Here is a 288,358-nt window from a genome sequence, read left to right on the forward strand (position 1 = left end):
TACTACTACTACTACTACTACTACTACTACTACTACTACAACTACTACTACTACTACTACTACTACTACTACTACTACTACTACTACTACTACTACTACTACTACTACTGTTATTACTACTACGACCATAGAGTTTCCTACAATACTTACTAGAGGGAACTCTGGCGATAGTGTCTATGGGAGCTGCAAAGCATGGCGCTTCAGCCAGCATGGGAATGATGGGTAGTACACGGATTTGTCTAAACTTCGTTCTTTCGGCTCCGTTTGGCTCCGCGTCACCAGCAGCCGCTTTGTTGCAAAACAATGTTCAGCAAAAGGCAGCAGTTCCACTTCACCACTTTAACTTTTTTAGGCTTACCAATTCAAATCTGGTCACGAAGTTCACAACGATCCATTCCTTTATCCGAAAGAAAACAAAACACAACAATAAACAAAGCCACAAGTACGTTCTAAGCCAGCAAGCACGAAGACTAGGCAAATCCGCGTACTACCCATCATTCGCATGGTGGCTGACTGATCGCAGCGCCACAGTCCCCTCCAGTAAATTTTAGGAAACTTTATGACTACGACGACGGCGGCAGCGGTGGCGGCACAGGGTAGACTGGAACGGCTTCGCTGTAAAATAAAGGTAAAGTGCGCATGCCTGTATAAACTGTGCAGCAAACCCTACTAGATCCGCATTTACTAGACGGCCAATTCAATCCCCAGAAATTCAGTTTTCATGTCATTAAATCTCGTCAATTCTCTTGCAGTTTCTTGACACAACGCTGCATATATGGGCCGTTGTAACTACAGCTAATGACAGTATGGAATGCAAAGTAGACAAGAAAGAATATATAAACACTACGGATGTTTATTTCAGCAGAAAATACCGGACACGTACTGCGTAAGATAACTCATATGTTATCAATATAAGCTGTACGATCATCAATATAAAACCACTTGATTTACTTTGCATGAAATCTTTATTAAAATGCAGAACGTTCTTTACGACACTACATGGAAAATTTGAACTACCTAGTGCAATGAATGTCGGGCCCAAAGGTGAGTTGTAACACGTTCTTTTTTGTGCGTTTTTGAACTGTTCATCAGGGAAGTTTCTGCTTACAGTAAAGTAGAAAAATTCATGTGAAGTGACCAGTGTTGACATATTGCCATAAAGCGGATTGTATGCTTTGTTGAATGAGGACGTCTGTCATTATTACCCCGCTTTCGATAAGATTATAACTGGTTTAAAATGTAATAAATTGATAATAACGAAATGAAACGCTTCAATCGTTCAACCTCATCACAAGTGGGAACGCATGCGTCACCTCGCCGGTTTTCTCCTGAGGGACTAATCAAATAAACTATTTTTAGGGGCGAAGCTCCTTAAGCCGTGCGTCGTGCGTCCCCGATGTATGTAGTAGCCACCTCTCGTTTAGTTTTTAGTGTCCGCTAGATGGCGGTACTTGTGTATGATGAAAACACGGCTCAAGGCCGGCTAGATAACTGAGGACGACGAAGTGGGAAGCTAGAGCAGCTACCACGATTTCACTGAGGAAGACGACGCTCGGGTCTTCGGTTCTTCGGACGTGTTCAAGGCCGGCTAGATAACTGAGGACGACGAAGTGGGAAGCTCGAGCAGCAACCACGATTTCTCTGAGGATACGACGCTCAGGTCTTTGCTTCTTCGGACTTCAACGCCTGATGCTCACCACCCCTTCACGAAGCGGTTCTGCCAGTCCGATCCCGCAACCCGTTCCTGCAGTGGATACTCCTGTCCACCGCTACAGTCGCCGACTGCAAGGCCTTACTCCCGAGGCCATCCCTCTGGAACTTCTCCAGCCAAGCCCTACATCAGGAGAAATGGCCAACGCCGGCGCTTCACAGGTGACTGTTGAGCAGCCGATGCGAGCAGCCGATGCGGAATACTATGCAAGTTGCGCTTTTTTCTTCCTGAAAGTGTTAAACTTCTACTGTACAAATCCCTGTTCCTGTCGTACGTACAATATTGTCATCTCGTCTGGGGCACTACGACACTTACTAACATCATTAGCCTGCATAGAATGCAGAAAAAAGTCGTGCGTTGCATTTTAGATGTGCCTTACTTAACGCCAACTAGTCCTCTGTTCGAAAAACTAAATTTGGTACCACTGCCTAACATTTACGAAAACCTATTAATAAGAAGTTATAAGAATGCTATTAAAAAGAACAATGACACTCTAAAACGTATTTCTAATTTAACGCGTAAGCATAAAATGGCCAATACAAGGAGCTCTGAAATATGGGAACTACCGAGGTCTAACGAACTATACCTATCAGATGCTACGTTATAGACTACCCTATCACTTAAATACAAAAAATGTAATATATCTCTTCATAATGTCAAAAAAAAAAACATGTATGCAACTGCAATGCCTATGTTTATGTACTATGTTTATTTACTGCAATGCCAATGTTTATGTATTAGTGCTTATAATGCTGGGTACTTCTTGTGTTATTCTTGCATTCCTGTTATATGTTTCGGTGTATTCATAGTGTAATTCTTGTGTATTTTTTGTGCATTTCTTGTGTTTCATGTAATTCTTGTATTCTTGTAATATCATGCGATATATTTATAGTTTAATTCCGGTGTATTTCTTGTTTCTCCCGTTTTGTGACTGCCTGAAAAATTGGCAATGGACCCTGTCAAGCCTTGCTGGCTTTTAGTTCATTGTCCACGACATCGCTTGTATGTTGAAATAAATTTGATTTGATTTGATTTGAGATGCGAGATGTTATAAAACTATACTTGTAGTATGATGAAATATGATGAAAAGATGTGATGTTATGAAAACATTTCACCGATCACAAAGCGATGATAATGAAGTGACCACGGAATCCGACACGGAATCCGACAATAAAAGTTTGATGTTTAACATTTCTTACGTGTTTACTTGAGTGGGGCGAATTACTCGTATTTACGGTTTACCGACGATGCCCTCCGGAGCCTCGCCCCACTCCTCATCATTCACTCCGTGGATATGCTGTAATTTTTTTAACCTTGATATTTTGGCATCTCTCACGGCGTCACGCCGTAGCATGAGGATCTCTTGTAAACAGTGTACTGTACGTGGTATAAAGGCGGCGTTCTGGCCTGTGGTCTTTTTTTTTTGGCTCCGCGTTCACAGTGTTTATCATACAGGTGTATTGCAAGTTATAGTTATAGTAGAACTACAAGCTTATCTGCGGTACAAAAGAGGGTAGCTTACTTGGTTGAAGTGCAAGATGCTCAGTACAATGATAACAAGACATTCGCGAGCTTGCAGAGGGCATATCAACCTATAACCAATTGAAGCAGACAGTATCTATCCGTAATTGCCTGGTCAAGTTTCTATTCAACGAACCCCAAGGTACAAGAAAGCACCAGTGCACCCGAATCTCCATTTATTATCATGCACAAACATCTCATTAGTGAGAATTGGCCAAGATGGACCAATACGACTACAGACGACTGCCGTTGCCTGAATTAGTTTTTATGGCTCTAAATACGCACCATGTTAAAGATTTTTACCATTCAAGTGTATGTGATGTCGTAAGGCTTAGCGCAAAGTAGTAATTAAAGTTAACTAGGATATGTCTCCATCTAAAATTATCGTGTTCTTAAGACGCGACGTATCAAAGCCCGTTAGAGCGCTTCTTAAAGGGTGACTGGGTGTCAGTTGGCTCCAAAAACATAAGAAAAAAAATCATATTTTCGACTGAAGAAGTGTTGAGAGTGGCGCAAAAGGGCTATGACTTTAGCAAGGCACTCCTTTAATATTGTTGGTGGATTTCGAGCATCGGTTAAGAAGAAAGAGAAAAAAAATCACAGCATATCCACGGAGTGAATGATGATGAGTGGGCGAAGCTGCGGAGGTTCATCGGTAAACCGTGAATCTTCCGTGAATTCTGCCCAGTACATCATCACCGACGTGAGATCGGGCGCGTTTATACTAAAGGTTCGATGAGTTATGACGACTTGCAGCTCACTTTAATTTTACATGTACGCTGTGAATTTTCATTGTTTAGAAAACCATTGCTTTAGAAAACATCTGGCGTCTTTCGTTAAGCAGCTGGCGTCTTTTCGTTTTGCTTTAGAAACATCTGGCGTTCTTTCGTTTTGCTTTTAGAAAACATCTGGCGTCTTTCGTTGGTTTATTTCATCAATCAACGGCGTTTTGAACAAAATTTTTATTGTTTAATCACGCACAGGAGAAATCTCACCAGGCACTACCTTGGAGGTAAACAATGGCTGCTAATGGGAATGAGAGACAGAAGAAGTCGGCTTTTAGCTAACACTTACACTTCTACTTCTACTAACGTTTCCTACTGGAACATGCCAATGGCTGCTAATGGGGAATGAGAGACAGAAGAAGACGGCTTGTAGTTAACGCGCACGCTGCGAGTTTTTTATTATTCAACAACGCACAGGAAAAATCTCCCACCGGCACCACCTTGGAGGTCAAGATCTGGTACTAGCGTTACGACTGGTTACGCACTACGACTACGACAACTACGAAGGACGAACGGGTGCCGCCTTAAGGAGCTTCGCCCCTAAAAACATGATTGATCCCTCCATCATAGGAATCGGAATAACACGAAAGTAAAGCGTGCCCTTACAGAAGTAACTGAATGTTTACTATACATTGATATAAGAGAGTTTGCAGAATGCATACAGATGTCTGGCAACCATAGCACCGTTTAACGTGTATGCACCCACTTTGATGATTGGTGGTAAATCTCCATCAAGACGACTAACATCCGTGTTAAATGATTAAGCAAACGCTTGGGGTAGCTGTAGTAGTTAACGGTGAAAGCGTAATCAGAGAACGAGGTGTGATAGCCAGAAGAGCGTCGCATATTGGACGCAGAACTTGGTCGCCATCCCGCGGCATGTTAATATGTGATTGACCACCACGGCCGGACAAGAGGGAAACGCAGAGCGCGTCGTGCCGCTCCGGTAGCCCGGCCGCTATTTTTCTCGAAGTGAGCGCGTGAGCGGGGAACGCGGTGTTACAGTCAGGTGAGGCGCGCGTCGCAGAGCTATTTTTGGTTCGGATTAGCGTGATGCTATGAGCGAGGCCAAACCTTTTACGACGCTTGGCTAATGTCGCCACCTCGCGGTGTGTTAAGGAATTGACGAAACTTAACTTCTATTGGAAACGCGCCGAATGGGACGGACGTGTAACGCGTTGCAGGTGCTAATCGCTGAGGCCATATTAATGATGAATTACTTTACCTTACCGCTCCCAGAGGGCAACACCAAGCCGCCGACCGGGAGAGTGGTAGATATAAAAGGCGCGTTTGTAAAGCCTCTGGAGTCTGTGACCGTGGCGCAGCGGATAGCGTGCCCGGCATCTGTTGTTGCGGATCGAGCGGTCGTGGGTTCGATGCCCGTTGACGGAAGCTTTTTTCTTTGCCTTCTGATCATGTAAATTTTTTCGACGTCAGTTCCGTGACGGAAACACGTCACTGAAGTCTTGGTGGACCCCGGCATAAAACACTTTCGTGTTAAAAAACGGACTAGTAGCGCGAAGATTGAGGAAACGGTGGAGCTGGTGGTGTTGCCCTCCTCTTTTACCTCCTCCTCACTCTCTCTTCTCTTTCCCACCCCTTGCTATGCTATACTGTACAAGACAGCTCCACTAGCGTGAAACCTGCGGAAGTGCGAAGCACCGGCGTTTCCCATAGGGACACGTCAGCAGCAATGAGCGGAGAGCGCCATCTCACTGCTACAGGCAGCTTCGCAGACAGCGTCCAGCGCCCATCGCGGACAGCGTCCATCGCAAAAAATCACAGCATATCCACGTGGTGAATGATGATGTGTGGGGCGAAGCGAACTCGCGCTGCAGCACGGCGATGGCATTGGCGCGAGCGTGGTCCTTTTTGATTGAAGATAATGTGAGTAGATTGTTTGAGAACCACAATCTGTTGCACACACCACAACTATGGCCGAAACTGTTATCAAGGAAGTCCCGCTGGTAGCGCGCGTCGGCGCCTTCGGGCAGAGCCCGCCTGATGCGTTTTGCAGCCACTTCACGTGCTCGCACAGCCTCAGGCTCTGCCTGCCGGTACGCGCGCTTTCTCGCCGCTTCACGGTCCTTCACATTTTGAAGATCCGATTCGCGCCGCAGCCGTGCAGCTTCGGCCTCGCGGGCTCGAACGGCGGGGTCTTCGCGCCGCAGCCGTGCAGCTTGTCGAGCAGCTTCGGCCTCGCGGGCTCGAACGGCGGGGTTTTCGCGCCGCAGCGCTATGTGTGTGTGTCCTTCCTAAATGTCCTGTCTTTTTTTGCGCTGGTAAATCTATCTTAACCATGAACCAACTCGCCCAAGCAGCCGTTTCAGCTTGTCGAGCAGCTTCGGCCTCGCGGGCTCGAACGGCGGGGTCTTCTCGCCGCAGCCGTGCAGCTTGTCGAGCAGCTTCGGCTTCGCGGGCTCGAACGGCGGAATCTGCTTCGCAGCGTCGACGTGCAGCTTAGGCCTCGCGGGCTCTCACCTCAGGATTCTGTCTGCGAGTGCGCACTGCCCCCGCCTTCCATGCCCTCCGTTCCGCAGCCTTGTCTACCATCTGGCGACTCCGAGCTAAAGAGAAAGCGTGCCAAGAGGGAGCCTCATGGCGCTTTACTTCTGAAATGTTGTCTTCGGGTGTCGTTGAAAATACGAGACGTAGTAAAGAAGAAAGAACGCCACACAGGCGAACACTCACGAAAGTGTCACTCGTGAACGTCGTCTTCTTCTACTACTGCATACCAGAACGCGCGCAGTAAAGAAGAAAGAATGCCACACAGGCGAACACGCACGAGAGTCTCACTCGTCAGCGTCGTCTTCTTCTTCTAGTGCATACCAGAACGCGCGCTTCTCACGAGCTAGAGGTGGCTACTACAACGCTACAAACAAACGGAGGATGGACAGACCCACGGCATAAGGAGCTTCGCCCCTAAAACAGAGCTTTTCCTGAGCCAACGCGCCGTCTTATTTGTCACTCGAAGAAGTGCACGTGACATTGTCTCTCGCGGGCGAGCGCGCGTTTTCGCGAGCTTTTCCTGAGCGAACGCGCCGTCTTAATTTCAACTTGCTTTACCGCGACGGGCGACGACAGGAGTCACCGTGACGGTCTACGACGACAGGAGATGCCGACAGTCCAAGAGCGTCAGGTGCTTCACACCTAATATGTAAGGCCAGTTCCCGGCAGTAAAAACTGTCGAAACAGCGAATCTCCCGCTGCCCCTTGTAAGAAGTGGCTTTTTGCTCGGGTCTCTTCCCCATCTTCGGAAAGTGCGCGGCGCACACAAACCTTCGAAGACGAGGCCGCCGGTTATGGGTTTAAACCCACAGACCGTCGCCTCGTCTCTACGGCGCTTCTCTTCCTCGCGCCCAGCGCGACCTCGCATTGGTTACCCCCTCTCCGACGCGCCTCTCCTCCAAGCACCTAGTGGGACCCCTCATAGATGACCTCCTCTCCCGCATCTTCTCGCCTCCTCCACGTCGGTGCATTCATTTCGCCTAGCTACGTAACGACAACGGGAAAGGGTGGACTAGGAACAGCTTCGCTGCTAAAAATAAATAAAGATGGGGGTGGAGAGGGACAGGTCTAGTGCCGCACCGTCATGTGAGCCACGTGGACAAAGTCTGGGTGATGACTTCTAGCTAGAGGGAGGTAAGGCCGTCCGGTGCGGCAAACTCGTGCAGAGCCAACAGGGCCGGGCTGGGACTGGCGACTTCTATGGGAAGAACGTGTCCTCCAAGGTGGCATTTGGGAGGTCGAGCTGACAGTGGACAATGAACATGTTTTTTTCCGCGGGAGGACAGAATGGTTGGGCAGAAGCAGATGTTTGCTCCAGGCCGCCAACGTGCAGCGTCCATTGCTGAACTTGCGGGCTGCAAGCCATACGCTGCCGTTCCGTAGACGCAGTAGCAGGATGAGCCTCTATCTCTCGAAGAAGGTCTCCGGGAGTGGCAGTGGAAGGTGGCCGTCCGCCACTCGCTTGTCCGGGCGGATCGCAGTCAGTAGTTGTCGTAGTCGCTGCCGCGTGAAGTCTTAAACAGCCACGTCATGGGTTATTGGTGCGTCACCACGGCACGTGTACCGCATCTGCCTCCTCGTTTCCGGCTGTACCAATGTGAGAGGAGAGCTAGTGGAGGGCCATAACAACACCGTAGCCTGCGTCGCTAAACCGCGCTGAGTTTATCGACCGGCAGGCCCATAGTGATGCCTGCCCAGTCAGGCTGAAATGGCGCCAGTAAGAGTGGTTGCGAATCCGTGAATACACCGCACACAGCTAGGTGTCTGTGGTGATCCTGGTGGTGTTGTAAAAACATAAGTCGTAAAGACATAAATGCAAAGAGCGGAGACCCACAAAAGGAAAAAAAACAGAAAAGAGAAACAAAGTATCGAAAGCACTCACCTAGAACGGTTGCCCAAAAACTTATTAGGCAAGCAATTCATCTCCAAAAACACAGAGACCTATGCCGAGAAATCCAGCAACAGGCCTCTCAATCAACTTCACCGAACAAACTCTTCCTTATATCCAAGGTGCCAATGAAGCCATCGGTCGTATCCTCAGAAAAGAAGGCATCCGAGTAGCGCACTGGACTACAAAAACATTGGAGCATTCACTGCATGTTCCTGAAGAACGGTCACTGAAACAGAGGGCCCGAGGCAAAGCATCCCTTGTGCTGGCTGTGACGCAAGCCTAATTGGCAAAACCAAGAACCTCAACGAACGAGTACGACAGCACAAAAAGCCGTCCAAAGCTTCGCAAGTGACCGCAGCCCTACAGCCGAACGTTCCGAATACGCATACTACCGAATAATCTTACCAGAAACCGCTGTCCTCGCAACTGAAACCCATTGCCGAAAACGACTCGTACTTTAACTCTGGCGTATTCAACCCACCCCAAACAACGCGAACTGTGCCAATTTGAACTGCAACTGCACCAACCTACTCCTTAGGTACGAGCAAGGCATCCGCTCCTCGTTGCGCAGCGCACTAAGCAAATTCAGACATATGCATCTAGCCTCGCACAGCCCGACACCTCAAATACCCCGCCGCTGCCCTGCCCTACTCTCCCAAATTCTCGTCGCTGCTAGCCACCTGACCCCTAGTCGCCAATGAAAAAAAGCCTACGGGGCTCCGAAACATCGGCTCTTAAGAATTGAAGAATTCGTTTCAGATATGCCCCAGTTAGTTGAACCTAGTGAAACCAATAGACAGTGTCGCCAGGGAGAGTGTAGGGGCATTATTTGTTGTGTCCACCTGTCACAAACGAGCGCTTAATAGGGCGCGCGTCACCGATTTAAAACGAGAAGACCCGTAACAGCGCGCACAACGAAATAGAAAACAAACAAGTATCAAAAGACGCCGCGAGCGCCTCCTCACCCACTCAAAACGGCCGCCGGCAACCAGCAATCTCGCATCAAACGCCTGGCAAAGTCTGGAAACATCACGAAAGAAAACATGATGCGACGCCGAGCGACGCCACGGCGAACGGAACCGGCGAGAAGAATCTAGCCCTTTCCCTAGCTTTGACTGTGCTGCACGCCGAAGAAGACACCCGAGGCCTCTGGAACCTGGGAGCGAGGAGATATAAGCGTGCAGCGATGGGGAGTCAGTAGTCAGTAGTCGGTCCGGAGACAGTAAAGAAGTTATTGTTGAAGTGAGAGTGGCTCGGTCGGCCAAAGAAGACGTGTTTTAAGATATTGAGCGGCTAGTTGATCGTCAATCTGGAAGAATCGGGTGATGACGCCGTGCGAGCAGTGAAAATACGTGAGTGTTTCCTGGAAGAGAAACATTTGGGGCCGACGACGGAAGGGAACAACGAGGATCAGCGCTGGAGTCTGCGTGATTGTTTCCTGGAAGAGAAGCATTCAAGTTACGTTCCACAAACTGTGGACTGGGTACGTCTGGTGAATATTGAAGACTTTGAGTTTTCTTGAATTGTTTGTAATGCATGAGATTGCATTTGTAGCGCGATTTGTTTGTTTGTTCCCGTTGTTTGAAACAACATCTAAGTTATGTTGTGTATTGTAATTGATACCATACTTAGATTTAGGTGCACGCTAAAGAACCCCAGGTGGTCGAAATTTCTGGAGCCCTCCACTACGGCGTCCCTCATAATCATATCGTGATTTTGGGACGTTAACTTCAGATATTGTTAAATTCGAAGCATTTCATAGCGAACCTTTGGCACTTTGAGCGTTTCTAACTACGTAGCTATCTATCTATCTAGCCGCCTACGTCTGGGTGCTCTCATAACCGCCCCCTTAACTTGGTGTAGACCAAAATTAGAATGGGACGGTAAGAGGGTTTGATGAATATGACTCTGTCCGGTCATGCAATGGATACCGTGAAAATCCTGCCACGTGCGTCGTCAAACCCTTTCCTCCAGACACATGTGGCACATACCCGTATATGGCAAGGGGGTATGCACCACGGGAGATTGACAGTTTATATCTTCCCAGGAATGGCTAGAACATGCATTGCTAATTTACATGCGAGATCGTACAGAAAAACTGACATTAGCAGCGTTTACCCAACGAATGGAAAGAATAAAGATCAGGATCCCAACAGGAATCGAACCCAAACATTCTGCGTGGCAGTGACGCATTCTACCATAGAGCCACACCCAGTCTTGAGACTGCTTTAGAAGAAGGCCTTATGCAGGCGTAATGTCGGTGCAGCGTCAACTGTGGTTGCAGTGCCGGTTATCTAATTTTATCACAAAGCAATAAACATCACATATGTATTCCTATGATACAGGCGTCATGCCGGGTTAACGTCAATTGTGGTTCCAGTGTTGACTCGGCTTTCATAAAAAGCCTAATAAACATTATATTTTATTCCTATGATTCAGCAAGCTATATACAAGCGTCGCTCGACCGCGAAGAATAAGCTAACGAAAGTTAGGTATGATATTCATATCTCACCATAATGTGCACTTCGTTTCGATAATACTCACGTCTGTGCCCTAAAGTGAGTGCTGACGTTACGTCAGATCATAAGTTACCCAGAAAACGCCAGTGTAGTCGACGTGCCTGATAAGGCCACGATGTGGACCCAGCTACTACGCTTAAAAAAGCACGTCGATCCACATCCTAACGCCAAAGCCAACACATGGAGCATAAACAACTACTCGCTGACTGCATCCCATAACACCGATTCCCACAATGCGTGGGATTGGCCGAATTTTTTTGTAATTGATACCAGCCGAGTGCACATGTTAGTGTGATGCTTGTACTGCCTTAACTGAGAATATATTTTGTTCGTGTTATCAACTCTCGGCTTTGACTCGGTCTTTGGACCACAACCGGCGTTCGCTGGCGCACTAAAAGGACCTACTCTAAATTGTCCGCGCTTTCGTGGTGCGTTTCGGGAGGCCGATACGTCAGCCCTTGGAATCCGCCCGGCCATTGCCTCCCTATTAACAGGGCGGGTGACACCACCAAATAAGCTCAATTTGTGGCGCATATGTGACGCGTTATTCGAAGGTTGTAGGTTCGGTCCGTACCAGCGGCAAGTTTTCCTTTTGTACACTTTATTTATTTACATTTATATCATGATCACAACATTACAGTCAAAGCCTACAAATAATGCCCCTGTAATTTCTTTGGAGTCATGGTCTGTTAATTTCATTAGGTTGTACATAACAACGAAAACGAGCCCTTGATCGATTTCCGTTTCGTCGACCAGCTCAATTCAGTTATATAACCCAACATAAAATGAAACTCTGTCAAAATATTTGCCTCCCAAAATAGTAATCAGTTGTTCTGTATAACTCAGACACTTTATTTTTTGACTGCACACAGGTGGAGCAGCTAATAGCCGAGAAGAATTAATATATCAAGGACAAAGAAGCAGCTGTGGAGTTTTCGGGCTTGGCGACATAAAAAATGGTATGTGAAGCTTTTCCAAGCACACTGCTCACGAAAAACTACTGTCACGTAGTCGTGACGTTGACGAAGGCAGTCGTCGGCGTGTTCCAGGCGAAAATTTTTATTTGGGCAAACTCGTACAAGGAAAATGGAACGTCAAGGTGCAAGCAACTCACGCTGTACACTTATAGCGACGAACAGAGTGTGGGCCGTCGGTAATCTGATCGTTGGTTTAGGCGCGTCGGCATTTACAGATGCGGCATCGAACGTTCGGGTCTTATCGCTCGTGACCGCGCTAGTTCCAGAATAAATGCAACTGTTCGTGTTTATGCGCTCAAGCCTGTCAGAAGACTATACAATAATCTGGAAGGTTCCCAGACATTCGCGCGCGTTTCGCGAAAGGCAGTGGTTGTACTACGTGTAACACATCGGCTAGATAGATATACAAGAAGGAGCGTGCGTGCATTGCCCCCCTCTGCAAAAGCATCGTCCAAATGCTTAAAACAGAACATGAAAGGGAGAAAATATTCATACACAAAGAAAGAACAATAACAAAGAAAGCAAAAAAGAACAGTTTCACCGCAAGGGCGGAGCAATGAATGCGATAGCAACAAATTGTAATGATATACGAAGTAAGGCTGGAAGCTAACTTTTTTTAATCCGATCTCGCGTAACTCTACAAAACTCTGGTGTAAGAGAATGCGGCCGTTCCAGGGAGAAATGCTCTTTCCGCGCAGTCTCTTCGCGTTGAGAACGCAGGACGTAAAATCGTATACGAGAGAATCGAAGTTGAAAAATGCTGCTCGAGCGACACCGCCGCCCGCCCCTATATGCTCGTTCAAGACGGGCGGGGCGTTTCCTCTCAGCTTCAATAGCATGCCTCCCGAGCGGGGGGATGTTATCGCATGCGCCCTCCGAGCGACGGAGATGGGCCGGCTCGTTTGATCTCGGCTTCAGCCGCGCTCGTCTCCACCGCTCTCACGCTTTTACCCGAGGTACAACATACGTTTCGCTGGGGGATGTTATCACTTTGGACTTTATACGGGACATGACGGTGACGGCAACAACCCGTCGAGAATGGCCACACAATTGGTCGCTAACGCGTATAAAACGGCTTAAGACACGTGGCATGGACGACTTCGGGTCGTGTGCAGCGCCGCTGAGAGTTCGTAATGCCGTCCAGGATGGCCTCGTAGTCCAGAGCACCAAGACGTTGAAGCGTCTTGTATTAGAGGAAGTATCGCCGAAGAAGTTTTCGGCTGAGGCCACGTCAGTGTAGCGGTGTTCAGACCCACACACGGTCGCCGGGCTGATATTCCACGAAGCGTCGCCAAAGATTGTAACGGCGGCTGTCGGTCGTCTGCTGGTTCTTGATGTGTAGGCAGGCTAGCTGACGGGCTTTCTTCGGCGCGCTGTAGGTAGAGCGCAACGTCAAGATTTTCCTCGTCACTGACGGCCTGCAGCAAGGCGTCAAGCGTCGTCGAGACGCTCCTTCCGTAAACTAGCTTGAACGGCATGCTGCCGACCGTCAGTGACGAGGACAACCTGGACGGGGCAATGCCACGCGCGCTCCTTTTAGTCAGCAGCTCGCTGGACTGTCCCTGATGATGTCGGTGTCTTCTTCACGAATGGGGCTGGGTGCAAGGCTTGACGGGGGCGCCTGGAACATGAACGAACAGCACCTCCACCAGATGTCGCCTGGTCGTGACGATGACGAAGGCAGTAGTCGGCGGGTTCAACATGAAAATCTTGATTCGGGCGAACCTGTGCTCGGAAAATGAAACGTCACGGTACAAGCAATTCACGCTGTACACTTATAGCGGCGAACAGCGTCGGCCATCGGTAATCTGATCTGTGGTTTAGGCGCGTCGACATTTAAACATGTGTCATGGGACGTTCGAGTCTTACCACTGGTGGCCGCGCTAGTTCCAGAATAAACTCAACTGTTCGTGTTAACGCGCTTAAGCCTAACAGAATACTATTAGAAGATTCTAAAATAACCTGCGAGGTTCCCAGACATTCGTGCGCGGTTCGCGAAAGGCAGTGGTTGTACAGTGGTCAACGCACATGTCTACGACGACGGGGCCTCGCGCTCGGAACAGCACAAGCGACATCTGCAGTTCAAGACTGGCCACACCTGAGCATGCGCGGTGCCAATGATGCGCCTGCCTGGCAGTTTGCGTCCTTGTTTACCGCCACGGCCGCGATAACTGCTTTGGCCGACAGAAGCGCTGTCAAATCTATAGCGCCGAAAAAGAAAATGCAATCGCCCGGATCGGTGCCTTTTACACTGTGAACTTATTCTCGGATCGTTCTGTCATATCATACCAGGAACGGTTCGCTTCGTTTTACATGCGAACCATTTCTTAGGAAACTTCTGCGACTTTGAGCGTGTCTATCTATCTATCTATCTATCTATCTATCTATCTATCTATCTATCTATCTATCTATCTATCTATCTATCTATCTATCTATCTATCTATCTATCTATCTATCTATCTTATCCGCCTAGTCGGCGCTCTTGTAGACGTCTTCTTAGCTTGGTACATAAAATTAGCGTAAGAGGAGACATGAATGTCTGACGAACACGATTCGCAGGTCACGACATGAATAACGTGACTTCCCTGTCGCGTACGCCATGAAATCCTTTCCACCAGCCACCTGCCGCACATATCCGCAGGCCGTGGCCACTGGTGGGCGCGCATGCGCCACAGGTGATTCTCAGTCTATATCAATGCAGACTTGCGAAATCTTAACCCGACAGTGAGCCGTGTCCCAGAAAATGTGGTGCCGGGGTGGCAGTGTGTCGATGGGTTAAATATTCCGATGAAAGTGAAGAATAAAAAAATAAGGCACCTTCGCAATAGGAGTGCCCAGCCTGATTGAACTGCGAAGCTGAGCAGCCTTCTTTGTTCCTCTTTACTTTTCTCTTTCTTTTTCCTCTCTTTATTTCCTTTTCTCTCATCTCTCCATTTTTCGTTGTCTTTTTTTGTATCTGTTCCCTTCTATTTCTTTATTTAATTTTCTATGTATTTCTTTGTCTTTCTCGCTCCTTCTATGAGAGCACGTGCCGATTCATGATGATGATAGTTTATGTTCGCACTGCCCGGCGTAGCGAAAAGCCGGAATTGCAACCAGGCATTTTGCATAGCAGTCAAGTATTTCAACATAAAGCAATGCCAGCGCTTCAAACTGCTTCGGAAAAAGGCCTATGGAAGCGTCATGTCAGGAAAACGCTAATTGTGATTGCAATGTTGGCTACCCGACTACATCTATGCAACAAACATTACATATCTGTAAATCCTCCAGCTGTAGTCAAGCGTAGCGCGAATAAGCCTACGACCGCTACGTATGATACGCACGTCATCGCCCCGCAGCGTCCACTTCGTTGCGATGGAACTTTCATCTATGCTGTAGCTTGAGTGCCGACGTTACTTCGGACCATGAGCTACCCTTTGCGCACCAGTATACTCAGCGTCAGGCCCGTAGCCAGGCATTTTTAGGGGCGAAGCTCCTCTTAGTTTAACCTTGTCACGTCTCCGTTGCCCGGCGTAACCACCTTTGCAAACTGCCCACTCCTTCGTCTTTGCAAACATCCCACTACGACCCATCACCGATCCTTTGCAAACTGCCCACTACTTCGTGTTTGCAAACATCCCACTACGATCCATCACCGATCCATTACTTCACCGACCATAAAGCCGTTATAATGAAGGGGGAACGGAAGCCACCTTTGCAAACTGCCCACTACTTCGTCTTTGCAAACATCCCACTACGACCCATCACCGATCCATCACTTCACCGGCCATAAAGCCGTTATAATGAAGAGGGAACGGAAGCCACATCTAGCTACCACTTACGATTAATAAAATTTCTTGTATAAATATATACAGTGTTTGTCACGCCTTCGATGATGTACTGGGTTATCGCTTTGATTACTGCTGGGCGAAACCACTGAAGATTTCACGGTGTAACCGTGATTGCTTCAGGAGCTTCGCCCAAGTTCTTCATCATTCACCCGTGGATATGCTGTGAATTTTTTTTTCGGGGGAGGGGGGGAGGGGGCACTTGCTGAAGACCTTGACTATTTTAGAAAAACAGCTATTTTCATAAGTTATTTTCGGTATAACACCGCCCTCCATCAGAATTTCGGGGTGGGGGGGGGGGGGCAGGGAACCTAGGGCACCGCCCTGGCTACGGGCCTGCTCAGCGTGCTTGATAAGCATACAATATGCGCACAGCTACTCAATTCACAAGTAGACGTCGAACCATCGCGTAACGCTTCGCTCAATGCGAAATATCCACCATAGTCTGCGACTGGCTGACTGCTTCGCATGAAATTGATTCCCACAATGCGTGGGATCTGCTGGATTCTTTCCTGTAAACGGGGAAATGGTTTTAGGCCACTTTCTATTCTTTAGTCGCCAAGGCCAATTCTACATACAACTATGTAAAGCCAAGGAAAGTATAGGCTAAGTTCTATGTGATCCTAATGAAGGTGTAGTAATTATATACGATGGAGAGAACGTGCCACCGATGGGAGCAGAACGTAAAACACTTCGCATTACGGCTTCAGCACCCATGAAGGCGTGTTGTTGTCTAGCCCACTTTTATAGCGCTAGTACCTAGTGACATTATGTTTTTCAAGAAGCACACCGGAATTCGTTTGCAGCCAAAGGGACGTTGAGCGCTCGTTCGAATGCCTAGAAAACCAATTAAAAAAATAAAACCCCTTGTAAAATGGAGGTAATGGTTCAAGTTAACAGTTCATAAGGATACATATGATATCGTAGCAGAAGGTTTAGTTCAGGTAAGGGTCAATTAACTGCCCGGATACATCATAGAAATTAGTCCAATGAGTTCATCGAAAGAGCAGACGGTTTTCTTGTGAGCAGCTCGGATCGTGGCGACCCCTGGCGGAGCAGGTCTCAACCACGCGCTTCTTTCTACGTGGCCTCTGCGAGCCCGACGGCGTGCTGAGGCAGTTGATTGCAGAGGCCACGAAGAGGGAAGCGCCTGTATAACACCGTGACTTTTTGCAGTACCAGAGATGTCGTGCATAACTCGACCAAACAGACTTCCGATGTCGCTTGATCACGTAGTCGCATTTCTTAATCTGTTTAAGGCGTTGATCGTATTTTAACTTTTCAGGCACGCAATACCATGCGTACGACATAAGAGTCCCAGGCTATGGCGGAGTAGTATCGGCTGAACCATGCCTGACGTGGTTCAACGTGACGTACCCAGAAGAAAAATTTAGAAGGCTTTTGTACAAAAGCAGTTGCAAATCTTTAGCAAGAATCCGTTGGTATGGATAACCAGTGAACCAAAGTAGTGACTTCACAAATTAGAGATTCGGGATAAAAAACAAAAATAAAATACACTGCAGCCACGAGTTGGCATACAACGTGTGAACTGCATTGACTGTGCATTCTGCTTATCATACTGCCTTCATTTCTTATTCATTCATTACTCTTCTGGAACGTTCTCCTGCCGAAGTACAGTAGTGGTGGAGTGAACAGAAAATGACGGCAGAGCAAGACAGCACGATGGCTTAGATGAATTTTGCAGATTTGCATCATCGTGAAATAAATGTCTTGTGACAGGTACCGCAAAATTGCACTTATATTTCTTCTCTTTATCATATTTTCTTGTCATGCAGGGCGCACTCATTTGACCTGAGCTAACTGCGAGATATTATGTACGTGCACATTATAACTTAAATAAAATATTCCATTTGTAAGTGAAGGCTCATTCAGCCTGTTTTCTACCGCGCCTGCCCGTTCGCGGTTTACGTAAAATGAATGTTCACTCACTGGCCCAGTTCGCCATCTTTGCGGCTTTCTTTAAGCCGTAAGGGTCGGGGTGCCCATGCTGTCTCGGGTAAAATTAAGCATGAGCAGCTTGATCGGCATGCTGAGAAACATTCGGTGTTCCTCAATAAGCCAGTGCGTAAAACGTGAGGTATCGTGCTCGTTGCGAAATATCACTTGAAGAAGGCGCTGGGGTGCGTGACACTAGGCTCATGTACTGTAAGGCGCAGAGTGCGGCAACAGATCTCTCATACAGATGGCGTCCAGAGCTCCCAGCACAAGTAGAAGAATCTTATTTTCACATTCATAGCTTAACCCACTCTAGTGTATTTAAATGCAAGCCGACACAATTCAACTTATTTCTTACTATATTCTTGTTTTGCTGGCTTCTCAACATTTGCTTCTGAGCTGTTGTTCGGCACAATGACTCTAGCTCTCCTAAGTTATATATCACGCTCCGTCATTTTCTGATACATGACTGCAGCAGTATAGTCATAGTTCATTATCTCATGGAGTGTTGAAGTGTACGAAGTTTCTTGACCGAAACAGTATTCCGATCAATGCAAAATAGCCAAATGAAGCTTCGTGTACCATGCGAACACGACGGATAAAAGAAAGAGTGTGTGCGGCACACGTTCACTTAACAGATACACTGAAGGGACAACTGTTTGTACAAGACACTATTACAAAGCTCCAAACATTATTTTTGATGGATGTACATAACAGTTCACAGCGATGTCACTGAATGTGTCATCAATAGTCGACACTAAGATGAAGAACTAAAATCTGGCTAACATTGGTAGGTTTGCAGTGATGTTGGGCCAGAACGGCCGGTGCTATCCATTGCGAAGGGTTGGGGGATGGGTGAAACATGAAAAGTCACAGTTTCGCCGCAAGGGCGAAGCAATGAGTGTGATAGCAAGAAATTGGAATGTCACACGAAGAACGACAAGCAACTCGAAACTGGCAGCACGCCGCTGAACTACAAAGAAGCGCGCTCGAAACGAACACACAGGTATACACAGGGCAAGCGCGAACTATCAACTGTCACAATTGTTACGTCTTTGTGTTTGACCAGCGCGCTGCAAGTGTCGACTGTACTGCGGCACGTGGAGTGACCCCTCTGCGTCTCTCGCCACGCGGTGGCGTGTGACGCGGGGTGTGGTCGGCGTTCTTTTTTTATTGCGATAGCAATTATACGGACAGCCTCGACGGGTTTTTGCCGTCGCCGTCATGTCCTTCCGTTATGAAGTCCAAATTGATAAGATCCCCCCGCGCATTCTATGTTCTACCGCGCGTAAATGCGCGCGAACGGGGGCGACGAACGCGGCCGAAGCAGAGAACAAACGAACCGGCCCATTTCTGTCGCTCGGAGGGTGCATGCGATAACATTACCCCGCTCGGGAGGCCTACCGTAGAAGCAGACCGGAAGCGCCCCGCCCGTATTTAACGATCACGAAAAGACACGAGGTGGGGGGTGGGGGGAGGGTTGTCACGCGAGCAGCCACTTTAACCTTTGAGTCTTAGGACGCGGTCGCGATCGCTGGCGCGCGCGCTATCTCGAAAGCCATCACAGCGGGCGGCTAGCTCGTATACCCTTCTACGCGCTGCGCTCTCAACGCGAAGTGATATGCGGAGAGCATCTTTCTCCGGAGCGGCCGTATTCTCTTACACCAGCGTTTTGTAGTTACGCGAGATCGGATACAAAACAGTTCACTACAAAAACAGTTCAGGATACAAACAGCCTCACTTCGTGTAACACTACAATTTGTTGCTATCGCATTCATTGCTTGGCCCTTGCGATGAAACTGTGACTTTTTTTTCGTTCCACAACGCGAGCGGTCGCGAGTGGGTACAAAAAAGGGCCTTTTTTTCGTGCGCGTCTCAAGGGCATTTTTAAATTGAAAGAAAATGTCGGAGCGTCGCGTTATATAGAACACGCTCAAGCTCCTCCGAGATCTGCGTACCGTTAGCGGTAAATGGTGTATATAAATAGCTCGCCGTTATAAAGCTATCGGATGCATGGCGCGTAGTATAGTTTTCTGGCGGTATAGTTGTATAGCGCGGCGCGCTGCGGAGCTAGAGGCCGCTGCTTCGATTGAGGGGTGGCTGGTCGGATGCTTCGGAATTTTTTTCTTCTAATTTCTTTGTGCCTTTCTATATATATACACACATATACATATACGGGACATGACTGCGACGGCGACGGCAAACATCCGCCGAGGGTGGCCATATAATTGATATCGCAATAAAAGGCAAGTCGTAGCATGTGACTCAGGTCAGGCCAAAACAGCAGATTTGACCCGCGCTTGCTGAAATGTTGCAAAAGTTACCTCAGCTTCCGTCAGCCAGATGAAGGGAGTGCTAAGACGCTTGCCTCCTTCATCTGCGATTATGACAGCTTCCTACATATGCCTTCCCGCTACTGTTTTTATTTCCTTGCAGGCAACATCTGCGCGGTCTGACAGGGATCAACGTTTGTGGGGCGCGAAGCCGCTAGGCTCTGTATGTAAAGAACCATACTCTCAAAAAATTCAGAAAATTTTGGAAAAAATGTTGTAACTACGAGCAAATAGTTAGTAACAGCAGCTGTTGCTACTTTTTTGGACTATTGCAAACTTATTGCTGCATTTTTACTATCTGCGTTAGCAGACACTTCGGCGTTGTAACGGTTATTACCTCATGCGTACCGTTACTAACTATTTGTCATGCACGTGTTGAACAAAACTGTCGTCACTACCTAGGCATTGTTGAGGCAGTACTACGCAAAATAGAGATAATATATTGTTCGTTTTAAAATGTTGATTAACAGTCCTACGCTACGTTACCTCGCAGGCCAAATAAAATTGCTCCATATGTAAAAAATTCGGCAGATCCCACGCGTCGTAACGCTTGGCTCAAAGCCATTAAACACAACACAGAAGTACTCCATGACTGCTTTGCATGAGACCGATTCCCACAAGGCACGGGATCTGCCGAATTTTTTTCATGTCATGACCCGACCGTCTTATACGTCAAATCCTCTTACCATCCTATGCCAAAATCAGTGTACACCAAGATAAGGGGGTGATCATGAGAGCACCCAGACGCAGGCGGCTAGATAGATAGAGAGATAGCTACGTAGAGAGAAACGCTCAAATTACCAAAGGTTCGCTTAGAAATGCTTCGCATTTAATATACGCGCATAACTTTAACTATTGATCCGAAAGTCTAGCTGCTCACAGACACCAGCTGCGTTCCCCAGAGGTAGGGCTATAAAGATTCCTGGAACCGCTTATGAATTATACGTGTCGCGTAGCCTTGGCGTTGTGTATTTATGCTGTTCTCATTCCTGACACTTTATGTATGATTACGCGATGTCATATTGCACTGTTGATGCTCGCGAATTTAACCGTTATAGAAACAGGCGATTCGTGAAAGAAATGATCGCTGTTACTAGGTTTTGTTTTAGGTAGTAACCATTACTACCTATATTTTACTACTTATCAACGAGAAGGTTAGTAACTGCTACGTATGGGCGTGTAACGGCGAGGGTAGTAACGGTTACTAATCTTTCCGTTACTAACTGCAGTTACTAACAGGGCAGTAACATATCTGACAAGCAGTTAGTAAACTGAAGTTAGTAAGTACTAAAACCCCTTTTTTTTGTATTCATGTGGGAGGTAGTGGCCAAGTACTACACCAGGGTGGCCAATCCTGCTCTGGTGACGGAGTGCATTGCTGGCTGTGGTCGCCAGTGAGGCTGCGCCCCAGGCCTTTTAACACAATTCCATCATCACGCGAGAGCAGTCCTGAGAGCACGGAGAGCAGAGTGGGTCAGGGAACAAACGGGGGTTAATGACATCATAGTCGAAATCAAGAAGAAGAAATGGATATGGGCCGGGCACGTAGCACGTCGGCAGGATAACCGGTGGTCATTAAGGGTAACTGACTGGATTCCAAGAGATGGTAAACGCGTGAGGGGGAGACAGAAAATTAGGTGGGTAGATGAGATTAAGAAGTTTGTAGGTATAACGTGGCAGCAGAAAGCGCAGGTCCGGGTTGATTGGCGGAACATGGGAGAGGCCTTTGCCCTGCAGTGGGCGTAGACAGGCTGATGATGATGAAAACCATTTTTTAAGAGTGTAGGCGTGAGCAGGGTTCCCATCGGGGAAGGCTCCCTTTTCCATTGGTCGAGCGCGAAAGAAAACAAGCTTTGTAATGGACGCAAAACTGAAAATGAAGCGACGGCATGCCTCTCACGACTGCCTGTCTTTGGTCCCCGGTTTTCCTGTAGTAAAGGAGCAAAGTAAACAGTTCTCGGAATGCAATATATCATCCGCCCTAGGCCAACGTTATCGTGAAAAACCTTGATGGCCACAACCTTGCATTTTAGACAACGATGGAACAGCTCCTACTGAGTAGAGGCACGAGGCATACTTGACGTCGCGTTTTTTCCATGTGTCAGTTAATCGCGTTTCGCGCGGCAGACCCACAAAACACCGTGTTTTTCCTATTAAGATATCGATTAGAAAAGATATCGAGACGCCGCATTTTTTTTTCTTGTTCTTGCCTCAAAGCACAGGCTTGTACTTACGGCTAGCGTGATGGCAGGATCTGTTATACAGGGCCTCGTGTCAAAATGGAAAGAAATGCATTCTCTTCTTACCTATTCAAAATAAAAATAAGTCGCCTACTTCCGCTTAAGGAACACATGAAAGTTTATTAAAACTTCTGAAATGAAACATAAGGCACATGATGAAGCCCAACGATCGACTACGTTTACTAATCTTTCTTTCATCTTGCGGAAGACATCTTCACATGCACGATATGGCCTTGGCCTGCGTCAACATGTGAATAACAAGTAATATAGCCAGGCTATGGAGTTTCAGTATACGCAATTAGGATCTGTAAAGGAAGCATAGAAGTGCAGCGCTCAGATTAGAAGAAAATCATGATGATGATGATGATGATGAGACCCTGGCGGAGACTTATTTCCCCCGGAAATGTTACAGTAGTCTCGTATGCTCTTCGACTTCACTAAATGAAATGTAAACAAGAAAAAGAACGAAAATGAAATTGAGCATAAATGAACTGTAAAATGCGAATATGATTCGCATTTTATTAAAATGTAAATATATAACCGCCAAGATGACAAAGAAACGAGTACCGCCGACGTGATGACTTCAAAAAACTAACCGTCGAAACGTGTGTGGAGAACGAGCGAAGATTAAGAGTATGCTTATAAAACGCAAAGCATTTCTAAACGAACCAAAGGCACTTTGACCGTTTCTATCTATCTATATATCTAGCCGGCTATGTCTTGGCGCTTTCGTGGTCGTGTCCTTTACTTTGTTATATACAAAAATTGACAGAGGAGTACGCGAGTGTAGAACGAACACATTTTGCAGGTCATGACATGAATAGCGTGACTTCCTTTCGCGTACGTCATGAAATCCTTTCCATGAGTCGCGTGTGGCACATACCCCCATACAGTTTCCCGTGGTATGCGAATATGCACCACAGGTGATTCACCGTCTATATCAAGCCAAACTTTCGAAATCTTAACCCAAAAGCCTCAAGGAGCCCCTGTCGCAGAAAACGCGGTGCCGGCGTCGGCGGCGTTGTCGATGGTTGAAATATCCCGATGGAAGCAAAGAATAAAAATTACAGCTCGAGCTGGAATCGAACCCAGGCACGGTGCATGACAGCCAAGCACTGTATCACAGAGCCACGCCAGTGCTTTAAATTGCTTCGGAATAATACCCAATACAAGCGTCATGACAATAGTGGTTGCAGTGTTGGCTATCTGTTTTTATTTAAATGTAATAAAGATTACATATGTAGACCTATGAGTCCGCAAGCTATAGTCGAGCGTCGCTCGAATGCGCCTGCGATCGCTACTTATGAAATGCACATTATCGCACCGTCGCGTGCACTTCGTGGCGATAAAACTGAATCTGTTCTAACCTGAGTGCCGACGTTACGTCGGGCCATGATCTACCCTTTACACGCCAGTGTAATCGGCGTGCGTGATAAGCACACAAGTGCGCACAACTACTCATATTATACAAATACGTCGATCTACCTCGTAACGTTGGGCTCAAAGCAAAACATTCGGCATAGCCAAGCTGCTCGCTGACTGTTTCGCATGAAATTGATTCCCACAATGCGTGAAATCTGCCTCATGTTTTTTTTTTTTAATGAGACCGTAACTTCGGACAACTTCTGTAATTCCTTTCATTATTTTGCAGAATTTTCGAGAGTACACACTGCACAAGAGCGCGCATTACATGTTTTGAGCAAAATGCTGTTGCGAAGTTTTCTGAGATTCCGTATACACTCCAATGAAGCAAAAACAGCAGGAATTGGTGCCACCAGAGAGTAAAAATTACCAGAAGTTGTTTGGTAGCATAAAAACCGGCTCTGCTTCGAGTGTTAGCGATCTTCATATTATCAATAGAAGTGTGCCAATAGTTAATCGAATACAAATTGGCGAGCGATGCACCGAATCGAATACTAGTACGAATCGAACACTGCTGGAATAGTTTTCGAATAGTAAGGCAGTTTTTTTTTTCTTATTCAAAAGTTTGCTGAAGGGCATACAGAATTAAACAGACATTTTGAAAACAACCCTAGAATTCCAGAACATTTTGTGTGAAGCAGATATTCGCAAACTGTAAATAAGAAACATCAAGATTACTTTTAACCGATAAAAAAGCCGCATTTATGTAAAAAGAAGTCAGCTTGTATACAACAGTGACTAGAGCCTTCATGAAATTTTATAACTGTAGGTTAAAATACAGCCGTTAATCCGGTATTCAAGGTGATATCTTCACCCCGACATTGAAATAAAATTAAGACATAAAAATTAAACATTGTTTCATGAAACCACATCACCATGAATTTTATGTTTACGATAGTGGATTGGGGCCACTTTCACCTTGGCGACACTGGTGTTATAAGAAAAAACGCCTTTATCTGGAGATCAATATAACGTTGATAGCCCTGTAAAAACTTGGGCTGCATGCATTCCGGTAATTCAATAATTAAAGCAAGAAAAATTATCCCTCGCTGTTCCTACATCTTGTTGCTTTGGGCTTTTTTCCGTCGCTGCTGATTATTCGAAAGCTATTCTATATTTCGTATATGAACTATTTGATTTGAGTATCATATCTAATATAACGCTATTCAATTCGTCATTCACATTTTCGAATATTCGCACAACCCTAGTTATAAAGCTGGCTGCAGCCCTTCCATGTGATGACCATCTCCGAAGCGTATCAGTACAACACACCTACCTAATAAAAAAATCTTTTTGTATCACTAACAAACATTCTGCATGCATCTACGAAGTGCAAGCCATGTTTTTGAAACAAACAATAGACGCTGAATTCATTACATGCCATGTAGTTTGCGCATTATCATGTTCTCAGCGGCCTTTCCTTTGAAGCAGGTGGTGACCAGTAAAGAACTAGCCTCTGCTATTTTTAATAGCTTGTTTCAAATATTGCCGTTCATCATATTAACTTTTTTATTTACTTCGTTCTGTTTTTATACGTCTCTATTTGTATGACGCGCCGCTAGCTACGCTTGTAACTACTGTTCAATAAATCTTTTCACTGCTTTTTTTCACCAATACTTTGTCGTTTGTTAATATCAACCGCTCAGCAGTTAGCGCTTCCACTGCACTTTGAATCGCAAGGCATCTGAAACATTCAACGTCCACGACGAAAAAGCACACGATCATCAGAAACACGAGAAGAGGACACACAACACAAGCACTCCGTGTTGTGCGTCCTCTTTTCGTGTTTCTGTTGATCCTGCGCTATTTTCGTCGACGATGTTGTACCAACGAGCCCAAATGAAAACTCTGCTAAACGTTCAAGCTTTACAGGGGTCATGTTGGTTGAATGTCGTGGCATTTCATTACGATGTGTTCAACAGCTTCCAGACTTATGTTGCGGTACACACTTCCTCCTGTTGTGAATATTTCCTCCGGCGTGCTTTTGACCCTGAGGCAGCCAGCTTTGGCTACAAATACCAACGCGCTATCCCTTGTGCGTACAGATTTTCCCTTCCGACTTTCCTTCTGCCGCCTTTGCGAATTTCTATAGTAATTTTTTCTCAATCGCGAGCATCCAATTTCCAGTCCCTGTTTCTCTATCTTTTGGACACTTCATACAAGTGATTGCCAACTTCTTCAATGTTTTCCTGCACTCCGTGCTCTCGCTTTTTAGGTACAGGTATTTTTGCGCTCTAGAGACGCCAATTTCATTTGATCCATATTCCTAAGTCTTTCTTGAAGAGTAATTTTACTCTGCGTTTCTCCCACCTCAAACGAACCCGAAGCTATATCAGCTTGCACGAAGTTTGTGAGCGCCCTGAAAGGTCGCAAGTCGATAAAAGCTTATTCAACCATGCGACGAAAATGAGAGATAAATGCACTGGGCGAAATGAAAATATACTTTCACTACGGAACCACCTCAAAAGGTTGAATTACTTGCAGCACGATACTTGAAAAATCTTTGGCAGGGCACACACGAAATCTTTGGCACGACACATGAATGCGCAGCGCGCCTAGCGTAAGGTTAATGTACCCGCGGCATGGGCTGCAAGTTAAAGAATAAAGTGAGCATTTCACTCAAGAATTGTAAGGCTTCTTGAAGTAAAGGAGTTTTAAATTAAAGTAGTTAAACACTTACCACAATGACAAATGCATCTATCGAATGTGCTACAGCAGCGGAGGGTGTAATAAACGCGGTTGCAGATGTATTGCCACGCTACGCTGCAAGACTGGTTTCGAGGCACTGAAAAGTCAGGAAAGAAGATGTCATGAAAAATTGTTATTTATAAACACTGAGACATATAAATGATAACTTATTTGTACATCAATTTGCAGTGAAGTCGGTTAACATTCTTAAATCGCTTGTGTGCGTGACACAATACTTGTTAATTTCTTTGCTCATATAGCGTGATTCTGCCTTGCCTGACTTATGAAACATTAAATAAAGCAATTCTGTGACCAAGATCGACTGGCATGTTAAATTTCTTTTTTTACTTTGAATGGCGTTAATCGGCGACACAAAGCGTGTATTACTTCCCTAAATGGCTCAGTGATGCATGCTGAGAGAAAAATCATGCATATTCTAAGGCTTCTTTTCTTCCTCAATGATTCTACAATTGCAAGAAGGAGAAACAATGGCTGAAGTTTAACTCCTGTAAACCTAGTTATCATGAGCGAAACGTTTGCGCGCTCCCTGCTCTTCCCTTCGCACGGCGAGGAGGAGAACTCAGAGAGGTGAAAAGGCGAGCCGACGAACAGAGCGTAGCGGAGGTAAGAGCGAAACGACCAAGGGCCGCATTTCGATTATCTAACGCCCGCAACTCCTCTAACGTTCGCTGTAGCCTCGTGCACAACTGCAACGCAACAACTAAATTTAGATCTCAGAGTGGCTCAGGGGTTTCTTTAAACCTTTGCCCGGTCACGTGGTACCGCAACGGCCAGGCCCTGATCTAGTGCTGTTGTGACGCCTCTCCCCAGCGGATGTCTCTCCTGCCTCTTGCGCAGGGGCGGCTCAAGGTCATTCCGACGCGATGAACAACCTTGGGAAACAAGAAGTACTAGAGCTTTCACTCTAGAAAAAGGCTATCAGAATATTTTATTCGAGCTAAGTTGCGCTCGTAAAATTCTTACCACATTGCTTGTAGCTGTTAGCGGACATTATGAGGCAATTGTATTTTGTCCCACGGAGGCAGTGCATCGGGGTACATAAGGCGGGACCTGTAGTGAAAAAGTGAAGTAAATTGCTGGAGGAATGTTATTAAGCTACCCTGATAAGTTTATACACAATTTAAAAAACTGTTTTTGCTTTTTGTCCGGCTTATCTGTCATCGCACACAAATATCGTGCACTTCCTTCGTGAAGAAAACGGCCCGCCGATACTTGTCACGAAGACTACGCCACACTGACGCACGCGTGACAAGAGCAACCTGAACGTTCTTCAATCACAGTACTACCGAAATGAAATGCGTATATAATAGATATATTTTAATATAAGGACAACGTAAGCAGTGTAAGTGTCAAACGACGCAAGTACCTGTATTTCGTAGAATGTAGTTGAATGAGTATACGTCAGTTCGGGAAGCTGAAGAACTTTTAAAAAAAAATTACTTTGATGAGAGTAATGACAGTTTGATCCATGCTCAATGCAAAAACCGAAGGGAGAGTTCTCTAAAGCGAACACAAGCAGCATTTTTTTTTTTTAGCAAAACACCGCGGCTACGGCCACCGGGCTTTGTGAGATGCTGAGCGAACGTGATGCCGTCATCATAGGCATGCCGCGTCATCCGCAACAGCAGCACGGTTTAAGCGTGGCTTCCGCTTCCGCAATTATCTCCGGCAACGGCGGCCAGCCGGAGCTAGTCCCGAAGGCCACGGTTGAAGATACGAGAGACGCTTGTTCATGTAGCCCTCGGCTGTTTGTCGTTATGACAGATATTGTCATCGAGATGCAGAAATTCTGCATACTTACTTGAGCCCCAGGTACATAAACGGCATTCTCGCAGTACGAATCAGTAGGTGGCGAGAACCTTCCGTCGGAGTGCAGCGTTGCTCCGCCGAAGAAACTAAGGTGGCGTAGTTCACTTCTGCGCCCACACTATCGGCGCGCTTGCGTGGGCGGAGCAAGACGAAGTTTTCTTTCGCATATACTAAAGCTACTGTTAACAACCACGGAAAAAATCGCGGCATCTTCGACAATAATGTCGGTCCTTGTTAACCCCGAAGTTTTACCGAATTCTGAAACCACCTCACCATCCCTTTAAGCGAATATGACATGTGGTATGTGATCGCTGGCTGCGGCATGGCAACAAGAAGTGACACATGCAGGTTTTTAGAGCGTAAGCTGTTATCAGCTCGCAACAACAACCGATTTTCGTGGCGATGTTGTCAGCCGCCACCGCCGGCGTCCGTCGCAGCTATCGCGCAAACGCCAAAGAGTGCCAACGTACTCACTGGCGTTTTTCTTGGGGACGTGCGAATACTCGAAAACTTCGAAGATCGAGTCGAAGAGTGCTCCATTCGATCCGGTCTTCGAATTAACTAGCTGCTGTTCGTAAATACAAATATGTTTCGTTTAGTTCAAGTATATTTAGAAACGGCAATTGCATCGAACTAATCACGAAATTGCAATAAAAGTACAGTAATTTGTCTTCCCGCGGACACAGTATAGGCGTAAAAACACGAGAGCATACACAGCACCCAGAATGGCTGTTTCGATCGGAGAGCCAGGCTTTATCAGTTGTGCACTAATCATTCTCACTCTATGAAGGGTTCTGCGCATGCGTAAAACCTGCTGATTAGTTCGTGATCCTCTATTACTGTTTGTAATGCTAAAATTAACAATGCAAGTAAGTGAACATCACTTATTTATTACTTTTGAAGAGGATCTTAAAGAAAAACTTGCTGTATATTGAAAACGTGAAAGTGAACATTGCTTGAATATACTTGCAAGCAAACTAGTGTGGGCCCAACAAAGTGCGCAACAACATGACGGCGCTTGCCATCTGCCTGCGGCTTCGTGCACTAGTGTAAGTATGGGGTTCAACGTGCTAAGAGTCTAAGACCACCATATTAATATGAGGTGCGCCGTACAGGGGGATGCCGCATTAATTTTGAACCACCGGGGGTCCTTTGACGTGCACTTTTCCAACGTTCTTTATTCAGCGAATGTAGTGCGACAACCCCAGTACTCTGGGGACGCCCAGGAGCATAGGTTGGCAAAAAAGTTGGAACTCACTCAGACTCACTCAACAAATATATTCTTCTCTGAGGGCTCACTCGGACTCAGACTCAATAACATTTTCTCAACCGGACTCACTCGAACTCACACTCACCAACATATTACTCAGCCGGACTCACTCAGACTCAGGGCTTGACAGTCTGAGTGAGCCTGAGTGAGTCGACCATAGGTCGACAATACCATAGGTCGGCCATAGTCGACCATAGGTCGACAATAAAAGGTGGAGCTCACTCAGACTCTCTCAAGAAATATATCTTGCGCTTAGGGCTCACTCGGACTCAGACTCACCAATATTTTCCTCAACCGGACTAACTCGGACACAGACTCACTAAATATTTCCTCAACCGGACTCACTCAGACTCAAACTCACCAAAATATCACTCACCCGGACTCACTAAGACTCAGACTCACGGGCCGATCTGAGTCTGAGTGAATCAGTGAGTCGAATCATGAGTGGGTTTGCCTACCTATGGCCAGGAGTGATACACCACCAAGGAGAGGAAGATGAAGTGCGCGTGTGTGATGTGTGACGTGGCCGACCGGAGTGGAAACTGCCGGACACAGCTGGGCGTGGCAGGCGTGGATGCCCTGGGCTGACTTCCGAGATCGAGACTGTGGAGACACGGCTGTGTACCACAGTACTAAACAAAAAGCATCATATGGCAGTTCTCGGAAATCCTTAGATAGCGAGGATGCCACAGGCCTGAGAAAAATCTAAATTAACGTTTCCCTCTGTCCTCGTCTTTTTTGTGCGGTCAAAATGTCAAACAGTAAGCACCAACTAGGCCAAACGCAAGTTCTCCTCCATTGAGATTGTACGAAATATATCCTACGCAGTGCAAGTACGTCTTTCCGTTGTGGAGCGGCTGGCCAACGCTCATACACATCTCATGGAGGTGTGAACTAAAATCAGTAGGTTTAGATAAATTGCTAAACCATAGCATAGTCTTTAAGAAGGCGGAGCACATCTCGTCAACTCCGGCCCGGAGATTCAATTCTCTCTCCTGCATCACGTCCTCCAGTAGGCGAAAGCCAGTGCAGCCCTGTACCTGGGGCAACACCCCGTTAGCTCTAGAGTTCCCCTTTGCCCCCTTCCTTAAAATAAGATTTCTTCTTCTTTCCAGCCATATTTCAGAACCGACGCCGAATATTCCTTGTCTTGTCTGTGTCCCTTACCTTGTGCACTTGGGCGCGCCCCAGTATTGTCTCTGTGTGTCCTTCCTACAGTGACGAAAGAAAGGAGAACGCAACCATTGTGAGCCAAACGCTAAGGACCCTTCAATGCACGAGCAGTGTTTCTCTTTTTAACAGCTTCGCTGTTAAAGCTGGCAGTAACACGTCCGTTAACAAAAAAAAAACCTGCTGCGCCGTTGCCATAGCAACCGTCACAGCTGTGCGCCACCTGTGCTAAAAATAGCCAAGCCACCACCACTGCCGAGCCATCGCTTAGCACCCGCCACACTTTCTTACAACGTGGCTCAGGAACAGCGATTTCAACACGTTCAGAGTGGAAAGCTTTGCGCGTATTCCGGATCCGCCCGTCGCCGTCTCTTGGCTGCCGCTTCTTCGGCCAAGCACGCTGGATCCAATTGCCGCCGGCATTGTGATTCCCGCGCTGCAGCACGACGAGCTGAAGATCAGCTGAAGAAACGCCCCCTAGCGCGTTTGCCTGCTCTTGGAATCCAGTATGTCACCCTTAATGACCAGCGGTTATCTTGCCTACGCGCTACATGCCCTGGCCATGTCCATTTCTTCTTGATTTCGACAAAGATGTCCTTAGCATCCGTTTGTTCCCTGACCCACTCTGCTCTCTTCTTGTCCTTAAGGTTACACCTATCATTTTCTTTTCCATTGCTCGCTGCATCGTCCTCAGTTTAAGTTGAACCCTCTTTGTAAGCCTCCAGGTTTCTTCTCCGTAGGTAAGTAGCTATAAGATGCAGCTGTTGTATACCTTCCTCTTGAGTGATAGTGCTAAACTACTGTTCATGACTTGAGAGTGCTTGTCCAATGTTCTCCATTCCATCCTTATTCTTCTAGTTACTTCAGTCTCATGGTTCGGCTTCTCGGTTACTACCTGTCCTCGGTAGACGTATTCCTTTACAAATTCCAGTGTATCGCTACCTATCACAAAGCGCTGTTCTCTTCCGACACTGTTCCACATTACTTTAGTTTTCTGCACATTAATTTTCAGACCTACCGTTCTGCTTTCCTTGTCCAATTCAGTAATCGTCAGTTGCGATCCGTCCCCCGAGTTACTCATCAATGCAATGTCCTCTGCGTACCGCAGGTTACTAAGGTACTATCCATTAACTCGTATCCCTAACTCTTCCCAATCTAGGGCCCTGAAAACCTCCTGTTAGCGCGTGGTGAATAGCCTTGGGGAGATCGTGTCTCCCTGCATTATACCCTTCTTTATTGGGATTTTGTCGCTGTTTTATGGAGGACTATGACGGCTGTGGAGCCGCTGTAGATTTCTTCCAGTATGTTTGTTTACGGTTCGTTGACACCCTGATTCCGCAGTGCTTGCATACTGCTGATATCTCGATCGAATCAAATGCTTTCTCGTAATCTATGAAGGCTATATACAGGGGTCGCTTATATTCCGCGCGTTTCTGTGTCACCTGAATGATGGTGTGAATGTCGTCTATTTCAAGTAGCCTGTACGAAATCCTGCTTGGTCCTTTGGATATTGAATTCTGATGTTGTCTCAATTCTATTAGCCACTACCTTTGTTAACAGCTAGCAGACAACGGACCGTAAGCTGATCGGCCTTTAATTTCTCAAATCCTTACAGGCCGATCAGCGTGTGGGATGCCGTGTCGATGGAAGGACGCATCCCAACATAAAACATAACGACTGTTTATTAGCGTAGTAGCAGCAGCGGTGCGAGCATAGCGACGCTGCGCTCAGTCGGGTAGCGAAGGAATGAAGGAACACTTCCGAGCTTGGCAGCTTGGTTTTATAGCCACCGTCGGTGACGTAACTCTCCGGTGACGCTGCGGTGGCGCTGTCCCTTATCGGAGGCGTGGTGTAGCATGCAGCCGTGTCACGCCGGGCTAGATAGTGACGAGGCGGAGGCTGCGCCAGTTTGTGCGCAGTGTGTTGCCACAAGCTTTTACTGTCATTGTGTTAGAAAAACGAAGTGCCATAGGATACAGAGCACAAAAGGACACTCGAGGTGCGGGCAGACCAAAGGCCTGCCCGCACCTCGCTTCTGATCAATGACCCCCCCCCCCCGGGAAACTGTGCGCTTACTGACGAAAAGCAGGCGCCGCTAGTGTGGATTCTTTGAACCTACTAATAAAGCTAGACATGTGCGATGAGTTAGTTAAATGAGACATCACACATATTTGCCTTTAATTGTTGCGGCATACAAGCCGAGCAGCAGAATTACGAATATAGCTTTACGGGACATTGGATGCTAAAATGCACCACACAGATGACCACACGGATGTCAGAACAGTCTACTGTCACATCAGCATTACTGACTATATTAAAACACATATAAATTACCTCAACAACGCAATGCGAGTGAAAATCGAGATTCGCTCAACGAAATTGTCTGTGTCCGTTTTACCCTCTCTCTTATTTAACGATGATAAGCTAAGTAATTCAGCCATTGAAGCTCTGACCAAAGTACATGTAATACAATACAGCTGGGGCAGCGTCTAAATATTCTTCTTTTTTGGAAATCGCATTATAGTAGCACAGTTTCTATCAAATAATACCTATTGTTCGCAAGAAGTTAGGAAAGCCTTGCTGGCATGCACAGCAGTAATGCTGTTGTCTCACTGACTAGGCATTCAAACTCTTGCATGTGTTAGTTGCAATTAGGTGTCGAAGTTTATGTTCATTCATGTTAACAATATTGTAAACTGTCAGACGTGTGTAGGTATAGTGTCGAAGTCAGTGCGTAAACCTTTCTTCTATTGGTAAAGCGTGCTTGCTGCCTGCCGTTGATGCTAAAATAATATATTTAACGTGGTTGCATACTTGGTAGTTATAATAGCAGCGCCGATCGAGCAACTGAAAGGACCACATCGCTCACGTGCGTCGACAGCGCCGAGTACACTAACGCTATTGTGCAGCTGCGCATGATAACTATAGAATCGCCTGAGCATAATATCGCACCTGGCACTTAGGCATTTTTCACGACACCTAAGAGCATGAAAAAAAAAATACAGATAACACTATGAGCGGTGCTATGCTGTACAAAAGAGAGAATACATCCTTGAATATGACAGCTGCGATACATCGTCCCTCTATATACTCTGTACAACGGACTTGTGTATTAGCGCGTGTAAAAATGACAATAAATGGAGTCTTGGGGTTTGCGTGCCAAAGTTAGGGAACGCAAACCGCCAGACGCACAAAAGAATGCAAATCGGCAAAAGAAAGAACGCACGCGGAATAGGGCAGTTCGCGAAGTCCCCATTGGGTACCCCAACGCCGTTTTGCTACGCAATATCTAAAGCTCTCCAGTGTCTTATTGTAGTTGGTCTAGCGAAGATCACACTACTTTTATTATTGAGTGTCGGAATTCATGGTACTGAATGTAAACGCTTTTTTCATGCGACTCTTCGGAACTTGCTTCAATATTCGATGTGACTGATTAAAAGCTGACGACTTCATAAAAAACAAAGGCAGTTCTGAACATTTTAAATATGTGCGGGTGGTCTAAAGGGGCCTATTCAATGAGGCAACACAGAAAAATCAACAACAAAGGTATGGCGATCTAGCATAGTTTTCAGTTTCAGTTTTCATAACAACCGATTCAGGCGTCGAGATGCCTCTATAAGAATGCCCACACAAAACAGTGATGGGAAGAAAGAAATATCTAGCCCTAACTTTTCGTTTCTTTTTAAAGCAGAGCTGTAATGGTCGAGGTTTGCCATGTACCGTAGATCGAAAATTATCGTCATCATAACCGGAACGAGCTCTCTTCGTCCTCTTCTTCATCGCCTTTCTCTTCTTCCTCTTCTGCTTCGCTCCGAGACCACGTGCGTCGATTTGTCCATGCGAGGGATTCAGTAAGGCTGATGGACGAGAAAATAAGCACAAAAAGAGAGAAAAAAAAGAAAGATAGAGACAGAGAGAAATTGTAGGCGAGAAAAAGTTCTTGTTGAGGCGGGACTCGAACCCCGCGTCCCCACGATCCGAAGCCAGCCTCGTAACCACTCGGCTATCCAGACACGCTAGCAGTTCATAGGCTTCCATTATATAGTATAGCAAGGGGGGTGGGAAAGGGAAGTTAGGTTGAGGGGGACAGGTGTGAGGGTGAGGAGGAGGTAAATAATGATGGTGAACGAGTACAAAGAGAGAGAGAGAGAGAGAGATGTAAAAAGAAAGGGAAGAAAGAGCGAAAATAATATAGAAGGCGAGAGAACTACAGAGAGAGAGAGAAAGAAAAACATAGAATGACAGAAAAAAAAAGAGAGAAAGAAAGAGAAGAAAGGAAGACAAATAAAGATATAGACATAGAGAGAAAGAGCAAGAAACGCACAAAGACAAAAAGATACAAAAATAGACCAAGCATAGCCATGTATAGTATAGTATAGTATAGTATAGTATAGTATGGTATAGTATAGTATAGTATAGTATAGTATAGTATAGTATAGTATAGTATAGTATAGTAAGGTGTGGGAAAGAGAGGTGAGAGGGTAAAAGCCTCAAGAAGCCAGGACTAGCTAGGCGCCCACCAGCTCTGCTGTGGCCCAGCTTTGCACGGCTTAGTGTAAGCTGCGATAATTTTTTTTTCTTTGCTTGCTAAACGCTGCAACACATAAGTGCTGCCAAAACGAGCCATGACTGCACTGAAGCATAGTCTGTTCGAGTTCAGCAACACCGTCGCTATATTCAGGTCCCTACCGAATACTGCGATGCCGTGCGTATAGGATTTACGAGATTACTCACGAACAGCTGGGCGCGTCATCAGTGCAGTCAAGAACCGATGTTGTTCATATCTACCGCTTCAAGCTCTACGCGCTTGCTTTTAACAGCACAGCTGTTTAAGCTTTTCGTTGCGCCGGGTAGTTGGTTGGTTGGTAACAACTTTATTGATGGTCCGGCAGTTTCGCCGACTGGGATTTAGGTCTCCCACGTGGGGACGTCGAGGCCTTGCCTCACCGCCGCCTCGCGGGCCTGCTGGACTTAAAGTCCCTAGCTGGACTGCCTAAAGTTGGTCGCGGAGGCTGGGGCTGCGCAAGGCAGCGGCCCACCGCGGCGGAAGGGTTCCGGAGTGAGCACCTAGCGGGTTTTGTAACAGTCCCAGAGCATGTGATTTTAATGTGGCGACCTCAATGTGGCAGACCTTCCATATATTTGTCGGGTATGTATACGGGTAGAGCCTGTTACACTGTGCGGGGTTGGGATACATGTGCGTCTGCAGTTGTGTGAGGGCCGCCGCCTGCGTCCTGTTCAGCTTGTCGCTGTGCGCGGGAAAGGTACGGCGGGCCAGGCGGAAGGCCTTAGTAATTTCAATATAGCTGGTCAAGCGGTCTTTGGTGTTGCCCCATAGACGACGGTCGCCGGTGCGGTTTGTGAGCTCGTGCGCCTTGGCTCTTTAGCCTGGTCATGATCGGGCTCGCGGAAAAATCACAGCATATCCACGGAGTGAATGATGATGAGTGGGCGAAGCTGCGGAGGTTCATCGGTAAACCGTGAATCTTCCGTGAATTCTGCCCAGTACATCATCACCGACGTGAGATCGGGCGCGTTTATACTAAAGGTTCGATGAGTTATGACGACTTGCAGCTCACTTTAATTTTACATGTACGCTGTGAATTTTCATTGTTTAGAAAACCATTGCTTTAGAAAACATCTGGCGTCTTTCGTTAAGCAGCTGGCGTCTTTTCGTTTTGCTTTAGAAACATCTGGCGTTCTTTCGTTTTGCTTTTAGAAAACATCTGGCGTCTTTCGTTGGTTTATTTCATCAATCAACGGCGTTTTGAACAAAATTTTTATTGTTTAATCACGCACAGGAGAAATCTCACCAGGCACTATCTTGGAGGTAAACAATGGCTGCTAATGGGAATGAGAGACAGAAGAAGTCGGCTTTTAGCTAACACTTACACTTCTACTTCTACTAACGTTTCCTACTGGAATATGCCAATGGCTGCTAATGGGGAATGAGAGACAGAAGAATTCGGCTTTTTGTTAACGCGCACGCTGCGAATTTTTTATTGTTCAACAACGCACAGGAAAAATCTCCCACCGGCACCACCTTGGAGGTCAAGATCTGGTACTAGCGTTACGACTGGTTACGCACTACGACTGCGACAACTACGAGGGACGAACGGGTGCCGCCTTAAGGAGCTTCGCCCCTAAAACTGCGAGAACTGGAAGACGTCCGGCACACAATATACGCTGACGATATTACCATCTGGGTGCACCAAGACATCGCAACGGCGCCGAGTAGTGCGTACAAAATCACAGCATATCCACGGAGTGAATGATGATGAGTGGGCGAAGCTGCGGAGGTTCATCGGTAAACCGTGAATCTACCGTGAATTCTGCCCAGTACATCATCACCGACGTGAGATCGGGCGCGTTTATACTAAAGGTTCGATGAGTTATGACGACTTGCAGCTCACTTTAATTTTACATGTACGCTGTGAATTTTCATTGTTTAGAAAACCATTGCTTTAGAAAACATCTGGCGTCTTTCGTTAAGCAGCTGGCGTATTTTCGTTTTGCTTTGGAAACATCTGGCGTTCTTTCGTTTTGCTTTTACAAAACATCTGGCGTCTTTCGTTGGTTTATTTCATCAATCAACGGCGTTTGAACAAAATTTTTATTGTTTAATCACGCACAGGAGAAATCTCACCAGGCACTACCTTGGAGGTAAACAATGGCTGCTAATGGGAATGAGAGACAAAATAAGTCGGCTTTTAGCTAACACTTACACTTCTACTTTTACTAACGTTTCCTACTGGAACATGCCAATGGCTGCTAATGGGGAATGAGAGACAGAAGAATTCGGCTTTTAGTTAACGCGCGCGCTGCGAACTTTTTATTGTTCAACAACGCACAGGAAAAATCTCCCACCGGCACCACCTTGGAGGTCAAAGCGTAAGACTGGTTACGCACGACGACTACTACGACTACGACTACGAGGGACGAACGGGTGCCGCCTTAAGGAGCTTCGCCCCTAAAATTATCCTTCAGCACGCACTGGTTTCGTCCTCTTCTGCTTCACTCCCGAAACACATGCGCTGATTTGTCAGTCGTGTTGTGCAATAACTATGACGGGCGAGTCTGTTACGTTACTAGAGATCACGTAACAACTATTCACCTGACTAGTAGCATCACGTAACAACTAGTCGCATAACTAAAACCAAGTAACATCACGTAACAACTAACCACGTGACATTTTCCAGGCAGAACCACTTAACAGCTAGTCACGTGACATGTTCCCGCCGAGACGTCGTAACACGTGCATAGTTTAAGGAACCGACCGAAACCGGAGAATAATAGCCGAGCCTAGTCATACTTAGTACTATACTACCAAAAACTTAGCATCTCTAGCAAAAGCTTGGCATTACTAGCAATAACTTAAAAGAAGCTAGGTCGAACACAAGCTCCGCTGTTGGTTCTAGGCTTGCACCACTAGTTCAAGCTGCGCACATCTTTCCGGGCCATAATAGCTTGCGCCAGGACAGCGTTCCAGTGCCGGAAACATTGTGATGAGGAAGATTTGAACTATAGCAGACAAGACACGATGAGGAAGCGATGTTGCGCTTCCTCATATCTCCATGTTGCGAGTTGGTAGCTTGCGCCTTCTGAGTCCGCCTTATATAGCCACAATTGTGCCAGTATCCGCCGCACAACAATACCGACATTCCAACTGTCTTTGATCAGGCCAATTAAAGTCGCAGCGCAATCACTGTCGTGCTCACAATGGGCTACGCGTACGTTCAAGACCTCTGAAAGCAGAGAGGAATATATGGCGTTATCAACATCGACATACAAGTATACACAAAACGATATGCATGTGCGTGTAGTTCAAGAACCACCATCATCAAGGAAAGTCTGTAAAGGTCGCGAGTATTGATGCATATATTATGATAATGGTATGTCGATTCCACAGCGGCGCTGGCATATTTTAGAGCGCAGCCCTTAGGCGCCCGACCCTGCGTTGAACGGCGTCGCCGTCTCCGTAGATGGCGTAACCGCGCGAACGAGTAAGTGCCACAGGAATTGGGCAAGCCCCACTACCGTTTCCAACGAAAACAAAGTATGTGTGACAGGAATTGGGCAAGCAAAGAAGACGTGCGTTGGTCGAAGGCGCTCTTTCACCGTTGCTGTGCAGAAGAAACACATCGAGAGACCCCGAAACAAGTACCAAGCCATGCACCAGGCCCTGGAAGCGACCATGATTCAATGGCGCAGTTCTCGAGACATATCACGGCGTCATGGACAAGGCAGAGTAAATTTCGGTTCTCCGAGCGGGTACTCCTCGTCCCACCCGCATGCTACCTCGCACCGTGCAGCAAAGGTGCGTGAATTACTTTAACCCATGGGCGGCGTCCATCCTAGATTGAAATATGGACCTTCAGATAGTGCTTGACACGTACGCATGTGCCGCTTACGTGGTGGAATATGTAAGTGAGGCCAACCGAACCGAGGTATGTCCAATATGAACCGGGCAGTGCAAGAAACTGTCAAAGAGAAGGGCGACATCAGGGGCGTAGCCAAGGGGGGGGGGGGGTTGGGGGGGTTCAACCCCCCCCCCGAAATTTTTCAATTTTGCTTGCATATATATACATGCACACATACAAACGCACGCACGAACATACATAATGTATGGTTGAACCCCCCCGCCCCCGAAAAAAATTTCTGGCTACGCCCCTGGGCGACATGGATTACACGCAGGCACTCAGACATCTGGGTGTGGAGATGCTCAATGCGATTAAATAGTTGCAATAAATGCAACTAGTTGCAATAAATGCAAATAAATGCAACTGTACAGGCTGTTTCACACTTAGGGGAAATCTCGGAGCGTCTGGCATCGCGATGCGGCCAGCGCTGCAACCACGCGCCGTCAGCAGGTGCGCAGACGCTTCAAGGGTGTAGAGTTGTACATCTGCGCACGCGCGAGCTGCTGACGGCGCGTGGTTGCAGCGCTGGCCGCATCGCGATGCCAGGCGCTCCGAGATTTCCCCTAAGTGTGAAACAGCCTGTACATCCATACATGTTTCTCTCGAATTGTTTGTCACAACTTATGGCAAAATCAAAACACCTAAACAGCTGCGCTCAGAATTCGCATATTAGGCAGTATCGTAATCGTCGGGGAAATTTTGTAAGATCCTAATGACCTACTTCAAAATTTCAGATCCGCAAGACGGCAGTACTACTTGTCGTAGTTGTACCAACGACATAAGAATCAGAGGTAACGGTACAAATGAATCTTTTAATGAGTGTCGGAGGTAACTCAATCAGAACTCCCATCCAGTAAAACTTCGACATTTGTGCGATAAATATTGCCGCAATTCAAATGCGCTCACGTGGAAAAAGAACTGACGATAGCGGCTTCACAGCTAGATGTTTCGTGATAATAAATAATAAAAAGTAAAAAAGCAGTCTGTGAAACCGTTCTTAAAAGCGGCCAGCCTATAATGCCAGCAACAACGACAGTTCCTCGGTCTGAATTCGCTAGAGCAGTAGATCTAGGAAAAATCACCCTCTTTAGCCAAGCCTCCAAATACGCTCACGCGTTCGTGCGGCATCGCGCTCGTTGTCTAGTTGGAGTTTGTTTTTCTACGTCCCTGGCTGTATAGTACTGGAGCAGAGTAGCGAACTAACGATACAGCGAATAATGCAATTTTTAGAGTGTTCTGCACCATCGACGTTTCACCAACGCCAATTGTGGCTAAAAATAAAGCCACTTTTTATGGCACACCGTCGAATCAGTAGGCCTATGATAGCCTATGTCAGAGACACCGAAAAGCAGGGGCTGAATGCAGGGTTGCCAATGATGGCTACTTTTCGCCAAATTGGCGAATTTGAGAGGCTCGGGGCGACCTAAAATTATGAATGGCGACATGGCGAATTTTTGGCGATTTTCGGCTTAGGTCTCCACTTAGGTATGCATCCTAAGCTCAGGGTCTTCTCAGCGAATGAGCGGCAACATTCCCTGTATTTTTCTTGGTTTTAGAGCCACGAGTATACAACGTGCACATTACGCGCCATTCGCTATGTCCGTCCTGTAACTCGTGTGTATCTCCTCAATTCATCTAAATGCAGCAGGTACTCGAATGTCCCCCAGCGACATTTTAGCAAAATGTAAGTCAGCGGACTGCCTCGCAAACCGCGAGGGGTCAGTGTTTGACTATAAGTATATAGCTTTAGGTGCTTTAAGTTTATCTAAAGTTTCGCTTCTGAAGGGGCTAGACGACGGGTTGGCCGCGTGTTCCGACCATTTGTTCCGCCAAAGCTCCAACTGTTCTGAATAGCTCGGCGACTTATTTATTCACTGTTGCAGTACCCCCAATTTAGCTTATTTATCGAGGCATTTTCCACTGATCTCCGTGAGCGCGTGCAATGAAAACAATTGCTATAAACATTCTACATTGTCTACCTGTTCATTATTAACGCATCGGATTGACACGTGTAGATATAAGTGACTATAAGAAAGGGTCGGTGGCGTCCTTTATCATATCAGTTCACACTTAAAAAGTGTAAGTGTCACTAATGATCGGTTCCTGCAAGAATTCTGTCGTGTTACCGTCAATGAACCTTTTAATCCTTTTAATTCATATAAGGGTACGTAAAGCTGTCTACAAACAGCGCTTTCACGGTTTTCGCCCAAGGTTTACCACACTTTTACCTTTGAAACGAGCCGACAGGCATGGAAGGATATCATGAGCGCTTCATTCAGTCACCCTTGCGCCACCACGCACATCTTGCGGCTAGTCGGAGAAGCAGCACCATGCACTCCCATGGTGAAGCGGGCGATACGACTGGCATCGAGAAACGTCAATATAATTCAAGGGTCTTGGATGGTACTGTATTCTACGGGGCTATACGTGAGTGGAAAGTTTTATTACTATGTATGCCGCACATATCTAGGACGGCGACTTTTTTGGCGAAATTTGTAAAAAAATGGCGACTCTTGGCGACTTTTTGCTCGTCGTTTGGCGACATTTTCTCGAAAGTCAGTGGCAACCCTGGCTGAATGTACAAAACTTCTCTTTCGTAAGTGTGTATTCCTCTTGGTCAGACTGCTCCACTAATGATATCCCGCATCGTGATTGGCTAGCTGAACTATTGTACAAAAAAAATCACCATTTCCCACTAAAGGGATCCATGTGGGGATGCGAAGGAACGCATGGGTCGACTTAAACTTCCGTTCATCACGGGCACCTTGCCTGATGTTAACGCGTCCTTGCATGTGGAGCACACCATGAATTCAGTGTAGTTGCTGTTACTCGTCCCGAACACGTACGCCACGCCACGCGGGTTCATAGCGCGTCTGCAGAATCTCGTTCCCCGACGCCATCACGTGATTGCTGAGAGAGTGTAAGGGGAAGAAGCCACAGCGTCTTACCCAGCCCCTTACACAGGCCCGAACGCGCTAGCGCGTGCCAGCGCGTTCTCTCGTTCGCCGACGCCATCACATGATTGCTGAGAGAGTGTAAGGGGGAGAGACCACAGCGTCTTACCCAGCAGGGGCGTAGCCAAGGGGGGGTTGGGGGGGTTCAAACCACCCCCCCCCCCGAAATTTTCTTGCGTACATATACACGCACACATACAAACGCACGCACGAACATACATAAAGTATGGTTGAACCCCCCCCCCCCCACGAAAAAAATTTCTGGCTACGCCCCTGTTACCCAGCCCCTTAGCGCGTACCAGCACACGTGGCTTTGTCTGCGTTACGCCAAGCTACGACAGCATACGGCAGCCCGCGCCCCTAAAGTGATCTGCACGTATCATCATCAAGGCGGTCGAAGAACAAGACGAAGAAGACTTCTACTTGGCAGATGGCTATGGTAGGTTTAAGAAAGCGGATGGTCGCCAATGGAACTACGGACAAAGCCCAGCGCAAAAGCTGCTTCGCACCAAAAATTATTAGCGTAAGAATTTTTTTCTGAATGTGGGCCTAGGTTCGCATCGCAAGAGGCGACGCCTTTGAGCACCAACATCACGTAAGAAAAAAAGCATAAAAATGAATTTTATTCCTCTTTTTAACAGCGGAGCTGCTTAAAGGCTTGGCCGGTACACGCTCTCTTCATCCTCTTCTTCATCTTAAGATTGACTATAAATAAAGTCAGTTTGCTCTCGGCAACGTACATTCTGGAGAAATGAGGATAGCTTATACATTTTTCAGTATCGCCTAGCAATTTAGCGGCAAATAAGACGTGTGGCCAGCGCACCCATTGAGGTTGACACGATGGATGTGCAGTGTAGGCGCTTTCTCAATACGTACGTGTGCCTCATTATTTGTGAAGAAAAAACAATGCGTACGTGTGCCTAATTAATGGTGAAGAAAAAACATTTCGTGTTTTGTTTCCATGTAACTCAAGTTTGTTTTGTCATTCTCGTAAACGTATGTCTAGCAAGCAAATGTTACGTTGAATTGTTATTCATGTTAATTCGTCTGTGATAATAAATTTTTCTAAACACCAGAACAGATAAACGGAAGAGAAACGAGAGAAAGACAGGAACAGAGGACCTTGCTCATTAATACCATGCTAATTAAGATTACGACCGTGCTAATTAAGACCAATTGCTAATAATCTAGGTCGGCCACAAGCTCCGCTGTTGCACCGCTAGCGCAGGCTGCGAACGTTTTTTAGGTAGCGTTCATAGCACGAAATCGAAATGTGTAATCGTGCGATTGCAGCTTCGCTAGACGTCATAAGAAATAGTTTATAATACAGTGTGTGTGTGTGTGTGTTACTATTGGGCCAGCATTGAATACCATGGCGTGGACGCGCTAACGTTAACCGCTTGTGCCTGATCTCCCCTGTCCCGATGACTAACTAACGGTCTACAACCATCAGCAACACCTTGTGGTAGATGAAGTAATGACGTCACAGTCATAACCGGCCACAACAGATGATAAATACCACAGCCACGGGGGCCCGCAAACCGTACAAAACCGCTTCGCGAACTAGTAGACCAGGGGCGTAGCCGGGGGGGTTCAACCCCCCCCCCCCGAAATTTTAACACGAAAGTGTTTTATGCCGGGGTCCACAAGTACATCCGTCACGGATATGACGTTGATAAAATGGATGCCAACGGGTGAGAAAGAAAAAAACCAAGATACCCCGCTGGGAATCGAACCCACGACGTTGCGGCCGCCACGGCAAGCGCCTGACGCCCTACCGAGTAAGCTGACTCGGGAGATGCTAGACATGGCGCTAACGCGCCTTAGATCTTTCACACATTCTCTTTCGCGGCGGGCAGAGCGGGGCGGTGCCGCCGTCTGTGAGGCGTGAAAAGAAGTAATGCTTCACGATCGACACTTACTAACGCTTCCTCCGAGATTGCACGCGATATCGGAGGTAATGGTTAAAGCGTCTCGATACCAGAGAGGTAGACTGGCCGCGTTGGCGTCGCCGAGGCAGCCTTGACGCAGTTACGTTCTTTGCCTTTGGCTTCGTGTTAGCGTGCGTCGGCTCATCGGAGTAGTGCGGCTTCCACGTGCACCAACGGGATTTCTCCGCGGCCGACTGCTTCAATTGCGAGAGCACCGACTAACAAAACTGCTGCAATATGCGTTGCAGAAAGGACGCGATTTCGACGGGCGAATGTCGTGCCTTGGTGGAGCGAGAGCAGCGCCTGCGAGACAGAGGCCAGCGGGACGCACGCGTTTGCGGCCCAGGCTACGAACCTCGACCTCCCGTGTTTCTGAAGCGCAGTGTGTGTTATGTATGCATGAGCAAGGCGTCGGTTACCCATTACTAGAAAGCGCGCACCGTGCGTTTCTCTCCTTAACTGACAACGCTTTGAAGAAGTGCATACCGGTACCAATGTTGATTATGAGCTTGTTGATATCCTTACGCGGGATTCACGATTCGCTGTGTCCAAATATATGTTCACCCCGTCAGCTACCACAACGGTTTAATCATGATCATGGGCGTTAGTAGTTGCGATAGAGACATGCTGTCAACATGGGTGCATCCACGTCAAACGGTGCTGTAGCTGCCAAACACGAATAGACATTGTTCAAGCTCTCATATATCACTACACAATAAGCACTACTTCTGTGAAGACAAGTTTCACTTTCGTGTTATACCGATTCCTATGACGGAGGGATCAGCCATGTTTTTCAGTTTTGCTTACGTATATATACGCGCGCACATACAAACGCACGCACGAACATACATAAAGTATGGTTGCTGAGTGCCAGCAATAAAGTATTGCTGGCACTCAGCAAGAAGCCACAACCCATATGTGCCCTTTGTCAGGGTGAGCCATGCTCCCTCATTTATAGACAAAGGGGAGCAGTCACTCCCCCACTCCCCTGTTCTGACACCCATGATGTCGAGCACTTCTTCAAAATGCTTGATGCAGTTGATGCAGATGGTCCAAAAAAATCAGTTTCGCTGCAAGTGCAAAACAATAAATGCAATAGCAACAGATTGGAAGGTTAGCAGGTAACTCTTTTGGACCCAATCTCGCGTAACTCTACAAAACGCTGGTGTAAGGGAATACGGCCGCTCCAGGAAGCGAAGTGGTTTTCGTGCTGTCTGTCATTTGAACACGAAGTTAGTAGTGAGAGCACAGCATATACAAGGGTATACGAGCTGTCTACTGATGTCTGTCGAGATAGCGTGCGTGCCACAACTCGCGAATGCACCCTTATGATCAAAGTTCGCATTTGCTGCACGAACGACACGGCTCCCTCCAAACAGCGCCCCTCCATGCTACTTCGCCTTATGAAAGACGGGCGGGGTGTTTCCTCTCTGTTTGAGGAGCCATCGACAGCAGCCCTCGTGCACAGGGCGATGTCATAGCATGTGCCCTTCGTGTAACAGACATGGCCGGCTCGTTTCCTCTCTACTTGAGCCGCATTCGTCGCTAGCACTCGTGCGCTTTTACTCGCGTGTAGAATATACGATGCATGGGGCACTGTTATAGATTTGGACTTTATGCAGAACATAACAGCAATGGCAAGAACCCGTCAAGAGTGTCCATATACACAATTCCTATCACAATAACATCACAGACAAAGTATGGAAGCTTTTCCCAAGCTTGGCCAAGAATAGAATTAGCTTGTTTTCACAGGTTACATTCATGCTTCGGTAGCTCTGCTGTTGCAGAATGTTGAGAAGATGATGGGAGTCCAGTATGTCAACTGCACATATCCTGAAAAGCCATCTCATTCTGCTCGGTGTCCCAGACCTGAAGAATCCACATCTTCCTTTTCAGCTGCCATCATTCCCAGCGACCTAAAGAAACAAAGGAAAACATTTGAAATACCTTTCTAGTAACCAAAACGCTATCAACCTCCAAAGAGACTATTTCAAAAACTAAGTAGCCTATCCAGCATCTACAGCAATTTTTACACAGCTAAGCGTCTTCTATAGTTACTAGTCAAGCTCTACATCACCTCATTTTTAAATAAAAGGTAATAATCAGTCATGCTATTGTACCTAACAAAGTAATCTCTCTAGATTAAGTCATCAGTACATGTGCACATGAATTTTGTGTTTAAAGCATTTCTAGCAAAATTTATAAAGTGCAGAGCGTTCACCTCTACTTTATTTACACATACCGTCGTCCTTACAAGACATATCAAGGAGCTGTACAGTGATAGTCATGTACAAGGTTGTGTACATAAAAAAATTAAGGTGTAGCGATACAGCAATGCTTAGTAATTGAGAAAAATATGGCAGTAAATATGCCCAAAAGTTTAATTGTAGAAGTAAGGTGTGAACGCTAGAGAAACAAACAGTACGGTACTCACAGATTGAAATCGCACATTTTTTCTTAGTATAATGGCCGCTGTGAGCAATTGTTCATGATAACCGCACGATGTCACTGCAAATCTGACCTCTAAAGGTTATGTTCACTCTTACGTAAGCGTACGAGTCAAAATTACGATGATATGACACGAACTGCAGACACTGGGAACAAAAGTATATGCATTATTTATCCCCAAATTTTCACGTTTCAGTCCATGAGTACTGTATGAACGTCAAGTGTTCTCTTGTGACTGCAGATTTTACCTTATTGTACAATGAATCCCTGCCGATTCCCTCAACGTTATGTCATTCTAGACCTTGAAGGAGTTCTTAAGGACTTTAGGAGAAGTTTTATCAGCTGAACTACTTTAGCTCTCTCCATCCACCTGCTGCTAATCTCTATCATTTGCAACCAATTACAAAAAGTCCATCTTTGTTGTATGAATTGTAGGAATGAGAAATGACGAAAGATGCCCCCAAAGAAAAGCAGCTAAGGTAACAAGTCATTAGGTGACGCATGTTTTGCTGCTGCTTTGGTAGGGTTCTTAGAGGGACACTAAAGAGCAAAACGATTTTTCTCATATTAGTAAAGTACTCTTTCACGATACCAAAAACACCACACTTGCTGCGAGAAGACGCTTACTAAGTGAGAAAATGCGCAAAAAACAAAATGTGGGTGGCGACGCCACCTTGAAGTTTCCGCACCATTCGCCGTGACGTCAGATGTTTTGACGGCGCCTACTAGGGACTACATAGTTCCTAATCGGTAAAAATGAAGTACACTGTCCTCTGAGGGGACTATAAACTTAACATACCAAGTTTGGGGTAATATTGTTGAGCCAATGGCGCCAAAATATAAGTACACTTTGAAATCCATGACGTCACGCAGGGAGATTTCGGCACGAAATTTAAAAATGAAACTTTAAACTTAATTTTCTCCTCTATTAATAAGCCTATGATGGAGAAATTAACGACATTAGAGTTCTCAGAGCGCAATTTATCGATCTAGGCCAATTCATTGTTTCTCTGTAGTGTCCCTTTAAATAGTACCTGCACATATGGGGGTAGAACTACTAACGTGGCAGCCACAATGCCAGTGAAGATTAATATGAATGTAATGGATTAAAAATTGCGTTATGTTAGGTTAAAACAATAATCAACGCAAGATGCAACTTTACTCTCGGCAGCACATAGCTGATTCTCGTGCCCCTATAACTCTCCACGCGATGTCAATGCCGGCAAGTTGAGGACAACGCTGTCGACACGTCTGGGACATTGAGCAAGTATGTGCCGAGAGAATGACACGTCCAAATTGTTTCCGGATTTCTCCATAACATTAAGACTGCTGCTCTCGCTTCTTCCAGCACCTAAAGTATTTTGTTTGTGCTGTTAAAAGAGCACTGACACAATATTTCAAAAGCAAGATGACTGGCCAACAATATTGCACGCATTGTCTCACAAATATCAACTGTAAATACAACCTACAACATATTAAAATAAATTTTTTAAATGTATACCGCACCGCTTAGCTTTAAATGGAGAACCTTGCGACAGCGACATCAGCACGGTTTTAACCCTTTAAAGGGGCCCTGCAACGCTTTTTTTTAGCGTGGTCAGAAAACACTGTCGAGGCTCCTGAGAACGTGTGGGCCAAACATTATAGTGCAGCACGCGGCCCGCAATTTACAATAGATTCTCAGTCATCTAGAAACCGCTTACTCTTCTCTCGACAAATGATGCGATAAACCCAAATGATCGCGCCATAAACACAAAGTCCACGGCCATTGACTGATATGAGCATCGCCAGCTCATATAGTTACTGCAGCTGCGGGATGCCATGACATGCCTGCGCACAATCGCACTGAATGTAAGCTGCGCGTTCGAAGAAAAAGAAGGAAGTGCTCAAGGTCCTGATGCTCGCTGATAAGCGAACACAGCTTCTTGCCCCCTTGCCATCCCCCTTCGTGCGTAGCTTTCAGCGTGCTCGATGGTACGAAAAGAGAGAAAATGCTTAAAGTGTGTCACATATCCCTGTAGCTCCGCTCATAAATGAAGGATTCTAAAAATTATTGCGGCAGTCGATTCGTGAGGCAACGAACTCCTTTAATGAAGCCATTTGTTGATCATTTGAAGAAGTGTTGCAGGGCCCCTTTAAGGTCCCCTGCTGCGATGCACCCGCCATCAAGGAGCGGCTTCCCCAGTCTGCTGTTGGGAGGCATCTGTCAAGGTGTTTATACTGCGTGCGTCTTTGTTTACGAAATATATGTAGCGCCACCTTTTGTATAGTGGCGTAACAGCTTACAACCGTTATCTCATTGCAATCTCAAGAGGTGGCAGAACCACACGAAGCAAGAAAAACAAAAGACACAGTGGAAAAGCTATTGTCGGCCAATGTTGTTCATGCGTGCATCTTGATGCCACGCGCTTTCTGTGAAACTGGTTCCCCTGGCTGTGTAGAAAGTGATGAAGAGGCAGATTATGTTCTTCCCTCCGATGAAGAAGAAAGCCCACTAGATGAGTGCTGCGATGACAGCATTCACGAACACAACACGGTGAACAGCAGCTTGCAATGTGCGCATCTACACGCCCTAACGAACCTCGGGCTTTAACCTGAGCAATGCTTTGAGCGGTACCACCTAGTTTCAAAGTAACGCCGAAGGACTGCAACAGAACAGGGAAACAATAAATATCTTGCTGTCCATTTGCATATGTGAGTGCGTTCTAACATGGCACCTAAAATTAATGTGGTACCTAAAATGTTTTGGACTGGACCAGCGGTAACGTGGCTGCAACTTAGGGACCGTGACGGGTTAATGTAGAAAACCAATAACTACGGAAGTCACAAGTGTCTGTTGGCAGCCGTGCTCCTTGCATGTGCTCTCTGCCACAGTTGTCAACGCAGCACTGAAGCGCTTGCGCTTCCATGCGTGGCACGCATCCCAGTTTTTATGTGGCCATGTGGCCAGCTGTGCGTACAAAAGAAATCAGCCTGGTCCTGCCTCTCTCAACACTCCCTGAAACGAAAAGTGCAACTGGGTGTCATAAAGACCTCTCCAAACCACCATGTTCAATCAACCACCATGTTCTTGAGCAAATGAGGTTTCCAGCTGGAATAAGTGGGTCATCATGTATTGCAACAGAAAAAAACGATGCAAAATTTTTGTGTCAGTACTTCTTTAAAGAAAAGCAAAATGGCAGGGGTGTCACCCACGTAGCCAAAAATTTTTGGGGGAAAGGGGCGGTATCCAAATTTAAATATATCAGGGGGTGTTCGAACCCCTGCCTGGCTGTGCCAATGCAAAACAGTGTTTCACACATATATGAAGGGCTATTAGCGCAACTTCTACTCACTTGACTTATATAAGTCAGCCACTTTCTCCGAGAGTTTGACCTTGTGCTGATGTGGTAAATATGGCTGACGAGGTAGCATTTTCCCAAGTGACTACGATGGAAGGCAAATCGGTATGGTGGCCACCGCAGTCTCCTGTGATCCTTGTAAAATACCACCATTATCACTTGACATGCTCTTACTGTCCCATGAGATCAAGCACACTTTGTGCCACCATTTCTGCTGCTATATCTTGCACTGGCTGATGCCATCATCACCTGCCAACTCGGGTGTTGAGTCAGCTAGCTGCTCCCTCTCGTTCTGTCAAAGTTTCTGCAAAAGCAAATGAAAAGAACAAGGGAACAACGCAGCATGAGCAAGCTTTTCAGAAATTTAGTCCATGTTGCAGCAAAAAGCCAAGTTCTATGGAAGTACAGCTTACCACGTACATTCACACAGCACATAACAGATGTGTTCTTTCCAAGCAGTTGTTGGAAATTCAGAATTCTCCATAGCTAATGATAGATATTCTGGCAGTGTTCTTATATGGTTCACGCAGTTCTTTTAACTTTGCTTCTAAATGCTTCGATAGCAAGGTATTCATAACCACTTTGTACTGTTTCCGAGAACTTCTGAGCACTGTTTCCGAGGCCTCAAAGATGCTGCAGTGGCATGCACGGCTGCCAACAGGCGCCGTTGTAATCTCAGAGGCCATAGATTACAAATGTATGCTTGTTCTCTGTATCCTATACAGACGGTGCCACACGGTAAATAAGAAACAGATGCAAAAATTACACCATCACCCACTAAAGGGCACCATGAGGGGATGCGAAGCAGCATTGGGGGTGCACACCAAGTTTCCGTTTACATTCACTCAGCCTTTCTGTTAGTGTGTGCGGTTTGTATTTAGTGTTTGCGTTATCATTACGTAGCGAGCCCTGCGCTGCTGCTGCTCCGCGACGATCTCGGCAGAGGTTAGAGTGCTGCTGCAACTGGCACCAACATTGACGTTACAACTCATCTGAACGGGAACAAAGCGAAAATGATGCTGACGTTGACGTTACTACTCAATAATAGGACTTTATGGGGGCCTAGTTGGTACACAAAGGACAAGCGCTACTTGCAACTGTTTATTCCACAACGTCGTCACGAAACATATATATATACCTTTAGCGCATGCGCAGACTAGTTCAATGAAAAATCAAGAAATTAAGATAACAGATTTTCTATCGCATATACGTGTCGATGAAGCTAAATTCGTTCGAGTGCGATAGAAAATCTGTTATCTTCATTTCTTGTTTTTTCATTGAGCGGGCCTGCGCATGCGCTAAGATATATATATATATGTTTCATGACGACTTTGTGGAATAAACAGTTGCAAGTAGCGCTTGTCCCTTGTGTGCCTTCCTTGAGTGCCGTGTTTGTATTGCGCTAAGTAATTTTTGTCAGTTACAACTCATCTGAACGGGAGCGAAGCAAGAATGACAGAAGCTGACCGAGCGCACGCGCTTATATGAAATGGGGGAGGGAGAGGAGAGAGTGGGTTACAGGCTGTATTTGGCTGCGGCGCGGCTGCATCACGTGGGAGGAGAAGCTGCGCCGCGGCTGCAGCGTGGGGGAGGAGAGGAGAGAAGGCGACCGAACACCTGCGTAAAGGAGGGGAGTGGGAGAGAGAGCAGGCGCATGCGCAGTGGAGTGCGGACGCCACCGGATCAAGCTCGCTCATAACATGCTCCGCATCTAAAAGAAATTATGGTTACCGCAAATCAGCTGGCGATGATAGTTTCTTTTCTCTCGTGTGAGTGATGTGAACTGCCTATTGCCACAACTTCAACAAGACTTCATGTAGGAAAAAACAGCACACGTTTTCAGACTTACACACTATTCCATGCTAAATCTGCAGAGCTTGACCACGAGACCACCAGAATCAGGATGTGGCAAATGGCTTGGCATTTGTCATCCGTGTGATCAGACCACGTGAATCTGATACGCATCGTCACGTGATGTCCATTCGTCATGTAAAAAGAAGATTCATTCTATCATATGGATTTCTCATAAGCTGCACTGTCAATTTGAGGTAGTATTCCAAATACAGTAGAACCCCGCTGTTACGTTCCTCACTGCTGCGTTTTCTCGGCTGTTACGTCGTTTTCCGCCGGTCCCGGCATAGCTCCCATAGGATACAATGTATTGGGAACCCCGCTGTTACGTCGTAACTGTCGGACCGTTCCCGTATGATACGTCGCTAAGTGCGCTCGGAGCCGACCGAGTGACTACCAAAGAGAGCCGCCATGGTGCATTTTCACGCAGCTTGGCCTCGTTTGACCGTAATATTAGCCGCGTGAGAGGCGCAAGCAACAGAATCTTTCAATTGATGCAAACAAAAGCATGGCCTTCGAGATTCCAATTGCAAAGATGGCGTCTATGACGTAACTGCTCGCGAAAGCAAGGCCTTCGAGATTGGCATTTACTATTGACAAAAGCATAGCCTTTGAGATTTGTATTGCACAAACATGGCGTGTATGACGTAATTGCTTGCGAAAGCAAGGCCTTCGAGATTGGCATTCACTTCTGCCATCGTGTTGGCGTAGACTCATCATCATCGTTATTTGTCGGAGAGCGGGAGGAGTTCGAGCTGGTTGGAGCTCGCATGGTCGTGCGTGCGGTTCCTGGTCGGATTTGCCGCGCCGGTCGTGATTGCGTGTGCTTAGTTCTTTCATGCCTACAGCTGTTGGTGTTAAAAAAATCACATACGTTGATTACATTTCTGTGGATGAGGCCGTCCTAAGCTCCGCGTTTCTATCCATCGACTAGATCGCGGCTGAGCGCGCCAATTTTCGTGCTGCTCGTAAGAATTGAAATAAGATTCTGTACCACTAAATATTTTGCAGTTTTTTCTGTTTTTCGGCTCTTACGTTTCCCGTCTCTTACGTTTATTTCCTACGGTCCCTTCAAAAACGTATCAGCGGGGTTCTACTGTACTTCCACAGCTTAGGATTAAAACCATCCAGTTGTTTATAAGCTGCACATTGTTCCTTCCCAAGTTTAGGAAGTTACATATGCAGGGCTGCGTCACAGGTCAGATTGAAAAGTACAAGCACAAGCATTGATGAATGAACAATCTGACGTCATGTGATAAAACATTCATACATCTATGTTATCGTTCATAAATATCGCAGGTACTGCGAGGTTGACAACTTTGTTGTGGCAGTGATAAACGGTGCCTATTACATTTAACATGAATCCCTGTGAGTTAATGCAACATACATGGTGATGTGACTATACCAAGGAGCAGTCAGTACTCTATACTCTGTGGCAACCCAAGAAAAAATGAAAGCTCTGCCTGCAGAACCATGACACACCTGCCCGTCACTGTGAAAGGCAGTCATGCTAGCTGGTTTCTGCTAGAATCGTATTTTTTTCTCAGCTAATGTAAATACTATGCATATTAAGAGTTAAAGCATCGTCGTTACAACCTAAAACATTACGTTTGGCTGAGCAACAATGTCACAGCCTCTGATGAAACTTACCAGGACATTCAATTTTCTATTCTAAAGCCATCGACACAAACGTGGGTCTGTATTGGGAAAGTCAACTACTATCTGTAATACTCCAGGAGTGCCTGATGTCAGGAAAATGAGTAAGTGGTATTGGACAAAGTACTTATGCAAATTCTCTGTGGGAGGGAGAGTGATGGTTGTGGGCGGAGCTGGCATTTTTTTCTTCGGTTGTAACGGAGTAACGTATGTGCTGTGAGTGAGCTATGCAGTATATTCTACAATCCAATCTCATCAGGTACCAAAATGGCAGCCTTTATCCACCATAGTGATATAGTACACATTTTTGCAATTCACAGCTTATACTTCAATGTGCTTATGCAAAGCCTGCACAGCCCCATATCTAGCCACTCCTTTTAGCAGGGCAGTAACTTGAAGTGAGACTGTCGGGAGCTGGGCTCCCTTTCTTGCTTTGTGGAGTTACTAACAGCTTGCAGCCACAAAATGCTTTCTTACTGGACTCTTCGACGGTTTGGTATGTGCTGATGTTTGTGAATCATTAGCGCCTAGGGCCAATACACTCAATCCAACACCTTGTAACAGAATTTTTAGCGCTGCTTCTTCGCATGCTCTGGGATGGCATATTAAGCAGTATTGAGCTTACAGGCAGCACAGGTACAGAGAAATAGGGCACCTCTTGAACAGGCAAGCTGACAAAGGACATAGACAGCACAGACTGTTGTGGAATCTGTCGCTCTGAAACCATTTTTTCTTTGGGGGGGGGAGGCAACCACCCCAACAGACTGCACTCCCGAGCATTCCTGCCAACCCCCCCCCTCCCCTCCCTTCCCCACATATCCACTATACTTGCCTATAGATACCGCACTGCAACCACTATGACAAAACACAATACTACCATATCAGGTACGAGGTAAGGTGAGCAAATGTGTACTGCTGAGAACGCACCTTATTGCAATGTTCAGTGTGAGAAACTTGAGTTGATGCTTCGGCTCCAGTGGTCGCCGACATGAAGACAATCAGACTTCCCCGTAATTCCATTCCCGCCTGACATGCCTGTAAGGTTTGGAAAAATGAAAGAAGCTGTTGAGTTTCTTAATGCAATGCTCAAAGTGGGCATCCCCCTAATCGAAATGACAAGTAAGCACGGAAGAACTCAGTTCAGTATCTCAAGCATGTCTACTTACAGCATCGGTCTGTGTAAGTGAATGAGCTTGTCTTGATGTCTTGAATGGGGCAGATGAAACATGGCGACCACCAACGCGCATGGCTATGGGTGGCATCTTTGCTAGTAACTTCGGGTCTCTTTGAAGTGTGCAACTAGGGCACATGCAAGTAGCTCGATCTTTCGCTGCTGGGGCAACTTGGGGAGAATTTTGTAGAGCAACCTGCTCCAAGGGTCCTAATCCAGCTGCCTTCGTGCAGTGCCATTGCCGCATTAACAGAACAAAAAAACAAAAGGAAAGTGATGGATAACAACCGAGGACATGCTGTACCAAAAGACCCATAATATGCCAGGGGCATAGCAGAACTGTATGGAGCTATTGGGAAGGACCAGCATCAACATACAGGTAATTCCGTATGTTTCTGGCCTGACCAACTTTTAATGGTGATAGAAATGCAACAACTGTGCTACCTTTTCAACATAATCTCCCTTCAATTAAACAGAATTTTTCACGCCTCTGTACTAACACTGTATGCCCTTCAAAAAAATAGCTTGAACTTTTTGTCTTAGATGTTCTCCACAGACTGCATTCTTCACTTCATCATCAGGTACGTTCTTTTTGCTCTATCTACAGCCTTAAGAACAGGCAGTAGTCACTGACATTGAAGACACAGACATTCGCTGCAGCCTTCCCAATGCTCGCCATATGAACTGCAGCGTGGTGGTGAAGCACTCAGACATGCTAAAAAATCCCTCGCCTCTTCACGTTTATTGCATTATGCAGTTCACGCAAACCAAACCACCGAGTTAAAACTCATACGCAGGCCTCCTAACAGATGGCGCTATGTGGTTGAGGCAGCCATTCTGAGATCGCTCTGAGCTTTACATATCAGGGAGGAAAGTTACGAAATCACCCGCATGTCGGCCCTTGCAATGCAATGCAAGCCTACACGATGCGCAAGTGTTCGAACTGCCTAGGGGTAAGGTATTGTGCTCTATGCACAATAATTTTCCTTTCCAATATGCAGCCACAAGTTAACATAATACCAACAACATAATAACAAACATAACACTACTAGCAAGTTTTATAGACCCAGGAAACAGAAAAATTAAGGCTGCTCATTGGAAGTACAATGTGATTTTTTTTTTTTTGCTAATTAAGTGCATATTCCTTCTATTTTTAGTATTTGTAACAAACTTCATCCACTCATCCTATCTTGTCTAAAACCCCCGACACCTGACTGCACCACTGTACGTGGCCCAGCCTCTAGTCTTTTATTTTTATTTTTTGCCTTGCCAAAATACACATTGTGGTACTGCATTGTGAACTGTCTCGATCAATATGATTAGAGAGAAGGCACAGGTAGAGATCCAGAAACTATGCGTGCATACATTACTGAGGCACTATTAATTTCTGATAAATAAAACTTGTTGCTGGGCATATACCTCTGTGCTGCTTGAGGATCAGTAGGTGCCCGTTTCTTGTAGTACACCGGGGGAAAATCGTGGGCACATACGACGGATCCATGCTGCTATCACTTTTGCAGTTTCCCACGAAATGTCTGCTACAAATCCGTGAATTTTCTGATGGCACCCACGCACCTCCATATGCGCTGTGCAAGAGAGAAAAGCAAATGTGCACATAACATTCGATACTGAAGTACTTGCTGCTGGGCTAGTTGGTTAATACTGCGTACTGACCATAGAACTATGGTCACTTGGCACAAAACAACGAATAAACGGAGGGAAAAGGAACAAGGTGAGCACTTTTCCAATTGTTGCATGGCAACAAGGTACTCATAGGCTATATAACAACTTTTCACCTGCACAAAGTACTGAACATAGCACTCACCTTGCTGCTTTCCCCTCATTTTTTTTTTTCGTTGTTTTCGCACTAAGTGGCCACAGCTTTATGGCCAATACACACTTCATACGGAGCAGCAGCAGCGTGGCTAGCTTTAAAGGGACACTAAAGAGCAAAACGATTTTTCTCATATTAGTAGAGTACTCTTTCACGATACCAAAAACGCCACGCTTGCTGTGAGAAGACGCTTAGTAAGCCAAAAACGAGCAAAAACAAAATGTGGGTGGCGACGCCACCTTGAAGTTTCCGCACCATTCGCCGTGACGTCACATGTTTTGACGGCGTCAACTGGGGGCCATAGAGTTTCCTAAAATGACCTAGAGGGAACTCTGGCGCTGCAATCGTTCAGCCACCATGGGAATGATGGGTAGTACACGGATTTGCCTAGTCTTCGTGCTTGTGGGCTTCGAACGCACTTGTGGCTTTGTTTATTGCAATGTTTTGGTTTTCTTTCGGATAAAAGAATGGATCGTTGTGAACTTCGTGACCAGATTTGAATCGGTGAGCCTAAAGAAGTTAAAGTGGTGAAGTGAAACTGCTGATTTTTGCTGAACTTCGTTTTGCGACAAAGCGGATGCAGGCGACGCGGAGTCAAACGGAGCCAAAAGAACGAAGTTTAGACAAATCCGTGTAGTACCCATGATTCCCATGCTGGCTGAAGCGCGATGCATTGCAGCTCCCATAGACACTAGCGCCAGAGTTCCCTCTAGTAAGTATTGTAGGAAACTCTATGCTGGGGGCTACGTAGTTCCTAATCGGTAAAAATGAAGTACATTGCCCTCTTAGGGAGCCAATGACTTAATATACCAAGTTTGGGGTAATCTTGTAGAGCCAATGGCGCCAAAATACGATAAATACACTTTGAAATCCGTGACGTCACGCAGGAAGATTTTGGCGCGAAGTTTAAAGAGGAAACTTTGAACTTGATTTTCTCCTGTATTAATAAACGTATGATGGCCAAATTAACGACATTAGAGTTCTCAGAGCACAATTTATCGATCTAAACCAATTCATTGTTTCTCTTTAGTGTCCCTTTAACATGCACCATTTCATAAGGTGGTGAGGACTGATAAAGAGATGGAGACTGTAAATATTAGCAACCGCTTAAGCTTCGCACTTTCATTACAATAAACAAAAACGATGCTTTGCTGTAACATGCACACCATCGGCCCGCACGACGTTGTGAAAAGGAAGTCGGTGCATTTCTCTGTTACACTGTACCCTGTAGGAACGAACAACCCATGAATGCACCTATTCGATCTCTCAGCACGCTCGAACACCGCGCTAGCCGAGCGTTACACACAGTCAAAGCCCCATCCATGCGTTTCCCGCTGCCTCAGCGCCGAAATCACGTTGATTACTTACTTTGCGCGGCGCACTGCGGCGATCCACGCTTCTCGCCTCTTTATCTCGTGCCATTTCTTGGGGAAGCAATAATATCGCACTCCTGGTACCAGCCCCTTAGTGTTGATTCGGCTTTTGTGACAATCAACGACACAGCAGTACCTCGAGCTACGCGCCCGCTTCCCTTCAGGCGCCATCGCCAACGAAACTTCACCTCGCGTGCTGCTGCCGCAGAAGCACAGAACACCTATGGCGGAAGCAGAGAACATCTGGCGGAAGTGTAGGACTGGTAGGACATCCCGCGTGACGCAGACTTCTGCCGCCAGGAGAAATGCGAGCGCTGCGTGAGTGTCTATAGAGAGTAATAGAGTTATATATTCCTCCTAAAATATTTGCACCCAGCTTGTTTAATGCATCCACAAAAAAGAAAACATGATTTTATGGATGATACCCCAGCACATGCGGATGTGTCCGGGACAGTGACTTTTCTTCTTTATTTTTTAAACACCCAATTACTTGGATTAAGCTAAGTCGCGCGGCTTTCCAGCTGCCCGCGCAACAGGCTGAACGCTTTGTACCTTGTACTTATTGTTGAACGCGGGAAAAGCCTACTGACCTCTCATAGCGAGACCTCTTGTGCTCTGCTATCGCCGAAGTTTTGCGGTACGTCGGCGGAAAAACAGCAGGAGCGTACGAGGGAGAAGCTGGATCCGTCGATGACTTTCCGCCAACAAAATGTACACTGCAGACCCGAGACCACTTTGCCGGCTGCCACTCGGTTCCGTTTGCACTGTAAAAATACCGGTTCACTTGCGTGGAGCGTAAATTCACAGCGAACTAGTTACAAGATGTACTTCATAACCATGCACAGCTGATCACTTACTTCACGCGGCGTACGCTGCGAATCCACCGTTCCCGCTGATCTAGGAGGCTTTGTCGCCCCGGAAAACGGAAGAACTTTGTTCCAGGAGGGCATTTCTTATAACTATTAGTGCAGTTGACGACGCAGCAATTCATGCGCGACATTGCAAAGCTCCTCCAAAGGCGTGACACGGCTCGGCTCGTGGAGCGGCTGCTACACGTAGCACGCCAATTCATTTCGTTCGCTCCCGCACAGCGGCGCCACCAGCTCAGTGCACGTTCCCTATATATTAAAATATTATTTACAACGCACCTTTACGGGACGGCTCACCGTCTCCCTCAGTAGAGGAAGTAGCACACCAAATCGCGTTGCTTGGCTATAGGTCGGCGAAAAGGCGTACGGCCGCAGAGGAGTCCCGACTTGCTGTGCCAATCCACCTTTTTCGCAATGCCACGGCGCATGCGCCCTTCCCCTGGCGGAAAAGTCGCGAAATGTCTCTTAATCCCGGAGGCTTTCTTTCTGGCGATACCGGTCGTCCAAGTCGCTACTAAAACGGCAGAGGGCAGCACAGGAAAATGTAAAAGGCAGATTGGCAAGGTGGTCCAGTTGTTAGTCCCCTTCCAATGCGGGAGATACTGGGTCCAATTCCCAGAGATGCCGGGCAACCACCGGTTTTTCTACTGGGGAGAGAGGTACCCCGGCCTGCCGATTGGTGCACTCATATATCTTGAGATGGGTGGCCTTTCCTTTCCTCTATCTCCTTTCACTCCCCTATTTCCTCCTCCAACCGTGCTCCTAAATACAGCTTGCAGAAAAAAGTGTATTTCTAATCCTCAAGCCGCCGCTACCATCAGTTGGCCATCAACATTTGTGAAGGCAGTGTCGCAACAGCATGCATAGCTGCAGTGAGTCTTTCTGTCAACCTTGAAGGCCTAGAGTCGACATCGACAGACAGCTTGTCGACGAAGCACTCCCTTGAGGGCTCGGGACGAGCCTGAATTGGAACGTACGCTCTACGCTGAAGTCACCAAATATCAGAAAGAAGAACTGAGAGAGAACATTGATGCCATGCAGACTTCGCTTCTACCAAATCATATAAGCAAACACAATTCGGCCTCTCGCATTGCCTTATTACTCATAACACAACTCGGCAACACGACTTCGTAGTGCTCTCTGCAATTACAACCTAGCCAAATGAGATGCTTTCATGTTCTTAATAAAGAATGTACTTTGGGTTGCTTGTTAATCGTCAAACACGTTCAATTTGTAATATTTTCACTGGGTTCAGCATATACTTTTCTAAACACTTGCAAACTCAGTCATTTGACGAGTTTGGTAAGTGCACTGCAGTGTGTATATGTCAGGTACAAGACGGCTTCCTGCTTTTTTGTAGTAGTTTACATAGCACTCTGAACCGTCAACCATTTCTTTAAAATCATTCAAGACCATGGCAGGATATTCCAGTGGCTGACGTCGGATGATGGAAGGTTGATGAGTACGCAAACTCAAGGACGAGGTGGTAGCAGGTGCCAAATCCCCTTCCAACCTAATAGTAGCACAAGACTGTGTAATGAACAGTTTGCACATGCTTTCTCTTACTCTGGGAGTACATATGTGCTCAACATTGTTCGCTTTTCATTGCGAAGCATTTTCTAGCAGACCAAATGAATGTTGACTGCACCTATATACCTATCAACAATCCATCCAGTCACCTATGTCTGGGTACTTTCCAAGCGCTTTTCTCACTTGGTTTGCCTAAATTGGCATAGCATGGCACGAGTGTGTGACAAACAAGAATGATGGGTCATTATCATAGGCGTATCTACTGGGGGGGGGGGGGCAAAGGGGGTGCTAGCCCCCCCCACTTTCGACAGTGGTGACTGTACACTGGGAAACAAACCACTGTGGCAAAGTTTTGTTTCAACACAGCAATCACGTCAATATATAAAGAAATTTGTCCTATGCTTCTACTGTGAAAATTGTCTTCCGCGTCTCACGACCACGCATTGTGGTTGTGGCACTTGTCTAATCTCAACTGTTCACTATCTCTAACTAGAACAATGCAATCAACATTGATATCCACATCAGCCTTGGCAAGCTATGGTGTAGCTTGACCCCGCAGGGATATGCTGACGAACGGTGCTCGTGATATGCACATCAGTGCACCGAAGCATGCACTTCTTTTCGATGAAACAAATGTCTGTGCTCAATGGCTCCAACGTGTGGCATGTTACACGGTACACCAGACCATAAGCTACCCTTCAGGCATCACAACGTAGCTGATGTGCCTGGAGAGCCCACAATATGCACACAACTACTGAACTAACTACTGAAAAACGTAATGCTCAGCTCAAAGTTAAACAATGTGGCAAAGGCAGCCCCTCGCTGAGCGCTTTGCATGGCATATATTCCTGCAATGCGTGGAATATGCCGGAAATTTTTTTTTCTAAATGCATGTAAAAGATGTAGCAAAGAAAAGTAATCAAAAGCTATTGTCCAACAGTGAGTGCATAGTACTAATTATCAACCATTTCCTTAAACACACATTACAGCCATACAAAGTTATTTTGGCACACTACTTGGAAATTTCCAGTGGGAGAGCGCCAGACCTTCACAAAGTGCTCACAAAAGTATGGAAAGAGATCTGATTCCACCTCACTCATGAGTGGCATCATCTGGTTGGCAATTTTCTTGAAGCCTCGCATCACCCAGCAGCATTTGCACTCATTTTTTTACAATACAGGCCACGAAAATAATTGCACATGTCAGGAATGTGATTCTCCTGAAATGATCCACGATTGCCCTGGTTATGGCACAAACGAGTCAGACGCTTAACAACGAAGAGGCTTAACAACTTTAATGATACATCAAAAATGTTAGCTCTCTTTGTTAATCATTGTCGCTTCCCAGCCAAACTAGCAAGCATCAGAACCTCTACTGCAGACATTAGCCTGACTTGGAAAGCAGGCATAGTCGTACAAGGGAAGGTAAAGTTCGTTGTCGGGCCCCTCCCGACAATGCAATGTGGCTGCAGTGGTCCGTTGTTAGGCACTGCTGGTCAAGCTCTTTAGCGGTCGATTCGTTTGCATGCATTTTCTCACTGCATTATGCCCCATCCTTTAAAAGAGTAAGTGAACTTCTTTTACTTAAGCTTTGCTTTTACTGGTTTCGGACCGAAATGCTGCAAAGGTAGGTTATTAACCGCAAAGGGTTAATAAAGAAATTGTACTCTCAATGATTCAGGTTAGCCAGTAATTTGCACTTCCTACTACACATTCCAGCAGTTCTGCATTAAATTTGGATGTCAGTCACAAGTTTGCACAGCTGCAGGTGACTGACTCTACCAGCTAGCTGTTGGTGCAGTTGGCATCAAATGCCAACCAAAGATCAGCCAAACAATGCGGATTGTTGGATTGCAACGATGCACTGCTCCTAGAGTGACAAATCCATGGCCGAGACATCAGTGAGAACACGCAACCGCACGCCAGTGATGAATCATCGCCAAGAATAAACCAGCAACACAGCCCTACAAGTCCGTTGGAATGCACAGCCAACTTCCGACTCGCAACCTGGCATGGCTAGATGTCTGGCTGCTCTCAATGATTGTTCAACACTAACGCCAAATGCGTGTTCTCAGTGATGCCCTAGTCATGCAAACAGCCAGTATGGGGCACCAATGCAGGTGTCCTTACTGGCTTCTCTTTGGTTGTCATTCGATACCAACCACACCAACAGTTTAAAACCAAACAAGGTCTTCCTTCCGACAAGGTAGAAGTATACTGAAAAGTAAATACACTCAAACCTCATAATAACAAAGTCACATCTGCCACGAAAATAACTTCGTTATATCCGAAAATTCGTTATAAACGTTTATTTGTAACACTGTAGCTATGACAACACTATTCTTCACTTACTTCGTTATAAGCGATAATTCGTTATATCGAGGTTTGAGTGTACTGTTTTTCACCCATTTCGTAGCATGATGATATTACAGAAAACGCACATGGTTTTTACACAAATAAAGCTTTGTAGTATAAGGCAAATTTTTCATGGTCTGGGGTTCTAACCAGAGACTGGTTCCTTTTCCGGGGCGGCTGCTCTACCACCTCGGCTAACCAGGAGGCTAGCCTATCGAATGCAACAGGCGAGTTAGTGGACAACTTCAAGCAGGGACATTGACTATAGTGTATCAGATTCTACGAAAGCCACTGATATGTCATGTTCAGGAATTACTTACAACAAGCGCGCTGCAGAAGAAATAAGGTGTGCAGGCATAGACACAGGAGAAGAGAAATGGAAAACACACAAGCCCGTGTTCCGTGTCAACATCTGCACACCTTACTTTCTACCATGATGAATCCCTACCAACTAGCATGTTTGGGTACAGCGCGAAAATGACAAAGACCATGCCACCTTACCAACTAGCTCAACTCGGTCATTTTATGAGTAGTATTAACAGAAAACAGGCCACTCTGTGGGAGCTGATATACCAGACACAACAAAAACTTTATTTCACTTTCTGTACAACAGGGCTTAATTCACAATAAAATAGCAAGAGAAAATAAAAACAAAATTTTACATCCCATATATACTTCGACACAAACTTTTCCAGACAGTTGAGCCACGACATGGAGGCTTTTTCTTAGAGATAAACAAGGAATGTAAATCAAGAAAAATAACCATCAACGTAAGATTTCTCTATTCAATTTCCATGCACCTGAATGAGAACCAAAATTTGCACTTTCAAGAGTGTAATGTGCAGAAAATAATGCCTATGTATTTCCTCTGCAGGGGGTGTAACTATGATGGGTGACTGTGATGAGATATGAAGAACAGTGGGCCGCAGATTCAGCTCAGGCCTGTAAAGAGACGAGAGAGCACAATAACAATCAAGGCACGAAGTGGACACATTTGATAAGATGGTTTCTTAAGCAAAACAATAACAAAAGCATCGCCAGAAAAATGACAAATCAGTGAACCTCTCAAATGCATTCATTGTGCCCTTAAATTTGGTGAATTACCAGGGTCTGCTGCTGAACCTCCCGCTCAAGCATCCCACTGACATGAGCTTGTTCATGGTGCTTGAGATGGTGGCCGCTGCATGGATTGTGGCATGTGCTACTTGATTGGAGATTGTTTCAAGCATGCCGTGTTCACTGCCACTCAGCAGGCATCATGCACTGATCCAGCGGAAACGGAGGAACATTTGCCCAAAGGCACAACTCGAGGCACAGCGCTGATGGTGCAGCGCTGCCATCGCTGAACTATGCATAGAGCGATATTTGCGTTGAGGAAATAGAAGTTCCGGATGGCCTTAGTGTCAATGAGTTCATTCCTGCGGATGAGTACGCCGTGCACAAGATGGTGACCAATGAGGCCATCATAGTTAACATGTGCAGAGCTGACGACCACCACAAACCAAAACGTCAAGATGACTAACACACCGGTTGTTTCAAATGCCACCACGCAAATGCATCCTTTTTTTTTTTCTGCCAGCACAAGAACGACCTGACAATGGCCCATTTTTGCAGTGCAAAGGCACCGCTGTCAAATTGCTACAAGGCAAGGCTTGATATAATAAGCTTACCGGCTTTTGGCAATAATTTCTGAAATTTTTTGCAAGCCACTCTGGTCATTGTTCTCTCAGCCTCACGCAACGAAATTCCCACAAAAGCAAATTTTCTTGCTTTCCCCGGCAATTTCGTTATTGCGGGTTTCAACTGTACTGCTTGAAGCAATTAAAAGGATATCTGAGGCAGCAAGAACTGCACAAGCTGCCGAGCAGTGATAACAAAATAATTATAGGAAGAAATAGCGAGCACTCACCGAGGTAGTCATCCATCAGTGTGCCGATGGCAAACTGTAAAGAATAGAAAACAAAAGAGGAACACTAAGCAGTGGAAATGTCAATTTCAAAACGTAACACATGCAACGTTACAATATACTTATGTGTGACAAAAGCAATAACAAACACTGTGATTGTCAATGTGACTGTGATTGTCAATGTGACTCGCGCATGCGCGTGAAGCTACCTGGAAGCAATGTTCTTTCCAATAAAACAGTTGTTAGTTTGGCACCAGTCCTGTCATTTCTTGTCCTTGTTCCTTTGTGCCTCCAAATTTCTGTCAGGCAATAACAAACATGCTGCCCTTCAAATACAAATAAAAGCCAAGAAATGCTAAAGTTTGGCAAATTACAGTTAATACTGTGTTGTTACTCAAGCTACTGATTGCTTATTAAAACATTCACACCGTCCGTTGGAGACACTGTAAAAAGATATAGTACCCTGCTCTATGATCCCAGTGGGGATGATCTGCACCATAAGTAAACAGAGATGCCCAAGAAGTTTATTCAACGAAACACGGACATTACTGTGGATTAGTTTTGTATGTCTTCCTATTGTTACATGTAGGAGGAACACAGGTGTAAGTGAAGTATGTGATTGAAGGAACAGGACTAGGAAAGACGAAATGTTTCGAGGAGCTATATCTGGGAAGATGGCAAAAGTCTGAGTATATTTTAGTAACACGGAAGCCAGTGTGTCGTCTTTGCAGCATTACGCATAAGGAAGTTTTAGCCATAACGAGCCAAAGTGTCTTTACATGTCGAAAGCCCCCACGCTCCACTTGCATTATTTCGTGTACCTTATGGTGCCATTTTTGAATGTCGAACAGTTTGGATCACTGACCTTTGGGTGTACAAAACCTAAAACTATAAATTATATAACGCGCTGTGTGACCTGTGCAACTCAATATAGTTCAGCAGCGGCAAGTGGTAAATGACTATTCTAAAAAAAATTGGACGCATGCGAAAATTTGCAAAATCACTGCCATCAATACGACGGTCGGTGAACAACCTCTGAAAAATTGGGCACCTAGGAATAACATACAGTTACAGTTGGCAAGTAAGCAACCACACACAAAAAAAAGCTATTGCTCGTGTCTCCATCCATCCAACACTTTCCTCCTGGATAAAAAAGTACGGCATGATTTCGTTTTTTTCGGACTACCACATTTTTCAGACGATTTCACTGTCCCTAGCGAGTTTGAAAAATTAGACGCCGACTGTAGTTGATACTTCCAAGATCTGCCCTTTTCCTAATTTGTCAGTACCTTTTTTTCCCTTTAATCAGCAAACACAGAACACGAAAGCCATTCAACAGCACCCAATTCCAGTAATCTTCATTTCTGCAATACAGCTGAACGCTTTTATATAGAAGATATGCACCAGGGGGCAGCTCCTGTTCCTTTCATGTGAGAGGCACCATGTTCTTATTTTCTGATGAGCCTTTATTTCCATGTAGGCACACTTCTGTCTCTTAAGCCTAAGGCTCCGTGTTTTCAAATAAATCCGAAAAAATCCGATAAACACTCGCCAGTAAAATTATCGACCATTCGGACTTATCCGTTAATCTTCGATTTTAACGGCCAATATCACCCTGTTCCATTCTTTATCAAAAGGGCATGTTCAAAGCAATCATTGAAATATCAGCCAGTTTGGCTGATATAAACATTACCTCACGTCAACAGCATCTCATGGACTACACCCATCACACATTTAAAGGGGCCATGACACGGCCACCCCACAATTTGCAGTTTTCAGCGAAAAACGTAAGTAGAGGGTTTACTATGCCTATACGTATATGAAAAATGGACTATAAAAGAATATTCCAGAGTGAAATAGGCCGTAGAAGTCTCTGGCTACAAACCCCACCCACAGCCGGCGACCGCCATTTTTGCCATGGCGTGTGTGACGTAATGTGCTGCATGGAGTGGAGCCGTTGCCTTCTACCAAAGTTTCAGCCACTGCAAATTGTTCAATTTCACTGCCAAGCTGAAGAAAGCTGAAATAGCTAGAATGCATGCGCAGCTGACCATGGAACAAAATCATTCGCCGGAATGCAGAAGCTCGTAGAGCAAGCAGCTTGTTATGTTGTGGCTTGTGAGCGCGCCAGTGTTGCCCGACTCCCAGCCCACTAGAGTGTTTATGAAAATATTCAGATATAAATTAAGTGCTTGATCGAATACAATAAAATATGGCCAGCTTGTTTGTGAACGCACAAGTATTAACCCCCATACACAGATCGTGATCGAAAATTCGATGTCATGGTTCCTTTAATGAAGGGCTTGTCGCGCACAGAGCGAGGAGAGACATCAATGTATGTAGGGCCTACAGGAGTGCGAGACAACATCTTAATACAGTCCATCCTGGATATATCGAACTCGAAGGGGACCGCGAAATAGTTCGATATATCGATAATTTGAAATACGAAATATGCGTATCTAAGGCTTTAATTAAAGCATTGCAGGCCACGACACAGTTTTCTGAAATCGTAAACAGCGCGAACATGACGATTCGCTCACGTATGCTAAAGAACAAGGTGAAAACTTCTTTTATTTCGCATGAAAAAAGTCCGTCAACTTGTCTTGCTTCTTGCGCGCCGTGAATTCATCAAGTCATCGTCAATATTATTGAAGCTTTCCAAATAAGCAAATTCAGCACCTTCCGCCACAACAGCGGTGAATGTGATCGACGCTGAACGCTGATGCGAGCTCTGTAGCGCGGTAAAGGGTTTCGCGGTGGCAACGGCGGCTGGCATCTTCAAACTGCACGGGTCCATTTCCGCAGCACCGGCAACGTCAGCTATGATCTCGGCATCGATGCAGTCAGAAACAACTACGTCGTTATCTGCACCGATGAAATCACTCGCTGTGCTCCCGTCCAATACGGCGCCCGGAAACGCTAAGTCGCAAAATTTACTGACGCACCGTACGCCGTAGTCGGCGGTCATGACGCGCCCGATGTCGTCACCTGGCACCAAGGCCCATAGGGAAACAGTGCGCGACGGTGCTTTACTTGACGTCGTTCCAAGCACCGGTCATCATTTTTATCGCTACGAACGGGACAATGCTTAGTTCGACTCCCGAATGACGATTTATCAAGAACAAAGCGCGAAGTACACATTTCCGCAAGAGACAACGCTGCACGAAGAAACATTTCTCCACCGTCGACATGTTGGCGATACCGATGGCACTTGTGGCTTTGCAGACGGCAGCCGCTACTTTGGCGAGAAATGCGAAAAAAGCGTAGCCTCTGAGATCCGTATTTTAAAACCGAAAACACTAAAAATACGTCACGAGGTTGCGGATCTCGAAGGCCATGCTTCGCGGGCCCGCGTATCATGATTTCCTAGCGCGGCAGCGCACGCGAGAGAGAAAAAAGAGAGAGCGAGGAGGACGCCAGCGGCTCCTCCGCGACCGCTTGCGCGCTATTGGTTCTCCTCTTAGGGTCACGTGGCTGGGCACGCGAGAGCGTTTACGAACGCACGCACGCACGGAGTAGTGTTTACGGCTGTTCCATCGGACGGAAGCACCCTCCTCCTAGCCACGCCAGCCACGCGGCAGATTCGCGCCACGCACATGGCGGACGCTCAAGTACGCGCGCCTGTTCTGAGTTCCGCTTGCCCATCTCACGTTGAGCGGGTTTCAATAAACGTGCTTCCGAGTGACATGTTGGACACGAGTACGCCTACGTGCGAAATAAACGCCAGATCTCATAGCCCATGTAACATCAAACAGGTTTCGATGAGCACGCGTGAGTTAGACCCAAGACCCGTGAAGTTAGACCCGTGAAGTGCCTCCGCGTCGACCTGTGCACGGACGGCGACGCACACGAGTGGATTGCCAGCTACAGTAGGAAAACCAACACGACATGGATCGTCGACAGGGAAACCCGAAATCCAAAGAGGTAAGTTCACGTGTTCGTTTCTTCTACAAGTGGTGAATAGGCCAGTCTAATAATAACATTTGATGATATCGACACCAATTGCGAAAATGCTAAATGCTCGCTCATCGTATGGAAAGGCGCGACGCTAAGGGTGATCGCGTGGTCTCAGTGACATGTAGAAATGTTAAATGGGGGCGTAAACACGCGAAAATGGACTATCGAAAATGCAAACATTACAAGGCCGCAGGCCCGTAGCCAGGGGAGGGGGCGGGCGGGGGGCCCGCCCCCTTCCCCCCCCCCCCAACTTTTTATGATATATGGTGTTTTACCGAAAATAAATAATGGAAATAGGCGTTTTGCTCAAATAGTCAACGTTTTCAGCAAGTGGGCGCACCCCGAAAAAAATTCCTGGCTACGGGCCTGCATGGCCGTATGCTAGGGAGGTTAATGCTTCAGCAGTGTGTTGCTTGCGGCGCGATCCGATCTGCCACTCAAACTTTTGAACGAGCCAAACGGGCGACAGGGCCGCAAATAGGAAAAGTTAGTGATAAAATCTTCTGCAGTTAAGCATGGTTCAATGGACGCGCCTATTTCAGGCATGGCTTTCCAAAAATAGAAAATAATCACACAATATCACCAAAATTCACAGTGAAAACAGAGGCCTCTTGGTTTCAGTTCATAACAACCTTTCAAGTACACTAACCGTACCAGTCGTTGACAGTTTTGCGGACTTCAGCAGCGGCATTTCCATGCTGCAGCTGCGGCTTTAGTGCACAATATCACTGCAGCATTCAGTCCAAAACACAGCGTCGCGCCTTTCGATACGATGAGCGAGCATTCAGCGCTTTCGCATTTAGCATTTCCGCGATTGGCGTCGATATCATCAAATGTTATTATTAGACTGGGCCTATTCGCCACTTGTAAAAGAAACGAACACGTGAACTTGCCTCTTTGGATTTCGGGTTTCCCTGTCGATGATCCATGTCGTGTTGGTTTTCCTACTGTAGCTGGCGATCCACTCGTGTGCGTCGCCGTCCGTGCACAGGACGACGCGGAGGCACTTTACGTGGCAGGGTTCTGTTTAGTGTCGCAGAAGTCCGTGGTATGCCCGTGTCACTGTGGCGCACGTAACCCACGAGCCGCTTCGCCCTTCTCAGTATTTTGCCAGCGTCCGTGGTGTGCCCGTGTCACTGGGGCGCGACCCACGAGTCGCTTCGCGCTTCTCAGTCTGGCAACAGACTTCTGCGACACCAAACAGAACCCTGCCCTTTACGTTGACACTCGGAACCACGTTGCTCATCGAAACTATCGAAACCCGCTTGCAGGCGCCCTCGGCGCGCGTATCTGCGGCGTCTCGGCGTGGCGAGGGGTGCTTCCGAACGATGGAACAGCCGTAAACACTCCTCCGTGCGTGCGGAAACGTGCTCGCCAGCCCAGCCACGTGACCCCAAGAGAGGAACCAATAGGGCGCAAGCGCTCGTCGAGGGGCCGCTGGCGTCCTCCTCGCTCTCTCTTTTTTCTCTCTCGCGTGCGCTGCCGCGCCAGGAAATCATAATACGCCGCGGGCCCGCATGCCATCGTGCGCGAAAAGACAAGGAAGGGAAAGCAAGCGTTACAAGGCTGCCAAATCACTTCGAATTCTCATTTTGGTGCCCTCGGCAATCAGCCTCTTTGAAAAACACTAGCCCATGCGTTAAAAGCTGCGAACCGCGCGTAAAATATACCGGTGAACTGACAAGCGCTGCGCAACGAACTAGAGCAACGCAATTTCGTCACCTGCGCGCGACGAGGAATTGGAACTTACAAGAACGTGGCCGAAAAATGATCAATAGTTGTTAGGAAAAATGCACTTTCTGGGCTTCGGCGCGGGGCAGCGTTCGATATAGCGGATGTTTCGCTGTGCGGGAGTTCGATATACGTGCTCACCAACCCCATACTTTTGCATGGAAAATTCAAGGGGATTTCTCAACTGTTCGATATAGCCAATAATTCGATATATCCGAGTTCGATATATCCGGGATCGACTGTATATACATGTTCCCCTGGTGACACTCGGGCACGCAAGATGACATCGAATATACGGACCTCGTAAAGCATGCTTGCGTCTATTATACAACACGCTTTAAGGCTGTAATATGCACAAATGTAGGTGTTCTGTATTCGAGTATCTGTGCTTGTGTTTATGTGTGTTTGTGCATTAAAGCTTTCCAGACAACTAAAATACACTTCATGTGTTCTGATGTATTTGTGCTCAGATATCATTTCATCTAAAACTTGGGAATACTGAGAATAATGCAAAGTTAAACACCGAATTTCAGAGAATTGGGGATTTACGAAAAATAAACTCCGAAAGCACGGACCCTACCTGTACCCAACTGTCAGTTAAATCAGTGCCTCGTATAAAGAGGTTCAACTGTACACACATTAATTGCCCTTAATTAAGGAAAACAAAGTTTGGTCCCCACAGTGACTACAGTGCAGAATGACGAGAAAGAAAAGCAACAGAGATTCTCAATGCACATTTTCCTTCTCAAGAGGCCCCCCCCACACACGACTTTCGCAGTGTGATGCTACTTACGATGTCCGACGCATCCACTCTCGTGCCTACGATCTTCAGCCTGATCTCGTCGTCTTGCTGGATGATGATGTCCTGGAAAGAAAACATCAAATCAGGTCATTATACTAGCACGCCAGTCGGTGAGCAAAATTAAAGGGGACATGAACCACCTATTTGCAAAGTGCCACAAACATTTTGGAATGAGTAAAGCACCCTGCAGAAATACACTGCCGAAAGAATGTTCTAAAGAGACATAGCACAAACGGAGGTACCGAATTTACTCAATTGTAATGCCAGGGGTGACTTTTGATTGCATCCAGAAAGAAAAAAATAAAACCACGAAAGTAACACGTAGGGCGACTTTTCGTTGCGTCCAACAGAAAAAGATGACCGTCAATGTAACGTGTGAGGCCAGCAGAGGCATGAAAAAGCGCATTTATTTTTCAAAGACTGCATCAAAATGTGGTATTTCGCACTACCCACGTGAACGCGTTGAACTTCGTTCATGGAATACCCATTCAACACCGACTGCCATAAGGCAACTGCGCTGTTCTATGACGAAATCAGCAACACGCTGCTCCAATTCAAGGTGGCAGCCATGCTCGTGCCTGAAAAGAAGCTCCTGCTGGAGCCATTACTTGTAGATGGGCGCCTCACTCACGTTGGGGCTTCAGGCAGCAGCTGATCTCTTCAGCCGTCAAAATAGCACACCTCTTGAAACGGGCGTCGTACTGAGCACAACACGTTCCCATCGCAAGGGCAGCCAAAGGAAGGTCGAAACAGCCAAGGGCAACCAAAGACAGCGAGACTGCCACACACGATGACACAAGAATGTGAAGTGCACGCCGTCACAGAACGAAAACAGAGAACGGTTATTGGCTTGTAGCGGATCTAAATCGCATTCGGCTGGCACATGTTGTCAACATAAATCGTGAAATGGCTAAAACCGTAGTCGTATATAATTGGGTACATCACTGCACATTTTAGACGACTTGAATTTCGGTATTTGATTGTAATGTGAAGGTCAACTTCAGGTAGCAAAAATCTGGAAAAAAACTCGTGTTGCATTTGAGTAAATACAGTATAATTTGCACTTAGGGCTCACTCGGACTCGGGCTCACGAATATTTTCCTCAACCGGACTCACTCGGGCTCAAGCTCACTAAAATACTACTATTACTCACCCCGACTCACTCTCCCTCAGAATCACGGCCCGATCTTAGTCTGAGTGAGTCAACTCATGAGTGACTTTGCTGACCTATGGGTATGATTAGGAAGACATCATGCCGACTAAGTAGAAACTACCGCTTGCCATCACTTGCTTTCTCCCATGACTCCTCCTCATCGTGCCAATCATGCGCGGTCGCCATTCGCTTTGTGAAAAAACCAAAGATGATCGGAGATTATTTTCTGTGCCAAAGAGATGGCTGCAGTGCATGTATTTAGAAAGTATAAAGCAACCTTTTATGAGATGTACTGTTTACATTTATGCTGTATTTTCTCGCGTCTGACTCCTCCCTGCATATTATACCCGCACACCCAACTACAACACCACCTTGGCAAAGCACACGGTGTTGTGGGTACTCATTTCTTGAAAAAGGTGACCTCTCTTTCCCCTAGCCATCTTTCACAACCATTTCCTCTCCCCCAAACGACACTCAGCCGTGCTCCTTTATGGGTTGCAAAAATAAGCGCCTTTCTCCTACTCAAACCATTACTACTGTATTTTATATGTGCAAGACTAAATGCAAAAGAAGCAAACATAAACAGAATAGAAGCCTAGTAAATCTAGATCACCGGTTAGCTTGCTGCAAACGTTGGGATGGCGGAAAGCGGTGCATCTTTTTCCCAGCAATGCTTGGGGATCACAGTATCTGCGTCACTGGCTTGCATTTCTTTTATTGAAGCATCCAATATGCAATACTGATGATGCACCATAAAAAATGGTCCAATGGGTGTGTTGAAAGCTTACCTGAGTATTTGGCTATGTGTTCAAAATGCTTAATTAATTAGAATAGCACTTAAATGTGCAGAAAGTGGCATAAGAAAACATATTTGTGTGTTCAGCAAATAACACTTTCCTCTGCCTCTCACAAGACATCTGCCCTTAAAATTATGGGTGTGCCAATATTCGAACTTCATAATATTTTTCGACTAGTGTTCGCTATTCGATTCAATTCGCACGGGAATGTGACGATTCGAAGTATTCGAACTTCCAGAAGATACAGTCAACGTCAGATTTTTCCGACTACCTGGGGACCGCAGAATCGTCCGGAAAAAAGAACTCCATGTTTCTCTATCCCGCTCAAGCGCTCAAATAGCCACAGCCACATCTGACATGGCATCAATGCCACCCAGTACATGTATCAAGTATTTTGGTGCACGCCCAGGCTCATGTGAACACATCCGATACCTGCCACAAACTCCACTTAACTACGTGCCAACCACCATTTTTATTGCGTCTTGTGATGGTCACGGCTGCTACCAACAAAGCGGAATAAATTACAGCTCTTTCGCATGGAGCATTTGGAAACGATGACGCGGAATACAAAGGTGCTGTGGCGAAAAAACAGACGACTTGTCCGGCTTTTTCTGATGCGTGTGCGCATGTTAACGAAGTGCTACTGCATGAAAATCTCCACTGACGAGCAGCATTTGCTGCCGTGTGAAGCCGACCGTTCCTAGTTATGTGCAGCACGTCGCCAACTAAGCTGACGCCGTCACTGCCAGGGCGCTTGCTGTACCGTACGCAGGCATTTGCTGTGAAAGTGTTTGTGATGCCCACTCCGTTCCTGACTGCACACGGGTGCAGCGATGGTAAGATGCTTATGTTCGTGAAGGCAACGAGTCTGTGCAGTGCACTAAGCAGTCTCGCACAAAGAGGCAGCATGAACCGTGGTGCGTTTGGGTTATACACATACAGTCGAGCCCGACTATATCAAACCTGTTTATATCAAATTATCCCGTGTATCAAACAATTTCTAAACACGGTAAATTTACATTGAGAATATATAGCGAAAGTTACTGTTACATCGAACGAAAATAGCAACGACAACCAATATATCAAACTCCATGTGCCTCAAAAGTGCCCCAGCAAGTTGGCTTTCCCTTGCGGTGGCGGGGAAAACTGCCGGCGCCACCCTAGAAAAAGTGGTTTAGACCCGGCTGTGCACGGGCGAACACCCCCCCTGCACAAAATGATCCTGGCCTGCTCGCAGCGCTTACAGCCAATCAGAGGCCGTCGTGCTTTCTCCGAGGCACGGAGGCAGTACAAGTGAGTGCCATTTTTTCTTTCTTTATGCTTGCGTGCCTGCAGCTGCCTCTTTTCCTCGAGTCCTCATTCAGCGTGGTCCATGCTGGTGGTGTTGCCTGTTAGCACTCAGTAAACTTTCTGGGCGCGCTGTTGTCATGGCTTGTGCAAAGAGGCAGAATTTGCCGTTCGCCGCGAAACTTGAAATCATAAATCGAGTCGAGCACAGTGAGAAGAAGTCCGACGTCGCCGCCGCGTACAAGATCCGCGTCGCTGCCGCGTACGGATCGACAATCGATGAGTTCGTCAGTGCGAATGATGATGTCGCCATCATGGGCCAGCTACAAGATGAGGACTACGTTGCAGACGTCGTGCCAGCCACGAGCCAAAGCGACAGAAATAAGGAAATTGACGATGGCCCGTTGCCTACATCCTCCGAAGTGATTAGTGCACTTGCGTTGGTACGGCGCTATTGCATAAATACAGAAGGCTGCTCCGACTCGTTGGACAAAGTGGAGGCGTGCGTGCTGTCGCAGGCAGCAAAGTCGTTGAAACAGAAGAAAATCCAGGACTATTTTGTTCCAAAGTAGGGCACGCAAGTAAGCCACCATATTAATAAAGTACTTTTCTTATTGGTATGTGCCTTTGTGTCATCAAATCCTATAGCGGGCCTATATCGAATTATGCCATATATCGAACTAATAAACGTTTTTGGCGAGTTCGATGTATGTACCCGGGTTCGACTGTATCACTATGCTAGGCCACATGCACTACTGAGCAGTTCGCTGAAGATGCTTATTGTAGTGAATGGACGAAATTTATTAGGGGAATCAGTGTGTTTGTGACCTTTAAGGGGAATTTTGAGGACTTTTGCGCAGATGTGACTATGAAGACAACAAAGACAAGAGGGCAAGCCAGGGGCAGGTGGCACGCGCGGCAGCGGCACGAGAAGAAAAATAAAAAAGAAGACAAGGAAGAGAAGCGTGTATAGAACACGCAGAGAATTAAGCTGGTCGAAGGACACGCGAGACCAGGGCGCTGTTCGTGGAGCTCCTCTTGCCGTTCTTGGCAAGGGCCTGGAGCTGAGGTGCATGCCTGGTGGTGCAGAAGTTGGCGGCGGCTCCTGCTAGGGCACGCAGAACCAGTGCGCTGTCTGTGGAGCTCCTCCTGCCTGTTTCTGGTGAGGGCCTGGAGCCAAGGTGTCTGCCTGGTGCTGCAGATACTGGCCGTGGCTCCTGCTGTGTCGGCATGCAGGACAGGGACAGCCGGTTCCTGAGTGGCGCTGCCACCTGGGACGGCGTAAGGCTGTGTTCTTGTTCGAGGCCTAACGAAGGCCTTGTCTTCGTGCCGAGGCCGTACGCGAGACCTGTGCCACCTGCGTGCCTTGGCTCGCCTACGACAAGGGTCGTCGCAGCATGCGAAGACTGGCGCCTCCAGAAGACGTCATCGCCGACGAACCTGTGAGATGTCATTTTCTCCCATACGTCGAACATTCCGCCCTTACGACCTTGAGTGTAATTTAAGTGTGTTTTGCTCCGTGCATGTTTGTATTTCGTGATCATTCCTATAGTAGTGTCTTTTGTCATGATAAATGTTGTTTCGCGTTCACTGGTGTCTTCTTTTGTCATTCATTCCGTTAGCCAAGCACACGCACACATGATAAACCCCACTGTCGTTACACTTATCATAAGGGTTATCAGCGATTAAGCCACAGTGGCGTGTGTGCTGCCTGCCGCCATCACGCCTCTGTGCATTTCCAGTGCTTATCCATAAAGACATCACTACACTGCACAGTGATAGTGGCCCCTTCAAATTTTCGGTCTGCTTCACCCCTTAACACTTAAGCATTGCGGCAAAGCTGACTTTCGGACATTGCTTCAACCACTAACAAATCGGCTCACGAAAGTGCTGGTTCGAACCTACGCGATGATAGATGAGGCAGTGGTGGGGGCTTCAATTAATGCTGTTTCGGACCTGAAATTTGGGCAGGAAGTCCGAAAAACCAGATGCCGAAGAGTTTCAGCGTCCAGAATTGCAGATGTTCTTCTACACTGGCGTCTGTGGGGCAGATTAGGAACTCCGGACTCAAAGGAAGCACGCATATGTCCATCCCATCAGTTGGGCCTCCACAGAAGTTGAAAGAGGAGGAGAGGTTAAGGAAATAGTGTCTTTTCTTTTCAGGTGTAAAGTGTTGTTGACACCACAATGGTTGCACCAAATCATGTAAATATATACAATTCGGTCTCTGCATTGCCTCGTTCTCGATAAGACAACTAGGAAACATTACCCCTGCAGTGCTTCACCAACCTAGCCAAAACGAAATGCTTTCGTGTTGCTATCTCATAAAAATATGCTTAGGGATCCTCTGCAACTTTTTTTCTGTAATTTCGCTTCGAAGTACTAGAAAAATATTCCAAAATATTTTATTCGATTCACACTCAAACTTTAATACAGTCGAACCCACTTATAACGATTCCCACGTATAACGATGTATTGGTTATAACGACCATATTTAGGTGCACTTACGATTTCCAATGCTAAACATTGAAGCTGCGTCCACATATAGCGAACATTTTTCAAAGCCTCCTACTTTTACAACGAAGACTTCAGACACGGTCGCGGTAAAAATATGGCGCATACGAAGCAAAAAAAAAGTTTAAACAGGCCTTCTAAAGCATGAGAGGGGCGCGCGCTCGCGCGTGTGCCCCGCTCCAGTTTACTCGCGACTAAGATGTCCCTGATTGGCTAGCACCGCACGCAGATTTCGGACGCTGCGAGTGAGGTCGCTGACTTTCGAGCCTTTTCTTTAGTGGCAGAATGGCAGTGAGGAAAAAAAAAAGAGGAGGCAGCATGAAGCCTTGCGGTCAGCTTTCGCACGGTAACCTTTCCTGACGCCGTTCTCTGCAGCTACGACCACCTACGATGAACCAAACAATGCCTTGGAACGCAAGAAGGCATAAATGCAAGAAGTGATAACCTGCGATAACTTTCATCGCATAAAGGTTCACTGTGTTCCTCAACTAGTCGACGACACAATGTGCCGCAAAAGGTCGTCCGTATTTTCGGTAACGGCAGAAACCGGTCGATCAGTGATAACGATTTCCGCGCGATTGCAGCGATGCCTTCGCAGATAAGCACCAGAAAAGAGTGAAGGTGAGGTGGCGGCCACTGATGAACGGGCAGTTATGACTTATAGCCGACAACCTTTATCGCAGTCATCTGTAGATATCGCCTCGGATGCGCGTGTGGCGTACGCCGTACACTGTGCGGATTGACGACGGTACGAGCGCGCCATGCTGCCGTTCGCAAGTTCGCCGCCACCACGTCGTGCGAGACCGCTTTAAAGTGCGCCTCGCTTTGTAGAAACGAAAGTAGCTCACTGTTGTTGAGCGGTGCGGGCACCCAGAAACGTCGAACGCACAGACAGCGAATCGTATACTGCGTGTTTGACTAGGTGACAACTCAAGTGCAGCCGCGAATTGTCGAGCAGGCCGCGAGAGAATCGTAGAGACGCAGAGTGCGCGTTGCATGCAAATGCTTGTTTTCGCTGCGTTGAACGAACAGGCTACTCGCCGCACCCGTGCATGGTCCGGAGTGAAGCAGGCACGAAGAACGTACAAACGCGTGCATACGGCATACAGCAAGCGGCCTACAGTGACTCCGCGAGCCGAGTAGGGGACGCGCTGCACGCAACTAGCCAGGAATGATCGGCTCCACGTGGCAGTACCGCGCTTCGGTGAAACGGTGTCAGTTCACAGCAAAGGCGGGTAATTCACTCGTGTAGCACGTAGCGGGCGTCGCTTCACGACGCGAAAAGGCTTAGCTTGTCACCGGAGGGGTTGGGTGCACTTCAATAAAAGTGCACAGAAAAAAAAAACGGCTTGGCCGCTAATCGCACATTTTTAAAGGCGAGTTCATATGCAACGAACTACTGATATAGCGACCACTTTTCGAGACACTTTCGAGTTCGTTATTAAGCGGGTTCGACTGCATTCCAATTCTCTTAGCACCCAACATTTTGCTATTCGAATAGATCTACTGAAAAAATATTTCTCAGGAGAATCCTGGTTCCAAACAAGCTGATAATATGCCACACTCACCTCATCTTGTGTCCTGTAGCATGGTGGGTTGGAGTTCGGGTCAAACTGCATATCCGATGGGATGGACTGGAATGCGCAGGATTCGGAAAAAGAAGAACACATACCTCGAGGTGCGCAACTAATGAGCAACACGGCAAATGCGGCAAACATTTGAGCAGGCACTGGTGAAGGGATGAAGCAGTTGAAGAAACAACATCGTAACACAGGAGTGTCAAACATGCGGCCTGCGAGCCACATGTGGCCTGCAGAACTATCGCTAGCAGCCCGCGGCTGTCTGGGGGTGCTAGACTTCAAGGAGTTTCTTGATCATGCATGCTTCCCGGCGCTACGTCGACAAGCTGCTAGGATCATCACCATGTTCGGAAATACCTGCTCGTATGAACAGTCGTTCTCCTTGCTGAAAGTGAACAAGTCTGGTCGAGGATGAACACCTCCGATCGACCATGAGGATCAGTCTCCGCACAAGAACTTAATACGGACATATCTTGTCTCGTCATGGGTAACGTGTTACAGGAATGATACCAGCATGTTTAGAACTTTAACGGTTGTTTTGTGCTTTAGAAGGAATGAAGTTTTGCGACTTCGATAAATGGCACTCGAATTATTTCTACGCCTTTGGCGATTAATAACGCTTTGTTCGGGTAAGCAATGTAGACGTTACTGGTATCAAGCTTCTTTTTTTTTTTTCGTGAGGCACCCCACTTGGTCACCATGTGTTGCAACATAAATGTGGAACAAAAGGCTATATTTAAGAATTGGCATCCAGATTTGAGACATTCTGGAGATTGGTATCAACTTGTTTCTCGAATCCTGACTTGAAATGCCCGCCAGAAGTGGCCCATAGTATCCGATATGGGAAATGCCTTCTTTGAAACGGCAACATTAGTTGACATTTGGCTGAAACTGCCTTCCCCCCTTTCTCCGTTATATCTTTCTTCGCTGTCTCGGCCCTTGCAGGACCAAGTTTCGTGACCAGCAGCCCGCTAGTTTAGGTGAGTTTGAGACCCCTGCCGTATGCCATGGCAACATTAATTAGCATGACGAAAATGCAAAAATAAACTATGTGGTCTTTATGTCGTATTTCCCACTGAGCTTATGACGCTCTATTGTCTGCCCCAACTCACGCAACTATGCACTCGTTAGAATTTGAAACAACACTCTTTTTGTAATGAACTAGCTTGCTTCTCCACAGTGCGAATTTGCGGTGCAGCAAAGCAACGATAATAAGCAAAGGCCAGCTGAAATCACCCACAAGGACGAAGGAAAGACAACAACAATTTGTCATCTTTCTTCTGTTCTCGTTTGTGCTTTCTCCTTGAAATCCTCCTCACTGTGCGCAACCAACGAGCTCAGGCAAATGCTATTTTCACGCACCGATAACGCATGTCAGTCATATCAGGTGCATGGATAGGCCAATGACACAGACAAATTCGAAAATACTTCGGGGCAGCCAACTATCAAAGGAGCATTCACGGAAAAAACCTTGAATCTTGTTTTTTTTTCTGTTGCAGTAAGTAGCTAATGACACACTTATCATGGCTGGAAACCTCGTTTGCTCAAGCGCAAGATGGTCAATTATTTGGAGACATCTTTAAGTGCCCAGTCACAGTTTCGGTTTCAGAGAGCGCCATGAGAGGCGGGACTCAGGGTGACCTTTCTGTAAACACGTATGGCCACGTGAACGCACAAAAAAAAATTGGCCGCGTATCTGCGTGCTTCGCTGCAAATGTCGTCGAAAGACGATAGTCTTCTGCCAGCTGTACTACATGAGTCCTGGTCTCATCCACGGCCACCCGTGATGCTGTTCCCAGGGCCACTGCCAGGTTGCAGCACCATATCATCAGAAGAGGGCTTTTTCGTGCATAGCATCGCATTTTCAGCACAACCTAAGAAACACTAGGGTCTTCAGAATTACGTATCTATGTATTTTCTAGGTAAAGGAATACGCCACCTAGTACTTATGTATTGATGCTGTGCCTCAGATATGCGTAATATTTGCTTTTAGATCGACAATGTTCACAGGTATGAACGCAGCTACCAGTTCAAGATGGCTGGGCGTCCAGCAAGTGCTTAAACTTTGGCCGGGTGGCTGAATCATGTGACAGACAGAAAGACAGACAGACCAAAATTTCTAGCGTTCATGTATCCCAAGAAACACTATCGTCTTTAAAAGTGACGCACACTGCTTGCAGCAATGCGTGCAAGTGAGCACCTCAATGACAACTGCAGGAGAGAGCACATGCAAGGAGCACGGCAGCCAACACAAACTCGCGACTCGTGTGACGTTGGTTATTTACACTAAAACCAAATTGACGTAGGTGTTGCGAGGTGCTCCGTTTCGCACTCACTTGCACGGCATACAATTTAAAATTGATCTTGAATATGTTCTAGGCTGTATTAATTGAGAAAACACAATGCCGATCCAGTTGGTGACACATTGTTACTTAAAACATTCCAGCGCCCCTTTTGACAAGGACGGGACAAAGAAGTGCACCCCGTCCTGTCAGCGTCCATCCTGTCACGCACTTCTTTCTCCTGTCCTCATCAAAAGTAGCACTGGAATATTTTAAAGTGAGGCTGTTGATATTTTGTACACAAGGTGTGTGCATTGACACAAATTTATCTCGTAACTTATCTTGAATTCAAAATTTTGTGTCCATACTCCTTCAAAAAGCATTCAAGAAGTTGGGCACAGTTATTCCCAGGCCCAATGGTACTTGCTGAAGCATTGACGGGACTGCTGAGAAGTCAAATCATCGATTCGCAAGCTGCGGTTCCAGAACTTAAAAGCTGGAGGGACAATATGATTTGTTCTTGCTTTTTTTTCTTTTTTAGTGAAACTTTGGCAATGTCTCATGAGATGTTGCAGCAACGAGAAGGGGCACACTTTTATGCGTGATTTCAACTTGGCGCATTTCACACTTTTCCTTGCTTACAATATAGATTAGTTGCATGTTCGCACCGTGTTTTGTAGTACTCTTTTGTCCTTGACGTATGCAAGGTTTACGTAGTCCTTTCGATATGCACATTGGCACTGTCTGAGTTAATCAAAAACTGTTTTCTAAGGTGTCTGATACTTCAGCTGCTTCTAAGCAAAGCCCGTGGGGCTAGTGCAAATGGCGGTACTGCTGCCCAGTTGCTTCAGTCACAATGTCTGAATTATCAAATAGCAAATGTAGTACATATTATTGAACCCATTAGTACCAGTGAAGCACTCGACCATTCCAGGCCGTAGTCCCAACACTGCAAGGATGGCATATCGTGCCCTTGTTCCAGGCACATGTACAAAACTCACATGCCTCGAGATGAAACAGGAGAGCGGACCGATCTCCTCTGGCACTGTCTGAGTTAATCAAAAAATATTCTCTAAGGTGTCTGATACTTCAGCTGCTTCTAAGCAAAGCCCGTGGGGCTAGTGCAAATGGCGGTACTGCTGCCCAGTTGCTTCAGTCACAATGTCTGAATTATCAAATAGCAAATGTAGTACATATTATTGAACCCATTACAGTATAGACCGCTTATAGCGTAAGTCGCCGGAGTCGCGAATATCCGCACTATAAGCGGTACCGCACTATAACCAAAACAAACTTCTTCAAAGGCTGCACTTGCGCAAAACGTGTTGGGCATGTAGCCTCGCGTGTCCGATAATCGACATATGCGATTTGGGGCGCTTACAACCACTTAAATCTCCGAATGTTCAAAAATTAACCGCCAAGACCCGCATTGCCAACGAAATGAACACGGGGGAAAAAAGCAAACAAAACAAAGTGCCATCGCGGAAATTCTCCGACTACGTTTCAGGCCACCTCGAGGTATGCGCATTACACAGAAACCAGAATCGCGACCGAAATTTCACGTGCTGAGCGGTACCGATCGTTCGATTTCACGGGCGCGCACGCGATGTCCAAGACATTGCAATCGAATCCGGAACCACCATTCGAGAGTTGCATGTGCCAACCATGCCCTCGTTTGCATTAACGATATGATTCCCTTCCCTTCAAGTGCAGCCATCACAAAAAGTATCGTTGATTCCGCACCAAACCGCAACTTTTATCGCCCGTGACCGCTACCGAAAAGCAACCAACGCTGATTAGGCCTAGCCTGCGGTTCAGCATGTTGTCGCGGGAAGTTTGTCTAAGACAACATGAAGATCGGACGTCGAAAAGATCGCACTCAAACACTAACCCAAGAACAGCGCGCGTGATACGAAGTTTGTGTTCGCGGCCGGGAGATCAACGGCGACAAAAGCCCGCCAAGCTCGTTTAAGTCCGCGCACTGGCAGAAAAGGCGAAAGCTCGCGTCATGAAGCCGCAAAACTTTTCAATTTGCGGACGAGGTAGCAAACGCGATATCTTTAGCAAGTGTGATAACGACGACGCTTTTCCCGACAGGAAACTTACTTTAAAGCGCACTTGATGAGGACGCGATCGTACGTTCCACGCGGAACGCGCTGCCGGCAAGCGGCCGCGGAGCCTTGCCGCCTCGCCACCGCCGGTGCAAAGGCTACTCCGTCGCCTAGGCAACCACCACCCTTCCCCACTTGGCGAGCCCGCACAGCGCTGCCGCGGTCTTTTTCCTTCCTCCGCCCCTCGTTCGTTCACTGTGCGTGCCGTCGCCCTTCGCAACGACCTCGTCGCTCCCTCCCCAGCGGCGTACCTCCTTTGAGAACCGCACTCGTTACCGCGTTTCTCAGAAATATTTTCCCGCCACCGCATTATAAACGGTATTTCATCTTGGGGGACTGCACAATAAGCGGTATGCGTATACATGCGGTTCTATGGGAGGGTAAACGGGAGTCGAAAAAGACCGCACTATAACCGGTCCTGCACTATATGCGGTTACGTTATAAGTGGTCTGCACTGTAGTACCAGTGAAGCACTCGACCATTCCAGGCCGTAGTCCCAACACTGCAAGGATGGCATATCGTGCCCTTGTTCCAGGCACATGTACAAAAGAGGTCAACTCACATGCCTCGAGATGAAACAGGAGAGCGGACCGATCTCGGTGAACAGGCCAACCTAAAAAGAACATCGAACACTGTGTTCAGAACACAGCACATTAATGTGGTAACAACACTAACCACACATAAGCCCCACTAGTTACAGACTTTTAGTTCCATTGAAGAAAATGAGCTCTTGGAATCATTACACGCACCAATACATCACCCCAGCCAACTTCAATTTCAGACTTCCCACATTTTTTTGCAATATCACTTTGCATTAGTGCTGCATCCAGCTACATTCACTAATTTCCATGACATCAAGCAATTTTTTTCTGTTGAATTTACCATACAAATGTACGTTTGTGCTGCTGGTTTTGGTTAGAAAACTTGAACGTTATGGCAACTTTTATCGGAGATTCAGACAACAATCCTGAGTCACAAAAATTCTTGTGTCGACGTCATTTGGGTGTGAGCGAAAAATCGAAATAGATGCAAATAAATAAATAATAAAAATCTTGGAGCTAAAGTGGAAATCGAACCCAGGCCTTCTGCGTAACCATCAGGTGTTTTACCACATAGCTATGCTAGTGCTTGAAACTGCTTCGGGAAGGAGCACTATACAGGCGTCGTGTAGTGCGAAGAGTCCCGTTAACACACACAGTTTTGTGTGGCAGAAGGGTAGAATTTCATAAGGCAACAAGAGAAGACCTCTTGTCGATAAAACATTATTACAGTAGTGCCAACATGTGAATAGCGAAATCCGACAGGGCTGCGTCTTGCATAATGAGCTCAAATGCCAAACTTTTATATCATATTTCAAAGGAAGCTTTGTTTGAAATGTCCATCAGATTTTGATGCTGTGAATGGTTTAAAGCATAGGTTACCTTTCTTGTGTCAATGTGTTTACTGAAGAATTTAAATTTAAGGTTGCTTTTCCTTGTAGTGTCCAACTGGTTTAGACAAGGCAGTCGTATTGTGGAAAGAGTGATGCAGTCGGTAAGTAGGAAGGTGCAAAGAGAGAGAGTAATGGCTTCTGCAATAGTTGCACGAGCAGTGACATCATAGGCTGAGGAGATTGTGCAGTGCTGATTGGTTACCACAAACAGATTGTATAATCAGGCCACATCAGCAGGGTAGATTCGAGTTTCAATTACAGTGGCCTTTACTGAATGTCGAGTCTACATAACTGCTGTTCTTTCTTTAGCAACAAATAAAATACTCGCACACAGAAAGTAGACTTGGTACCTTTGAACTTCTAGTTCTTACAAAAAAAAAACGGAGAGAAGTTAGGGAGATTAACGAAAAAATATCTGCGTTTTTCAGAGAGGTTGTTGGATCACAGCTTAAAGCAAGGTTTTGCTGCGACTCATCAACTAGGTCGAAATTGATATGCACATTAACACAAATGTCGTGATCCTGAACTGATATCGTATTGACACATGGAGTTGGTGCATATAAAATAAACTGTGTAACAGCAGTGTGCCTAATTTCTTGATCGTTTCTTCGTGTGTCTGGCTCTCAGCCACGATAGCACTGCAAAGCACAAGATACAAACAATGCCACAGGAACAAATCATTCTGTTAGTATATTGCAATAACAGAATGCACGATGCACGCAGAGAACACCAAACTCCTGAAATCCTCTATCACATGTCACTAAGGCAGTGGCATACCTTGTTGACTTGCGTGACTACGGCGTCCAGCACTTCTCCCTTGAAGGGCCTGAAGACGATGGCCCTGTACCGGACGGGATACACGACAAATCCCCTGCCAGGCTGAATCAGGCCTCCACCAATGTTGTCGATGGTGGTCACGGCCACGACGAAGCCATACCTGCCGCCACATCATAATGCGGAGTTAGCGAAGATTTCTCGCGCTTCAAATTTCAAAATAAGGATTGAATCATTCTTGCATTGAACTTGAAAATCTCTTACAAAGACACATTTCTGTTCAAATGTGAGGTATAACGGTGCTTATTGAAGTCTGCACAGAAAAAAAACCTAGGCAAGTAGTAAAAACAATTGTTTCAAAGAGCTACACTGTTGGTGAGCAAACACTTCAAGTGACAAATCTTTTTGGGACGTTAAACCCCAGATATTATTATTAAGTGACAAATCTTGATCAATTCATATCTCCCACATGAAAAGATGGTGTAAGGAGGAGCAAGGTTTCTTTAAAAGGGCACTTTTCGAAGTCAAGATTGGTTCAACATCTGCACTCTGCATCGGTTAGGTCATCTTGGGAGATAGAGATTAATTCTATATCTACAATGCAGCATTCATGATGTAAGGCATCTGTGGATGCATAGGGTAAAAGAGTCAGTTAACAAGGCATCTGGTTGGTTAACAAGGAATATCGTCTCATAGCGCAAGATCACATCAGTTCAAACAGTAATCACACCGTCTCATCCTATGCTCACCAAAGACAGTGGCCCCGTACTGACCACGGTCTAAACACCAGGCAAACCCAACATAATGCTAATCTTTTAAGACGAGTGCAATGTACTCACAGAGTAGCTGACATGGAGGTGGTGTGTTTTGTACACCACACGCACCTATATACATATATGAAAGTTATTTTTAAGCAGAGCTAACTTATGGTGAAAGAAACTAAAGCGTGCAAACCGGGACACAAGAGGAGAGAATCAAACACAGTGCTTACGTTATCTCCTCATATGTTGTGCCCGCGTTTGTAGCTTCGCGTCCTTTCAGGAAAGGTCCCTGTCATTAAGCAAAATTTTTTGTCATTCTCGCTTTGATAGGGCTCACACACACACACACACACACACACACACACACACACACACACACACACACACACACACACACACACACACACACACACACACACACACACACACACACACGCACGCACGCACGCACGCACGCACGCACACACACACAAGCGCGCGTTTTAGGTACAAAACATGCTTGCTTCCAACTGCAGCTAACTGATGTGTTTACTTGCGATGACCTGCGTGCTCAACACTCTAAGATCAAATAAAGATAGGCTTTGGTATGCTGATGTCGCTGAACATGTTCCACGAGCTGGGCACAATTCGCGCACTTGTGAAGCTTGTTCGCAGAATGGTCGCGTTCGCCTCTACACTACTCACTTCCCCGTGCAAGTTCCTTCCACTTCGGCGTACAGCTTCTGCTTCACCGTTTCGACGAGCTGGGGACCGAAGTACTTCGGATGCAGCAGGATTTCGTGGTCCAGGGATATCTGCAAAGACACCACAAGGAACGCAACAAAAAACAAACGATCAGCAGCACTTCGCGAGTCACAAACGCGACCACCGCGGCCTTCTTACGAGCCTGAAACCCGCCATTTACAAGTAACAAATATGAACTGGAGGCACCGCGGCTGTCATCATTCATCAGGCACCACACGAATACGATTTCCGACGCAAAACTCACGTGATAAAACATCTTGTCGCTGAAAACAACACGGTTGTCACGCGCTGGAAATTTTCTGCACGATGCAAAGCGGCAGCAGCAGCAGTCCCTGATGACTACTGCGATTGGATAAATCAAACAACTAGAGCCCTCGGAGCTTCACGTTCCTTGCACACTTTGCACGATGCCGGTTCTTTATAGCACTAGCTGTTATTTCTGCTAAACTAATATTACATATGCACAGTAGCCTGCGACATTGGAACGACTGATAGTGTTGAAAAAAAAGACGATGTTGTTACTACAATTTCGGAGCCCAGCTGACGCTTGCAGTGCAAAAAACCATAGCCTTCAAGACATGTAACTATTACTAAGAAAAAAAAATATTGCATTTTGAGTTTTGACGGTTCAGACACCTTGAAACTAACGTTCCAGTTGTCCTTTAGTATCCTACAAAAATGTTTAAGTGTACTAAAAATGCTACATTCAATTTAGCGAGTAAAAATTGCATCACGGCCGCCACAATTTGACCACCACCCAGGCAGCGCGCTTTCATTAATTAAGTAAACGTCTATTTAAAGTTCCTACCGACTCTGTTGACTCTCTTTATTGGAGCCTTCAAATCATTATCTCTAAATTATCGGAGATATATAGTAACGAAACCGAAACTGCCGAAACACGGGTGCGCTTTCGGCGTCGCGGAAAATGAGCGAACGTCGACAACGCATAGCAGACGCCCCCGTCACGTTTCCGCTTGTTTGTTTTACCTTGAGTACAACCAAGCGGCACGCCCACGACACGAAGAGCCTACGCCCTTACGAAGCGGCGTAATATCGGACACCTAAAGCGTCGTTCGCGACACTAGCACGCCGATAGATCGGTACTACTCGGGAGACGTTACCGCGGCGCACACCTTTCGTCCGAGATCGCCGTCGAGAGTGCCAGGAAGCCATCTTCCGTGCAACCGCGTGGTTTCTGCCAACTTCTTTGCGCCCGTCTAAATCATGGAGGACAACGTGAAGCACATCCTCGAGCAAGCCGACGTTACCGGCGGTCTCCACTACAAGAATCCGGTGAGCTGTCCCAACGTTCAACTCATCTTCCCATTTCCGGAACTAATTCGTCCGTCCTTGCATTCACCTGCGCGCTTCCTCATCACGCATAGAAACGTAAGGAGTGCTCAAAAGTTCCCAGGCTGGTATCCCATGTAATCATATGGCAGCGCGGCCTAGGAATTTTTGACCACCTCTGTATACGCACGCGCTTGCTTTAATTAAAAGAACAATTGCAAAAAAAAAACTGCTCGTATTATTCCTGTTTGACGCATAGGTTAAAGCAGTCTTTTCCGGCAATTTTTCGCCAACGTGTGTACGTAGAAAAATTTATGAAAATCGCTCCAAATAAATACGTGTGTCCTGTTTGATCAAGGTAGTATGCCGATGAATAAGCGAATTAAATTTGTTGTGCGTTAACCAGCGCGTAAATAATCTGGAACGCGAAATTCTAGTTTGGCATCTACGAGCACGCTGTACCAATCGTACCCTTAGCACCAGGGCACAGCGATATCTCGATCACAAATCCGTGAATTATTTTGTGCGAAAAGCCCAGCCATTTGTTTAGTTTCGCAAGAACTTAAAAACCGCTATTTATGCCGGGAATGTTTGCAAGCTCTGTTCAGATAACGAGAGCCGAAGCTACCTTTTTATACGCTTATTATTTTTCGGTAAACCGTCAGTTGTCAAAGGCTGCTATAGTCGCTGTAGTTAACTGTGCCAGATCACCACGCCCCCTTCTTATTTACATTTTTTTTAATGCTTCACGAACCAGGACGATCTATTTCGTTCGGACTTAAATAAATAAATAGAATGACTGGGCATTCGCTGTCATTCCGTTTTTTTTTCTTCATTTTTTTTTTTAAATTCAGCGAAGTATTTCCACATGACCGCCGCTCGCATGTGACTAAACGCAGCTGCAAAGCTATGCGACTACACTGGTCGGGCGCGCTCTCGCTAAAGCCCGTCCATCCGCGTTTGCTGGACAGAGGCTATATTTAGGCCATTTGACTGGCTAGACGGTGCCTAGCGTCTGCGCGCTTTATTTCAGGACTTCCGTTCGTGCTCGGAATTACTGAGAATGGAGCGGCGGAAAGGCGGGAGACGCTTTAAAAAAAAAACGCACTTCTTTTTTGCGTAGCACGACTGGGGGTGCATTCCTTTCAGTCTAACAGGAATGCGTCGTGTGTTGCTGACACTCTCACACCACGGCTGTGCGTCACTCCCGGATTTTTCGTCGTGGGGGAGCTTATACTCGGACGGTTGCAAAGCAATGCCAGGCAAAACTTCCCTTGAAAAACTAGTTGGTTCCCACTTTAACTTTTGACGTGCTGCGCAAGCAGTTAGAAAGATCAGGAACAAAGAAATAGAGCGCAGACTACAAAATGTTTATTTCGCAAATCGAGAAGCCAGTATATGTATAGACGTGCATAACGCCATCCGTATATGCGCTCAAAAACCATCTTTTATCGGTGCTATCGCAACGTGTAGAACAGGGGCGTAGCCAGAAATTTTTTTCGGGAGGGGGGGGTTCAACCATACTTTATGTATGTTCGTGCGTGCGTTTGTATGTGTGCGTGTATATATACGCAAGCAAAACTGAAAAATTTCGGGGGGGGGGGGGGGGGGGTTCAACCCCCCCCCCCCCCTTGGCTACGCCCCTAGTGTAGAAACACCGTGAAACGTGCGCCACCGCTGTGTGAAAGCCCACAATTATTTTCCTGCACTATCGCAAGGTGCACAAACTGGGCTAGTTGGTTGTGCATACTTAAGGTTAACAGCGCTAAAAAACACACGGCGGACAGGAAAAAGGACGGGACCAGCGCTGACTTCCAATTGAAATTTTATTGACAAGAAGGCTCTTATATATATACCCGAGTGAACAGAAAAAAAAAAAAAAACGGTGAAAAAAAGCAGGCTCAGTGATAGTTGGTGTTCAGTGGTTTTGTATCTTTGCTTCTGTTATTCTTTTTTTCACCGTTTTTTTTTTCTGTTGACTCGGGTATATATACCCGAGTGTTAAGGAGTGTTATAAAACCCGAGTGTTATATACCCGAGATGTGTTAAGGACACTCGTCGCACTACATAACATTCATATAGTGTTTTTTTTTTTCCTCGAAGCAATTTCGAGCCCAGGCGTGGCTCTGTGATAGCCTTTAACGCTGTCGCGTTAAAAGGTTAAAGACCATAAATTGACATGCCCCATCTGTGCATGTACCGATGCGGATGCAGCTGTTTGAGGCATTTTACGTGTCGGTTTCCACACAAAGAAAGAAAGAAAGAAAGAAAGAAAGAAAGAAAGAAAGAAAGAAAGAAAGAAAGAAAGAAAGAAAGAAAGAAAGAAAGAAAGAAAGAAAGAAAGAAAGAAAGAAAGAAAGAAAGAAAGAAAGAAAGAAAGAAAGAAAGAAAGAAAGAAAGAAAGAAAGAAATCTTTGTTTCTTTCCAAAATAATGCAACGTTTTTTTAAGCAGAATGGTAGATGAGGTCCTTGGCTTCAATCACAGGGATTATAAAAAAAATTAAAAATGGCCTTTTTGAGAAAACGATTTTCAAACTTCAGCGTCTTTGGTAAACCACTTACGTTTCAGCACAATTATAAAGCAGTACGGAGCGCTATTAAACCACGAAAATTATCTTAAAAGACAGCGAACATGTCAAACTTAAATCTTTACCGAGTTTTATTATCCTCAGTTTAACTTGTTTGCAGCAATAAATTCCTAAAATACAGGTATTTTGTGCGGTTTGCCATGTTTGTGATTTTTTTTCCTCAAAAGTGCTTCGACAGGTAAAGAAAATAATAAATTTGTCAGATTGTATTTCACTTGTTCTTCGACGGGAATAAATATTGTGGCCAAGAAGTGCACCGTTTTTTCCCTAGATGCGCTCAAAATTCGGAAATCGCGAAATTAGCAAAAAAGCGTTTTTTGCAGCCAAAATTTTCCATATTTTTTTCAGGAGCACAATTTTTTTTCGCAAAACTGACTTCGAGACCCTTGTTCTGGGTCTAATGCCTAGGCCTGCAGTAAATTTCATCGAAATCGGGAATGGTGACCGGGACCTCGTGGAGAAAGGATAAAAGCATGTCGCGGAGCGGGCAAACACAGACAAACGCTTTGCACATGACAACCTGCGCAAGGAAGGGCTCAGCTTCCAGGGGATATAGACGACAATGTACTGTTCTCCCTCATTGTGTTCAGCGTGTTGAGGTCGCGACTTTGACAAGGCCATTGCGCCCGGAACCTTGAGCCATATCGGTCATCACTTCCTTTCGACAAATGTCAATGCATGCACACGTCGCTTGAACGCATATGCAAACGGTCACGAAGGCTGCCGGAGGTGTATAGCATGAAAATTACTGTAACATGGCGCCCGACGGCATGGATAGTTTACCATATGGTTCTTGTAGTCTAACTGCCAATCTGTGAGAACAATGCAAATTTTAACGTAAGGTCTCTTTTCAGAGCAATATCTCGAACTTAATGGTAGTGGATGAAGAGCCAAAATAATATTACACAGTGTAAAAGGTGACATCAATTTACAAACGAAAATGGTGGCCTTCTGGATACATATTGCTGCGCTGTGGTTTCGATGCAAAAACAAGAGTGGCACGGCTTACTCTTTTACCGCAGAAACAGTTTTCCCCACCAGATTAATAATTATTTTATAAACGATGGTTTACAATTTTAAATTACCAATTAATAGCGCGAATATCAAAATTTTCAACTTCGAATAGAATTTGAATTATGAAAACCAAGTGCGAATCGAATCGAGTATTTTCGAATACGAATAACATAACTACTGACTTCGACAAAAAAAAAAGAAATCGCCAACCAGACATGAGAAGGTAAATTCGTTGTACAGCAAATAATATACAGGAAATTTACGCATTGTATAACACTATTGCTCGACAGTACAACATATGCAGTTCTTTAATGTTGTCATGAAGGATAGGTATAGATGCTTATGACCGAGAAGCAGCGACGCCGTTGTGCATGTCATGATACCTTCAGACAACGAAAACAGTCGCGCGCTAGACACATTAGTGCTGATGTGTTGATCTTGCCTTCTAGTTTAATCCTCAAAGCACGCTTTCTCAACTGAAAGGAGCAATGACAATTGATCGGCTTGATGTTCATTGCAGTTGCTTCGTCTTAGGATAACCCAGGATAATGTTGGGTTTCCTGATTGCTTTGAGATATATTCTTTGAATATTCGTGTTATTCATGGGTCCGTGAGAGCTCCGTGAACAGCGAGAGTGTTTTTTTTCTAGACATCTCGCCTTAACTTTGCAATGGCTCCCCGCATGGTTCGGTGGTTTTGTTCGGTATAATTTCAGCACTGCAATAACGTTCTCGGCATCATACACAATGCCATGCTCTGGTCACTACACTTGAATACTGGCCCAACATTTGCAAAAGCAAAAATGGGAGGGGGGATGTGGAACTGGAAAAATTTGTCTATTTGTGCGCCGAATTTTGCGAAATTTAGCACAAATATGTAATTTTTTATGCTGATTCCAATACTTGTAATCGAGTTTTGTGGCGTTCGAATATTTCGAAGAGTGCATTGCGAATCGAATGCTGCTCTAGTCGAATCGAATATTCGAAGTTTCGAATATACGCACACCCCTACTGATTAGCTTTACAATTTTTAATTTTCGCACCGCAAACGGGACGAAAGTTTCTTGAAAAATAAACAATACAGATGCGACGGTCGTCCATAAACGTGGCCAGAATGCTACCAGTCTTGAGGTATTCATCCCCAGAATGCGCGATGAAATAAATACACGGGCGTTCCTTTTACCATTGGGCTCCAATGCACAAAACTACGCTTTCTTACGAAGGTTACAACCGCAGCGACCGTGCATTTTCGGAACATGTTTGATGGTGCGTACCTAAATATCTGCGCCATGCCTCAGATTTGGTTCCAAGTGGATGTGCTTTGTAAATTCACCGGCTAAAATTCGTTAATTGCGTGTAAAGTAATAATTTGCTTTCGACGAGAACACGTGCATTCGCCTGACAAGATGTTTCTTAAAATGCATTGTAGTAGGTAGGACAAAATGTCATAAGATAACGCTATCTGGCTAACTATTATCTACCCTTACTCTTCCTTGTCCCCTGGCGGGATTGAGTTGCGGCAGATGACATCGAGTATACGGACCTCGTAAAGTATGCTTGCGTCTATTATAACAAGCTTTAATGTTGTAATACGCACAACCGTAACTGTAGGTGTTTTGTATTAAAGTATTTGGGCTTCTGTACATATGTGTGTGTGCGTCCAGACCTTCCAGACAATTGAAATACGCTTCGTGTGTCCTGATGTTTGCGTGTTCAGATATCATTTCATCTAAGTAATTTTAGCACACAATAACGCAATATTAAACTCCGATTTTCGGAGAATTGGGGATTTACGAAAAGCAAACTCCGATAAACGCCGAATTTCCGTCAAGAAAAAAAAATATATATATGATACACTCCGAGAAACATCCTCCGAATTTCAAGAAAAGTAAACTCCGAAAACGCGGAGCCTTAACTATAACCAAGTTCCTCAACTTTTCTTAAAGGGACACTAAAGAGGAAAGTTATTTTTCTCGTATTAGTAAATTGCCCTTTCACAACTCCAAAAACGCCAAGCTTTCAGCGAGAAGACGCTTGGTAAGCGAGAGAGAGCGCAAGTAAGAAAGTGCGGGTGGCGACGCCACCTTGAATTTCTCGCACCAAACGCCGTGACGTCTCACAGATCTTGACGGCGTCTACTAGATTGCACATAGTTTCTAATCAGTAAAAATGAAGTGCATTGTCCTCTGAGAGGGCTGTAGACTTAACATACCAAGTTTCAGGAAATTTGTTGAGCATGCAATGACGCGAAAATACGAAAAATACCCTTTGAAATCTGTGACGTCACGCGCGGAGGTTTAGGCGAGAAATCTAAACGTGAAACTTTCACCTTGATTTTCTTATGACGGTGAAATTAAAGACATTAGAGTTCACCGAGTACAATTTATCAATCTAAACCGATTCATTGTTTCACTTTAGTGTTCCTTTAATCTTCTACCTTATGACTAGGGGCTCCGTGATTTCGGAGCTTATTTTTCCTGAAATTGGGAGAATGTTTTTGGCAGTTTATTTTTTGGGAGGAAATTCGGCGTTTGTCGGAGTTTATTTCACGTATAGATATCCAATTCTCCGAAATTCGGTGTTTAATCTCGCATTATAAGTTGTTGCAGTGTGTTCTTATTATTTTATTTCCAATGAAAATGCGTTGCATTGTTGCTGATAATCCTGTTTCTACATCCTTTCATGTTTTCTCACTTCCTGCTCATTTACCCTGGTAATAAGGCTGTTGATGTGCACTACTGTAAACTCGCCACAGTGTACTTTAGGGAAGAGCAGGAGCCAGTCGAGCTGCTTCTCAGCTTTTTCTTCCAGCCTCCCTCATCTTCTTGATGAAAAAGAAAGGACCTATTATTATTATTATTATTATTATTATTATTATTATTATTATTATTATTATTATTATTATTATTATTATTATTATTATTATTATGCTCAATACTCCGATATCTTTAGATGAAATTATATCTGAAGACGAAAACATGCGAACACACTAAGTGTATTTTAGATGTCTGGAAGGTTTGAACGCACAAACACATATACATACAAGCACAAACACCTGAATACAAAACACCTACCTTTGTTCGTATTACAACCTTAAAGCTTGTTGTAATAGATGCAAGCATATTTTATGACATTGCTGCCGCTGATGGAGGCGCGCTCTTTTTCGATTGATGATGCTCAGCTTTGAAAATGCCCTTTGAACGTTGAAAATGCCCTTTTAAAATCGGAGTTTATCGAATAAATTCGAATTGTTAAAAATCTTACCGGCGAGTGTTTATCGGATTTATCCGAAAACACAAAGCCCCACTTATGGCAAAAAAAAAAAGACTTTGTGAAAAGCGTGCTACAACTTTATTTCATTCTGTTCCTTTGTGTAACTAATCGCGTGTATCTCGCTCACCCTGCTTGGACTTCTCGTCCACAATATTTTATAAATAAATAAATAAATAAATAAATAAATAAATAAATAAATAAATAAATAAATGTTATTGCCTGAAAAGTTTCCGAATTTCATCAGACCACCAATGCTTACCCAGCATATGCACTGCTGCGTGGTTTTTCGTGCACGCTAGCCAACTCGGAACCTCGCGAGCCGCACGCGAGACGGCCTTTCTCAAGGTCGGGCATGTTTATCGAACCAGGCGCGGCGCATGGGCCATTCTACCTGCGTATACGCATTGCCTCCCGCCGGGATAGCGCCGGGCATCTCTTTCCCCCTCTCGCTTTCCACACTCTCTTTCTGCATCGCCAGAAAGCGGCGTGCCGTATGACGGGGAAACCATCTATTCTGGGCCTCGAGTTGCGTGCACGAGTGGGCCAATGAAAAGAAGAAAAATATATAAAAAAAAACCTCTTAACTCCGAACTTCGCGGTGGATTCGATAGAGGGAGCGCCTTGAATGCGCAGTAAAAAAACTTGGTTGATCCCTCCGTCATAGGAATCGGAATAACACGAAAGTAAAGCGTGCCCTTACAGAAGTAACTGAATGCTTACTGTACAAGTGATGTAAGAGAGTTTGCACAATATATATTGATGTCTCGCAGCTAATGGCACCGTTTAATGTGGATGCACCCACTTTGATGATTGGTGGTACACCTCCATCCCGACGACTAACGTCCATGTTAAATGATTAAACAAACCCTTGTGGTAGCTGAGTTAACGGTGAAAGCGTAATCGGAGAACGAGGTGGGATAGCCAGAAGAGCGTCGCATATTGGACGCAGAACTTGGTCGCCATCCCGCGGCATGTTAAAGTGTGATTGAACGCCACGGCCGGACTAGAAGGAAACGCAAAGCGCGTCGTGCCGCCTCGGTAGCCCGGCCGCGATTTTTCTCGGGGCGAGCGCGTGAGCGTGGAACGCGGTGTTACAGCCAGGTGAGGCAGGCGCGCGTCGCAGAGCTATTTTTGGTTTGTATTAGCGTGATGTATAGTGTACTAGAACATTGTTCAAGTACACTATAGCGTGATGCTATGAGCGAGGTCGACGCTTTTACTACGCTTGGGCAAATGTCGCCACCTCGCGGTGTGTTAAGACATTTACAAAATTCAACATCTATTCAAAACGCGCCGAACGGGACGGGCGCGTAAAGGCTGTTTCACATGCCGCGATTGCAGCGAAGGAAATCGCTCGGTTCGCTCTGTTCGCAACCGCCACTAATGGCGGTTTCGTTTCACATGGACCGCGAATGGACTGCGATTTTCGCTCTGCGACTGGCGCGGCGCGCAAAGTTGCTTGCTGCCGTTGTTCGTGGCAGACACTGCATAATTTTCGAATGTAATGTAACAATCTGTGTGTTACGATATTCTTAAATTTTCATCACCGGTAGCGAAGAGAACGCCTGTCTTGTCATTTAAAAACACTTTACAATCTAAATTCACTTGAAAATACGCAACAACGGCCATAACCAAAACAAACTCGTTGGCGCAATTTCGACGGCTCGGCCGGGTCGGCACAATTTCGACGGGTCTCGACTGGAAAATCGCTCCGCCGCTGCGAACAGAGCGAAAAATTTCCAACATGTTGGTCGCTCGCCGCTGACCGCTGCGGCGAGAGCGATCGGCCTTTTTTTTCGCTGCGAGCGAATTCGCAGCCTGAAAATCGCTCTGTTTTGTGTCATGTGAAACGGCCTTAACGCGTTGCAGGTGCTAGTCGCGGAGGCCGCAGCATTGACGAATTACTTTACCTTACCACTCCCAGAGGTCAACACCACCCAGCCGACCGGGAGACTGGTAGATATAAAAGACGCGTTTGTAAAGCCTCCAGAGTCTGTGACCGTGGCGCAGTGGAAAGCGCGCCCGGCATCTGTTGTTGCGGTTCGAGCGGCCGTGGGTTCGATGCCCATTGACGGTGCCTTATTTTCTTTGCCATCTGATCGTGTATATTTTTTGACGCCATTTCCGTGACGGAAATACGTCACTGAAGTCTTGGTGGACCCCGGCATAAAACACTTTCGTATTAAAAACGCGGGGAAGGGATTCATAGGACGGGTTGATAGATCAATGCGAACCATGTGGACACATGCTACGCACATAATAATAATAATTATTGTCGGGGTTTTACGTCCCTATACCACGATATCATTATGAGGGACGCCGTAGTGGAGAGCGCCGGAAAGTTCGACCATCTGGCGTTCTTTAAGCCCGAACCACACGTACGCTGGCCGAGCGCGCGCTGTACGTTGGCTGTACGCGCTCCGGAGGCCGCGCATGCGCAGACGAAGCAAGCGCGGCAAAACGCGCGCGGTACGCGAGTGTTTGCGGCGACTGATATCGACCTTGAGACGGCGCGCGCTTGGAAGCGCTTGGAGCCCAACTGTGGCATGGCTGTTACCAGCACCGGCTTGACCGACGGATGATGACACACATCATATGAAAAATTTTAGTTCTTATTTACTTTTGCATGCATCTAACAATAAAAAAAGGTAACAGAAGGAGGTTTTGTAAGTATTCTGATGAACTATCAGTAATTTTGTACGAAACGATGTCTTGCACGTATGAGGAAGCGCGCGCTTCGCGTGCGCCTTCGCGCGTAGTGTGTGGGTGGAAACCGCCATCACTCGCCGGAGACGCCCGGGCTGCGCGCGCTGACGCGCGCCCCGTGCGCGTTTGGGAGCGTACGTGCGGTTCGGGCTTTAAGGTGACCTAAACTAAATACACGGACCTCTAGCGTTTCGCCTCCATCTATAATGCGGCCACTGCGGCCGGGATTCGATCCCGTGGCCTTTGAGTCAGCAGTCGAGCGCCATAACCACTACACTGCCGTGGCGGGTATGCTACGCACATAGTTAAATACTGAAGAACTTTGAGTAAAATCAAGCCGATCTCGAGGGTCGCTTAAAAGGGTCATGAGTAGGTAGAAAAACAACCACGCCAAACACAAATATAGAAAAAAGCCGTGAAAAGAGGAGAAAGAGGGGAAGGGTTTAAGCAGCATTTTGTGGTTAACTCTTTCTTCACCATCGAATAACGGTTAACGTCGCTACGTATAGCATAGAAGGAAAAGCAACGCTTCCGATGCTTTCGTTCATGCTTAAATCGAGAGTGTCGAACTCATAAATGGAAAATATTCGCGAACTCCTCTGTCATCAATGTTAAAGCCAGGCTGCAGTATCATGCAGTATCACAAAAGAGTGACCTGGCATTCACACATACTTTGGCTGCAGTGGAATATGATGAAGGCAAGCATATGGGCCCTTCGGTTGTTGAAGCCTAACCTGAAAGACGTTTCGGTTTTACCGCTGGCATTGCTTACTATACATTGGCTAATTCGTCCGGCCTTTCCCTCCCTTTCTCGACTGATCACACTGGTCCAACCATGGGATGAACATCGAGTAACGGAACCCCGACCACTTGCCATGAAAAATGCGAGGGAACACAAATAATAATAAAAAAAGACGTAATAGGATCGAAGGATGGGCCGGTTGGTAAGGTGTATGTTTAATAAAGCGCGAAACGAGGGGCATAGAGGGAAGCAGAAGAGAAACGGACGAGCGCTGACTCGCAACCGAAAGTTTTATTCGAAGAAATACACAACGGCATGGGTAAAACATATCAAAACTGCGCAGAACTATTAAAAAGTTTACACGTAACATAGCATATCGCTTAATGGCACACAAGCTGAACCAACAGGCAAACTCCTCGCCTGTTAGAGACAGCGACGTTTGTACAAGCGTCTCCCATTCCGCTGATGTGGAAGACCTCTGTCACTTCCCTATAGTTGTCTGGCATCTGTGTCTTGATAGTATCTCCTTATCGGCCGCACCGAGTGAAGCTCGTTTCACATGGCACAAAACAGAGCGATTTTCAGGCTGCGAATTCGCTCGCAGCGAAAAAAACGGCCGATCGCTCTCGCCGCAGCGGTCAGCGGCGAGCGACCAACATGTTGGAAATTTTTCGCTCTGTTCGCAGCGGCGGAGCGATTTTTCAGTCGAGACCCGTCGAAACTGCGCCGACCTGGCCGAGCCGTCGAAATTGCGCCAACGAGTTTGTTTTGGTTGAGGCCGTTGTTGCGTATTCTCGAGTGAATTTAGATTGCAAAGTGTTTTTAAATGACAAGACAGGCGTGCTCTTCGCTACCAGTGATGAAAAGTTAAGAATGTCATAACGCACAGATTGTTGCATTACATTAGAAATTTATGCAGTGTCTGCCACAAACAACGGCAGCAAGCAACTTTGCGCGCCGCGCCAGTCGCAGAGCGAAAATCGCAGACCATTCGCAGTCCATGCGAAACGAAACCGCCATTAGCGGCGGTTGCGAACAGAGCGAATAGAGCGAACCGAGCGATTTTCATCGCTGCAATCGCGGCATGTGAAACAGCCTTGAGCAACCATACATCTGGCAATGCGACGCAAGACGCGAAGCATTAGGATTATTTTGTGATTGACTGCAGTAACATTCAGACACGATTTCGACGCAAAGGCGTGCAAGCGATACGCCCCTACCAATGTTCACGTGTAGCATCTTCACCACGTGCTAAACACCTGTCTATAGCAACGGAGCGCGCCGCCCACCTGAGCTCTGCACCCGCCACATTGTTTCTTGACTATTCCTTTTTTTTTTCTTTCATGACATTTCCGACTCGCGTATTCTCGCGTGCCGGTCGAATCAACGAAAGCGTGCGCTGTCATTTCGACGTCGTAGGTTGACAGTCACGGGGACGCGCATTGTGACTCGTCTGATGCGCTTGCCTGCCTCGGTATACGCATGCATGCGTTCAGGTACAGGACGTTGTTCAGAACGTGGCTAAGATGTTTTTGTTATCCTGTACACCCATAGCCCTGGAAATACATCGCGTTCTGGAATTGCCAGCTACATGAGGCGCATTTCTTGCGCATCGTCGGAGCCGCGTATATATGTTTATATACGCTTAGACAGAGGGGCGTGCTCAGGATGGATCGTGCGGTCGTGAAATTATGTCCACCTCGATGGGTCGCTTATTTTGTGAAAAACGAACAACCAAGCGCAAAAACATCACGCGATGAATCCTTGAGACAGCCCTTCATATGGGCCTTAGTTTGACACGCCTTCTCCATGTTTATTTGCTTGTATGTTTCCTGGCTCGCTACGGTGCTCTCTGAAATCGCGAAAGGGCCTATCTATCTATCTATCTATCTATCTATCTATCTATCTATCTATCTATCTATCTATCTATCTATCTATCTATCTATCTATCTATCTATCTATCTATCTATCTATCTATCTATCTATCTACTATATCTATCTATCTATCTATCTATCTATCTATCTATCTATCTATCTATCTATCTAATATACGCAAAGCTAACTTTAACAACCCCGTATACACCTTTTCACAGGAGCACCCTCGCACCCATGCTCGCACCAGTGCGCTGCAGGGTTCGAGGGTATGTTTTCAGTGTTGCCATCGCGCTTTGGGCTGCGCATGTTGTATCTGTACGCTTGGTACGCTTGGATGTTGTTTGCGAATTAGGCCCTTCTTTGCGATAAAAAGCGATTGTCATGGCCGGAAATGGTGCGTATTCAAAGAACCGATCGTCTGGCCATCACTGTGTCGTGCATGGGTGCACGAACAATCAGCGGAAAAGGAACATTTTAGGCGTGTTTGTGTGCCCGCAGCACAGCACGCCGCGCGAGGATTGCAAGTGTGACATGTTCTCGCTGTATCACTTTCCGTCGTCGCCGGAATTGCAGAAGAAATGGGTGGCGTCGGTAAATCGGAAAAACTACCGTGCTTTGGGCTGCGCCAGTGCTGTGTGTGTGTTGCTTCGGTACGCGTTTGTGTGACTGTGTTATGCGCCTGTGTCCGATACGAAGTGACTACCATGGCAGAAAATTTACTGCATTCGCATAGCAAGTCATCTGGTCATCACTGTGTCGTGTACGGGTGAACGAACAAGCAGCGGAAGAGAAATATTTAAGGTGCAATCGTGTGTCCGCAGCGCATGTACGCCACGCGATGAGTGCAAGCGTGGCATGTTCGCGCTGCATCGTTTTCCTTCGTCGCCTGAATTGCGGCAGCAGTGGGTGGCTTCACTAAATAGTAAGAACTTGCGCGTGTCGCCCTGGTCACGCCTCTATTCCCGGTATTTCGTTGGCGGCAAGAAAAACGACGAGAACAACGTTCCCAAGCAGCATCCTAGATAGGAAAGAAAGGTACGCAAGCCACTGATGACTCACCTACTAACTCGTGAGAATGTTGCGGATTCACACTTCATATCGTCCATAACACAGCGGCCGACACGGCTGCAAACTCCGCCTTGCCCGGTTACGCATGTGCAGCCTGCGCGCGCCGTACTTCAGCGGACGGCCTAGCGGAAACCCACGCGCGATCGGCTTGCGACGGTGTCACATTCCCCTTCACCAGCACGACTTTTTCCTTCACATTGTGCGCCAGCGACTGACCCACACAGTCAAACTGCACGTAGCTGCGCGACTCCAGTGCCTCGTAGTTGCACACCTCGCGAAGACCCCACGCATTCGCCTCAGCGAGATATAAACAATGTTCGCTCGCGGTATTTCTGGCCACTCACAGGTCTCCTCGACCTAGTCTTCGACGTCGTCGGGGTGAATGTAGGTCAACTGTATCTGTGAAGAAGGATTGTGCGGTGTTTACAGTTTACAGCTGACAAACTTACGCGCCGCGAACGAGTATGCGCGGAGGTTTGAAACTGATGGATAATCCGTAGACATTTAGTACGCCAATAAAGGAAAGCGGTAGACAGCTGCAAGAACGCTCTAGTTACCGATTATTAACACTTCACGCCGTGATCGACCTGGTACTACGCTGGCTGCTACTGGTACCGACGACGAAGCACTGCCGTTCGCAGACGCGGAGCTAATTCTTGCGTCGCACGGGCAAATGCGCGCCGCTGAACGGTTCAGACAGCGACGAATAAGTCAATGGCAGCGACGATACCAAACAAAACAGCTTAAAGAAACGAAAAATCAGCAAACACAGGCTTTAGCAGGGACCTCACACCAACAGATAGCGTGCCGGTTCGAGTACGCGCAGCCCAAGATGGCGATTTCGCCAATCTTGCACGTTAGACGGCGCGCATTTCAATATGGCGCCTCCCTGGCGTGAGAACTTGAAAAGGTGTATACCGTTAGTTCTGCCTGTCCTGCGGCTTATCGGTTTTTGTGGCGCGGAGACGTACGTTTCGATACGTTTCGATACGTTTTGCTACTCGCTACGATACTCTTGACTTTTTTGTGCACGCTCTCAGGAAGCACTAATTGAATCTGTGCATTCGTTGGCGGTTCTCATACGTCGGCTCATGGCCGACACCACCCGTGCGTTCTCATTGACGTCCATGGTCAAACGCAGCTGATTCAGGGCTCGCACGCTGGTGGGCGGCATTGCTAGAATACGCCATCGCCGCAGACGTGCAGCAGGAGGTAGATCATTTATAGAGGTGCACGTGTCTTTTGCTATTGATTTTCAGCTTTAAACGCCCGGGCGCTCAAAGCCACAGCAAAAGAAACTGAGAGCCCCTCCACTACTTTGAAGACGTAAGCCAGCGAAGCCAGCAGTTGCCGCTACACGTTCTGCGGCAGCGGCGTCGTTTCCTCGCCCATCGGAGCTTCTGTGCGCGTTTGCGCTCCTTCTGTTCTCGTTGTTCTTCCCAGCGAACGACACGCGTCCATAGCGAAAATTCGTAGTGAATTTAACGGGCAACTGCTGATAACAGCGCTAGCGCGATCTCTACTTCACGATACAAAGGGGTACGACGAATGGTGACAAGTGCCGCCGTCGAGTATCGCGACGCTTGTAAATGAGGCATCGGCAATGGCGACGGGCGATCGAGGTGCACCTATTCCGAGCACGCGAGGGGGTGAGCGGCGTCGAAAACTTTTGTCCTACGCGTTTTTTGTTTACGGACGCGATCTGCTAGAACTTAGCCATATACTTCGCTGTAAAGCTGTCACGCTTCAGAGCGCTTCGAATAACTTAACGTAAGAACCTTATCCAAAGTCAGTTTCTGTTTCGATTCCTCGAGGTTACAATGTATTGTGACGTCACGACCCAGAAGGTGATGATGCGAGAGCGGCACATATTGCAGCGGTTTGAAACCCTCGCTGTGGCTTCCTCGGTCCTACGCTGCGCTTCTACGTACAGTCGCGCTCAATATGACTTGCAACACGGGAGCACGTGAACTCACGATTTCAGAGATGGCATGTGGCTACAATTTGCCTGAATTTCCACAACTAAATTATACCTTCTTATATGGGATCATCCCCAAGTTAGATGAAGAGCGTTTACTTGTGGAAATAAGGAATAGTGGAAACCATGGTGATGTTAAAGCTCGTAAGACTGCACATCAGCCCTCGCAACGAGTGGCATCATCAGAAACGATCAAGCGAGCCTGAGTGAGCGCCGAAATGCTGCAGTGTCTGTTTCCATGTGATTCATCATCCGAGTTTTGACGTCGCGATGCAGTACACTCTCCGAAATCGAGACCAACCTGGCTCCCTAAAAGGGGCTAAATTATTTAAGGCGCTATGTGGCTTGATCGTGGTGGCAACAACAACTACAACTACAACAATGACGACGACGATGACGACAGAAGCAACGACAGCAGCAACAAATTCACCACCATCACCGATCAAACTGACGATGGCGCTGGTGAAGCTTTTACAGCAAACAAGTTGAGCGGCTCAGGCGTCCACACGTTTTTGTGATCTCCTTCTTGATCTCTCCTTGGTATTTGTCACCTCCCTGCCTCACTTACCCCTTTAGCAGAGCAGAATAGATTGATCTTCTGGTTAACCTCACGCATTTCGCTCCTCACTGTTTGCTCTCCTTCTATCTGTCTTTGTGGAACCTTCCGAATCGAGCGATTTGTCCAGACTGGCGAAAACAAGCGGTCGACGGCGACTCGAAACATTCGTGTTCTCAGTCTAAAGCATCACGGTTTCATATAGCACAGACGTTACAGCGACCGGGGAACAGCTTGCAGAGACGTACTCATTCAAGGCACGTGACGACTACGGCCTCGCGCCAGCGCGCGTAATTAGCATAAATTGTCGCACACTCGCGAGAGCAAGGTCACATGATCCGCACGCCGTTGTATATATAGCACAAGCGTCACGCATGAATGGGTTCGGTGCGAGGTCGCCCATGTATGTACAGACGCGCAACTCGCACTAAAAGACCAAACAATCAAGCGCCGGATACAGTGGGTACTCATGCGTGCAGACCGGAATAATAATAGCGAATTAACGGACCGACAGCGACGCCACAATCGGCTTTTTGACGAGTGTACGCGTACCGTGTGCGACATATATAAGCGCCAAACATAGGAAACACGGCTACAAGGATGTATCCAGCGATTTTTCTCAGTCGAGAGGATACGCACTTCATGAGGGAGAGGACAGAGAGAGAGAGAGAGAAAAAAATGAAATGCATAAGGACGTTAAACGGAACAAATGTCCGGTTTGCTACCCCACACTGCTGGCCGGTTACTGGACTAAGCACATCAGAAGGTGAGAGAGAGAGAGGGAGGAAGCGAGCACATGCACACAATCACTGCTGTTTACTGCACTGGATGATACTCAGTAACTCGGCACTGTATAGTGCAAGCGATCTTTTTTCTGTTCGTTAGAACTGCACTGACTCATTCGTAGCGTTCTGCATTACGATGTCGTATGCGATGCGTCGCTGGGCGGGTGGCTGTTGTAGTACGTTGTACTATGCGAGATCCCGGTAGTTACAAATTTCAATGAGCACAGGCGGGGGGTATTCTTATGCCCCTGTGCGAACATGACCACGTTTCGCTTCGCTGTGAGAGTGAAGAGAAGGAATGGAACTGCGATGTTGCTTTTTCGTAAATGACGAAACAGAGATTGCGATACGAACACAAATATTTGTAGTAATAAGACTTACCACGACCACAGTGATGTTTTCTTTGGTACACAGAACCTAATGAGGTTATATACGTTTCATAAAGTGCGTCAGAAAGCCACTGCGGAACATGTAACTCAATACTATCGGCAAGCTCATTACGCACTGCAAAACGATTTAGTCAGTTAGCTTCGGTTATCGGATTCGACATTACCGTAACACAAAAGAAAGACGTTTCCTTTCTGTGCGGAATAAGCTCGCCCAATTCGGCGGCGACGAAAACGAAATGCGTCGCTCTGTCCAAGGGAATCGTCCACAAAGATAAGAAACAATGCCTCAATAAGTGGCTTCTAGGACACATGCCTTTAAGTCCATTTTGGGCGCTTCTTTATGAAAATGAATCCCTTCAACGCAGTCGTACGTATAATAGCGTTACAGTTGTATTGTTTAGTAAACGCACAGACACGCACTGAGGATGTGATTTTCCACGACGTGTATGCACGCCGCCTATATATGAAGAACAGTTGGCATAGACTTTGTAATGGTTTTCGATCCAGTCAACGTCAGAGCGGTTGCCAAAAATACATCATTCAGTTCTGTTATGCGGTTTTTTCTACGACGTCATCGATACGCCGATACCGGCAGCCGCAAACTTGTTTGCAATTCTTCCGAAAGAGTCCATTACGTACCGTTTAGAGCAGTGCAACAGATCGCTTAACGTGGTTTCGGTTCTTCTACCCAAGCCACTGCTAATGCTTCGACCCGTCCGGAGCGGTGTTTGTTAGCGCCGCCTACGTAAAGAGATACGTCAAGCGTATGCAAACAGCTCGTGGCGGCATACTTAGGAGGCAGCAAAGCGATTATAGCAAAGTACACAATTAACTGCACCGTGGGTACCAGCGTGCGCGCGACGAAATCGTGTGCCGAACCGCTAATGGACGGGCTCCGTTATCGGGATGCGTCCACCAATTTTAGCAGGGTAACACAGTGCTACCTAGTCGTACAAGGTCGCGACCATTGGCTGATACCGAAGGCATTATCTACACGGTCGCGGCCTTGGTTGGTACCGAAGGCGGTATCTACACGGTCGCGGCCATAGATTGATACCAACGGCGATATCTACAAGGTCGCGGCCATATGTTGATACCGACGGCGCTATCTACAAGGTCTCGACCATAGGTTGATACCGAAGGCGGTATCTAAAAGGTCGCGGCTATAGATTTATACCAAGACGGTATATTCGGTACATTCCGTGCAACACGCCCTTTTTGCTGATTCTTTCTTTCATCTGTTTACGATTGTCTGTATATACGTCTAAATTAAATACCTAGTCGTATAAGGTCGCGACCATAGATAGCCTGTTAACGAAGGCTAGATTTAGGTGCAGGTTAAAGAACACCAGATGGTCGAAATTTCAAGAGCCCTCCACTACGGCGTTGCTCATAATCATATCATGGTTTTGGGACGCAAAACGCCAACGACTATATTATTAGTGATACCGAAAGCGGTATCTACAAGGTCGCGACCACAGGGTGATAAAACAAGGAGGTGTCTTCGCTCCTTCCTTGTAACATGCCCTGTATTCTGATTCCTCCTTTTATCTGTTTGCGATTGTCTGTACGTCTGAACTAAATACTTTGCGCACCAGCCCACCAGCAGTGGTATGATACGGCATGGCAGTAGAAGGAAGCGTTACGTGACCCCGCTAGTCTCGGCAAGCCAACCTCCTCTGACACTGTCCCTCCCCACCAATGCGCGTTGCCTGCTGGGAAGGATGAGGCCCTCGCAGCGCCAGCAGCAGCCGTAGCATTCTATTACACTAAAGCAGACGCAACCAAAGAGAGCCGACCAATAGTAGCGCTTGCCTATCACGTGACCAAGGTCTATTCCTCCCTTAAAGGGGTCATGAACCACTTTTCCAAGTAATGATCTAATGGCCTCAGTATCGGAGTGTACTGCCTCCCGAATCGATTGCCGCAAAAATTTCTCGAATCCGTCAAGAATCAGCGGAGTTACGGGGGTTTGGCGCACGCTCCCAGCGCTTTCTCTCTTTTCTCGTGCCGGCGAGCGCACTGGAAGCTATAGACAGGGAGGGATGGCATGGGGGAAAGAAGTTACGCCAGCGCGCGTCATGAAACGCGATCGCTCTCCCGCTGTGATTCGCTTGCGCGAGTGCGGCTACCGTGCAAGGTAAATGTAAATGGTAGCGAAGCTTCCATAGAAGCCCATACGTTCAGAAAATGGCTGCTCATCAGCTGCTCATGGGGCTTGGCGCCATCTGTGTGAGGAGGGAACACTTCCGGCGGAACAAAAAATAAAGCGGATGTGACGCAATATCCGGTAAAAAAGTGACGTCATTTTGTTGGCACTAGCGCGAAATTTGACCTCAAAATATTTTTCCTAGGCCCCTGATCACTAAGGACTCGCGCTACAGCGAGCCGGCAAGCCCTTGGCGAATGCGCTTGAAGCCAACGCTAGCTAAACTAGTATCGACCCCGTGAATAAACAGCCGTGTTTAAGTGTACCGTCGTGGAATTCGCCTTGGTTTACCAGGAAACTTTATTCTCTGAGCTTTTATTCTGCGTTCGTGTGATCTTCCACAGCGGGAATAACGTAGGCAGCAGCGTACATCTCATATTTGCAGCGTTGCTTATTTGCTTCGCACATGCGCAGGGGACTTAAAGAGCGCATTGCATGCGTGCTTCAGTTCTAACGAGAGAAATGACGGCCTGGTCACGCCAAAATAATGATATTTCAGTTTTATTCAATGGTCACAATAAAGCAATTTAACACACCCTACACAATGAGCAACAAATGTCTAAGTACAAAAGGTGCGTACACTACGTGCACTATGTTTTGCCTTTTGTTCGATAAATTAACCTCACGTGTAACGTATCAAGACATGCGAATTGTAGCGATCGTAGCGCGACAGATAACTTAGCGATCTGCTCACCGATAACCGGAAATATAGTAGGCACCGCATGTTCACGAAGGAAACCGGGCAGCAGGAATACTGATCCATGAAATCCAGCAAGCACACTACTCCGAACCGTTGCCCCGGTGTCTTATCTAGAAGAGAGGGCTCGCCAGGCGAACGCGTGTTGCTATTGCATCCTTGGAACACCACATCGTTTCCGCTAGTACCGGAAGGAAAGCGTTCGGCGTGAAATGTTAGCCGCCTCGTGCCGTTGTCCGTTGAACACCGTAGCCAACACGTTCACCAATGATGAAACGCACATCGCAACTTCGCGCACACAAAAATCAAATTCTCACCACAATAATTCACAGCACGCATGCAAGTGCGAAACACCAGCACACCTGAGGGGGTGTGTCGCCGCAGGACGAACTTTACGCGCGCCTTTCCGAACACTACAAGGACTGCGTCGCAGAGCAATGGCATGTGTCATTCTTTAGAGGGCGCTAATAAGAAGATTTTTGATAGTGCATATACATTTTCATGAATTCTTTGTACACTGGATCTAAATAAATGTTATTCTGAAATAAATCTCGGTCATAAAATATAATATTATTTTGTTGTTGAATGAAATTAGGTTTTTTGTTATTAGTGTTTGTTCCCACCACACCTAGTCGCGCTTCAATCGCTACTCCCATAACTCCCATGCTGATGTCGCTGACAATAGGATCTGAACCGCTTTCGCCCGAAGCTTCGCGACCTATTTGGATAGACCTTGTACCGTGTACTGAGGAGTGCGGCGCCGGCAAGTGGCGGCACCCCGCGGCAAGAAGCGCATTGATCCGAACGCCGCTCTCGATTTACGTCGGCTATCGGCCAATAAGCATGCTATGTCTCTTGCGACGTACAGCGGACAGACGCCCCGCCCACCGACGAGAGTGAGAACCGGCCTCTGTTTGAAAAGAGGGTGCCTGGGGAAACGGCAACTTCGCGCTCCGCTTGTGGCCATTACGCGGCGCGCACGACTGTAATATTTGGCAAGAGCAGTTCATAGCCGTGTCAGCTTTCCGCAGGATGTGTTTTTTCAATCAGCCCAAGGGGTGCTTCATGACCCCTTTAAACTTTTTATGAGTAGGCTTCGAGTAGTACACTATAGCTTCGAGGTTGCCAGGTGACGCTCCCTTCTAGTTTTTTTTTTTTTCTTCTACGATGGTCGCCGTCGTGCAATGCTTAGCAACGCTCCCTAACACGAGTTACCATTCGTTTGTGCGTTCGTGAAAGATGGCGCCTAAGCGCTAGGCGATATCTCTCGAATTTCTGGCGGGGTCTCATGATCAGAAGCCTTACAAAATAAATACATGGGCTTTCGCAGTAGACCATTTCAACGTTCCTGCCTCCCGCTTTAAAGCCTATTCGTTATCTTGCAGTCTCACAATAGTGGGGCTTCGCCGCACTAACGCAAGCACGTGGGGCGAAGCCCGCTTTACATTTTCCTCAGCTCCCGCGCAATTCTCCGTTATCCGGTACGCAATTCCGCTTGCAATCTGCGTTGCGCAAGTCGATATTAAAACGCGGAAACTTATATTCGTGGTACAGTTCTCTGGGCGCTAAATAAATTACGAAACATAAATCTCCATATGTCACGCGGTTTACTTCTTCGGTGCAGGCTATCGCTTTCGTATATGCGGCCATTTCACGGAGCCTTAGAAGAACAGCGTGCTATCCACAGAATGGGTTTCGAATGGTCGAAGGGGAGGGGGCTCATTTGCGTAATATTTTCATGATGTGAGTTTGGTTTTTGCCGAGCTGGTGCACTATGCGCGGCTGTTTTTACCGCAAGCCATGTGGGGGATTGAGTGGCATCGATTTCCTTTCGCTCTCGCGCCCGGCCCCACCATAGTTGCGAGTCAAGCTGAGATCTTCGTTCTAATGTATTCGAAGAAGGTAAACAGGAGAAGGTTCTAAGGCATTTCTGGTATTGAGTTTCGCTATAATGAGAATTCGCTGTATCTGGACGCGGTGTTTTCCTCTTCGTATCAGATATCTCATCGTTTCCCCGTAGGTAAAAGATAAAATAAATTATTTTTTTTGATAAAGAGCTTATTTTTTTGTGAGAATTCGGGTACTTAGAAGCTTTCAATAATACTTGAGCGAGGAGTTGAGAACATTTGAAGGGAGGAGCAAAATACAGCAGTATGCTAATTTATTTGTATGCATTTTATTTGTACAATTTGCACTACCTATGGACGCAAGAACGCTTCAGTCCGTATAACTTGAGTTGTCAAGCGCTTATCGAACTATCCAATGTAGGCACGTGAGTGAAGACCCAGTGAGTATTTATTTATTTATTTATTTATTTATTTATTTATTTATTTATTTATTTACTTATTTGCGTAACAAAACAAGATTGTCATTATGCTTACGACAAAAGGTGACGTTAAAAAAAGTCTCACATGACTAGGCCTCCATCCTACTCGCAAAATCTTAATTTTTAGGCGTGTACGAGTACTCAGCTCATCGTAAACTGCTCTAAAGTGATATTTTTTAAGGTGAACGCTGTTGTGACCGTAACTTATTATTAACAATCAAACCACCTCTCATGATAGATATGAATTATTAGCACTTTTGCCCGTCCCCGACCCAGAACTGTGCCCGTGATGTTTCCAAAGCGCACTGCATACCCATACTGTTCGGCGACCAATGGTAAGCATATTCAAACTTATAGGAATATCGTTTGAAGGTAGGTTGTTTAAGCTTCGTATGTTTGTCACAGGTGATTAGTGATTAGCGACCAAGATCTTTAACACATAGATGACCCAAATATGATGCGATCGCACGTCCCTGTAGATGTCCCTTCTTAAACACGTGGTGTATTGTTGTCCGCGCAGAGCTGTTTCATGCTCAGTGAGTCCGATATACAGGTAGAGGAAGTACAATTCCCGAGAACAACTTCCAAGGTCAAAATAAAATTACACTTCCAGCAACGGTGTGCGTTTTGCACACCGCCCATCGCGTGAGCGAACAACGCCGCGCGAGTCATCGGAAAGTTGAATCTCACTGGTCAAACCTCGGCACGTAAAGTGCAATGACGCAGAACGCGGACGGCGTGCTCGCTTGCGTGTTTGCCTCCTTCTATAGACGACTCACCCGGCTTCCCGTTGTGATGCCTCTCGCCTCGGCCCGAGAAAACAGCTGTCCACCATCGCATTGTCTTTTTTTTTTCTTTTCTGCAAACATTATGCGCCGTTCTTCATTCGTGTTCTTTCGTGCCGACGCTGACGTGCTTATAGTTAACGCACTGGGGGCCGGCCAACTCTACTTCGGGCGGGCCAACTCGACTTTACTTCGACCGTGCGCAGCATTTAAGCCGCTCGTCAGGAACATGTTTTCTCCCAGCGTAGCTAACACTAGATAACTAATTCTCGAGGTTTTACGTTCCGAAACCACGACATGATTATGAAGGACGCCGTATAGCGGAGGACTCCGGAAGTTTCGGGCACCTGGGGTTCTTTAACGAGCACCTAAATCCAAGTACGCGGGCCTTTAGCGATTCGCCTCCAATCATTTGCTGCAGCCACGGCCGGGATTCGATGCCGCGACCTTCGGGTCAGCCGTCGGGCACCATAAACACTAGAGCGCCGCGACGGGTGGGGGGTGCGCGTGCAGATGATTAATCTACTCTGTGTATAGGTAAGTGCGCAGACCGAGAGAACCCTTAAAGGGACACTAAAGAGAAACAATGAATTTGGTTTAGATTGATAAAGTGTGCTCGGAGAACTCTTGTGTAGTTTATTTCACCACCATAGGTTTATTATTAGAGGAGAAAACCAAGTTCAAAGTTTCATTTTTAAATTTCGCGCCGAACTTTGTAATTCGTGACGTAAAAGATTTCAAAGAGCATTGAACGTATTTTGGCGCCACTGGCTCGACGAAATTTCCACAAACTCGTTATGTCAAGTCCCTGGCCCCCTCAAAGGACAATGTTCTTCGATTTAACCGATTAGGAACTACGTAGGCCCAAGCAGGCGCCGTCAAAAATATGTGACGTCACGGCAAATGGTGCGGGAATTCCAAGGTGGCGTCGCCACCTGTATTTTCTTTCTGCGCGTTTTCTCGCTTATTAAGCGTCTTCTCACAGCAAGCGTGGTGTTTTTGGTATCGTGGAAGACTACTTTACTAATGCGAGAAAAATCGTTTCGCTCTTTAGTGTCCCTTTAAGTATTCATTAAATAACCAAGCTTTTGCTGGCGCGGCACCGCCTCCGCCTCTCTTACGCCTCTAACTCCGGCTTTATTTAACTTCAATAAAGAGTCCCTATATTTCCCAATCGTCTTCTTGTAACGTGTTAAAAGTCAACTTTGTAATTTTTAAAAACGTTTTCCACAAAATTCTTTCGTTAAAAAAGAGTTTCGCGGACCAACATTGCACTTCGAAGCGTTACTGGGCGCTGTATACGCATGTTACACGACGCAAGAGGAGTTGACCGAGAAAACAAGAAACTAGGCCACACGCTATGCAGAGCGCATACGTGAGGTAAACCGGGAGGCTTGGAGGGAAAAGTGCGTAGCGTGCGTAACTGAAATAATGGTCTGTATTCCGAAAAAGCAGCTTTAATACATGACGCCAAGTGCGCGCAAAAACGGGATACAGTGCAAATCTGCGGCACGTGCTCTATTCGGTGCCCATAAGCCGGCGCTTTCTTAGATTTCTCTGCGCAATTTCATTCGTTATTTTTGAACTCTCATGCGAGGTCCTTTTTTTTAGATGCGAAGCAGCTTTTTTTTATTTGTGATGAGGCAGCGCATTTTAGACTTAGAAGCACAGCCAGTTGTGTCTGTTCATTCTCTCCCGTCTGCCTGCAAGCCATTTCCTTCCACGAGATCTTGTGCTGCATGCCTTCGGAATAAGGCGGCGACTTATTTTTTCAGTTCTGCAACTTTCCTGATTAAAAGAATGAACGATGAAGGAAGGTGCAATCTAACTTATATCTTCGCGTTTTATTGCAAGCACTTACCTGGCCGGAGATCATAGATAAATATTTCGCAATATGAGCAGCAGTGTTTTGCGATATCGTCTCCGGCCCGTGAAGTAAGCCGCGAAGAGTGTTTCTAAGCTTGGTAAGTGGCAGCCTTAATTTGCATACCTTGTAACAGGCACTTTCTAAAGCACGCCCGGTAGCTCGGTCGGTCGGTCGGTCGGTCGGTCGGTCACTCACTCACTCACTCACTCACTCACTCACTCACTCACTCACTCACTCACTCACTCACTCACTCACTCACTCACTCACTCACTCACTCACTCACTCACTCACTCACTCACTCACTCACTCACTCACTCACTCACTCACTCGGTCGGTCGGTCGGTCGGTCATTTGATGAATGAACAAATGTTTGAATGAATTAATTTATGTATGATTAAACGAAGCAATCAATATATAAATCAATAGATCAATTAATCGCTCACCCCTTCACTTCACAAAAGAATGTTCGCCGTTAGCTACTTGAAGGATCTGCGTTTTGTAGCGTAGTGGTTAGCGCCACGCGCTGCGGGGCGAGCGATCGCTAGTTCGATTCCGCGTTTTGGAAGCATTTTTCTGAATTTTTTATATACTTATACGGTGCATGACGGCGGCGACGGCGACGGCAAAAACCAACCGAGACTGTCCATATGATTGCTATCGCAATAAAACAAAAAAGGAAAAGAAACCCGGCGCCAGCGATCGCAATGAAATGCGGCCCTCGAAGGTGCGCGGGTAACCTGCGTATTTGTGTGCGCCCTTTTTCCCATAATTGATGGTCCTTCGATCGTGCGATTTTCGGCGATCAGCCGTTTCTGATACGGCAATCTGATCTTTTATCGAGGTGACTTGCCGATTTCACGTTGCCACATTTCATTGTTGCCTGGATATGAACGCATGATCGACGTTGTTGCCTGCGGCAACAGAAGTGTTAATTGCGCTGCTAAGCACGTGGATGAGCTAAGGTCCAATTCCCGGCGTGGAGGAAGGAAACAGTTAGGAGTGAGCATTGCTCAGTGTGAAAGAAAGAAAGAAAGAAAGAAAGAAAGAAAGAAAGAAAGAAAGAAAGAAAGAAAGAAAGAAAGAAAGAAAGAAAGAAAGAAAGAAAGAAAGAAAGAAAGAGAAGTAGCAGGTCAGGCACGCAGATGCCAAGCTTCGCTTCCCGCTGTTTTCCCGGTAGGGCAAGGGCTTCGGAATTTTCTTGCCAAGAAGTTAGACATAAGTGCAAGCGGGTTTTAAAACTTCACCAAGGCCCACGTGATGAGCTCACTGCGCAGCAAGATAACGGATAAAATTTAGAAGAAGAACGTACTTTAAGAATTCGCTGTCTAAAGTAAAAGAAACCGCGGAAGAGTTTATGGCGGATGCATACGTGACTTCTCACGCGAAACCGAGACCGTTCGGCGCCACTTTTTCCGTGCGCACCACAGGCTCAAAATCAATGCCGCAAGACGCAAAACGGCGACCGTAAAATTCATAGCGCTCGCCGGCGATTTTATTATCGGTATTTTCTCGCTATCGCTTAGCAGAATTACAGTATAACTCTGCTCTTCTATTTCTGGGGCTGTTCACTCCTTCTATTTAACTGCATCGTTACAATTGCATCGTGTAATAAATAACAGCGCAACAGGGTTAAAAAAAGACGGACAGAAAGAATAAAAAGGACAAACGTGCTCTAAGCTTGTTAGAAGAAAATAATTTTTCAAGTTTCCCATTGGCGGCAATAGGAAACTTCAACGAGAAAGCTACAGTGTGACTAAATGGGAAGATAGCCGTCGATGGGGAACTTCAAAAATTATTTTCTTCCATAAAACGAAAATTATAATGATAAAACTTCGCCATATAAAAAGAACTATTTATCTGTTTTCGATTGAGGTATAAAGCTGTTCTTTTTTTAACTCGAGCACCACGTGGTGTAAGTTGCGTTTAATGTGGACCGAAATGATGATTTTCTCAAATTCGTCATTTTGTTTCTCGTAAAATTATAAACGCCAGTGGTCTGACAATATTTTTAACGCAATATATATCTTTTGTAGAGCAAGTATTTATTACTCAAATATACATATATAGCGCAATGTTATAAGGGAAAAAATGCAAACATGGAACATTATTGGCAAAATGTTTGGAGGTGTGCATGACATAAAAATCGCAGTAATATTATTGAGCTACAAACACATATATACAAACGCCTTTGCTTAGTATCTAGGCCAAATTTAGTATTGAAACAAGAAACAGTACTATAAGAATAATATTTTCTAATAAACATCACTCGGACGCCATTCTGCAAAATTCAAAATGCTGCCACATGAGAAAAATTAATTTCCTCTCTGAAATATTCTAGCAGTTAACTATTTTCAATGCATAAGTCAGCACGATTTTTTTCGATTACATCTGAGATGGTCGCCGAAATGGCTGGGACGCTTGGCGTGAATGACCCTATTGGAATGGCCGATAGCCCATTGCGCGAACTCCGCCGGTACAGCGAAACATTCGCGCACCTTCGAGCGCACCCGTTTTGGCACCCAAAGAGCAGCCCTCTCCCTGCCGCACTGGGTCAGCTAGACAAGCGCCATCTCACAGAAGACAATATCCTAGCGCACTGGCCTACCCGGCCTAGGCGGCACCATCCACTGACCAGAGGGAGCTGCGTTTCTCGCAGTGGCCCGTCCCAAGTTCGCTGACAGTGGCCGCTAGGGGAACGCAGAAAACAGACGCGCGCACGCGTACGCCCTCTAGGCCGGCCACAGTCCGCCCACTCAGGAAGCGGAGGTGAGGGTGGGGGGAGACGCGCGCATTACGTTCCATTTTGTCCGGGCCCGTCTCAGTACTGCTTTCTTTATCCGCTAGGCTGTGCGTTCTAGCGCTGCAGTCGCACTGGAAAAATCCACTGCACGGGGCCTCAGCTGCGGTTTCTTCCAGAAACCGGACTGAACGACAAGTTATGACTGGTCTCAGACAATGTTGCTGCGTTGCTTTTAGACAGTGCTATTTTCATGACTCTGCATGTGTCGTTACAGACTCTCTCCTTCTCTTTCATTCTTTCGCATCCCCTTTCCCCTTCCCCAGTACAGGGTAGCCAACCGGAGTATATTCCTGGTTAAACTCTCTGTCTTTCCTGTACCTTTCTCTCTCTCCTGCGAGAAAGTGAGAGAAAGTATACGAAGGTGGCTTCGCTAGCTGCGGCGGTCGTGTTTCCTTACGCCGGCGTTTTGTCGAGTTGCGCCAGGTTGAATGCTACAGGAGTCAGCTGAGAGCCTTACTTCGTATAACATTCCACTTTGTTGCTATCGCATTCATTGCTTCACCAGTGCGGCGAAACTGGACTTTTTTTACGATATTACGTTGTGCTACACACGTACAGGGGAGAAAACCGCTTATCGTCCGGTTAACGTCTCGCCCTTCCGCGTATCTTTTATCTCTTACTCGTGCTTTCCTCCGCATTCGCGAGAGCAATCAATGCACGCATAAGAAGTATCGGTGTCACAGGATAAGAACGTAGCACAAGAAAGTTACTGGAGTATTTTCAGCCGTACTTTTTGAGAGCACAGCTGGCACTGATGAGCATCAGTGTGTCACAAGAAATAAACAAACTTATCATCCTTCATTTATATAGCCTATCTTTCGACTATGTGTACGCGGGGACGTAGCGCATAACCGTTAATCAACCATTATGAATGTGATGACAAGTGTGTCTATTTCGCATAAAACTGCCACAACAAGGAACTATACAAAGCGGCCAAGACGTGGTGGTACACCTACTAACGTATACTCTCAATGCTTTAAATGGATACATGTGCTAGTAAATCGCTCGTAATGTTCTGGAAAATACACCTGATCCTGGACTGACACTCTCAGAAAAAATATTTCGGAGTATTTCCGCCACACAACAATACTGGTCATCTGGCTTGCTCGCGTTTCCTTTCTTGAAAACCCGGCTCTCGTCACTTTCCTGTCAAGAATGCTATGTCACGCTGATAAAGGCCGAGACAGACGGTACGATTTTCCATCCGATGCGACGTCCGGCGCGGCGATGCGGCAGCCGGAATGGTGACGTTTCGTGACGTTTCATCGCATCGGATCGCCGCATCGCATGTCCGGCGTGTATCCAACCGGGCAGATATTTTCGCCGCCGCATCGGACCGTCGGAAGGCCGCAGCCAATGACAGCTCGGGAGACGTGTGTCGTCACGGCGCTGGTGGCGCCCTCTCCATGTCGCCGCTCCGGTCACCGTGGCCAAGGCGCGTCGGTGGAGTCGAACCTCGGAGCAATTGCCGCGATCGCCGCTCGCGGCGGCGTGATAAACACCGAGTAGCACTGACAATTGGGCGAGTTGGTACAGATGCATGGCTTCAGAACGGCGCAACAAGGAAGACGAAAATACGAAAGATCACACGAACACAAGCGCCGAACACGGCGCTTGTGTTCGTGTGATCTTTCGTATTTTCGTCTTCCTTGTTGCGCCGTTCTGAAGCCAAACACCGAGTACATTTTGTTTGTGACGTGAAATAATTCCTGATCGAATAAAGTGATGTTTGAAGTGTGCCATTTCTGCAAGACAGTGCCCGTTTCCAAACCACTAGTGAGATCGCGAGCAGCGATGCAAGGCCATTTCGCAGGTAAACACAGCGACACCGTCGTCTCGGCGAGCCGGCTCGCTTCGCTTCCACCTTTGCTCTTCACATCGATGACATCAAGAAAGTTAATAGCGTATGCTAACGCGTTACACGCGAGTACAAAGCTTAATGGTGTTGGCAAGAACAAGCGCTCTATGAAGAGCTCGCGTGTGATCGCGAGCGGCGTAGGCGATGGCCGGCGTCCGCCATGCTAGGCCTACCTCTCGTCAACGTTACTAGAACAAACTCAGTTTCAAAGCTCCGCATCTCCGCCAGCGGAGGAGGGTGGTCCTAGAGTTACTGTATATGCTACCTTTAGTGACTCTAGGTGGTCCGAACGGCGGTCGCGAGAACTAGCGGCGCTGCAGTTCCGTCTTGCGCCACTATCGGCGCGTCGTCTGCTGCTGCGGGCCGCCGCGCAGTTGCTCGCGGCAACTGCGCGGCAACTTTCTTATTGTACTAGTTAGGTGGATACTTAGGTGGATATGCATAAGGTCGTCTGTATGCATTGGCCCGCGCGCGTTGTTTATTTATTGGCTAAGAATCGATGTTCGGTCTATATGCCACGCCGACTTCTTGTTTTATTTTGATGTATTCGGGTTTGAACAGCAAGGACGGTTATGAACGCTCGACGCTGTCCGCGAAGCAGTGTTCGAGAAGCTTCGCGATTGTAGTAGATCGTTTTCGTAAGATTGCGCGCCGCACGCGAATATTCCAGCTTTATCGAGAGATAACGCCGCCACCAGCGATATCGCTGGAAAGTTCGATATCGCCTGTATAAAAGCCGACGCGCTTGACCGCTTGTCAGTTGATCGACGGTCGACGCTCTGTTCACCGCTATCAGTGTATTGATGTAGTGTGACTTTCAGTTTCCCGGCCACAAGTTCGGCCAAATGAAGAGTTTCATCTCGGACGTGCTGACTGCTGCTTTCGTCGACGTCATGACCCTGTGACAATATTCGAGCTGTCTACATTGCGCTTAACTTCAAAGCATAGGAGTTTCTAAGCCAATGAGGGTTTTCAGCGTAATTTTTATAACTACCACCACAATTTTAGCCGCTGCCGTCTTATCTAGACCAAGAACAACCCAACACGTTTGTAAAAGCCTTTATAGTGTACAAAGAAGCGTACTTACTCGAGATACAAAAACGTGCTAGAAAAACAGTACTCATGTTGTCTATAATTTATTGAAAAAAACTTTCTCCAAAAACATTACCAATGCCTTGCAATGTTTACAAGATACGTTTTCGCGACGGTTAAAGGGATACTGACCCAGAATCGGAAACTTTTACGAGAACTCGGTAAATGAAATCTTCATGTGCTATTACGTCGAATAGATGTCGTCTCTGAGCAATTTTTTCAGCGGATAGTTGTATTTTCGGTGTCTCATCTTTCTACGTCGCATCCTTCTACGGTGCCTTAAACAATTCGACCAGATCGGCCGTGATGTGAGCACCGAGCAGTTATTCGCGCGTACTCCGTCGCTGGAAGAGTCGTCAGTATTGAACTTCAGTTTTCCAACTTCACCGAGCAGACATTCCACGCCCGCAGCACTTCTTACACTGTACGACAGCCGTTTGTGTTTCGTGCTGTAGCCGTTCACTACGTTCACTACGCAGTTAAACTGCTCGCCAACTACAATCATTTTTTGCACAAGTAAGTCTCCGTTCCCGAAGCAAAGTGTGGGATTGGGCTAGTTGGTATTAAATTATTAAACTGCTCAGTGCCAAAAAATTTACACGGTACACATAGAAAAGACGAGGACCAGCGCTGGTCCTCGTCTTTTCTATGTGTACCGTGCCAAATTTTTGCGCTGAGCAGCCCGTTCCCGAGCCCGCGAGTGTAAAATATTCCGCACATCTTGTTCAATACCTCGTCGTAAAATCTCTCGAAAATCCACTGCTTTGAAGGCATAGCGACAGCTGACAACTGATCGAATGTCAGTGTGATGCAACTCTCAGTCTCGGTAGCGTATATAGGTAATCGCCTGCCTTTCGTTTTGCTGTTCTATTTCTGGCGGCTCCTCGAAACTGGGCACTGGGCTCTCGCGGGACGCCATGCGTTTTGGGGGGGATTTGCGCCGAAACCCCGAACATTTTGGCTTTGAAATGTGGGGTGCAAATGCTGGGAACAAGCGCGGCACGGCACCGGGCGCGCGTTTCCACTTTCCACGTGGGATCAAAACTTCTTGTCCCGCAACGACACGACGATAGTGCTTTACAATGTCGTCACTCTCAAAATGAACGTCACAGACCTTGCATTTCGCAGTAAGCTTTCTATCTTTGCGATGCAAAGTTTGAATGGCGTAGGGTCTTTTGGAGGTCCGAGCGGAGTCGTCGTTGCGGTAGCCGCTCTTGCAGCCCGGCGCAAAGCAAGTCGGCATACCGCACTGTGAATCTGTTCGCCCTCGTTACGCTTCGTACATCATGCACGTGTCTTCGTGCAAGACGCTAAGCCTGGTCAACAATAGTCGCAAAAATGACGAGCTAACAAAGCGCACACGACGCTGTAACCCTCGTGCGCTCGTACATCGGCGGCGCCGATCACAACAAGCGCCAGCCGCGGGAGCTAGACGTGACTGCAGCGCCACTAGTTCTCACGACCGCCACGCGGACCGCCTCTCCGGCGGAGCTTTTAAACTGAGTTTGTTCTAGTAAACGTTGCCTCTCGTGGTCGTGAGTCACGGCGAGCTGTTGCGATGTGCTTGTCGTTCGCGAACGCGTAGTTTTAGCGATTATTTTCAAATAGAACGAAGCGTGGCTGTGCAAAGTTGTTTGTTTTGTGCTTCATTACAAGGATACGAAGTCCTCCGAGTGTGCATGACGAGACACCGTATGTGGGCGGAGCGTACGGCCGATCGCTCGTTCGCCCCGTGTGTGCAGAATCGTCGTACGCCGCATGCCGGACATCCGACGCCGCACGCCGGATCGGAGGCAAAATCGTACCGTCTGTTTCGCGCCGTTCGTGACCGGTAAGTGCCGGGACCTCGGTGATAACGCGAGGAAAGTATGCGAGGTGGATAACGATTATAGCTGTGTGGCAGAAATACTCCCCAAATACGCCATTTTTAACATGAATGTGTTTTATGTCGGGGTCCAACACGAAACCACTGACGTATTTCCGTCACGGATATGACGTTCTAAAATATACGCTAACAGATGGCAAAGACAAAAAAAAAAACTAGAAGAAAAGTTCTGTCGCCGGGAGTCGAACCTACGACCCCTCGCTCCGCAGCGCGTGGCGCGAACCGACTCAGCCACAGACGGCACGTTCTCCGGCCTACTAACGGCAAGCTATTTATATACATCATTTATCGTTGGCGGTACTCGGAGATCGGTGGCACTTCAGCGTGTTTTCGTTGTCACTATAGCGAGATGGCGCGAAGGGCTCGAAGGGCGCGCTTTAAATGTCGTCGCGCCGCGCGTTCAGATGCGCGCGCACCTCCACAGGGCGTGGTCGCTCGTGCGCGTGCGCTTATCTCGTGATGAGGGGTGGTTTGTACGTCTTGTGCTCACAGCGCAAGTTCGCGTTTAAGTTACAAAGAGCAGGACGGTCACTTCGCAGCGGTCGCTTTTGCGAAATGAGCGCGCTGCTCACACACAAATAAGTTACAACTATGACAGTTCGCACTCATCCTGTGTATACTTGTGCGTTCCTTTCGTGCGTCCTCCTTTGTGTTTGAGTAGCGCGCTTTAAATGTCGAGCTGTGACAGTTTTTAGTTCGCGCTCATCCTATGTATGTTCGTTCCGTGCGCCCTTTCTGCTCAAGCAGCGCGTTGCGAGTTTCGAGCTGCTTGTCGTTCTTCGCGTGACATTACAATTTGTTGATGTAGCATTCATCCCTTCACCCTTGTGCCGAAACAACGCACAACAAACGCTCAACTACGTCTGTGAAGACACGTTTCACTTTCGTGTTATTCCGATTCCTATGACAGAGGGATCAGCAATGCTTTTATTTTCTTAGAGTGTAGGTGCATGGCAGTGCGACTCGCACGCCGGCGTTCGTGTGTCCTGGTGTATTCCTCGAGTTAACTATGTGTTTCGCGCGCTGTCGTAGGGGATCTCAGAGGCCACGTAAAAGAAGCACATGGTTGAGATCTGATCCGAAAGGTGCCTCGACGATCCCAGCTGCTCATAATCTTTCGATGAACTACAATCATGCAGCTCCTCATCTTTCATTATTGCGGCCGGCCTTCTCGGGCTGAGTATACAATGAGTCTGAGACCAGGCTGGCGGACTGGTCTGCTAGTGTTGCGGCCCCATGGGTCACAATATAAGCCCCCGTACAGATTGGCTCCCCAATTCTCACTCCCATTTATTGGCAATAATTATTCCTCCTCCTCCTTCTTCTTTCGATGAACTCAATCAATTAATTTTAATGAGTTATCCTGATAGTTATTTGATCCCTATCTTGAGTAAAGTTATGCTCCCACTTAATATGTACCCAACATAACTTATAACTGGAAGCAGAACCACAGATTTCTATTTTTAGGAAGATATCTATGAATATTCGGAAAACCGGAAGTAAGTGCTCGACCGGAAGTGCTTGAAAGAGAAACGAGAGTGTCACTCGAGGCTCATGCCACACAGAAGCCACATCCCGCGACCACCGAAATGCGAGTTTGTTATTAAATTTTTCGCAAGAATTTTCCTTATGTGTACAATCCTCCGCCTTGGCTTTACACATTGTCCTAGAGAGGGTTTTTATTTTACCACTACGAAATGTCTCAACGAATTCTTTATAGCAAGTACTCCACATTTATATTTGTTCTGTGCCACCGGCACAACGAATTCACATGGTTCTGATGTATTCGCATTTCGTAAGTGTGGATCTATAGCCAAGTTTCTTGTCTTTTTTTAAGGATGTGTAGCCCAGTGGTTAAGACATGCGCCTTTGGAGCGTGGGGGTATGGGTACAGGCAATGAAGGGCCAATCACGAACTTTTAGGGGCGAAGCACAATAGAACCTAAATTTGTCGCCGACTCTCACTGTCCGCTGTCACGGTATAGAGAAAACCGTTTCCATAGTCGAAACATACGTGTGTATGTTGCGATTACAATTGCGATTATCGAGTCTTAGATAAAAGTCATATGCAGCACACAAAACCCTCCTGAAATATGTTTAATAGAAATGAAATTGAATAATAATAAAGGCACCATGTTCCCGAAATCAACAAATCTGGCTATCACAATTCCGAAGGATGTGCACAGTGGGATGTCGAAGGTGTCGTGCCTGACAGTTTGTATTCAACGTGAAGCCCTGAAGAAATGATTTCGTAAAAGCTTGAGTCGGATACAACTTTAGAAGTCCGCGGCATTTTCTCCTCAAAGGCGAAACATACGTGTGTGTGTTGCGATTACGATTACGAAACAAAGTACAAGCACAAACCCTTTATACTAGTCGGCGGCTTCAACGTAGACATTATGGTCAGGGACTGGATTATGCAGTATATGATGGCTCGATACATTCTACCATGCATTTCATATGACTGGAAACAACCAACAACCACCCGAGGAGTATGCCTAGATACAGTCGAAGAACCAATTGGGTCTCCATTTCACTGACCAGAAAGCAGTAATAATGAAGGGAAAACGGAATCCAGAACTCAAGACGACATACGATTTATAACAAGAGGATTAAAATAGAAGAGCGTTAAAGAGGAACCAAATAAATACATTTGTATATATATATATATATATATATATATATATATATATATATATATATATATATATATATATATATATATATATATATATATATATACACTTTATGTCAATTTACATTCGCAGTGGCAACGCGCGGGTGACGTACGGTGATGTAGCGGTACAATACCCAGTGCTTCACCACTCGTCATGATTCACATTAGTGGAGATGCGGTGATTTTTTTAATGCTCGCGTTAACTGCAGTTGTGAACTACCAACTGCCTAAGTGAATGTGTTACTTATCTTGACAGTCAAGGCGCTTTCAAGACATTCACTATCACCCTCGCTAGAAAAAACGGAGGCACGAATAACTGTAGCTTCATCACGTTTATTCATGTCCCCTGTTTTGCTTTATTAAGGCAAAAGCCTTAGACGCCTCATCAAACCCGAAAATTGACCGGCGTCCCGCGTCGCCAGCGTCAACACGAGTAATGCAAAAAATCATGATCACGTGATGGCGTCACCATACGACGTCATCACGACGTCACAGATAGCCAAAGTTTGTGATGTCACCATGACGTCACTATGATGTCATTGTGACGTCACATCACGGGACGCCGCATGATGACGTCATTACGTGACATCATCGCTTGGTCGAAGGTGGGTCGATCACGGAGGCCGTGCAAAACCACGTTAGGTGCAGAAAGCTTTCGGAGGGTGGCGGGGCATGATCGATGCACCGAATGAGAATAAAAAGAAGGTGGCTTTCGCCTTCGAGTCGTATTAGGTGAATGCATAAGGGATCTGTGAATTTTCTATGAAAGTGTGACTTAAAAAAAAATTGGTCCCACCGGGTTCTCCTTCTTCTCGTACATTATCCTTCGGAGTCACCCGAACCACTTATTTATATTTTTCGCAAGCTATGTAAGAGCCTCGACCTCTTGTTTACTGACGCAACCTCTAAAAAAGCGGGTCGCGCGACTGTAGCGTGACGTGGGGTGTGTGTTCGTGGCAGGGTGTGGGGAAGGGGAAGAGTGATGATGCGAGGAGGAGGAAGAGGAGAAGTGTGGCTTGTGGAACACTGCGATGCGCTGCCAAGATACTTCGCGCCGTCCATCCTGGCGAAGGGCCTCTGCGTTGGCTTGTGTTGCGAATCGGGACCAATATACAGCGGGCTAGGGGCGAGAGGGGCTTGAGAGTGTGTGACGCGAGGAGGAAGGGAGCGCTGACTAAGGTCTATTTTTAAAACGGCCGCCAAGCCCAGGTCTGGCTCTTCGAGCCCAGTTAAGGCATACGAGACGAGGAGCCGACGATTGCGCAACCTCGTTTCCTTCTCACCCGATGCGAAGCTCAAAAGAAAAGCGTAACAGAAAAAGCAAGCGCGCAATTTTTATTTTCTTTGATACGTTGACGTGCGGCTCGGTATTGCCTGCGTCATTTCCGTACCGTGCGTGTAATTAGTGATATACTACCCTTCAATTTCGACAATTTCGAAGGCGTTTGACGTTAGTAAAAAGCGGCTTATCTCGCAAGCTCTTCTTTATGTAATTACTGTCATGTCAGAAGGTGCACTGAAAAGGTTCAGTGTCGCTCCCAAACAACAGATTATATTGCATTTTTTTATTTTTGTTACTATGCTAAAAGGAGGTGCTATAGCATTACCGCTACGTAAGAAGTATTTACAATATCTTACGCCCTTCACAGATGACAGTTTTTGCAACAATATCTTTTATTTTTACTTTAACGCGACAAGCGAAATCCGCCACCTATAGGAGGCTGCGAAGACTCGTTTTATCTTTATTTGCGTAACAGTGATAATAAATGAAACATGAGCCGTTAACACTTGGCTTATTACCTCATTATGTTTCGTATAAGCTTTCGTGATTATCTCGGCATTACTTCGGGCATACATACGAGCCTCTGCTCGAGGCACCTCTAGTCCACAAGCTTGAATTGCAAAGACCTACAATGTCAATGTTGTGGATGCAACACTATGTACAGAGCGAACGTTCAAACGTCTTTGTCGCTAACAGTGAAGGCTTTTAATAGTTACTATAATCTTTATTTTCCCGTCAGTACATATTGATGGAAGGAGTAATAACGAAAAATCGCCAGGCATACGCCGAATACGCAGCACAGTCACAGCGAAAGCTGTAACGGTAGCCTTTCTAGAGCTTGTTGTAAACTCTCTTGGACCAACTAACATAAGTACACTTGCAAAGGTACCCACTACGCCATAAATAATCATAAGTTTTGTGAAGTAGAGGAGCACCCACTATGCCATTATTAGTCATTCTGCGGAGAAGCGAGATTGCCGCTACACATCTGCAAGGAATCATGTGCACTTGTGCTGAGGCTCATGACGATGAAGAATTATGTCTTAGCCCTATTGTAATAGGTGGGGAGAATTCAACTACCCACTCGTTGCGCGATTCGTATAGTGTGACGCCTAGTTGGTATTTTACTCGTCTACCACGCTGTATTACATGTGTTAACGTGATTCCTTGCCCGACATGACGCCTGTATAGGGTCTTTTTTCGCAGGAGATTCAAGTACCGACGTGGCTCTGTGGTAGAATACCCGACTGCTACGCAGTGGGCCCGGGTTCAGACTCAATCCGATGCTGCATTTTTTTGTCTCATTACGTTTTTTTTTTACTTCGCGCGATAGCGGTTACGGACATCGGCGGCGAACTACGGCATCAAAATCAGCTCCTGCTGTGATATAATAACAGCTTTCGCTGTAAAAGATCAGCCGTGTATAGCCTAGCGAGTTCGGCGTTACGCTGCTGAGCCCGAGGATGCGGGTTTGATCCCGAGCCCCGGCTAAAACATTTCGATGTAGGCGAAATGCAAAAGCCCCCGCGTACTTGGAATAAGTGCGCATTAAAGAAGCCATTGGAGTCCCTCAATACGTCGTGCCTCATAACCACATCGTGGTTTCGGCGCGTGAAATGCAAGAAAATTTTTTTTAACAAAGAAGTAACAATCCGCTTGATTAAGTGTTACTCCCCCCCACACACACGCACGCACGCACACACACACACAAACACACACACACACACAAACACAAACACACACACAAACACACACACACACACACACACACACACGCGCGCGCGCGCGAAGTCAATGGCAATAGCAAACAAAGAACAGCGTAAAGGTATACTGTTCAATAAAGAATTGTACTGAATAATTTCAGTAATTCAGAGATTTACGTTCCGGTGTGCCGTCGATCAATAAATACATGTTAACTCTGCCTTTTTAATGCATGTAACCGGCGATGGCCTGGTGGAGATGCCGTATTTTATTATTACCATGATTAACGAGCTCTTCGTACAGGAGCATTAAGTTTTCCACATTTTTTCAGAGCAATACACGCTAAGCTTTCGCTCTTGATCCTATATCTCGCTATTTTTGTACAGCTGAGGAAAGTAAAGAGGCAGGTAGAAGCGAGGCAAGTGATATAGTGGCATACAAGAGGCTTAAGAAAACACAGGAAGACGCTATGGAGCGCGCGAATTTGTTATGCTTAGGGAGAGCTTTACTGCTGACCCGGATAGCAAGAAAGCGTTCCTCTTTAGAATGCGTGCGCGCAAGGCATGCACGAAAACAGGAGGAGAGATGATTGCTATAAACGCCAGATGGTGCAGGTGCGAAGTTCGCACGAGGCCAAAGAATGGAGGAAAGAGAAAACAGTTTATGTTTCTTCCACCGGGCGGTAGGCACGAGCAGCTCAGTACACACGAGGCGAGCGAAGGACCGTCAAAATATTTAGGTTGGCAACCCCAGCGTGAATTGAAGAGCTGGCAACCAAATAAATATCGAGGTAGTCTAGGCTGAAAACGGGAAGGCTCTTCTCATCATCCGGGCAACAAAACAATGCACCGCTTTTTGCTCGAAGCAAAGAGATTGTGCGCCAATCCGCGCTTTGGAGGTGGTTGGCCAGCGAGGTTGTGATATCACTTGATCCGATGCACAAATATGGCGTAGCCATGAATTATTGAGCAATGTGGGGCATGAAATGATTGACAGCACAGTAAAGTGAACTGTACTATCATGTTCGAGCTGCTCTTCGGGAGTGATAACTACGGGTAGTTTTGCTTGCGTCATCATGACACCAGTTCTTTTGCATTTGAAAGGGAAGTGACATCATTTTCTGCTTCATCTGCTACAGTTGCCTCTGCCCGGCAACTGTAGCTTGCGCAACCGTAAGACATATCGGGAAAAATGTGCCGCGAATGAGACGTGCTTCGCATAATTCGAGCGCACTTGATTACTGGGGTATGTTATGCATGCGTAACTTTGACAGAGTACGTCACTTTCTGCTTCAATTCGGGGAATGCTTTTCTGTCGACGGAGACGAAGAAATACCCGTATTCGTGTCATATATCTCTTCGCTGTCAAAAAAGAAAAAAATAACTAGAAAAAAAACAACAACAAACAAAACCGAACATTTTGCCGTGTGCTAAATGGAACGCCAGTGCTAGTCCCTGGAAAAGAAACAAAGCCGACACGTGTCCCAGTGACCTCCGCCGTGAACACTATTTCTTGCTTGTCACCAGCAGCTTCAGAGGCGCGAAGAAAGTTGGAGAAGACAGTAAGCAATGAAAGAAGGAAAATATACGTCACTTGTCCCAGTGACACCAACCGTGAACTGGATTCGCACTTGTTGCGGCTTTTCAAGTGCTCGAACCTGTATGCAACACCGTGGGGGCAAACCCCAGAACAACAACTCTCCGAGCCAACTGTCGGGGGCGAGGGTGCGGACAAGATGAGGTGAGGGTGTGAAGCGCGAAGGGACGTTATATTTTACTCTCCCTCTCTCCCAGCGAGTGGAGTCGGTAGCCAAGTGAAAAACGTAGAGCTCGAGCACCGCGCCAGCGCCAATTGCAGACGACCTCGAGTGCTTGAATCGCAACGAACCTCCGGAGCTCGGACCCTTGCTCCGTCCCCCCGCTTCGGACAGGACGCCGCAGCGTCGGCCTCCGTGCCCCTAAGTGTGGAAAAAAGGCGTTTCGCGCCTTCTTCGAATCTCGTTTGACTCGGAAAGGGTGTATCACCCTTGAAGGTGAGCAGTTCTTACGCTTGACAGGCGAAGCTTGTGTTTTACGAGATTGTGTTGCCGTGGAAACCAACTTTACGAATTATACCAGCTATGACTCCGGCGAAACGTTACTCTTGCAATACACCCGCCGTGCTCGTTTGGCGGCTATAATATTGCGCTGTTATGCGGTTAAGTCAGTATCCATCAAGAACGGCAGTGGACTCGTATGGATTTTTGTACAGCTGAGCTCCGATGCGAAGATCTTCGTGGTAAAATCCGATCGTCAAGTCTGCTAAGGCGCTGAAGACTTTATCGTTCATGATTTATGACATATGTGTTATGCTCCTTTCTGCGAGTAATAAGAACGACAGAACTTATATTTGGCAGTAGCTCCATCTCCGTGTTTACCTTCAGGAGACTTCTAAAGCATTCCTACGATTTTTCTCTAGTGAAATTGTTGATTAGCGGGACGCTTGTCTTAGTCCGTGGATTACCGTAACTGCAGCGACTCTCACGATAATGTCAGGCTGGAGAATTATGCAGGTCGATGTGGAAGCCCGTCTAGAATTTGCTTCCTATAGCCGAAGCCGCGTATTATTAGCCACGATGATGTCAACAGCGCGAGTATTGCAACATTACGTCTATCTGAACCGCCATGATTTAGGATGTACGTGGAGTCTGTAGTCCACTGCGTCGGAAAAGAAGCAATGCTAGTTAGCTGACCTCATTCTCGCTACAGAACGTGTTAGTTTTTCTTTAGTTTCTAAGTGAACATAACCGAGTTGTTGGTGTTTTGGTGTGAAGCCCGCCGCCAGTCCTCAACTTGGTTGTAGCGCGACAAAGACGAGTTTAACGCACTGTAAAAGGAACACATCACGACACACACCTCTGTGTATGGTCAGAAGTTCTTTTTAGTAGAAGATGACCAACAAGCTAATTCGATCACCCCTATTCGCTACTGGGCATGCTGTAAGATCTCGCGAATTATTTGATAAACTGATGGACATTGTTGCGATACTACATCAGTGTCATATTGATGCCAGCATGTAAGAATAGGTTCATTTTACGTGGTTACCAAGGAACACATGAACTGGTTCTGCAATGGCGGCGATTTTATTGTTTACGTTTCGTACTGCAGCGTTGATCTTTGACCTTGTTGTTTTCTTTCTACAAAGACAAAAAAGAAATAGACGTAAACATGTATTTTGTGTCATTTGTACCGACTTCAAGAAACAGCTTTTTATGCCGCTTTATGAGTGAACTTATCGCGGAGTTCCCATAGTAATAAAAGACTCCAGCTGCAGCAACCACAACACAGGACCATAAATACTACATCAATGTGGCTACATAGTAAAAAATGTGCACAGCTTGAATAGGGGTACAAAATCTGTTTACGAGGCATTAAATCAATTCTTGTTCTCTTTTAAAAGTGTGCGACATACTTGAAGGTTACTGCGCGGGAAGGTCCGGGATATCACGAAGTACCAAGATTTGTTTTTTGAAATGCACGTCCATAAAAATGTCTGAAAAAAAGAAAAGAAAATAGGTATTAGGTAATGAACAAATAGCTCGCGTAGATTGTTGGGGACGCAGTTTTCGTCCTCGTTTAGCGGCCGGCCATGCTTCTTTATGCGTGCTACCCGAGCGTTCAGTTGATTCGTTCTGAACTCTTTGCTTTTATATAGATATTCTGCCGCGTTAGATGCTGTGTAGTTCTGTGCAACATTCGATAAGCTCACCCTATGGTGCGTCTAATATCACAGGGATGAAACGTCGTAGCCATGGAAGAATTAAACGTGTAATCGTGTGAGCAGTTAGCCGAACCTATGCCTGTTCTCTTTACTTCGTATTCTGGAGAACTCTTCCGGTATGCAACCTTAAGGGGCTTGGTCTTGAATAAGCTGTGCCCGGGACTTAAAAAAAATGACGGTGTATTTTTCAGAGTCGCTATAAAAAGCCACGCTGTGTGGATGATTTCCTTGAATTGAAAATAGTCGAGTGTTAGGGTGGGCTGAGGACTAGGGTTCCTGAAGCGGCACATAACCAGTATCGGTTAAAGTTGGTTAGCGAGGAACTTGGAGCGATGCCCGCACTGGGCTCAAATGACATTATACGTTTTGGTAGAGCCTGCTTGCTGTCAAATAGCCGTTTCTTTTTTCAGTGGAATGTTCCACTGAATTTGAAAGCCAAGCGCATGTTCTACAAATGACCTCCAATGCGTCGTAAATTACTGTACTTTCTCTGTCGGTAAACCGGCCCCACAGGCGTTGTGGACTTAGTGCCAAAGTAAAAAAAAGAAAAAAACAACTTAATTTGCACTTTGTGTACTAACTAACAATACTTTTCAAGCAATGAATCAAAACAGTTTCGAAAAAGCCATCAACTTGTTTCAACTCATTCTGTGTTAGTCCTTTAGCGTTCGCTTCATTTACGCGCGTCAGTCACCTGCGTGAAACGGCCTACATCTTTGCTAGGCTCTTATAGGTGTCTGCAGTACAGCTGCGCAGTAATTGCCTATTTGCGTATAGTCGAAGCCAGACATCGATTTACAACCTGGCACGTGTAATTATGTAAGGCCGCACTCAAAACGTTTTGCGTCCGCAAGTGTTCATTGACGTCGGCCATTTTGTTTCGATAAGAACGTGCGCGGAATCGCAAATGGCTTAACATTTCTCTTACTAAATATTTTGACGTAAGACGTCTTTTGTGGACACTGGCCGAGGAACTAGCCACTGACATTTCCTAGACCGCAGCAAAAGAGAAATTAGGATATATACCTTACGACCCAAAATGCTATGGAGTGTGCCGGTGCACTTGACTTTCAGAATGCAGTAGTAGTAGTAGCAGCAGCAGCAGCAGCAGCATCAGTAGTAGTAGTAGTAGTAGTAGTAGTAGTAGTAGTAGTAGTAGTAGTAGTAGTAGTAGTAGTAGTAGTAGTAGTAGTAGTAGTAGTAAGTGATTGTTTATTTAAGGAAATATATACAAAAGGAAGAGGCAAATCAATGGTCGCATTGTGACTGTCTAGCTCGAGCGACAGACACCTGAACGGAAGCCATCAGTGGCTGAGGGAGGAGTTAAGGAGAGGAAGATGATAGACGGGGCCCATTTACATTAGTACACAGATGAGTGTAATGAATAGTTACGTATGTACATAGAGGACGTAGAAATACGTTCTCACACGATGGCAGGTGGACACGAAGGGTGGTATCTTGAAATAAATGGCACCTGCAGAACCACACGTGGCAGCCCACCGTCGTAGTATGCACGGAACTGATGATGAAGACATGTGGGTATCTGCTAGATACGCAGTACGGCCGTTCGGGCGGTAGGAGTGCTTCACGGAGACCAGATAAAGGCGCGTCTAGTTATCGCCATAGTTAACCTGAACTTGCCTTAAGAGCCTTTTTACTCCTATACTGCTGACCGTTAAGAATATTTCTGGTTTGGGTTCCCTGATTGTAATCGCTTAGGGCACGTACCTTCGTAAGTATACGCCGCCCCACAGTCTGCGTCTGCAGTTAAGCTACGGTAGATGTATCTCCACTGTTTAGGTTACCTGAGGCTTCGGCTGCGAAGTTTGCGCTTTAGACAAACAGAAATGGGTGCGCCAAAGTATGGGGCACAGAACTTAGGTTAAGACACGTAGGTAAACCGGTAGAATCAGTATGCCAATTGCACGCGCATCACGATCAACGCTACCCACGGATAGGCACATACACACTATAACCACTCAGAGCACCCGCAGCAGCGGCTCCCGACAACCTTCTATTTGTCGCAGTGCACAGAACCAATGATTAGCGCGTAGCCATCACGTACGAACATCTCCAGCTCACCCGCGTACTGCCTTCGTACTCGCATTGATTTTACGGCCGGAAGCATAGTCTGAGGTGAACAGGAACGCGTGCGTATCACCTTTGAGCGCACTGCACTGAACTGAGCGGAGGGCCAGGGCAACGGAGGAATGCGGGGAGACAGAAACGACCGGTTACGGCTGAGGCTTAGCTAGGTAGGCAACGAGGTTAAGCCTGGTTAATGGACTTGTTTGGTCGTGGTCCCTATTACTTGCGTTCTTTCGCCGTCTTCTGCTGCCATTACGAGATTAGAAGTAAACGCTGGATGGACATTGACCAATGGGACCATCGGACGAGTAAGCTGCCATCACGGCTCTCGACAGGCTGGCGTACTGTGCTGTTGTTTATTTATACAGTGATTGGTGCCAGTGATCAGCAGTCTCGCTATGTTATAAGCGTTCAGGGACCTTAATAACGTTCCGAACACCTTGCGCAATCTTGCTCGTACAGCAACAACTCATGCGCTAGCTGCGTAGGCAGGGAGACGGATGCAGCGATTGCGGAGATAACCAAACCACAGGACGTAATGCTGTTTTCTCTTCATATAGAACTCGGTAAGTTATTGCGGCCCGTCTTGCTCGGCAAACCACTTACCGGCGTTAATTGCGACAACCCACGTTCGCGTCAAGTGAAAAGGAGTTTCGGACGTTGGTCGACGAGATAGCAAAACCAGTACCAGTTTATTATATGTAATGGAAGTTGACTTAATGAGTGTCTCCTGCTGCAGGTTCGCGATTCTTGCAGATCGCATGAATCACCTGGTTAAGAATACATTATTCGCGAGATAAATTTCGGAGTGGTGTTTCTTAAACAGTAGTACTTTGATAACTTCGGGCTAATAAGCCACAGGCCACGTGCCTTAATTGGGGAACCGTATGCCATCGGTAATGAATTAATGCCAATGTAACCAGAAATTGCGTGGGGTTCGAGGGATACGTTCTCAAAATCTGTGGCTTAATGTAATGATACTCCACGTAACGCATCAATGTAAGTTTGAGCGCTTTATTTTCATTTTCCACAGCGTTATTTAAGTGTTAGCTGTATAACGTCGACATATTTCGTTACAAATTCAAAGTGAATAATTCAGTGGTTAATTACTGGAATTGCGCTGATTACCTGACGTCACTGTGCAGTATGCTACGCAGGTATAGTCGACTTCTCGTTAGGTAATCCACATGACGTAAAAGAATTGCGACGCCGTTACTACAACAGCCATTGGCTGAATCTGTTTTTAATATTGAATAGATAATCTGGTATGTGGAACCTTCGGTAGGTGACTGAGATAAAAATACCTGTAGAGTATTTCTAATGACAGTTTAGATACCTATATGTATGAGGGATACATCTGAACGTACTATGTTTTCAGTGAAGTGGTGGTGAAGGTGTTTTAGCACGTGGGTTAGCTGGCATAGATGACCCCGTGTATGCCTTCTATATACTGCTCACAAAAAAAAGCCCTCTGCAGGTTTTCTACTGACATTTTATATAAATGTTTATATAAGCTATATAGGTCATAGATGGAACTGGTTTCATTAAAGTTGTGACGGTGATGCATCAGGCAGGTTAGCCTGGCAAACGCATGACCGGGTATATGCGATTTAAAGGGCTCACAAAAGAGTTTTACATGCTTTCTACTGACGCCCTGTATAACCGTTTTCGTGAGAGGTGCACCAGAGAGTATGAATGCTGTTATCGTTACCGCAGATAACCTGCCGTCTCTATTGCGAAATCTATTTTCACGAGAATGGACAACCCAGCTGGTACACGCTGCCTGTATGTGCGGCCGGCAGGAGGAAAGCTCTGAAGGCTTCTTGCTGACTGTCTAGATAAGTACCTTAGCGAGGGGTGGGCTAGCTAGACACTTTTCGAGTTCACTTTTTTATCTGTCTACCTCCATCTCGTTATCTCGGCCCCCCACCTGGATTCGGCCTAGCAGGTGGCATTCATCCGGTCTCCTGGGAGGTAGTAGACCCATTCACGTATGCGCGAAAAGCCGCCGTCACAGTTTCCTTTGCCTTCTACTCCGCAGCCGTGGAGATATAGCCGGCGGTGCCGGCTCTGAGTTGGACTTGAGTGCCGGCTCCTGCATACTTTATTAAGCCGTATATATCGGTTCCGAAACGACAGGGCGAACGCAAGAATTAAAGCAAAGAAACGTGGGGGAGCTTCGTCTAGACCGCTTGAATATTTATGTGCATAAAGGCCGCGGGCGTGAGCGGGTTGTAGGGATGGCTATACGCCGAGCCTAATGCCATGACGTTGAATGTGCTGTGTAGGGGATGCATGGTCTCTGAGGTATATGTGCCCTAAATGTCAAACCGTGATCCTACGGGAATGCGCGCTAGACGCTAGCAAAAGAGCGCGAATAACCGTCGTTGATTATGCACGACCTCTCGGCGTACGCACTTACCCATTACACGAGAAAAAAAAAAGACGAAGAGTCGTGTTTCCACGGATTAGACGATGAACAGCAAATTGGGGTTCGTTAGTTCTTGCATGTTGCATTTATGTAAAATTAGATAACGCGCTGTTTCCGGGAAGGAGCGTGTCGCAGTAATGCGACTGACGCGGCACGCTGTTCGTCGTAATCGAGTTTGTTAGGTGTTACCGAATTTGTGTAAAAGTTTCGTCGGAGGAAGACGGTTCAGCTACCTGTACCGCCGCAGAGGTGGTAAATAGAGTTGGTAAATAGAGTAATAGAGTTTTTTTAACAGGGCTGGTTTACCATACGCTAAGTACGGCAATTCGATACCGTCGAGGTCTTCACGTAGCTTTTTTAACAGCATCGACGGTATAATGCTGGTAGCCGTGGCCTTGCGGTGTGGCGAAAGCGAGGCTCGGTAGGAAGGGCCGATGGGAGGGAGGGGTGATTCTTAAAAGGAAGAAGGAAATGAAAATGAAAATTGGGTGTGGAGTGCACGATAACTGTCTCTCAAGTGAGGACAACTCAACGGATACACTCACGGGGCATTGGGGAATGAAGAGACAGTGAGAGTGAAAAGAGAATGGTAAAAGAAGAAAAAGAAAGGTATGAGTGGAAGAAAAAAAAAGTGAGGGGGGGGGGTGAGCAGGAGAACGGGCGTCCGAGTCACCGTGGTGAGCGGCTAGAAAATTCGTTTGACTAGGCTGCGCCGTGCCGAGAAAGGCCTGGCGGAAAGGGGAAAGGCAGTGTCTTGTCTAGAGGGGCGAGATTGAAGGTTCGTGGAAAGGGCGAACCGATTTGAGGCGCGTCAAGAGGGGCGAGGGTGAGGCTCGGCCAACTATGGTGGCTAGAGGGGGAGGTGTGACGGGCGAGAGCGGAGGGCTGTACGAATTCCCAATAAAAGATGGCGGTCACACCAGATGGCGCTACCTGCGCCGTAGGTGCTTGCGGCGGCATTTGCCTGTCTTGCGTATGGCCGCTAAACGTTAGTTTCACTTGTTTCTAATTATCGCTTATACCCCGCGCCCGTGCTAGCTTCTAAAGGCACTACGTGTTTGTTTCGCTAAGAAGCACGTGTTCAAGTTAATAGCGATGTTAAGCAAGAGGAAAAAAAAAGAAAATCGAGAATGCTTTTAAATCAGACGGAACTGGCGTGCTTCCAGGTTTACATATTTAAATATTTTTTAATATCGGTTTGCTTTGACGTGTTTAATTTGTAACAGTGTGCTAAAACTGGGCTAGTTGGTTGATTTTCATGGTAAAAGCAGCACAAAAAGACGGCTACACGAGAAGAAGAACGACACAGGACAGGCTCTGAACTGTTCAGCGCTGGTCCTGTGTCGTTCCTATTATCGTGTTCCTTTTGCACTGCTTTTACCATATTTATAGGCTGCTTCAGTTGAACTAAACCACTTGCTCGGCTGCGTAGCTCAGTTGACTTTAGTCTTTTTTCCTCATGGTGAAATGTAAACTGTTTTACAATCGTTCATAGCGAGTACATTGGCTGCAGTGCAGTGCGTTCTTTTTTTGTCTCTTCATCCGCACTCACTTCATTTCCTCTGCATTGTAGGGGGTTGTCTTGAGCGCGAAATGTTCAAAGCATTTACATTTTTCGGCTCCTTTTCCTTGAGAAAATTGAAGTGGGGATCGAAATGCTGCAGCTGGAGGCTCTTTGATACTGAACATTTTATTTTATTATTTTAGCGATAGTTCTATCTATACAAGGACCAATGATTTCTGTTAACTTGCGGCTTTAGATGCATACTAAATACACGCAAGGGAAATGGTAAAACATGTTTATTTATCACACATTTGTCATCCCATAATTATGTCAGGCATTTGTTATCACATACTTCCCCATCACGTTAAGAGGTCAAATTACTCGACCCTCCTCAACTTCAAGTGTTTTTGGCGCTCCCTTTGGACACTCCTGTCTGCTTTTCTTCTTTCTTTTTTTAGTAAAGTACTTCGTGCGTCCGGGAACATCGTAGGCACAGCGTCTTCTGACAAACGCGGGTTATCTCAACAACCTCACCGTTTATAATGTGTTGGTATATCCTTTCGATGAAACTCACGTTGAAGTGCCGCTCGCAAACAACGCTGTCCCTCGTCAGCTCTTTGTCAGTCCGCTTAATATTTCGAACTCATTGCTCTTGCCTCGAGAGATCCTTCGGGGCTTTAAAGACCGAAAGCTTCTCCGAGCACGATCTATACCAGCCTTTACAGCCAGGGACGAAGTATGTACTTGCGCGATTTGACGGCATGGTTCGCAGAACACGTGGGTACAGTGGTGGATAAACAAACGACGGCAGCGAAGGCGAAACATCCGAACAAGGTGACGCCACAGCACAGAGAGAACAAACGAGCCAAAGCAAGCGCGGCGAGCACCTACTACTACACGAGCGCCCCTTGCGGCGGCCAAAACTTTCATTGCGTTCCGCGCACCCTCTCCCACGGCGGGGATGCAGCGCCCGTCACACTTCCCCCTCTAGCCACCATAACCCAACTGTTTGTCAGAAGTGGGTCAGTGAAGGGCGTCGTGGAGTATAAAGGAGGGTGTCAGTTCTTCGGCAGTTCGCTCTTCCAGGATGGACAAGACAGTTCGTACTCCGCGGCAGAAAGGTAGAAAATGTCCCACAAAAGGGGGGGGGGGGGCATCGGCTTCGCTGTTTCGACGGGTTTCACAGAGTGGAGCCGGCTGTGTCTTTTTTTTTTTAGTCGGTAAGAGCTATGTTAACTACTTCAATCTTCTCGTCACGTTACCGCACAAAATTAGCAACTCGCGTCCGGATAAAACGTACAAAACAAGCTACGTGCCGACCACGACGAAGAAATGGGCATGGGCTGATCGTGTAGCTAGAAGCCAAGAAAACTGCTGTTGAACAAGAGTAACAGGCTGCATTACAAGAAAAGGCAAGCGCTACATGCGGAGGACAACAGTTAGGTGGGCAGATGAAGAAGTTTGCGGGGAAAACGTGGCCGAAGCAAGTACAGTACCGGGTTAATTGGAGACACATGGGAGAGGCCTTTGCCCTGCAGCAGGCATAAACAGGCTGATCAGGATGACCTACAGGCAGGAGTCGCGTTTAGTAGCGCGAATACCCGTACGATGCTCCGTATACCACTTATACGCCTGCATCGTACACCGAGCTTCTTGTACAACGGTATTGGCGTCTAGTGCTTAACGTGTCGATAAAACCATCTCGGAAGGTCGCTTGACACTCACAACGCGGCTACAGCTAGCTGCAAAGGAACCGCTGCAGTCGTCTTAAAATCCGTATGCTATTTCTGACCTCTATACGTTACTTCATCTCCCGGCTACTGCGTAGCGTTGAGGCGGGGCTCTGCTTTTTTTCTTCTTTCGTATAAGCTCACCTGTAGACGCAAAAGGAAGTGATACAGTTGATCGGCTTGTATGTTCGTTACCATTTTTGTGGTGGCAGTGCAGTTGCTCTTGTTTCGATGGTTTGATACTTGTAGACGAGCGCGAAAGTACACGCTAAGTTGCCGTCGGTTATCTCAAAACATCTATAGCTTGTGAAATTGATGCTATCAGCTTTCCTAGCGCCACACGGGCACATGTACAGAAGAGTGATCATAGTTCTTTTGCATATGTGTATTACCTTGTAACATTCCGTTTATTATTCTCATTTTGTAGCGTTGTGCAATTAAGGCAGAGAGCATATGTACTGTCCAGTTTAATTCAAAATATGTATGCGCCTACCCTAAATTGCTTCTTTTGATTATGTATTTTACCCCCTTTCCTGCAACAGCCTCAAATGTGAGGCTACCAGTATGTTCAAATAAATAAATAAATAAATAAATAATAGGCAAAAAAGAAGAAGAAAAAAAACGTCATTATGAATCCAACAAAAATAAAGTCAGCCAGAAACAAGGCATCCATTTGCCCACACCTTCATTGCCGCCATTGCCGAAAGCATAGCATGTGGTATGGCAAAGTGGACGACTACTGGCGCAGTTGAGCGTCTTAATATTCATTCAGCGTATACCTGAAGCCGTAAATTTCGTCAATAAGGCTCACGTTAAAAATAATTGACCCTAATGGATGTCTTGCGGGCCAAAGATCAACAAAACCGACGTAAAACACGGTTTTTTATAGAAGAGAGCCGAAATCGTATAGAATAACAGAACAAAAAGATTGTAAACAAAGCGAAATTTTTAATATCACGCATTGTCATCATAGCTATAAAAATTTGTGGATGATGTAGTTTGAGAAAGACGGAGCCACTTTTCTGATTCACAAATTCTTTTCGCCTATACGTGTGTGTTTTCTTCCTTTATTTCATCCGCTATTGGAATGTTGACAGGGTCCTGGTAGAACATTACAAAAGTCTTGCACAACTTCGTGTTTTACTTCAACACCGTTGTAAACACCGCCTTGCTCGGTATAATTACGTGCTCGGCAACATTGTTGTAAACGACGCAATTACGACTCACTCTCGCGACTTGAGACCTCCCGGGGCTGACACGCAATACTGCGTAGAAAGTGCTGACACCACTTGCGTAACGGGCCACCTTGCACTCTTGAGACTTTGGACTGTGGGGAAGGAATGTTGGGCTCGCGGCCCGGAATGCACCCCCTGAAAGCCCACTGCGCAACGCTCCCCCTATTCGCATCTGCCAAGACGCCATCTTCTCCATTACCCTTTCCCGTTACTTTTCCTTTGTTTCTACGTCTATATGCGCGGTAGTATCCTATAAGGATTCATTTCAAGCTCCGTCTGAGAAAACCACACCACATCTCTGCGCCTCGCGCCTCTGCACCGAAAGCCACATAGTTCGCGAAAGACACCGGTATTGAATGATGTTCGCTTCCGCGACGTGGCGTCACCCATATTGGCAAGCGTGATTGGACGATCCATATACTGCACATATTTTTGCTCACATGGCGAAAGATGTGTCTGCCACTGCTTTCTTATGTAGTATATCTGACCTTAGGGTGTCCTACCAAGCTATTGTCCCATTTATTATATATGTCTAATTAGTCAAAAGCTAATTCACATAGCTTCTATCTATCTATCTATCTATCTATCTATCTATCTATCTATCTATCTATCTATCTATCTATCTATCTATCTATCTATCTATCTATCTATCTATCTATCTATCTATCTATCTATCTATCTATCTATCTATCTATCTATCTATCTATCTATCTATCTATCTATCTATCTATCTATCTATCTATCTATCTATCTATCTATCTATCTATCTATCTATCTATCTGTCTGTCTGTCTGTCTGTCTGTCTGTCTGTCTGTCTGTCTGTCTGTCTGTCTGTCTGTCTGTCTGTCTGTCTGTCTGTCTGTCTGTCTGTCTATCTATCTATCTATCTATCTATCTATCTATCTATCTATCTATCTATCTATCTATCTATCTATCTATCTATCTATCTATCTATCTATCTATCTATCTATCTATCTATCTATCTATCTATCTATCTATCTATCTATCTATCTATCTAAAGTAAATTACGGTGACTAACATTAGCAGGAGCACCGTCTGGAATATACAAACGTTCTACCATATCCATGATTATACGCCGACCTCAACCTTGTCCTGAACTCACCTTGCCTATTTACAGGACAACCTCGTGGCTGCCAGGTTCATTATCGCACCGTTACCTTCACTCATCTCTCCGCTTTCTGTCTCGTTTGTCTTTCAGACGGAGCATCAGTGTTTCTGTCACTCCCTTCTCACACCCATCTCACTCCCTTCTCACACCCTTCTTTGTGCCACCATCGTTCTTGTGTTCTTCGTGTTTCATGCGCTTGCCCTTCAACATCTTTCTTGGCACATTCGTTCTCTCCTCTTTTCCGTTCCTTTTAATGTTGCGTTTGAACACGAAGCCCAAACGATTCCTTCTCACTCCCCGTGTATATTCTGGTCCTTGCGTCCACAGCTTTGTTCTTCTTTTTTTTTTGCGAGAGAGAAAGCGTGATTGGCACGTCTCCCCCCTCTGACATCCAAGTTCCCACAGGTGACCTCCTGGCCGCGCTGTTTTGTTGCTCCATGGGGAGCCTGTTTGCTTTCGCCACGTGTGATCCAGCCGATATTGATAAGGCAAGCAGAGCGGGCCAATGTAGGTTCTACTGGGAACCTCAGGTTGTAGAGGCGCTGCTGGGCTGAAGTAATAGCACCCGCTGGCATTCCGAAAGTTCAGGCTAAACTATGAAGCAAGCGCAGACCGGAAAGTTTTCTTCATGGCTAACCACGACTTTTCATGGACATCGTTTTCTTGGTTTTATGTTGGGAACATAATATCCCCACTCCGGTCAGGTGTTAGTAGATCACGTGACAGTAATTTGAGTGGTAAGGAATGGGAGGTAATTTTTTAGGTGAGGCTGCCTCAGCACGTCTGAATACCTGCGTAGTTGAGGTAACTGGAAGCTGGATTATTAGGTGTGTAGTGTGTCCAATAGTGATGCAGAACTATCGATGGTACTATCGATACTATTGATAGCTGAGTCACTATCGAACTATCGATGGTAAAAGATACTATCGATAGTGCTATCGATAGTAAGTAATATCGATAGTTTAAAATCAACAGCGCGAACTCATTGCAGAATAAATTTGGTTCCCCGCGCGCGTGGTACATAGTGGATCCGGAGGAGCAGGCTGAAGGGCAAGAAAGTTGACATGCCTGCATTCTTCACCAGAGTGCTTCGCTGACACATGGTCATAAAGTCAAACTATTAAGTTGTAGCGGAAAGGAAGCCATTACATGGAGTGGAACAGCGCGGCTTCAGTTTTATGTTGTATTTGATGATTGCAAAATAAAAAATTATCAAGAACTAAGTTTGTTAATTGTAAGATGTAACTGGTTGCTTTTAAATAATAATTTATTGATGGACATATGTCGCCATTTTCACTGCGCAAATAATTTCGCTCGATAAAAATTTTCTCATAAATTAAGCGAAGTTGATATTAGGCTACAGCAAATATTTTGGCAATTTGGCCAGCCATCAACAGCATCGTTATTCGCACCACTATGGATAGTTTGTCACGTTTTTGTGACGGTGAAGAATGCTGCAGGAAGACTGGGAAAGACGAAGCTCTTTTTTTGGTCGAACTTGTGCCCAGAAAATCAAAACTGAGAATACAAGCGATACACGCTGTGCACTGATTGCGGCGAGAACAGTCGCCGGCCGTCGAGTAATCTGACAATCGGTGGAATGCTTCGTCTTTTATACATCAGTCATCAAACCTTCCAGTGTTATCGCTATTGCTCGCGTAAGCTCTCGAATAAACTTGAATATTCGCGTCCGGCGCGTAACCTTAAAAAAATGTCAAACAATCGCGAAACTTCTCAAACATTGCGGCGCGGTCTGCGTCAAACGCAGCTAACAGTCTGTGGGTGAAACCAGATACATCAAAACAAAGCAGTAAACACTCGTGGCAGTAATATCGCTACTAATATTACCAATGGTACTACCGATTTGACTATCGATAGTTTATCGATAGTACTACTATCGATAGTTTGTTTACACTATCGATAGTTTCAAAGAAACTATCGATACTATCGATAGTCAATTTACCGATAGTTCTGCATCACTAGTGTCCATTTGGGTCACGTGGCATGAGAAGTTGAGGAGCAAAAACGTTATTGCGCTATGCGTATCTCAACGGGCACACAACTTGGATTCGCATTTAATATCATTGGTGGTATCGCACGGGACCAATTTAAATCATCGTAGATGGGCCGGGGAAATTAGGGAAAGGGCGGCGGGCAAATCACGCCGTGATTTGTGCCTTCTTTTTTTCCTTGCTAGATTTTCGGTTTTGTTGTTTGTTTTTCCTTTCTTCATTGTTCGAAAGCTGGAGCTTACTTTTCATGATTAGAAAACTCCCTTTTTGGTTATTTATACTACCCCAGCCTCACCATTGAGTAAATATTGGGAATATTTTGAATTTTTCAAATGCGACGACTGAGTCCTGCATTCTAGTCACATGGGGGTATCTCAGACCGGTTGCAGTACATTGTAAGTCTATATCGCAGTACAGGTGGGGCTACGGTGCAGCTGTATTTCGCGCTCTCCGTGTAATGTAACAAAATAAGTGCGGTGGTTATTATGAAGTCGAGGGTTCGATTCGCGGCCTCGGCAGCTTCATTATTATCCCTGCAACAGGAAAGCAAACACGGCCAAAGGAAATGGTGCTTTACGGCAGTCGCATCGTCTTTCAAGATGTGACACTGTCAGAGAGTTCGTGACTTATGGTTTCTTTGTATCGTCGATAACTTCCCTCTTGTGAACATGTTCCATCGACCTGCACGTATGATCGTAGGTACTTGTATAAAAAAAAGCATAAAGGTAGAAAAACTCTTGCCGTAAAGCTTAGCACTTGGATAAAAAAAAAACATTAAAAATCAGAAAACTCTATCTATAATGCATAACCTAATTTGCGACGCGACATTTTTTTTTTCTCTTTGCAGCCGGTTCCATATGCCTGTCCTCTACCCGTCAGCCCTACCGTTGGGTCCCAAATCTACATACAAGGACTGGTACCTGAGGTATCCGTACGGTAAGTCTGTAGCCGCGCGCGAAAAACGCCTGCTGCCTGCGAAAAGTGCAAGCTGATAGAACTCACGTCCTGCAACACGCATGTGGCGTAGAATGTTTTTCCTTTGTGATTACTTTCCTACTCACAACGCGCGACATGGCGGTGCAGGTACTTTTTGACTGCCTGTTTTCATTAGCTTGAACCGAGCGTTTTTCATTTAAAAGAACATTACTAAAACACTATCAATCGAAGAAAGGAAGGAAAAGAGGATAGAGAAGAAGGCAGGAATGTTAACCAGATAGCGTAACCGGTATGCTACCCGGCACAGGGGAAAGGGATGCGGAGATGGAAAGAAAATATGCAAGTAACGTCTATAAGCCAGTCAAGACATTGAAAAAAAAACATCCCATAACCTCAAAGTTCGTTTACACAACGTCTCTAAAGAGGACATGAAGTGCAGTCCAGTCACATCACAAAACGAAAGTTGACGCCAATTCTAGTTACAGGGTCAGCGAATAACTTTACATGAAATGGTAAGCATAGCGCGGCAGGGGCAGGTCAATCTATGTACATACAGCGGAATTTCTTTATTTACAAAACGCTATTTTTAAGAATTTACAAGGATGTCTCTGGCGTACAGAAATTTGTTTAGCGCCGCTAATGCCCACGTTATGGTCTGTTCGTGTGTGTTTGCCTAGCCAGTGCGCTCTCTGTTCGCAACATTAGACTTAATTCACGTGTTCTCATCACATCTTCATCGGTGGCGGAGCTCATCTGGCCCCTTTTATGAGCAAACAAGACGCTGTCACCGTTTTAAACAAGCGCCCGCTGTTTTCTCGCGTATTCGAAGAAAGAACCCTCGACACATTGTTTAAAGAAACATATTAAGAATAAGTAAAGCAAATTAAGCGGCAAGCTAATTAATTATGTTTTTGCAGTATCAAAACAACCACTTCTGCAAAAGGAGGCAGTATTTCATAATGAAAAGCCGTAATGAAATAATGGGGGCAATGTGACCGTGAAGTTACCGCACAACGTCCTCCTGAAGTCATACATTCTAAAAGAAAGGAACATGCAGCGGCATATATTTCATTATTTATTGGGAAACAAGGACAACGTTGTAAATCCAAGGAGACCAGACACTCAGCCTAACACAGTTTCGAGAACTTGTACGTCACCAGAAGGATCAAAGTACGCTAAAAATGTCCGAAGCTTGTGACGTAGTTATGAACTATACCGGCGTTTCGATACAAAATAGGTGGAACTAAGCTATAGTTTTTATTTTGTTCACCAATAACTGCTGCTCTTACAGTGAATAATTGGTAACGGAGTCCCGAAATAACGCGTTTTATAAATGTAAATTGATGTACTGCTGCCGTTTTGTGTTTTTTTGAAAGGAAAACGATTCAACCCTCTAAAAAACTGGTTCTTGGCCTAGTTTGTACATGTTATGAGACAGGCTATGAAAGCTCATTGCCCGTTATAAGTGTCTTTTTTTTAATTTCGAGAGTTTGCCCAACGGCATACATAGGTAAATATACAGATAGAGGCCGGTTTCCGCTATATACATTAACAGTGCTCTATGGTGGGGCCCATAAAGCCACAAATCATAATCCGGTGGTCTCGTCGGATCAAGGCCCACTGTTCTCAGGTGGCGCCGCCGTATCTTGTTCAGGCCAGGGCATGTCCATAACAGGTGCTTGATTGTGGCCGCGGACGCTTCAGTGGTACAGAATTATATTGACACTTATAAAAAGAATTATAAGTGTCAATGACTCGTTCTGTGCATGTGATTGGGTGTATTTTTTATCTCCTCATTTGTGAGTGAATTAAGCTAGTCGAAACCGTCGCCAGTGTTGTCCTTGTGTTTTCATTTTGTCTTGTCTCTGTTTTGTGCGTGAATGTTTAGCTGCATTTATGTCTCATATTTCAAGCCTCATATCTAGCTCAACTGTGTCAGTGCACGTCTCGTGGTGTAGACCTAAGCGAGTTTTAGAACGGCATCCGTTGTGTCCGTAACGGCTTTGCGTACACAGGAACACCACGCGTTGACCAGTGAACATGAGCAGAAGTTTTCTTCACGTGCTGTATGCGAAGTACGCAAAGCTGTTACGAACGCAACGTGCGCAGTACTAAAACTCGCTACTATCCCAGTGTTTTTTGTCGCATGTCACATCTACACATACCGAGGTGCGGGCAAGCGTTCTGTAACCTTCATGTGCATTATCTCACTGCACTGTGTGTTTGCATGTTGCACGTTGGGAATCGACAGTCCTGAAGAGGAAGTCCTGTCGTAAGTGGAGAACTCATCCCTCATTTCATCTTCGTTTGTTTCTTTTTTTTTTGTTGTGCTGGCATTATAAGCGTAAAGTTAAAAAAAAAAGATATGTGCTAGTTTGTGCGAGAGCGATAGTATTTGCTCATGCAATACCGACCATGTTAGCTATCGTACTACTGGCATAATAACAGCACTGTTAGCTATAGTGTAGGGAAGTGCTGGACCCTGTGGGCTAATATACGTTAACGTTGGCATGCGCAGCTGCTTTTGGGTACTATTTGTCGATATTGGATAGTGCTGGCTACATGTTGGCTCACAGTGACTAGCTTTGGCCACTATTCCCTGTCAAAGTCGTTGTTAAGTACCACACACTCGCTGACGACTGCCGGTGGCACAAGGTGTTTACGAACTACAGTTATAGACCCTTGTACCGCGAGGTAATTGAAAGTCATTAAAGGCAATAATAACAAATTTCTCTCTCGCATTTACCGCTATATCCTTACTGTCTTTTTGTGTGTGCCCGCACAATCAGTGGATCTAAATAACGGTTTTGATGGTCGTTCTTCTTCCAGGTTTTCCGTTAACCTTCAGAGAGGAACTGGGGAGGCAGATCCCATACAGCTCCATATTAACCCGCGCTTTGAACCGGAGGGACCGGTTGTTGTCCGCAACAGCCGCGAGGGCAAATCGTGGGGTCGTGAGGAACGTGAGGGCACATCGCCTTTCGCCAAAGGACGACCCTTTCTACTCGTCATCACTGCCTCCACCCCGGGCTATGAAGTGAGTTGTGCCTGTAACACATCCTCGCGCTCTTCTCTTCTTTTTTTTCTTCTTTTAATTTAGTGTGTGATAAATAGACGCTTGGACACTATTATAGGGCCAGCTATCGTAAGATCAGAGATATGAAAAGCTGCCACAAGAATAAGAACAATAGTTTTACAAATGAAAACGATACTGTGGAAGCCTGTCAGACCTCTATACCAAAGCAGCTAAACATAAGAAAGGAAGTTTTTAGACACGCCCAGGCACACACGTATGCGCATACCGTATTCACAAAGCCGTGTTTTGGATTTTTTTTTTTTGGTAAAAGCAAGCTCCCATTGGCTGGTCGCCTACGCTAATAATATGTCGATCTTTAGAATTGGCTAATGTTTTTTATAACAACAAGTTCTTGCGCAAGATGTTTCTGTGCATACGGGCGCAGTTAAATAGCCAGAATAACGCAGGCACATTCTGGTAAAGCAACAAAAGGAATTCACAGTGCACATAAACTGATGATAATGCCGCTGTCGGTGCCTGTTATCTGCGAAAGAATTGCAGATAACGGGTACCGAAAGCAACACCACGTGACGTGACGTCATTGACTAAACCTCTTAAAACTGACACGCCAAGGACGACAAGGCAATTTCGACACAGATAGGTCTGCCTATAGAAGCGTCGTCCCGCCTGTCTGAGTGCATATCTTGTTCCCGTTAACATAACATCTCTGCAGTTCACTATGAAGCGTCCGTCATGTGTCTCAGCTAACGCCATCTCTTCTTATTTTCTCTCAATCGAACAGCTGGCGGTTAATGGGCTTCCTTTCGCGACGTTCGATTATCGACAAGGACTGGCTCTTGCCGATATCACTCACCTCTGCATACACGGGGACGTCATCCTCCGTTCTGTGCACATACCTGTTCCGGAGATGGTGAGTCGCGTGACCAAGCTTTCGTCACTTCCCAGAGTGCATGACACTTTTCTAGCTGGTCCAATGTTGCAGTTTGCACGCGAGGGAGCGGTACTACATGCCATGGAAATCAATCTGGAGCCTCGGCACCGTTATTGAGAAAAGTAAACGTAATCACTCATAAGTAACCCATAAATAACGATTGCTAAATGCGTAATCATAATAATATGTACAAAAACCTGATAAGGCACACGTACCACGTTCATATGACGCATAAGCAAATGAGCGTACACGTTTCACATCTGTTCTCAGTGACCAATAAAAAAATGTTTCGCATGTGCGCATGTATTATGTGATTACATGATAAGGATTTACTGTTAATTATTTGATTAGCCTATATTACCCAGCGTATTGTACATGTCACGCTGTAACTGATGTATCAAAATGGGTATTTAAGCACAGGAACTTTGTCATAGTTTGGCTATTAATATGCTAGAGTGAGTTTTCAGCTTTAAGTCGTTCAATGAGTCAATTGCAAATAAATAGTTACCATATGAAGTTTGTTTGTTTTAACTCCGACAGTATTTGCGTTTTTTTTTGTTTTTTTTTATATACGCTCTTAAAGGTAATGAGTTAACGTGAACGAGTTTTCTAACTTCATTTGATACGATACCGTATTTAGACGCTACAGATTTAATGATTACGGCCGTTGACTACGTGATCAAGAAATCAAAGAATCAAACGAGCAGTTCATCTAGCGATGATATCTACATAAGTGATAAATTTCGTCGGTGCTTCAATACATCGCATAATCAGTGGATGAGGCTGGGATCAATGGATCGATCAAACATTCTTTCGACTAGTCGTGCAATCCATGCGTTTCTCGCACATGACAAACTGCTCTGTCATGCTACCAATACAGCGGTCGTGCGAGCAAGCGCTCGGTCAACCAGTTAACTGCCCGATAACTTATTCGGCTGGGTTATTGATCATCGAAGCTGGTCTATAAATTGTATGTCACGCGGGACGTCGCAGCAACGCAAATGGATTACAGTCAGTGTTCTTGGTGTTTTAGTATGTAACAGGAAGCATCGTGAAAAATGAGGCGTTATAAAACAGAACCCGATTTGGCTCTTCTCTGTTCTGTCCTTCATATCATCGGCATTACATCACATATTGGGCACAATACAAAAACATGGTCGATCCTTCCGTCATAGGAATCGGTATAACAAGAAAGTGAACCGTCTCTTCACAGGAGTAGTTGATTGTTTATTGTACAGCGATAAATAAGAGCTGGCAAATGTATGTAGGTGTTTGGCAGCTGTAGATCAGTTTGACGTGGATGTGCCCACGTTGACGCTTAGTGGCACATCTGTACAACCCGACGACTAACGTCCACGATCATGATTTAACCCTTGCAGTAGCTGAAGTAGTTAACACACACCTGAACGCAGCCTACGGTGAATACCTCGCAAAGGTGGCATAAAAAAGCAAATTAACACTGGTACTCGTTATGCACTCATTCAAAGCGTCAACATTTGACGAGAGAAACGCCGCGGTGTGCGCTCGCCAGTAATATGGTAACCTACGACTGTGCTGCCCCACAGCGCTTCAGGAATGCAAGATAAAGTTCGTAGCTTCAGCCGTGAACGTGGGAAGGCGTTCCGCTTCCCGCTGTTTCTCTGCGCCAAAGCATTCTCCGCGCGACATTCGTCCTTCGTCTTCATTGCCCTTCTGTGCCGCTTATTGCAGCAGTTTTATTAGTCTTTGCTGTAGCACTCGAAGCAGTAGGCGGCGGAGAAGCGCCGTTGGTGAATGTGGAAGCTGCACTACTCAGGGGAGAAGACGTCACATGCTAACACGGCGCGAAAGGCAAAGCACGTACTGCGTCGCCACCGAACCGAACCACCACGGTGCAATTGAACCGGCCGCAGATTTTTCTAAAATAATGCACCGATAGCCTCCGTTGCGTTGAAACTACCGAAACGCTCCCTGTCGGCGCTGATTAGCGTCATGATAGAGTGATTTATTTCACCGCTCCGAGACGGCGACACCGCTCCCACCAACTATTTGACAGGGAGAAGGTGTGGAGACATAAGACGCATTTGTGAAGCCTCGTGCAAGAGCGACGGTAGCGCAGTGGGTGGAGCGCCCGGTACCTATCGTCGCGGACCGAGAGGTCGTGGGTTCGACTACTAGGTCGCCCTAATCAAAAGAACCTTTTCTTCTGGTTTTTCTTTGTCATCTGCTCATGTGAATATTGCCCACGTCACTTCCGTGACGGAATTGACGTCAGTGAAGTCTTGGTGAACCCTGGCATAAAGCACCTTCGTTTTAAAAAAAAAAGTTGAATAAAATCGTGTACTTTTTGTATTTAGGTGCACGGTAAAGAACCCAAGGTTGTCAAAATTAAATCGGAGTCCAGTACTAGGACGTGCCACCAGGTTTATATCGTGGTTTTGGCGCGCAGAAAAGCGGAAGTTATTTACATCCTGGAACACGGGTAATCATAGATAGCTTATTTAAGAAAAGTTGAAAGGAAGTCAATATTAATAAACAGAGCTGAAGACGTAGGGCACAGCTAAAAGAAAACTGGGACATGGTGCGTACCACATTGCTGGAAGTCATTCCTCCTACCTGATCGCTCAACTGCCACCACTTCTGAAAGAAAAGCTTAAGAAAAACTAAAAGAAAGGCTTGAAGCTACACCTGATGGGGTGCAGGGGAGTGGTTTGCAAAAAGCACACCAGTCTTTTTGCATTTCACCGCCATAAGGATATGTACCACTCATTGACATAACCAGTTCGCTGAGGATGGGCCTGGTCCTGGTTGCACGGATGATGACTAACGCAGAATAAAGCACAATAGACCGATCACACCGCGAGCTGCACTACGCCACAGCTTGCGCAGTGCATGCTGGTATTTGGAGTGCTCGGTATACATTCAGCTGCGTAGCTACTGCCTCGGCGAGCAGAGTTGGCGAGCTTTAGTGGCTTTATATGGATAAATCACGATGGTTTGGTTCGATTGATGCGCTCCGGGATGTGAGAACAACAGCCTGACAGCAAGAAGACCTCTGACTGCACGAGTTACCAAACGATGTCAAACTCCGACAGGAATAGGTGCGACAAATGAACAGTCGGACACAGCGGCAACTACGGTACACTTTCTTGTCCAATGTGTTCCTGAATTTCCTATTTACGGAATAGTTGTATTATAAGTCCGCACACACTTTTCCACCGCGTTCAGCGTCTTATGCGCCGAGGCTTCGTGCAAAATGGGGAAGCACGCAGCAAGCAGCCGCACCAGCATCGCTAAGACTACTTCCAGTAAGATGGCGGCAGCACCGCTTCCGGAATCTCGCGCATGCGCACAATGTGTGATGAAATCAGTCTATACACTAGAGGGGCGATTAGTTTGCCCCAGAGCTCTCCGATAAATAATAGCGTACATATACATTGTACTACACGGCGTTCAGCTTATATTCTAAACAAATATATCCAAATACTCAATTTCTGGCGTGCGTAACACGTTAGTGACGCATTTTAGAGAAAGCAGTTGATACTCTTATGATTAACTCGAACACACGATCTTTACTCGCTAAAGCTTCTTGCGAATGAAATTTCGCTCCCGTCCTGCTGGACAGCGGTGCACATTGGACAAGCATGGCGACATTTTTTCGTTCATGGCTGGAAGCGTCACGTACACGATTAATTCACCTTACAGCTAGTGATGTGAAGACTTGTATTTCTATTTATTTTTTTGAACCTTCTTTGAATGCCTTCTCGAATTGTACTCCAACCCAGAGGCGGCGTAAGAATGTTGCATTAAAGCGCAAAACTCGCGATGGCTGTAGCGGATTCGAAAAGACGGATCACGCTTTCTCGCAGTGCAAGGTAGCTAACTGGACTAGCTTCTTGTTAACCCCCCCCCTCCCTTTTCTCGCTACTGGCTCTCGGAACTAAGATACATTACGTAAAATGTTAACCGAGGACCCCAGTTTACATCAGAGTTGTTCAATCATAACAGTTGTGATGCTCCTTTCCGAAACTCGGACATTCGCACACTCTAAAAAAAGGTGTCCTTTGAGTGTTCTTTGCCACGCATGTGACTCTCCCATGTATAACTCTCTTTAGAGAGTCGTGTTGACTCAGGAGAATGGTGACGTACACGAAACTCCGAAAGAGAGTTAGCGTTTCAGAGTTATACATCCCACTACTCTCCTAAAGGGAGTCAATGTGCCTCTCTAAAGGGAGTCATACATGTGGGAGTGACATGTGTAGCAGCAGAGTGAAAGGACACCTTTTTGTTTTATTAGTGCACGGACGAAATTGCGGAGATGTACGGATGAATCCTATCAGTGGCTCCTTTATAACAGGGCGGTTGCCTGTGTGCCACTAAGCCGGCCGAATGTCTTGTCTACTTCAGTTAAAGCGATCTCCCTATGAAAAAAAAAAAGATAATAAATTCACAGCCCAACTTTCGGCCCCTCACAGCAGAATGACCTTATATTTCCCGCTATTTGTTTTGACCTTTCTCTCTACTTTTCAGCCACCAATCCTGTAATCGTGTATTACTTATTTCAATAACGGACGTGTTTACCGTTCCATTGTTGTGCATAAAATCCTAGGCTTCATGTAGGCTAGTGCCCAAACGTACTCCCGGGTGGATATCACCACATTCAAGTAGAACATGCCCCGTCGTTTCCATAGATTTCCCACAGCATGCTTATTTTTCTTTTTCTACGCGTTCTAAGGCAACCCGACCTCGCTTCAAACAGCAAGGTGCCTCCCCTTGAATTATCGTAAAAAGCCCCAATCCTCAGTTCGTATTTGCCATTACGGTAGTTACCGAGAGCCGGCTTTTTTTCCCATCGCTGACAACCAATAAATCCTCTCCGCATCTCTGACTTTTCGCTTAACGCTATTTGTAGCTATGTCGCTTACACTGCCAGCCGTATGCATGCTGGTGAGTCCCCTAGTTCTTTTTCTCCACTGACAGTCAACGCTCTTCCTACACAAATACCGAAACACTTTCTATGTCCATCTACTGTCCTTCATGTTCCTTAGCCTCTCTTCGAACATAATTTTACTCTGCGCTTCCCTCACCTCAAACTTATTCATCCCATATCGCCCTTTACAGCCTCATTTGTCGTCATCCCGTGAGCGCCCAACACGAGGTGTACGTCCCAGTCCTTTGATTCACGTCCAGTCCTGATTGCACGTCTGCTTCATGCGCTCCACTGAGTTCCCAAATGTAAGCCCCGGAACCATTACAACTTTGCATAAACCTCGAAGCACCTCGTATCTGTTGTATCCCCATAACGCTCTGTGCTTCATTATTGCAGCATTCCTCTTTCCCTTTGCTATTCAGGCTTTTTCCTGTACCTTCATGAATCTTTCACTATCATTTACTCATACTCCGAGTTACTTGTATTCTCTTACCTTCTGTAGTTCCTGGACATGTATTGACATCATCTGATCATTGGGATCATCCATTACCATCAATTCGCATTTTTTAAAACCAAATTCTAGTCCAGGAGCTTCACCTTCCCTTCCACATATATCCGCCAGCCGGTGTACATCATCTGGCCTTTCCGAAATAATACAATATAGTATATAAAATAAACCTGGAAGCTGCTGCTCAATCATCACGCCGGCCTGCACGTGTGACAGGTTAAAACCAATATTGCTACCTTCTAGCGTTTTTTCCATCCTCACCATGTGCAGCATGAATAGCAGCGGGGACAAAGGACATACCTGCGTCAGCCCCTTGCTAATAGAAACGTTTTCTTTTCTACTTCTTTCTTTCCATCCTACGCGAACTGCATTTTCTCGGCATATCTCCCTCAAAAGTTGTATGCAGTCGTCTCCTATGCCCACTTCTTTCAACGTATCCCACAAGATTCCCTGATTAACGTACGCCAAAGTGATGCATAGAGTACATCTAACCGACGTGCCAACTGGGAGCGACGACAGAAAACACACTTCGCTTCATTTTTCGCCGTCACTGCGCGAGTTACGACGGCACAAATCGGCGAAGTACACACAAGGAAAACACAAGATTTAAGTGGCCGTAGTTTCGTCGGCAAAAATGTAAAGCCGCAAATATGATCCCACTGCTAGCTTCATCAAGCTTGGAGTTTTTTTTTTTTTTTGCGACGCAAAACTCAAGCAAATTTCATTAATTATGCTCGGTTACAAGCTAAGAAAAAATATCAGCACCGCCCACAGCCATCGCCGCCCCTGTCACACAGAGAATTCGCATAAATGCTACCCAATAGCTTTGACTGATTTTTGTGACGTTAAACGCTTCTCGAATGGCTAAGATAGTTGACTTTCTCATACCAACCCACGCTTGTGTCGCTGGTTTTCAGGTCGGAAGCTTTAGCGTCCTCATAAATTTCGTCACGAATTCTGACAACGCCACTCAGCCAAACGTAATGTTTTGGGTAGTAACCACGAACCTTTAGTACCTAATATGTGTAGTATTTACATTAGCCGAGAAAAAGTACTTACGGTACGAGCGGAAACCAGCTAGCACGACTGTCTCTTACAGGCGAAGGGCATGTGCTCCGCGGTTGTGCGGACGGAGCTGCACTGTTTTCTTACGTTGTAACCGAATATAGTTTCGCTTTTCACTCGAATGTGGCACCACAATGAGCAGTTTTCCGCGATATTGGTTAATGATGTCTCCTAATTTTGATACCTGCATCCTATGGGTAGTTTCACAGATCGTTAAACTCTGGTTTACATTGCCCCCATCTCGTGCTCCTCTAGTATCCTTAAGATGCAAATGAATAAGTGGCTAAACGAAATAAGGCTAAGGAGTCTTCATAAAGACAACGGAGCGATATCGGTGTGTGTCTGTGGTATGTGCCTTATTAGGGGCGAGGACGTCGACCGAAACATGGTTGAGGCCCGCGACTTGCTCAAGATGCCTCTGCTGAGAGACCCCGGCGCTCCGGCACCCGAACCCAGCTGCCGCATTCTGCAGGACATTCGCAATCGCGCCCCGTGTCCGTGGTGCACCACTGTCCAGCGATACTGACAGGTTAGAGGCAGATAACATAAGAATGCTCGTTTAGAATACAGAGGCATCGATTCGTAAAAGAAAAGCGATAGCTGCGTTTGCATATTGGTTTTGATTTTACTTAAAAAAAAGAGCGAACGTTGATTCTGGACGGCATGCATGAGCGGTAGATGCTTGATACGTATGGTTCGTGTTCTTTCTTTCTTAGATAGTTGTTTCCACGCGTAAAACTTTAAAATAACTTTTATTAGATCATTATCATCGCATACCTAACCTAAGACATTCAAAGAGGGAGCAGCGTGTTTATGGCCATATTATGACTCTTCATTTTTCTTCATTGCTATTTTTTAAAGATAGTGATCGATGCTCTGAATCTCAATGGGGGGGGGGGGGGGGGGCGCACTGTCAACATACTATTCAAGAAAAAAACAGGGTGCTGCTTCTAAAACACGCGGGCACTTTCATTCATGTCTCCGGAATTATACCCTGAAACCAACTGTAAATTATATGATGATAGAGGATGCACCATACAGCATACACTCTGGGATTGCCAAATAGTTCAGCAGAGAATTGTAGTCTCCCCGGATGAACAAAGGCTGCGGTGGAAAGCCTCACTGACTAGCTCTGATCTCCGGGGCCAACTTTGGGCGATCCAGCAAGCACAACAAGTCCAGAAGCTATCGAATGACAGGGTCTCTCCACTGCCCCCTCCTCCGCCTAGAAACAGGCCATCAATTCGCAGGATATTTAGTTAAGTTGTCTCACTAACTTTCGCTCATTTAATCAACACTGTCAGTGTTACAAAGCCACAAGTGATACGCATGTGTTTCAGCGTGTAATCGGACAAGAAATAAACGAGGCTGATATTCATCGCTCGACGTGTCAGCAACTGCTGCAACACCTTTTAAACTACGGTAATCCACGAAAATCACTCACTGATGTTACATCATTACAATCTTCAAAGCGAACATTTTTTTCTCTCTTTTTTCAGCGTCGCATTGTTAGCCTATCATTTCTGCACAAAATATATCATAGTTCTCCCAATCAGGCACCTTACATCTTACCACCAGCCCGTATATATCTTCCTACAGGATATTCCTAATGCGATGCTCACCCCCCAAACACGCACTCACATCTGGAAAGGCCTTCCCTACGTCATCGTCGCCAACGCCAACTCACATGCCTTCATTGACGCTGTACGAGCTCCTTACGCATCCTGAGCGATCAACGTGTCATATTTTTCGTACACCCACACCTTATATAATAACAACCCAGTGGGGTTCTCAAGGTAATAAAATAAAATGAATGAAAGCGTTATTACTGCCTCATTAAGCTTTAAACTTGAACTAGTAAAAACTAGGAAGAGGCCGGTATTAAGTAACGCACAAATCTGCATCCTTTCGAAAGAATGCGCGCATAATTATAATTTAGTAACGGGTGTCGTTATACTATTCATATTTACGTGAATGATTACACTAGCTGTAGTGTTAACTTTTTCTGTTCCTGCAATACCAAGCGTAATTTTCGCGGAGTTCCAACGAACGTAGTCAGCGCCTCCGGAAAAAAAAAATGTTTCAAATGGATCACAACGTTCTTTCAAATCTTCTTTTTTCTCACCTAGAGCTCCCTACAAATAAATAAGTGAACAAGCAAAGGAAAAATCACCTATTCATGTCAAGTGTATATGCTGACACGCGCGCTTGTTTTTCTATATGAATGTTACAGGGCTTCGCCGACCAAAACTGTTACATCCCTTATCTGTTGCTTGGCGATGGCTGTTTCTAATTGTGTCAGAATAGTCTGGAATGTTGTCGGCTGTGCTCATCAAATTGCATGCCCGTCGCGCTCACTGGAGCACACACATTCTGAAATACACGTGGCCACCAGCGATTGCAGTGGAATGTACAGTCGCCATCACGCTTAGCGCGAACACGGAAACGAGTGCCGCACGGTGCTTTCAGCCAGCGGAACCTACCCATACCGACACAAAGATCTGCACATGCCCACTTGCGACGTGGGTATTTTATTATCGCGTGCATCGCATCATCGGTGAGCGCACTCACCGATGACGCGATGCACGGTATAATAAAATCGTACAATCGTACGAGTGCTGTATCGGTATCAGTATCAGAGGCACGCCTTAGTGGACGGCCCTGGAAATTTCGACCAGCTAGGGTTCTTCAAGGTGCGCTGACATCGCACAATACACGGGTCTCTAGCATTTCGACGGAGTCGAAATGCGACCGCCACGGCAGGGATCGAACCCGCGACCTTCGGGTCAGGCACTCACACTCTCGAAGAAAACAGAAGAAAAAGGAAGAGTCAGAAGACGACAAAGAAAGAAAAAGGAAAAAGACAACAGAAATAATAAAGAGAAGATAAAGAAGAAAGCATACGAAAAGAAGTTGAAGAATGCATAGCGAAAAGAAGTTAAGGAAGAAGCGTAAGACGCGGAAAAAGATGGACAAGAAGAAAACTGCTTGCCGATTTGTTGACGTGCCTAAACTTGCGATAATGAAAATACTAATTTATATTTGAGTTCTAAGGGTTTGTTAAATTTTGTTGATTTATCTTGACAAGTGTAAACCTACATCAAGTGCCTTTATTTCTGACTGTCCATATCCTTTTCTTTCTTTTTTATTTCCAGCCAAAGTGCGTACGCTGCCCTCTACCAGAACCGGCTAAGATTGGAGACGTTTTCACACTTAGAGGGCAGATATCGCCGTGGGCCGAGAAGTGAGTATATTTACTACAGTATATGGCATACGCATGCATTGCCTACGTTGTGGGTGATCCTCACTTTCTTTCTTGTATGCAAAACATCAAAGCCAACATAAGAAAATGCCAAGAGCAGGCTTTCACAACGGCGCCACATAAGTGGAACACTTGCTTGATTTGCGGCGTCCGTCCACGAACAGAATAAACAACGTGACCTCCCCCGAGGAAACGATGACGTCAAAGATAGCCAAAATTGGTCTTTCAGCAAATTTTTCTTTTAGCCAAGTCTGGGTGCTCCGCTGGCGCGGTCACGCGTGGCAAGTACACTCTAAGAAAGAAATACGCGTCCTTTGACTCATTTCTTAGAGCTCTGACTTTCCACGTATAGGAATCTCTTTAAAGAGACACGTCAACTCTCTTGGGAGAGTCGTGTGACCCACAAGACCGTTAAAGTGTCTCTTTAAAGAGAGTCATGTACGTGGCAAATTATACCTGGCGACAACTTTCTGTGGCAGCACAGCTAAAGCTACGTGGGCGGAGCTTCTGCACATGTGTTACTACGCCAAGTAGTCCGTTCGCGGGCGATTTCGGTTTTGGTTTCGCGAGCGCATAAAACATGTGCGTTTCCACACGAGTATTCATGGCTCATGATGTTATTTGGGAATTTATGCAGATAGTTTATTCACAGATGTAGTCGAAATCTACCACATGACTTGATATACTTAAGCATGCAGCGCAAATACCTGGAATCGTTGCTGAGCTCTTCTGCAAATCAAATTATATAACGCTAATGTGCTAGCGGTTCAAGTCCACGTGCAAAGCGAACTCCATTTAATATTGTTTACATTTATTTTTTGGGAAAGCGATAGAATATTTTGTATTGCGAAGGAACGCAGGAATCAACTTTACTAAAGAAGTCGGTTTTACTTTTCAAAGAACAAAAAAAAAAAGAAGCCACGGGCCAGCAGTAACTGCGCAATCAGAAATCTTACGCAAATGTAACAAGCCATTTTCTGAATTTCGGTGCACACAGGGTCGACATCGTTGTTTTCCTACATTTGGAGACGCTGTAACTTTCTGGAGACGCTCACGTTATTTTGTCAGGGGACGCGAAGGCATCGAAAGGCAGCAGATATCTTGGCCACGACCAGTCAGGAGCGGGCGTCTCACGTGTTTGATTATACAAACGGGTGAAACACGTTCCTCACTCCCGTGGTCAAGAATGCTTTTTTTTTTGCAAATTGAAAATCACGCTGTCAGTCGTATAACAGACATGAACGCGTCTGCTGCCGAGGCAAAGCTGTGCATGGGTGATTTTGCCACCGTAAATCGCTCTCATTCAAAACGCCAAAACACCTCCCGCCGTAGACGCCGACGGGCACGGTGTTAGACGCAATCTTTGGTGCGACTGTATCAGTAATAGTAGAGAACCGAAATACCGACCATGTATGCAACGCATTTTATGAAATGGGCCACTTATTTTACGTACTGTTTTCAGTCGCAGTTTTGCTTTCAAGCGGCTCTTCTTGCTGAAGACTTGCAGGTCACCGTCGTCACTGTCAAGGAAGCTATCGAGATCAGAGACCCACTTGCGATGGTGGCATCACTTGCACACTTCTTTCTCGGTGATAGTATGGGAAAATCAACAAAATAATTCACAACGCAGCGCTGTCTTCGTTTTTTCCTGGTCGATGAACACAGATCACCTAACGAACACGCGCTTATGCTCACTTGCAAGCTTCGATGTGCATCTGTTGCAGCCGAGCGACGCCATCGTTGTTGAGTGGGGACGGAAAACGTGAAACGGACACCAGAAAACCTGAAAACTCGAAAGAGCGAAATTGCTAATCCTTTACGGGATTATCATTCTTACTTTCAACGCAAGCAATCTTGAACGTAATACCTATTTCTTTTCTTTTTATGTTTTCTTTTATGCTACGTATTCTACAAAAGCTAGCTTTCGCGGACTACATACAGAAGCGGAGTAAAAAAGTGCGTGGTTCGGTTGCGTAGCCTTCGCTGTGCTGCCACAGAAAGTTGTCGCCAGGTATAGGACTCACCGAAAGGAGTCGCACATACTCTTCTTTCTTTTTTCTTAAGAGTGTATGGGTCGACCGCACATTGTGAGAACACCCGAGGAGCAGCGCGCTTACGAAACGCAGGCCCTGGACCGCTTCCGGTTTCCTGCGCTGGCGTAGCCTAGCAGGGTTGGCGGGGAACAAAAGCCTTGGCGAGTAGCCCGTAGAGTTTCAACACTTTTCTCCCTGTGTCTAGCAATATATTTGACTTAAATATTCTTCTAAGCTACACAAAACACTAAAAGAGTTAGTCTTTAACTATAAGCGCCTTTCTTTTATGTGAAACTGGAAAAAGAGTATTCCCTTACTCTGGCAAATATTAAAAAACGCTTTACGCTTCGGTGTTGCATAATAATAAATGAGGTGACCGGAAGTTTCTTGGGGTACACTACTTGCTCCTGCTATCGCAATCTTGAAACCGTCTAAGGCAGGAGTGCGCCCGTCAATTCCGCTGGTCATCCACTCTCACAGAGTGGAATGGATGGATGGATGAAGGAATTTTATTGAGTGGAATGACTACAACTTTTTTGTTTGCGTACTTAGTAAGCGATGATGATCGGCTTAATCGTCGTTACAGTCATAGTACTTTTGAAAACCAAGAAATGACGTTTTGGTGGCTCACAAGAGCGACAGGTCTGGATCAATAACTAGAAGAAGACGACACGCGAAGACAGAGAGAATGATGGGCGATCTGAAAGGTCATTTGACGCATCACTGTGTTTGTGTTCTTTCCCTACAATCGCTAAAAAAACGGAATAAAGGGCTTGTTCCCTAGCGACCACCCTGTTGGGCGTTTATTACACCCCGTTTCATCCATCGTTTTTATCGTGGTCGTAAAATTGCCTTAACGGCTGTCTTGACTTCTTTCGTGGCCCAATGGAAAGAACTCTCGTTACTGCATCACTCTGGCTGGTCCTGGTAGACGACGTCAAAATTTTGACGCCGAGGCTTTTTCGTGCGGGAACTTCAATAGAGAGTTTTAGAACAAGGGACCCAAGACACAGGGTCCCCAAGCTGTGTTGGGTAGACTGCTCTGGAGTTCGGAGGAGCAGCAGAGTTTGAGGGTCGGGTCAAACGCACTGCACGCCACACGTGGCAAAATTAAAATTTTGCGAGACGTGGGCCATACTGCGCCGCTGCCCGCGCCGCGTCTGCGTCGTCTCGCTGGCGACCCACTTTTTTTTTTTTGATTTTTGGGTCTTGGGACAATGCGAGCTCAAGAACGCAAGAATGGCTTGGGTTTTGCGCATGCGCCCAGGCGGCTCGCATGTTTCTAGGGTCTCCAAGGTCCTTGGGTCCCCAATTCTAAAACTCTCTGTTGTGGCATCGCTGCCTGTATTTTATTTTCGCGTTTTTTCTCGTTTAGCAAGCATCTTGGCGTGTCGAGAGTGGTCCTTTTGGTGCCGTGAAAGGGCAATTTACTAATACGAGACAAACCGTTTTGAATATAACATAGAAAAGAAGCGTGGGCTGCTCACGATACCGTGGGACACGGTTTGCGAGCTTGTGCCGCCTACTCACACCAGTGGTTTTTACGTGAGTCTTTCAAAAAAAAAAAAAAAAACTACGCGAACTTTACGTAGCTAATATAACGCATAGGTAAACATATATAATTACTTAGATTATTTATTTATTTATTTATTTATTTATTTATTTATTTATTTATTTATTTATTTTGCTACATGCATCACCTTTGCAGGCATTACAACAGGAGGGGAGGGGGCATATAAATGAATGGATGGAAACAACTTTATTAGGGGCATATAAATCTCTACACAAATTTCTATTCAACTCAAGCACACTAAGCGTGGTAAAATTCACCGTTAGACTCTAAACAAAATATCTGACAGAAGAGCATTCCAGTACCTTGTGGTTCGGAAAAAAAAATTAATATCGCAAGACATCACCTCTGAAAGGAAGTTCATAAAGTTTCAAGCTATGCTCCCTTCTGTGGGTGGTATACGATGGGGGCTTATTATACCTTTCTCGATCAATGCACATTTTAGAATAACATATACTGTGGAAAAATTTTAGTCCAAGGTGCTTCCTTTTGTTCCCCAAATTCTGCCTTTGAAGCTTATTTTTGCCTTGAGTGCTTTCTGTTTCAAAATAACGAAGTAAAGATTTCCCATTTCCACAGACACCGAATCGGCCGCGTTGAAATGAACAGTTGAAAAAAAAAATTCTTCGAAATTACCTACTTGGAGATATTCCGCGTGTTGGCGTTTTAACATCGAAGACTGCCGTGCTTCGAAAAAAAATGGTACAGAAAACGAGCTTCCTTTTTAAACGGAGAAAAGGGTCCTTGACCGTGAATGTTTGAAATGTCAAGGTAACATAAGATAAAAAGAAAATTGCTGCACCCTTCACACGTCAGTGAAGGCTCTTGACCTTTGCTGGCTGGCGTGACGCGAAACGGCACAGTGCGAGTAAACATGCAATGTAAATATAGAAAGTATCGACGAAAGTTCAAGTCGGAAAGAGGTCAGAGACGCCCTTGGCAATGACGCGCGGTCTTAATTCCGCTCTTTCCGTCATTCAAACGTCATACAACGATGCATAGTCGCGTGACAAGGCGCCACTCTGAAAGTGCGGCTGTGTTATCGAGGCTCGGTCAGAGAGGCGATGTTGTCTTACGCACGACGCGTCTTCGGAATAACAAGCTTGGACATGGTCCATTCTCATCGTGTTTTTTTCTTCCTCGTTCTTGCATGCTTGCTATATTTTTATGGTGCGGGCAGAGGCTTTCTTTTCATTACTTTACACCTCACCATAAATAATGTGAGTACGCAGCGCCACAATAGACTGAGAACGTTCACGACCTAGCCCAATAATTCATCGCCTTTTTGAAATTCAGAGCAAGCCTGTACTGCCGGGTGAACGAAGCGACAATCGTTGAAAGAAAATCGCACACACGCGAGAATAGGGGGTCGAGAATGGCAAAAACTTTTCGGTACGAAACAATGTACGAACAAGCCGAAGTTTGCAGTCTTTCAATACAACGACTGGCACGACAGGCTTTCGAGTGCATTGTCCTTTTTACACGCGCGTAACGTCACGAGATCGGAAAACAGAACAGTAGATAAGAAAAGGAAAAGGAGGAGCCGCTATCGCAGTTGACATTGAGAGAAAAAGTGGATGGGCAGGTCACGTCACGAGAAGGTCTGATAAACAGATAACCGATGGTCCATTAGAGCGACGGAATGAAGACCAGTAGATGGGGACAACGGCCAAGGTACGGTCAGTGCAACTATGGTCAGACGCAGCGTCGAAATGAGAAAACTTGCAGGCGTAAATTGGAATCGGCTTGCGCAGGACAGCACGGGCATAGCCGTGCGCAGGGTTCCCCATTAAGGGGGGGGGGGGGGGCAAAGGTTCATCGCAGCGCCCCCCACCCTACTAAGTCAATGTATGGGGAAGATTTCGCGCCCCCCCCCCCCCTCTTAGATGATTAGGGGGGGCGGCCGCCCCCCCCCCCCCCCTGTGCGCACGCCTATGAGCACGGGTTCAGGATCGTTGAAAGAGGCCTTCGTCCTGCGGGGGACATAATATATGCTGACAACGGCAACGATGATGACGATTTAAACTTTTAAATTAAATTTGAGTTGATTTTATTTCCAACAATATAAAAAATGTTTAAATTGTACTTGTGGGCTAGTTGGTTGGTCATATTCACGATAAACAGCAGCACACACCGGTTCAAGACAGATACACAAAACACGAAAAAAAGGACGACTCTAGTGTCGTCCTTTTTTCGTGTTTTGTGTATCTGTCTTAACCCGGTGCGCGCTGCCGTTTATCGTGAATAAAAAATGTTGGTGGTAATGGGAACCGCGCTGAGTGAACCCCCCTCAACTTTGTTGACGGTGGCTGCTGTCCACGCGAACACACAAGACAGCACTTATATATCTAGTCGGCTTATTAAAGTATGCAGCACCACGTAGATGTATTGGTTGCCTCTACGTTCGCCGCGAAATAGCGCATTGTAACAACAAATTGCGCCGAAACGCCACCACACGAATATGCGTTATTCAAGAATCAACAAGGCTCAGCTTTCTGTGCGATATGCGCCGGCATGTCACGCGTCTTCTCTATCGACTTTTCAATGTGTAAGTTGCGCCGATCTCTGAGACAGCGCATTTAGACAGTACGCTACGATCGGGTCATGTCGATTGGCTGGGTCACTCGGTAGGAGGCCAGCTGTGGTCTCCATATTTTGCCGTCCCTAGCGTGTTTGCGGCTGTGCCGGATGTAATCGCTGTGCTACAAAATACGCCGCATCATTGGCTGTCGGTCGCGTATAGCCAGTACATCTATAAGCAACCATATGTTCTACATATGATTGCTATTTGGTACAAGCTGTGGAATTAGGAATAGCAGGGCGCGCTTGTCCAGCCTGCGTGAAAAACCTTCCTGCGTCTACACAGCATGGCGTTTGTGTTGTCTTGACTTCTCTCTCGTGTCCGTGTTTGCACGCCTACCGTCTATTATCATGCAACATGCTGGATGGTTTTCCGGCAAGCATAACCTTTCGCAACAGGCTTATGAGATATGTATCGTCATAGGCGACCTATCTCCGGCTCAAGTCTCGTTCACACATGCGACTGGCACTGGTCGTGCGAGCCAAGTTAGTCGCAAAATGTTCGCAAATGACCGCGTTGGTCGCAAAGCGACTACATTGGCTCAGTCGCTTGCGCTGCTCGATTTTTCAGCCGCGCGACTGCAGTTGAACCGGCCACATACGCAGGAACAGGACGTCGGCTTATTTTGCAAGGGTAGCATCAATGTGACCAGACATGAATTCTCTCTGTCGACGGGTATAAGTCGCACGCAGGTGTGAACGTCGGTCGCGTAGGGTTGCGTTTTGGTCGCTAGTCCTAAACGGTCGCGCGTCCGGTGCTGGTTGCTAGAATGAATGAGGCCTTAAGGGCTCATTCACGTTTGCGTTTAGCACCGGCTGCGCAACAAACTTCGCCGCAAATGGTCGATTTTTAGACGAAAAGCGACAGCTTCGGCTCAGCTTTGGCTTTGGCACCGACAGTTTTGGCACCGCTGCAGTGTGATTGCAGTAGCAAAGCTAGTTGAACCAATCAAATGCGTAGGAACGGAACGCATGCATGTTTTACGAGGTGATGGCATTGCGAGCAGACTTAAACCGCATCGCAGTCGCCAGAAACATCGTTCGCTTTGAGTGGCCTCTTGGTCTCCAGTCGCAAATGGTCGCGCCAACCTTTCAAGTCGCCGTTGCGAATGATACCTAAAGGCTCATTCAGACCTGCGACTTGCGCCGGTCGCGCGAACACTTGCGGCCAAAGACCAAGAAGCCACTCAAAGCGCCCGATGTTCACACCTGCGTGCGACCTGTAACCAACGCCACAGAGAATTCACGTCTCCTTACATTGTCACTGCCGCGTAACATAAGCTGACGTCCTATTCCTGCGCATGTGATTGGTTCAGAGGTTTGCGACTGCAGTCGCGCGACTGAAAAATCGAGCAGAGAGGGACTGAGCCAACGCAGTTGCCTTGAGACCAAAGCGACCATTTGCGACTATTTGTTGCTCGCGCGACCGGTGCTAGCCGCAGGTGCGAACGAGCCTGAAGACTGACAATCGAGTTACACGCGGGCGTGGTTCCCGCGAGTGAAAATATGTCACACTTATTTTCTTCGTCGTTCAGATTTGTACTGAACCTGGCCACTGGCCCGGGCACGGAGGACGACCTGGCGCTGCACCTGAACCCGCGCTTCGCCGAGGGCGCCCTGATCCGCAACTGCCGTCGGGGCGGCAAGTGGGGCGACGAGGAGCGAGAGGGCGACTTCCCGCTCGTGCCGGGAAGCGCGTTCGAGCTGCGCGTGGACGCCCTCGAGGACGCGTTCCGCGTCACCGTGGACGGCAACACGCTGTGCGACTTCGGACACCGCATGCCGCTCAAGAAAGTCAAGTACCTGGTCGCCGAGGGAGACCTGGTCGTCGACGACGTGCGCGTAGAGTCGGACGATGTGAGTGCGGGGTCTCGCCACGAGGCATATAAGGTCGATATATTTTACATGAACTTGCATACTTAGCTTTAAATCACAGATGAAAGTGTTTTGCGCTTACCAGTGCTTGTCCGTTGGTCTATTTTGTTTCGGAAAGTCGAGTTTTATGCATCTGATAGTTTATTGTAACACTTGGGCACTATTTATTACCGAAATTTAGTTTCATTTTGCTTTCTAGGAGCTGCTGCCAGAACGGCGTCGCTTATAATAGAGAATTTCAGTCTACACTGTGTTTCCGAAAGCCTCTGTGCTTTTTAAACATGCACTGGTCCATAAGTTCCTTTTAGCCGGCAACACACTTTAGTTTTGGTCATCTATGACAATTGCAATCTCGAAAGCAATAAAGTAAATGTAAGGTCGACAAAGCCGACTCACGTGTTCTCCTGTGCACAACTCAGGTCGAGAAGCTGCGAGAACTGGCGGACAACTGGTCGTTGTACATGCCCCCGGAACCACCCCAGCAAGTCCTGCAAGTGGTGAGCAACTCAAGGCAATCTCAGAGCAATTTGGCACAAGCCATATTGTATAATGTCTCAAGCAATGACGTAGCCAGGGAGGTGGTTAGAAGAGTTCAACCCCTCCCCCTCTCCGTCAAGATTTTTGCACTTCGTATGTGCACACACATGCAAATACGCGCACGAACATGTACATGAATAGCTAGTAAAACAGAAGGTACCTAAGGACTAGAGTTATTCTGACCACACGCTGTTGCGCCCCTCCCGCCTAATAATTATTGGCAGCCTCCTCTGAGAGCAGTCTATAACACGTTTTTTTTTTTTCGCGCCATATATTTCCATGTTAAAATCGTTTATATTAAGTCAGTCTGCTGTCTGCTGTGCACCAACGGTATGAAATATGCGTTCTGTAAATTTTATGTACCCACTTTCTTATTTTTGTATTGTAATCCTGCCTTTCCTATATTCAGTGTGCTTGTATTAATTGCATTCTAGTCTATATCTGCCCCTACTCTAACTTTTTTAATTGACTTTGTATTGCCTATTGTATGTATAGCCCTTCCGTATTTTTGTTATTTCTTTTATTGCCTTCCTGCTGTGCTCCAGACGGATAGCAGCAATATTGTGAGTAAATAAAAAATAAGCATAAAAGAAGTCGTGTACGTCCCCCTCCCCGCCCCCGACCCAGAAAAATATTTTCTGGCTACGCCTCCGGTATGAACAGTGTTCGGACTGGTCAAATTTTGGTCTGCTGAAGGTCGCGGGATCGAATCCCGGCCGCGGCGGCTGCATTTTCGGTGGAGGCGAAAATGTGTAAGGCCCATGTACTTAGATTTAGGTGCACGTTAAAGAGCCCCAAGTGGTCGAATTTTCTCTTAATCATATCGTGGTTTTGAGACGTTAAACCCCAGGTATTATTAAATTTAGGTCTGCTGCTTTCCGAAGTAGCGCGACTATCCAACATCTGCTACCGAAACGTCGTTCGTTACCTTTAAGAGTAATGGAGGTGCGTCCATCCTAAAGAGAGCTATTGGCGACATATGTGGAGGATGAATGATGGCGTCCGTGACTCATCATTCTATAGAATTCAGTGTGATTTAGTTTTTTTTTATTTCGTTGGATCCCGCTGTTTTCTGTAACCTAGGTGAATAACATTGTCATAGGTCATCGGAGCTATTTATATTCTTGTGCATCAACCCCTTCTTACTATTTATGAATAACTAAGCTCATTAACCATTTATTGCAGGGTGACGTGGTGCCGGAGCTAATGTCAGAGGCCCAGACTTACTACGAGCCAAAACTGCAACTGGACTCACCGGTAAGTTAACTGTCACAGCTGGCGTAAATGTAAGTTATAATTGTTTTCTTTTAGCCTGAATAATGTATACACTACTAAAAAAATGATTCACTTCGTGAACAACTTGTGACCCTAAAGGGTAATCGCGCCAACAAAAGTTACCGCTTTCGAGTACACAGTTTTTTGTCGTATTCTACTCATTATTAAGATGGGCTCGTGTTGGTATCATTGCTTGAATGCAGCGGGAACTTTGCGGAACAACTGTTATTCGACTTCTTCAAAAGTTTAAAACGGAGAAAAAAAAAATTCATATCCGTGTATAGCTCAAGTTCGTTGACAGCTCCAGTTCCAACTCCTGTAGTTCTTTTCTTTTTTTTCTTTTTTAATTAATGCATTAAAAAAAGATTGGCGTCCACTCGCGGCGCCGGCTACTCCTCTCGCATGATAGTCATCGTCTAAAAGTTGTCAACAATCACAAAAATCGACAAATAAACTCACGGACGAACATTCGCGTACACAGCCTCAGCACCGCAACATAAACGTTCACGAAACGGGAGACATCACAAAACAATAAAGTTCACAGAACGGACACGTTAACACAGCAGATACTGGGCAGTTGCAGATGAGGTCTTTCTTGATTGCCCCACTCTAAATACAACGGTGACAATACAACGCGGACACAAATGTGACATGTAAACACGAGAATATAAGCATCAAGTAACAAGGAGTACCTGCTATTTCGGAGGAAACATTTTCTGGATGACAAATAAGTATATAAAGTAGCTGTAGTTACCTGGCGGAATCGGCTGCAGGTAAATGCCCCAAATTTGGTTAATTACCTCTGATTGCATACGTCTTTTTCGCCCCGCCATCTTCAGAATAGAATTCAATATGGCTCTCTGAGAAGCACATCTGGGTCTCTATTTTAGGCAAGGAACCCCCGAAATGTGCTTTAATCATATGAACCATATAATTGACGTTTGGAGAATAACGTGATGCTCTATTGCACAAGTTGTTTCCCTCTTTAGATTTTTTTCTTACAAGGGCACATGTAGATGTAGAGCTGCGTAAGCTGGTAGCTATATGTCGATGCATCGCTGTGTCTTACACGTTAATCTATTATCGAAAGTGTATATGGACCGTGTATGCAAACAATCTATACTATGTACGCAGGCGAAGCCGCTGTGCCAGCGGCTGCCTGAGGTGATGGCTCCGGGCCGCCTGGTCATCGTCTCCGGCGTGGTGGAACCGAAACCTTACAGGTATGCGTCACACATTCGCTGTTCGTTGTTATACATGAAGCTTGGCTTCTACGGAAAAAAGAATAGGAGGTGACCCTGAACCTTGACTTACGTGTCTGCAAGTGGCACTAGCACGTCGGCGTTCGTGTGTCGTGGTGTATTCCTTGGGTTAACCTTTTTTTTTTGTGCTTCGTCGCACTGCCGAAGCGGATCTCAGAAGGCCATGTTGAAGGAAGTGCGTAGTTCAGACCTGCTCCGCCAGATGTCGCAACGATCCCGACTGCTCAGAAGAAAAGCGTCTGCTCTACATATGAACTCCTTCAATTAGTTTTTATTGATTAACCTGGCATATAACTGGCCCTGAGAAGAGGCCAATTATATGAGAATTGGCCCTTATATTAAATAACCCTATGCTCCCATATCATGTCTATCTAATGTAACACTTAACTTGAAACGGAACCATCGATTTCGTACCAGTTTTATTTTTTAGAACACTTTTTCTGAATGTTTGGAAAATCGGAAGTAAGTGGTCGACCGGAAGCTCTTGAAAGAGAACAAAAGAGTGTCGCTCGGTGCTCGTGCCACCAAAATAAAGTACTGCCGACGATATTACCGAGCAATACGATGGTTGGAAATGAAAAGAAAAGCAATATCAAAGGCTATCCTAGAACGATTTCATTTTTTCTGGCCATGTTTCCCAGTAGGCTGCGGGCCAGTCGATTAACGAAAGTTTAGTTAACAGTCGCCTCCCACTCTTCCGTGCCTTATATACAACTTACACAAGGGACGACCCAATATGTTACGTGTGTATGTGAGAAGGAGGCATACGCGTCTTGAAATATGATAAAACTGTTCGTGAATTCGAACCGTGCCGAGTGTTTTATTTTCCCGTAAAGAAAAATATCATTGAAGTCGCGGTGAACGTAAAAAACCCCGCAGGTTCCACGTGAACCTGCAGACCGACGTGGGCGACACGGCGGACATGGGACTGCACCTGAACCCGCGCTTCGACACCTCACCGCGAGGCGTGGTGCTTAACTCCCGGGACCGGGACCAGTGGCAGCAGGAGGTGCAGGTCGCCGGTAACAAGTTCCCATTCACCGAAGGGTCGCCATTCGAGATTCAGGTGCGTGTTTTACTGCAATAGCAATTATATGGACTCTCGAGGAGATTTTTTGCCGTTGCCGTCATGTTCCTTATAAAGTCCAAATAGATAACATCGCCCGGCGCATCCTATGTTCTATGTGCGAGCGAAAACTTGCGAACGCTGCAGACGGGCGCGGCTGAAGCAGAGATGAGTTGCGCCGGCCGGTTTCGTCAAGCGAAGAAGCGAAATGCTAGAGGCCCGTGCGCTTTCATGGCATATTCGGTTCGCAGCTCTGGTCCCCTGGCTCAGAGTCGGCGGATTCGAGCGCAGCTCGCAATCTGAGCGGGAGGTGCAGTGTACCAACCGAATACATCAGCGACCTAGGACCAGCGCCTGCAGCGCCACGGCACGGACAGCGCGGGAAGCTACTGGTAAACAAACAGTCGTACGCGACGTCGACAAATGGCGACGTCCAGCTCTGAAGTACCTCAACGCAGTGACAGCTCCGCGAACTTGTTTGCATAAATGTTGTGAGTGCCAGCTTGAGGGCCTTCGGCTGCGAGGTGCTGTAAACGCAGCACTAGTGCTTTAGTAGCCGTCTCCGCTTCGACATGGAGCATTGTTGAATGCATGAAAACGGCACGGACACAATCCAATAAACCCGCCCGTAGCTTCGAACAACGTTTCGCTTAGAAACTCCCGAATGTGTAGGAGGAGGAAATAACTGTATTCCGAGTCCTGCGAGTTGTTGTAGGCGGGGCCTAAATGCTAAATAAATGCTCGCTGGCTCTGTCACCGGTCAACAACCGCGGAAACCACGGCGTTTAGTGTCACGTGACATGTCCTCTCGGCCAGACCGCGCCGACGCTCTCACCTCGAACTCAGAGTGGCAGAAAGCGCTCTTAGTCGGAGGCTGATGCTCTGAATCGACCATCCGAACGTAGTCCGAGCGCTCCTATTTCTACCACCCGAACGGCGCGGCCACTTCTCAGAGCCCTCTATAGAGCGCTCGAAAACGGCCATCCGAATACGCAACTAGGTGCGCGTTGTTAAAGAACCCCGGGTGGTTGAAATTTCGGGAGTCCTGCACTAAGGCGTCCCTCATAATCATATCGTGGAATTGGGACTTTATTGCCACCGAGGTGAGAGCGCGATAAGAAAAGTCACAGTTTCGCCGCAACGGCGAAAGCAATGAATGCGATAGCGACAAATTGGAATGTAACGCGAAGAACGGAAAGCAGCTCGAAATTGCCAGCGCGTCGCTCGAGCCCAAAGGACGCACGAAAAGAACGCATACAGGACGAGCACGAACTATCACGCGTCACAGCTCGAAACTTGAAGCGCACTGCTGAAACATAAAGCAGGACCCACGAAACGAACGAACAGGTACGCACAGGAAGAGCGCGAACTAAATGTCGCAGTTGTTACTTATTTCTGTTTGAACAGCGGGCTCCTTTCGCAAACGCGGCCGCTGCAGCGAGCGAAGTGACCTTCGTACGCTCTGTGACTTCAGCGCGGACATCGCGGGGAAAGCACAAAACATACAAACTCCCGCTCCACCCCATCGCCCGCCCCCTTCTTTCCTTGAGACAAGCGCACGAAGATGACCACGCCCTGTAGGGCGAAAAGCCTCGAAATTTGCATGAGCGGGGCGACGACCTTTAAAGCGCGCCCAGCGCCCAGCGCGCATATCGCGTCATCTCGCTGGTGAGTAAGAAAGCACGCTGAAGAAATGGTGTTATAAATAGCTCGCCGTTAGCATGCTGAAAGACGCTACTCTCCGTGGCTTAGCCGTCTAACGCCGCGCGTTTCGGAGCGAGAGGTCGGCCGTTCGATTCGATTCTGCTCTCCGGAACAAATTTCTGAATTATTTTTCTTTGTGGCTTTTCTCTCTCTCTCTCTCTCTCTCTCTCTCTCTCTATATATATATATATATATATATATATATATATATATATATATATATATTTACATATATGCATATACAGTGCATGACGGCGGTGACGGCGACGGCAACAAATCAACTGAGACTGTCCATATAATTTCTATCGCAACAAAAGAAACACAAACAGCGCAGAACTAACGCGCCTACCAGTTGGCGTTTCTTTCCATCGCCCCTGTACGTTACAGCGTACAGCTTCGTGTCGCTATATATTTGCGGCTAATACGCGCCACTTCCGCTTGCTTCATTCGCAGATTCACTGTCAAGAGGACAAGTTCCGGGTGCTGGTTAACGGCACCTACCTGGCCGACTTCCCGCACCGCATCGACTGTTCGCGCATCGACTACGTCTGCGTCGACGGCTCGATCATCCTCGACCGCGTCGTCTTTGCCTAAACACAGAGCTTACACGCAAGGGATACGCGCGAATATTCGTAACGACAACACGACGTGACTCAAGATTATTTCTGTTAGAAACGCCACCGGGTTCGATATACGTCTTTGAGGACTCGCTGTACACCGCTGCATTGCGCAATGGAGCGAAGCCAGACTACCAGACTTAAACGAGCGAACCGCCTCGTTTCGATGACCGGCCTGAAATGCAGGTCTTCGTCAAAAAGCATGCGGGCTACGTTACTTGTGAATGCCGGGCTGACTACATAATGTTTTAGGAAAGTTCTTGCGCCTGGCAGGCAGTAAGCTCTAATACCGTAGGGAGCCAACACTCTCGTTCACACAATCCAAACGTATTGTGAGGAGTGTCGGGGAACCGCCCCACACGGCCTAACAACGTATGTGGCGAAGGCGGGCATTTGCCGGTATATCTTGCGGAAGGTTGTAAAAGTTGTCTGCATATGACACGGTGAATAGCCCTTACAGAAGTTTGAGCAGTACATGACACGTTAATTGACTTTAAAAGGAGATATTCTGGCAGACCCGGGTCTTTATTGACATGGAGGAGCTAGAGTAAGGGCAAAGTACGTAAGCATTTAGGCACAGGTCGCTATATGCACCAGACCAAATGGCCCGGAACCGGCCTTAGTTGGCCCGCATACTTTTGTCGACGAATGGACATGGGCTGCATGCATTTTCGCGGTAGTCGCGAACCGAAGAACAGTTGTGCCTTACACACATTGTGATTGTTTTGTCACTTCTTTAAATCGTAGCCAGACGCAGTGTGTACGGCGATGTTAACGGTTGTTAAGTGCTGGAAATTGCTGAAGGGACACATTAACGGCGTGTTCGGAACGAATATTCGCGCAATCTTAGCCGTAACTTAAAGAGTCCGAGTTGCTAGCTTTAGTTTTGGTATTGTGTGTTGATACGTTTTAGTACACTTATAAAAGAAAAAAAAAGCACACAGATACCGATAAATCCACCTGAAGTGCTACACTGTCACGCACGGTATAACTCGGCAGTGCATCAAAGCGTTCCGCGCCATTGTTTTTTCCCGTACTGACGCCAATGTCTGCATGTTACTGCCATTCAAGTTACGCCCCAAACAAGTACGGAGGTGAGCAAGACGGCGTCAACTCTGCATTATAATATTGTTATTATTCACAGATGAGACGTTAAGCGTTTTGTATATCTTCAAAACTTTGATCCTTGTAGACATACGAGAGCTTGTGTGGCTATTAAATAAGCGGTTTTTTTACTGCATGCTGCACTGTTTAATTGGCTTGCGGTATGGGTAGTTATAGTGACATAGCTAGCGGTAGCTGAAGTGTGAGAAAGCTATTGTATAACATGGCGTTTTACAAATGTTTTGTCAAAGCTGCATTTCTTTTGTACCGCACATATGTATACTTGCAACGCGATGATGGTTAAGTAACCTATACTTCATGTTTTTCATTGTCTATACACTACAAGGACGCGTTTCAGGTGCAGCTTTCAGGTCGAACTTCACTAACAGTGATCGCGTTACTTTACGAGTTATTGTACACACGAAATAAACGCGCAAGTGCCTTGTGTGTTGAGATTAACGTAATCCAGCGTCGGCTTATGTGCATGTAAAGAAAAAAAAGTGCAATAAAATTATTTTTCGCTCGTTTCAGAGATCTTCTATCTTTCTTTTCTACTTCGAGAATACGGATGCATAAATAACTTTGAGAGCCAGAAAGCTCTGATCGATCAATCCCCGCGAGCCGAAGAGGCTAGTAGAGCTTCAGATCGAGGGGCACACCATACCGCCTAAGCCCTCTCTCCCATACAACAAATAGTGTTTATATACAGTTGAACCCGTTTATAAGGAATACTGGTATAGCGAATTATCCGTTATAGTGAACGAAATACGGACTTTGGTTGGCCACGGTTCACTTCAGCAGCATTAATCCTTTTTATAACTAAACCGAAACGCGAGAACCACCGCAATATCGGCAGTAACGAAGAAATATTTGGTTCTCGCGAAGCTGAGAACCCGAAATCCGGCATAAAAAGCAAAATTAGTATCGGAATACAATTTACAAGCACATTTTTTAAATGCGGATGTTACAATAAAAATCTGGTTATAAATCTGGTTAAAGAAGTTGCAGAAATTTTGGTCGTCCAGAGCAAAAATTTAAAAAAATGTCTCAGTTTAATATGCCACAAAGAGGCAGGCAAGGATTACTTCGTGCACAGCGGATCTAAATCCTAGAATCACTGGGAGACTAGCTCCGGTGGCCTCCATCTCCCTTGACCTCCACCTACCGGCCTCAAGCTCGCGGCCCCCACCTCCCTTGATCCCAGCAAGGACAAAAATAATGTCTCGTCTCTCTCACTCTCTAACGCACGAAAACATGTCGTTGCAAAAACAAACGCGAAGCAATCAAGGAGAAACTCGGGCTAGCTGATGCTCGTTCATAATTGACAAGATACAACGCTAAAAATGACGAGGACAAAGAGAAAAGGGAGGCTCACGGCCAGAGCGCCCATTTCGTGACGCATCGTCTTCCTCCTCGACTTTTCGGTGTTGTCGCTTGACTAAATTCGAAGCAGTAATATTATTCGAACAGTGATAATCGCTCCAGTATTCTCAGACCATCCCCAACCACGAGGGCTTCTCTCACTCAACCGAACGGAGTAAAGCGAATGCCCCTCGATTGAGAAACGCACCACACTTTCCTAGAATTGCCGAGGGGCGCCTATGAAAGACCAATAAATTCTAAGCGCACATACAGACGATGACAAAGAACACGTAAGACACACAGGCGCTATGTGTCTGTGTGTCTTGCGCCTGTGTGTCTTACGTGTTCTTTGTCCTCGTCTGTATGTGCGCTTCGAATTTATTGGTCATGTCATACCAACACGCCCAAACCACCACAATTGTGGCCTATGAAAGCGCAGTGTCCACTTATGCCGAGAGGCGGAGCTGCCGTCGACTTTCAGCGAGTCGATTTTGAGTGATGAGTGGGAGAAAGTCCTCGAATACGGGTGTGAGCGGCTCTTGGGTGGCCCATGAGCCCCGTTTACGCGGCGCCGGACATAGAGAGGCTTCACGTTACGAGTAACTATTTACATTATGGATGCGAAGGGTGAAGGTTCGGTCCCTGCCGGCAGCAAGTTGTCTTTTCGTGCGGCTTACTTTCTTCACGTCCATATCCCAATTACTACAATAGGCTTAAAACAGCACAACTAACGCACCCTCCCTTAAAAAAAAAAACAACGGGTTTAGACAGTCTATAGACTTTCTACATACATTTTTTGTGCGGGCTATATCTTTCTCGGCTTCATTTATCTGCTGGTTTTCACTGGGGTACTACTTTATGGAGTGACAGAAACGGGTCTCAAGAAGGAGTATTTTAGGCTTGTTTTTCTTTCTTAAGAACACAGAAATAATGACTACCAACAGACAATCAAGCCAAGAAAAGTACAACGGACGCTCTTTGTAGCAGTCATCCCATAAATGCGAAGAAAATAACGTGGACGAAAAGACAACTTGCCGCCGGCAGGGGCCGAACCTGCAACCTTCGAATAATGCGTCCGGTGCTCTGTCAGTTGAGCTACAGCGGCGGTCGTCGTCTCGTCCGCTTTATCGGGTAAACGTGTAGTTGTCTTTTCGTCCACTTTAATTTCTGCACATTCATATCGTAATTACTACAAATAACGCACCCTATACTTTCCTTGTCTTGACTGTCTGTTGGTTCTCATTAAAGAAGAGGGTCTCGACACTCTAGCCTAATGTTTATCACATAGAGTTGCAAACGCAGAGCTGTTTATGCATAGCCTTGCATAGAGGTCGGATCCGATCTCGGCCGCATTTTTACTGGGACGAAATTCTACACAATGCTCATGTTTTCTTTCCTGACTACAAGAATTATGCCATAGCGATCTCGGATAAAAGCTACGGTTACCTGACTGCGCCGAACCACCCTTTAAGCTGCAGAATCTGCGACGAAAATAAAAAGCACTACGTATGCACACGTGCTTAACGAGACAAAGAAAGGAATAAGTTTTGCATATAATATTGTTGCGAATATATTTTTATGTCATATACAGGGGGAAAATAGACGAGCAGCCAAGAGGTTGTTCTGCTCCCGAAAAGAAACGCGTCGTCCTCCTCTTTCTGCCTGAGTTCACTGCGATCACCGTGCAATACCGAAAGAAAATCGTTGAAAATCACAACAAAGATGCGTCTATTACCTGCATTAAGGACAAGTTAAAGAACCTCAGGTGGTCTATATTGTTTGGTTTATGAGGTTTAATGTAACGAAGCCACCCAAACAAATAACGCTACCAGAATTCTTACCCCCCCAAAATTTGTGTGGGTGTGTGTGTGGGGGGGGGGGGGTGAAGGGGGGCTGGAGGGGGGTCATGAAGGCACCTCGATGTCTTGCGTCATTTGAGCCGTGGGAGTTTGTCAGTCATGTATGATGTAACCTAGAAAAGCAAAAGGCAGCAAACCCGAGTACTGACAAGATTATTGAAGCTTCCACGCTCGGACGGGACTGTATACAGTACCATGTGCAAATGCGGCTCGGTCGTACAAAATTAAGCGCAGCGCAGTATAGTACCCAAGTACAGGAACAGAAAAAAAGCATGCTGACGTCACAGCACGCAGCCATAAGACAGCGTCACTAATGTATTCGGTTATTTAGGGAAGCAGGCAGAGAGACGCCGGTGGGCGCAAGGCGAATGCAACTAGGCCTAAGGTTTGACGCTCGAGTGCTTACGTTTAATCTAGGCGGCACAGAGAATATTCGCCCGTCCACCCACGCCTGCGAGCTCCACTGCTCGAAGACCTCGCGGGTGTACTCTCTCGGCAGCATCGACGGTTTTTGTTTTTGTCTTACGCAATGTGTAGCTATTACTAAAATTGCCTCGAGGCTTTCCTCAGCCTGTGTGGTACCCTTTACTAGATCGTGCACGCCCTCTATTTCTCTTTGCTTCTGTGTGCGCAATCTCATTTCTTTCCCACTACGAATCCTGCGGAAATTTTCTTGCTCGGTGTCTATACCAATGCGTATACCACGTCTGGCCTTCGTATGCAAGAGTGTGTTGCAAGCGAACCGTCTGGTCTGCGTGTATATACATATACGTATACACACACACACACACACACATATATATATATATATATATATATATATATATATATATATATATATATATATATATATATATGCATAGCAGACTATGAAGTCAGTGAGAGGAACACACGATGAGTGATGCTTGCTGCCGTGGCAAGACTAAAACGTCGGATGGTTCAGCTATTCTTGGCACGTGCGTGTTGATACGCTCCCCTGAGTCGTCGTCTAATTAATGAATATACGGTGACGCTGGGGTGTCTTAGCGTGACGTGCGTGGGAGCGCCGAAAGAGTGCGCATGCGCGCGTGATTTCCGATGAGTATTCTTGCTATATGTCACAGGAGTTGAGGCGTGTTCCCGAAAGGGCAGCAGGAAATAGCACCTCCGCCTCTTCGCAATCACTCTGTGCTACTCTTTTCCTGTTAATTGGGCGGGCATACGTGCGCTTGATATTTATGTGCCTGCAAGGCTGAATAGCGTCCACTCGAAGCTTAATATGGATTAAGCATCAACAGTGACATTAGTATGCCTAGAATAAGCGAAATGCACACATAAGGCGGATCGTATAGGAAGTGTACGCTGGAGGAATTGTAGTTCATGGTTAGAGCACGTCCAGGCATTCCATAACCTGACGTAAACGGCGTCGCTGTTACTGCGGTCATTTTTAAAAAGTGAAATAACCGCTACTATAGCTGGTAATTCATTTCTCCACCCATCGTTGTAGCTTAGACGTATATTCGTCATAACGACCGTGAAGAAAAATATTCCTCCACTTGCACTTCATGTATCCATCGTATTTTTCAAGGAAACACCAGCATTCTAAAATGATGGCGATATTCGTCGAAATCTTGGCGCGTTTCCCTAAATGGGCAGATAAAGCAGAGAACGTTATTTTTAAATGCTAAATCATGATCGCCGTCATTACCTCTGAAGAAATAAGCAGGGCTTAACGATCGCCAGAAGATGTAGCTCACACGGAAAATTCTGTCCAAGCCGTCCAACTATAGTAGTGTACGTATGCTCGCGATGGGAACGTACACGATGAGCGGAATAAACAATCATCGATGATGATCAGCAAGTGGCCACAAGATGCGTCTCTCTCATTTCCGGCTTCTCTGTGATCAAGACCTCCCATTTCTGCAAGCAAAAAGGCGACGCGGCTGAAGATGGGCAACATACAATACAGCTGCAGATCTATCACAGCTGAACAATATCGGCTCTTCGTCATTACTCCGGCGTAATGTTGTCGTCAAAGTCAGCCACCGATGAAGAAATGTGGGAGACACCATGTCCCTCTTGTTCGCACAACGGGCTTCATCAAGTCGTCTTCGAACGTACAGACAGCTCATTCAAAACAAGTCAGAAGCTCAGGAGGAGATGGATACTTGAAGAATTGAATCGAATTGAAAACAATTCGATTCGGTCCCGCGGAGCGCGACAGTTGGAAAATCTTCGAACATGGGTTGCTGCTGGAGCCAACGCTTGGACAAGTGATCTTGTGTTGGACGTTCAAACAGCTCACTTCAATGTTATATAGAAATTACAGGTCATTCTTATGACGGGGTAATGCCAGGGCGAGGATCTTATGCGCTCCTTCCTGGTTTGAGCATCGTCCTTCGTCCCTCGCCCTAACCGATAGAACGAGCACAGCGAAAGATCTCCCGGACCGCGCGTCTCGAGCCACACGAAGCTCTTCTTCCTTCTTCCGTATAGGGCAGTGGGATTACTCTGGAACTTTCGCCGCCGAAACAGAAAAATAAAGGTTCCATAAATAAATAAAAAAACCAACAAAGAAAATTTTAAATAAAGAGTAGTCTGTAACTGTACGTACTATCGGCGTCAAGTGAATCGCGAACAGCGGCAAACATTAGCAATGGTAGAGTGCGCGCCCTCCAGTTATCACGATGGACAGGCGCGCGCATTCGGTTCGGCAGCACCGCGCATATGCGCGCCTGTCAATGGTGATGACTGGACGGCGCGCACTATCCGCGATGCGCAGCGCCTATAGGGGCGCCACTGAAAGCCGCGTAGCGGCGGCCGTTGGAACCGCTCGCGGGTCGCGTAGCAGACGCCTCATTTGCGCGCGTGCGATTCGCCGGTTGTGCGCGTCCCAGATAATTACTTTTGCGGCAACAGTGTGCGCAAAGGAGCCGCACTTTATAATAGTGGACATGTGTCCGATGTCACAGCTGGGTGGGACGACAATGTCCCCATACGCGACAAGTGTTTGTCGCAGACAATCGACAACAAGCTTCTCCTACGAAGTGGAGCTCATCGTAAGTACACCGCTTTCTTTATAACGTCCCGATCACTAACGCCTGCATGCGTTGACGCGTGAACCAATGTTTTTTCTCGACACAGTAGCTTCGTTTACGTGCCATGTGCTGATATAGTAGATTTTGAGGGAGCGCTGTCGCTCCGGCGTATAGATTTCACAGGGTCGGCCACGTGAAGGGTCAGCGTTGGTAAAACTTTGAAACCAGCACGATACTCTTGTGAAAAAATAAACGATAAGCTTGTCATCATCGGTGCAGAAGCGCACAGCGAACATTCTGCACCGATGATCGCATTCCAGTGCCATCAATAGGTAGAATGCAGCCGATTTCGTACAGCACACGTGTGATTCCACGGCGCTTTTTTAAAGGAGCCGTCACCTGCCCTACATTCTCTCGCATTGCGCTTAGCGCCATTCGTTTTTCAAGTGAGCCAAGGTATCGCGTCTTATCAGTAATAACAACCTCATGTGAATTGTAGTGTCTACAATGCAGGCGAGGCGACCAAGTGTAAACGTAGTAGCGTTCGCTGAAAACGTAGCGACAAAAAAGAAGAAATAAAAACACGGTAATCGTTCTAACACTGCCGTAAACAAAGCGCGATTGCTTAGCTTCTACGTCGTACAGCCGCAAGCCACCGCCGCCGTCGCTTTCGCTCATGAAATAGCACCGGAAACCTGTAGATGTGCGTTCCTGGCGATTTTTTGTGTGCGTTTGAGCAGCCGACAACGCAGCAGGTATATTTCGACATCGCTGAGGCCCGCCAGAATTGTTAAATCACGATGAAAAACATCCATCCGTGCACTTGCGTATATCTGCCTCAGAACGGCGCAACAAGGAAGACGAAAATACGAAGGATCACACGAACACAAGCGTGTGATCCTTCGTATTTTCGTCTTCCTTGTTGCGCCGTTCTGAAGCCATGCATCTGTACCAACTCGCCCAATTGTCAGTGCTACTCACTTGCGTATAGACGCTAGCGGAAACACTGCTCGCCGGGCCCCGCGAGCGCTTCCGAGCCATGGCGGCAGATGGCGTCGTCGGCGCTTTGCGCATCGCCTATACCATAGCGAAAGCCTGCCGCTGTTCGCGATTCACTTGGCACCGACAGTCCATACATGTCTCTATCGAATGCTTTGTCTCGACATATCGCAAAATGAAAACACGCATCGATCTGCGCTCCCTCTTAGCATTGGGGAGTATCGTCACCTTTGGTAAGTTCTTTTAACGGAGAAGCTGATCAAGCCGCAGGTTAGGCCGTTCGGTGTGCGCGGAAAAACCTCGCCGAGCAATGACGTCACCATGCATCGCCTAGCAACGCGTTGGGGGAAGGAAAGGAGGAGGAGATGAGAAGTGAATAGGAGGAGAAGGAAAAAATAAAGAAAACGAAATAAAATTCCTTGGCGAGGCGGGATTCGAACCCGGGAGCCCACGGTCCGAAAGGCGAGCGTCGGAACTACTCGGCTATCCAGGCACCGTATAGCAGAAAACGCATTTCAGGGAACCATATGAAAGGTAGAAAAAAAGAGAAACAGGGAGAGAGAAAAAAGAGAGGGAAAGAGAGAGAGAAAGGAAGAGATAAAAAGAAATAAGGAGAGAGAAAGAAAGCATAGCGTAGCCATGTGTATTACAGTAAAGCAAGGGGGTGGGAAAAGAAAGTGAGGGGGATGAGGAGGAAAGACAGGTAGGGAGAGGGTAAAACATAGCATAGCCATGTATTCTATAGTATATGAAGGCAGTGGGAAAGGGAAGTGAGGGTGAGGAGGAGGGAAAGGCCACCCGCTCCGCTGTTTCCAGGGTCTCCGCAGCAGTAGTGCGTAGCTGGCCCAATTGAAAAAAAAACTTTTTATGGCACACATGAGGAAGTCGCTGCGTGCCACATGATTACCAAGGCTTTCCGTGCTTTCACTCTGCTTTCGTAGTTTTTAAGCGGATGATGAGCAGGAAATAGTTCTATAGCCGGTTGCAACAAATAAATAGGTGTAAGGTCCCAGAGAAAATTTGCATAGAGACCACATCCACAGAGGAATATTTTAAGGCGAAAGAATTAGATGCCTCATCAAAAACACGAAAATTGACCGGCGGGCGTCAACACGAGTGATGCAAAAAATCATCATCACGTGATGACGGCACCATATCACGTCACCACGACGTCACGTATCAAAATTTGTGACGTCACCATGACGTCACATAACTCGATGTCACATGATGGCGTCATCACACGACATCGTCGCTTAGTCAGAGGTGGGGCGATCACGGAGGCAGTGCAAAATCAGGTGATGGGCAGGAGGCTTGCAATGCCTCCGACCCTGGAGGTATTGGGAAACCACGTTAAGTGCACAAATATCTCGGAGGGGGGCGGGGGAGCAACGATACATCGAGTGGGAAGAAAAAGAAGATGGTTTTCGTTTTCCGGTCGTCTTAGGTGAATACATAAGAAGCCGTGTGAGTTTTTATTCACAAAGGAAAGTTTATTGGACCTGCACACGCAAGCGCTAGACGCGCTTATAAACTAAGTATTTATAAATTGCGCCATTATAAGTATTACACAAAGGCTAGACGCAATTCTATGCAGACTGCAGTAATACACCCGACGGTAACAAGCAACTATACAACAAGAAACATGTTAACAAAAAGTATCATACTTCTCAATGACGTTATACGGAAAAGGAAGAAAAAAAAGGGGGGGGGGGCGAGTAGCATGGTGAGTCGGATGACTTGTTTTTGTTTCTTAACTCAGTATGGCGCTGCTGAACATTCCAGTTTTCTTCCCGTAATGCGAAAAACCGAGTGTGCCAGCGCCTTAAGAAGGCATCAACAGAACTCACTTTCAGCTCGTCAACTAGGTATCCGAAAACAGTGTGATAAATGGGATGCAAGGCTGGGAACGCTGCACGCTGTGGTTGTGGACCAGCTTCTGTTTGGCACCAACGTCTCAAGATCACGTACACGCCGCCCAAATCTTTAACTATCGTGCGCGAGCGCCCACTTTTTTGTGCGTCAGCGCCGTACGACGGAGCCAAGTTGCAAACAGGGCGAGAGTAAACGCATGCCCACGAATCGCGCTCAGCTGGGCCCATCGTCTCCTTGGCTGTTCCTTCGTGGGAACGTCACCCTGCATTAACTCAGTTCAGACGAACAGGCAGCGCGTCTTGCTCGTATCTTATATTCCGAAGATCAGCAAGCGACCGAGAAAATGAAATCCGCAGACGTCACACGCCCGTGCGCATGAGATAAGCTGACAAATGTGGATAGTTCATCTGTTATCTGGCCACGGCGCTCACGCACAAAAATTCGGCGCTCGCGCACGATAAGTAAAGATTTGGGTGGCTGTACATCGTGACCGAGAGTATCGATTGAGCAAATATGCCGTTATTCCTTTGCGACAGCGATGCAGCTCTAACTCCAAAGGTCCGGCATACTAGGTGCCATAGACACCTAGTAGCAACGCATCCGAATAACGCATGCTTAGTTGTCTCGGATTATCCACAATTCGAGCATCTATCATTTGGTGTCACGTGCAACATGGCGAGGCGTTGAAGCGTCGGTAACATGCTCCATCTTCTGAGCCAGTCAAACCCGGGAACCAGTTCGGGAACTTTGTTTTGGGGGAGAAGCTGCTTAAGACCTAGCCTTGTCCGCCGTCCGCGTCCGTCACGGTGCGCGAAACCGAAACCGAAAGTGAAACGAAAAGATATCTGTGAAAAAAAATAAACACATGAGAGGGCGCATCGAAAAATCGAAAAATCGAAAAAAAAAACAAGCGCAGCTGTGGAAAAAATACACGAGAGGGTGCACCGAAAACCGAACAAAAGTCTGTACTGAACAAAAAAAAATAATAATAAAACATATGTGAAAAAAAAAGGCACGAGAGGGTGCTGCAGAAAAAAAAATACACTAAAGCTTTAAATACACTAGAGGGTGCTGTCATGCACGCCCTCTCACAACGGAGAATACGCTGCAACAAAACTATCCAACGGAACCGTCGTCATGACAGTATACCTGGTTCCCAATTTCTCCCGAGGCAACGTAGAAAAGTACATCGACCTAGCAATGAGCGATTATGAAACAATGTGCAAGAACAACCACTTCGTGCTAGTCGGTGACGTTAACGTTGACATCACCGACAACGACTGGCTTGCGCAGTATATGACGTCTCGATACGCTCTACGATGCATTTCGTATGACTGTAAACATCCAAGCACTATCAGGGGGACGTGTATGGACCTTGTCTTTGCCAACTTCAGGTTGTATCCGATCGAAGAACCATTGGGTCTGCATTTCACGGATCGCAAAGCGGTGATAATGAAAGGAAAACGGAATCTGGAATTCAACACGACATACGAATTATCACCAATACAATCGACATACTCTACACACGTGTTGTCACTCATTTACATGACGAAGTGTGGGCAGTGTCACGGGAGATTCACGGTTCGCGAACGATCCGAGCTTCGCCCCACTCTTCACCATTCTCTTCGTGGATTTTTTTTCTTCAACCGTCTTGGGTTCGTTTTTCTTTTTATCTTCGTCTTCTAGCGTTTCTTCCATTAGCAAGTAGCATAGCTCTACGTGTTTAGAAAAAGTTTATTTCACAGTAGGACTCTACGAACACTCGGAAACGGTGTCCGTACAACAAGAACATTAACGTACACAAATAACGAAGCACAACACACATAAAACGTTTTAACAGAAATGTCGAAGTCCACAGGGTGTCCCTAATGCATGCTGCCAAGAACTAGCATACGCACACTTATCACAATATATATATATACAATATACATGACTTGGTGAATATGCCACTGAATAATAACTGCTAATTTCTGCAACCCTATATATTTTCGGCGAAGGTGGTTTTTAACATGCAGACACATGTTCGTGTCGCTGGTTTTCGATTGAAAAATTTGAACTTTCAGACAAATTTCAGTAAAGATTCCTACACTATTCTCGGGGAAACGCAATATTTAAAGTAGGAACGAAGAACCTTTATTTGACAGTATGTGTGGCGTTTACATTAGCAGTGAAAAAGTACATATGGTTACAACGGAAAGTACCTAGCATGACTCTTTTTATTTATTTTCAATTACTGCACCCCAATGCAGGGCTATTGCAGGAGTGGGGTACATACAATAGGAAAAAATAACAGTAACATCACAACAAGTTCTTCATCAGAACAAATATCGCCATCTACTAAGAGCAACCGAGTACATAAATGAGAAAAAAAAGGACAACAATGTCATTCAAGTGCCTCCGAAAAGTATGACATATTCATTTCACTAATCGAACCTGGTAGATCGTTCCAGTAGACAATAATTAAAAAAAAACTGTATTTGAACATATTAGTACGTGCGAAGAATGGCTTTATGTAAGGATTGGGACCACGTCTAGTTTGCAGAGCATTATCATACACGATGTAATTATCATTAGATAGCCGGCATGATGAGTGAACATAAGAGTGCAAAAGTTTCAAAGAGTCAGTATCACGACTAGTGCACAATGGAAATAACTTCAGAGATTTCATTGCAGATGAGGGCGAAAAATCATGGTCATAGCGATGAAAAATGAAGCGAACAGATTTCCTTTGGACAGATTCAATTTTATTCGCTTCACACACTTTGTATGGATTCCACATACACGAATAATATAGGGCGGATCAGTGTTTTGTACATTGGTAATTTGGTGGAGTTCGGCGATGTAGATAATGTACGTCTTAAGTAACCTAATTTTTTTAACGCTTTAGATATAATGTAATCTATGTGATGCGACCATTGCATGTTGTGTGTGAACACAACGCCAAGGTATTTGTATGTCTGTGCTCGGGGAACTGCGATGTTGTTGCCGGAGTATGCATATTGTGATGGAGAATGGCTGTTCGTGAAAGACAAAACTACTGTTTTTTGGAAGTTTATGCGCATCTGCCAGTCCAAGCACTAAGAACAAAACTGCGAGAAAGAATCCTGAAGCATGGCATGATCATTAGGAGAAGTAATTACCTGGTAAAGTACGCAGTCGTCGGCGTACAGGCGAACTTGGGACCTAATATCGCTGGGAAGGTCATTTATAAAAATCAGAAATAGCAGGGGACCGAGAACGGAACCCTGTGGGACACCAGATGTAACTTTACTGTTGAGGACGACTTGGAATTGAATGAGACGAACCGAGTGCGCGGGTTTAGAAAGCTTGCTAACCAGTCAATCAATGGCGGATTATTTAAAATTACCTCAAGTTTACCTTGAAGCTTGCTGTGTATAACGATATCGAAAGCCTTCGAGAAGTCTATAAATAATGCATCAGTTTGATTACTAATGTCTAAATTACTAATAATCACATGCGAAAATTCCACCAGTTGCTGAAGCCGCGACGAAATCCATGTTGTGTACAGGACAGAAGATTATTCGATTCAAGAAACTCAGTTATGTGTTTATGAATGGTGTGTTCGAGCAGCTTTCCGGAATTTTTTAATAATATCTGGGATTTAACGTCCCAAAACCACGATATGATTATGAGAGACGCCGTAGTGGAGGGCTCCGGAAATTTCGACCACCTGGGGTTCTTTAACGTGCACCTAAATCTAAGTACACGGGCCTCAAACATTTTTGCCTCCATCGAAAATGAAACTGCCGCGGCCGGGATTCGATCCAGCGACCTTCGGGTCAGCAGTCGAGCGCCACAACCACTAGACCACCGCGGCGTGGCCCTTTCCAGAATTGGAAGTAAGTGATATGGGTCTGCAGGGCAAAGGCCTTTGCCCTGCAGTGGGCGTAGACAGGCTGATGATGATGATGATGATATGGGTCTATAGTTGGAGAGGAGTTGTCTGTTTCCTGATTTATGCCGATGCAGGACCCAGGTCTCAGGGACTGTACTTGAGGACAAAAATTTGTTTAAAATGATGGTCAAATAACGTGAGCACCACAGGGCGTATCGCACCAGAAAGCTATTCGGAATATTATCGGGACCAGTACACTTCTTCCTATCTAACTTGAGAAACAAATTTAGGATACCATCTGTGCTAATTACCAGATCGTCGACGGACAGCTCTGGATTAGAACTTCTGAGCCAAGGGAGAGCATTATTGTGGAGCATGAACACTGACTGAAAATAGATATTGAACGCATCAGCTATCTTAATGGGGTCTGAAACTGCCGTGCTATCTTATATAAACGAAACTGTATCGGTTCTAGCGGGGTTAATAGAAGACCACAATTTGCGTGGGTTTGATTTTAATAAAGCTGGAAGTTCAATTTGGAAATAAAAGTTCCTAGCACATTCCATTTTTTTGACGCAGGTCTATCGCAGCAGTGTTAAAGGGACACTAAAGAGAAACAATGAATTGGTTTAGATTGATAAAGTGTGCTCAGAAAACTCTTGTGTAATTTATTTCACCACCATAGGCTTAATATTAGAGGAGAAAACCAAGTTCAAAGTTTCATTTGTAAATTTCGCGCCGAACTTTGTAATTCGTGACGTAAAAAGTTTCAAAGAGCATTTTACGTATTTTGGCGCCACTGGCTCGACGAAATTTCCACAAACTCGTTATGTCAAGTCTCTGGCCCCCTCAGAGGACAATGTACTTCGATTTAACCGATTAGAAACTTCGTAGGCCCAAGCAGGCGCCGTCAAAAATATGTGACGTCACGGCAAATGGTGCGGGAATTCCAAGGTGGCGTCGCCACCTGTATTTTGTTTTTGCGCGTTTTCTCGCTTATTAAGCGTCTTCTCGCAGCAAGCGTGGTGTTTTTGGTATCGTGGAAGACTACTCTACCAATGCGAGAAAAATCGTTTTGCTCTTTAGTGTCCCTTTAAAATGACTGATAACGTCTGGATTACCTGTTGAATGTACAGTCGAGTGGCAGGTCCGCCGAAGTTAGGCGGCGGTGATCATATTTATTCCCAGGTTGTATAGGCATGCAACTAAGGAACGTCACTGTGTACTTTTTCTGGAAGCCCATTGCTTCTGACTCAGTATGTATTCTGTGTGTGCTGCACCAAAGGAGGGCACCGTATTCTTCTCCCAACTTCCGCGGAGAGTAGTGGAGTGCTGCTTTGTGTGTTCCGGGACGCTTGATGGATGGTAACGCCCAGAGGACCGTGTTTCTGAGCACAGAGGCGCAAGCTCAAACGGTATGTGTATTGAAAAGGGGGCACGCCCCTTGCTGTCAGCGGGTTAGTCTCTCGGGTTTCGTTAACCAGCATAGTGCAGTATGAGAAAGTGCTTGCCTCTTGTGCTCTATGCGTGAGTGGGGTTTCCCTTTTATGAGCTGGTCGCATGGTGCGCGCAGAAGAATGGACACAGCCCTGCCAGAGTTTAATATCTGCGTGGTTATGCTTTTCGAGCGTGATTGAGCGCTTCTATGGCAACATCCTTTGGACGTACTTCTTTTCTTTTGTTTTCTTGGCTGAATATGATAGTTATGACAAAATAACCGCAAGTTTTGTAGCAACCAAACTACCAGACACGTTGCGTGCCTGAGTTGCTATGGCGACTTTCTGCGCAGCACGAGGTATCGGGTTCGAGGCTCGTCCGTTGCGGCAACATTCAGGTAAGGTCTAAATGGAAGAACGATGTTCGCGTACTGCAGCTTACACGTTCTTCACGGAGGCCCAGCGTGGTCAAAATAATCGCAGTAATACTCCACTGCGACTTATTTCACAGCCATTGTTTTGCTCTGGATTGTTGACGCAACGTAATGAAGCCAAATGACAATGAAATCCTAGGAGACAGTATTCATAATTTTACAGCGAAAGCTGTTATGAGGTCACTAAAACAGTGCCGTAGTTGTCCTCCGCCGCTGGTGTCCGTGACCGCTATCGCGCGAAATAAGAAAAAAATTAAATAAGAAAACAAAATATCCAGGATCGGACGGGATTTGAACGCGGGGCCTCTGCGGGGCAGTCGAGAATTCGACTACAGAGCCACGCTGGTGCATGAACCGGGTTTGCAAAAAGACCCTATACAGGCGTCATGTCGGGCAAGGAATCGTGTTAACATGTGTATAATATAGCTTGGCAGAAGAGTAAAACATCAACCAGGCGTCACACAATGCTAACTGCGAAACATCTGCGTGGTTTAATGCTTCCCACCCACTACAAAGTGCTCAGCTATCATTATTCACCGTCATCAGCCACATGCAACATCAACAAAATGCACATAACGCTTTACAGATGTGTTGCAAGTATCTCGTTTATCCGCAGAAACACGAAGAATGGCATAGTGGGTGCTTCCCTACTGCACAAAAACTATGATTTATGGCGTAGTGGATACCTTGCATGTGTACTTGTATTAGATGCCCCAAGAGAGTTTAGAAATGGCTCTAGAAAGGGCGCTCTTCGAACTTTCGTTGTGACTTTGCTGCGCGTTTTTTTTTTAATTTCGTGCAGTAAATGTGACATCACTGAAAATGAATTAAGATGGACGAGAAAGACAACTTTCCGTCGGTGGGGACCGAACCCACAACCTTCGAATCCAAGTCTCTCTATCCATTCCCCTTCTTTCGTTCTGGGTTAACGAGTAATATAAGTCTACGAATTCCAGTTATACCACCAAGATAGTCATTTAGGCTGACGCATTTCACGGACGACCATCGTACCGCGTGCGTCCTTCAAGAACAGTAGACAAAGCGATCATGGCAGTCACTCGTACCCGCGTCCACGGTGACGTGACATTTCGGAGCTCTCTCTCCGTTTCCGCTCTGTCAAGGGTCCACCCCGGTGACGTACAGTCTGACGTCAACTCACGGACGCGCATGTACACAGTCCTGTTTACGGAGATGCGGCGATGAAAAATGCGCGTCGCATGTCTCAACGCTGCCAAGACAAACGACCGAGAAGTGCGGTGTTGTCCTAAATTCGGGGACAGCTTCCTCGGAAACGATGAGGCTCAAGGTCGGCAGAGAGCAGAGCAGTGATGGACGGGATATACTCTTACTCGCGTCGATGCGGTGGCGTCCCCACAGGCGAAGCATGAATATAGAGCGAAATATGGAAATGGACGTAAACAAAATGAACTAAGGACGGCAATTCCATTGCACTCATGGCTACGAGAACGTGAGATGAGAAGTACTTTCCAGTCTCACTCCAGTCAATGGACGTAGTTCCGAAAGAAAGACGAGAATAGAATCTTCCCGTCTCGTCTACAGCGGCTATAGATTCAAGGTCCCGGCCCGCGTACAGAAACATACAACGCCTCAAGCTAGATAAAGTGTCCAAACTGAGCAACGCAATATCTTATCTGGCGAACGCAGGCTTTCAAAGCAAAGTTGAACGAATGCAAATTGACCATAGTGGCCAGAAAACCACGCTGACTCCACACTTACTTATTACTCTCCCTAGTGTGGAATACGAAAATAGGGCGCCTCGAGACGCATTGCCTACTTATCTTGAGAGCCGTACTTATAAGGAAAAAAAATTCACGAAAACAACAACTAGCGTAGGATAAATCGTACCCTTAGAAGGAAATAACTCACTAGAAACGAAAACAACTACCGTAGGATAAGGCGGAAACAGATTTAATTTGAATTGGGAAAGAAAAGGAAGGAAACGAAGTATCTAATCTTCGAAATGTGAGACGGAAAAACGAGAGCTCAAAAGAAATAAACGGCGAGAGTTGTGTACGGCGTTCTGGTAGGCACCGCTTTCGTTTCCTTTTCAACGTTCAGTTTCTCTTAGAGCCGGAAAATAAGACGCCTCAGAGTTCCCTCCAAGTCCTATTCCGTAGCAGGGCTAAGCGAAGAAAGAAGCAAAAATGCGACGAATACGCTTTGTATAAGGCAAAACGCGAATACTCTCGCGTAGTACCAAGCCGTTGTGACGCGTGAAATATACAGTATATCTAAAGAACGTGACTGAGCAGAAAGCTTTTCGTAAAGGGTAAAGCTTGACGCTATGAATGACTTGGAACGACATAAAGAGCAAACCACTGGCACTCTGCCGCGAACTCCGTTTCAGTCTTTCCCGCAACCGCGTTCTAGGGAAATAAGGAAATGAGGACATATTGAGGAGCACAACTCTATACTTGCAAGCCTCGTAAAGGGTTTGGGAAACGGAACCGACAGTGAAATGCGGGAAGCTACGCGGGCAACGTAAATTTGCCTGTCTGTGTAACGTCGACAGCGGCAAAGAAGCGCTTTGAGGAACGAGCACTTATGCGGGAGGGCACTCAGGAATTAGGGATGTCGGCGTTACAGTGGCTGTCACTGTTGTTGCCGTCGTTTCCAGTGAGCAGCTCTTGCTGGCGGCGTGCCCTCGTGTATGTGTGTGTGTGAGTTGTGCACATACGTATATCATTTTTTTTTACTTTATGCGTCGCCTTGAGTGGGATGGTCGCGAAGGAAGTGCGTAGGCGCGTGGCACGGTGCATTTCGATAATTGGGAGAAAGTCCGAAGAAAGGCCTCTTCACCGCAGCTTTGAAAGTTCTGCGTCTGCCAGCGTACATGCGCGTCATAGATACTTGGGACGTGCCTTGGGACAAAATGGCAGTTCGCGAAAGTGCACTTATAGTAGTGTGATGGCGAGGCGATCAAAGTAAAAAGAATAGTGTACTGAAAGGATAGTTCGTTCATTTTACCTGTAACGACACACGTCTAATACTCGCGAATTGAAATAAGACAATTTAGGGCTAAGTAATGCACATGTTTTTGTTTCTACCGTCTACAGTTCGGGCCATATCGGCGTAATTTCGACTCGAAGGCACAGATCGCAGTCAACAGTATCTTCAGAGACCATATTCGTGGCGACATGCCGTGGTTATCTCGAGCAATGGAGCGTACAAGTCGTTATACTGAAAAGTTTGATGTCGCGTTTGAATCCGTCAGTACTGTACTTTTTTTTTACTGTTATCGCGTTTCACCACCTTACACAGCTACACGTGCCATCGATTGGTGCAAGCGACGCCTCTCGAATTGGCGCCTTCTAGAATGTTTTGGATAATGCTAATTAGATCCCGTGTGCGACGCTAATAGCTGAGTACTTTATGGAACCTACGCGAGCACTACAGATTATGCTGGATTGTGGCGACGAGGAAGGTGAGCAGTTCTATGCGGACGTTGAGTTGGTAATGCATAGGAACGCACCCAGTGGACCGCAATCAGGGGTGGCTTCAATGTGAAAGCAGGAAAGAAAGCAGGAAGAAGAAGAAGAAGCAATCGGCGACTGTGGCGTCGACTCTAGGAATAGCAGAGAAAAGGTGTTGGTGTGGAACTCGGCGAAAGATAGTGAATCCACATTATCAACGCCTTCTTCCGAAATCATAGAAATAGGAAATGAACGCGGAAAAGCCCTAATAATAATAATAATAATAATAATAATAATAATAATAATAATAATAATAATAATAATAATAATAATAATAATAATAATAATAAAGACTTCATATTGCAAGGTGACCGAGACATAGTTCCAGTTTGCATCTGTCGACCGATAATTGCATTTTGCCAATACAAACGTATGGAGCAATAACTCAGAGGATAACAAAGAAACTATAGAAAGATGTTGAGCACTGCGCAGTGTGCGATGGAACGAAAAATGGTAAGCGCAACTCAAAGAGATACGAAGATACTAATGTGGATCAGAGAGCAAACAGTGATAGCCGATATTATCATTGACATCATAAAAGAACGCGCCCGGGCAAGCCAAGTAATGCGTATGAAGGATAACCGGTGGCCAGTTAGAGCAAATAAATGTAAAGCTTTTTTCTTTTTTTGCGCGAAAATACGGCCTCCATCCCCATCAGAGCATCTGTGAATGCTCGTTTGACACAACCGCTTTTTCAGGGTTACGGTTTTACAGACATCAAACCAGTTGGTAGACCGCGCTCAAAGTCGTGTGTCCTGAATTTTTCGCTCCCTGCGGTGTCTTTGTTTACTTAACGCACCTTTAAGATGAACGGCCTCTATTGTTGTTGTGATGCCTCGCAGCTTCAGTGCCGTAACGTTTGCCTCTAGCGTGGTTTTGCCCCCAACAAAGGCTCCGAGATGGGTAAAAACAAGGCATATCTCGGAGGGTAGCTATACAAGCCACACTGTATCACGCAAGGTCGATGTTTTGCACTATATCCCAAAGCAGAAGCTGTTCTCGCGAAGATGGTTGCCGTCCGCCATAAACACCTGCCGTCGTAGCAATAAATCTCGCTGAAGGTCGTTGAGTGTCTTAATTTTATCGCTGTTTATTTTGTTTTCTGCTTTTTACGGCTAGGCCAGGAGACTTTGGGGAAGAAAAAAATCCGGTGTCCTAAATCAATTTACCTTTCTTTAAGAACTCCTCTTTTTCTCCGCTCGCACTACTTCGCTAGGCTTCAGCCGTAAAAAAAACGCCTGCGTAGAAGTTGATAACCTTGTACTTCGCCTAAAGTGTCTGCAACTTTTGAAAGTGCCTGCTACTTCTTTGTGTAACTTATTTTTATTTCCTGTTACCCTAATCTACATTCGTTAATTTCCAAGTTCTAACTTATCGTAACTTTCTTCAAGTGGCCAGTTTTTCCGACGTCTCCCTGTTACGTAAGCTCATTAATGCTTTAACAAACTAATAGTTCTTTAATTGGGAGATAATTCCATAAAAATGCTGTTAAAGCCATAGAGTTTCTCACAATAATACCTAGAGGGAAATCTGGCGCCATCGTCTATGCGAATTTCTTAAGGGGCGCCGTTGCCATCATGGGAATGATGCTATATGTGTCTGCGAGGCTTGTGTTGGCTGGTGTTGAGCGAGGCTTCGGCTAGAAAGCGGATACGACTGCGCAAATAAAGCTTCTCTAAAACAAAACTTTCAAGAATGAATCGCATTCTCGCGTATTGTATTCTAGAATAAAAGTCCACCCACCTGGTACGGCACAACCAAACCACGAAAGAAAGAAACAGACGAGTAGTCGCAGAGTGAACGCTGGCATTGTCGTCTGCCTTCCAAGTTAAGCGGCTGTTCGTTACTTTTTACGCTTCGTAAAATTGCAGATCAACGTATAAGTTTCCAAAAGTGAAATAAAGCTCGTTTCTGTGCAATGATAAAAAAAAACATAGCTTACTACGCACTCCTTCGGTACGAAATCAACCATTCTGACGCAAGGAACTCGTTGAAGCCAGACGCGTCTTCGAGGTGTCTGGGCTCTTCGCAAACGATACTAATCCAAGCCAAGTCCGAAGCTCACGTATACCGTCATTCCCATGCATACAACAGCTCACTACAGCCAGATTTCCCTCTAGTTAATTGCAAGAAACTCTGCGGTTAAAGCCACTCGCTTCAAAGGCGATTTACCGTAGTGGGTAAGAGCCGTTATTTAGAAACTAGAAGTGGAAATAACAGACAGCGTTAGGCTACGAGTGCCCCGCCACGGTGGTCTAGTGGTTATGGCGCTCGACTGCTGACCCGAAGGTCGCGGGATCGAATCCCGGCCGCGGCGGCTGCATTTTCGGTGGAGGCGAAAATGTTTGAGGCCCGTGTACTTAGATTTAGGTGCACGTTAAAGAACCCCAGGTGGTCGAAATTTCCGGAGCCCTCCACTACGGCGTCTCTCATAATCATATCGTGGTTTTGGGACGTTAAACCCCAGATATTATTATTATTTATTAGGCTACGAGTAATATATAACGCACAGCCGATGAAAACCGCGACAGAAGACTCGCGGCATATAATCGTACACGATAGACAGACGCCAGAGGAAGATGTGTGTATGTCAGCACAGAACACAAAGATCGGTTTGCGACCTCGTAATGGGTTCTAAACGACGGATTAATTAAAGAAAGTCGTGACACGCGTAACCAATGTCTCATGCGCAGGCGTGTCATATGTGAAGGTATCATAATTGGCCCTTCAAACTAATCATTAATTAACTAGCGCATCTAGGAATTACCTATACAATGCAGGAAATAATGAAAGAATTCGCCCACTACTCGGCCAATCACCTGCATTGGGTGTGTGCCATGCACAGAGAAGAACTGAAACAGCAGGAATCAGAAGCACATGGTGATTCACCTATGCCATAACTCTCCGATGACATCATTGTGACCGGAAATAAATCACAGTAATTTTCTATGTTAACGCAATAGCGTTAAAGAACTCGTTTCGCAGAAATTTCGGTGTCGGTGTCGTTGGTTGTGAGCGAAAAATCATCTTGTCCATGACCAAAAAATCGAGAGAGATGCAAATAAAATAAATAACACAAATATTCTGTTCGACTGATAATCGATCCCAGGCCGTCTGTGTGGCAAGCAGCTGTTCTACCACAGAGCCACGATGTTGATTGAAACTGCACCAAAAAAAAAAGGCTATATGAATGTCATGTAGTGGAAGGAGTCTCCTTACCGCATGTAATCTTGCGTGGCAGAAGCGTAGTATCGTGCTGGGCGTCAAAATATATGAATTGAGCAACGAGTGGGTGTTTTAAAGGTGCAGCCATTGCAAAGCGTTCAGACATATTTGATCATCATCAGCTGCAAAAGCATCAACAAAGTGAGCAGCTGCGTAGGTTCACGTGATGCCTTACGGACGCGTAGTCGCTGATTCGCAAAAGGAAGAATTATGGCGTAGTTGGCACTTAACAAGTGTACTTGCAGTAGGCATTCTAGGATAGTTTGAAACAGCCAACGTTACGCGCACAGACGTTCGTTTCCTTACGGCACGGTTGAGGCATGCAACGAGAACCGAAGCCAGGCTAGCAATTCAGAAGGCGATGCGCACGGGGCCTGACATAGCTGGCCCTTAGGCATAGTGCAAACGCTTGACAAAAATACACAAATAAATTCGCTTCATGCAGAAAGCGTCAGTGGCTAGGCGGTCCACGAATCGAGCGAACAAGGTCGGGTGGTCGGCCAGGCCTGAGGCTTGTTGCACGTAGGTGGCGAAGACGGCCTAAATGAAGACCGGGCCAAAACCACATCGAATGTGTCTCTGTCAAATTTTAGATTGGGGCGTCACAAAACGGGCATGATTCATTATGGACCGCGGTGTTGTTGCGGCCAGAGAGTGGTCACAGACGGGGTGAACGTAACCCATACAGGAAGCCTTCCCGTAAGGTCACTCTTACATAACTCTGTTAACTGCCTGTTGCATAATTGCCTAACTCTGTCTCCTGCCTGTACACGTATGTATGTTACAGTTGCATGCATCCATACGAGCATTCTTTTAAGGATCCATATCCTTGTAACATGTTTTTGTTTGGCTGTATTTGTTAAGCAATGTTCAATTCAAATTCAAACACCATCTCGGCGGGTTAAACCACCAGTGAGGTATAACCCACGTGAAGGTACAAGGTCTCGTGTCTGGTCGATTGGTAAAAACATTTATTGAGTGCCCTGCAATTTGAGGACCCGGGCTGGTGTCTCCCACGTTGGGGAGTCAAGGCCGTGCCTAGTCGGCTCTTCGCGGGCCTGCTAGACGGCCCAGATTTGGTCGACAAGCCCTGAGCTGTGCAGGGCATCGGCCCACTTCGCCGAGAAAATATCTAGAACAAATGCCTTTAATATTTGCCTCACATTCCGGGAGTACGTGTTTGAGTGTAGCAGGTTCTATACCGTAGACCTTGCAGAAGGAGTTGTGATAGATCTCAGGGCAGAATCTATGATACGCTAGCGGGTGCCTCGGAGATTTTCGTACTAAAACACTTTAAAGAGGCATGTTTGTTCAGCAGTATCCCGCAGTGGGTATGCATCAGGGTTGGGTAACAAACGCAAAAATAAAAACGACAAAGCTCTGTCGCACGCGCTGTGGCTGGATCGCGCTCCCTGGAACGGGCCGCGGATGTCCGGGCTCGTTCAATCTCCGACCAGACGACTTCGACGGCAGGCTCGGGCTTAGTCTCGAGCGGCGGACCGTCCGCCAGCTCCGCCGGGCGCCCGCCAGGACCAGGGGACGCCTGAGCTCCCCCGTCTTCACCGTCTGGGCTTGGGCCTCGCCGCCGAGCCCAGACCTCCTCCGGCGCTGCCCCGTCGGCAGCCATCCGTCCTTCCTTGACGAGGAGGAAGTACTGTCCTCGACTGGGGAGGTAAGCGTGTCGGTCGCGTGAATGTAGTGTCCATCAATATCGTCAGTACATGATTTAACGCCTGCCGACGTTAAGTCTCCCCAATGCTATCCTCAATCGCTCCAATGCTATTCACCGCGCGCTTACAGGCGTTTTTCAGGGATTTAGATTGGGAAATGTTAGGGATACGAGTTAATGGAGAGTACCTTAGTAACCTGCGTTTCGCTAATGACATTGCATTGGTGAGTAGCTCAGGGGATGAATTGCAACTCATGATGACTGAATTGGACAAAGAAATCATGACGGTAGGCCTGAAAATTAATATGCAGGAAACTAAAATGATGTGCAACAATCTCGTAAGAGAACAGCGCTTTGCGATAGGTAGCGAGGCACTGGAATTTGTAAACGAATACGTCTTGTTAGGGCAGGTAGTGAACGCGGAGCCGAACTACAAGACTTGACTAATTGGAAGAATAAGAATGGGGTGTAGCACATTCCGCAAGCACTCTCAAGTCATTATTGGTTGTTTACCACCATCGCTCAAAGGAAGGTATATAACAGCTGCATCTTACCGGTACTTGCATACGGAGCAGAAATCTGGAGGCTTATGAAGACGGCTCAACTTAAACTGAGGAGGACTCAGCGAGCAATGGAAAAGAAATTGGTAGTTGTAACGTTGAGGAACAGGAAGAGAGCAGAGTGGGTAAGGGAACAAACGGGTGTTAACGACATCTTAGTCAAAATCAAGAAGAAATGGGCATGGGCAGGGCATGTAGAGCGTAGGCAAGATGACCGCTGGCCATTAAGAGTAACATACAGGATTCCAAGAGAAGGCAAACGCACGAAGGGGAGACGGAAAGTTAATAATATGTGTGGTTTAACGTCCCAAAACCACAATATGATTATGAGAGACGCCGTAGTGGAGGGCTCCGGAAATTTCGACCACCTGGGGTTCTTTAACGTGCACCTAAATCTAAGTACACGGGCCTCAAACATTTTCGCCCCCATCGAAAATGCAGGCGCCGTGGCCGGGATTCGATCCCGCGACCTTCGGGTCAGCAGTCGAGCGCCATAACCACTAGACCACCGTGGCGGGGCGGGGGGAGACGGAAAGTTAAATGGGCAGATGATATTAAGAAAGTTCGCGGGTATAACATGGTGCAGCAAGCACAGGATCGGATTCATTGGCGGAACATTGGAGAGGCCTTTGCCCTACAGTGGGTGCAGTCACATTGACGATGATGACGTTAAGCCATTCACACATGCGACTAGCACCCTAGCACCGGTAGCGCGAACATGTGCGACCAAAAAAAACGACTCGAAGGGACCGATATTCACACCTGGGTGCGACCTATACCCGTAGCCACAGCGAATTCGCGTCTGCTCGACTTACCCTTGCAATCCGTAAAATAAGCTGATGTCCAGTTCCTGTGCATTTGATTGGTTCAATGGGTGCGACTGCAGTGGCGTGACTGAGAAATGGACACACACCGAGTAGCGCAATGCGAAAGGGACTGAGAAGAAGCAGGCACATACACAACGCTAACTTGCGACTAAGCGTTCAGTTGCAAGTTAGCGCTGAGTATGTGTCCCAATGGTTGGACCACTTTTTTTATCAACTGTCCTGTATATAAGTACTACTGTACAATCAAAACGTAACTTGTTCTTCCTAGCCGTCGTCCTCCCTCGTCGGTCACGTGAGGCGGCTCCAGCATGGCGGACAAAGGTCCAACGGCGACGGAGTCGGCCCATCAACCGCCACCTTCTGAGAGCGGGACACGAACCCCGCAGGATGGCGGCCACGCGCCTCCCGACGGGGGTGCGGCTCCTCCCCCTGCCGGCGACGCTCCCAAGTCCGATCAACCACCTCCCTCGACTGTACAACCAGACGCCAAGGCCTCAAAAACAAACCCCGTACAACCAGACGCCAAGGCCTCAAAAGCAAACCCCGTACAACCAGACGCCAAGGCCTCAAAAACAAACCCCGATTCCTTTCAAACACCCCGCAATACCGACCAGTCACCTCCAGGGGCCGGCCAGTCACATCCAACGGTCGACAAAGACCACGACACATTTCAAACATCCCCCGGTACCGACAAGCCACCTCCAGCTGGAGATCAGCCACCTCCCTCAACTGACCAGCCACCTCCGGCGGGAGAGAAAAAGCACAGTGGAGAGAGTGAGTGAAGACAGCTTTTTCTCGTCAAATCTGTGTAACACGAAGCCCACAAAGTGGAGGAGGGTCTCGCAAAAGCAAGAGATTGCAATCCAACCCGTTTGAAGCGCGAAGCTACTAGTAAACCAAAAACGTGGCTTTGTATGAAAAAATTCGAAACCGCGACCAAGGTGGCCGTCCCAGTTATTGAGATTGAGGTAAAAGACAAATATGACGAATATGATAGTGATTTGTCAGAACTCCAGATATATTTGAGCCATAAATCTTTCTTTTTAAGCTTAGCGACAATATCTATCTATCTATCTATCTATCTATCTATCTATCTATCTATCTATCTATCTATCTATCTATCTATCTATCTATCTATCTATCTATCTATCTATCTATCTATCTATCTATCTATCTATCTATCTATCTATCTATCTATCTATCTGATATGTGCTAATGTCTTGCATAAAAAGTGACGTACTATTCCGTGTTTCTTTCGTTATTGGGAATTTGGCTTGGTAGATAAACGGTACATATTCTATCGATTACACTTTTTTTCACATAACCTCGTATACGAGAGGAAGACAGCTTTGATCTAACCTTTGATGTCGTTCGCGTTTACTCTGCGTGAGGTCATTTCTAGTCGCATCTCAAAAACGGTTCCTAATAAAAAAACTAGTCTTGGAATTTAGCTCACGCTTTACTCTTGTGTTTAAGGTATTAGGTACTGATAATATTAGACTATTGAACTTGCTGGCCAGAACGATACACAAATGATGCAAATACACGAGGGCGACGTGCATCATAAGCATCATACTAGTATGGACTGATATCTAAACCGCGATAGACATAAGTATGAACAGAATAGTGATATAATTAAGTTTTGACGCGATAGCGTTAGAGCTCGTTTCGCAGAAATTCCGGTGTCAGCGGCGGCGTTTTTGGCTGTGAGCGAAAAGTCAGCGTTGTACTTGAGCAAAAATTTGAGGTATATGTAAATAAAAAATAATAAGAAGATCTTCGGTTTAGAGTGGGACCGTGGATTCGCACTTGCGGGCCCTCACTCCGTGGCGCGATTCGTTTAACCGCTCGGCCACCACGCACACACCCTTTAGCATACTAGCGGACAGCTATTTATGTAGACTACTTAGCGTTAGTGGTACGCCAATCTCTGAGGTTCTTCAGCGGCTTTACACAATATCCGTGAGATGGCGCAATGTGCCCACGGGGTGCACTTTTAAACTGCATTGCCCCGCCGTGTGGCCTTGTTTCGTCGCGCCGCATGCATGGATATTGGAGCCGGATGGCCTCCGCACTTTGGCTTTTGTTGCGGCATAGTTTAGGTCTCCACCGAGCAGCGATGCTAGGCTAGCAATTGGGAAGGCGATACGAACACGGTCCGATTACGCGTTCTGCTCTTGAAAGCGAAGCTCAAGCGTCCTCCAAGATTTTCACTGGTTACAGTAGAACCTCATTTAAAATTGGGAAGTAGTATCGGGACCATAGTTTAGTTCGTTATACCCGATATTCGTTGTAACAGTAGGGATTAAAATCGGCTCTAACAAATCGGTGGGCTAGCTTTCCCGCAGAAATCCTAGATGCAAAAGCGCATTATTCTAGGCATGATTCACAATAAACGTGCAAAAAAAATGCATGAGTCAGGGGAGGATGGAAGCTTGTGATGCAAAATTCGTAAGCATGGTTTGTGTGTTGAAGCCGACGTTTCGACGAGCAGACTTGTCTTCTTGAAGGCTGCAACTGCTTTCCTTAGCGCTTGTGTGTATGCGCTTCACGGCTCAACTAATTATTCACGCCGGCCTCTCCCCCACCCCTGCTTCCGCAGTAGCCCTCTCCTCCTCCTTTGTTTGGTTTGGAGGAGAGGGTACGAAGCACACACACAAGCACATACACACACAGGCTGCAAAACAGTTGCAGCCTTGAGGAAGACAAGTCCGCTTGTCGAAACGTCAGCTTCAACACACAAACCATGTTTGCGAAATATAGACTAGATAATTTTTGCCTGTCTCCCTGTGGCATTTTAAACTTTCATTCATACGATGGGGAAACCCAGTCAAAAGCGCCTTTGTTTGCGTTGGACAAAATTAGCGCAAGTTTCTCAAATGATTTAAAAAAATGTGGTTGTGCATTGTCCTTGAATATTTATTTTGCTTTTTTGTGCCACCTTTCGAGTTCTGAGCCTAACGCGAGCCAAATACGTCTTCGTTACCGCCGATATCTAGGCGACTTTCGCGTCAAAAAAAAAAAAAAAAGGCCACTGAAATGAAGCGCAACCAACCAAAGTTCGTATTCAGTTCGTTATAACCGATAATTCGCTTTACAAATGTTCTTTGCTTCAAATGTACTCGTAAAGGCAGGAGGCATGTATTGCAATTATGTTTAGACGTTTAATACAGGCCATCTTTAACGGTCTTTAAGCTTAACAAGAAAGTAGTTATGCATTGTTTTAGTTGAACAGGGAGACTTTTCCACAAAGTACTGCCACACACAGGGCAACCACCTTTTGCAATACGCATTCTTTACAAGCGGCTGCAAAACGTTGCCAGTTTCTCCGTTCCGTGTTACAAACTGAGAAGACATGAAAGATAAACCATGACGAGGACAATTATTAGTTGTATGAATATACACCACAATCGTATACATATAATGTTATAGATTTTTATCGGGTTAAGAGGCGTAAGTTAGCACATACGGATCAGCCTGATAATTCACATTTTCGTATTTTTTTCTGCCAGAAAAGTCAAATAACCAGTTCCGTTTTTAAGCATAATTACACACTCACAACTACGACAACATGATTATTGTTTTGCCTGGTGTTTTAACGCGACAGCGTTAGAGAGCCCGTATCGCAGAAATTCCGCTGTCGGCGTCGGGGCCGTTGGTTGTGAGCGAAAAATCATCATCTTGTCCGTGACCGAAAAATCGGAAAAGCTGCAAATAAAATAAATAATAAAAATGTTGGGTCCGAGTGAGAATCGAACCCAGGCCGTCTGCGTGGCAAGCAGGTGTTCTACCACACAGCCACGCCACTGCTTGGAGCTGCACTGAAAGTAACTTTCATGCTTCCCAAAAATACCCGTCCTGTATACAGGTGTCACAGTACGAGATGTAATAGCGGAGTAATATTGCGTGGTACAAGCGTACATTGTCATCGGCCGTCACACCATGTCAATATCATAACGACTTGGTGGTTTAAAGACAGCCACCCATTACAAAAGGCACACACATTACTGCGCGTATTCCCTTAAGACCACGTAGTGGGTGCATCGCAACTTCGAAAAAGTTTCTCGCGCATAATAGCTCCTGGTTTAAAGCATGCTACCCATTACATAAGGCACACACCTTAGTGTGCGCATTCTGTTAAACACTCGTAGTGTTGGAACTGCGCACTAGGAACAGAATATCGCTATCGCGTTCAACTCTTAAAGGCGAAGCTTAAGCGTCCCCCAATTTTTTTCTTTCTCGAATGGCCATTATCTCCTGCTTGTTAGCGTGTTCAATTGCTGGTCTTCATGGTATTTTTTGCTATTTATCATAGATACACGCTGACGGTAATGCTAGTTTCTTTTTTTATATGAGAATGTTCCTGCTTATATTATTACCTTGAGCGGTATGAACAATACGGAAGTCCAGGGAAGCGTGGAGGCTTGGAAGTGGTGAAAAATCCGAGCAGGCAATGTCGTTGGCTGCAGCGATATTCCGTGTCCAACGATTGGTGGGATCTGTTCTCTGTCCACTAAGTGCTGCACCTGTAAAGGGTTGGGGAGGAGACCTTGTCGGGCACTGCTACCTTTCGTCCCCGCATCAACTCGAAATGAATAAAATTTCAAGGACATGAATCAAGTTACCCGTTCGAAATCGGCGCACCGCTAGAGCCAGGCAATTCAAGCGTATGAAATCCAGCTTGGCAATCTGCATGTTCAGGCTGGTTCGTAGTCTGTGATTCGTTCTTAGCACGAAACGCTTCTTTAACAAAATACGAAATGAATGCGACAGGAACAAGCGCTAACTTCCAACTGAATTATTTTTCGGGAACGTATTTATTATGGTGCGCCGCTCCACCACCACAAATCGCGATACTCAGTAGTAATAACCAGTCAGTTAACAAACTAATTAGGCATCAGTTACTTTCAAAATTGTACACACGAACAGAATTTTTCACCAGTCACTAACGCATGCCTCACCTAGGTAGTACAATTTTTCCTAGGCAGCGCAACAGAAGGCACAGGATAATAGCACAATTATTTCTTAGACAGTGCAACAGAAGGCACAGTATAATAGAACGTTGGAAATTAGGGCTTGTGTCTGTCGCCTTCATTTCGTCGCTTGTTTCGCAAAGAAAAAAGGAAGTATGAAATCCAAAGACAACATAAGCTAACAACCAGGGTCTTGGGAAACTTCGCCAAACAGGTCTGCTGTCTGGCTCCCAGAGTCCATCAATGGATGCGATCCAGGCGCTCGGTAAAGTCCGGCAAGTCGACGGCATACATTACAGCGTTCCGGTGAGTTTTATACTACGCTCCTGCCATAGCCTGATTGCTTATTCAAGTAGACAACAGGTTAAACATGTGTACAGACGGACCTCTTTATCAAGAAGTAGCATCAGGACCGTGAAATAATTCGCCACATGCGATATTCGTTGTAACAGTGGATATACCTTTCGGCTCTAACAAATCGGCCATCTGGCTATGCAGAAAAAATCCTACATACAAAAAAAGCATTATTCCATGCTTCAAGTCAGCTATAAAAGAGGTAACCCTTATCGATTTCACTGCGGCATGAGAAGTGTGAAATTACTGCAGAACAATGATCGTTTGGCAAAGAAGACCCGAGATCACATTTATTTGAAGAATGGGATTTGTGGTTCAAGAAAATTGTGGAAATGTGCTTGTGAATTGTCTTTTCGTGCTAACCAAAGATTTCCTCGTTAAGAGCCATATGCGTCGGTTGGGTTCTCCATTAGCGCACCCTCCCCCTACTTCCTTCCATTAGTCGAGTCCAAAAGAGACTCCGCAATCGATGAAAAAAATGCAAATAAGGCGATGATGTACTTCTCAAAAGGCCTGCCATTGGTTCCCGGCTTTACGGGGGGAAGGCGGGAAACAAACCGTTCTTCGAATGCAACATCCGGGCTCCTCGGCCGCCATTGTTGTCAATAACATGCGTAGCCAAAGCCCTGCGAATTACAAAATGACGTGAAAGGTCGGTCTGAGTAAAGGCGGGGGGCAGAATTGGCGCCCCCCTTTAGGTGACCGAAGGGGGCGGACACCCCCCCTCCTGCCCCCATCTTGCGCCCGCCTATGCTTACAGTCGATGTCGCGGCGGCTCTCGCAGTTTCAGTTTCGTTATAAAACGTTCTCCATGAGGTGATATGAAGGCAAGACTTTTATAACGTTCTGTCGCAGAAATGAAGCGTGAACAACGAAAGTTCGTATCTGGTTCTCTATAACCGATAATCCGCTATATCAGTGTTCGTTAAAACGAGGTTCAACCGTATAAATACTGAGTAGCGCAGATTTACCACAGGGCACAGGGAGAACACTGGGACACAGTAGAAGAGCAGAAGCGCTTGTCCTATGTGAAAGTGTTATCCCTCTGTCCTGCGCTGAATCCGCGCTACTTGGAATTCATAAGTATGGCCCAACTAGCCCAGCAACGAATTTTGCCAGGTTGAATGTAGCAGCAAAAATTTTTTTGGCCTTAAAGATTGAACAATGGATAGTGGGAGGAAGTTTTTTGACATCTCCTCTGACTCACATTTGTCGATCATTCATGCTGAATATTCACAAAACACGATAATTGCTAATAAAACAGAATCAAAGTATGGCCCAACTAGCCCAGCAACGAATTTTGCCAGGTTGAATGTAGCAGCAAAATTTTTTTTGGCCTTAAAGATTGAACAATGGATAGTGGGAGGAAGTTTTTTGACATCTCCTCTGACTCACATTTGTCGATCATTCATGCTGAATATTCACAAAACACGATAATTGCTAATAAAACAGAATCAGCATGCGCGAACTATTGAAAAGAAATACCGGTATTGCATTGGTGTTGTTTTTATGTCATGCGAGCAATCGATGCAAAAAGGGGGATATCTAAGCGAGGAGATTTATTATCAGCCTACTGTTCAATAACGTAATTTTGTAAGCAGAAATAAATACTTGAATGAACATGCAAACAATTGCTGATATAGATCTAAACATGTTCAGTTGCCAGCTATAAAATAACCATGCACACTTAAATGAGATAACAGAATATTGAATAAGCGTCGTGTCATACTGCATCGATTGATGCACAGCAGGGAGCAAATTCGTAATAGCAGTATATTTTTTTTTTTGCATTGTCCGGCTGGCTTCCGATATCTCCAGCGTTAGCATCGGCTAAAATATTCTCTTACGAACATTACAGCGAAGGTGTGTATGGCTAAGATACCGGGTTTCGTGACGTCGTCCGTGTGCAAAAAAGAATGCACTTTTCTCAAGCTCCCCGTAGATGGCTGTAGTCGTCAACGCTGGAGCAAGACGAAATAAAAACGAGCAACTGCCGCGCCCGCGCTCAGCCAGGACATGCGCGTGCCTCGGGGCAAAGCAAACTATTCATGAAGTAGTAAAAAAGGCTCTAGAACCTTCACATTGTCACGCGCGCTTATTTATTTTAGATGTGGTCAGGCTTCACCCACAATAACTGCTGCCACTGCTCGTCGCAGGCCACGGCGCAATGTTAAGAAACTTCGCGATTGTTTCAGACTGCTTGTTAAGATAACGCGAAGGGCACGAGTAACCAAGTTTATTCGAGAGCTAACCCGAGCACCAGCGATAACGCTGGAAGGTTCAATAAAATATGTATAAAAGCCGACGCATCTCATAGACGAGCAGATTACCGTCGGCCGACGACTGGGATTGCAGCTGTCGGTGCAGAGCGTCTATCGCTCGTGCTTTGTATTCAATTCTCCCGCACAAGTTCGCCAATAAAGAGTGTAGTCGTTAATAATAATGGTTGGTGTTTGACATCCAACAATTGTGGATGTCAAAGAACCACGATACAACTGTGAGGGATGCCGTAGTGGAGGGTTCCGGAAATTTCGACCACCTGAGGTTCTTTAACGTACACCCAAATCTAAATACACGGGGCTCAGGCATTTTCGCCTCCACCGAAAATGAACTGTTTAGTCTCTAACAGCATGACTGCTTGCTTCGTCATTGTCACGACCGCCTGACAATATTTTGACAGAACACGGCTCGTATACTGCTCTTGGAAAAATGTATTCCCAGCAATACATCTTTCATTCGAAAGCACTTAAACCCCGAGGTTCGAAATTCACAGACGATCACGTGATTGGTCGTGTGTATTCCCAAAAATATTTTTCGCCAAATACGTCGGTGTGATAGCACATCCGCCAATTATGCGGGACATGTTATGGTTCAGCATCACCTGGACATGCTGATGCTGGACATATTAGAGAATACTCTTGGTCAATGGCAATAAAATTAGGAGCTCTTCCACTGCTGTAAAGATGGAAGTCGGCGAAGCTGTGACTGTGGTGGGTCTGCTATAGTTAATAGCGCTATAACGACTTCATATATCATCATTATTTTGCGATATGAGCGAACAGACACACTCAAAGATACTCGGGTTTGTCTTGCGCAAGAGCGTATTATCTCATCAACCGTGGTGTCAAAATGCAATCCTGTAGGACGTAAGAAATCCCGTTGTTTCGAAAGTGCAAAAATGACGCGAGGGTCATTTCGTATGCAAGTGGTCTTGTCTGTGAGGCAAAATTGTTCACGTCATTCTGCCATGTCGGCGAAATCATATATCTTTACGTTTACTATTCCGCCGTGTTTATTTTTTCTACACAAAAACGCTGGATTAACCGAGTTAATCAGTTCGCCAGGAATTGTTCTACGCGTCTTTCGTGCGCGGAGGAGATCCGTCAGCGCCTAGTCATAAACAGTTTCGCTGCAAAAAAGCACCCACGCAAGAGGAGTCTCCTAAATTGAGCCCGCTGTGTGGTTGAAATTCAGAGTCCCGCGTAATCGTACATCGGCCGTAGGCCGTATGTTTCTTTGACACATTAAGCATCGTAATTTGAGGCGATGTTTGATAGAGATATGCGCTACGAATACTGCAGGTTAACTGGCTACTTGTATCTCATTCAGTTGTCGAGAAAAATGCACTCAGTTTTCGACACAATGCAAAGTCATGGCAACGAAATTCTGCTCCAATATTATTCCAGGTGACGCCCGACCACTTCCTTATACCGGGAGGCATGATCCCCGGCACTGAGGTCTACGTCTTCGGACTGTTGTCACCGCAATCGCAGAGGTGAGCGCAGAAATTGGTACGGCTAAAATGAGTTTACGATATGGTGCATTTCTATATGAGGGGGAGGGGGGACGTATAGAAGCGTGCTTTTGTGTGTTTTTTTTCGTAAACCACTTTGTGAAACTTGTATACTATGTCGATTCAACACAGTGTGTGAGGTCTCCAGCGCCGCGCGCTGGTCTAGAGCATGGGTCGCAAACGCGCGGCCCCACTGCCGCGAACCTCTCGCCAGAGGCCCGGACCGCACATGACTAAGTATGTTCATAAGCTACACAGACGTGACTGCTCTCAAACATGTCTTCCGTGAGATACCCGATCCGGTCACCATTTGTTGAAACATTACCATGGAACAAAAACTCAATATTTCAGAACTGGCGTCCAGGTTTCAGTCATTATGGATATCGGCATCGATATGTTTCTCAAAACATGTCAGAGCCACTTCAGAAATGACGAATACATGAAATATAGGAAACGCCTTCTTTTCAAATGGCAATGTTAGCTGATACTTTGTTGCCATAGCCACAAATTCACTGCTGCGGTTGAAAACTGCATACAAGGAAAAACAAGTAAGGTAGATATGATTTAGAAAAATGAAAGAGACTGAATTCATTTGAAAGGCAGATTCGCAATCCCACGCCAGGACGAATTTCCCCTCCACAATAAAACTTTCTGAAAGACACATCCGGATTCCTACAAACGAACGGATGACAACTTTTTCTTCACACACCTTTGTCTGTACAGTTAGCGGCAAAGTTGTCAGGATGCTAAGCTTCAGGACGCGGGTTCAAATCCCGGCCACGGAGACCACTTTACGGTGGCGATGTAACTTTTTACAGCGAGGCTGTCTTAGCCTACCCTGTGCCGTCGTCGTCGTCGTAGTAGTAGTAGTAGTGCTGGTAATAGCAGTAGTAGCAGTAGTAGTAGTAGTAGTAGTAGTAGTAGTAGTAGTAGTAGTAGTAGTAGTAGTAGTAGTAGTAGTAGTAGTAGTAGTAGTAGTAGTAGTAGCAGTAGTGGTAGTAGTAGTAGTAGTAGGAGGAGGAGGAGGTGGAGGAGGAGTCACGCAGGTCACGTGACCAGAGGGGGAGAGAGAGTAAATTAAAAAAAACAAAACAAAATGATGATGGTGACTTTCGGTGCAAAACACCAAAAAACAATTCACATATACCTATTATTTGCATTAAGCACAGACTTAGAGTAATTGTAATAAACCAAGGCATCGGTGTGCGTAAGAGGGTTATGTAGATAACAGGGAATGCCCACTTAGCAGGATTCCGGCTGCGCTAGTGGCGAGTTACGTGACGCGAGGCGTTTGCTGCAACAACATTGCCTGAATTTCAAAATGGTCGTTAAGCGGGCTGGTTGGTGCGTACGCATACTTCTTCAAGCAGCGCAGAAACGGGACACCCAGAATAGACCACACAACACAGGCGCTGACTTCCAACAGGGGTTTTATAGGGCGAACGCGAAATATATAGTCCGAGGAAGAGACGAGGATAGGCACGTGCTAAACACGATAAAAAAGAAGACTAGGAGTTGCAGGCTTTCGAAGGTGTTAATCTTGCAGACATGCGATTTCCTCGTCAAGTAACAGGATGGACGGTGAGCTGACGCTGTAGGGTCCCACTTGATAATGGTGAAAGCCTCAATGATCTCGCGCCTGCGCTGGCCCGCATGCCTTCTGATGACGGTGACTTGATTGAAATTCGGTATGCAATTACATGACCTGTAATGTAGCGCCAAGTTGCTGGCATTCTTTTGCGTAACGTCGTAGCGTGAGCCAGCATGTCACGTGCTCTCGCTAGAAATCACGTGGCACAAGGCGTTCGCTGAAACGCCGTTGCCTGATCCCGCATGGCACCAGATCTCGTTTTGCCCAATTAAGTGCAACCGCGCGTATTTCAGGTCTATGGAGGCGGATTGACGACACCACGGGATCTCGCTACCCAATCGCACACACTCGCAGTCTGGCGTTTTCTTTTTTTTTTTTTGACGACGTGAAACTGACCGAATTTTACAATCGGAGCTGTTTAAGCTTGGCAAAAGTGCTTGATCGTTGGCACAAAACCGTAGAGGCCGTTCATCATGAACGGCCTGTACTTCATGTGGCATCTAGCGTCACCTCAACGCGTTCGAGGAATCAAATTGGAAGGAAGGGAGAAGAGAAGCGGAGAGCTGGAGGAGAAGAAATAAATAAAACAAAAGATCTTTTGGCTAGGCGGGATTCGAACCCGCGTACCCGCGGTTCGAAGGCGAGCGTCGTAACCACTCGGCTATCCAGGCACGCCAGGAGAACTAGAATTTCTGAGACATATGAAAGCATATCATAGACTTCTATAGTATATAGTATAGGGAGGGGGTGCGAAAAAGAGGTGAATGTGAGGAGGAGGAAAAAGAGAAGGGGAGTTGTTAAAGCATAACATATATAGTCTTGTATAGTTCAGTATAAAAAGCGGTGGGAAAGGGAAGAGAACGTGAGGAGGGGAACGCGACTAGCGCCTCCGTGTTTCCTCAGTGTTCGAACCACCAGTGCGTAGCTGCTCCACATTTTTTTAGAGTTCATAGATAAGTACGTTTCCAACATTTATGCCTCTGCTCTTTCCCCCTTGTTGTCGTTTGCAGTATGGACATCAAGTTTCGTGAGGGCAGGACTCTCGAGCAGGTGTCGCTGAACGTCCACCTGGCGACGGATGCGTCGCCGTCCGTTTCGCTGCAGACGTTCTTGGACAGGAAGACCCAGGACGTGGTGAAAGAGGACGTTCCAGAAATTTTTCCCGGCAGCCCCGTCTGTGTCCGCGTGAAGACCTACCAGGACTCTAGCGCAAAGGTGACGTCGTGCAACAAAACATTCTCCTCATCTATAGTCGGTTGCAGGATAAGAATAAATGTGAGCTCCGTCGACGGCCGCTGATGTCCCACCCTGTGAATATTTGCATAGATGTCCTATCCAAATTCATTTGCCCCATTATGGTTAAAGCATCGCAAACACACGGACGAAGGAGGAGGCACAATGAGCGCTTACTCGAAAGGTTTATTAGATGAAACATAAAGAGAAAGTGAACTCCAACGAACTGCGCACTTGCCGTTGCGTAGAAAACTTGCCAACTTGCAAAAAAAGCAAGAAACGTAAAAGAAGTTGACTAAACACACTTAACATCTTGCAGCGGCAGAGAAAGCTATACTTTCTAAAGTAACGGGATGTGACGTCACGATGATGTCATGATGACGTCACAGGGTGAGATCATCACACAAAAGGTAGCACTATCTGCTGCCTTTCTCTACCGTTGCAAGATGTCTGTTTAGTCAGCTTTCTTGCTTTTCTTGCCTTTGTGCAAGTTCCAGTTCGTTTGCGTGCAGTTCTTTTGAGTGCAGTTCGTTTGAGTTAACTTTCTTTTTATGTTTCTTCTAATAAACCTTTCAGTTGCAATTAAGCGCTCGTTCCTCGTACAGTTTCCATCTTCGTCCCTGTTCTTTAACCGTCCCTGTTCTTTAACCATTAACCATAATGGAACATAACCAACTAGCCCGGTTGCTTAGGACAAAAGGGGAACGGTCTAGAGTGCAACTTGCACTCTACTGTCGGGGAGCAGTGGGCCGTCCCGTCGCGTTACTGACCTCGTACAAGGGGAAGTTTTATTGTGTATGAAACTTGGACATATACAAACGAAACAAAGACAACAAGTGAAAACAGTATATACACTCCACAGATGAACACTAAAACTCTGATTTATCTCTGTATACACGAATGCGCATAAATTAAGGAAAAAATAAACTGGATCGGATTGTTCACGTTTAGGAGTCGCACATGCATGTACACTAGAGTGGGAGCTCTTATTACGGGACAACAACACACTTTTAGATGCGAAGCAGCTTTTGCACTGGGCTTTGTCCGTAGTTCCATTGGCGACCATCCGCTTTCGAAAACCTACGATAGGCATCTGTAACATAATGACCGTGCGCTCGCGCCAAGGAGAAGTCTTCTTCGTCTTGTTCTTCGACCGCCTTGATGATGATACGTGCAGAGCACCTTAGGGGTCCGGGCTGCCGTATGCTGTCCTAGGTTGGCGTAACGCAGACAAAACCACGTGTGCTGGCACGCGCTGGCGCGTTCGCGCCAGTGTAAGGGGCTGGGTAAGACGCTGTGGCCTCTCCCTCTTACACTCTCTCAGGAACCACGTGATGACGTCTGCGAACGATATTCTGCAGACGCGCGATGAACCCGCGTGGCGTGATCCAACAAGAGTTCGGGACGAGTAACAGCAACGACAACTACAGTGAATTCATGGTGCGCTCCCAAGGAGGTTAAATTTTTTTTTAAAACCTCCTTGTGTGCTCCACATGCAAGGACGCGTCAACATCGGGCAAGGTGCCAGTGATGAACGGAAGTTAAGTCGATCCATGCGCTCCTTCGCATCCCAACATGGTTCTCTTTAGTGGGAGATGGTGAAATATTTTTTTTCATTTGTGTGACGTAAAAGTGAAACAGCCCACGCAGGTTCATGTAGGTGATTTTCCTATACAGACACATGTTCGTGTCACTAGTTTTCGGTCGAAAAACTCTAGCTTCTTGGCTTATTGCAGCAGATATTCCGAAATAACTTCTCGGGGAAACGTAATGTTTTGAGTAGGGACGACGAACTTCTCATTAATAATGCGCGTAGTATTTACATAAGCAGCGAAACTACTTGCGGTTACAATGGAAATCGCCTCGAACGACTTTCTTGCGCAGATGAATGACAGATGCGCCGCAGTTTCGGGGCGGAGCTTGTATTTATTCTATTACGTTTGCACGCGTTATAAAAGATAAGTAACCGATTACCAATACAATTACCCTCTTTAAAATGTAATTGATTGCAGTGGTCAATTACAGCCCCAGAAAAATAACGAGCAATTACGTAAATATTAACCGATTACTTTTGCCTTACTTTCCTTCAAAATTTTATTGCCGTAACTCCAATAACACAACTTTACGCAAACCTCAACGAACTGCTGTGGCTTGCATAGCAGAGGGAGGGCTGGAGGCTTGCCTGAAGGTTGATAGGCTTACTGCGGCTTCTGTGATGTAGTGTTACACGCCACTAAGATTCAACAGTTGCTTTTTTTTCAAGGTTGTCGTCGGTGATTCTTCCACGTTTCTTCTTTAAGAGATCAGCGACTATACCGAACACTCTCTCAACGCATGCGCTGGAGGGAAGGGCGGTACCATAAAGGAACACCATGCGCACGAACTCGTAGTTGCGCAGTGCTTCAATGCTAGTGTGCGTGTATTCTATGATGCGTCGCGCTTCGCCGTTGCTGGCGCTCGGGTAAAGCGTTGCAGGTGAGGCCAAGGAGAAGGTGCAAAAACAGGCTCTCGTGCCCCCCCCCCTCCCCATCTGACAGGATGGGGGGTCCCTACAGAGCGGCCGCATTATTTTTCGAGACGAGAACTGCCACTTACAAGAAACTGTAATTGAATTACCCAGAACGTTAGTTCCGAAAAAGTAATCAATTCTATTACAAAATTACAAGAAAAATGTAATTGATTACAAGTAATCGATAACTTGTAACGCGTTGCGTACAACACTGTCGGCTATAGACTGTACAGAAAAAGGAAAAAAAAGAGAAACGCTGAATACGAATGACATCACTCTTCAAACAGCGTGTACGCAAGGTGTCTCAGGCGCGTGCACTCTAAGGAAAAATTTACACGTTGCCTTCTGCATTTGCCTGAGACAACTGGAAGGCCAAAGCCATCTCTTTCTTCTCAGTCGATCGTATTGATCCCGCAGCAAGCTTGTATTGATCCTGCTGAAAAGCTTTCTGCACCCAACGTGGTTTTGCACTGCCTCCGGGATCGGGGGAATTGGAAGCTTTCTGAACCTCACGTAGTTTTGCAGTGCCTCCGTGATCGGCCCACCTCTGACCAAACAGACGATGTCATGTGATAGCGTAATCACGCGAACTCGCGTGATGCGACGTCAAAATGACGTCATGATGACGTCATAGGGTGGGATCCTCACGCGATAATTTTTTTTGCAGCACTCGTATTGACGCTGCCGAAGCCGACGGTCACTTTTAGCGTTTGACGAGGCATCTAAGGCGTTCGCCTTAAAACAATCTGCGTTACTGTTTTCGCTGAGTCATGACTTGTCACAATTTGGTGAGTTGGTATGGACTCATAATTAATGAAACGGTGCCACGAAGTACGAAGTACGAGCAGCGCCACGAAGTCTTTAACCCTTTGAGACGCTATGTACACAATCGCGCGCACCGGTTGTTTTTGCTGTTTTGTCGACTAGTGGCTAAAAAAAGAGCAAAATACTCTGAGGGTTGGGTGAGTTGAGCCCCCCGCGCAATATATGCGCCCTCATTTAGTTTCATTTTGCAGCGCACTGTTGCACATGTCCACTTTTCTGAAGCCACTACCTCGTTCGACGAGCCATTCGACGTACCGCTTAGAGCACTGCACAGGCTCGGACCTACCCGAAAACCCGGGCCCGGCCTGTGGGCCGGGCTGGGCCGGGGAAAGTAGTTTTCACGGCAGGCCCGAGCCGGGCTCGGGCCTGAAGCTCCGGGCTGAGGGCCGGGCTCTAGTTTGAGATGGCGGGCTCATACTTTGCTCAGTTCTTGATTCTTCATATACGTTGTGCATACATATATGTTCCACATATCTCGAAAAAAACGCTTTTTTTAATGTGGGACTAGCTCTTTGGAGAAGTTTTATGAGGGACTAGTACTCAACTTGCTCCTTTCATACAGGGCTGCTTGACAGACTAGGCGCTTATATAGTTAAAATCTCACTATGTTGCTTTATTTCATTCGCTGTTATTTTATATGCGGAATGTTATTGTGTAATCGCAGTAATAAACGTAACACAACTTTATATAATAAATTTATATCTATAACTTATCATTGGAAGGGCGATTACAGAGCTCCAAAGCAGGGAAATGTTTTGAAAGTTCAGGAGTCCACTAAAAGGAAAGGTCTGTGCGGAGTCTCGTTACATAGAATCGCTGTAAAGACGTTGTGTAAAGCACACTGAACGACGGAGCGCAGCTTAGCTGGGTTACCCTAATACTAGTTTAAACCAGTTAGACCGCGCTCCGACGTACAGTCGCGTCACAATGAATTCACTGGCATTACTTTCAGGGCAGACCCTGTATGGTTCGTATTGCCATTATCGCGTAAAATAAGCTTACGTCCTGTTCCAGCGCATGAGATTGGTTCAGAGGTTTGCGACTGCAGACGCGCGACTGAAAAAATCAAGCAGCGAGCGACTGAGCCAAAACAATCGTTTCACGACCAAAGCGGCCATTTGCGACCGTTTGCGACCAGTCGCTCGGCGACTAACTTGGTCGTGCGTTCGGTGCTAGTCGCAGCTGTGAACGAGCCTTAAAAAGGCGAGAGCGACAGCATCGTGACCAGGATTTGGTGACATTAGAGTGCCTCGATGCGCGCGCCCCCGCTTGAGCGGAGCGTGCGGGCATCAAGGCACCCAAGGGGACATATGCACGTACCGCCATCTCTCGTCGGTGACTGCGGTGGCCTGCCGTAACTGAATGGGAAATAGGCGAAAAAAATTCTATCTGACGAAAAAAAGTTAGTTGTCAAAAAGGACTCCCAGCTCTATACAGTAGAGAGCTATTTGAACATATTATTAAAATTACGGTGTCGCACCACACACCGGATGGCTTCCCGGAGAGTTTACTTTACAATGGGGACCCATGTGTTTCTAATGGGCGGTGTTCAATTGTCCTGGGAAGCCACACACTTCGCAGTGCAAACTGTGCAATATACTGCAATTTTACCAAAACGTTCCAGTAGTTCTCTACTGCATAGAACCCGAGTCGTTTTTGATAGCTTGCTTTTTTTTTCAAGAGATGATTTTTTTTTCTCCCATTTCCCATCGAGTTATGGCAGGACGCTGTTGATACCGCCAAGAGATGGCGCCACGCACAAATGCGGAGATCTCAAGAGTCCATGTGCTGCGTTTAAAAACGAGCAATAAGAAGTGCCCATTAATTGTAAGCCGCCAGCGCGCTACTCGTAAACCACAATATGGCGTGGCGCCGAGCGAATCGCTTTCATTGTATCGGTTCGTTCCAGACGCAACAACCGCTGCTTCCTACAGTAGCAGACAGCATCGAGGGTTGAACAATACTGGTGGCGGCTGGTCAGATAAGAAGAAATACCGCAGGAAAACAGCGTGAAGTAACAACACAAAGTGGTACTTGCGGTACGAAGAAACGCTCGCAGAAAATAACGTGAAAAAAAAAGGAGGGACATAAAGCGAGCAATAACAAAGCGGAGAAGCGGCGATAAAACGCAACGCGACGCGACGCAAACAGGAAGTCAGGGAGTGATAAATTGAGCGTGGAAAGATCGGCCAATAGCAAACCGGCGCAAGCTCAGTAAGACAATACAAGCGAAGCAAAACACTGACAAAATACGAAAGACGGGTGCCGAAGAGTGTGTAGGCTGAATGAAGTTATTGTGGGAGTAGATGCGAAAGCAATCGATAGCGACTTGTTCTGGAGTTTTTATTGCTATCTTTCTGCTATCCTTTCGCGGAAGCGGTTCATTGTGTCCTCTCTGTTTCTGCTGATAACGGCGTCGAAGTAACATCCTTGATTTTGCGTTGGTGCTTTTACAACGGTGCTGTTGGGGGCGCCGTACGGCGCCCCTATTGTGTTAGCAACAAACCGAACATCATTCATTTTACTTTAACACTTCAACAAAAACAGGGCCAGTACGTTTATGATGCGCATGTTAGTTTCTTTTCTATTTCACTTTCGAACAGAATGGCTTGAGTTGAGAGCCTAGCAAATGTATGAATTATTGCAATACGCCGTGCGTCTGGACAGATTAACGTCTTCCGGCAACAAGTTTGCCATAGAGTCGTTCACGGATGATGACTGACACATAACAATGACAATCGGCGTTTCAGTTTACAGTTTAAAACCTCTTCATCACGGTGTGGTACACATGCACATTTCAGAATGAGAAAGGAAGAGTTGAGGTGTCAAGAGACACAGCAGAGAACATTAGAACAAAACACAGGAACGTGGCAGTGTTGGACGGCGCGATTTGATCGGCGTAGTTATTCCAAGATTAGCGAAGGAAAGGCAGCAACAAATTTGAAGTTAAAGGTAGAACAGCTAGGAATCTAGGTGAGAGGAACGTGCTACATACTCTAGTGTCGAGGATGCGTCTTTGAAATCCACTCATTTAAGGCTTCATTTTATCGCCACAGTTGAAGAAATATAGCTGTCATCGTAGCAGTGACTAATCATAGTCGTCCGATAGTCGACCTTTGATCGGTTGTTGCTCCACACATGCTGTTTCGGTACATTTATTGCGATATCAGTTATACGGACACTCTCGATGGGTTTTTGCCGTCGGCGTCGCCGTCGCCGTCTTGTTCCGTATAAAGTCCACGTCGATAGCACCTCACCCCCCGCGCATCGTATCTTCTATCCGCGGGTAAAAGCGCACGAGCGACGGCGACGAACGCGGCTGAAGCAGAGTTCAAACCGGCCCATCTCCGTCGCTCATCAACCCGCGCGCGAAGCCTGCCATCGAATGTTGCTCAAGAAGAGAGCAAACGCCCCGCTCGTCTTTTAGGAGCATGAGAGGACGCGGATGGGGCGGTCGTTCGAGCAGCAACTGTGGACTTTGACTATAAGGGGGTGGTCGCGATCGCTGGCGCGCGCGCTATCTCGGCAGGTATCAGCGGACGGCTCGTATACCCTTCTACGTGCTGCGCTATGAACGCGAAAAGAGACTGCGAAATCCGCTTCTCTCCCCGGAGCGGCCGTATTCTCTTACATCAGAGTGTTGTAGAGTTACGTGAGATTGGATCTAAGAGTTGGCTGCCAGCCTTACTATGTACAACATTACAATTTGTTGCTATCGCATTCATTGCTTCGCCCTGGCGGTGAAACTGATTGTTTTGTTCTACTTCCTGCTCTTTTCTCTTCATTCTTCGAAGCGATGTTCTATATTCATATATATATTGCCTGTATTCATATTCGAGGTGAAACTATTGAACTTGGTGAATGTTTGGTTGGAAAATGAAATCTAGCAGAGTAACACTGCCAAGTTATGTCTTTTTGTTGTCGGCAATCAAAAATACGAGCAGAATCACTCTTTCCATAAACTTTGCCATCCGGTCTACGCTCTAAAAAATACTAATACTACTACGCTATAAAAATACCGGGTGAGTTACAGCTGCGGAGTGGACACGTTCATTGCTATACCGACCCACGACTGGTGCAGATTTCAAAGCCCATATTTACGAAAGCGCATTACGCTAAAATTGTTCGTAAGAGAAATTGTGAACCAATCATAGTGCTAGATGCCTGCTAGCCAGTGGTGACGAACATTTTCGAAGCAACAACTTTGTGGACTCGGTTCCAGGTTATGCGCAACCACTGATGACGTCGTCTAAATATGAGCGGCCATTCTGTCGTCATCAAGCTGAAGGCGTCAAACTGCTATAGCCCGTATAAAGACAAGACAATCCAGAGGGAAGAAAGCATAAACCAAGCAGAAGCAGGCTTACACATAGGAGGACATTTTTCAGGCTTTCGGTATGCGCGCTTTCTCGCAAGGGCCCGCATGAACGGATCGTTCTAGACACGAGACATTACGTTCGCCCCCCGCTTCCTCCCTCTCTCCCCGTACACTCTCTCCATCGGACCCTCCTGTCACGAGCCACCCTTCGCTTCGTTCAGAAATACCTCGCAATCAGTGCACTCTCGAACTCTCGAGATCTCTTGCTTAATGACATGGAATGGATTGCACTTTGTCAGGCACCATTTCTTAGGCAATATGGCGTCTGGGGTCCCCCCGCTTGTCTGCCTGCCTGCCTTACAAACTTGCAGCTCTTGGCAGCCGACATTATTGAGCTTTGCTTCTTTATGTCGTCTGCTTTCTCCGATGCAGACGAATGGTGTATGCGTCTGGAAGAAAGGGAGGCCGCCATTGCTACATGTATATAAATCGACGCGGTCTTGCACGTCGGTGGGTTCTCATTTCCTTTTGAAGTACGAGAGTTCTATCTATCTGGTCGATGGACGTTAAAACGAATCCGGAAAATATAAGAGGTTGAAAAAAAATCGCGAACGACGGTAGAGATTGTGGGTCAGGAATGGACGCGATCAATTCGCGGAAATGTACGGACGCGCTGGTCAGAGACTATTGATAACTCGCCAGAAGAGAAACCATTAAGTCCGCCTGCCACGAGCCTTGTTTTCCGGAAGATTGGTGGCTTTGTATTTGTATTTATATGGGCAGGAAGGGGGGGGGGGGAGAAGGGCAGGATGACGTCGAGGAGGGAGGGGAGGATTGATTGGAAGCTGTACCACGAGTGTTTGGCGTGTATTTATGCCGAGCGGGCTCGTCTGCGAGCTTCTTATCATGCACGCTAACGCATCGTTAAACTTTAAAAACCTAAATTTAAAATGTAAACGATATAGCAAAAAAAAAACTATAAACGAGCTACGAGGCACGTACAGTAAAGAGGCATTTTAATGAGTTTAAACGAATACGGGCAGAGAAAAAACTTCACGATGCGCAATTAGTTTGTCTCCCCGCCGAGGTTTTTCTTAATCAACACATCAACTTTGTCGTTTATTAGAACGTATCGTTCAGTGAGATGTAAAAATAGATGTTTAATGATGGAGATTAAATGGAAACGCAAAATACTATTGTCGATTTGAAACCCGTGCCCTGCTGACATTGCACTTTGCTGCTGACGTTACAGTGCGGAGGTTTTATTTCTAGGCTCCATGAAAATATAAAGATATTCTGACGTTATAGGCAACGACAAAAAAAAAAAAAACATGGCTGATTTTTCCGTTATAGGGAATCGGTATTACACGAAAGTGAACCGTGTCTTCACAGGAGTAGAGTTGATTGTTTATTGTACATAGATGTATGATAGCTTGCACAATGTCTATTGGTCTTCGACAGTTATAGCACCGTTTGACGTGGATGCGCCCACGTTGACGCCTAGTGGCATATTTTCATCCCGACGACGAAAGCCAAAGGTTATGATATAACCCTTGTTGTAGTTGGTGTAATTAACATGCTCTTGGACACAGTATACGGTGAAACCCGAGCAAAGACGGCATCATGAAGCACGTAATAAACACTGGCACTCGATACGCACTCGTTCAAAGCGTCGCCATTTGACGAGAGAAACTCCAAGGTGTGCGCTCCTCAGTAATAGGGTAACCTACACCTGTGCTCATGCGTGTACCACACAGAGCTTCAGGAACGCGAGAGGCAGAGTTCGTAGCTTGAGCCGTGAACGCGGGAGGGCGTTCCGCTTCCCGCTAACGTGTGTCCCTCTGCACCGAAAGCTGACACTACCGAAGCGCACCCTCTCTGCTAAGACCTGAACACATGTACGCGTTGCAGCGCGTCAACGCATGACTTTCTGACGCTGCGTCGCGCCTTCTCCCTATGGGGAGAGAGGGCGCGCGGCTACGCGAAGCTGCGCGCCCTCCCTCTCCATAGGGAGAGGGTGCGACGCCACGTCAAAAAGTCACGCGTTGACGCGCTGCGACGCGTACGTGTGTTCGGGCCTTTAGTCTCGTGTAGCTTCACTTCACCGATCCCAGAAGGCCAATCAAGGCCACTGTGAAAGGGAGAATGTGTGATAGACATAAGGCGCGTTTGCCAAGCCTCCTGCATAGCTCAGTGGGTAGAGCGGCGGGTAGCGCAGTCAGTAGAGCGCCCGGCTCCTGTCGTCCGAGAGCGAGAAATCGTGGGTTCGACTACCAGTTCATCCGAATCAACGAAACTTTTTCTTCTGGTTTTGCTTTCTCATCTGTTCGTGTGCATTTTACCGACGTTAAATCCGCGACGGAAATGTCAGTGAAGTTTTGGTTGACCGCGTTTAAAAAACGTCCAGGAATACTAAAAGCAACACATATATAACATATACACTTTGTGCGTGACCAACCTTTATGCGTGGTCAACTATTGGCACGATGCCATTTGACCCATCTGCTCAGACATTGCCTCCTAGACTAGATGCTGAAGGAAAGGAAGTGCACCAACCAAATTCTAGACTAGATGCCTGCTGCATGAGCGGAAAACCAGCTGCTCAATCCGTTTTCTTTCCTCCTTTCCACGAGTGTCGGTCACTAGCACCACGTGTGGCGGACTCTTCAATAGTTTTGGCATCTCGCACAACCTCCGAAATGGCGGCGCATAGTTGCCAATTTTGAAGAATTCTCGATTGGCGCGCCCCTATGGGCCGCGGACAGCAAACGCTTAGCAGACGACGTGATCATGGAGTTAACATACTGACTCTAGAGGAAAAGCTGCGCCGCGAGACCACTAACCACAGGAACGCTGACATCTTGGAACGTTGTCATTTTTGCCATCACATAACAATCCTAAAGAAGCATTTGCACAATTAAAAACGTGCGTATATTGTTGTGTGTTTATTTTGAATACATTTACGAAATGATACGACGGCTATTTACGCATTTTACTGTGCGCGGAAAGGAGCGTTGGCAGGCTGGTTTAGTAGATGGCGCCACCTTATATCAACACCAAGCAACACTCGAAAGTGCGCTCGCGGCGGATTGCGCCGGTTTGCGCGTCGTGTTGTTTAAGCCCCTGAAACTTCGTTTACGTCGTGTATCTCGTTGTTGTGTGCGTTTTCTGTCTCCACGTGCCACTCGACTTCATGTGACATCCTTTTTTTTCTTTCAAGCTGAAATCTTCAGTGCAAACCAGGACGGATGGCAAAAAAGAGATGGGACAGCACTGAAAGTTATGTACCATCCAGGCGCAACCGAAGTTTTTATTGTTTAGTTTTTTAACGGCGATAAATCTTCGTGTGCCGTGTATCTTTAGTTTTGATTGAAGCTTTCGGGTGGCGTCTCACTCACTTTCACCGCTGCATGCTGCAATCGACATTTTTCTGCTTTACGGCTCTCTGCGCTGAAGTACGGCAGCAATGAATTTAAAAAGAACGTGGATACAGGTGTCTCGCCTTTGCAAGTCGAATCAGCGCGCGACCACGGCCTACGCACTTTGCTTCTAGCTGCGAATCTGTCGAGTGACCCTTGTGCCAGCGAACGGGGAAACTTTATTCGTTATGCATTATTGGTAGGTCGTGCCTAGTAAAAGCCGGGCATAAACAGGTGGAAATTTTAACTGTTATCAATCGGGCATGCTGCACAGACAACACTACACTAACACACGGCTTCACGCATCAAAACACAGCAGATGTTCCCTGACATAGCGCCAACAGCTAGTAGCTGGCTTAGGTTGGTAGATTAAAACTGATTACTGCCGTCTAATATAGCAAGCGTCTCAGGGTCTGGCAACGTTCGTTTTGTTCCATCATGGCGGAACTCACGCGGTTATAGGTTTGAATGCATGGGCCCTATGGGGAGCTTTTCCTCTAGAGTCAGTATATTAACTCTATGGACGTGATGATAGTGTCGGTCGCGAGCGCTGCTTCGCGGCATTTGTTCAGAACTCAAGGCAGGCTGGTTGCGCTGGGAGCTCGAGCCACTCATCGAGCATCTAGTACAGGAGTCAATGGCTCAGAATGGAAGCCTCGCATGTGCAAAGTTGCAGCTTAGGGACACTGGGAAACTTTCACATAAATGGCAGTTCATGTGAAACTTATGTTGATGTTATTTTTCCGAGTTCTTCACGCACGCGTAGTCGTGACGGTGGTGATTAGACCCGAATGACTTTCATCCAAGTGTATCTCGATCAAGCTGCATACTTCGCGGCGTCTCCAGGCATTGCGCATAATCGAAATATAAGTAGAAGTTCTTGGTTTACAGTAACGCCTTCATAGGCGTGCACAGGGTACTCTATTACGGGGATCAAACTTTCAACGCAGCGTACACACAACGCTAAGCTGGCGAGTTGCACTCGCAGCTTATCCGCCATCATGTCAGCTACTCGGTTTGTGAAGGTAAATCGTGCTCGCCTAGCTCGGTTTGGGATAACCACGGTCAGGAGAATAACTGCAGTTACATCTGCCGCGTAGCTACAACTAACCGTGGTTAGCCGTAACCGTGGTTAGTTTAGCCGCGGTTAAGGCTGTCCGTGCGACAGTATAGTTACTTGAGATACACGACACCGTGCGTGCTTAGGCAATCAACCACACGGATTCACCCGATTGCAGGTAACCATAAACGGGCACACGCTGCATTTTCCGCCAAGCGACACCTTTACGCTGAAAAAAATTTTGTATTTCTCGGTGGTCGGCGACTTCTTCACTGGATCCGTGAGCATCTTCAAGACAGAGTGGGTAAGTCAATCATTTCCTTTACTCTTTACAGCATCATCTATTGCGGCAATTTGAATCATATGTGGTACGTCTTTTTATAGACTATTTTACGAATGGGTTTCTGCGCCATCATATTGTATAATTAACCTTGCCGTCTTGTATCTTTAACAATTGAACGAACAGCGCTGCGGTGCACGTATACGCATGAAAACGGTTGGGCTGGCTCATTCGACGATTCATGACCTTATCAATTCACGTCGCGGCATAGAAAAATAAGAAAACATTCGTTTAACAGCCCAAGGTGACGGCCTCCATGTCTTACGTGAAATCATCTATAAAGAGAGCTATTTATCGCTCGAGGGATTACAAATCGCGAAGCCCTGACGACTGCAGGTGCAGTACAGCTACAGCAGTGGCCACTGTAGTCGGTTGACTATATTTTTCAGTATGCCAGACACAACGCCCCAACGCCGGCGGTGATTGGATCCAGCGTGCTTGGCCGAAGCGGCAGCCAAGAAACGGCGACGGGCGGATCCAGAATTCGCGCAAATCTTGCTTCTCTGAATGTGTTGAAATCGCTGTCCCTGAGCCACAGTGTAACAAACTGTGGCGGTTGCTATGGCGACGGCTCGGCGGTGGCTGCTCCTCGGCGCGGCAGCTGCTTTGCTATTTTTAGAAACGGTGCAGCAGGGGTGATTTGTCAACAGACATCTTACTGTCAGCTTCAACAGCTTCGTATTAAATCTCAGCTTCGATGCAAGGGCAAGGTAATGAATACCATAACAACAAGTTGGACTGTTATGCGAAGAAAGGCTATCAGCTGAGTCCGCTAGAAAAAGGAGCCGCTGCAACGTGCGAAGTGATCTTCATGTTGTCTATGGCTCCAACGGAAACTTCGCGATGAGAGCGCAACACGTACAAAGCTATGAGCCGTTTGCTGACACACTGTAAAGACACGAGCACGACCGCGAGCGACCACGCCCGGTCGGTCATGAAACGCATATTCTGCGAGAGGCGTGCAGACCCACCCCTCTCCCAATCCGGATCCTATCTCTATGCGCCTTTCGCGCGACCTAGGTGGCCTGCTCGTTTCATCCTTGTGAGTCGCGTTCGTCGGCTGCGCTCGCGCGCATTCACTCGCACATAGAGCATACAACGTACGCGGCTACGTTATCGATTTCGACATTATGCGGAACACGACGGCGACGGCAACGGAAAATATGGCCTGGAGTGTACATATGAAATTGGGAGCTAAACACGGACAAAAAATTACCCGTACGTAGTAAAAAATACAAACCACTCCTAGAAGAGGATACACGAAAGAAGTGGACAGGACCAGCGCAGCCTGACAACTGATTTATTAAAGCGACACCTTTTTCTCACAACAGCAAAGCACATGTGCAAGAATCATGCATAGCCTAACACGCTAAGCTGAAAATTTAACAACCAAGTAAATAAAGTTCTTTCTTGCACAACTGTCAAGATGCCTCAATAACACACAAGGCTTCGATGATTTCACGTGCCTTTGTGTGCTTTGCGCGGTCGATAATGTCGGCCTGTTTGAAAAACGGCATGCCTTTTTCATTTTCTTTCGTTCTACACGACTGGCACTGTCTAGGCAAGTGCATCCGACTGCGTTGACTCAAAAAATTACTGTGCTCCTGAAGGTGTTTTAATGCAGCATCCCGTCTGTCCGACATACACTGAACCACAGCTAAATGGAATCTCGTAGACAACTCCTGTTTTACGGGGCACACATTTAGTTCTGTGAACAATTTTGCAGCCTTCTTCTTTTCCAAGCTTTTTGGTATAGTCGTTGGTAAGCAGAGACAGGACAATTTGCCTGGTCCAGAAAAGTGAACACTCACATCTAATTTCCTTCCCGCTCTCTTCTGGCCGTGCGCCATCTCGTGCAGATAAGGAAGACTCTCAAACTTCCGCCTCTCGCTTTCTGCAAGCTCTTGTTTCTTTGTATTGACCCTGAGGATCTCCCACAATGATTTTCAGACAGCCTTGAGAAGAGTGGGAGGAAATCCAACAGAGCGAAGCCTCGCTTGACAAGCTTCAATTGACACGAGTGGTGGGGTAAAATAGCCTTTTTTGACCCAGGAAAGTATTCCCAACACAAGTGACCCCCTTTAAAAAACAATTTGAAGTCTACAAACTGTAAACAGGAGCTTTCGGAGAGTTCATAGGTAAAATTCATATTGAACCTTGTCGATTTAAAAGGATCTAAGACTTCACTGGCAACCACTTCTATGTTATCGCCAGGGTTAACATTTAAAAGGATAAAAAATCATCCACGGATCTAAACACCCGCTGAATTCGGTCATCAGTAAAGATACGTGAGAGATCACTTTAACACATGGTGCAGTAGCGCAAATTCGACGGGGACAAAGAGGACAAGAAGCAAAAACACGACACTCGCTACCTTCTTGTCCTCTTTGTCCCCGTCGAATTTGCGCAACTACACCATATGTTAAAATGATATCTCACCAACTAGCCCGGCTCTCAACCCATACGTGAGAGAAAAAAAAATGCCCCCACCTCCCCGAAGGGAATCGTGAGGAAATGCGAATGCATTTCTTGAGCCGAGAGTACACGGCGTAGTAATTTTAATGGCGTAAAGCTGGACACATCGACGCGCTCAAGTGTCTCCCTTTTGGGCGCCTCTTCCAACGAACGCTTCCTACGTGCGTTCGTAATCACCTCAGGGATGTTGCCACCGCCTTCAATGCAGCACAAACGCGTTTAGAACGCGCTGTTTTCAGGCTGTGCCAAGGCAGCACAAACGCTACGAACGCGTTTCAAACGCATTGCATTGAGGCGATGGCGCAGGGAGGAGAGAGAGCGAATGGCGAGAGAAAGAGCGGCGAAGCACTGCACCTACCCTCTCCACACACGCGGGAGCTCCACCGAGCAATGCCACTTAGAAAAAATTTTGCACTGGCCGAGCTCCCGCGATGCGAGCGCCCTCACACGCCAGAGCGCGCTCCTCCTCTCCCCTCACTCTCCGCTACTCCGCCCGCTCCACCTGCTCCGGTTGCTAGGGGCGAGGATAAGCGCGCGCGCCCGCAGCTGTTGTTATGGGAGAGGGAGTGAGAGCGGAGAGGCGCGCGGACAACGCCGGATGCCTTACATAGCCCGACTAAGAAATGCATTCGTATTTAAAACGTCAACTTCAGCTTAAAATATCTCTGAGAAAAGGCGCCACACTCGAACATTACATACGTCGCGTTGTTGGACATGGAGCTTGTCCTGAAAGCCGACTATAGCAGAAACAAGACACAATTTCAGTAATTCCATAAATCTCTCTACTGAGATCCCGCCTGTGTTCTGGAAGACCACAACTCCCCAAAGTTGAATGCAGTTGCGGACCGCCAAGACCAACTTGACATGGGGAACGGAGCAGGACAGTTCCTCAATGTCAAGTCAGAAGCCACAGTTGGCCTTTGGTAGGGGCTCTCTGAAAATTTCCACCATGTTGTCCGAGCTGCAGATCTTGTAAAGACCTTCAGGGACCAAGCTCTTCAGGTGTCGTTGTAGGTATTGGCTGACAGCTACTTGCCAAGCTCCTCTTTCCATGACAATAGCACGGAAAGAACACTCCACCTCGTGGCTCTTAGCAGTAAAAACACCTTGAGTACGGGGACCTTGTTGCTCTGAACATCACACTTTAACCGATCAAGGTTTATGTCTTCCAGAAGAGGCTCAGGCATTCGCCTGAGCCTTCGTGGGTTTCAAGTCAGCAGGCAGAAAGTTCTTGTTATAGCTAAAAAGGTTTTCTCATCAAATAACTTCTTTGGCAGTACCACGAAGCCGCCCTCCTTATCAGCCGTCCTGAGAACGATCACAGAATTATAAAGGAACCCTGTAACTCTTCTAAGTACAGCAGGTTTCAAGCTGCTGAACGAATACAAGAGGCTGGCTGGGGCAAGTACAGAGTTCCTGTGGAACCAGTGTCGTCCAAACCTGCCAAAGGCCACCAAGAATCATGTTGGTGTGGTTCCTGTTGTTCGCCTTGGAGGGGTGGCGGTCCCACCTGATAATGACAGGGTTCTATTTAGCCTTGAAGTGCCGCTTAAGAAACACCAGCTCCTGGCTTCCGCCCATAGGATCGCTGACAAGGTGCAGAAAGAAGACAAAGAGAGGTTTACTGGAAAGCATTGATTCTGTGCGCAACGGCTGCAGAGAGAAGAAAAGGATGGCACCTCAGTGCTGAGAAAAGTAGCAGGCTGCCTGGCTCGCTCTCATGGTGGCTGATAGGGAAGGCGTCTTCGTGGTACTGCAACGGAAGTTATTAGATGAGGAAGCCCTGAGGTGCTATTTTTTTTCTCCGTAGCCGATCTAAGAAACACAGGAGCCACGTACACCAGCTTCTTGGGGGCCTTTGGCAGGTTCGGTCGACACCTATTCCACAGGAACTCTGTGCTTGTCCCAGCCAGTCTCTTGTACGTATTCTTTCAGCATTTTGATGGGCAAGGATGTCCACCCTGTTATCGCCAATGCCAATGAGCTTGCCCCTGCCCGCGCACGCGAACTGTCCCACCGTGACGGGCAATCGGCATCTAATTTTGGGGATGGCATCCGGCAGCTTGATTCTCTCCTCACCTTTAATGAGATTTGCAAAAATTATCAATTGGCCAGGCGTAGCTTTCCGCTCCCGCACCCGCAACTCTCGAGGACCCAGTCAGTCACTTTAAGAATGCTGCAAACGGGTACTTACCCGTCGCCTTTAGTGTACAGCAAATTTATTGACAGCATAAAGCCGCACTGCCCTCATTGCGACGAGAGACGATGCACGTTAGCCCACATGCTCTGGCAATGCACGGCGCTGCGCGATTGCGAGAATCTCAGCACAGAGGACGCCTGGAGAACGGCAATCACCAGCTCGGACCGGGAGGTCCAAATCCGGGCTGTCCAGAGGGCCCGCAATTTGGCGGAGGGGCTCGCTCTTCCTGTCCCCACGTGGGTGCGGCCAGCAGCCGACCCTCCCTCTTGAGGGGAATCGGCTCCTCAGGACAATTTATAAATAAAGTTCATTGACTGACTGACTGACTGACTGTCAGCAGCTTGAAGCCTGCTGTATTTAGGAGAGTTGCCGGCTGCCTTAATGATTATGGGTTGCCTCTCATGACGGTTGATAAAGAAGGCGACTTCGTGGTACTGCTAAAGAAGTTATTTGATGAGAAAGCCTTTTTAGCTATAAACAAGAACTTTCTGCCTGCTGACTTCAATTCCACAAAGCCGAAGGCCTGAGCGTCTTCTGGAAGACATAAAGCTTGATCGGCTAAAGTGTGAAGTCCAGAGCAACAAGGTCCCTGCACTCAAAGTGTTTCGTAGTGCTATTGTCACGGAAATAGGAGCTTGACAAGTAGCTGTTAGCCGATAGCTACAACGACACCTGAAGACCTTGGTCCCTGACGATACTTACAAGATCAGCAGCTCGGATAAACATGGTTGAAATTTTCAGAGAGCACCTATCAAGGGCCAACTGTGACTTCTCAATCGACACTGAGGAACTGTCCTACTCCGTCCCCCACGACAAGATGGTCTTGGCGGTACGCAGCTGCATTGAACTTTGGGGGGTGGTGGTCTTCCAGAACACGTGCGGGATCTCTGTAGAGGGATTTCGGAAATTACTGAAAATGTGTCTTTCTTCTACTATGCTTGGCTTTCAGGACAAGTTACATGTCCAACAACGCGGCGCAAGTATAGGTTCGAGTGTGGCGCCTTTTCTCAGATCTTTTAAGCTGAAGCTGACGTTTTCCACTCAAGTATCCTTACTGATGACCGAATTCAGCATGTGTTTCGATACGTGGACGATTTTTTTATGCTTTTAAATACTAACCCTGACGATAACCTAGGAGTGGTTGCCAGTGAAGTTTTATTCTTTCAAATTGACAGGGCCCAATCTGAATTTTACCTATGAACTCCCGGAAAGCTCCTATTTACAGTTTTTTACTTGAAATTCTTTTTAATGAAGGGGGGCACTTGTGTTAGGCATACTTTCCTGTGTTAAAAAAGGCTATTTTACCACACTATTTGTGCTAATACAAGCTTGTCAAGCGAGGAATGGCATCCTCGTGTCCGGCATCCTCCCTTCTGAAGTCTTGTCCGCACATGGTGCAGTTTGGTTTTACCAGTCAAGTAGATAAGCTTCGCTCTGCTGGGTTTCCTCCCCCTCTTCTGAAGGTTGTCGCGGAATCGTTTTGGAAGATCCTTCGAGTCAAAACAAACAAGAGCTCGCAGAATGCGAAGGACGGAAGTAAGAGATTCTTCCTTATCTGCACGAGATCTCGCATGGCCTGAAGAGAGTGGGAAGGAAATTAGATGTAAATGTTCACTTTTTTTCATGCCATGCAAATTGTCCCGTCTCGGCTTACCAACCACAGCAACAAAACCTTAGAACGAAAGAAGGCCGTGGAATTGCTCACAGAACTAAGTTTGTGCCCTGTAATAGAGAAGTTGTCTACGAGATTACAGTCATCCGCGGTTTAGTATAGGCTTACAAAGCAACGTCAAGCGGCGCCACTGTTCTTATCGCAACTGGGGGCATCCACGGCACAACACTGCCGCCCCCGCTTCCGCGCACGCGCAGAGCTCTCGGATTGCATCTGTGGTGCGTCACAATCTAACTATTGCTGACTACCATTGATCGGGCCGAATGAGCAGCGCATGCACGCATGTGTCCTTGCCGCTGCTGCTGGCAAATGCGGCGACAAACCGCCTTCGTGGGCAGCGTCTGCGCCCAGTAACACATAGCTCAGCCACGTGAGCGTCGAGCCCAAGCTTGGGTTATATGTATATGTCGGGCAAGTGGGACGCTGTATTAATAAGCGCCTTCAAGAGCACAGTAATTCATTGAGTCAGCACAGTGGGATGCAGTTGCCCAGACATGGCCAGTCGTGCAAAACGAACAAACAAAATGGAAAATGCATGCCGCTGTTCAGGCAGAGCAAGATCATCGACCACGCAAAAGACAAAAAGAAACGTGGAATCATCGAAGCCTTGCATATAACAAGATACGGTCCTGATAAGTGTGTCAGTGAGGCATCTTGGCATTTGTGAAAGAAAGAACTTTACTTTCTTGGTTGTTAAATTGTTACCTTAGCATTTACGGCTATGTATGATTATTGCGCATGCGCTTTGCTGTTGTGAGAAAGAAGTGTCACTCCAATAAATCAGTTAGTCTGTGCTGGTCCTTTCCCCTTATTTCCTGTGTACTCTTACTAGGCGCAGTTTGTTTTTCACGATGTCTTACCAACTAGTCCCCCTCCCACCCTACCGCGTGCTGACTGTACCCAAACATACTCTCTAAATGCAGTTTGTGCCCTTCTGGGTTGTCTCTTTTCCTCCCCGAAAAATAGTCATCGGGATTACTGGCCTCTGGTTTCTTGAAAAACTCGGCGCTCGCCAGAAGCCTAGCCAGACATTTCTTTCGGTGGGGGGGGGGGGGGGTTCAAGTGTACTTTTTGTATGTTCGTGCGTGCGTTTGTATGTGTACGTGTATATATGCACATGCAAAATCGAAAAATTTCGGGGGGGGGGAGGGTTTCAACCCCCCTCCCCCCCTCTGGCTACGCCCCAGGCGCTCGCCACTTTCATATCAACAACGCTACGCCACGACGACGGTGCGCACGCTGTTCGTGACTTGTAAGCACCAGACACGCGGTGATAACGCAAGAAAGGGCACGCGAAAGAGATTAATCTTGCGGGAAAGAAAGAAGTTCCGAATTCCCATTGACTTTGCTTTCTTTTTACGGCGCATGAGAAAGCACCACTTATGGTACAAATTTCAATAGTCTGTATGGCTGTACCTCGAGAGAAGGCATGCAATGTCGTCAAACCGATCGTAAGATTTCCGGTATAAACAACGGAATTAGGCACGAGCATTGAACGCTATGGAAAGCGGCAGCGACGATTTATCTTCATCATGCTATGAAGGAATAATGATAATATCTGGGGTTTAACGTCCCAAAACCATGATATGATTACGAGAGACGCCGTAGTGGAGGGCTCCGGAAATTTCGACCACCTGGGGTTCCTTAACGTGCACCTAAATCTAAGTGCATGGGCGTCAAACATTTTCAGTGAAGGAAGCGATCGAAGATAATGAATAAATTGGTGGACGGACAAGTAGGAAAACAATAAATACATAGTCTATCGCTGTAGACCTCGCTTTAGAAGCTACGTGATTATGTGGGGCACTGGAAAATGCTATATGGAGAGACGTCCTAGATAATGCTTAATGGAACATGTTGCCACTGCTTGCAACTGCAGCGGAGATATGCGGTGTCTCGGACATATTTAGTTCCAGCATCGATTGCTAGAAAGAAACGATCAATAGTGAAGTGCGAGCCCTACGCACATACCCACCAACCAGCCTGTCACCACTTGCAGGTATAAGCCGTTCGTGTGTTGGATTTAGCTCAGGTAGAAAGGCCGCTGGTACAAAGTCGATATCGATGTGGTCACCGCGTCTACGTGCTTTTACGCGTTTTTCCTTTCGACGCTGGACTTTGACATCGAAAATTAAAACGCCGTGATGGAAAGCTTTCTCTTGGAAGTAGCCGGCGCGGTTCCTGTAAGGGTACTTGCTGATTTCTTGCTCTGTTTCAATATGAAGCGCTATCAGCGTCTTCCGATAGACAGTTAGGTGCAAATGCTATGAAGCTGCTTCTCGGTGAGGGAACAGCGGCAGAATTGTATACCCAATGGGTTGTGTTTGCACTTGGAGTCGTATTTTTTGTATTATATTCGAGGCGCTGCATAGTTGTACTAGCGCATAGGGATACTTTGATTACACAGTCTGGATAAGTGTTATTTGCAAGGGAAAACATATAAAAGAGATAATTCAGTATAGATTTACAAGAGTATCGCTAGCAAGAAAGTCAGCTCGCGCCCAGTGCACCGATTTTTCTTGTATTCCTTGCATCCGGACTATTATTCAGCCAATCTCCTCAGTCTCGGTCGCATCGCAACAACCAAATGCGATTGTTGCTTACTTCATTTATGTTTACGGTTGAGAGCATGGTGGAACAGCTATTATTCTATTCTATCCCGAGCTTCCGCAGTGCACCGTTTTTACACTACATATTGGTGTATCTCGCGCTCCTTCATTAATGTTGTTGCAAATGCCACGCTTTTTGTTTATCCTTCGGTGTGCCTCTTTTTTCACGCTGCTTTAACATCACTACAATAAATAGTCAGCGCCTTCCCAAAATTTCAGTTATACGAACCCAACAGCTCACCAGTCAGCCAAGTTGCGCGTGAAAAGATTTGCTTGCGCTGCTTCCTGGATTTTACAAGGTACACTGAGCGATATATTGCAACTTCAGCTTTGACAACTCATGTTCTGGCCTTTAAAGGGGTACTGACACAAAAATTTTGGCCACGCGTATTTTTGATGCAATCTGTTGCTGGGGGCCTGTTAGTCATAACACGGTACATCGTTTGCTGCAGCGCGTGACAGATAATTAATTACAGGCTCCTCATTACCGACCAGTGTCAGTTTCGGTTTCAAAAACTACAAGCCTCCGGGTGCAACTATCACCACCCAGCGGCTGCAGCGCTCGATCACGTCAGCACACAGAACTGTGACGCACTTTTGCGCGGTTCGCGAGCAGCCGCCGAGAAGTAGGCTGCTGGAGCAAGCGCGGCAAAACAGAAATGGCGGCTATGACGTCATCATAACTTGTTGCAGTGTGATCACTTAAGTTGGGGGTCCCCAAGGGTCCCCTTTGAGCGTGTCAGTAGCGCGAGGATGTGGATCGCTCACGCAAATTTCAAAATTCATTTAAAATAACTTCCAAGGCATATTCGCTGTTGGTATTTTGCAGATATACGCATGTTCACCGGAATCGATCCCGCAGGCTATCTCGGCCGCGAAATACTGTGTCAGTACCTCTTTAGGTACCAAAAACTAGCCTCGTACTGTGTCCTAACGTGACAGCGAGCACTAACCAATAGTCAGCTGCTATCGTAACATATTGTGCTCGAAACTCAAGCTGCCAGCTCAAATAGTCTGTAGCTTATTCTGACTGTTCGCATCACAGGCCGCTCACGTCGTGTTTCGAGCGAACCCTAGGCGATAGTGAAGGTAAAGCTATGAGCCGAAGTTGCAAGCCTCGCTGAGGTTAGAGACCTCTAGAACGCTGGAGAACTTAACGCACTTTGTTGTAGTTGCACGTGTCGTTAGAATGGTTTCTGATATCTTAAATTTGAGCTCATTGAAGACCGTTACACTGAAATTTAAGTGACGGTGACTACAGGGACGTTTTTGCCAAAGAGATATTTATGAAAACGGGATTCATCAGAAAAATTGGATCGAATGGTGACGATCGAGTGGTGATTGACAGTGCTTTGTTTCGTTGACTCTTTCGTGCCTCTTTAGCCGGAGCACATGCACATCACCATTGGTCATCAGATCTCTACTGGCTACCATTTTATCATCGAAGGCAGCGTGACACCAGACGCGGACAAGTATGTATTTCTTTCTGGCATCCGCCGCATCGCGCCCTTTGTTTTTAAAAGACGAAAAGTGTTTTATGTAAAGCTCCGCCAACAATACGTTATTGCCGTCATGGTAATGACGTGAGTATTGTCGTTAGTACCGCCACAGAAATGACGGCAGTATTATCGTCATTTCTGTCACGGAAATTACGTCAGTTAATGTTCACACCAGATTTCTAGCATGTCGCGCAAAGTTCCTCTTAAACGTACTCTCGATTTCAACTTACGGTCTCGTAACAGAGTTCCGGTCTCCCGACTAAATAGGTGGATAGCAAAACGGCGCGTCGTCTGCTACAGCACTTCCGGTTCACGGAACCTTCAAGGCTCAGCTCTTCGCTGCTTCAAGTTGTGTGCGGTTCAGTGTAATCAGGGAGGAGACAAGATAACTGGTAACAACTGCGTCGCAGAAAGTACGTGTTTTCTCCCCGATTACACTGAACGGCGTACACCTTGAAACAGCGAAGAGCTGGGCATCGAACCGGAAAACGTCATTTTGCTATCCACCTATTCCAGTTTGCGCTGCACTTTTAGTTCTAGAAAAGCTGAACTTTTTCGGGACCGCGCAAAAAAGAGGCGATGGTGAAGGGTCTCAGAAATGTTTTTTTGTTAAATCAACTCATTGCGCTGTATTTCTGTTACGTATATCAAAATGAAGCTTATGAAATGCTCTTTTATACTAGGTTGAAATATTACACATAAAGTTTATACATAGTAATAATAAAAATGTCCTACTGATCACTTGTTGCAACGACAACATAGGAATGTTGCAATAAACATAGATACGGGAGCAAAAATACTACAGTAAAAATATCGAAGATATACAAGACGTGGCTCATTGCCTCTTTTCTTACTTTGAAAAGTTTGGCACACATATATACAACACCCTTTTTGGTGCGCTTGAAAACAAATGCGGTACTCATACCCCATGGAGCTTGTGCGGCTCAAGGAAACAGTTTCGCGCAGTAGTGAAATACAAATGTACTTTACGTGTACTGCAGAAAACATTTGTTTTCAATTTGGTTTTCTTCTGCTCATAACAGAGCTTGCAATCCTTGCGCCTGTCTACCTTTCCTAGCTTGCGGAGCGCGTGCCTCGCAGATGGGGGTGGAGGAGGTGGCGCAGTGTGGGCTGCCCTGGCATCATCAAGACGTGAGAAGCTCATGGATGGGCTCTTCTTTAAAAGCTTGTTGAGACTATCAAACAGAAATAAATCAATGCGAACAAACAGCAAGCCTCTTTGGCTGCTCGCGAGAGAATCGAATTTGAAACTACGCTCACCTACGAGTACCGGATAAAGTCCCAGTTCGATCCTCGTGCGAATCGCTCTCCGAAATAAAATCCCAGCTGTCAAAGTCATCTTCGGACTCCTCGCTGCTCGACTAAATAAAATCTGCCGTCGAAGCAACGGAATCACTCGATTCCCGTTGGTTTGTTTGCGTGTCTGGACACAAGGCCGACGCCATAGCCCTCTACATTCACCGTCGCCGCTACCCACAGATCTCTCTCTCTCTCATGTATCGCCGCCTTCCGGAAAAATAACAAACTATGCCGAAACCCAAAGTCTAGTGATAAAACTACACGATAGATAGCAATACGTGTAAAAACGCGCAAACATTTGAAATGGCAGCGCGCGGAAAGCCGTCGATCATATATGATCGATGATCCAACGGGGCGGTCCCGAAAGAGTTAAGGAGGCCTTTTGCACAACTTTGATAAAAAAGATCATAATCGATATCGCGGACTTGATATTCCACTGCAGAACTGGGGGCAAGTCCCATGAAGACTCGTCGGGTAGTGCGCATCGGAGCATTGCGTGGAATACAATGACGTGAAGGAACTTTGCATTTGTATGTAGATTTCCAAAGAACGCGTGTAATGTATTGTTTTGCGATGTACAGTGTGCAAATGTATGCACTTGTATTTCTTAACGTCCAAAAAAGCTGTAAATATTTCTATAAGCCATTTATAAAATGCGACGCATTTTTTAGCGAACCACAGACAATTTGACCATTTCTATCTATCTATCTATCTATCTATCTATCTATCTATCTATCTATCTATCTATCTATCTACGTCTGGGCGCTCTCGTTGTCGTCTTTTAGATTTGTGTGTACTAAAATTGGCATAGAAGGGCATGAGTGTATCACGAACACGATTCACAGGTCATGACATGAATAAGGTGACTTGCCTGTCGCGTACGTGGTGAAATCCTTTCCACGAGTGACGTGGGGCACGTACCCGCATAACACGGCCCGTGCTATGCGGGTATGTTCCATAGGCGATTGACAGTATATATCAGCCTAGGCTCGGCGAGAACAAACTGGAAGCCTTAACACGATAGCGTTAAGGAGCGCATGTTGCGGATATTCCGGAGTCGGTGTAGGCGGCGTTGTCAATGAGTGAAAAATCCCGATGAAAGCAAAGAATGAAAATCATGGCTCGAGCCGGAATCGAACCCAGGAATTCTGCATGGCAGTCAAGTATTCAACCACAGAGCCACGCCTGTTGTTTTTTTCTTTATTGCCTGTCACAGAGCCACGCCTGTGCTTCGAACAGCTTTGGAAAAAAAGCTTATGCATGCATCATGTAGGGGCACTGCAACTGTGGTGGCAGGGTTTGCTATCCGCTTTTATGCAAATGTAATAGACATTCACTCCGCAAGCTATAGTCATGCGTCACTAGAATACGCCGAATACCGCTACTCATTATACGCACATCACCACACCGTAGCGTGCACATTGTTGCGATAAAAGTGGCACCGCTTCAACGTGAGTGCCGACGTTATGCCGGACCATGAGCTACCATGAGGACCATGAGGACCATGAGCTCTACACGCCAGCAAGCCAACGGTATTCGCAAAACTGCGAAATTTGCCCAAACACGTCGCTCCACCGCGTAACGCTTGACTCAAAGCGAAACATCCGGCATAGGCTGCTACTCGCCGACTGCTTCGCATGACATCAGTTCCCACAATTCAAGGGATGTGCCGGAAATTTTTACTATACCGCAGGCCCGTAGCCAGGAATTTTTTTCGGGGGGGGGGGGGGGGGGGCGCAGTTGCTGAAGGCCTTGACTGTTTGAGGAAAACAGCTATTTTTTATTATTTATTTTTGGTAAAACACCCACCTACGTCAGAATTTTAGGAGTGGGGCGGCCCCTAGCGACACCCCCCCCCCCTGGCTACGGGCCTCCTATACGGGTTCTAATGAAGGAACCTTAGAATGGCCGGCGAACATTTCGCTTGCTCGCTCGCTCACTCTCACTTGCATGGCACAGGATGATGATGAACATTCTCCGGTGTTCCGAAGTGCACGACGACATACTGCTGGGCGTAGTGGCGCAGTTCACGGATCCAAAGCAGCTGGTGCGCCGAACCAAGCAGGAGGGCGTCTGGCTCGAAGATCAGGTGGATCAGGATGATCCATTTCAGCCGGGCCAGCCTTTCACCGTCGCGATCGCGGTGTGCGAACAGGACTTCCACATGACCGTCAACGGCAACCTGCTGTCGCCCTACAAGCACAAGGTCTTCTACGGCACAGGGCACAACTTGTGCCTCGAGAAGAACATCAAGTTTAAGAGCCTGAACGTCTGCTCTATCAGCGTGAGTGGACCTTTCGGAAATAACCGACACTCGTTCCTTACTGCTGCAATTTACCGCGATGTGGAATACTATCGTTTATTAAGGCGAGGGCCTTCGATGCCTCATCAAACGCGAAAATTGACCGTCGATCCCGCGTCGGCGGCGTGAACACGAGTGATGCAATCATCATCACGTGATGGCATTGCCGTATAACGTCATCATGACGCCACATATCTCTAAAACTTGTGACGTCATCATAACTTCACTATGACGTCCTTTTGCCACATGATGGCGCCATCACCTTACATCGCCGCTTGGTCAAAGGTGGGCCGATCACGGAGGCAGTGCAAAACCAGGTAACACGTGCAGAAAGCTTGTAATTTCTTCGATTCTGTAGTTAGTACAAAACAACATTAGGTACGGACAGCTTTCGGAGGGGGCGGGGAAGAACAAATAAATGAACTGAGAGGAAAAAGAATATTGCTTTCGTCTTCGAGTCGTTTTAGGCAAAGGCATGAGTGACCCTGTGAGTTTTTGTTGCAGTTTTTGCAATGCGGAATAATAATGTTTATTTAGATCAACGATACGACATCCTCCCCATTACCGTTTCTTGCAAAATTACAACTGCTGCGAAAAGCGCAGCCTAACGCGACCGTAGTGCAAGACTCGGGGCTCTGGGAGTGGCACTCGCACCGGTCCAATACCTTTTATATACGTTTTCGGCGTTCGTGTTTCGCGTACTGCTGAAGACACGTAGAAAGACGAACGTAGTTGAGATCTGATACGTCAGGTGTCGCAACTAGCCCTATACGATGTGTTTCTGTGATGTAATAGCTGTGTGCACTAATTGTCACTAATTATATGAATCCAATTTTAACTTACGACACACCCTAATGTCCACTCCATCATATACAACCCTTAGCCTAACCCATTCCATCCCATCTACATACGTTTTTTTTTTAAATTTTTAACAGAGTTTTCAGACAACTCGCACCGACATCCTGTCGGTGTGGTTCCATTGGTTTACTGGGTGCTCGTTGGTTGGTTGGTTGGTTGGTTGGTTGGTTGGTTGGTTGGTTGGTTGGTTGGTTGGTTGGTTGGTTGCAACACATTAATAAGATCCTGCAAGGCGCGCGTGAGCGCGCTGCAGGTGGATGGATACAAATGTACTTAAGACAATCTAAGTAAATATGGTTGGGCCCCTAGACGTCCGGGAGCCTCCTGGCCGACATCTCTAGGCAGGCCCGGTCCACCAGCAACAGCTGGTCGTCCGAGCCAGTGGCTCGAAGAACGGCCTCTCACGAGGAATGGGAAGGATTGGCAATAGAGTTTATTGCGAGAGGATTGGGACAGCTCCATAGACAGTGGAAACAAATCCGCCCGGGGCGCCCCGCTGGTAGAGCAATGTGGTCGACTGCCACGTCGGGAGCATCAGGTCAAGCCTGTCGGCTGCTCCGCGGGCTTGCTGGACGGCCCACAGTTGATAGGCCAGGAGGGAGCTTCGGAGGGCCGCCTCCCACGTGGCCGAAGCAGTATCGGGTTTAGTGTACGTTGCCTTGCACTCCCAGAGCACGAGTGCTAGCGTGGCTACGTCCCCGCATGCGGGTCAAGCGTCATTAGGGAATACCGCGGGATAAATAGCGCGTAGGGTGCTCAGATTAGGGTACGTCTCCGTCTGTAGATGTCTGAGCGTAAGGGCCTGAGTTTGGGGAGACGGGGTGGATCCATTCGTCGCGCGAGGTAAAAATATTTTGTAGTTCCGTTGTACGTGGCAGGCGCCGGTATAACGAAAAAAATAAGTCACAGTTTCGCCGCAACGGCGAAGCAATGCATGCGATAGCAACAAATTGGAATGTAACGCCAAGAACGGAAAGCAGCTCGAAATTTCCACCGCGTCGCTAAAGCGCAAAGGACGCACGAAAAGAACACACACAGGGTGAGCGCCAGCTATCACAGTAATTACTTATTTCTGTTTGAACAGCATGCTCGTTTCGATAACGCGGGCGCTGCAGCGAGTGAAGTGACCTTCGTACGTTCTGTAACTTCAGCGCGGACATCGTGGTGAAAGCACAGGACATACAACCCCCCCCTCCTACCTCCACGAAATAAGCGCGCACGTAGGCGACCACGCCCTTGCAGGGCGAAGTGCGCGGAGGCGCGCGCGCGCGCAACGCTACGAGCGGGACGATGACCTTTAAAACGCGCCCCTAGTGCACTTCGCGCCATCTCGCTGGTGAGCAAGAAAGCATGCTGATGCAAATGGTGTATATAAATAGCTCGCCGTTAGCATGCTGAAAGAAGGTACTCTTCGTGGCTTAGCCGTCTAACGCCGCACGCTGCGGAGCGAGAGGTCGCCCGTTCGATTCCGCGCGTCGGAAAGTATTTCTGAAATATTTTTCTATCTAGCTTTCATATATATATATATATATATATATATATATATATATATATAATGGGACATGACGGCGACGCCGACGGCAAAAAGCAGCCGAGAGTGTCCATATAATTGCTATCGCAATGAAATAATTTGGTCCCTTATGAGTTGCTGCCAGCTTATCAAGCAGCACACCCATTCTGACCTTATTCCGTGCTCGTGTACTCTTTTCAGCGATTGCTAGGCACTGTGTGTTGTTGTGCGCGCCGCATCACAGTCACAGAAAAAATATGTAGCGCGCCTTTTTTCTCTTTCAGCATCCCAGGCATTGGGGCAGCAAGTTGCCTAACGTTCAGAAGGCATCACTCCTTCTTTTCGAAGCGGTGAGCTACTCTCGACACGACTATGATTCTATTTTTTGCTCTTTATCTCACACTTAATAAAACTGTAGCAGCTTATCGACATAACTGACACTGCACGAAAACACAGGTCAAAGGAGGGGGCCACCTAGATGGACGAAATAAGCAGGCACCTAAATGTCTTATTTCTTTATTTTGATGTGATCGGGTTTCACCCACACAAAACTGTTACCATCGCTCGACAGCGAAATGTTTCGGAACCTTCTCGACTGTTTCGTACTTTTCTGATAAGGCTGCGCGGACGACACGACTAGTCGAGTTATTCTGGAGCTAACGCGAGACCCAGCGGTAGAGGCGGAATTTTCTTATCGTTCAGGTATAAGGGACGACGCGGTTCCGCCGACGATCAGGTTACCGGCGGCCGATGACTGTGATCGCTTTAGCAGCCTGCATTGCTTGTACCGCGATTTTTCAATTCCTGGGCACAAGTTCGCCCAATAACGAGTTCCATATTTGACAACACTTACTACAGCCTTCTTTAGAGTCTCAACCACGTGACAATACAAATGTTGGTGTTAGATAGTTTGCCCCATTCCGCGTTTTGGTTTTCGTGATGGCAATGAAAATACACTGCCGATACCGTATCCCGCCAAAGTTGCATCGTGAGGTACACGCGCAAAGTGAGAGTAAACGAAACACCTGGCACAATAAGAACGAATACAGGGGGGGGGGGTCATAGTCAGGAAGCCCTGGAGTCCCTTAACTGTGACCTGGAGTCCCTCGCACTGTGCCTGTTTTAAAAGAGAGCACGCGCTTGTTTCTGGATAGCAGTCAATAGCCTGGCGAGCGAGTAAATGTTCATAACCAGTAACCACCTTCTCATAAGCGGTACATGAAGTCGTAAAAACTGCATGAGTAAACTCGGTAAGTCTTTGCAGCTGCACTTCCAGTTAAGCGGTTAAACTTCAGTTAAAGCTCGGTTTCATTCGAACACAATTCCTTGGCGCGTTGTTAATCGCAAGCGTCTGCGTAGCGCAACACCCGCTTAGCGATATGAATACCTCTATTTATACCCTTAATATGCCCAGCAAGAATACAAAATTTATATTTGATATGCGAGTGTAAGTGCAACTTGTTTTCGCTCGCAGACGCACAAATGGGTGTTATGCTTTGGGAGCGATTATCATTTTCTAAGCCAGCGCGATAACGGAAGATACTCCGCCGCGGTGGCGCTGACCTCAGAGTGTCGGGTTAGACCCCGGCCGCGCAGGTCGCATTTAGATGAAGGCGAAATGCTGAAGGCCCATGTACTGTGCGATGTTAGTGCATGTTAAAGAGCACCAGATGGTTCAAATTTACGGAGCCCTCCACTACGGCGTCCCTCGTAATCACATCGTGGTTTTGGGACGTTAAACCCCAACAATTATTATTATGTACTATGACGTGCCTCATAATCATATCGTAGTTATAACTTGTGCGTAGCACACTGACTCACGATTCCATGCTTTCGACGTTCCAATCCGTAGAAGTCGCCGGCTAGCACACCCATCGATCTCAAGCCCGGGAGCAGCTTCTTTGTGCAAGGAACACCGCCACCACCTTCCAATGAGTGAGTACACGAGTCACGTTTTGCAATACAAAACTTTTCTCGTAGACTCTCCCGGCCGTTGCACACAAGGCATGCCTGCTTCCATTCAACATTAAATATGGCGCTTTTCCTTAAAAGGGTACTGACACGAAAATTTTCAGTTGTCGTTTTCTTGCGTCAAATGAAAGGCCAAGCCTTCAAGCGCCTAAAATATGTGCTGGTAAGTATGAGTGCTCCTAGAAAAGATGATTACAACACGTCTTTAAAAGATATAAAGGGGTCTGGGACTGAGACTGTTGGTATGGCTTCACGACCGCAGAGGGTGTTGAGGCGAGCTCGTTGGTGAGGATACATTTGAATACAGAGCGCTTAAGGAAACACATACGCAAAGACCAAGAAGAACGAGGACACAGGCGCTGACTACCAACAGTGGATTTATTGTGCGTTAACATATAGACGATTTTCCGCAGCTGGTTTATTAAATCAAACTAGATGGCACCACTGGCGCCACAGCGCCGTGGCCGTCTCCATGGCCATCCCCATGCCGTGGCCAGCGCCTCCTCTAGAAAGATGCCTGCGACGTCGCACGCTTTCCCATGGGGACGGGAGGTTCCTCGTAGTTCAGTGCTTTCTCCGCAAGGAGCGCTCGCAGCTGACACTACTTCCGCTGGATTCGGAAGTGACGCCATCGCAGCCGGCGGCACAACCGCTTGGCCGCTTCGGCAAGCATTGCCTCCGGGATGGCCGTAGGCAGTGCTTTAATCTCAGAGGCTGCAAGGTTTAAAGCGGCCACCGCAGCGAGCGCTCGCAGCCGACACTGTTTGGGGAGCGGAGGAGGAGAGAACGGGAGAGGGCCGGGAACCAGCTCTTCGGCTCACGTCGCAGGCATCTTTCTAGAGGAGGCATTGCCGTGGCCTTTGGCAGCGCTGCTCAATATGTCTCCATCCGCGTCGCGTCGTCTGCTCGGCGTTCCCATAGCGTCTGCGCGCACACGAGTAAAAGCGAGCAGACGGCGCAGACGGCAGCGCCGGAAAAGTAAACATGGCGGCACCTGTGGATGTAGTTTCCTTCCGCCTCGAATTTATCACGTCGTCGTCTTGCGCTGTGTGGCCCGTAAGTTCAAAACCTACGCATTTATTTGCTTTATATTCGCGTCCTGAAGCTTCGAGAGCGATGTACTCGTCGGTATTTTGCAGTATTTCCAAGATTCATTCTCATATTGTCCGAGACAAGGCTTAGCAGGCATGGCTAAATAAACACAGCTGATCGCAATAATAAAGACAAAGCATACCTGGCGTTTGTTCTCCAGAGTGAGCTGACACAAAGCGATGGCCGATTTTGCCATTTATTTATTGCTGTGAGGACAGTGGGCGAGTAGCAAGCGCGAGTTCGGATCGAAGCGGGGTGTCGCGTCTGCATGGGTGCTGCCATGTTGGCTTGTAACACCAGCTGCTGGCGGCTGCTAATACAACAATTAAAGACATAGACCATAAATACGACGCAGATTATACATATCCCTTATCGTTGTGGCGTGGTACGTACCAAGCAAACGCAAATGTCTCAACGTTTTCAACTCTGAGGCGATTACATGTAGAACTATGTTTTGCTTCGCAAGCATGTGACTTGCTTACACCCTGCAGCAACCAGCTTGTGTAGTACGGCCACGGCCGCTTCGCTGGCCCAATGCGTTGGCTGGGGCAAATGGCTGGGGGAAGGCCAGTTACGATCACGTGATCAAACATGGCAGCGCCCGTGCGCCGCTGCGGAAAATCGTCCATACAAACGGCAAAACGAAATTGGGGGAATCCTAAGATTCGCCTTTAAAACTTGAACGCGGTAGCGATATTCGCACGCACACACACAACACGCGCACACGTACGCACACACTATCGAATTCTCAATCTCTAGCCTGCCTTCGCTTCTAGGTCTGTACCGCAAGGAAAGCCAAAGTGCAAGTGCCCTGCTGCTCCAATCTTTATTTGCATATACGTCGAATTTTCACTCACGGCTAACGCTGCTGTTCCGCTCACAACAAAAGCCGCCGACGCCGAAAGTTCTGCGAACCGAGCTCTTTAACGCTATCGCGTTAAAAAGAAAGGAGGGGAAACAGGGAAGAAAAAAGAGCACCCACAGTCTGCGCAGCTATCCACTGCGCAGTCTGTGGGTGCTCTCCGTAGCTGAAAAAAGCCAGAGTTTTGCGCAGACATAAGGACAACCTGGCACGTGAAATATATGAAACGTTCACGACGATCTGCAAAGGCGCGGATTGTGCCTGTGCCCCTTTGCTCAACCCAACAGACAAGGAATACCTATATCCGAGTCAATAATCACAAGAATCATGTTGTCTTTCCATCGTCACACCCATGCGCATAAGTCTTTTTCCTTCGCTATTTCCCCTCCCTTCTTTTTCTCGCCATTTATATATGTTAACGCACGATAAATCCACTGTTGGCAGCCAGCGCTCGTCCTCGTTTTTTGCCCTCTGTGTATGTGTTTCGTTAAGCGCTGTGCATTGAAATGGCTATGCTACGCTCTACCCTCCCCTCCTAACCCTCATATATCTCCTCCTCACCCTCATTTCTTTCCCAACCGCCTTGCTATGCCATACTGTACACGGCTATGCTATGTATTACCAGCCCCCTTCTCCTCACCCAACACTCCCGTTTTCCAGCCCATGCTATAATATATATGTATGGGCTACGCTTTACTTTCTCCCCTCCTACTATTATCCACCTCACACTTACTTCCCTTTCCCGTCTCCTTGCTATGCATGGTTTTGCCTCGGTGACGCCAAGCGACGACATGAAATGACAGGATATGAAATGAGACGACATGAGATGACAGACTGGGCCTCTGAGTGCTCCGCACTGAACATATACACCCGCGTATCTGATGGTGGCATTGAGCCTGGACCACGTTATTACACAATCGGGCGCATACTAATTTTTCCAGACGACTGGTGGGTGTGTCGCATTGCGCAGCCGACCTGCGTGCAACTGACCACGTGACTTCAAGAGCACATACACATTAGTGATCACGCGACTAAAAGAACACGTGCGAATCAGTCAGTCCTTTATCGGGGCACACACTTATCAATGTATCAATGAAGCAGGCGAGTAACAGCGTAATAATGGCGGCCGCAGTAACAGTCACTAAATGTTTGTGTTTTTAGGGGCGAAGCACCTTAAGGCCGAGGCTTGTTCGTATAGCGTCCGTGGGCACGGCACAGCACCGTGTAAAATCGAAACATCAAGTTTAACAATAGGCTAATATCACTCCTAATTGTAACGAAACATTACAAAACACCTACAAGCACAAACCCTTTACACTAGTCGGCGACTTCAACGTACACATTATGGACCTTAGGACCTAGAGCTTTGTCGTCGACTCTTTATGTCACTTTATGTCACTCAATATACATTATATGGGGCAACGCTCGGGTAACGTACGGTTGCTCACCTATACGATACCCAGAGCTTCGCCCACTCATCATGATTCGCTTTGTGAAGATGCGTGGATTTCTTTTTCTCTTGTCTGTGCGTGTTCTCGCGTTGCGCTTGCGCCCTACGTCTAAAGAATTGCCGCGGTTCAACGCAAGTTCATCAAGCGATAGCTGGCTTTTGCTTGATATGGGGAAGAACGAAACCATTGGTTTGTAAAGATTTAACTTTATTGCATGTCTTTGTTTAGGTAAGGACGAGAGAAGTGTACACTCTTCGACTAGACGTATCGTTGGCTACACGCAACGTAGGATTATATAGACCGTACGCGCATCGAACTGCCCGTGGGATTGATAAGTTAAAACTATCCAGTAACCTTTACTGCATTGCTTATTTGGCAATGTGACCGGCTGTATACTTCTCGGATACCAAGGTAAAGTCAATAGTATAGCGATTATGTTGTAACTACTAGATTTCTCCCAAGCCTTTGCGCAACACCTTGCCGCTCTACGCCCAGCTTCAAAGTTGTACTGTCCAAGGGCGTCGACGAGACTGCCGAAGCACTTCTCATCATCGAAGCTCAGCTCGCAAACGGAGTGGTGTTCGTCTACGACGGCACCGCCGAAAACAAGGGCGAAGGTCTGCCGCTCAGGGTCAGGGCCAACCACCTCTTCTCATGCAGAGTGGACGCACTCTCCGATTCCTTAAAGGTGATTACTCAGTATATGCCCGATCTCTCATTAGGGCGAAAGCTTTAAGGTACGTGCACACTGGCGAAAAGCATGTCATGGCAGCGTATCAAAACAGCCTGAAGAATACGCGTTGCATTACGCGATGCTGTGCTTGCGCTATGCAGGCCTTGTGTTGTGGCGCCCCACTTCCTTGGCTGTATACAGTGCGAGATCGTTGCATGAAGCGACTTGCACATGCCTTGTCACCATAAAAATGGGTCTGTGCCTCATGAACAGAAGTTATAGTTCAATAAGCATAGTTACCCGCAACGCTGGCGTAGTGGTTTACGTGCTCGAACTGCTGACCCGCAGGTCGCGGGATCGAATCCCGGCCGCGGCGGCCGCATTTTCGATGGTGGCGAAAATGCTTGAAGCCCATGTACTTAGATTTAGGTGCACGTTAAAGAGCCCCAGGTGGTCCAAATTTCCGGAGCCCTCCACTACGGCGTCTCTCATAATCATATCGTGGATTTGGGACGTTAAAACCAATCATTTATTAACATAATCATAGTTATAGTGCAAATAAACTTTATAGAAGCAGACGGGTGTGCAGATAGAGAGACACATGTACGCACACGAATCTGTCATGCATACGTCACGCTCCGAGGCTATCTGTTTGTGTTTTTAGTTGCGTCGCCGTCTATACGGTGCTTCGCTCGTTGCTGCAAACAATGAACGTAATTGTTCTATAGTGAGGATTTTAGTCTGGCTGCCTAAAGGTCGCGTTTCGTAGTACTTAGATGTTTACGGACACAACCAAATCAATCGATTAGCCAAGGGAGAGCGTAGCGGGCTTTAATTGTTGTCTTTAACTATAGTGTAGTAATAATGACCTAATTTTAAATTGAATAAAGTGAACGAAAAATGACCCTTTCCGTTGATGGTATCTGAACGCCCGATGCTCTACCGATTGAGCTACGGCGGAAAGCGCTTCGCCGTGCACTTCTTCGTTGGGTATTCATGTATGTGTAATCTCTGGGAGTGTTAGCCAGCGTCACTCGTACTCAAGGCGATGAGTGTGGAACACTCTTTTTTTGCCAGAGAGCGCCGCGTGGCGCGTGATCTTTCCACAAGGCGGCAGCTGACCGAAAAAAACGTCGCATGCGAACTTGAGGCATAAGTCAGCCGGGGCAAGGACTTCTCGGTGAATGAAAGAAAAAAAAAAGGATTTTTGGAGGGCCTCGTTTCTTTTTCATACACAACCAAAAAGAAAAAAAAAAAAACGAAAAGATCCCTTTCTTTGTAGATTCAGCCCGGCAGAATTAATGCCTCAAGTTAGCATGCGAGGGTTTATTGGTCAGCTGCTGCCTGGTGCTAAGATGAACTACTACGGGATACTATCTGGAAAAAACGAATGCTCCAAACTCGCCTGGGCTATGTGCGGCGCTGCCTGAGAATCCTAGGGATTGCACATACATAAGTACACGATGAGGTGGACGGGAATCACCAGACGCGTGATTATAAGGTTGTGGATTCAGATCCCATCCGCGGAAAGGGTGATTTTTCGTCCATTTTAATCAATTTCAACGTACGCCATTATTACTATACTACAATTAAAGACGAAAATTAATATCGCGTATGCGTTCCCAGACCTAATTGTCTGTTCGATTAATTCGGTTGTGTCTAACAAAGAAACGAGGCCCTCGAAAGAATTTCCTTTATCTCGTTCAATAGGTTTTGTACAGGAGGCTCATTGGAAGGCGATTAATTTGTGTGAAACACGTTTTGAACTGGTAGTAACAGTAAGTACACACATACAACTACAAACGTAATTCATTCGAAGTAGCACCACGTATATGTAAATTATTGTTGGTGGATGTGAGTTTGTCAGTTCAATTAAACTTGTTAAGCGAGTGCATGCTCTCCTTGTTGCTGTATTTGTGTGAGAACAATTGAGGTAAGTATCGGTCCGGCTACTCAAGATTTTCTTTGTTTGATGAACCGTACTTCGTCTGTCTTGTAAAAATTCTTTCAACAGAGAAGTAGCATCGTTGCATTGTGTGCAAAAATGGGTCTTCACTTATTCTTCGTACATGCTCTGTCGTAAGTTTGTATATTTTTGTGTCTTTTTCTGACTAAAGCTTAGTTGTAAGTCAGCGCTTGTGCTTGTCATTCTTTTCTGTGTGCTTTGCCTCGTTTTCTTTTCCAGAATTTATTGGGATAAATTTCTACATTACTAGTCTTCAGAAACTCCCTCTAGGCAATCTGTAGACCACAATCTATATGTTAGGTCATAAGTCCGTAAACATTCTATGTACTGGGTCATAGAACTAGTCTATGGATAGTCTATAGACATTTGTCTTTGGATACTTATAGACAAAAGTGAATTAAAGTAAATTTATAGAAGCTTATATATATTTGTCTATAAACATTCTGCAGACATCGGTCTAAAAGCATGGAATTTTATTAATCTACAGATCTTCTATAGCCAGTCTATAGAGCAGTCTAAAGACCAGTTTAGTATAGCCCAGTCTAACGAACGCAGCTATAGAACGTCAACCGATTTTATTGACAGATGTCTACAAACTTTATATTATATAGACTATCTAAATAGACTATCTAAAACACTTTGTTAGGGTTGTATCTGTTTCTACTGTGTGGGCATGAATGTGTCTTTCGTGCGCTGCTTCATCAACATAATAATAATAACGTCCAAAAACCACGACATGATTATGAGGGACGCCGTAGTGGAGGGCTCCGGAAATTTAGACCATCTGGGTTTCTTTAACGTGCACCTAAATCTAAGTACAAGGGCCTCAAGCATATTCGCCTCCATCGAAAGTGCGGCCGCCGCGGCCGGGATTCGATCCCGAGTCCTTCAGGTCAGCACTCGCGAGCCATAGCCACTAGACCGTCGCGGCGGGTCTTATCAACATCATGGCCCACTAACTAGCTCATCAGAATATGATAAACAAGTTATACAATTATTAGCGGGAAATTAAGCCTTTAAATTAGGGGTGTGCGAATATTCGAAAGTTTCGAATATTCGTCGAATATTACATTCGAAATATTCGTATTCGATTCGAAAATCGTGTATTCGAAAAGTTTCGAATATTCGATAACTTCGAATATTCGAGAAATTCGAATATGCGATTCGATTATCATGCATAAAATAACTCGTCTTCCACATTTCTGCTGCGTTCGTATCGCTAAAAACGTTGCCGAGAGGAGCGATAAATATCCTAAGTACACGTAGGCACGATATCTGCCTGCGACGAGCGCCCCAATACGTATGATTTATTGATGGTGCATTTCCGACGTGCAGCGCTGTTGGCGATCATGTAACCGTACATTTTCAATATTATGCGGCCGTAACGTGCCGCACTACCACTCGTTCACTATGCGAGACCTCTTCTGAAGAAAGACAGTGACCCACGTGACTGGTGGCGGACTGTTCAGATACCCCAGTCTGGCAAAGCTTTGCCCCATGTAACTCCCTATACCAGCCACTTCTGTTCTAAGCGAGCGTGCCTTTTCAGTGGCGAGGGGGGGGGGGGTTGTCTCTGTTACAAGGGAGCGCCTGCTGCCTGATCATGTGGAGGAACTCATATTTCTTCATGATAACATGTAGTCATCATTAGTTTCATTGTGCCGTGATATTTGCTTGTGTTGTGATGTGCGTTGTCCTAGCCTGGACATTGTGTTCTGGAGATAGCAGTGTATGTTGTGTTGCCAGTCAAGCTGTTAATGTTTTTTTTTTTTCAAATAGCTACATGTTAAATAAAATATTGTTACTGTGGAGGCATTCTTGCTTTGATATTCGATATTCGATTCGATATTCGAAGGTGGATATTCGTATTCGATTCATATTCGAAAAATTTGATATTCGCACACCCCTACTTTAAATCTTCCGTCGCAAATTTTTGTAACGATTCACTGAGTGCCGCACTCATAACCGCTTATCGACTCTGTTCGTTTCTCGCCGCAGGTTTTTGTGAACACCTTATCTGAAGTATGGAAGAGCGATCCAGTCGAGGTCAAGCAAAGGTTCCCCCCTGAGCGACGCCATCTTCCTGAACACCTTCGGCGAACTTAACAACGTTACGGCATTGAAGGCGGCAGAGGACATAATGGCTTGATTAGGCCGGCCTCGCGTTGTACAGTCGATGACTGCCATCAGCGTGGTGATCGCCGTTAACAAAACCTCCTGGCCCGTTTCCAATCACCAATCGTCGTGTCATGATGGCGGTCATGTAATGATCTAACTTCGTCGTGATGGCCTGATGAATTAATAAGGCTTAATGAATGGGCCCGTATTAGCCAGTGATCGCCTGTCGTCGAATCGGAGCCCCCAACTCAGTGGCGCTTGAGAATGTTTAAAAAAGTGAAAGCGGAGCAAGAAAATTGCAAGAACGAAAGAAAAATTGATGAAATAGAACTGCCGCGAGATGTTGAAAACAAGAAACAGAAAACAATTTGATAACCGGACTCGTTCATAAATAAATTTTTTTGCAGGGGAGGCAGCCTAATCTGTCACTGCTTAGAAGCAGGTGGTGGACGTCTGAATTGAGTACGCGCTTAAATTACATCAATATATTTGACACATGTCTTATCGGCCTGTTCACACCGGGGCAACGCAATTCAGAGGACAGTGGGCACAACCACAACGGAGGATAAAGCGAGACCTAGGTCATGGGAAGACGCGCTAAGCACTGCTGCACCTAATTACAGGTTAACTCCGTGTGAATTTGCATGGTAGCTACGCGAGGTCATGGTTTGCTCTAAGTGTTCATTTTACTAAACTTATTGAATAGAGACATCGAAAATGGGGTGTGCAGTACATCATAATTGGATGAAAATTATGGTTCGAGCCGTCATCGTACCCGGGTGTCATACGTGGCGCACACACACACGTCACGTCAGTGCTTGACACTGCTTTTGATAAACCTGTACATTTGCTATCTCGGACGAGGAGTCACGTGAACATATGTAATAATGCGCGGCGGAAGTGCAGAATCAAACCAGGCGTCACACCTCGGGATTTGCGCGTCATGTGTGCACTTGAAAGCCGCCAACCCATTACAAAGAGCTGAGCTACTTTTCTTCGCCATCAGCATCATCATCAGCAGCAGCACCACCATCAGCATCGAGTGAGCGTAGTGGCTACTTCGCGAGTGTAATTGCAGTGGACGCCATAGCAAGGCGAGAAGAAACGAAGGGAATGAATGAATGAATGAATGAATGAATGAATGAATGAACAATATTTGCCCTTGTTTAAAGGGAACGTGAAGTATTCGGTATGGAAGCGCATGAGTGAAAGGAAAAAGAGAAATGAGAAACGAACAAAGCAGTTGTAAGGGTTCAGTGAAGGGGTAAGGAAAAATGAAATGAATGTTGCAATTAAGGGCATGACCGGTGAAAAAAATCACGCCATGTCCACGGAATGAATGATAAGTGGGCGAAGCTCGAGAGGGGGAGATCATCGGTAAACCGTAACTCTCCCGTGAAAGTTAGCCCATTACATCATTAGAAAGACGTAAGACTGTGCGTATATTATACAAAATCAACTTTTATTTTGTTCTTGTTAGTTTGTTGTTTCGTTTCTTCGTTTGTTATTTTCATTTCGTCGTTGTCATGGCGGCTGGATTGCGAGGTCCCTTCATTATGACGGCTTTATGGTCCGTGAAATGAAGCGAGAGAGGTTCTTGTACTGGCTGCAGTGGGAAGTTTGCAAACACTAAGTCTATGCATGTCCCTCGGATCGTGGTAGGTTGCATATGGATACATCCGAGTGCTTATTTGGAAAGCATGTGCTGCACAATCCAGTCACTGATAATGAGGTCCACGTTGAAGTCCCCAACCAGCACAAACGCACGGTTCTTGTACTTGTTGTAGTCACGTAACGCAGCGTCTATAAACGACTTGACGTCCCCGATAGACAGGTTGGGTGCGAGGTACACGGTCATGACGGCGACTAGCAGACGACGACTGAATCGGTGGACCGGTGTTTCGACGCGTGGTGGTGATTCCGGGCTCGATTGTCGGCTCCGCGATGGAGTGCCAAGCATGAAGCTAACCCCGCACCTCCACCAGTGTAATGACGTGGGATCGACGAGGACACGGAGCACGACAAACACGCTTTATGGATCAGGGAAAGAACTGCAACGTCTTCTTCATCCCTGCGCTGGGCCAAGAACACTCGCGCTGCTTCGTTGCCATCACCACTGGCACATACGCGCGGCATAGGCGGTCACGTACGAGCTAGGAGGGACAAACCCAGGGCTTTAGGAGCTTCGCCCCTAAAAAAAGAGCGTACCTTGCACTGGAGGCGCGATGCAAAAGAGAAAGCGGAGTCCTGGCTGTTGCTGTTTTGCCAAGTTTTGCAAGTTTTTAGAGCGCAGCGCTTAAGCGCTCGTTCCTGCGTTGAGTGGTGTGGCCGTCGGTCGCGTAGCCGATAGACATGGAACAATAAAGATTTAAACCCGGGCCTTCTGCGTGGCAGTACCACAGAGCCACGCTGGTGCTTGAAATTCACTTGCAAAATACTTGTTGGGGGTTTAACGTCCCAAAACCACGATTTGATTATGACAGACGCCGTAGTGGAGGGCTCCGGAAGTTTTTACCATCTGGTGTCCTTTAACAATTCACTTGCAAAAAGACCCCATACAGGTGACGTGTCGGGCAACGAATCGCGTTAACCTATATATGTAATATGCAGAAGAGTAAAATAATAACCAGTCATAACTTATCACACAAAGCTAATTTCGCAACGAGTGTGAGGATTAATGCTTCCCATCCACTGCAATGTACTCAGCCATATTTCTTCATCGTAATCAGCCACATGCACCATTAACAAAGCGCACATGACACCCTAGAGATGTGTAACGAGTGCCTCGCTTATCCGCATAAAGACGAAAATGGAGTAGTAGGTGCGTTGCTACTTCACAAAAATTATGATTTATGGCGCATTCGATACCTTGCGGAAAGCCCAAATTTCAAACACAGTTGGCCTTGCCCCAACACGCTCAGAATTCGCATTAAGCAGTATCGTAATCATCGGTGAATTTTTCTTTCTTTTTTCTCTCGTTTTCTTTCTTCTCTGTGTTTTCGTGTACGTCTTTTTTTGTCTGTGTTTCTCTGTATTTATTTCTTTCTCTTTATCTATTTCCGCATCTCTTAGGGGCGAAGCTCCTTTGGGTGTGAGTCTGTCCCTCCTCTGTAGTATGTAGTAGTAGTAGTAGTAGTAGTGTAGCCACCTCTAGTTCTTGGAGTGTTCACTAGATGGCGCTGTCGTAGCCACCTCTAGTTCTCAGAAAGATCCCTAGATGGTGCGGAGGCGCTCGCTGCGTTGCAGATGCGTGCTCTAGTCCCCCTCCCTCTCTCGCCTCGCGACACCGACACTGCGTTGCAGATGCGTGCTCTAGTCCCCCACACCCCCTTTCTCGCCTCGCGATGCCGACGCAGGGAGCGTCTGCTAGAAAGTTTCTTGATCGAAAAAAGCCGACTGTTCGGGCTGCACAACCGTTCACTGACCACCCCGTATATATAGGCACTGGATTTTGACCTCCAAGGTAGTGCCCGTGTGAGATTTCTCCTGTGCGTGATTAAACAATAAGAACTCACAGCGTACACGTAAAATTAAAGTGAGCTGCAAGTCGCCATGACTCTCATCGACCCTTTAGTATAAACGCGCCCGATCTCACGTCGTTGATGATGTACTGGGCAGAATTCACGGAAGATTCACATATGGCGCGTGTCATTGGTGGAAGGCAATCGTTCTATTTAGTGCGGCGACGTACGCTAGGGGGACTGTTGTAATAAAATCCGCTTGCTGTTGGCGCGCTTTCACTTTCGCTCCGAGTATTCACGGTTTACCGATGATTCCCTCCGGAGCTTCGACCCACGCATCATCATTCACCCCGTGGATATGCTGTGGATTTTTTTCGGACTTTATCTTTCTTTCTCTTTCTTCCCTTTCTTTCTATCTCTCGCTGCATTTCTCGCTTCCTCTTTCTTTATATCTCCTTCTATGCTATGCTTTACTATCTCCCCTCCTCCTTTCCCTAATCCACACCCTCATTTTCCTTTTCCACTCTCTTCCCATAGAGAGAGATAAGCATTTTAATGAAAAGCTGCAGATGTTTGCCTGGCTGTTCGCCTGACATGCTCCCTTCCATACCCTACTATACAAGGCTATGATATGCTTCTATACAAGGCTATGATATGCTTTGCTAAGGTGCCTGGATAACCGAGTGGTTAGGACGCTCACCTTCGGATCGTGTGGGTAGGCGGACTCCAATCTCGCCTTGCGGAGAAATTTTCCTCTGGAATTTCTCTTTTTTTCTTTGTTTCTCTTTCTTTCTCTCTCTCCGTACTCGTTGTGTCGCCCGTCAGAGTTATTGCATTCCACGCCGGAGAGATCGGCACACGTATTCTGGGAGTGAAGCAGAAGATGAAGACGGCGACGATAAAGAAGAGGACGAAGAGAGCGCGTGCCTGTTCATGATGATGGTCATTTTCTGTACGCGGCTCACGGACTAACGGCTGCCTCAAAGAGCTCCGCTGTTAAAAGCTTTCGTCTTCCTTGGCTTCTCTTAGGAAGAACCTGTGGACCGCGGTAGTATAATGAATTCATTGTAGCACGTTCTAACCATCACAAACGTGTTCTCGCCCCACATACCGCTGCAGGTGCATACACTGAGCGCCGCCGCGGCTTAGCCCATATGGCAGAGCGACAATCACAGAAAGGTGTTGGTCCAGGGTTTGAATCATGGAACAAAAAGAATTCTTCAACTGGGAAGCCCTCTTTTGAGAAATCCGTAAAAAATTCCTTTCGTAGCTTCACCTTACATACGGGCTCACGCCGTCTTCCGTTCACTGACATACTGTATAATGCAGTTAGCGAAAGTCTTTACTACAATGTTCCGCTATGGAGCTCCCATACATGCATCCACAGAAAAGGTCAAATCATTCCATCAGCGACCACTGTCTATTGAGTGATTAGGTTCAGTGCTTGCTAAAAACTGCGGTTAACTTCCATGAGGAGAGCTGTCACGTGTGCGAAGCACTAGCTGCTCATTCCACGCACCGGCTACCCTAGCGAACAGTAGCAATCGTTAGACAACAGTCCGAAATAAAGTAGCCAAACATAAGACAACGTTAGCCAGAGTTCTCAAGTATATGGCCGTAACGGCTCCCTTAATAGAACTTCCGTTATTCTCGTATGTATCCCTGCCCTGTCACAAATCTACCAAATACACCCTCTTCCAACTGTGAATCGTTCTACGCGAAGAGTGAAGCGTTGCCGGCCAAGTGCATACGCGTTCAACTAATTTCCTTGTTTATAAATGTTTATTGCGGCGCAAACCAGCTTTTTTTGCATCTACATGGAAACTCGAGGCGAATTTTTGCCATCGCCGTCATGTTCCGTATAAGGTCCATATTGATAACATCGCCCCGCTCGTACCATTCTATCTGTGAGCGAAAGCATGTGAAGGCTGCAGACGGGCGCGGCTCAAGCAGTGATGAAACACGCCAGCCGTCTCCATCTCGTGAAGGAGCCTGAAGGGGTGCCAGTTAAGTGGGAGTGGGGACTGCGTCGCTCGGGCAGCAACCGCGCATTCTGATCAAAGTGGTGCTGGTGCGCGGTCTGTCTCAACTGTGATCAGTTGACGGCGCATACCTTTGTACGTGCTGTGCTTTCACGGCTTCGTGTTGACGCGACAGCACGGAAACCACTGCGCTTCCTGGAGCGGCCGTGTTCCGCTATGTATCTGTTCCTAATGGAGTTAGCTGCTAGTGTTACATCGTATAACAATCCAATTTGTTCTTATCGCAAACATTGCATCGCCCTTGCAGCGAAACTGTGACGTCTTTTCAGGCTCTACTACAACCATTGGAGCTCGGACTTGGAGGACGGACACGTTCTATCCATTCATCGTTTAGCTCGTAACTGCAGCTGCAGCCGCAAAAAAGAATCTGCTTTACTCTTCGCGAAATAACTACGCGAGAATTAAATTCCTGCTCGTAAATACATCCGCCTTTTCATCTATACACTTCATGATAAACGACCAGTCGGCGGTTATGTGTTTACCACGTTTATCACTCTCCTAGCGTATTTGCAGATGTCCAAAACGAACTAAGAGACAGCTTTACGGATTTCAAGAGACCTTCCCTCTACTCCGTCCATCCATCCATCCATCCATCCATCCATCCATCCATCCATCCATCCATCCATCCGTCCGTCCGTCCGTCCGTCCGTCCGTCCATCCATCCATCCATCCATCCATCCATCCATCCGTCCGTCCGTCCGTCCGTCCATCCATCCATCCATCCATCCATCCATCCATCCATCCATCCATCCATCCATCCATCCATCCATCCATCCATCCATCCATCCATCCATCCATCCATCCATCCATCCATCCATCCATCCATCCATCCATCCATCCATCCATCCATCCATCCATCCCTGAGACATCGAAAATAACGACAAAAAAAAAAACGGCCTTCACAGAATGACCGCGACTGCGGGCGAGACGGCTTCCATTGATCAGGCTCGATGCAAGGCGCCGCATGAAGAGAAGTGAGAGGCGCACCAATGCTCGCGAATAGCGGCAACATTCAGAGACACAATTACGCCTCGTTCGCAGCTCTCCTTATATATATGAAGGATGGCGCTCTGCAAACGGGCTATTTATAGCAGGCGCTATCCTGTCGACGCCAATGCAGGATCGAAGCATGCAGGAAAGAGCGTCTCTACTGCCGGAGCGATGCGTATTTGTAATGGGTCGCAATCCGGGCTCTTATCCCATGCGGTGTGCTATTCTGGACACTAGGGTGTTCTGGCACTGCCGTTTTCATGTACAGTAGGTACGCGAATGCCGTACTGTCGTGGCCGGTGCATCGATTTCTTTTTAATCTGTAAAACCTGTATCGGGCACTGTAATAATCTCATCACGTTGCCGTACTGATCCAGCAACACGCACACCTAAAACGTTTTAAAAAAGCTACATGGCCAACTGAATCTGTTAAAACACGGTACTGTCGAATTCCTCCACGTTGTCGCCGCTCACTGGCACATTGGCTACGGCCTCTCCGATTGGCTTAAAATGCCGACATTACGGAATTTCACAAGATGGCGGAATTGGACAGTCTTCAGAATGGCACTGCCGGTAAACTAATGTAATTATGACGAGCTTAGAGACAGTCGCAGTGTGACCAATTGTGTAGATGTGCACCTATAGAATCATGCATATAGACCAGAACACAGCGTATTCCACGCGCATCGCCATATTTGCATCGCACGTCGCGCCATATATCGCACACGCGACGAAACAACATGCGCGGGCTGCCACACCAGCAGACGCTACACAGAGAAAACGTGAAACTCCCGAAACTCAGCCCGTCGGAGAGCGCGTTTCGCGTCTTTTCTAGCCTGGACATTTTCGCTGATCTTATTGGAACATCAAGAACATCTTGCTCGTGCAAATCCACAATATATACAGTACGTGGTGAGTGGGCTGCGGAAGCAACCTCGTCAGATATGTACGCTGTTACATTTGGAAAAAAAAGGTTCTCGCTGTAGTACGCGTGAGTCATAATTGCAGTGCAGCTCGCGAAAGTGTGAAACGATGTTTTGTTGCCCCATATAACAAGTTGTACACAAAGTTTTGTGAAAGCTCATCATTTCAGCATGCATAGCGTAATAATTAGACTACGCTTGACGGGTAGTTTCGCGGAACGTAATTTTTGTTTCACGGGCGCTTTTACAATAATGCGTCTTGCTCACAAAAGCGTGCTATCAGAGAGTATAACGTGCAGTATCGTTCAGCGATCCCTTTTGAAAACTACCTGCGCGATTTTATTCTTGTAACGATGGCGCTTTACAAGCGAAACTGTGTTGCTCTTGTTAAGCCGGTTAGATACGCCTGCGACTTAAAGGACACTGGCGCGAGTACTTTTTTTCTACGTGCCAATATATGTATTATGTGCAGCTGGATGCCTCGTGTCCAAATACGTTTGGGGACATCAAACACTGAAATGAAAGCACGAAATTCTGGCCATCTGTTGAGGAGCACCGTGTCATTTATTACCTTTTGAAGACGAAATCTCGAAGGCGTGGATGCCATCAAAAGCACTAAAGCATAATACTACGTTGAAAGTGGCAATGCATGCTCATTGCTTGTGCTTGAAAGCACTACCTTGCACTAGATTTTCGTCAAAGGAAACGCTCAAAGGTATGAAGTGCACCCCCACACAAAGCTCGCGCCTACCTTCAATCCAGATGCGTGTCACGGAAATTATGTTCGCAAAATGAAATAGGTGGGCATCACACTGCAGAATACATGCAGTTAGTGTACTTACTCGCGCATTTTCACTCGGCTCCTCGTTTTTTTGCTTGAATCACAGTTATCCACTCGCGGCGAAGCTGAAAACACCGCACCGGCACTATTTCCGTGGCGCGTCGTAATCGTCGCAGACAACGCTAATATCCTCTTCTTGCGCTGCTTGTTTTGGCATCCAAAGACGACGCAGTAGTGCCCAGACGAGCTCTTATACGCTGAAGCGGCGTGAACGGGTTCTTTTTCGCACTTTAAAGCCTCAGAACTGCAGCTTGCCCTGTTTACTTGGTGCAGCCCGCGCGCGCCTCGGCAGCCCGGTCAGCCCGGCGTCTGGATGCGAGAGTATCCGCTCGGCTCGCCAGCAGCCTGGGTGCGAGACAGGCGTGCTCTGGTGTATAGAGCCGTAAGTTTCACAAACATGTAGTTACAATAAATACGATTACGTCAAATTCAAGTGGTCACGGGGTTAATGCACCATCGATCTTTCGAATTTGTCGTTTTTACTTCATAATTTCTCACTCTGCGCATTTGCACAGATGAAGAGAAAGAAAGAGATTATTTCTTTGACAATTAAGTTTGAAGGTCTTTCATCGCCGAAAGTGGGCGATACCTTTGCCCCCCCCCCCCCCCCCCCCCCCTGGGCGATCACTGTTTCTCGTGCCTGCAGGTTTGCCAGTCTGCGCTGATCTTCTGGGTTTGATATAACTGTTGAAGAGAGTGTCCGTCAGTGTTTTAAATGTTTGCGTGTGTGAGTGTACGGGGATTTCTTGACTTGCACTTTAATCGTGTCACAGATATCTGACATTTAAACTTACCGTGCCAGAGAAGGTAGTGCTGTGATTGTCTTACAAATAGTATTCTATTTTTGTGTTTCTATTCTCACTTCCAAGGCTATTTAATGTACGCGTGCCCTAGCGAAGCAGCGCTATTTTTTCTCTGGATGCAACGTGACGACTGTAAATGCACTGTGTACACCAATTCGTTAAACTTTCCGTTCTTCAGAACTTAACGCTATTTAATACCGTCCCGTAATATCATTGTAACTAAGGTGCAGCGGCATCAAGCCTGCACGAATGCCCGATCTAGAATACAAACTGCATCACCTACCCGGAACTACAACCGACGGACACTTGTACCACGTGAAGCAAACGCTTCGTGAGCACCTTTATTTAACTTCAACGGCAGCCTAGCGCACGTTCCAGCGAATTCTAAGCAATACCGACATGTCTAGTTCCCGGAGCAAAGGTGAAGCTCACGCCTTGCCTTCTGTTTTTCTACTTCGCATTCAGCATTTCGCGCTCCCCTTACTACGAAAGCCTCCTAAGTTCAAGAACGACAAAAAGAATTTAAAAAAAAAACGCCATAGCCTACGCACTTTCTGTCACTTTAATGGTTCCTTTATGGAATGCTATATTTCGAAAAGCTTTCCTACCGTTACGCGTCACAGAGGCGGTTGTAGGACTACGGATGCAGTTGCCGGAAATTCTTTCGGTATACATAAAAAGAAAAGAGGAAAAGTTCATGGAATGGAACTTCTGAGTATTCCAGAAATAGGAACTACACGGTGAAGCCAGCCAATAAATTCTAGTTGGCACAACCTCCCCTTCCCTTCCTGCTCTTCCTTTTCCCTAAGGGAGTACGCGACTCTTCAGAGGAAGAATACGAGAGCGTCTTCCGGTCAAGCAATGAACGTGTATATATATATATATATATATATATATATATATATATATATATATATATATATATATATATAGTTCGAGAGCTGCGCGCGAAACGCGTGGGAGGCGTAAAAGAAGAGAGCGCCTTTCAAAGTTGTTCAGCCGTCCTTTGAGGCCGAATGAGACAGACCTACGTATACTCACCCCTTCCCTCCCGTTCCATTTTCACCCTCCTTTCATTCCTCCATCACCGGTTTTATTAGTTTAGTTTTCATGCCCTCTAGTTGTCGTATAGAGGTACACTATACTGGCGCCTACGCAGCCGCCACGCGCTTGTGTGTGCAAAGCAGTGTTTGGCCCGCAGACGCGTCGGTCTAGCCGATTTAGGAATTGTGTGCGCGCAGCGCGCTTTAGTCGCGGCTCAGAATCAAGACTTCAATGACTTGTACTTCAGAAGGGCTAAGAGTCGGAACTATAGTCGGTTATAACTTAAAAATAAGTGCAAGTTTCAAGAAGTGTGAAAGTTGGCCTTCACAGCCAAACGACTGCGTATTGCAACCGAGGCTCGTCTACCGCGCCCAGTTTCATCACCTCACGCTGGCAGAGTGGGCACGTCTAGAGGCGATTAACCACGAAGCCATGCGGGCCATAACTGGACTGCCACGTATCACTCCGTTAACAGTACTGCAGCAGGAGTCCCAACTAAATACCATTGACGAGTTAGTACACCAGCGTCGCTGTGCGCGCAACCTCAAGCCATCAACGTTCTGTTCGGTTGCTGCATTGGCGCGGTACATGGGCCAAGAAGTTCACCATTCCCCTTCAGAGACGAGCATTATTGCCCCGTGGACCAAAATGCAACTCACTGAAAACAAACCTCTTGGTCGCCTTTACAACCCGGTTCCAACGCCAGGCGAACGCCCAAGTTTCCCGTTTGCTTCGTGCCGATCACCAAGATACCGCCACTCTCGTCGCCTATACTGATGCCAGTGTGAGTGGCACCACCATTCACACTGCTCTTGTATGTCCATCAATACCAGAGGTTTGCCAGACATGCTCGTATTTTGCGGATCCCGCACCACCGGCTCACCTTGCTGAGCTGGCTGCCATACGTGACGGATTGGCAGCACTTATACCTTTTCTTATACCTGACAGATGCTCTCAGCTCATCATTCGTACGGACTCGACGCAAGCTATCCACGATATACGACGAGTGTATCGGTCTACGTCACTCTCGGATAGTATTCACCATCTTGCTGCCTCCGCATCTGTGCGGATACGTATTAAGTGGGTGCCTCGGGCCGCTTTGCCGGACCTTGTCAAAGCTGATTTGGCAACCCACCCACAAGTCACACCACAGCCACTACCGCATTTTCCTGAGGACGCTCAAGGACAGATGCTACGGGAAAAAGAAAGCCTCCGACGTACCACACGAGCTCTTATACCTCCGTGTGGGTCAGACCTCCCTGGTGGTTTAACCCGCCGAGAGGAGGTTACGTTGCGGAGGCTTCGTGTTGGGGTTGCACTTACCCCATCCGTGACCACCCTTTGGGCGCAAGAGTACCGCGGCCCGTATGGTACATCGTGCCCATTTTGCGACGCTCCAATCAGCGACGTAACTGTCACACACCTATTGTGGACATGCACGGGTCTACAATTAAGCCGTCGCCGTCACCTACGTGCAACAGGCCTCAGGCCTGGCCGACCACCCGACCTTGACCGCTGGATTAGTGGACCTCACCACCGCTCGTTACTGGACTTCATACACGAAGCAAATTTATATGTGTATTTCTGAATAAATATCATGCCTAAGGGCAGACTTTCGAAAAAAAAAAACTGCGTATTGTCCAAACTACGTAAAGTTCGGCCCCGCATCAAGTCTTAAGAAAGCTTTCCTTGACCTATTGAATTCTTTTAGGTACGTCATTATCGCTTTTGCCCTCATGTCGTTATCGAAAGTAATGTGAAAAGTGGTGAGTGTACTTTACGATGGCACGCGTCAGTTCTTAAACTCCACCAACGGAGGTCCGCAGTTCTCAATGTGCCAGGGACACCAAGCGTGGAACAAAGGCCAGAAAAAATGGTGGTGAGAAAGTAACTTTCGACCTTTTGTATAAGCCAACCGACGGTAAGCGCTCTGGAAAAAAAGAAAGATGTTTTTTTTTTGCTGGAGAACCACGACGCCTTTTCCCAACAAAGGCACCTTGAAACTTTTCCAAATGCAGAAGAAACCGAGCTGAAAATGTGAAAGTTCCTGTAGATTTAGAGAGTGAAAATGTGCGATTTCTTCTTTTTTTCTTCTTCTTCACAGCTGTATAAATATACATATGTTTCTCTTTTTGATTTCAAAAGTGGCAGTCAGGATGTTCGCCCAGAGCAATATATCACCGGCAGTTGCTGGGCGCTGTCGCCTAAAAAAATTCATCTCTCAAACAGCGAAAAAATAAAAAAGAGCAAATATAGAATAACGCGTGGTCTCAATTTTGATAGCTCTGATTTCTTTACAGAAGCACTGGGTTTTCCTCAAAACAGTTTTCTTTCCAGAGCCGTTTTAGCTAGGAAGACGTTTCTATAAATCTCAACGTTTTACATCCCGCTCCGGGATATGTTAAGCGTTACTTTCGTCTCAAAAAAAAAAAGCTGTTACACAACAATAAGCGCCCTTACACTACGAACTGGTAAGACAATAGCCTCCTTGTTTCAGCCTGCGACTCGGGAAGTGTTACGTAAAACAAAATGGATTCTATCTAGCCACCACAGGAGAGAAAACCAAAAGAAAATGCTTGATCGATGATACGGCCATTATTCCGAAGTAATTACTGTCTGGAACAGCCGCGGGAACGCTCGCACGTCGTTATCGGTGTAACAAGAGCCTCTTTACGTTGTTGTTTTAAACGTAGGCAAGCGCCCAGTATTAGCAAGGAGCAAATATTTGCAAAACAGACGAGAAATGTAGCAGACGACGAGCCTTGAAGAACGAAATGGTGGGGCACGAAGCAGACAGTTAAAACTTCGAGACAACGAAGACACTGACCTCAAACATCGATTACGTTCTAGCAGACGATGCCGGGGAAACAAAAGAAGGAACCTTTCTAACTAACCCTGTGCCACTGCAGTGGTGTGATTGCGATGAGCAAGACAAATAAGCGCTTGTTAACGAGTCACCACCTACAACGGTGGGGACGCACACGCGTGATAGCCTCCAGCCTCCGTGCGCACTATAGAGCGTCGTTTAATAGGTTCCCCAGTTGGGGTGGCAAAGCAAACATCGCGAGCTCGTTTCGAGGCGTTAATGAGCAGCAAATGGCGGTTGCAACGCCGCTCTTACTCAACGCCAAGTGGTCGACGCGCGAAAGAATGAAATCTAATCAGTAGGCTGGAAGGAACTCGGCGATGCTGCTGTTGGGAAGAAAACAAGAAGAGTAAAGCTTGCGTTCGAGCCTCGCCACCTTGTGCACCACCTGTGTACTTTTTAGGGGCGAAGCTCCTTAAGGCGGCACCCGTTCGTCCCTCGTAGTAGTAGTAGTGCGTAACCAGTCGTAACGCTAGTACCAGATCTTGACCTCCAAGGTGGTGCCGGTGGGAGATTTTTCCTGTGCGTTGTTGAACAATAAAAAATTCGCAGCGTGCGCGTTAAAGGAGTCCTGACACAAAAATTTTCGCCCCGCGTTTTTTTGCTGCAAGGTGTGCTGGGGGCCTGTTAGTCATAACACGGCACATCGTTTGCTGCAGCGCGCGACAGATAAATAATTACAAGCTCCTCATTACTGACAGAGCCTCAGTTTCGGTTTGACAGAGCTCCAAAAACGACAAGCCGCCGGGTGCAACTATCACCACCTAGCGAGTGAAACGCTCGGTCACGTGAGCACACAGAACAGTGAGGCATTTCCGCGCGGTCTGTCGTCGTCGGGCTCATCATCGTCTGATGGCGACGATTTTCTTGCGGCGGGGATGGAAGGAATTTTCGACGTAGCGAATCACTTCAGGTTTGACCCGCTGACGAGGAACGATTCGTCGGGAAGCGCGTCAAAACAGAAATGGCGGCTACGACGTCATTATAACTTGTACCGGCTGCAACGGTTACGTAGGGGAAGTAGGGGGGTCACCTCGGGTCACCTCCGAGGGTGTCAATGCACTAGGGGCGGCCTATAATGCTGGATCGCGCTCGCGAACTTCAAAATTCATATAAAATACCTTCCAAGCTTTATTCGCTGTCGATATTTTGCAGATGGTACACGCACGTACACGGGAATCGATCCAATAGGTTATCTCGGCCGCGAAATTTTGTGTCAGTAACCCTTTAACTAAAAGCCGAATTCTTCTGTCTCTCATTCCCCATTAGCAGCCATTGGCATGTTCCAGTAGGAAACGTTAGTAGAAGTAGAAGTGTAAGTGTTAGCTAAAAGCCGACTTCTTCTGTCTCTCATTCCCATTAGCAGCCATTGTTTACCTCCAAGGTAGTGGCTGGTGAGATTTCTCCTGTGCGTGATTAAACAATAAAAATTTTGTTCAAAACGCCGTTGATTGATGAAATAAACCAACGAAAGACGCCAGATGTTTTCTAAAAGCAAAACGAAAGAACGCCAGATGTTTCTAAAGCAAAACGAAAAGACGCCAGCTGCTTAACGAAAGACGCCAGATGTTTTCTAAAGCAATGGTTTTCTAAACAACGAAAATTCACAGCGTACATGTAAATTTAAAGTGAGCTGCAAGTCGTCATAACTCATCGAACCTTTAGTATAAACGCGCCCGATCTCACGTCGGTGATGATGTACTGGGCAGAATTCACGGAAGATTCACGGTTTACCGATGAACCTCCGCAGCTTCGCCCACTCATCATCATTCACTCCGTGGATATGCTGTGATTTTTTTATAGTGTTTATGCCAGCCATGCAATGTACATGGAGGGGGCGGTCAACGTGTTGCAAGTCTTTTCGGTGCATTTTCCGCTAAACACATTCACAAGAGGCCTGTGGTCATTACGGCGACGTTAGGGGAGCTGTCGCTGCGAAGTTTAAAGTTCATTCCCCCCTGCAGTGCGTTGCGAGAGCAAGTCAGTATAGATTTTGTTTACATTGGCTGGTGAATTGTCTTGCCTTTTTCTTCCACCTTAACTCATTTCAAGTTACTTCACAATTATATTACAGTCAAAGACAACAATTAATGTCCACTATGCTTCCCTTGACCTTACCTGTGGGAGTCATTCGGTTGTGTCTAACAAAGAAACGAGCTTCTCGACAAGATTTTCTTTACGTTTGATGTTCTGAACACTTTACCCACGACAGCAAATTGCATATGTTTGTGTTCGCGCTGATGTCTTGTGTCTTATCGTTTAAAGCTGCTTGTGTGGCCTACGCCTGATTACGCGAGAAGGTCTACATGAAAATATGCGAAGCTGTCCACAATATGTTGGGAACGACTTACAGCCGCATGGCACTGCAATACTTTGCAGCGGCAAACGCGTACGGCTCACCAGTACGCCTATCCGGGCATTGCGAAAGTGCAAGTTTGTCGACTTGCACCCCAACTTGGCAAGGTTGGAGTTTCAGTCTCGTTACAGCACATGCAGCAACCCCCCCCCCCCTCCTCTCGTGTTCAGCGCCCTAAAACCAAAAAGTCACACGATTTCTTGTACATTTGCCCGAGACGATTCGAAGGTGAAAGCCCTCGTCTTCTTCCCAGTCGGTTGTATTGATGACCCCTCCCCCCCTTCCTCCGTAATCTTTCTGCACCAACGTGGTCGTGCACTGCCCCTTGGATCCAAGTCATTGGAAACTTTCTGCACCTCGCGTGGTTGACACCATAAGGTGACACGCAAGAAAGACCAGAATTTTTTATGTCAAAAGCCTTAGATGCCTCATCAAACGCTAAATAACATTGACGGCCGGCGACAGCACGAGTGATGAAAAAAACATGGCTGATCCCTCATAGGAATCGATATAACACGAAAGTGAAACGTCGTCACAGAAGTAGTTGATTGTTTATATTACATTGGCATATGAGAGCTTGTAAAATGTCTACTGTTGTTTGGCAGATATTGCATCGATTGATGTGGACGCAATCACGTTGACGCCTAGTGGCAAATCTCCGTACCGACGACTAACACCCATGATCATGATTTAACCCTTGCGGTAGCTGAAGTTCTTAACATATACGTGTACACCGCATATGGTGAACCCCGTGCAAAGATGGCATCAACAAGCACATAATAAACACTGATACTCGTTATGCACTCCTCCATGGCGTCGTGAAACGCGAAGAGAAAAGCTACGCGCGTCGTGTCTTCCCTCTAGCCTGGCCGTTACTTATCACAGGGCGAGCGGGGAACGCGGTGCGACAGCCAGGCGAGCGTCGGAGAGCTATTGGTCGATATGGATGGATGCTATGAACGATGCTTGGGCTTAAGCCACCACCTCACAGTGTATTAAAGCGTTGACGATATTACAGTTCTATTGGAAACGCGCCGAATGGGACGGAGTAGCAACGGTCGTAGCAACGGCGCGTTTTCTTCTTTTTCGAGCCTGGTGGCACACATGTCACCACCCCGTTATAAAGGGGACGCTCACAGCATCCATCCATCCATCCATCCATCCATCCATCCATCCATCCAGGAGCACTGAGAGAGGAAAGTGTGACAGATAAAAGGTGCGTTGAGGTAGTCTCCGCATGTGTTTGGCCGTAGCTCAGTGGGCTAAACGCCCGCCAGCGATCGTAGTGGACCGAAAGGTCATGGGTTCGACTCCTGTCAACGGAACCTTTTCTTAAGTTTTTTTGTTATCTGATGGCGTTAATTTTGCTGACGTATTTCCGTGACGAAAATACGTCATGACAGTCTTGGTGGAAACCGGCATAAAATGCTTTCGTGTTAAAAAACCGTCACGTGATTACGTCACTACACGTCACTACACGTCATCATGACGTCACATGATGTCGCCATCACACGCCGCTTGACCAAAGGAGGGCCGATCATGGAAGCAGTGCAAAACCAGCTGATCTGCAGAAAGCTTACGGAGGGTGGTGGAGTAGGATCAGTACAGCGACTGAGAAAAAGAAGATGGCTTTCACCTTCGATTCGTCTTAGGCTAATGCATAAAGAACCCTGCCATAAAGTTTTTAAATGTACGCCTTTCTCACTCTCCCCAACAACCTCAATGGTGGAGAAGAGTAAGCTTGGTGAAAAGAAAGAAAGAGGAAAGGAAAGAAGAAAAGGGTATGGGGCCATCGGTGGTGGTGGTGAAAAGCATTTATTTACAAATAGAGGTGTGGGACCTCTTTGGAGGTTCCTTCAGATTAGGTGGAGTCTCTATTCCGGGACCCCATTGTTTGAAGCCACCGCCCTGGCTCTCTGTACCAAGGCCTGTTGGGCCCGAAGGTCTTCTGAGCAGCCGACCAGGGCCGCCTCCCAGCCATCTCGTGTAGGGTTCGGGTGAGGAGTATATGGTGCGGGAGTTCCAAGGTGGCGTCGCCACCTGTATTTTCTTTTTGCGCGTATTCTCGCTTATTAAGCGTCTTCGTAGGGCTGTGTTTTTTTGACAGGCCCACACCATGTGGTAGGTGTCCGCCACCTCCCCACAGTGCTGGCACTGTCCTGTGACAGTAGGGTCGAAATGTTTTATGATTGCAGGACATAACATTGTGTTAGTGTGGAGTCTTCATAGGATGCGCTCATCTGCTTTCTTCAACCCCTTTGCAGAAGGAGGGTAGCGGCGATGAATTTCCTTATAATATTCTAGAATTTCCCTACACCGGAGGAGAGGGTAACCCTCCCCGTCTGTCTCCATTGGGATTGACGGAGGAAACCAGGAAATAAGCGCTCGGGCAGCCGCTTCTTCAGCCTCATTTCCCCGCAATCCCTGATGACCCGGAATAATACGTTTCGGGTCAGGGTCCGCGTCCCTTATCCAGCTGCGCAGTGTTTTGTAGGCTAAGGGAGAGATGTACCCTGCTACGTAGTTGCGACACGCGCCCCGCGAATCCGTAATGATGCATCTGGAATTACTGTGAGAGGCCGAAGGGGCAATAGCGACCTCTTCAGCATGTGCTCCAGTGTACGCCCTAAAGGTTAGCCCATCCACCTGTGTTTCTTCGTGAATAGCAGCGGCCGTGTACCACCCCTAGGGGTTTGGGCCAGCAACGTTCACGTAGTAGACAACTGTCTTTTGTCCATATTGTAGCTCAAGTGCCCGAGCGCGCGCCTCACGTCGGGCAGTGTGTTCATCTCTGTCCATTTTAGTGAAAGAGGTCGGACCAGAAGGGCTGTGCGCCACATTTCTGGCACCATGACCCGCTCCTGTAGGTGGAAGTCATGTTTTATATGCAGTCACACAAGTAGACTTTGACCAGAGTTTGTTTGGGTCAACCGTGTGTACTGGTTGAGGAGATGAGCTTCCCTAAGATCCTCACATGAGTTCACCACACCCAAAGCCTTGAGACGGCTGCTGGATGTAGAGATCAAGAGCCCTCTTTAACGTTTTCCTAATGATTGCTTCGATTTTTTTCTTCCTCATATTTGCGGAGGTAGAGGTAAGGGGCGGAGTACATGACCCTGCTTGTTACAAAAGCGTGTGCCAGCCACTACGCATCTTTGCACCGAAATCACCCCATTCTTGTTGGAGACCCTGCGGATCATGCGACCCACCTGGTCACCTATCTTCCTCAGTTTGGTCAGTGTTGCGTCAATTCGGAGCTGTTGGTGAATGTATAGGCCCAGTACCCTGATCTCCTCCGCTCGCCTGATTGGGCCCGCAGGAAGCGTGATGGAGATATCTGTGTTGTCCTCTGATGTGAAGATAGACTGTACTGGCGTAATGTAAAATCGCTCACCGAGTGTAATGTGACGGTCCCTCCGTTTTTCGTGTATGACCTATCTTTCGAAGCGAAGGTAATAAGAAACAAACATACAACGAAGTTTGGTGTAACGCTGAGATTTTACGAAAGATTATAAGAGATAAAAACGTTCTCGGTGAACGAACGGTTTCATGAAAAATCCACGGTGTCGTTTTAAGGGATCAAAACGGCCGAGCGCTTGCTGAAGTCTTCTTTACGCAGCTGCTTTCATAGTCTGCTCTAAACACCTAAAAAAAAATTTGCAGTGGCTTAGTTCGGCTACGCCAGGATATACGTAGCGTTAGCAAAGGTTCAGCTGATTATTCTTAGCTTTCCAGATTGTCTATGATTATTAGCCTCCTTCTGTTCATTCTTCGTACGCTGAACCGCTAATTGCCAGGCAACTACTTCGGGATCCGATGAGACAAGCTTCTTGGCTCTTCTGCGCCGTCGAGCAGCATTTGCGCTCTCCTTCTCCGTGGCGTTACCCACTTGCAAACGCCAGTCAGAGGCGTTATCAAGCGGCCCAGCGGCGTGTCAGACGGTGACTGCAGAGCGAAGGCGAATAGCTTCGCGCGCGCCGGCGCCACTGTGTCTATGGCTACGACGTCACTCCTCTCGAATGGGGCGCACACCAGCAGCGGCGAGCCGCGCGCGCCAGCGCCAGCGTGTCTGCCGCGCCTACGACGCCACTCCTCCCGAACGCGCAGAGCAGCAGCGGCGAGCCGCGCGCGGCGGTGTCGGAGATCGCGTGAGATGCCAGCTCCTGTGACCCAGCTGTGTGACATCACTGATCCTCGCGCATGCGCAGCAAGGCTCATGACCATCCCCGAGAAATCGACTCCGGCTAGGCAAGTGTAGCTAACGCTAGAAAACGTACGACAAACCCGAAGCGGTAATTAAGGAACAAGAGCCAGTGGAACCACGTGTATTTAATACAGCTGAAATCGCAGGTACCGTAAGGAATATTTCATATTTTATTGCGATAACGATTACACGGTCACTGGAAGCGCATTTTACCGTTGCTGCTATGTTTCGTATAAAGTCCAAATCGATGACATCGCCCCGCACGTCATATGTTCTATGTGCGAGTGAAGGTATTAGAAGGCTGCAGACGGGTGTGGCTCAAGAAGAGATGAAACGCGAGAGGCGCCTTCGTCGCGCTAAGGAGCATGAAGGGGTGCCGGTGGATAGCTGCCTCGCTCGGGCAGAAACTGCGAACTTTGAGCAAAAGGGCCCAGTCGCCCGCGCTCTCCCGCCAGAAATGAGTAGACGGCTCATACCCTTGTACGTGCTGCGTTATCATCGCTCACTGGACAATCAGCAAGAAAGCCGCTTCGCTCCCGGGAGCGCCCGCAATCTCTCACGCCAGCATTTTGTAGAGCTACGCGAGATCACATCCTAAAGGAGTCAGCTATTAGCCTTACTTGGTACAACATTTCAATTTGTTGCTCTCGCATGCACTACTTTGCCCTTTCTGCGAAACTGCTTCTCCTTTTTTTCTTATTATAACGTTGCATTTGAGAGGAACTTCAAGTTTTCGGTGAAGTAACAAAGCAATGAAAACGCGAGGTACAACAACTTGTCCCCGATATAAAAGGAACGGACAAGCTGGCCTCCACCGATTATCTCTTGTCCTCGTAAGCTTGTCGGTTTCACGTTATAATGAAAATGTTGGAACGAAAGAAATGTGTAAGAAAGGCCGAGGTGGACGATTCTCTCACTCTCAATATACACCGCTACACGTTCCGATTCAATCTCGTCGACCTTTGGGCGTCGGAGGATTTGCGCCGACAATTCTCTGCGTCCGCTACGCTTGATTGCCGTCGGACGGGTCTTTCCAAATCTCCTCGCCAGGACAGAAAGAAAAGAAGAGCGTTTGTCGCAAATCCGAGAGATCCCGGACGCTCCGCTGAGGTAATCGCCGTTTGCCTCGACAGGTATTCTGTTCGCAAGTCGCACCTCGTGGGCTCTGTACATCGGTGGTTTCCAGCGTGATGTGCCGCGTACGTACATGGTTCTGCCAGGTACACATACACGGCAGTGTTCACCTCCATGCGTTGTTACGAACGTGCGGTTGTCCAATGTATACGCTGTATGACGTGCTGCGTTTGTAGCAATATGTACGTTAGACAGCATAGGCGTGCGCAGGGTTCCCCATCAGGGAGACGAGGGTTCGTCGCAGCGCCCCCACCTCCCTACTAAGTCAATGTATGGGGCAAATTTCGCGCCCCCTCTCAAGTGACTAAGGGGAGAGGGCACCGGCCCCCTCCCCTGCCTCTCCCCGTGCGCACGCCTATGTTAGACATGTTAAACCTGCGTTCCACCGTTGCGTGATTTTCGCATCGACCCTGCTACGTTCCAAACATTAATTGAAAGGTATGCATTACGGTTTCCGATAGTGGTTGTGCAGAAAATTCAGTGTTTTTTCTCCTTCGACGGGTGTGAAAGTGAATATGAGGAAGAAGAGCAAAAAGAAAGAATAAAAGAAACAAGAGAAAAAAAAAGAAATAAAAAAGAAAAAGGACAAACAAGGGCAGTGACGACTCGGGAATAACCCAGGAGGCACCATCTATTTCCATTTCCACGGGATACATTTCCTATCAAGGTGGTTCGTCAGATAAGAGGAACACTATCACATCCTGAAGAGGGCGAGTTACTATATAGAGCCGAGTACAAAGGTGATCGTCCATGTACACAGTTCTTTTCATTCTCGCATTTACTTATTTTTTTTTCGCTCTGTTTCTGTATGTGTGCGCGGTTCTGTGCTGATCCGCTGCCTCCAGTCGCTGCCGTATCGACGCATCAGTGGTGATACAAGCAGCGCCTGCGCTCAAGTAAATGGGCCTCGCGGACAATTTGTCTTTCGGCAAGGCGAGCTTAGCGGTGCGTTGGGTCTTCTCCGACATCATCATTTATACCTCTTGAGAGGAACACCGCCATCACCGAACAGCTTGTTGTCCTCTCCTCAGGCTTCGCTAAAAGGGCTGATTGATAGTAACAACCGTACTTAATCTGTCATGCCGTGATAGGCGAGCCTGTACGAATGCAGTCGAACCTATCAATACGCGTTGGCTATTTTCGTGGAGCAGAATATTCGCTCCTAGAAAGCGGTGAATTGTGTGAGTTGGTGGCTGTTCATGGCCACTTCTTCCGCCGAATACTACGAAACGAGGACGAAAAATAGGGACGCGTTGACATAGGATGGTGCGCCGACTCACAACCGGTTTATTCGTATCTTGCGACGTGTCATATTAAGTTTAACAATCGGATTGGAGGAGAGAAAGTTAAAGACGAAGAGTATTCATAAGAACTATGCGCAGTTTCAACAGACGTAACGTCGGAAAGGCTGATTAAACCATAGAGTTTCCTACAACACTTACTAGAGGGATCTCTGGCGCTAGTGTCTATGGGAGCTGCAACGCATGGCGCTTCAGCCAGCATGGGAATGATGGGTAGCACACGGATTTGTCTAAACTTCGTTCTTTCGGCTCCGTTTGGCTACGCGTCGGCTGCATCCGCTTTGTAGCAAGAAGAAGTTCAGCAAAGGTCAGCAGTTCCACTTTATCCTTTTTAGGCTCACCAATTTAAATCTGGTCACGAAGATCACAACGATCCATTCTTTTATCAGACAGAAAACCAAAACACAGCAATAAACAAAGCCACAAGTGCGTTCGAAGCCCGCAAGTACGAAGACTAGGCAAAACCGTGTACTACCCATCATTCCCATGTGGCTGAATGGATGGATAGATGCTATGAGCGTCCCCTTTATAACGGGGTGGTGACAAGTGTGCCACCAGGCTCGACAAAAAAAAAAACAAAAAAGAACTGTACTCTTTTTTTTTTTCTTAGCGTTGGCCTAGTGTCTTTACTTCAGTTAAAACTATTTTACTCCAGAAGAAAAAAAAAGCTTAGGTTTTCAGCTCCGTTCTCTGCCCTTTACGGCAGAATGTCGTTATTTTTTTTCCAATATTTATTTTTGTCTTTTCTCTCTAGTTTTCTGCCACCAATACTCTAACCGTCTCTTACTTATTTCAATCGCGGGTGTGTTCAGCTTTCCATTGTCTCTGAAACCCAAGGCGTCATGTAGGCTCGTGCCCAAACGTACTCCTGTGTGGATGTCTCCACATTCAATCAGAACATGCTCCGCCGTTTCCTTATCTTCCCCGCAGCACGTGCATTGTTCTTCTTCTTTACTGAATCTCGCTTTATAACTACCCGTTCTAAGGCAACCCGATCTCGCTTCAAACAGTAAAGCGCTTCCCATTGAATTGTCGTAAAATGCCTCCCTCCTTATTTCATTTTTGCCCTTTCGATAGTTACTCAAAGCCGGTTTTTTCTCCATAGCTGCTATCCAGTAAATCCTCTCCGCCTCTCTGACTTTTCGCTTAACGCTCTTTGTTGACATACTGCTTACACTACCAGCCGTATATTTACTAGTGAGCCTCCTAGTTCTTTTTCTCCACTGTGTGTCCCCGCTCTTCCTATACAAGTAACGGAACACCTTCTCTGCCCATCTTCTCTCCTTCATATTCCTTAGCCTTTCTTCGAACCTTATTTTGCTCCGAGCCTCCCTCGCCTCAAAACCTGTCCATCCCATATCGCCCTTTACAGCCTCATTTGTCGTCTTCCCGTGAGCCCCCAACGCGAGGCGTCCCACAGTCCTTTGATTTATATCCATTCCCGATTGCACCTCTGCTCTCATGCACACCACTGAGTTCCCAGAAGTAAGCCCCGGAACCATTACACCTTTCCACAGACCTCGAAGCACTTCGTACCTATTGTATCCCCACAATGCTCTGTGCTTCGTAGCGCCAGAGCCCCCTATAGTTAATTTTAGGAAACTCTGTGGATTAGCGCGCCATTTCTCCTCCCTCACAAGTACCACCTGTACTCGAGCGCGAGCTACCATTGGTAGACTCCTTTCACCGGCACAGCCAATCGCGCTCCTGCTCTCTCCTCCTCCCCGCGCCACCTGCTTCACTCCCGCGACAGCTTTGCCTTTGCTCTCCTCCTCTCTACCCAGCTTCACCCTCTCCACGTCGCTACCCTTTCTCTACCAGGTCCAACTCTCTACACTAGGCTTCTCTATCGCCCACTTAGGTTTACCCATGCTCTCCCTCTCATCGCTCTCGCAGCTGGCCTACAAAGTGCGGACGACGATCCCCAGGAATCTAGCTCAAGAAAAACTTTGGTTTGGGTGAGCTGCTTCATCGTCGAACTTGTTCGGGGAAGCGCTAAGGAACACACGGAAAAAGACATAGTAGACGCCACGGGCGCTGTGGCGTCTACTATGTGTCTTTGTCCTTGTGCTTTTTTTAACAAGGTGTGGGTTCGAGCTAGTTGGTACTCCATGATCACTACTTCTTGCGCAAAATTTTTTCTAAGACGACGGACGAAACAGACACGGTTTGTCCTTGTGTTCCTTAGCGCTGCCCCAAACAAATCTAGCTCAGCTTTGAACAGCGCCGCTGTTAAAGTAAAATACACAACAGGTGATGCCTTCGTGAGCCAGTTAAAACAGAAGACAGGTTAGTGTGTATCGCGTTCTAGGAAACTGATTTCCGAGTGAGTTAGCTGTAATGAAAGCGTGCTGATGAATTAGTATTTTGCTGCTGTGATGAATGGGGCTCCTGTGATCTCTCTGGGGTCTCTGTTACCACCGCGTGCCAGAAACGGCTCGTCGCAGGATTCGAACGAACCGGTTGTGAATTAGCGCACCGTTTGTCGTCAACGTGTCCCTGTTTTTCGTCCTCGTTTCGTAGTACCCTGCGGAAAGAGTAGCCGGGAAGCAGATTAGCGAAAGTCAATAAGAGGACGCACGCGCTGTTATTGTTTCTATTTAATTTTCTATGTTTCCCGGCAACAAATAGGAAGAGCACAAGGCTTTCTGACGGTGTAATTTTTTTCTGAAGTGGCACTTTTTCATGGATGAAAAGGCAGCGCTGCAAAGTTCACAAAGACGGCAGACAAGAACGATCCAAACCAAGCACATTCTGAAGACTGATTTAGTAAAACTAGAAGACAAAAAAAGGGGGTGGGTAAAGACAAAAAGACAGGACACTTTATGCCAACCGCGCATGGGCAATCATGAATGCTTACAGTGGTAAAAACACGTGCATTTTTCTCTTGGAAATTTACGGTAACAAAATGACATATCAGAATCCAAGATGAAAGGTGCGCGGCGATCAAAGTGACATATGCTTCCCGAGAAATGCCACTTGCCTGTCTGTAAGCGCAATGAACAGCGATCTCACGCATGTGCCAAACTTCCCCGACAGCATAATGTGTGCATTTACAATTGTCCTTTTAATTTTGTCCTTGCTGTATGCCAAAACAGTTGTGTCACTTAAGTTCGGGTTACACGTACAGGCAGAGCAGCTCAGAACACGATTCTCCTCGATCGCAACTCTACTACACAAAGTCTTGTGTTTCTGCATCCTTTTGTTGAGGAGCCTGCCCGTCTGTCCAATGTAGCATGTGACGCAGAAGTACGGCTCAGTCTTCGCATGTTCCCACATCATAAAAGTGCAACAGCGGAACTTCCGGTTGCCGCCACATGCGGGACAGTCACGTGATCTAGGCAAGAACGGCAGGTATGACCTCGTTACACCCCCGCAATAACACCGGCCGATCTCGGAGGCCACTTAAAAAGAAGCACGTGGTTGGGATCTGTTCCGCCAGATGCCGCAACGATCCCAGCTGCTCACAAGAAAAGCGTCTGCTCTTTCAATGAACTCGGGCAATTAATTTTCATTAGTGACGTGACAGTTAATTGGTTTTAAGTAAACGTACGCTCTGTTATCATACGTATCTATCCAACATAACTCTTACGTTGAACCAGAACAATCTATTTAGTACCAGTTTTATTTTTTAGAGTACATTTAGCGGCGCAGCTGTTTACGCACGGAGAAACTCCGTTAGTTACGAACAAAAATTATCATCATCATGAACCGACACGCGCTCTCTTCTTCCTCTTTTGCTTCGCTGCCAGAGCACCTGCGCCTATTCGTCCGGCGTGGGATGCAATAACTATGATGGGTGACAGAACGAGTACAGAGAGAGAGAGTGAAAATAGAGCGGGACGGTGAGATAGAAGGAAAAAGGAAGCGAGAAATAGATAGAAAGAAAGAGGATAAAGAGAAAGAAATAAATAGAGAAGAGACAGATAAGACAGAGAAAAAGAGAAATAAAGAGAAACAAAGAAGCCCGCCCAGCTCCGCCCTTCCTTCAGGCTTGGCACCACCAGTGGGAAGCTACCTTAATTTGTTTTTCGGAATACTCGAAAAACCGGAAGTAATTTATCGACCGGAAGTGCTTAGAAGAGAAATAAGACTGACCCTCAGTGCTATATAGTGCCCGTAATAAATAAAGAGAATAAGTGCGCTTGAGCCTTGTGCGCCGACCATGCGAGAAAGCGGCTTCGCACATAAATATATATTGTAAACGGGCTTCCGAAAAGAAACTAAAACGAAGAGTTTTCAGAACTAAAGCTGAAGATACAAAATTATTAAGGGTCATTGTTTACGACGCTACTAAGCGGGGCAGTATACAGATTTGTATGGGTGACGCGTAAAATGGCTCGCTCGTTAAAAATACGCCGGCCGTTTCAGAACGAAATTTTACGAAGTGAGGGCGCTTAAGGTTCCGGATCCTTTAGTACAGGCTTTAAGGCGCGAACTATATATAAGCCCGCTTTGCAAATGAATTTCGAAGAGGCCGCACAAGACGAAATTGTTCGGTGACTCCACAAGCAGAAAAATAAAAAATAAAAGGAAGAAAAAGAGAAAGACGAATGCTCTGATGTGCTTGTTATTGCTTACAGCTAGTTAACCAGTGGTTACTGCTACTTAGAAAACTGTGCGTAAGCTGAACGTAAGCATTTATATTGACGGTATATAACGGAGGGTGTGCACTTAAGAACACGAAGTGAGGCAGTAAATGGCGTAAAAATATTTTTTGTCGGTGAGAATATCAATGCTATTTATTTATTTATTTATTTATTTATTTATTTATTTCTTTATTTATCTATCTTCTGCTTGTTCTATTGTAGATTATTATATATGAGTTTGTTCTGAGAGATACCCAGAAACCGTCCATTTCTCCATTTTATGCTGAAAAAAAAAGAAAAACAAAATACAGGAATAAAAACATCAGAACTTAATTAAAATGAACAACATAAAGATTAAGCACCAAACGTGTGTTAGGTTAAGAATAACACATATTTGTTCCAGTTCCGTGAAGGTAGAAAAGCAGTACATTCTTTGTTTTTTGTTTTCCTCGCATAAATGCGTGCGTGCGTGCGTGCGTGCGTGCGTGTGTGTGTGTGTGTGTGTGTGTGTGTGTGCGTGCGTGCGTGCGTGCGTGCGTGTGTGTGTGTGTGTGTGTGTGTGTGTGTGTGTGTGTGCGTGCGTGTGTGCGTGTGTGTGTGTGTGTGTGTGTGTGTATGTGTGTGTGTGTGTGTGTGCGTGCGTGGGTGTGTGTGTGCGTGTGTGTGTGTTTACACGCATGTGTGCGGCGTTATGTGCGGCCTTTACCTAACTTCACTGACAATGAATAATGGCATAATTTAGTACTGTTAATATCATTACCATTAGTGACGTTAATTACCTTTAATGGCATCTTTTCCTCCCGTCCCTCCCGTTACATGACGCTTTCCCATGTTTCCCATGGGTTGCAGAAATAGGCGTCTTTCCCATAAAACGACGGGAAGTTGACCTAGTTCGCGACTACTTCATGATGCCTTCCAAAGCCCCAAACCACCATCACCTAAATGTCACGTGCGTAGGCGCAGCCTTGCGCGCGCAAGTTTCCATCTATCATCCATAGATATTTCTCGATAACCACGTTGTTCGTCGTCCAATGGTAGAACAACGACGACATTTATTAGCAACGCAGCAACACCGGCGAGGTCATTAACGGCAACATTTAGCCTTCACACCTCCACGCATACGAGCGAGCGATATGTGGAGCTAATTCTTCCCCTTTGTTTTGTTTTCATCCTAGCTGGCATAAACCAAAAAGGCAGTTCTCAGCCATTACACGTATGTCCCAGTTATTAGGATGTGTTGACTCTTATGCTACAGATATGCGAGTATTCGTTCCATGACGACTAGCTACGTCATTAGGGACTTATTAACTGCATTCTGGATATTTTTGTTTACGTTATGATGGTGTTGCTTGACAAATGTGTGGTTGTGTGTTTTTTCATACCCTATTTGTGTGTTTATTTGTTGTTTGTATGCTCGATAAATTCAATTGAGGAGTAGCCGGCGCCTTAATAGTGAGCCAACCAGGCCCGTGCCAGAAATTTTTTTTCGGAGGTGGGGGGGGGGGGGGGGGGGGGGCACTTGCAGAAAAACTTGACGATTTGAGAAAAACACCTGTTTTCATTATTTATTTTTGGTAAAAAGCGCACTTCAAAATTTTGGGGCGGGGAGGGGGGGGCCTAGTGCCCCGCCCTGGCTATGGGCCTGGCGCCGACATCTCCTTCACACCATGTCAATAAAATTTAAAAAAAAACGTCTTTTCGCTTACGACCAGTTTGTCGACAGGTTATGGTTGTAGATAAAAGGCTTACGGAGCACGTAAACAACGATAATCCGGGCAAGGTCACTCGTAAAATCTTGTTCGCTGTTTCAGATTGAAACTGCGTATCCTTATCTGGGCCGTAAGTTATGTACGCTCGTTCCCACAATAAAGGTAGTGCTGTTAATCTCTTGGGATATTGCTGCACCCGCGCTTAATAACGAGCGCTGCTCTCCAACTGCGTTTGCTCCCGTAGGTTGCTTCGTCACGTCGCATATTCAAAAGAACGGTAAACTCATGTCTCTTTAATGCACAATGTGGCGAAGTAAAGAGGTCTTAGTCATATTGATAGAAATGTACTTAGCGCATTTTGTCTTCGTTCTTTTTTTTTTTTTTTTTTTTGTCTGTGAGCGCCGTTCTGTCTGGCGCACATTTCCCACGCCTGCATCCACAGCAGAAAGTACGAGGTGAAACTTAAGGTGCAGATAGGAAACTAGAACACCATACACGCGTCGGTTGTGGCGAAGGCCTAAAGTTTAGCATGTATACTGCAATATGCTTCGCCTAAACAACGGCGCCGCTGACCACTTCTTCGAAGTGATGGATGTCAGTCTCGAAGGTCACACTTTCGTGAACTGGAAGCAGCTGCAAAAGCCGCAATGAAAGGATGTCATTCTCGAAGGCCGCACTTTCTTGAGCTGGAAGCAGGAGCCGGCATCACGTCATCGTAGCTATGTTTTTGTACACCGGTTCTACTTAGGATCATGGTCATGTGCTACTCACAAGCTTATCGGTGCTGGGCAGTATCGAAGATACATGTATCTTAGATACTCTTGGGGTATCTTGTATCTGTATCGCGATGCGTCTCGCAAGATGAGTATCTGTATCTGTATTTCCGATACATTCAATAATGTATCGTGTATCTTAAGATACTAGATACTCCTATAGGAACACCACCCTACGAAACAATTATTAATGGCTCGCTCAACTCCACTTCTCAAGCTGGTACTGGTGCCACAAAACCGCCTGAACAAAACTAAGGGCAGTGACATAATTCTATCTTTCTGACAGAATCCACCAGTGAGGGCAGGCGATGAGGCGTGCGCGTCCGTTTTGGTTGAGCAGAGTAACATGACAGCGCTCGCGAAGTCTCGACAGAACAAGAGCGAACGTCTATGCTTATCTCACGCGCCTAGATTTTTTCTCGATTTTTTTTCTTTTTACTTGTGCCAGTGCCATGACACTGTCCAGTGCCGCGTACCACAGCGCATGCGGCGATTATCGCGCATATTCTGATGCCGCTCTCCTGCGTGGTGTTTCGTTACGAAATCTGAAGCATAGGGTTGCTTTGCGTCTCGCGGCGTTCACACATCAGCGATTTGAAGGATTTTGTGGATGTAAGTTAGACTTACATACGATTGACCTACGTGCAAATAAGATACTAATTGTAACACCGCTAGTACCGATGCTAGATCTTATAGAGAAAGCGTTTACCTAACAGAAAATATCTTCGTGTACCCTAACTTTTTCTTCCTGCTGTCGATCGAGGCCCGGCCGCGGCGGTCGCATTTTCGATGGAGGCGAAAATTGAGGCCCATGTACTTCGATTTAGGTGCACGTTAAGTAACCCCAGGTGGTCGAAATTTCCGGAGCCCTCCACAACGGCGTCCATCATAATCGCATCGTGGTTTTGTGATGCAAAACCGCAATACTTATTATTAAAATTATGCGCAAGGCGCGAGCACACTAGTTCATTCGGGAGCTTACGCGAGCACCAGCGGTAACGCTGGAAGGTTCGATCGCTGATGTATAAAAGACCACGCGTTCCGCCGATGATGAGAATACCGAAGGCCGACGACTTTTATTGGCGCTATCAATGTACAGCGTGCCTTGCTTGTACTATGAGTTACTTTGTCTTCTGGGCACAAGTTTGCGCAATGAGCTGCTTCGTCTCTACCAGAGTGACTGCCGCCTTCTTCATCGTCACCACTACGTGACAATACAATAGGTATTAGGCATTTCTGGGGTGCACATGTTCTCTCGTTGAAAAAAAAAATGTTAAAAGATTGTACGTTAGTGAATGTATTGATAACGAACGCTTTACGCCAGCAGATAAGTAGAATATGAAAAGTCACTGCAGTTTTATGAGCGTTAAGTGTACACAATGCTTCACGAAAAATCTAGCTAGCAACGTTGTTGCTACTGTACACCGGTGATTCGGTATTGCGTAGACGGCCTTTTACAGACAAGGTAAAATTCCACACCGGTATTTGCGCCATCGTGCGAAGGCTTCTTATTGAAGTTCCTGTGATTAGATGGCGACCCCTAGCTGGTCGGCAAGCTGAGCAGCGACTCCCATCATTTACAAAGAGCCGCTGTCAGTGAAAAGCTGTCCTGTTAAACAGCCAAAACAAACCCCAATAATCTTGTCGGAAGTAAACTAATGCATTTTGAGCAAAAAGGACAAAACTTTTGAGATACTAACAGACATTACATTAAAATGAGACGAAATTGGTCACATTAAAGACATTTTCAAGCAAACCTTTTCGTGCATAGGCGGTCGCTACTACGTTATGCGGGTCTCTAATAACAAATTTGCGAAGGTATCGCAGTATCTTAAGATACAATTGGCAAGTATCGTATCGGATACAATTATTGCGGTAGTATCCTGTATCTGTATCTCCAATACTTCTTGCCTGAGTATCTTGTATCGTATCGCGATACAATTTCAAAGTATCTTTGCCCAGCCCTGCCTATAGTAATGAGTCCGTTATCACAGAACCAGGTACGTTCTGCCTAACTATACCCAGTAAACCACATATATCACATCAACATCCTAAAGATGTTCTTAGCGGAACCTTAGACATATCCATCAGACGATCTTTTTTATCAATTTTACCAAGAATCAACGTTGCCACAACCAACAATCGGCCGCCCGAATCACGTTGAAAAAATGTTGACCACATGTCGCACCTGGACATTTGTAACATGCTATCAAAATCCTGTACTTGGCAGTAACGTCAGATTTACGTCGCCCCCACGCATATGTGACGTACTGTTGAGATGCGCTAGCTACTGTACGTGGCCTTCCCCTGGAATTTCAATTAGTGAATGATGTGCCCAGAGTTCCCAAAGCTTACATTTGCGAATAATGCAATTTATATATACTTGCATGAGCTGCTAATGTAAGGTCTTAGAACTCAGTGGGCGCATCATTTACTGATCTGTAGTAGTTGTGTAAAGTTATAGGTACAATAAACCGTAGGAGATATTCGTACTCAGTTTATTCTACATAAACGCTATCACATATAAAAGGTAGCATTTAACGCTTTTCAGCAAATGGTGGTGGCTGATAGCTGCCCGCAAACAGTATTTACCCTATAAATAGACATCTTTACATGATATACAGGCACGCATTTGCTAACATAAGTTGGCTTGTTTTCAATTAGGGTGACCACTGATTTACAATAGTCCTACTTGTAACGAAAATTTACAAAACAAAACTGGTTCTTAGTGTGTCTTCAGAACAAGGCTATCTTGATTCACAAAATACTTTTGATGACAGCCACGTTAAGAAAACTTGATGCTAAAGAGAAAGATGCACAGGTGAATACTGAACACGAGTACAACACTGAACAAAAGTGTCTCTCTGTACTGATGTAGCCCGACAAATACATAGAAAGAGTAGCATCTGGTATACAAGCATACATATTTAGCTTCAGCGAGTCAGTACATAAACAACTTAATCATGTACAGTCGCGCTCAATATTACTTGCAACACGGGAGCACGTGGCCTCACGAGCTCGGAGATCACTTATCGCTTCCTGTAGCCCTTGTTTTCACAACTAAACGCGTTCTATCACATGGAGATGATCACAAAAAAGAATATATCATTCAGTTGTGGAAATGAGGGAAAGTTGAAGCTATGCGCAATCTTCGAGCTTGGGAGGCCACGCACACCAGCGTTGCAAGTCATATTGAGTTCGACTCTACACTGTGAACAAATTATATAAAACAATGAAATTACAAAAAATGTTGAGTGAAACCTTCTGCAGCAAGAAAGTTGCATAGCACAGCAGCATGACAGCTTGCCACCAATATTGACATTGTTGATAAAAAAAAACTGTTATGAAACAGAAGGCAGGACTGTAAGGCATTAGCATTAAAATGCAGCACTAAATAATGCCATGGCGAGATATATATACACTGCCACAATAGTGAAAGAAAACGAAGCTTGAGAAAATGTACATAAATGAAGAACGATGACGAAATGCCTAGAATATGGCACCAATGTCAGGTGAAGTATTCCTACAGAAACGTCATGTAAAAGCTGTTGTAGTTGGGTAACAATGCTAAAATAAGTAGCATATTTAAAAATCTTAAACAAATGAGTGAAAATGCATGCTACGGCTCACCAAGCAATCACAGATATTGTAAATAGAAATGACTAGGTAGCAGACAAACAATACAGCAAGAGCCTACATTGCAAAATACAGCGTGTTTTAGGCAATGTAGATTTGTTAATAAACATCCTATGACAACAAGGCTCCCATTGTTTTTGCACACAAACTCTACGTCAAGGCTGAAATATTTTGCCACAGCTAAAATCACACTTCTGTGACTAATTAACAATTGACTTGACGGTAGTTGTTAATATTAGAAAGTTTTGATGTATGACAATATATGGGATACCCTTTTTTAGAAATCACAAAAGTTGCACATAATTTCAAATGCTCACAATCGAATTGTAACGGTAATACTGAAACTCATCGTATCCAGCATGCAGGAAATGCAACCATTTTTTTGCATCAGACCGAAACTACCAGTGACAAGGAAGTGATAAAATTTTAATGAAGGCATATCTTGGCCGTATCTTTTCATAGCGGCAAATCATTACACATGCGCCAGCGGATCACCTCAGCTTTGCAAGTAGCGGTTGGTGCTTATTTGTTTATTTTGAGCTGTGTGCCAGAAAAACGTAATATCAACCTTTTCTTTGTCTGTGAAACATAAAATTCGGGCAGCCACTGTGGCACTTCTCACTGACGAGCGAAATAATTTTTGCGTTTGTTTATAGTTTGAAGAGAAACACATTAACATCACACATCCCACCCAAAAATAAGCTGCCAACTAGAGTACCTCAGAATGTGTGCCGATTTTCCTGACCACATTCTGATCCCGCATGCCTTGATTAAAATTTGGTCACTTCCTTGTCACGTGTAGTTCCGGTCTTATGCAACAGAACATTTCCTGTGCGCCGGGCGCAATCAGTTTCGATTTCACCCTTAAAATTCGATTATGAATATCTAACTACGTGCAACTTTCGCGATTTTTAAAAAACTTATGCCATAAATTGAGACGCACTACAAGTTTCTAATATAAAAGACTGCCCTGAACGGAATAATCAAAAAGTCAATTAATGACTTTTCGTTAATTAGTCGCATCAATATTATTTTAGTTTCTGGAAAGCACTTCCATCCATCTAGACATTGAGTCCATGTGCAGTAACGACATGAGTGCAGCGGTCACAGAATTTTTATAAATGATTCTTATTGCTTAAAAAACGATTGATATTTGAACCGGGTAAACTAAGAAGCTACAGAGCGCGACTAACATTATTTCTATGGTCTCACAAGGTTGGCAGCTGCTCCAAAAGTTCACTGGACCCAGAGAGACCAGTAAGAAGATTCATACTATATTAATTTCTGGGGCGTTACCGGCCAAAATCCCGATGATTATAAGGCATTCCGTAATGGAGGGCTCCGGAAATTTCAAACAACAGAGGTTCTTTAGTGTGCACCGACATCACACAGTACAGTGGCCTCCATCATTTTCACCTCCATCAAAAGTGCGACTGCAACGGCCAGTAAGAACATTCACTGTACTAACAGATCGGTGTGACATATTAAGTAAAATAGGGAACAATTCACAATGCACAAGTAAAAAAACGCCAGGCCTACCCTGAAACCACAGCACAGTCACAGCGAAAGCTGGAAGAGCGGCGTTTCTAAAGCTCGTTGTAAGCTAGCTCTCTTGGGGCTACAATACAAGTACACTGGAAAGGTACCCACTACGCCACAAATAACACTTTCTGTGAAGTTGGGAAGCACCTACTAAGCCATTATTCGTCATTCTGCGGAGAAGCGAGGCACCAGCTACACGTCTGTAAGGCATTATGTGCACTCTGTTGACGCGACGACTGATGACGATGAATAATTATGGCTCAGCCCTTTGTAATGGGTTGGAAGCTTTAAACGGCCCATCAGTTATGTAATTTGCATTGGGTGACGCCCGGTAGCTATTTCCCTCTCCCGTCATGCTGTATAGCATACGTTGACATGGGAGAGAGATGGGGGGGGGCGAAGAACTTTACTGAGACCCCAAGGAAATAGATCATGCGCTTATGGGCTTCGTTGCCAGCAATACAAGTGCACTTGAGAGGAACCCACTACGCTCTAAATCATTGAAACTTTACTGAGACCCCGAGGAAATGGATCATGCGCTTATGGGCTGCCTTGGCAACCAATACAAGTGCACTTTCGAGGAACACACTACGCTAGAAATCATTGTAATTTTACTGATACCCCGAGGAAATGGATCATGCGCTTATGGGCTGCCTTGGCAACCAATACAAGTGCACTTGAGAGGAACCCACTACGCTCTAAATCATTGTAATTTTACTGAGACCCCGAGGAAATGGATCATGCGCTTATGGGCTGCCTTGGCAACCAATACAAGTGCACTTTCGAGGAAACCACTACGCTCTAAATCATTGTAATTTTACTGAGACCCCGAGGAAATGGATCATGCGCTTATGGGCTGCCTTGGCAACCAATACAAGTGCACTTTCGAGGAACACACTACGCTAGAAATCATTGTAATTTTACTGATACCCCGAGGAAATGGATCATGCGCTTATGGGCTGCCTTGGCAACCAATACAAGTGCACTTGAGAGGAACCCACTACGCTCTAAATCATTGTAATTTTACTGAGACCCCGAGGAAATGGATCATGCGCTTATGGGCTGCCTTGGCAACCAATACAAGTGCACTTTCGAGGAACCCACTACGCTAGAAATCATTGTAATTTTACTGAGACCCCGAGGAAATGGATCATGCGCTTATGGGCTGCCTTGGCAACCAATACAAGTGCACTTTCGAGGAACCCACTACGCTAGACATCATTGTAATTTTACTGAGACCCCGAGGAAATGGATCATGTGCTTATGGGCTGCCTTGGCAACCAATACAAGTGCACTTTCGAGGAACCCACTACGCTAGACATCATTGTAATTTTACTGAGACCCCGAGGAAATGGATCATGCGCTTATGGGCTGCCTTGGCAACCAATACAAGTGCACTTGAGAGGAACCCACTACGCTCTAAATCATTGTAATTTTACTGAGACCCCGAGGAAATGGATCATGCGCTTATTGGCTTCCTTGGCAACCAATACAAGTGCACTTGCGAGGAACCCACTACGCTATAAATCATTGTAATTTTAGGGGCGAAGCTCCTTAAGGCAGCACCCGTTCGTCCCTCGTAGTCGTAGTCGTAGTCGTAGTAGTCGTAGTGTGTAACCAGTCTTAGGCTTTGACCTCCAAGGTGGTGCCGGTGGCGAGATTTTGCCTGTGCGTTGTTGAACAATAAAAAATTCGCAGCGTGCGCGTTAACTAAAAGCCGAATTCTTCTGTCTCTCATTCCCCATTAGCAGCCATTGGCATGTTCCAGTAGGAAACGTTAGTAGAAGTAGAAGTGTAAGTGTTAGCTAAAAGCCGACTTCTTCTGTCTCTCATTCCCATTAGCAGCCATTGTTTACCTCCAAAGTAGTGCCTGCTGAGATTTCTCCTGTGCGTGATTAAACAATAAAAATTTTGTTCAAAACGCCGTTGATTGATGAAATAAACCAACGAAAGACGCCAGATGTTTTGTAAAAGCAAAACGAAAGAACGCCAGATGTCTCTAAAGCAAAACGAAAAGACGCCAGCTGCTTAACGAAAGACGCCAGATGTTTTCTAAAGCAATGTTTTTCTAAACAATGAAAATTCACAGCGTACATGTAAAATTAAAGTGAGCTGCAAGTCGTCATAACTCGTCGAACCTTTAGTATAAACGCGCCCGATCTCACGTCGGTGATGATGTACTGGGCAGAATTCACGGAAGATTCACGGTTTACCGATGAACCTACGCAGCTTCGCCCACTCATCATCATTCACTCCGTGGATATGCTGTGATTTTTTTTTTTGAGAAGTAGGGCAGCAGGCACTGTGCCATTTTTTGTCATCATACGGAGAGCCGTGGTACCCGCTAAACGCATGTAAGGCATTATGCGCACTTTGTTGATGCTGTGCCTGATGACGATGAAAAATTATGGCAGAGCCCTTTGTAATGGGTTGGAAGCATTAAACAACCTACTCGTTGCGCAATTCGCATTGTTTGACGCCTAGTTACAGAATTCGCGTTGTGCGACGCTTGGTGCTTATTTTACTCTTCCACCACGCTATATTGCATATGCTAATGTGGTTCCTTCCAGACATGAAGCCTGTATAGGACATTTTTGCAAAGCACTTTCAAGAACCGGCATGGCTCAGAGGTTGAATACTGGGCTCCCACGCAGAGGGCCCAGGTTCGAACCTCGTTCCATCCTGGAATTTTTTTCTTAATTCGTTTTTTTTTATTTCGAGCGATACTGGTTACGGACACCGGCGGCGGAAGCGGCGGCGGCGGCGGACAACTACGGCGCCAAAAACGGCCGGTGAAATGATCTCATAACAGCTTTCGCTGTAAAACACCAGCTGACATTACGGTACGAGTTCATGTTGCAATGACAGTCACTCACTGCAGGTGCAGCTCTTTGTGAATGCTTGCTAGTTTCCATAAGATGAAATACCAAGGTCTGATGGTGCGCGGTGCATGGATGTGCTTCTTTATGTTCACACGCTGGATTGTACTCCGCTATGATACTCTCTTGCTGCTGTTTAAGGCATCCAAGGATGCTAGAGAGCTTTTGCGAGATGCCAGTAGACAAGATGCCCACAACGAAATTCGGCGTGCATGGTCAGTGCATATGGCAGTCTGTGCTCCATCCGACGACGCTACTTGTGGCAATTCCCTCTATGATTGATGCAACTTAGTCACTGCAGGTGCTCGCGCTCACAGGTGACCGAGAGTTCATCGAGCAGTGACCACGTTCACCCTGCATGGTTTAAAGATAGCAGATTACATATTTCTGAAGTAAGAGACGTCCTATGCCTGCATTATGCAAGTTAGCTCTTGATAGTAAAGCACCTACACAGTCACTGAACCACAAAGCGCACAAGACAAGGGCAAGCAGAAAACATGAAACACGCTGGTGGCATTTAAGAAGCTTATATTTAAGAGTGCACAAAAAATACATGCAATACATATTCTAGATCACGCATGCGCAGCTTGCGTGATCTAGAATTTATGTGAAATCACAGGTACAAAAGCTTGTTGGGAGACAGAGACTGTATTTACACACAGGTATCACCCAAACAGACCAATTCCACCTCAATAATTTTGTATGTCAGTCAACTGCTCTACTTGCTAAAAAGTGTACAGACTCGATAAAGCTAATTCGGTTCCGCAATGCTTTCACTGTTTTTATTTATTACGGCGTGCATCAGCAAACCCTTAATGCAGCTACTGCCGTGCTATTCTAGTGTTCTTTGAAGCAATCAGTTGGAGACCTTCTGCAAACCCTTGCATAGTGTCCAATGCATGTTATAGACAGCTGACTCTGCACAGTCAACTAATTGGCTGGTGTTTCGTTGTGCAAGTGAGCTTTGTGCTGCATTGTCTCACATATTCCTGTTTACTTAGCCTTTATAATTCTTAACAAAAGCAGCAGCAATTTGACCTATGAAATTATTGAGGGCAGTACTATGTATTTATGTATTACCTCTACACAACATCCTTCCAAATCTCTATCTCATATATAACTTGCAATATGACCTATGAACTTGCAATTTGACCTATGAAATTATTGAGGGCAGTACTATGAACTTGCAATTTGACCTATGAAATTATTGAGGGCAGTACAATGAACTTGCAATTTGACCTATGAAATTATTGAGGGCAGTACTATGAACTTGCAATTTGACCTATGAAATTATTGAGGGCAGTACTATGAACTTGCAATTTGACCTATGAAATTATTGAGGGCAGTACTATGAACTTGCAATTTGACCTATGAAATTATTGAGGGCAGTACTATGAACTTGCAATTTGTCCTATGAAATTATTGAGGGCAGTACTATGTATTTATGTATTACCTCTACACAACATCCTTCCAAATCTCTATCTCATGGTATAACTTGCAATATGAAAAAACTTTTCTCCATGCTGCACACATGTGTTGTAAATCATGTTTTGCTTATAGTTGGGTCTGAAGGTTTGAAAGAACTGTTGTAGGCATGTTTCTTGTGCACTATAAACTTCAAGCATGTCCAACAGTAACGTTCCAAAATGTAAAAAGAGAAGGTCTGAGTTAATGTCACATTGTATCTAACCATACAAGAACTAATGAAAGTTTTCATGCAAAGTGTGCAAAATGAGAAACTTAATGATGAAATGTGAAAATTGAAATTAGGCAAACTGGAAGCAGACAGATGTGCATATCCCAAAATACGCTTTCCAGAAAATAATACTATGGTGGTAATGATAAGCTATGGCAAAGGTGTCTTGCCTGCACACAATCTGGCACATTCCCTTCTCTGTTGATATGTATGTGCGCAGAGTGTAATCTGATATAGCATTCATGCTGCCCGTCACAATCACTGCTTTAACCATTTAAGAAACTGCGATACAGTATGTCTATGCTAAACTGAATAATGTTGTTCTTGTTTAAAGCATGCTGCAAGGTAAATTTGGAACTAGAACCAGCATTTTACATGGTGTTTTTGCAAGCACAAGAACATATCCCAATTTAGTTCTGCCATACATGAGTCAGATGAGGCCCCCTGCCATGCACTTGCACATTTCCCTTTCAAAACGATGGCAGAGGGCATCCAAGATACGGTAGTACTCATACAAGAAAGTTACAATGGCCTTTCAGACGCTAAGAAAATTCGATATTGCAACTATTTGTTGCTCACGACTTCTAAGCCCTGTGAAATGGAGCATAAAAATTATACCCACTTTCATATTAGAACTGAGTGGCATTCCTCAGTAGGTCCCGTTTGGTCATAAGCGTCCAAGGTAGAAGCCACCTTCCAAAAGTCACAATGACGTGTTCTGGAACATGACGCCTCAGGCTGCTGCGCAGGCCCTGCGAACAAACCCAAAACGCTACCTTCTCATATATGGCTCTCTTCCGAAGTGAACGACCTCGCCCCGCCTTTTTTGTCACAATAAGCAATTACCCAATGAAACATTTCTGAGGATTTACGTGCCAAAACCACGAGGCACGTCATAGTGGAGGGCTCCGGAAATTTCGACCACCTGGGGTTAACGTGCACCGACATCGCACAGTACACGAACTTGCAGCATTTCGCCTCCATCGAAATGCGACCGCCACAGCCGGGATCGACACACATCTTTCGAGCAATCACTTAAGTTTCATAAACGTGTGAGCAATCGAATTCAAAACTACAAGTCTACTACCGTTACGGTGAAGTTCCGACGGCGTCGTACACAAGCGAGCTAATCAGACGCCTTAAACTCATAACTGAAACGGGCAAACACATACAGCCCATTGTCTACAGATGACCCAGCGCGTAATAAGACATCAAGACTAGCATAAACTATAGCGGGCGGCCAATATGTCGAATATATCGAGTAGAGAACGGGGCCTATATATACGCATGCTGTGAGGCGAAGCGAAGGCACAGGCCCTGCACTTCGTCGCACAAGAACGTTGCGGACAAGAGCACAATCAAGAAAACTTTAAAGAACGCGCGAAACCCACTCATGCGAACCACGCTTCGAGACTTGAAGCGCTGGAATGAGCGCAATACATTCTGCGTGTCCCGCTCTCTCTGTTATATCAAGAGAGTGGATGAGGCAAGAGAAATGAATTTCATCAGAATGTTTAGTCCCTAAATGCACAATGAAAAGGCATGTCCAAACAATGCGGCAAGGTAGCAACTCAAGTTTACCCGCCGCGTCGCTGACACACAAAAAAAATTGGCCGCGTATCTGCGTGCTTCGCTGCAAATGTCGTCTAAAGACTATAGAAGAGGCGCTGCGTGAGATATGGACGCCATCTGGCAATACGTTGGAAAACATGAGTGCTGTGTTGCGGGCTGGTTGTGCTGGCGCAGCGACAGGCGAAGACCGGCGGTGACCAACGCGACCGGTGGGGACGCCGGCCAGCCCGTACACGCTGTTTGGCGCGATGCGCCGCAGGAGAAGAAACGTCCGCACTCAACGAGTACGCTCCACAAACTCTCTTACTTACACGTCGCCTGGGTAAAACAGGAATGCCAGAGCGGCGCCCCCTGTCATTCGTACAATGCAATACTGAACCGTAACTGAAACACAACATGAGCTTGTGCAGAGGGCACGGAGGAAGACAAGTTTCAGCGCAGTCGCATTTTCAGCGCACCTTAAGAAACTAGGGTTGTAACATTGTAGGACGAGTACGGCCAGAAGGACTGTCACGACGAAAACCTGCCTCCTCAGTCGTATTCGCCTGGAACGTTGGTGTGGCTTCGCATTCCCACCTCCGC

At 46.5% G+C, this 288,358-nt stretch overlaps 4 protein-coding genes and 3 long non-coding RNA genes across 7 annotated transcripts; 4 read left to right on the plus strand and 3 right to left on the minus strand.

The window, feature by feature from the left end:
- The first annotated feature begins 758 nt into the window (after window positions 1-758).
- LOC119374033 (uncharacterized) lies at window positions 759-17,206 on the plus strand. The gene is made up of 4 exons (XR_005180069.1): window positions 759-886; window positions 980-1,044; window positions 11,808-11,894; window positions 17,025-17,206. It is a non-coding gene; the product is annotated as an uncharacterized LOC119374033 (long non-coding RNA).
- A 28,262-nt stretch (window positions 17,207-45,468) lies between these two features.
- LOC119373446 (uncharacterized) lies at window positions 45,469-54,659 on the minus strand. The gene is made up of 4 exons (XR_005179864.2): window positions 54,416-54,659; window positions 54,177-54,284; window positions 49,737-50,046; window positions 45,469-45,869 (listed from the first exon to the last, which is right to left on the minus strand). It is a non-coding gene; the product is annotated as an uncharacterized LOC119373446 (long non-coding RNA).
- A 904-nt stretch (window positions 54,660-55,563) lies between these two features.
- Window positions 55,564-58,706, minus strand: LOC119373460 (uncharacterized). The gene is made up of 3 exons (XR_005179870.2): window positions 58,485-58,706; window positions 58,218-58,391; window positions 55,564-56,006 (listed from the first exon to the last, which is right to left on the minus strand). It is a non-coding gene; the product is annotated as an uncharacterized LOC119373460 (long non-coding RNA).
- Window positions 58,707-62,950: 4,244 nt separating this feature from the next.
- On the minus strand, window positions 62,951-86,581 carry LOC119373286 (DNA-directed RNA polymerase II subunit RPB7). Its single transcript, XM_037643308.2, has 8 exons — window positions 86,456-86,581; window positions 86,152-86,261; window positions 84,710-84,869; window positions 83,063-83,113; window positions 78,096-78,161; window positions 70,768-70,839; window positions 64,290-64,323; window positions 62,951-63,322 (listed from the first exon to the last, which is right to left on the minus strand). Exons 1-8 carry the CDS (start codon window positions 86,465-86,467, stop codon window positions 63,312-63,314), a joined length of 516 nt encoding a protein of 171 aa, XP_037499236.1. The 5' UTR covers window positions 86,468-86,581; the 3' UTR covers window positions 62,951-63,311.
- A 634-nt stretch (window positions 86,582-87,215) lies between these two features.
- On the plus strand, window positions 87,216-172,345 carry LOC119373287 (galectin-4). The gene is made up of 11 exons (XM_037643311.2): window positions 87,216-87,504; window positions 142,390-142,478; window positions 145,308-145,515; window positions 146,297-146,425; window positions 156,084-156,172; window positions 163,909-164,230; window positions 164,668-164,745; window positions 165,971-166,042; window positions 167,195-167,283; window positions 168,202-168,388; window positions 170,546-172,345. The coding sequence occupies exons 1-11, from the start codon at window positions 87,436-87,438 to the stop codon at window positions 170,684-170,686; spliced, it is 1,473 nt and encodes a 490-aa protein (XP_037499239.1). The 5' UTR covers window positions 87,216-87,435; the 3' UTR covers window positions 170,687-172,345.
- A 24,386-nt stretch (window positions 172,346-196,731) lies between these two features.
- On the plus strand, window positions 196,732-197,205 carry LOC119375207 (proline-rich protein HaeIII subfamily 1-like). The gene has a single exon (XM_037645393.1). The coding sequence runs from the start codon at window positions 196,732-196,734 to the stop codon at window positions 197,203-197,205; it is 474 nt and encodes a 157-aa protein (XP_037501321.1).
- A 34,010-nt stretch (window positions 197,206-231,215) lies between these two features.
- On the plus strand, window positions 231,216-239,221 carry LOC125756417 (galectin-9C-like). Its single transcript, XM_049411195.1, has 3 exons — window positions 231,216-231,265; window positions 234,572-234,896; window positions 239,135-239,221. Exons 2-3 carry the CDS (start codon window positions 234,573-234,575, stop codon window positions 239,219-239,221), a joined length of 411 nt encoding a protein of 136 aa, XP_049267152.1. The 5' UTR covers window positions 231,216-231,265; window position 234,572.
- The last annotated feature ends 49,137 nt before the right edge of the window (window positions 239,222-288,358 follow it).

This window comes from Rhipicephalus sanguineus, chromosome 11, assembly GCF_013339695.2.
Source record: "Rhipicephalus sanguineus isolate Rsan-2018 chromosome 11, BIME_Rsan_1.4, whole genome shotgun sequence".
Lineage (NCBI taxonomy): Eukaryota > Metazoa > Arthropoda > Arachnida > Ixodida > Ixodidae > Rhipicephalus > Rhipicephalus sanguineus.

Bases quoted from the DNA above. Each gene is read 5' to 3' on its own strand.
- LOC119373287 (XM_037643311.2), top strand. From the start codon at position 87,436: ATGGAGGACAACGTGAAGCACATCCTCGAGCAAGCCGACGTTACCGGC. The intron at 87,505-142,389 runs GTGAGCTGTCCC...TTCTCTTTGCAG, and splicing joins GTCTCCACTACAAGAATCCG to CCGGTTCCATATGCCTGTCC. The intron at 167,284-168,201 runs GTATGCGTCACA...AAAACCCCGCAG, and splicing joins GTGGAACCGAAACCTTACAG to GTTCCACGTGAACCTGCAGA.
- LOC119375207 (XM_037645393.1), top strand. From the start codon at position 196,732: ATGGCGGACAAAGGTCCAACGGCGACGGAGTCGGCCCATCAACCGCCA.
- LOC125756417 (XM_049411195.1), top strand. From the start codon at position 234,573: ATGATGATGAACATTCTCCGGTGTTCCGAAGTGCACGACGACATACTG. The intron at 234,897-239,134 runs GTGAGTGGACCT...TCCAATCCGTAG, and splicing joins TGAACGTCTGCTCTATCAGC to AAGTCGCCGGCTAGCACACC.
- LOC119373286 (XM_037643308.2), bottom strand. The intron at 78,162-83,062 runs GTGAGTTGACCT...TGCGCATTCCAG, and splicing joins CCTGTTTCATCTCGAGGCAT to TCCATCCCATCGGATATGCA. The intron at 70,840-78,095 runs GTGAGTGTGGCA...TTTTCTTTCCAG, and splicing joins GCTACAGGACACAAGATGAG to GACATCATCATCCAGCAAGA.